Genomic DNA, 245,194 nt, shown 5'->3' with positions numbered 1-245,194 from the left:
TTGTATTTTAAAAACCGGCTAAATAAACACATTAAAATTCTACCCTAGGCATAGTATTTTACTCGCTTGGCAAAACTAGTGAGTCTCGTGATCATACCAGCATCGAGTGTGTGGTGAAGACAATATGAAGTTTTTTGGAGTCAAAAGTAGCTTTTGTATAGTTTTTTGTGTTGTTTTATCTCATTGAGGCATGCTCAAAATAAAAGACATGGATGTCACGTATAACTTTTCAGTTATTTAATTTTATGACATGGCAATTATCTGAAAGATTCCTAAATTAAAATAAAGATATTTAAATTTTGGTTAAATATTGCTTTTTTGTACCTTGGGACACTGTTTCCTATGGCTTTGTACTATGGAAAATGCAAAACTCTAGATAACGCCTTATATCTCTGTTCTTATTAGTGCTAGACAGAAGAGAGATGCAGTAAATCAATAAGAACAGAGATATAAGGCGTTATTTAGAAGTTTGCATTTTCCATAGTTCAAAGCAATAGGAAACAGTGTCCCAAGGTACAAACGTGTAACGTACCTTGGGTCAAAACAAGCATTTTTACTTTTATCTTAATTTAATAAAATCTGGCCACACTAACCCCCTTATTCATAGAAAAGTTACAATACGTTTTAACTAATAAACTGTTTTGTCCCTCTCAGTCAAAGAACAAATTGTACTTTGTTGGAGAGGGACAAAACAGTTTATTAGTTAAAACGTTCTGTAACTTCTCTATGAATAAGGGGGTAAAGCTTTAGCACAAATACTAGTGATAATCCTAACTAATATTATAAATGCGAAAGTAACTGTGTCTGTCTGTCTGTCTGTTACTCTTTCACGCCAAAACTAATGAACGGATTTGAATGAAATTTGGTATACATATGGTCTAGACCCTGGGAAAGAACATAGGCTACTTTTTATCCCGGAATTCCCACGGGAAAACTTTTTCGCGAACAGCTAGTAGATTATAGTATATCCTACCGAATAAAGAAAATTTCACATTAATATCTTAGTTGTATGCTGCGATAGCTTCAAAGTTGGGGTAGTCTAAAATGTCCCTAGGTATATACGTTACGTTACCCTACCCTTTAATATTGTAGTAGTTATTCACTTTTTTATATATATTATTGCTCTTGTAGGTTAATTCTACATACTTGGCATACGCGGACTCGTGTGACCATTCATAGCTGACAATCAAAAGTTCTGTGAGTCACCTAGACGCACAAACAATTATATCTAAAATCCTTATGTGTGTGACAAAAAATCACATAAACCTAGAGAGGTGGTTGGTAGACACAATACAATACCTACAGTTAACCCGTGATTTCTGCACCAAACAAATGACAGTCGTTTTAATCTAGCACCACGTGCGCTCTATGGAAGCAAATTTAACGTTCGCCCGTGTGACTGACTGTACACTTTATTTTTCGGAAATCCAATCATAACGGTAGTAGAGGCTATCACATTTTATTGGTTACTTCGATTTATTTCACATTGTATGTGGTTGCACTAATTTAATTAATATACCTTCTGATTATTCTTAAGGATATCACGCTAATAACGTTGTGTAAGGTAATAAAAAAATGTTATGATTTTAATTATTCCTTGTCCAAAAATACTATATTATACCTAGTCCACAGGTATTACTTCGCTATTACGGACTTTTAATTTCCTCCAAAGAGAAACTACGTGAGAAGCTTCAAAAAATTAAGAACAATGAATGACTAACCGTTATATTGTAGGTATCTACCTACTTGTAAGACTATTGTACGCTTTTTTTACTAAAATCTTTTTAGCTTTGACCTTTGAAATGAGTGTTATATACCTATATCAGCATTCAGCACCAAATGCTCAAGGTATGTTAGCATTACAAACATTTTCCGAATCATTATCTAGTTGGTTTTCTACTATGAAGCTAAATTAGCCGAAATTCGATCCCAATTCATTGAGGATTGACTCGCTTTAATCAGCTATTTTGAGGGGTCTGCTGAATATGAAAGGTAGGTACCTAAGAGTTGCTTCCATTGAAGCTTTAACAGATTTTTATTAGGGTTTACTAATTATGCAAAAACATAAACTATATTTTAAAATGTAGCAGTTTTTCTAAAAACAATTTTTTTTTACTAGTCCTCAGAAAAATCTTAAGATCTATCAACATTCTAACCTTTTGGCATAGAACGACGCGACCGAATTTCTACCGTATCGGTCCCTACCTCCTTCAGATTTCCGTAACATTGTGAATTTTATTCCTTGAGAATAAAGTAACTTTTGGTTTAACAAAGGCTAGGGAACTTTGAAGGCATATTCTAATCACGTTCGATCCGTACGAATCATCACATTTGTGCGTCACGTGCTTACTTTTTAAGGTACCAATTGGCTGACGACGACTTGAGGTTAAGATAAAAACGTGTCGCAACGTCACTACATATATGGGTCTAGACAGACGGACCGCATTTCAACTGCAATTGAATGCAGTTGACACGACTGCAATAGAACTGCAAACCAAACGCGAAGTCCGACTGCACGCCGACTGCAATTGAACTGCAATCGGACTTCGCGTTTGGTTTGCAGTCCTATTGCAGTCGTGTCAACTGCATTCAATTGCAGTTGAAATGCGGTCCATCTGTCTAGACCCTTTAATATTATTATGGTCGACGAATCGAGCGTCATGGGACATCCCGCAGTAAACATGCTCCCTATCGCGAACTTGTTTTGATAGGTAACGATTTACCGTAAAGAATTTTCCTTCTTTTTGATTTCGCAATAGGGCCCCAGTAATGTCGCTGCGTCAAGTCGCCTGCTGCTGCCTTATGTCACCCGCGGCCAGTTGCCACCTCAACAGTCTGTAATATGGAGAAATGCAACCAAAATGTAATACAATTTGTTAAAATATCAGTTCAATTACAATTTATCCGCTGGCTCAGGCATGATGAGGCATCCAATTTATTTATCATGATCCGATAGGTCACACACATCACGCATTGTGAAAGGCTTTTTATTGGCAAAATACAAAAACTTTAAACATAGGTAATATACCTTTGTATATATTCAAGCTGTTACAAATTATTCGACATGTCTCTCTTTAGACCTTCATACTGAACAAGCTTTGTTGTTTTTATAAGCCTAGTTTTTATATAATACATTGGTTTTAACCTCAATGTCAATAGTATGAAGTAAAAAATGGTAACCTACCTACTGCCTTTGACATGGATATTTAATTTCATGGAACTCATACACAATTTGTTATTGAAATAAAATAACTGGACACTTTCTGCGATTACGCAAGAAATATTTTATTTAATCTTATTCAGCATTGTGACATGTCTCGATGGTAAAATTAATTAAATTTTCCCCTCGTGTCCAGCGAAATAGGTCAAGTATGGACCGCAGGAATTAATAAATAGAGCGACATTCGAGCCTAGAATAACTAGGAACTAATGAATTGGCATACAGCAAGTAGCTACGGACAGTTGCAGCAACTCAGCAACATCGTCTTTCCAACTAAATACTTTAAAGATATAGACAGAAAGTACCTATACTTACACGATTGGTTTAGAAGATATATTTTTTAAACCGTGTTAAAATAATGATACAATTATAGCGAGAATACCTCAGTTTTTGTTTAGCAATACAGTGTAAAACTGTTAAATTTTAGCTGTAAGTTTTCCATAAATTAAAATAAAAAATAAATTTAATACTGTTTTCCAATAGACTGATATCGCGATATCCCGCGAAACACTATAGATTTTATGTTGTGTCTGCATTCACGAAATTCAACCGGTTAATCCATTGATTAAGTAATATAAAAAATTAAATAACAGCTCAGCAAGTGCAATAAAAGTAGAATTCGAAAATGATAATTAAAATGACTAAATATAAACTTTAATATCTAGAGTGAAACAAAAGTTCCTACACACCACACAACCAGTCTTAAACAAACAATATGGCGACCAGCACTCGGCTCTAAGCACGTCATTTGCACCGCAAAACTAAATAAAGCCATGTTTTTCAGTTGCAAAATGGAGGGCAATAAAGAGTGGTGAGACGGGAAGCCTCATTTTATAAATGTATTTCTTCATTTTTAACTTTTAGAAAAATTTATATCATAATAGTTAGTGATAACATAATGAAAACGTCCGCGAATTGACAATACAAATGAAATGAAATAGCTGCACAGCAGTACACGTAACTATGTATGTCTGAAATTTATCTGTTTAAAGATACAAAATATCTATTTTTTGAGACCTGAAATACAAAAAAGCTACTACAGAAAAAATCTACTTTCGGTTTAAATATTTATAGTATAAATATTTGTCGTATCCACGGAATTTCAGGCCCTGCTGTAGAATGCAGATGGCCGACAATATTCAACACATTTGGTACCTTTCTGCTGGAGTGCTTATTGCGGGCAACAACTAAAGGGATTATGAAGCAATTTCTGTAAAATTTGCCACAGACCCTAGTTACAGTAACAGCGGTGTTGCGCGTAATATTGCAAATTGCTATAATTATAAAATCCACATAAATATAATTAATAATTAGGTATTTATATAATGTCCTCGAAGCTCCTTCATAAAAATATCGATTTCGCTTATTTTAACAATCAAAAGATTAATTTATATTTTATGTCTTCATCGTGTCACTATTCAATCAACATGACATGATATTACCATGACATGATATGACATGAAGTACATAATAGTACTATTGAGTGTCCTTTGCATCTGTAGCGGACGCGGACGGTCCCTTATATTAATATCATAAAACTACTTTGCAAAACCAAATTGAAATATTAAAATATTCTAAAAATACCTAAGTGTCATGAATGATGATAGCTTTCCTAAAATAAACTTATCAAGTAGCTGATCACGATGGAAACAAGACGCCGACGCAACGGCGATGCCTACGCCGCCGGTCGGAGTTCAACGACCTCATGATAAAGTAAATAATGATCTGGTAAAACATACTTAAATTAGGTTAGTACTCGTACTTGTAGTAGGTTTTACTATGCTAACTTTAATAATTAATAAGTATAACAAATGGATAATACATTTTACAAACTCCTTGAAAACATCACCTCACATCATTTCCGTTTTATAGGTGTAAGAAAATAATTTGAATCCAATTTTATAACTTTCTATGTGGTGTATACTTTCAATGTAGGTCTGTATAGTAGTATAAGTAGTATTCATTAACGGTTGAACCATGTCCTTTATTCTGTAAAGCTAAACGATCGCCTGTCGATGTAATTACGGAGCGGCGACAGTGATGAAGCTGGCGCGACAAGTAGTTTCAGTGCAGGTTCTGCAACACAGCTGAAATCATTATACTCGACATACATATACGTGGTGATACGTATATGTAGAGTATGCGATGTAAGGCGAATAGACGATTTCTTTTTTTCCCACCCACCTTTGGTCCCACGTACTAGGCAAATCGCAACAAATAATTTTGTTTACATTTAAAATGTAATTTATCCTACAGAATGTAGTGTAGCCATCGTAATGGACGGCATGGACGATATAATATTTTGAATCCATGTATTTTGACAATAACTTATATTCATTCAAATCTGATCTGAAGGGACCTGAAATGCTGCACAAGTATTCTAAGACTGAATACTTTTTGAAATGTACCTACTAATATATACGCGTAAATATATTATTTAAAAAAGAAACAATAGAATAAGTATATAGCTAGATTTTTTTAACAATAGAAAATATCGTCTAGCCTTGCAAGTCTCTGTCGCCTGTCAAACCACGCCCTAACGAGGGTTGCGTTCTTGCAATAGCATCAAGAAGTGTCAACTACTGCATTCTGTTGAATTATTTAAAAAAATGAAAGCAACGTGACAATACGAAACAAGCGAGGTGACAGGATGGTGCCTGGCTAGCTATAAAACTTTTACACAATTCTTTATTTCGATATTATACCGAACTATAGTATTTTATTGTATACTAACGTCGTTGAGATTGGCACCTTATTATTTTAAAGCGTACAGATAGATTGTTATTTTTGAAGCCACATTATATCTGAGGTAGGTATGACACATAGCACAAAAATAAGTGAGCTATGTTTTTTTTCTGCTCCTCTCATAAAACTGTAGCGCAGATTGAAGAAGGTTTAATTGTATTTTTACGAGTTCTATTTGCTCGTAAACAAACGGCTATAACTACCTCCATCCATTATGATATTCATAAAAGGTAATAAAAATATTATTACACATGATTACCACTTTAGGCAATATATTCTTCCCGGACTACTTACTTAAGTAATTATTTATGATATCGAACCAATACAGATTCATTGTAAAGAATATACATAATATGATATAATAAATAGTTTAATGTAATAATATTAATATAAGTACTATTAAGTAATAAATACATTTAAAGTTGGAGCAAACCAGAGTCTACTTCTTCATCGAACACATATACAAAACAATCCATAGCAAAAAAGTTAAAAAAGACAAATCTGAATCTTTGAACATTGCGTAAGTTCATATTCGATATTCAAAATGTTCAACGGTTTGTAAGTATATTGAAGTTTTCACGTTCGATCGTGTTTTGTTTTCTTAATCCTTGTACCTCGGACCGCACTTCCTGCCCAAAACTTGGTGTTTACGGAAATATGTCGATTACTTCTTTATATGCCAACTGTGTGTTGGCCAGCGTTCAAGAACTTTGACTATTGATACATTTGGAGCAAAAGCAAAAGTCTCAACTACATGTTCTAGTCAAGCAATAATCGGTTATATTTTTTGGGCCGTAAGGATATATCAAATACTAGCTGATCCCGCGCGCTTCGCTTCGCCTTAAAAAGTTTTCCCGTGGGAATTCCGGGATATAAAGTAGCCTATGTTCTTTCCCAGGGTCTAAACCGTATGTATACCAAATTTCATTCAAATCCGTTCAGTAGTTTTGGCGTGAAAGAGTAACAGACAGACAGACAGACACAGTTACTTTCGCATTTATAATATTAGTTAGGATTAGGATTTAGAAAGTATCATGATGATGCACTATGAATTTGGAATAACATAATCCCATGCTCTTGGGTTTGGGTTTTGTAAACTAAGCCTAGCTTTATTTTGTTTAGATAAAGGTATTTATCTAATATGCTCAGATGGAGCGGAATCCGGCTATCACATAAATCTTAAGACGTACAAACAAACACATAGTAAATTTACTTTAAAGAATAAACAAGAAATATATTTACGGTAAATACTTTCAGTACGAACTGCATATTTAAGATAATAATTAACATAAACCAATTTGTCTAAACGGGACGAAATTCCTATAACTGAGATTATTTTGGTCTGTGACTTGTGAAAGTTTAAGTTATTACTTCAGTATGTAAATTATAGAGCATCAGAGATGCGCCCAAGGCGGGAATTTATAAAGCGAAATATTATTATATTTTTCGTCAAGGGAGAACTTTAGTTGAGTAGTACCTAGGTATAACTTAACTATGATTTTATTAATTTTTTCTGACCCTTAAGACATTGACATACCTACCTATTTACACAGTGGTATTATAAATATATTAGGTACATGGGTACTTACTAGATTTTTCGTGAAAATTATTAACTCAGCTATAAAATCCGTCACGGAGCCTTAACATAATAAGAATCTTTTGAATTTAATTTTAAGATCATGGGCTATCATTTGATCTTTTCGATACCGGAGCGGACGGCGTACTACACGGTGTTAAATATTCAGACAGTGTTCTCGAATTTTATTCACCAGAAACCTGGTCCTACCAACAGTCTCCAATTATCCGATTATGATCCGATCCCTGGAGCGGTGGTAGTTCAGTCGGGTAAGCGCCCGCTTCTCACGCAAGAGATGCGGGTTCGAATCCCGGCGCTGACATGTACCAATGAGTTATTTTAACTTAAGTACAATGTATACCATCGCTCTTACGGTGAAGGAAACATCGTGCGGAAACCTGCATATCTAGATTTAGCACATCTATATAGATAATTATGTGAATCAACCCGCAGTGGACCAGCGTGGTGGGAAATGGTCCAAGCTTAGGAAGGGAGTTTAGACCTTGAGGATATGCATAAAGGTTCCACCCGAGAGAGCCAGGTCCAGGTACTCACACCCCCACAGAGAATATAATAGAATAGATCGGTGCCCTCGTATATTCGGTGCAATCGGGCCTGGGTGAGATTGAACGGGAAACTAACATGAAACTTTGACACGGTGCATGGAACATTTCCGCTGGCGTTTGACAGCTGAGCTGCACCCCGACAGCGGACACTGGTGATTGCGCCAAATATATAGAATCTGTTTTAAATAAAATTCACACATGCTACATAATAATATTTTCTGTGTTCCAACAAGGACGCAAATTACCACCTTTGGACATAAATTCCGAAAAACCCTTTCAAATATAGTGAATCTGACATTCAATTTTATCTCGCCATGGTGGCGTCATAAAAAATACCTCAAGTACCTACTTAATACATTTTAACCAATGCAAATTATTACCCGGAAAATCTATGCGGGATTTCTCTTGTAAAATTGAAAAGGCGATCCAAAAGTTTCTGTTACAATTTTCTTCGCTCGGAACTTTGTCCGTTTTACTCACAGCGTAGACGAAGGGTTATGTTTTGCTCGTCTGCGATGATAACAAATAGCCAAGTCATATCAGTTGTCTGTGGCCGCGGGATGCGGAGCACGCGTCTATGGAATTTTCCCGCCCGATTTCTCCCGCGCTTTTTCTGCAACCGTTCGGAAGTTCAAGAACTTTTTGCATGAATGAAATGAAAAATACTTTGCGTTCGGTAAGTGATTTTTTTGCTTTATTCTATAATACTCGTAATAATAATTTCAATTTTCTGTTGAGGTCATGAAATATAATAAAGTGGGTAAGACAACAATAATAATACATTGTGATACGAGTGCCGAAAGTGACTCATTACAGTCGAGTATGCTAGCGTTTGCACGACACGCACATGTATTTTTCAGTTATAACATGTTTCAAATAAAAAAAAAACATGCACTCACGCCTTGTACTAATGTACTCCCTTGCGGGGTAGGCAGAGGTGCATTGCTGCACCCACTTTTCGCCAGAGTGTTATGTTAGTCCCAATATAATAGGGGGCGGGCCTATTGCCATTTTACGGGCACATCCAAGACCTGAGAACAAATATCTGTATTTACCTAGTTATAAGTACAAATGTGTATATCTGTAATTGTGATTTGTTGTGTATGTAAGAAAGTGGATCAAATAAACGCTTTATCTATCTATCTATCTATCTAAACAAATATCTGCCCCGGCCGGGAATCGAACCCGGGACCATCGGCTCAGTAGACAGGGTCACTAACCACTACGCCATTCGGTCGTCCATGTTTCAAATACACTTTATCATTTCAATTTTCAAAATGATACAAAATCAAACTCGTAGTCGGTTTTAGCAGAAAGATCAATCTGAACAGCACTAAAAGCTGAATGCCTAAATGTTGAATTTTATCAAAATCTTGGATGTGGTGATGAGGCTCTGGCAGGCTCGTTGAATGCATCCCTTCATAATATAATATTTTTCGGAAGATAAGCAGGATTATTAAGTAATATATTTTATTCCTAGGGTTACAAAGTAGATAACTTAAAGCCAATTATATATTTTACAATCTTAAACACTTCAGTAAAGTTAACACGTTCAGCGCCATAAAAAAATAAGTGAATTTTCGTTGGGGGCATGCAAGTGCTGGGCGAGAACAAGCTTTTCCATTCGGGCCGTGTCGGTCAACGGTGACCGCGAATCAGAGTATTTTTTTACTTGCTCCCAGAGGCCGACGCCGACGGGCAGTAATTCTTAGGCGATTGAAATGAAGGTTGACCCGCGTGGCTCTCTAGTATGTCCTATATATACCACTTGGTTTTTTGAAAATTGATTTTTAAAGTCAAGAATCACATGGTCGGTCGTTAGTAATTGATATTATGTACATAACTTAACGGATCTTTTGAAAAACTGACGGTCTTTTAAGTTCAGGGCAAAGTTAGCTACTAGTGGGGGGTGGGCGACACACTGTGGCCGGGGCTGACCCGCGCGGCTCTGTGCAACGAATTTTTGGTTTTTCTTCCTGTCGGAGGCCGCGTCGGTCATTGCTGGGTGATACCCCATAACTCAGTTAATAATCAATATAAATACATCGCTGCCAAATAGAATACTATTAAAATCAGTTAATCTATTTAAATAAAACAAAAAAAAGCTGCGAAATTTTGAAATTTTACAGATTTGAATTGGCCCGATTGAAATATACCACTGTCGCCCAGCAGTGACTGACATGGCGTGGAACGTGTTAAGATATTTTTATATGATAGGTTACCGCAAATACCTACCTAGTACACAAAATATATATTATATTTCAAGGTGAAAAATAAATTTTAAACCATCTAGACAAGATTCCGTCACTCTGCGATGCATTTACATGTAGAGAAGCCAACACAAACAAAATAATCTGCAACTTTTGTCTGCTGTGTTTCGAATAAAATTACCCGTTACGATCAAAGTAGAAAAAAACCTAATACTGTCATCATTGTTGGTAGCATTTCCATTTTGTTAGCGTACAAAATACCTAGAAAAAAATACATGCAACTGTTAAAGAAGAAATGAGAAAGACTGTCTGTGAATTTTATACGACAGTAATTTCTAACACCATGTGTGTTGGTTTTTCGGTATATTTTTGTTTTTATTGGTGGGTTGATCTAAATTAATATCCAGGTGGAAAATGCAACTCCTGATTTAGAATAAAAATCGATGCTTCTTTTCAAACTTGAAGGCAATTTCTGTCATGTGATCATTTCCCACCGAAGAAAAACGATAGGGTTCGTCTCAGGCTACAAAAAAATATGGGTACAATTTAAATCATCACCAAAAAAAATAATTGTACGCTAATACATTGCACCAAAAAAAATAATTAAAACCAAATTAATTAAATCAACTCCAAAATCGAAACCCCAAAAAAAAACGTTTACGTCCCAAAATAAATAAACACGCCTCCAAATAATTGTTACAAAAGTTTACAATAGAAAATCTTTTTCGTCGCCAAAACGGATAAATCATCACCTAATTATGCTATTTGCCTTTTGTAAAACCATACTGCTGGCTATGAAACAATCGAGCATCATTGAAATGCAAAACCATCTGACTGAGTATGACCCTCTCAAATATTTTACTCAAAACTGGAAGAACCGAGACAGGCCTGAAATTTGCAGGGTCCTCCATATCCCCACTTTTGAACAGAGGTATAATTTTACTAAATTTGATAAGATCTGGGAACACACCTTCAGCGATACATTTATTAAAGATGTTAGCTAAAATTGGGGCGATTTTATTAATAATAGAAAGAACAAATTTAACTGACATTCCCCACAAGTCTTCAGTTTTCTTCATATTTAATGACTTAAATGTTTTTATAATAGTTATATATCTGAATTTAAATTCCTTATCGGTTGAAGGTGCGTTCTCCTTCGTCAGGGTTTCAGCTGCTGCAGCCGAAGAATCCAGGTTACACGTAGTCTCTAAAGGAATGTTCGTAAAAAACTCTTCAAAGACCCTCGCCACCGCATCACTCGCATAAACTGACGAGTATCGGAACTTATAAGTCAAATATCTCTGAACGGACAAATGTGACAACAAAGCTGTCAAAGCAAAAGTTATTCCTATTGACAAGACCTATCCAACGACATTAGTCTTACTGCTATTGGATGGTGGTCCAGCCTCCAATAGCAGTAAGATGAACTGACGAGTATCGGAACTTATAAGTCAAATATCTCTGAACGGACAACTGTGACAACAAAGCTGTCATAGCAAAAGTTATTCCTATTGACAAGACCTATCCAACGATGTTAGTCTTAATGCTATTGGAGGGTGGTCCAGCCTCCAATAGCAGTAAGATGAACAGACGACTACCGGAACTTATAAGTCAAATATCTCTGAACGGACAACTGTGACAACAAAGCTGTCAAAGCAAAAGTTATTCCTATTGACAAGACCTATCCAACGATGTTAGTCTTAATGCTATTGGAGGGTGGTCCAGCCTCCAATAGCAGTAAGATGAACAGACGACTATCGGAACTTATAAGTCAAATATCTCTGAACGGACAACTGTGACAACAAAACTGTCAAAGCAAAAGTTATTCCTATTGACAAGACGTATCCAACGATGTTAATCTTACTGCTATTGGAGGGTGGTCCAGCCTCCAATAGCAGTAAGATGAACTGACGACTATCGGAACTTATAAGTCAAATATCTCTGAACGGACAACTGTGACAACGAAGCTGTCAAAGCAAAAGTTATTCCTATTGACAAGACCTATCCAACGACGTTAGTCTTACTGCTATTGGAGGGTGGTCCATCCTCCAATAGCAGTAAGATGAACTGACGAGTATCGGAACTTATAAGTCATATATCTCTGAACGGACAACTGTGACAACAAAGCTGTCAAAGCAAAAGTTATTCCTATTGACAAGACCTATCCAACGACGTAAGTCTTACTGCTATTGGAGGGTGGTCCATCCTCCAATACCAGTAAGATGAACTGACGAGTATCGGAACTTATAAGTCATATATCTCTGAATGGACAACTGTGACAACAAAGCTGTGAAAGCAAAAGTTATTCCTATTGACAAGACCTATCCATCGATGTTAGTCTTATTGCTATTGGAGGGTGGTCCCAGCTCCCATATATTTTTGCCCATCCCCCCGCGCCCGCATACTCATATACATACATTTACCTATCATCATCATGATCATCAGCCAATAATCATCCACTGCTGGACATAGGCCTCTCCCAAGAAGCTCCACAACACTCGGTCCTCGGCCTTCCTCATCCAACCACAACCCGCCTAAGGTCGTCAGTCCAGCGGGCAGGAGGGCGTCCCACGCTGCGTTTGCCTATTCGAGGTCTCCACTCGAGAACTCGTCTACCCAACAGTTATCGGTTCTTCGGCAGATATGACCAGCCCACTGCCATTTCAGCTTGCATATTTTGACAGCTATGTCGGTAATCTTAGTCCTCTGACAGATAACCTCATTTCTGATACGATCCATCAGAGAAACCCCAAGCACCAAGCACTTAACTATAATAAATTGTATTTCAATTCCTTATTTCTATAAAATTTATTGGTACATGGCAAAATTCAAACCCTCGCCTCGGCCACACGAATGGGAGTCGAGATGGCGTAACGGATAGATTTTACTAGGCACATACTAATGATTTAATTAATTCATAAAGCAATTTAACAAGTGACTTTGTTTTGGGATAAGCTATTTATTATTTGGTATAAACTTAATTTTTAATATTTACTTTTACTTTTTTTGGTTAGAAAGGATTATTAAAATGATACTGATAAAAGAATATATTGGGAACATCTATATAGCGATGATATACTTTATTTGGTTTGAAATAAATTTTAATGGTGCCAATATAGTTTTACAGTATGCAGTAAAAAATAATTTGGTTCATTTTAAAAATATTTTGGGAAGCATGATTTGGTGATGATTTATCCGTTTTGGCGGAGATTTCGAATTTATTGGCGGCAGTATCATATAATTTCTGGTGGAGGTTTAAATACAAGCCTAAAACTAATAATAAATATTAGCTATCCGTACCTTTACTACGTACCTACTCGTATTTATTCTATCTTATCTTACCCATTGTGTTTTGGCTAAATATCTCTTTGTACATTTTCCGATCCCACGCATCGGTTCAGTCTCGTGTACTTCAGGTAATGTAGGTGGTCCGCACTGCTGCATAATATGTACGTAAATACCTATACGGAAAGAACACAAACTGTCTTGTGAAAATGTTATGAAACCCACATTATTTCCTTTTGTTAAGAAAACTTTGAAGATCACGCCCACATTTCACCAGCGAAAGTATAGAAATATGTTATTTAACAGTACACATTTACCACTTTCGTATAGATTCTATTCTTCTATTGAAAGAGTCAAGCGTTTTTCGTGAAAGGATTATATTATACAATATAGCCAATAACAAACTTTCTCTCAATTCACCTTTGTAAATACTATTCTTCTTTTATTTACTTATCGTGTCAAATATTGGAGCAGGAATAGGGCTTGTACTGTTGAAATAGGATTAGCCCAAATTAGCTACATTAAAAAGTCAGATCAGTTGTCAGCCTCTGACTGTCCAGTGTGCGCCGGACACAATGACAAAGGAATAAAGAGAGGACCTGGCATAAAAATCGGTACTTAAAAATATATCGTCGTCTCTTTTTAACTTATTGGTGTTATCCTACGTAAAAAAGGACAACAGTAGTCTTGTCTTTGCCTAAAATTACAACATTGCGACCGGTCGCCATGTTGATTGACATCCAAACACAAGGTACTTCAGCTGTCAAACAATTTGTTTGTTTACATTTTTCAAGAAAAAAGCCGCCATTTTAATTGAAACCAAAGTTTAGGTAGGCGCATTTTTTTCGTGGGTATGCCATGTCCTCTCTTTATTCCTTTGTCAATGGCCGGACATCACATCATCCGACAGCTGATACGTCACTCGGGAAGGCTCCGGTCCATCCCTCTGCGAGCCGCCTCGCCTGAAATAAACTTACAATTGCCCCTTTTCAGTTTGAGGTAAACTAACATAATGTTATAGTTGAGACAAATTTAAAATTTAGTCGTAGGATTGTTTAAAAACTACTCCCCGAAGAAGCTCATTAGAGCAGAAGCTTTATAAATGACCGCACAGATGCTTTTTCACTAGTTGTCCTTTAGATTTGGCTAAATGCCACTTGTTCTACACTCTAAGGCAGTAGTTTTAAGAGTTACTTTTGATCAACTCTAGATTACAATAGAGAGGACTCGACCTACGAATAATTCGTTGACTCTACCTGACTTGAATTATAAATGAAAGATAGTTAGCATTGCAACGTTGGGGTAGGGTACATATTCAATGATGAGTGGTACTTCGAGCAAAAACAGGCTTATGTGTGTTATAGTAGAAAGTAGAATTACAAGAAATGCAATGAAAAAGTTCTAGTAACAACGACAATGGCACGTGGATCTTTTTCATCGCTCGCGAGTTTATATTGTGTGCTCTCCTACAGTCGTCGAAATATAATAGGCCCGTTTGGACAGCTACACAAATTTGCTGTTTACTCTTGATTGACTTGATGAAATACATAAAAAGACACATAATCTGCTGGCTTATTATTTAACTGCTAAAAAAAAATAACTTTTAAAGCACCAAAAGTTACTTATCCTAATCCTAACTAATATTATAAATGCGAAAGTAACTGTGTCTGTCTGTCTGTTACTCTTTCACGCCAAAACTACTGAACGGATTTTAATGAAATTTGGTATACATACGGTCTAGACCCTGGGAAAGAACATAGGCTACTTTTTATCCCGGAATTTCCACGGGAAAACTTTTTAAGGCGAAGCGAAGCGCGCGGGAACAGCTTGTTGTTTATATTTTTCATGTATTAGGTTTGACACCAGCTGTCATCCCATACATTTTGGAGCTGTTCAAACGGGCCTATTATATTTCAAATTCAAATTTCAAATTCAAATTATTTAATTCAGACTCAAAGTCCATAAGATTTCGACAACTGTAAGTACGCCTAAATAATAAATTAACTTACTTAAAGCGAAGACTTAAAGTTTTGTTTACAATCCCACAATTTGTGCTAGTACTTGCTTATGGTCTGAAATTCTGTACATTATTACGGTCAAATTGGTGTGATTTACAGAAGAGCTTACGTAACGTTGAGAAAGCTCATTCAGCGTTATCTTAATTAAGTGACGGTAGATGGTACTTATTAAATTCTCATAATAATTCATTTTTAGTTGCATGGTTCAGCATTTTTAATTCTACACATGTAGTATGTGTAGCACTTCACCAGCAAAGTTTGTATAGAAAAGGCAAATTACAAAGTTGTAGAACTAAAGTTAATCAGAAATGCAGTCTTCTTTCGTTTGATCCATACTTACACTTACACTCTATGTTTAGAAGGCATAATATACTATAATTTGCGATGTATCTTTTTAAGTTATTAAGGTAACGGGTCCATATATCGCGGTATTCAAAATGGCGTCCTTATTTCGAGTTATATTTATTTTCATGATTATTACTCATTTTAATGGGTTTGGATACTCTAAAATTACATTTAATCGTTCATTATCTTTAACTGAAACTACTTGATGTAGTAAATATGTTTAAAATTGCCTAAAATTACTAAAAACTCATGTAATGTGCCGTGAGGGCGACGCCGCCATGTTTTTCATACAAACGCGACCCGGCTTACGTAAGGCCAGCCATATTTAATAATTGTGTTTTTTAATATTTATACGACGTTCAACTTTGTACATAGTTTATATTTAGTTTATTATATTCTTATACTTACATTAAATTTAAATTTTAACTCTTTTTAAACTAATTTAACCCCTTTAAACTCAAAAACAAAATACCTCGGTATAAGGGCCTGATTTTTATACGTTGTTCCTAACTCCGAGTTACCCTCGGTATAAGGAAAAATACTATGTCATGATTTTTAGCTTATAACTTTACAAATAATAACATTTGAAGTATATGCTTGATTACATAATAATAATGATGAACGTGACAAGCTTATAACCTAATTCGGCGGTACAAAATATCCTCTAGGAATCTTAATATGACACGATAATTGTTGACCCAAAAATCATGGTTACATAGAAAACCTTAACTTAGTATGTATATTTGAAATGATAAAAAACAGTGTTATTTCATCGCTATTAACGTAAGTGATACATAATTTTACCAATATTTTATGTATGATTTGAGTAACAAATCTATGTTGTTTCTAAATCGATAATTTGATAACTCGGAATATGGATTATTAAAATACTTGCTGAACCCCTAATATGGAGTATGACATTTTACATAGGTAGGTACCTCGGAAATCGGAATATGACTACATCACACCTTCGCAGTGTCATCCGATGCCGTCATCAAACCATAAAATCAAGATGAATTAGCGACTTTCTTCCTAAATATAAAAGGGGTGTGGATAGATATGCCTGACTTTACGAAACTACTACTAGATACTACCTACTTATTACTCTTTATAAAAGAAGAAAGAAAGAAATTTGTAGACGTAAAACTTTATTTGGGTGAATAAAATAACACACACGACGGTTGAGTTTTTATAACACTTATATACACAATTGCCTAATTTCATTTCTGTATTTTATTTCCATTATCCTTCTACTTCGAGGTCTGATGGCCGTTGTAATATTGTTATCCCAGAATTCCCAGATAAATGAATGTCCTGTATACTGCATTTCATGTTTGGTTTAGGGGTCTGGTTGATTTTTTCATTTTCTTGTTGTTGTCACTGAAAAATAAAGTAAGTAGGTAAATTGTATGGATAGTTGACAGAATTAAGCTTATCCTTATAAGTTGGTACCCATTTTCACAAAACTTAGTGAGTTTAGAAACGAAAACGCTAGAACAAAAACCTAGGTTAGTAACTAAACTGATGCCAAATTACTGATAAAAACGTAAAAATATTTCCATTTTACGTAATTTCCTAAAATAATTCGCACACAAGCTTACCTTATCGATTTTCCAATTGCATATTGCAAATACAAACATAATAATTTAATAAAAGATGTTTGTTTTCTAATGTAAAGACTTAACAAAAATACTTTCAAAGAATAGCGGCAAACTTTTCGGCGGAAAATTGAACATGGCGCCGGCGCGCCTCCAGTCCAGCGCGCATGCGCCATAGAGATGTACCTAGTGCAATGTTCCTTGCTTCCGACCTATGCTTGAATGAAAAAATAATCGATGCTGGATCGATTCCTGGGTAGATACTTTTATTATAATCATATTCGTTTATGGTAAATACATTAGGTACTCATCGGAAATTAGTACTGATAAGGTATTTGGCTTTTGTAAGTATTCGATACTTTTCCTCATCCCTTACACATCTACTTTTATTACGTATCATCAACTTTTAAACATTTAAGTAAGAACATAAAATATCGTGGAAAAATTTTAGACCTTACTTAGATAAAAACTATAGTAAAAAATGTTTAAATCATTCGAGTTCAATAATCGATTATATTCGATTACTGTCACTATTTCATCAATTTACCCCATCTCTACTCTATTTTTTTTTTAATCGCTTGGAAAAGTCCATAGAACATCATAGAAGCATTATGAATATTTTTTCTAGCCAATGTTACCAGTTGCAATAATGAATTATGAAAATGTTACATAAATAATAGAAATTATCACGAAAACCAATATAAATGGAGAGTATTTAATTCTTTTCATTATTTTCAACTACTATTTAGAATAATTAAATTTATTTGGAGTACTTTAGGGTTAAAAAAGTATATCGATATTTTAGATTGTAATTTCCTTATGTTCATGGCCACACTCATGGAGCCACTGACAGGACTAACTCGGAATATGGAACAGGCTACCTCGGTATATGGAAGAAACCATAATCCTACCTCGGTATAAGGGCAAATCGACATGTGTAATAAATTATATTTTTTTAAGTATAATTAATGTGTTATCAATGAATCTGTGTTAAGAAATATAAAATTTAACGTATATTCTTACAGAAGACAATATTTCACATTAATATTGATGGTTACAAATGCTTATTTTTCTTACTTACTTTCAAATGTTGTTATTTACCTCGGAATATGGACCCGTTACCTTAATTACATTTATTGAAAATATATTCTATTCTATTCTCTGCGGGGGTTTAAGTGCCTGCACCTGGCTCTCTCAATTGGAACCTTTGTGCATATGTCTAAACTGCCTTTAAGCTTGGACCACTTCCCACCACGCTGGTCCACTGCGGATTGGTGGGTTCACATATTATCTAGATGTGCTAAATCTAGATATGCAGGTTTCCTCATGATGTTTTCCTTCACCGTAACAGCGATGGTATACATTGTACTTAAGTTAAAAGAACTTATTGGTACATGTCAGCGCCGGGATTTGAACCCGCATCTCATGCGTGAGAAGCGGGCGCTTACCCGACTGAGCTACCAACGCTCTCCGAAAATATATTTTAATAATAGCTAGTAATTAATATACAATATCAGTTTTCTAGTTGAGTGCCTGTTTGTGAACGAGTAATTAGTATGGTTCACCATTCTATTACATTGAATTTATAATAACCTCGGTTTACAGCGATATTATTGGCTACAACTTCATTCCAAATGTCTATTTCAGTTGCAATGCAATAAGTATTTTCAGGTAAATGATATTGCATTAATTTAATTTATGCTCAAAACATAGAATATGGGAAACATACTTCAAAGGTAAATAAAAATAAAACTATGTACACTTAATATATAAAATTGGGGTACACTACATAATTCCGAATTACTTTTTGACGAATAAGAAAATAACGATTTTTAAAATTTCGAATTTCATAGTTCCGAATAATTCACAATCCCGAATTTTAAGTTTCCGAATAACGAAAATCACGAATAGTTTTTAAACGAAATTTCAAACACATTTATTAAAATGACGAAAGTCAATTTTCCGAATATTATTATTTCGATGTTTCAAAAGTACGATTTTTTATTATATCGAATTGTTAAAATTACGAATCCCGAAGTTTTAATATTCCGAAAATACAAATTCCAGAATGATTCTTAGTTAACAAGAAATGGTTATCTATTATGAATAGTGGTAAACTGGTAACCCACTATTCATAATATATAACCATTATAATATCATATATATTTAACATTAACACCGACGACGACAATCGAATGGCGTAGTGGTTAGTGACCCTGACTACTGAGCCGATGGTCCCGGGTTCGATTCCCGGCTGGGGCAGATATATGTTTAAACACAGATATTTGTTCTCGGGTCTTGGATGTGCCCGTAAAATGGCAATAGGCCCGCCCCCTATTACATTGGGACTAACATAACACTCTGGCGAAAAGTGGGTGCAGCAATGCACCTCTGCCTACCCCGCAAGGGAGTACATTAGTACAAGGCGTGAGTGCGTGTGGTTAATTAACAGCATAATCCGTATACAAACAATATTTTTTTAAGCTATATTATGTGAAACGCGCTCCGCTTTGTTTTTCGATATCTATGTGCACCTAACAAGCTCCTCCTCGCTTTGCTCGTCGTTGCACCTATCTTTTGGTTTTGGTTCTAAAGTTTTAAAGACGTTTATGTTTTTTTGTCAAAATCACGAATTATCATATTTCCGATCGAAATTTGACTTTTTCGTGATTATAATAAATCGGTAAGTATTTTATTTTTTGTATATTAAAGTAATCGTATTTTTTAACATTCGTATATTTAACAATCGTAACAACAATATTCGTGATTATAATAATTCGGTATTTAAAAAAATCGGTATCGCAATATTTCGTAAATTACATATTCAGGTTTATCAAATTCGGAAAAAAGTTTTTCGGAATATTTGGGTGTTCCCATAAAATTGAGGTTCCAAACTACCTTTCTCAATAAAAAAACATAAACCTACTTTCCACATAACATGCATGAACCTACCATTTTTTTAAATTGTAATTCCCATTTTAACCCCCGACAGAAAATGAGGGGTGTTTGTATAAGTTTATCGTGTCTGTAATGGTATGTATATCTGTGTATCTGTGGTAGCGTAGCGCCCAAGCGGTTGAACTGATTTTCGTTTACTTTTTTAGCATAATATGTCATGCCTAATATGCGATGATAGGAATTTACCCTCAAATTCATAGACCGTATAAATAAAATTTACAACAAGATTATAATTGTCATTGAAACACAGCACGAGTTTCGACTCCTTACGTCAGTCAAAAATATGAAATTCGTATATCACAACGTCAATTTTAAACCTGTTGCAAAGTGTCAAAAAGCTCTATGAATTAGGGGGTTATTTTACTCTCATTGTAATACTCTGTATTATAATAATATAATATTTATTTATTTATTTAATTTAACTCTTTATTGTACAAATATTACAAATAAAAATACAAAGGGTGGACTTAATGCTAAATACTTCATTGTAACTAAGTAATACGCACATCACCTTTATTCAGTGTCCCTATTTTCTTTTAAAACTCCATGACGGCTATTTATAACCGCCCAACATTGATATTCATCGCAAACTTTCAGGACTCAGTGGCTTTTCTGAAAATAGAATGTTGTTCCACAGAACTTTAAGCGTATACTTAATAGTACTCAGGAGTCAATCACCTTAAAGTTAGACGTCGTCGTTTGTTTAGGTTATGGCAAATCATCCTGTAATTTATTAAGGGTTCCTTGCACCAACTATTTAAAAGTATTTAAATATATTGTTGTCTTGCTCTGCCACTATACTGTCAAATCAAGCCGCCAATAGAGTTACCATTCGGATATTTCAATTTAAAATGGAAATTGTTATATCCTTCATTATCCTTCGATTACTCTTATCCTATTTTTTAGAAGATAAACATTATAACATTGTATCACGTATATTTACCAAACTTTTGTGCCATTTGATGACGCCAGTGTATTGAACCGAGTCCCCAGACTCTCATTTTGAATGCATGTAACGTAGGGGGCACATTTTTTTCAATATAACTCGTTCGTTTCCAAATAGTCGCCTGTCAGGGCAGATTTCACCACCCACCGACAGAATTTAATCACCAACCGCACTAGACTTAAAATGAAATAAAATACCTCTAAGGTACGAAAAAGTATTTTGCTACAGCGGCAGCGGGTGGTATATAATTTATGTTATTATATTGGTGATGGTGATTTTTTCTAAAGAAAGGCACCCAACGATGCTAAACGTATAGTCAAACTATAAAGTCCTGACATCAAAGAGTGCGATTATGCTAAGACTTTTTATGATCATCAGTTATTTACTTACTTTTACATATATTTTAAAAATACAATACCGATTATGTATGGATTTCTTACGGATTTGTCCTTTAATAAATATAACAGATCGATTAAATAAGATCTTAAACAATAAGTTAGGATCCATTTCCGTTTTCACTACTTTATAATTGGATTGTAAGACCGTCGCGTCTCAGAGGCATTTGAAAATGTAGCTGTCAGGAGATTAGGTACAGTAGGAAATGAAGAAACATTCTTTGATGTTTCCTACACTGCAGAAAAAATATAGCGGTAAATATGATGGTGGCTTATCAGTTTTCTTTGACTGTGTATGTTATAAAACATGGCTAATTAAACTCTCGTCTTGAGCAATCCACTCAGCCGCAACTTGCAGCCACTCGTAAAGAAGGCCCAGGTACACTTTCATGCCAGGGCTGTATGACTATATCGATGTTATTATAAAATACAGGGTGTTGCAAAAAGGATATACTAAGCCGAAAGGAGGTGACTCAGAGGGTCATTCTGAACTATTTTTGTTCTTAATTTTGAAAAATCTTGAAAATAAAAAAATATTTTCCATTGAAACTATGTTGGTCACGTGACTATTTAAGTACTATGGATAACGAATTTCCCAAACTCGTAGAACAAGAGTTGTTCAGAATGACCCTCTGAGTCACCCCCTTTCGGCTTAGTATACCCTTTTGCAACACCCTGTATAAGTATAAGTAGGAAATACTGTAGCTTGATTCAAATCCAGTTAACGATAGTATTTCTTTAAAAATGTAACAATACGTTTATCGATGCTTTCAGTGTCAATCATCGGCCAGTCAATCAGTATTACACGTATGTACGATGCATATAAAGAATACATTATAATGTAAGTTTGTATTCTCGTACGAATCGTTATATGGCCATTTCTTACTAACAAATGTTTTTCAAACACAAAAAAACGCACGTATGATATATGGCCTTCCTGGAACTGAAAAATTATTGCCATAACAATTCTGCATACTTAGCATGTTTTATTCTATCGACAATCGACTTTTTAGGTGTACAACACTACTGTATGCACTATCTGTCCCGCAGGCCCACTCCCCTCTCCCCCAACATTAAAGCGCTCTGAAGTCCCCAGCCTCAACGATTTAAATTAGACTTAGCATTCGTTAGACTTCTAAGCGGCTAAGAAATTATTTCCACTAATTAAAGATCTAGTCAGACACACGCGATATTAAAATTTGTTTCCACTTCTTCTTGTCTTGTCTAGGATAGATAGGAGCTAGACTAGGATTTGTCACCGAGGATTGGGCAGCAGATTAGGGTCATTTGCTGACTGACCAGGATGCGTCGAACGCAGATAAAGAATAGGTCAATAGAGGATACTCCTTTCATATTTACGCTGAACGCATTGAAGACCACGGGGCAATTCAAATCGAATCAAAAGGTATTTATTTCCACACACAAAAAATACACAGACATACAGGCGTAAACCAACTCTTATGGAATGGTTTTCTATTATTCTATGCACTATGGAAAAAGGAGCAGACTCAGGTATGTTGCGTGTGGTGTAACTACAACATCAAAACGGTGGTTTTCACGAATGGTTGGTTGCGTTGGTCACGCGTAGACGCGCGAATCGCGAAGAATGCGCGCGACTTTTTAAAATCTCAGTAGCAATGTGTGCGTTATGCTGTGGAGTTAATGTTGTATTTGTAATGTTCAGTATTGAATAGACGCTTCGATGCGCTTCGACTCTGTACTAGTATAAATTGACCCTAACCCTTTAATTTTATAGGCGAAGCGTAGCGCGGACTGAAACTAGAATGCTGGAGGGTCACTCGATCACGGAAACGTTATTTGGAGTGCTATCGCTTTAACTACCAACTCTATACAGGATGTTGCAAAAAGGGTATACTAAGCCGAAACCTTCATGACTGTGCAGCATGGTATATCTGCCCGAAACTGAAATCAGAATTTCAAAATTCCCGAAAAAAAAACATTCTCCATAGTAAAAAGTCACTCCATAGTACAAAGTTTCTTTAGAAAATGATTATATTTTTTTCGCGAAATTTTAAGTTCTGATTTCTGTTTTGGGGTTTAGATATACCATGCTGCACATGTAGGTTTCGGCTTAGTATACCCTTTTTGAAACACCCTGTATAGTGGCAATTAACGTACCGATTGCATGACAGCTCCGAAACGTGGTAAGTATTTCGTCAAGTAAGATTAGCCCTCGCTACCGAAACTGCGGTGATGCGGCACTCTGAATACACCTTTACTGAAGCAATCTGCGTTACTCGGTTCAAAACTGTTTAGAAATCCTCCCGTTCTTTTTGCCTAGTTTAGCTAGAAACTGTATATAGATAGAGGGTGTTGCGAAAATTGTAGAATAAGCCGATAATTGGTGAATTGTCTTACATTCTAAATAACTCTAGTTCAACGACTTCTGGATGTGGTGAAAAAAAATGTACTCCTCATTACGCTATAAAGTCACGAACTTACAAAGTCTGTATGGATATATTTTATGACTAATAAACTAATGTAAAGAATGACAACCTGATAAGTAAAGGGTGTTATACATATGATGAGTAAAGGGTGTTATATATACATAACCCATTATATAACACCCTGAAGTAGCCTCTTTCCTCCCTCTCTCTCTAGGTAACAAATCCTGGCGGCCATTACATAAACAACGCGAGATATAAAAGCATGTCACTTCCCGCAAGTTGGCTAAAACCGCCATAAGTAATTTATAAGCATAATAGGAACGAGGGGTGACTGAATAAATTGGCTTTCTTCCGTTTACCCTTGAACCCTAATTTTTGTAAGCCTTGGCTGGAAGTGAGAGCAAATTGCTCGATACATCAAAAAGTCATTAAAGTAGACAAATGTTCTGTTTTCAGTTTCAGCGGTCATATTTAATTGGCCGTAAGATTTACTGAATCTGCTTTCCGTGGTAGGTAGGTATTTAGATTTTCTAAACTGCCTTATATTAAAAGGATATTTATTATTAATAACTCAATATAAACTGTAACTATAAACTGTGTATAATAATAATTAAAATTAAAATGTTATGTACCTACTCCTACATACATAAAGAAATCTTATCAACATCCTTCCCATTTTAAAACTCCGTATAAAACAATGAAATAGCTTTTGCAATTGAAAATAAACTAATATTTATAAGTAGGTAAGTGTATACTTACTTACTTATAAATATTAGTTTATTTAAATAGACTAAAATTCATACCATACTTGTGGTAGTAGTAGTTGAATATCACCACTCTTTTTCGCTACGAGTTTAACAGTGAGGTAACCTGCTTTGATGTGTCTGAATAGGCCTCATATTATGCTCTACAATTTACTCGATGATTTGTGAACACATTTGGCACTGTCCTACTGCATTTACCTAAATTTAGTTTATTGTTCCCATTCTGGGGAGGATTTCACATTACGTATTGAATGCCGTTGTGATAAGTACCTGCTGGAAATAATAATAAAGTATAAGTATCTATCTATAAACGATTATAACCTCTCTTATGTCCGATCGTAACCATCCACTGCTTGACTATTAGACCATAGGACTCAATATGATTGTTTGACTGCAAATTCATGTCAACTAATTTCTTCAGACATTTTCTACTACACTCGCGAGCAATGAAAAAGTTTCAGACGCATAGCACCAAATTACTCCTTAACGGAAAAAGCTAAATGACGCCGTCAGCAATATTGAAGTACATTTAACAGCGCATCCGTACTATTACCAAGTAAAACATAAGTACATTTAAAATAATTTATAACATTTGGCACTTTTAACTTTTTTATGGTACTATTTCATTGGTCGCGAATGTAGTACAGATGACCTTAGCCTAAAACCTTATAAAACTGTATCTATACAAAAGGAAAGTATTCCAACAAATAAAGGTACTTAAAGCTAGCCCGCCGAGGTCAAGCAATAAAATGAAATTACAGCTCTCTAGATGTCAAAAGACATCCCACCTACAAGCCCTTTCGGGGACCCAAGACACTTATTCGCAGGTATCTATTGCAAATCAACTTAAGCTGGTAGAACCTTCACGACGAAAATAAAGTTATGTGTTATGTGCACATCTGGAGCAGGTTTGAACTCATAGATATTTAGCTATACAACATTTATTTATTTGATTAACCTTTATCTAATTATTGAAAACCCTAACCTAAGGAATTAATAAAATTATGGACGGAAACTGAACCATTATTTTAAATTAACCATGGTAAAAATAAACTCGATGAGCTTAGAATGTGGCCCACAGACAAACAGACAGTAGCAAAACTGAAAAGTATAATACTGTTTCTGTTTGGGGATACTTTTTAATTTGATTGATGATTTTTGGGCCAGCGGTGTGCTTTCCATTTTACAAAGAAATGAACGTAACAATGGAAACTATGAGTGGCGCCGTTTATCATAACTTATTGATTTTTTATTGATTTTCATCATCACAAAAGTTGGCATGTTATCTACGTTTCTCTGACCAAGACCAAAATTTGAGTACTTATTTACTTTGGTAATAGGTATAAAGTTTGTTTTGTGTACGATCTCGTATTATTACAATTATTTATGTATTCATCTTCGGACTTATTTTGTTACAGTTACAGGTTTTTCTTATTAAATTTTTATAAATAATTTTCTCTTAGAAATTACAATAGTTCATAGTGTAAGTACTTATACGGATTCTACACATTTTATTCGAGCGCTCGTATAATTTAAATTCGGCTAATGTCTGCAGTGAAAATGGCATATATCCTTGTACAAACAAGAAAATCAAAACTATTTGCCTGAGGTCAGATTTCTCCACTACGACTTAAACTTATTTTCAAGTTGTTTACAGAATTAAACCCAACTTCACTGTACTTAAATAACTTGTTATGTTTGCGTAGGATGGAAGCGTGGGGTCTGAAAGCTGAACCTGAAACATCTTATCTTACCTCGAGTTAGTTTTTAATTAGTATTTAAATCTCTACTGGGGGCCACGCACCGGTAAACGTAGCGTGGGAGGCCCTTCAGTCCGATGTACCGACTACCTTAGACACCAAAAATTATAGTTTAAGACTCAAATCAAAACAGAGATGGTTATAATAATACCCTCTTCTGTTCAGATCCATACCTTGAATTTTTAGACATACACTACTACTATTGCTACTATCATTAACTTCTACAACATTTAGGTTTAACATTAATATAATATATCCCAGATCCAATGATTTTAAAAGTAATATAATATAAGACAATGACAACCAAAAACAATGCAAATAGTGAACAGCAAACTAAAATAAATTCACTTTATACATTTCCAGTCCGTAGAGATGCAGTACGCGGAAGTGGAAAATTTAATGATGAGGATAAAAGAAAAACACGTTAAGTAGACGCCACTTTCAGTTGAAAAATGATTACTCAGTTTCACATCAGATATATCTCCCGTATTTGATACTGCTTCTTGTGCTTTATTATTATAATGTCGATATAAAAGTCATCACACCACCACCATCAGCCAACACAGGTCCATTGCGCGACTAAAATTATTATAAGTAATTATAATTGTATGCGAATGCAAACCGTCGATAATCGCTTCAGTGGAGAGGTGGCCACATACTAAAAACCTACTAATATGTTATTTAGTCTATGAAACTGAAACCGAGGATTTGTACTTAATTCTCCGCCATAGAGTAAATATTGCCGTCGTGAACGCGGCCTACGCTTACTCGAGCCACAATCACGATTCGCGTCCTGCTAGGACGATGCCTTAAACCACGCTTAAACTAAGCAAATTATCCACGTCAGTTGTCACCGAACTGAATTTGAATGAGAAAATTAATCACGAGGCGACGTCATTCATCGTCCCGGCCGGAAACAGTAATAAATAGGGTCCGCTTGAAGATTGTTAGATGATGGATCGGATCCAGGTTTTATAATCTGCTTTGTTTTTGCACGTATCGTGTATCACCAACCCGCCTGCCAGGTGGGGAGATTATGAAAATAACCATCCAGTGTTGAAGGATATGGGTCTTGCTGTGGACAATCAGAGGGCATGCAGTTTGCATGCACGATTGCACGTATGTAATTCCGTGCCGGAACCTCTTAACTCCGTAATATGATTGTATTCACGTTTTACTTGTTTCTACGAGAGGGAAGAAAAGTTGCGAGACAATCCCTAGGGATCCGCAAACTTGAACCTAGATCGATATGAGAGAAACAATAATAACGTAACGTTAATTATCTCACTATCATTTTCTTTTTAAGTACATAATAGCATTGGCATAAAAATTATTTATGTATACCTAAGTATATAGGTACCAAAATAGACTTATAAACTAAACCATATTAGAACAAATAGAAATGTGCCAGCCTAAGAAAAAAAACCTTTGTATTCTAGTCACAAAACCATGATGCCGTTTAATAATCCAGGTATTTGCTCAAGTAAACCGTCGCGGCTTTATTACGCTCACTAAGCCGAGCTGTGGCGCTGCCGAATTAACACCTGAGAATGCCGGTAATTCACAAATCATACAGATATTCCTTATACATTTTAATAGGTAGGTAGGTATTTGGGCTAAAAGCCAGCAGTTATTATGTCAGAAGCCATTTAGAGAGAGCATTATTGCAAAAATGTAGGTACAGTAAAGTATAGTGCCATTGTTATATTTTTCACAATTTAAATGTAAATATTAGAGATTTCCAAGTTAGCAAAAGTTTCGAATTGTAATTGAATAGTCTGTTGAGTGAGCAACTGGTAACTTATAGCTAAACGCTAATCTCTCTTTAACAGTTAGCAATTACAGTCGCAGCAGATTGTAGACGCAGACACATTAAAACTAAATACAAGCAATACTAGTAAAAGGCATTTACGAACGGGTAGAAAGCGGTTAATTTGCGAAAAACAAAAAATAAGTTAAAAAATTCAATTCCTCGCCAACCACAGTATCGCATGTAATTACACGGTAGGAAAGAATTGTATGAAATAGTCTGAAAACTTCGTTCCCCTATCTTTAATACCGCACTTTCGATTCAATTTCAGTTTTTTCTTCATCCCAAGTTCAGACGGCAAAATTGTTCAAGGGGAAAACAACATAAAAATTCACCTCCAAGTTGCAACAAAAACTTGAGCAATCTAGGGTTTATTTAACGTAATGCCTACGAATCTGCGATGCAGATGAGCTGGTTCTAGACAAAGTTAGTGATCAATTTGTGCAGATACTTTTCAATTTATGGTCAACTATCAGACTTGTGGCGGGACACTCGTAAAATGTTCAACACATAAAGATGCGGCGATCAGTTACCAAATCCCGGCTCTTAGAAAACTGTAAAATAAGCAACCTCTCGTAAATTCGGAACCCTTTGAGCGTAACTCATAAAAATTACTCGTCTCGGTTTTAGTATCTTTTAAAATAACGAGGACCAGTTACTGTACTTTGTTGCACATTTTTTTAAAGTATTGTCTACAACATTGTTTTTAAATTTTTTTTAAATATACTTAACAAACTGTATATTGATAACTTGGTAAATTGTTTATTATTATTATATTAACCTAGGTAAAGTTAAGTTAGTTTTCTTACCGCGAATTTATCACCGCGGATCTTTTTTAGCAAAACACAATTTATAAGAAGCAGTGATTTACATAAGCACTTACTGGTTCTCTGAATATTTCATAGCATTACATTGAGGATTGCTTTGATTTATAGTAGACTTTTAAATTACAACGTGGTCTGAACTATACGAATAGAACGTCAACAAATTATAATGTATTTAAACAAAACACCGTTTAAACGATCTCTTTACTTACCTAACTTGTGTGAAGTTATTAGGTTAGAAACAGTTAAGTACCTAATATGAAAGTAGCTGTAAGAACTTAAGAATTAAGTCATTTTTTTATATGAAAGAAGGACATAATATTAATTACATTATTCATTCTATTGTTTCAGGCCCAATCCCCAAAACCCATAAACTAAAGACGGTGTGAATAAATTGCGCGGGTCGTTGGTGATTAAAAATGCGACCCAAAAGTCAGTTAGACAATGAGTCTCCGGCGGTGTGACAGCCTGCCCGCGCGGTTCAGGTCAGGACCGGCGCCCCCCCAGTCGACACCCCCTGAGTTGCCGCCCCTTGAGCATGACCAAGCGGCCACAGCTCCCCCGCCCCGGGACACAGTGCTAGCCACGTGGAATTCCCTACACAAAGACATTAAAAATATTGAAAACAATCTTCCAACCAAAACGCAAGACTCGGTCACTCATGAAAAACCCACCGCGCCCATTACGCACAATAACACCCACACAACTCAGCCGAACAATAGAAATGTGCGGAGAAAGATTACTTACGATGCGAAAGTCACATATCGCGAGAACGAGCGGGCTCACTTGGACACGGGCCAAGCGGACCAGGGTAGCTTTGTACGCAAGCGAACCCTGCTGCACCGACTGCTGTCATGGAGGACCCAGGAGTGCACCTGCCGGGAGCAGTACAAGCCTAAGCCGAAGCCGGAGTGCCTGCTCTGCACGTGCGCTGATGCAGCCAAGGCTAAAGACAAGAATGAAAAGCTGTCAGAGCGAGTCCGCTCCAAGAGTGTAGGGTACGAGGCGGCCAGGGAAGTGGCGCAGTTTCGACGGTAAGTGTTGTGGTTTTAGAGTGTGAAGTTAGTTGTTGGTATCAATTTGAGTGCATCAAACAGTCTTTGACAAACAAATACAAGCGTAGCCATATCCTCAAACTTTATCCTCCCAAATCATTCACCATCTATCACCATAATATGCAATGTAATTATGCCCCCCTAAAATCCATCCCTGAATCAGTTACCGCCCCCAGATGCGCGAGCGCGGGCGCGACGGTGGGGGCGGAGACGGCGGCGGCGCTGCGGGCGCGGGCGGCGCTGACCCTGGCCCGCCGCTACTACCCCGAGGGGGGGTGGGGCTGGACGGTCACCGTGGTCGGCACACTGGTGCAGGTGCTGTCTCACGGGCTTCAGCTGGGAGGTGGTGCGGGAGCTATTGGGTGCGAGGCCGCTGTCCGGTTTAAAGTGTCGCCGCTTTATACGCATGGTGAGTGGATTTTTAATGTACAGCATTGCGATTCTATAAAGCTAATTGTCAAAACTCGATTCTGAATCCGGAGTGAGTTTTCAAATTGGCATTCTGTAATTTCCGTAGACACATCGAATTTCGAGATTTTGACAAATAATGTTATGAGATGACATATAATGTCATAACTGTTCGAACGTGAAGTGAAAGGTGAAGGGAGAATGAAGATCGAAGTGAGATGTCTGATTTTACAGAATCGCAATGCTGTGCCGTTGTTTTCATTCAGTAGGTATTTATGTGACTATGGCGATGTGGAGACGTGTGTTTGGAAATACTATGAAATGGTGAACATGAAATCTTTCAGTCATAATTATGTAGAAAATTGAAAAAAAAGTATTTGTAGGTAGTGAGACTACTTACTTTGCCTCCATAATCTATTTCTTTTAAGAAACAAAATTTTACCATTTCTGTGAAACAAGAGGGCAGGAGACAGTTTTCGTACCCAAAATTATGATTGCTAAAGCCTTGCCAAAGCATAAGTTGCTGAAGCTCAACACTAAACTAAAACTTTAGCATAAAGTTCGACATTAGCATTTTACCTCAAATAAAACGGGTCCGAATAAAATTTTCAAAAAAGGTACTCCGGAATTTTTGAATATCTTATTATTTGCGTATTTTGCAAATATAAAAATGTTTGCCATAATGATTGCCTACTGAATAATTACCTGCTTGTAGATTAAAATTTTCTCTTAGGTAGATGTACTTATTTAATTTTATACATTATTATACTGTAAGTACATGTAGGTACTTACATAGTTATTTACTTAAATAGTAACTTCTTCTAAGTATTTATTAATGTAAACCACACCAACGCCAGCAGATCAAATTCCGATACACCGAATCTAAATTTATCATTACTTGGTAGAGTTGAGGCCTACAGAGGAAATTGAGTAATCACTAAAGACGTGGGCAGAAACACCACTAATCATCCTGAGGCAAGCCTCTATTCACCAAGAAAGATTATACGATAACGGTATCGCCGTCTCTTCTAACCTGTTAGTGATAGACGGAGAGGAAATATAGTGGAAGATTATGGGTATAACGCAAACTGCCTAATCATTACCGTAGCTGAGTATTTAATCATATCTTTTCAGGGATAATCTTTTGTATTGTGGGGATGTTGCGTCAGTCATTAACCTTTTATTTAAAATGTGAACTTATTTAAAACTTTCACACTGCTTCGAATCCTTTTAAATAATTGCATCTAACAATTTGGATGAATTCGTGAAATTAACAAGGTACCTACGCTGTTTACGGAAAAGATGCATTCAAATCAGTCGTACTGCGTAAATAGAGAGCTAAGTTGTTAGGGTGTAGGAGTCTAGTATGTATATATGATTATCATATTTAAACAATTTCAAAACTTATTATTTAACTACTCCTAACAGCAAAGTACACTCACGTGCAATGAAAAAGTTCCAGTGACTTATGGAACGTCAATGGCAGGTGGAACTTTTTCATTGCACGTGAGTGTACTTTGCTGTTAGGAGTAGTAAAAATAGGACCATTTATATGTCCCTGAGGTTGTATCCAGAGGCTGTATATATTTATGACGAGGGATCCACAGTGTTTACGGCCCGCTATATCCCATTTGGGACAAACCATTCAAGAGTGAAATTCGCCTAAATACTTTACTAACGTCTATTTTATTCGCACAATTTTATTAAAAAATTACACTTTGTTTTATAATACTCTTTATTTACTGTGGTGAAACCGCTCAAATTCTTCTTTTATTTTTTTCAATCGCTTGTTGAATTCAAACTTTGTGATATAAGTTGGCTGTGTAATTTTTATATTGGAACAGCAGGCATTCTCTGGTGTTAGAGATCTTTTCATTCTTTTGTTTCCTAGGGTTTTTCTTTCAGGCTCCGTATGTAAGATATTGTTTAAGCATAGAAGCAGTTTGTTGTCGAATGCTAGGCACATTTTCAACAGCTCCACAGTTTTAATTTGGTCGTTACATTTTGCATCTGTAAATATATTCCAGAAACTAACTATCTTGTGTTACATAGTTTATTTTGATACCACTTACATGGTTACACTTACTTTGATCTTCATGCTAATATTGTATTGTAGGTAGGTATTTGATTATTTATAATATTCGTTACAGTTTAGTCGTTGGTTCAGCGGGCCGGAAGGAGTCCTACACTACTCTGGTCTGTTCATGGTCTCCATTCGAGACCTAGTTTAGCCCACCCATCAGTGGTTCTTTGGCATATATGGCCGGTCCATTGCCGCTTCAGATTGCATATTTTATGATAACTATCAGTACTAATATTACTTACAAAGTCTACACTCATTTCCAGGACAAACATATAATAACACACAGAGAGAGATACTAGTTCTGAACGACATTTTATACCAGAAGTACCACCTTTGTACAATACAATACAGGTATATTTATGAAGTGTTTTCTGGCTTATCAGAGGTGGAAGTGGCAAAGAAATCAAATGGCTTTATAAAATATTATAGGTAAGTAAGTATACTTGTAATATAATATGAAATCAGAAATAGGTTACCTATATGAAAATAAAGATGACTTTATTTTTATGTAGGCTTTGGGAAGTATTGATAGTCTTCACGAAATTAAACATAACTTTGCTATAAATAATTCATAACCATTGAACCTGAAAAAGATGAGGATCTCTGAAAAGAATCACTTTGAGAACAACGTTTTAATATCTTTTCAGCAAATAAATACAACCCAGAAGGCACAACAAAAATAAATAACACATCTTTACTTTACTTGTACCCCACGAATTCAATACAGAGGACGTGATATGAATTCTTACTTCTATCAATAAAACACAGCTTATATTTAAAATATACTTACCTAAATGTTTTATGAAGGATATACCTACTTTAAGCGAAGGAGATTATTTTGTCGTCTCCCATCTTTTGATTCTTTATCTGAATCTTCATCTCCATAATTTGATATTTGGATCATAGTGAAGTGAAGTTTTTCAATATTTTTCAGTATCATTAGGTCTATTTACCGTTTCATGGGAAAAGGTAGACCCTTTATATGTGATAATATAATTGTTCTTTCTTTACGTGAGTCCATTTTATTTTTTTGCCACGCGGGAGCATTGTATAGGAGTCGAGAGACGGTCATTTACTATTAACTCAGTCACGTGTTTCATCCATTAGGGTTGAAATATGCGAGGCAGAACCTGAATAAACAACCTTTGAGATTGAACCAAATATATTATTAGCAAAGAGACATTTATTAAATGGGGTTGAATTTTTTATGAGTGACTTTTTCATTACTCACTATGTCGGATAATCTTAACCTGGAAAGTCACTAATAGTAATAATATCATAGTATTGTAGAAAGTTAGGTACTTTGTAACGCTGCATTCCCAGAAGGCCAACTGTTTTCCCGTTAATGACCGCAAAATTAGCAAACAAAAATACTAAACCAATACGCCGCCGCCGCCGCCGCCGCTAACTCAGTCGACGGCAATCTGGGAACGCACTGAACGCACTCTTACGATACTTATCAAACTTAGGTCTTGTAGCTAAATAAATAATAATAATCTGACCCATTAAATTTTGTTTAAATAATAATTATCTCCATTATAGTATCTTCGCATCCTCGGCCCATTTCATTTCTGTACAGTGACAGGTTCATAGAATGTGATAATCTGATTTAGGGCTGATATCTTCATTCGGGCTATGACTATGATCGATGGTCCTCCTACGATTAGGTTCCCCTAATACCACTAATGGTAGGATGATGATGCAGATAAAACCCAGGATAGGTCCTTGGACATTTTGTAAGGAATAGCTACCGCGCTATTGGCCAGTAGATACATATTATAATATGTGTAGTGTAGACTACTGTAGACCGAGTCGATTTTTAAGGACTAACTTTAGTAAAAAAAAATTGACGACAAGAAAAAACTTTGAGGACTTCTTTTACTTGTGTTTTGCATTAGATATTTTTTTAATTTATAAAAAGATTTTTTTTATATATTATAATAAAGTCGAGAAAGAGCCATCTAGTGATAGTTAAGTGTACTGACATGCAAGCTTAGTACCTAAGTACATGAAACTGAAAGTAAAATAAAATAAATTTCCAAGTCACCACGTCTTACACTTGGTTATTGTATCTTTTCATAGATGGCGCTTACTGATAAAAGCATAATTCCTGAAAATTCCTATTATTTATATGTAGGTACAGGTAGGTACCTATAAGTAGTACTTTTAGTTCTTTTATTAGTTTTTTGCAGTTTAGAAATTTTTGAAAAAAAAATGAATTTCCTTTACAGTGATGAAATACTTATCCCATTCTTGAGATTTCAATACCAACGTACTTATTTACAAACAATAAAATTCAGAAACCGAAAAAACAAGAAAACAACATCTATAAATAATGAAGAGCCAAGAAGTAACATTTAGGCTTCCGGCCCCACATCCTTGCGCTTGGTCACTCAGCGAATGTTCTCGAAAGAGTAATACAAGTGTTTTTATTTGCAGAATAATTTATTGTTTGAGGTTATTTATCAAATAAGACGGAAAACGCGGTGGCACTCCCTGTGGGGTATAAGCTCTGAAGACTCACTGGACCTTGAGATTGGACTTCGAAATAAAGTATTAATATTTTTATTTCGCAAACAATATTTTATCCTGTCTTGGATGTCCATGTTTTACATAAGCAGCATTAAGTACTGGACATTATTTTGTGTTGTATGAAAACTGAAATATCCAGACTGCAAGCTGGGTCACTATTCACTAATATTTAACCTGTGCTTGGGTCCAACAACAGGTGCTGTATTCCTGCAAACTCACAAGTAATTACTTAGTTCATTTTAAGTTTAAGTTAAACTTGTAAGGTAATATGTGATTTCGAAAATGTACCACGGACTTTACTAAGTCTACTATACTTACTTATCATAGTTACTACTCTATACTATACTAACTCACTTTCTTTTGAGATTTGATATTTTTCCTATACAAACAAGCCCAACTCCAGAGGTATACTACGATTCAATCTCTACAATGTTTCCCTCCGTTTTTAAATATAGTTTTCGGGTTTTTGTAGCGTCAGCAAGATAACGGGAAGGGCAGTATGTGATATTCTTCTTCTGTTACGAAATAAATGCGATTAATGCCAAAAATCTAGAAAGGGTATGATAATAATATGTTGATATGGTATTATCTATGACTCACGTACGGTCGCCTGCGCCTAAAAGTATACAGGCGGAGTTTTTAAAATAGCGATCCCTGATGATGAAGGGACCAGCTACATCTGTTATAAATCCGGGGACGTGTTGTGTGTGATGTGTGTAGCAGTGGTGTTTAGGTGGATATGCTTGAGCATGTGAAAGCATGTGAGCTTGAGATCGCTATTTTAAAAACTCCGCCTGTATACTTTTAGGCGCAGGCCACCGTACGTATGGTAGGTACTTACCTTATGGCTTAAAAATGCATCTACATAATACCTAAGCTTGCCCAAGAGTCAAGATTTCAGTTTTAGCAATGCATTAGCCATAGAAGTAAATATACTATGTACTTACCTATGTACTTATTCATTATATAATTAGTATGTATCCACATGATCAATTTCATGTAAGTAGTTATTGATAAACTTCTACAAAACACCGATATAAAATATACTATATAAATACTTATAATTTTTTAGTAAGTAACTGAAACTTTTATGTTAAAACTAGCTGTTAAACAGTTGCATATATGTTCTTTATCAGGGTCTAGACCAGCTATACTCAAACTGCGGCCCGCGGGCCGCATGTGGCCCGCCGGGCCTTTATCAGTGGCCCGCGTACCATGAGAGATAATAGAGAACAAGTAGACAGTCTGTGTAAAAAGTTTGTATTCATCCAAATTTATTTTATCACCTTCAAAGTTTGATCCTTCAGAAACGATACACATACCTACGCCAAAGAATTATCCAATCATTTCAACATTTTTTTAAAAGCTATTTTCAGTTTTGTGTTCAGTATATACTCGATTTTTGCTTATTGTCTTCTATCGATTGATAACAGTGCCTCGAAGTGGTAATTTGAGTTTAGGAAAAAAAGAAGCTAGAGCCGTGAGCTGCAGCCATATCTGGTTAATATGGTGGATGCTCGAGTGTTTGCTCAAAAATTCATTCACAATTATGGTCCTTGTGCGAAAGGCGCGATACGATGCTCGATAGTATTTGTTGAGTCTGCCCAAAAATTCATTCACAATGATGATCCTTGTGCGAAGGCACATTATCGCGGTGAAAATCTTTCTAGATTTTTTTTCCACAAATCTGGCCTTCTTCGTCGAATTTGCTGTATGAATTTCTACATAACCCGCAAATAATATTATTTTCCTACCGTTTGTCTTTCTGGCAAGAATTCCGAGTGCACAACACCACGATAGTCAAAGAAAACAGTTGTAGTCAACATGACTTTAACTAACAATTGATAGAAGACAAAAAAGAAAATTCGCCGCGAGTACTAAACACAACCCTGTAAAAAGCGTTAAAAAAAAGGTTGTGATGATTGGATAATTCGTTGGCGTATGTGTATCGTTTCTGAAGGAGCATACTATGAAGGTGATAAAATAAATTTGGATGAATAACAATAATTTTTTGTTTTATTGATCTAATCCCGATAGTTTTTACACAGAGTAGTAGGTATATGCATGTGTTTTTTATATTATTATTTGATAGTTTACATCGCTTTATAATAGATAAAAAAAAATTGCTTGCGGCCCGCGACATCATGACTTAAACGTGTTTGTGGCCCTTATATAAAAAAGGTTGAGTACCAATGGTCTAGACCATTATGTAATTATACGAAATTTCATTCAAATCTGTTCAGTAGTTTTGGCATGAAAGAGTAACAGACAGACAGACAGACACAGTTACTTTCGCATTTACAATATTAGTTAGGATAGTAGTTTTACTAGACAAGGTGCTAGTAAAACCCGATAGTAATTCAATTAGTAATCTCCATTAGCAACCATAATGTGCATAAGTAAGTATGAGCTGTATCTTCTTCATATACCTAGGTACATACTAGGTAGGTATCTATTCCAGTCTTATGTAGATGGAAACTAACGGGAGCTGTCGTACAATCGACACCTGTAATACATCGAGATAGAGTCGTGGCTCGCGTAGCAGCGCCCGAAACTTTGTTTTTATATTATTATAGAATAACCCCCTTGTCCTCCATATAAATGTAGATGACTTCAATGAAGTGTCCAATATACACCGACCTTGAGGAGTAGAAGTGTTTTTTTCCTGTAGAGGTATTAGAATACATAAATAAATAAACATACAGACGGGATAGTGTGTAGATATATTACCTAATAAGTAGTGTACTTTTACTATCTTTTTTATAGAAAACCTAGCACTAGCATACCTTTAAAATGTTATTTTTTTAAGTTTATCTGACCTTTGATGAAGTTGTCCGATGGCGCCGCCACCTTGCCGAAGCAAGATAATTACATATCAATCAATTTCAACCACGTAATGGTTATCGTTTCGACTAAATGCCATTTAAAAAGATATTATCTGCATCGTAACCCTTTCAGTTTATTTCTGACCTGGGGGGTCACTTTATCTTCCTAACACAAAGTTTCAGAGGAATGTTGCGCTTACCGCGAACCTATATTTTAGTATTAAACGTGGCGTTAGTTAGTTTGACCACTTTCGATGTACGTGTTTTTGTCAAGCTAAAGTGACCTCCCTGCGTCTGCGCTTACGTTCCATTTAATTCCAGATCACCTTTTTGTAACAGATAAAAATTACTGCTGTCTACTTTTGTGATGCTTAGTTCATAAAGACGTGTCAATTATTACGATTTATTTCTTTTTTTTGTATTTAACTGTGTCATTGTTACTGACATGAACTATAAGAGCTTTAGATAAGATTGCTTTAGATAAATTCATTGGAAGTAACAAATAGCCTGTCACAGATTATGATCAATTTACACTTTCCGTTTGACCGCCATTTATTCTCACATACTCGGATATTTAAATTCAAGATTCGTGTAAGTACCGACACTAAAGCTTCTTCAAAAACCTTTTGATCTGTCAGGCAGATTGGTTTTTGCACGCTAATGGCGAGCTTTTAACTTTTAAAAGTGACGAGGCAAAGCATTTCATATACTCTTGAGTATTTAAAGCTTTAATTTTAATGTTAATTCGGCCATTGCGAGCTTCTTACAGGGTTAAAGTGTTACAGTTACTTATACAAATAAATAATAATAATGTAGGTAAGGTACCTATGTGATACAGTCAGCTAAAGTGTATATAGCTACTTTAGAAAAAGCTTTCTGTTAGGTATTTACAATAATTACAAATATAAAGGCAGCTTGTTAGGGGACGACCATTTATTGACAACCGTTGCCATGCCCACGCAAGGCAACCATAAATATATAACATTCCTCCCCACCTAAATAATAAGTATAAAAAACAACAATAACATTATCCCATACTTAACATAAAACTTATAAAACCCCTTTAAAACAACCTAACAATTCATCACCCCATTCTTTAACTGAAAACTCATAAAGTTATAAATGAAATAATATGACACCCTACGTCCAGACAAATATTTAAGTAAACAACATTATTTCTATCTATCTACTTATACATCCCTCCCCTCTTAACAACAACCTAAAACAAAATAAAACTACTTATCAAAAATTTGTAAAATATGTAGAAGGTTAAACAATAAGATCATAGCCAAAAGTAAACTAAAGTGTTAAAAATAAACAAAAATGTGTTAACAAAAGTTTGCGCTGAATAGCGCTGCGCACCATATTTTGGCCCGGGCACGCCAACAGCAGGCGCTTCTGTCGCGTTCTTATGTTAGCGCTGTTAGCATGGCCAGGGTGTATACGCGCCGCGCCAGCACAGCCACTTCGCTCTCCTTCAGTCACGCCGCGCGCAGTCATCCCAAGCGTGCGTCTCCTACTGCACCTCTGCTGAGGCTGATCCGTGCCGGCGCCCGCAGCAGCCGGAGTCCGCCACGTTGGCCTGGGCACACCTGCCAGGTGTCCCTGCCATATCGCCACGCCACCCACGACGTACACCTCCGCAGTGTCTTGCCGTGCCGCCCGCCGCGAGCGCCTCCGCAGGCATCTCCGCCGCGCCGTCCGCAGCGAGCACGCAAGCACCTCCACCGCGCACCTTAATGACGTTCCTCCCGCGCATCCCATCGGGGCTTCCCGCGCATCTCCTCTCTGCGCACCCCAGCCGGGGCTTCCCGCGCGTCTCCTCTCCGCGCACCCCAGCGGGAGCTTCCCGCGCGTCTTCCCTGCGCACCCCTTCAGGGGCTTCCCGCACGTCTTCTCCGCGCACCCCTTCAGGGGCTTCCCGCGCTCTTCTCCCGCGCACCCCTTCAGGGGCTTCCCGCGCGTCCTCTCCGCGCACCCCTTCAGGGGCTTCCCGCGCGTCCTCTCCGCGCACCCCTTCAGGGGCTTCCCGCGCTCTTCTCCCGCGCACCCCTTCAGGGGCTTCCCGCGCTACTCTCCCGCGCACCCCTTCAGGGGCTTCCCGCGCGTCCTCTCCGCGCACCCTTTCAGGGGCTTCCCGCGCTCTTCTCCCGCGCACCCCTTCAGGGGCTTCCCGCGCTCTTCTCCCGCTCACCCCTTCAGGGGCTTCCCGCGCGTCATACCTACCTCCCGCACACCCTTTCAAGGGCTTCCCGCGCGTCCTCGTCCTCGTGACCTCCGCGCACCCAGTGCGCGTCTTCGCGCCCCACGCCCGCGAGCCGCGCCGGCCCCTCCCGCTGCGCCGCCCGCCGCGTGTCCCGCGCGCTCCACCCGCACTCCTCGCAGGTCTTGCTCTCCACCTCTCCATCACACCCTCGTCTTAGATGGCCCCGTTTCCTGCACCGACAGCATGTGGAGTCCTTGTACCGGTGCTGGTCCCAACGGTGGTGGCGGTCCCCGCAGGCCGCGCAGCCGCCGGCGCCGCGCGCGCCCGCACCGTGCAGCGCATGCAGGTGCCCGCGAGCGCGGCCGCCCGGCTCCTCGCTGACCCGCCTCCGCTTCCTCCGCCGCCGCGCCCGGCTCCGCCGTCTCTTACATAGGCACTTTCCCCGGCCTTTGTGATGGTCTTTTTACACAATTTACTTGGGTAAATCCACCTACGTCGCCACTGTTAGGTATTTACAATAATTACAAATATAAAGGCAGCTTGTTAGGGGACGACCATTTATTGACAACCGTTGCCATGCCCACGCAAGGCAACCATAAATATATAACACTTTCCTGTAACATTAAAACATAACTACGGTATAGGTATCTGTAAGTATACTGAATACAAAGTGGGGACAACATCATAAGTAGATAACTACAACAATTATGAACTCTGTTAGAATAACTTCACATTTGTTCGTGCTACCTGATCATCTATGGAAATTAAACATTCTGAAAAAATAATCCTCATATTCAACTAATATTATAAATGCGAAAGTTTGTGAGTATGAGTGTATGTTTGTTACTTCTTCACGTGAAAACGGCTGAATCGATTTGATTAATACATAGGCTAACTTTTTAAGGCGAAGCAAAGCTCGCGGGAACAGCTAGTAAGTCATAATAAAAAAAAAATTGCTAGCAATTATTGTTTATCGAAGCTTACGGTTAAAGGTTTGATATTTGGTAAACAAAATTTTATACTAACCTCTCTATATAAATATGGTTTAAACAAGACTCTCATAGCGATAAATTTCAAAGTTTTATACAGGGTGTTGCAAAAAGGTTATACTAAGCCGAAACCTACATGTGCAGCATGGTATATCTAAGCCCGAAACTGAAATCAGAATTTAAAAATTCGCGAAAAAAAGTATTCATTCTCCATAGTAAAAAGTCACGTGACCAATAAAGTTTCTATGGAAAATAAATATTTTTTTTCGCGAATTTTGAAATTCTGATTTCTGTTTCGGGATTAAATATACCATGCTGCACATGTAGGTTTCGGCTTAGTATACCCTTTTTGCAACACCCTATACATAAATTGCATAAATAAATTGAGAGTATTTTTCTGTGCTATGCCAACACCATAGCGTAGAAAAAAAATGTTTTGCTAGAAATGATATCCTCTATAGATCACTAAGTTTCGTTTGATCCAAACTATCAGGGACACTCTGTATATGATGATCAGCTCGGAACTTCATCCAGGTAGCGGGTAACTTGCTAGTTACAAAAGTGCTTTGAGCATTCAGCTGTGAGATGTAGAAATTGCAACACCTCTCGATTTCAAATAAGTACAAACTTCTAATAAGAAAACTTCTACCTGCGCTGGATTATAATTAAGTTCTCTTGCTGTTGCAAATTTTATAGTGTTGTTATTTTTACCTGAAAAATAGACATAATTGCAGACTTGCTACTAGGCACTATACTGAATAGATCTGTCGGTTTCACATCAGAGAACGTCAAGTTAATCAGAATTCAACTACACTCACGGGCAATGAAAAAGTTCCAGTGAGTAAAACAACTAATTACTATTTAACGAAAAAAAATACCTTTATAGTGCCTTTTACAATATTTTTGTACATTTAACGGTGCATCAGAATATACCAACTAAAAACGTGAATATTTTTTTCAAAAATCCTATTGATTGTTTAAAAAAATTGGGGTCATTTGGTGTCTGAATTTCGAAAGTGGAACTGTTTCTTTGCACGTGAGTGTAACAGTCACCGTTTTGACTAAGCTTGATTTTGCTTGATTTTGCTAAAACTAAGTTGCGCTTCTGCGTCACTATAATTATTGTGTCTTTATTAAAACTATTGATTGTGTGACAGTTGGTGACAGTTCTCATTTGTTTGTTTTATGTATATGATGTACGGCTAGAGTAACTCCCCTGGAATTAGAATTTATCTATGCATTAGTAGGTATATTATGTAAATACTATTATTATTATTATCTAAATTTTTGTCTTACCCGGGTCTAACGCAAATAAGAAAAATAAACTACCATGATCTCTTAGAAATCAAAAAAGTTTGAGCGAATCGTAAACTCTTAGGTAGCAGGAAATAGGTACCAATCCAAATACACTTATGTACTTTTTTTTTGTTTGTATATGTACCTCAATACGATACAAAAAGCCGAATTAACCGTAACACTAAAAGCAGAAATGCGTACTCAAATGTTACAGATAAGCAGGCGATAAAGTCAACTACCGGTCATTTAACAACTCGCCAAGAGCAAACCTTACTTTACTGATGTCGATTCTGAAAGCACATGATTAAATTTTATTTATATTTTATACTTTATTGCACAATCTACATAAGTAATAAATGTAGGATTAGGTGGACTTAAAGCTTAAAGCATTTTCTGCCAGTTAACCAGCAGGAGGTTCAGCAATGTCAAACTGTACATTATTTTCACAGGAAAATTTGATTTCCAAAAATATTCATAGAGAGTAATAGAGACGATTTTTTAACAAAGATTTTTATGTTTTTTTACCGTTTAAAATGAAAATATTCGCCTCTATAAGGTCTCCATTGATTTATTATTAAAGTTCGGGTGGGATAAAGGGTAAAATAAATATACCCGGGAAAACAGGATTAATCATCGATTAGATACAACATATTCGTAGTTTTTCTTACCTAAATTTGTTATGTTCTAGTTTCTCCTCCCCCAGTGATTCTTTTTAATTGAGGGTTGCTACGGAACCCTTCATGAGTCGGTCTTGCACTTGGCCGCTTTTGTACATTAAACAAACGGGTCTCTAAAGACCTCCGATAGCAATCACGTCACCATTCGAAATGTGAATTAACACAACATGACACTTTAAATACGTTACCGCAACGGTAATAAAACAAACGACTGATTGACAGACTGGCTGAGTGGATCATTACCCTTTACTACAACAGCTTTAACGACGTTAAAACATAACATGAGTACCTACTTAACTTAAAATTTACTCAACTAAGTACTTATACTTACCCGGGTACTATCTACGAAAAGGCTTCTGCGTTGACTGCGTTTCTATTCTTTTACAATGATTTATTTAATTCTAAATTTCTGAATTGTGTTTAACTAGTGTTAACCTTTAACAATGACTTGCACCAAACATTTAAATATAATTATACTTAAATCTATTGCAGGCTTGCTCTGACACTATAATTTATGATTAAACGAACTTACCTTGGTAGTGAAGTTCTATCATAATCATACTTCGCACTCAGTCCTCGAGATTGGTATAGAACCTAGAATATATACATATATGTAATAAGTATACAAGGTAGTACCGCCCAGGTTACACCACTCTCCACTGTAGTTTAGATTATTTTTATTTTATTTTTATTTTTGATATGTGGGTAGTTGTTGATTCCCCTCCCTGCGCGTGTTAGCCTGCTCCGCGCCACGAGGCCTCAGTTAGTTTTTAGAGTTTGCAATATACTGCCTGATAATTTGACATATTTCCCATGTCTATGGGGACCAATAAAAATGGGCAGGGTGGGAGAATTATACCAATCTCTTCGGACTGAGTGCTTCGTATGATTATGATAGAACTTCACTACCAAGGTAAGTTCGTTTAATCATAAATCATACTTCGCACTCAGTCCTCGAGATTGGTATAGAACCTAGAATATATACATATATGTAATAAGTACACAAGGTAGACTTTGAGAGTGATGGGAAATATTGTCAAAACAATAAAATTATTTAGTTAAGTTGTTTATTATTCATAAAAAAACAATAACTATTTACAATTTAGTAAGATATAATCATCCAAACAAAAAATACAATTCTCAATATTATTATTTCTTAACATAAACTGAAAAAATTATAGTGAGAGATAAATTAACATATAAACTTAATTATTTAAGTTGTCATTCAAAATGGCTCTAGCTAATGAATCATTGTTTTTATTTATAACTGTTCTACAATAGAACTTTCCGAATGTGAGAGAGCTTTCGCTCCAGCCTGCTGTATTACGGATTGTGTCTAGATTAACTCCTAATTGATAAGCTCGTGAACTACTCGCATGTCTCGTGCTATGAGCAGAAAACGTTCTAATATCGATACCACTTTCATCTAACGTTTTCTTAACCCAGCGACTAAGGGTTTGCGCACCAACACTATTATAGGGTTTTTTCACACCAATGAATAGTTTTTGATTTTTTCTTAAATCTTTTGTTTTCTCTAAGTAGCATAGTAAAGTTTTAGCCGGACAAATACTAGGTTTCTGAGAAAAGAATGGTAGAATTAAAAGCGGTTGCTTAGACCCTAATCTAGTTGTTTTGATTTCATCTGGAATTTTAATTATCACTTGGGATTCATTAACTTCAATATTCTGAATTAATATTAAGGAAAGTGTTTGCATTCTATGGGCTGTAGTTAAAGCCATCAAGGTAATAGTTTTCTTTGATAATTTTTCAAGTGTCAAGTCTTCGTTAGGGAACCATTCGCTTAAATGGTTTAAAACAAGGTTAGTGTCCCAAGTAGAGTTATATTTTGGTAAAGGACGTCGAAGGCGAAAAACACCTTTAAAGAACCTTTGAATTAGATCGTTATTTAATATTTCAGGGCCCAGTAAAAGCGATAGTGCAGATCTGCATGAGCTCATTGAGCCGTATTGATTTCCATCGTTATACATTTTGGTAAAAAATTCAATAATATTTGGTATGAACGAATCATAGATATTAATACCTTTAGATTGGCAAAAAATCCACCATTTTTTTAAATAAACATCATATTGTTTTAAAGAATTTTGAGATAATGATGCAATCATTATGTCTAACGCAACTGTTGGAGTGCTTCGTCTTGTCATTGCTTCGCGGATAAGATTCCTGCCACCAGGGTAAGTGAGGGCTGTATCCGTTGATTGCTAGAATGAGAAATCAATGCGTTATCGCTAGGCAAAAACATCACTACTTCCGATTTTAGGAGGGAACTATAAAGTGGGTACCATGGTTGAGTTGGCCAATAAGGAACAACCAAAATACCACAAGCCTTTTCCGATATGATTTTCTTAATAGTTTTTAAAATCATTGAGAAAGGCGGAAATGCGTAGAAATTATCCGCTGACCATGAGACAGTAAAGGCGTTTACGGCGCAAGCATCCGGATCTTTATGCCAGGAAATATATCGAGAGCATTTTTTATTTATTCGACTTGCAAACAAGTCTATGCTTGGTTGACCAAATGCTTCTACGAGTGTACTGAACGCTGAAAAACGTAATTCCCACTCAATATCAGGATGGATTCTTCGCGATTCAGCGTCAGCGACAGTGTTATCGCATGACCTAATATACGATGCGAATATGTAGATATTCCTATTTTCACACCACTGCCAAATATTTCGCGCCACACTTGTGAGATGAGGGAACTGAATTCCCCCCATACGATTGATATAAGCGATTGCAGTGGTATTATCAATGCGCAATAATATTTGACAGTGATGCAATTCTTTTGCAAATATCTTTAAAGCTATAAAAGCTGCAAGCAATTCGAGCTCATTGATATGTAACTTTTGTTCGTCATTTGACCATTGCCCGCTGGCTGTTTCACCATTGCACGCCCCTCCCCACCCTTTAGTTGAGGAGTCAGAGAATATTTCGAGGTCATAGTCATCGTTTCTGATGAGTCGTGAGGAGTTGTCTATGACATTTAACCACCAATGTAAATCAGGAAAAAGTGAAGTAGGGATATCAATGTACTTATTGTAATCATCATGGTTACGTAAATTAAGGTATTTCCAGCGTTCTAGCTCTTTGGTGTATAGCCATCCATATTCTACGGCCGTACATGCTGACACTAATAAACCTATCAATTTAGCGAATGTCCTAATTTTACATCGTTTTAATTTCATAAAGTTGTTTATTTCTGTTTTTATACGAATTATTTTGTCTCTCGGTAAACGAACTTCCAGTTTTTCAGAATCTATAATAACACCAAGAAATTTACATGATGTCGAAGGAGAAAGCGAGCTTTTATTTTCATTGATTAGAAAACCTAAAGAAGTAAGTAATTTACGAGTAATGTTAATATTATGTTGACATTCTGCGATCGTACGTCCTAATAGGTACCAATCGTCCAAATACAGAGTTGATAAAAAACCTGCGGTGCGTAGTAATTTAGTGACCGGTTTCATTAGTTTTGTGAAAACAAACGGGGCTGTATTCAAACCGAATGGTAGGACTTGAAATTCATACATTTTTCCGTGAAATGAGAACCGTAGGTATTTTCGAGATTCCTTATGTATTGGCAATAAAAAATATGCGTCCTTCAAGTCTACGGTACCCATCATACAGTCCTTTGTCACTAGTTTTAAAGCTGTGCGGAGATCCTCTAATTTAAAATGTTGAGTACTTATGAATTTATTTAGATTTTTAAGGTTAAGAATAAATCTCATCTTTCCATTGGATTTAGGGATTAAGAAAATATTTGACAAAAATTGGCCTTCAATTGGTTCACATTCTGAAATAGCACCAATGTGTATTAAATTTGTGATAATCTCTCTGAATTGAAAAATTTCAGGTTGTGTGTATACCGGTGGTGTCGGAGGTAAAGGTTGAACAATACCTGCGTCAAAATTTATTTTATATCCTCTTATCCAACTAAGAATTGTTTTATCATCGGTTATACGCAACCATTGTGAATAATAATGCATTAAACGACCTGCGTACTTAACTGTAGTAGTTTCATCTAGTACCAGCGGCGGCCCCGCTGGTGCGGCGGCGGCGGCGGCGGCGGCGGGCGCGGACGTGAGCTCCGCGATGAGTGCGCGTGCTGCGGTGGCGGCGGCGGGGGTGGGAACGGCTGTTGACGCGGCCAACCCGCAGACTCGTAGTTCCTCGCTCCCGCGACTGGTGCCCGCGTAGCCGGTGGTCTGCGCACCGGCGGAGCCCTCCGGTTTAAAGACTTGTGATTTGAATTTGGGACCAAGTATGAATTAGGTTTTTTCTGTGGCGCTCTTAACTCAGCGGCTGATTTATTTACCGCATTGGCAGCAACCAGGGTTTTGCCTAAGTCTTCTCCAAAAAGAAATGTATCTATTTTGGTATTGCTTAAATGTTCCTTTTTATCTTGTTTAAGGCTAAATAGAATAAAGTTCCTTCTTGTGACTGAATTCCCATGCTGTAGATCACAAAGTAAGCGAGCGGCGTCCATAGATTTTTGCAATAATTGATTATCTCTTTCCTTTGTACTCAGCATGGTAGTGATAATCTCGCCCAGGCATGATATAGCACTGGCCATCTGTTTTTGCTTCAGTTCGATCCCTTTATCTCTGTTGGCAACGGTTGGCGGGATAGGCGTTTTCATTTCTGGATTGACTTGAGGTGCGCCAATTATTTGGCAATTAATTGGTAAGGGATATTTGGCAATTATTTCCTTACGCTGTTCTTTGTTAAGGCCATTTGTTACAATGTGGCGAAATCTAGTTTCTAGTTCTGGTCTTATTTCGGGACCATATGCAACGGATGTTGTAGGGTCGTCACCCAGGATATTTAAGATATCCTCATCTAGAGCAATGGGTTCATTAACTGGTAATATATTTGTATCGGGCCTGTCTGTGTTGGTAGTGGTTTGTTCCAAATCGTGACTTGTAGTAGGTACAATAGTTGTGGGTATATCTGGGGATAATTGGGTTTCAGGCATCTGGGCTTGGCCTATATTTTGCTCTGAGGTAGTGGCTACAGGTGTACCAGGTGTCGGTATGGGATTTGGTACCGATTCTGTTTGATGAACCGATTCATGTACCGATGCTGAAGCTTCACCATAAATTTGAATATTATTGTCCCACAAAGTGTTATCATATTCGACTGACTGTCCGTAATAACTGTTATAATCTTCTGTGCCATTAAACCAATCTCCGGGGCTAAGTACATGATGTTGAGTTGGTATGGCTGAAAAAAAAAGATACGTGGTTGTAATTATTCAAAGTACGATGAAGAAGTCCCAACGACTTTTCTGATGCGTACAAAGTTACAACGACTATTTCAGCTACTGATTCGAAATGTTAAACAACCTTGCTATATGTAAGAATGCGGCGAATCAGCCCCAACAGCTGTTCTGATTACATTACTGTTAAACATCGTTACCTGTCAGCATGTAGCGAAGCGGCCCCAACGACCGTTCTGATAACATGGTTTTGACAAAAAAATATAAATCGGTAAGTACTATTATTATTTTATTATGTAATATATAATGTGTCGAACCGGCCCCAATGACCGTTCTGATTGCATTAGGTAAGTAGTATTATTCTATTGTATTACACTGCCGGGCAATGAAATAGTTCCACTGATATAACATCAAATTACTCCTAAACGGAAAATGCTAGCTTAATGACGAGTTCTGCAATATTGAAGAATATTTAATTGCGCATCAGAATATTCCCATGTAAAAACTTAAATATTGTAATAAAAATTTAAATTCAATGTTTTTCAAAAAATGGGACATTTGACAAATAAAACAAAATCTCTAATTATGCGTTTATTAGGTGTAAACGTGGTATTTTGATAACTCAGTACTTGGTGTTTCCTCCACGTGCTCTCAATACAGCTTCTACGCGATTGGGCATGCTGAATACCAGATTCCTCAGCATATGCTGAGGAATGTTCTCCCATTCTTTGATGAGCGCGTCTTTCAAGCCACGAAGTGTAATTGGAGGTGGAACTCGGTCTCTCACAGTTCTGTCGAGCTCGTCCCAAGCAAGCTCAATAGGATTTAAACCGGGGCTCCTTGCAGGCCACTCTATTTTGTGGATTCCTACGTCATGAAGATACTCATTTACAACTTGAGCAGTGTGCGCCCGTGCATGAACATTGCATTCTCGCCCATATTGGCCAAAAACGGACCAGCATGTTCATTGAGGACCTCATTGATGTATCTCACAGTAGTTAGGTTCCCGTTCTCGATCGGAACTAACGCTGTTCGACCCTCTGCAGAGTTACCCGCCCGCACGCAAAAACTGCCGCCGACGTGTGCCACTTTTTCTTCAAAACATACTTGTGAAAAATGTTCTCCTGGTTGTCGGTATACTCTTTTCCTCCCATCACGATGGTACAGCATGAATTATGACTCATCTGAGAACATCACTCTGCCCCATTCATCCTCACCCCATTCTGTATGATTACGGGCGTATCGCAACCGGGCAACTTTATGATGCTGTTCCAGTTTTGGGCCATTTGCTGGCTTGTAATTCTTTAATCTTCTTTCGGCAAGACGTCTCTTGACTGTCCACTCGCTTATTGGCTCCCTTCGAACTGGTAGAAGTTGTTGTTGAACGGCTACTCCCGTCTGATGTCAATTTCTTAACATGATTTCCGCAGTGAATCGATCTTTTCGGACTGTTGTGCACCTTGGCTTGCCAGTACCTGGTCTTCTCAGGTTTAATCCAGTCTCCCTAAACCTTTAGATCACTCGTCGTACAGTAGTATGAGTCACGCCCATTATTCTTGCCGCATTTCTTTGGCTGGTTCCCATGTCCACCATGGTGATGATTCTCGCACAATCCTCGCGTGATACAGGCATGATTTATGGGTACGAGAGCCGCAAGACTTTACAATTTCATAATTTTTTCACAAGGACAAAAAAAAGAATGAAATAAAAAGCAAAACTAAAAACGAAGCAAATGTTTTCCTAAACTTTCAAACCCGAAAATTTTGCTTCTTATCTTGTTTTGTCCATGGCTTCGAAAATAACACTATTAAAAAGAGTTTGCATTTAAAAATGTTTGCATAATAAACTATATTTCATTAAACTTTTTAATTCATGAATCTAGGTTCTATATCTTAGGAGATATTAAGGTGTTTGTCGGCATTTTGTGGGTGGAACTATTTCATTGCCCGGCAGTGTATTATAGATAATTATGTGCTTATCCATCGATGTATGTATGGAATCGGTCCCAGCGACCGTTCTGTTTACATACTGAATTAGGGCACTAATTCAATAAGAACGATGCAGCGTTGTATGCGTCGAATCGGCCCCAACGACCGTTCTGATTGCATACTTTTACACTAGTTTGAAAGTTTTAATCAGTGGCAACTTAAAAAGTTAGTTATAAATTCAGTATTTACAAAGTTATTCAACACCGTACATTAACGTTTCATGTATAAATTAAATGGTTTAATAATTACCAGGTTGGGTTTCCATAACCAGCGGCGGAGTATGTAACTGCGTAGCTGGCACGTCTTTATCACCATTATCACTTTTATATTTTTCTTCTAACCGTCTCACTTTTCGTTTGGCACGTTCAAGTCTTTCCGCGTGACTTCTTTTAGGCATTTCGTAATAAAAATGTTCGAATATTTTTTTAACGAAATTAGTGACCGAGTGGTTGTAACACTAAAAAGCGACTGAGGCCTCGTGGCGCGGAGCAGGCTAACACGCGCAGGGAGGGGAATCAACAACTACCCACATATCAAAAATAAAAATAAAATAAAAATAATCTAAACTACAGTGGAGAGTGGTGTAACCTGGGCGGTACTACCTTGTATACTTATTACATATATGTATATATTCTAGGTTCTATACCGATCTCGAGGACTGAGTGCGAAGTATGATGCCAGCTAAGCTAGCAATAGATTTAATTACGTTCTAAGACCTACTTCTCTAAGTACTGAAAATTAGTAAACAAGAAGTAGCTTTTATTATGTTAAAGCTGCCGTAAATATCCATTCAAGAGTGCATCCTTCCATGACAAAATGGAAGACAACAAACCATAAATTTTAAGTCGAAATAAAGGGTCACCATTATATAAATCATAATCAATCCTTGACACGGATGAAGAGATTGATGGTGTTATGAGCATCCCGTCGCCGTATAAGGAGATAATGGAACTGACTGTACCTACCTGCTGTGGAGCTGAGCCTGTACAGTCGACCCCATTAATATGTAAACACTGTTGCACCGTGTCAAAACCAAAGTTGACAATAATTCAGGTACAAATGCAATTCAAAGTAATTTGGCCTATAAACTTTACTTTTGTAACTATAGGTAGTGACCAGTAAAAAAGTTTCCTGTTTTTATACAGATAGGTATTGTTAAAAAAAAATAGTTAAATTTAAGGTCTAGCAAATTAAAGCTTGCATATTTTATGGATAATACCTATAATTTAATTAAACGCAATAAAAATGCAAATAGGCTACCTTTCTACTTGGATAAGGCGAACGTAGCATCATGTGACAACCCATTCATCATTACAGTTGCCACTTTATCATTATTAACTCTTGTCGCATCTCGTGCTTTAAATAAATAAAAGATTTAAAGCTGCTAAAAGTGATTTTTATCAAGAAAATCGTGTTTAACACGCATCCACCTTTCAACAAGAATAATGGAGTCTGACCATACGCGAACTTACGGCCATGTGTAAATTGTGATAAACCTGGATTCGCAATTCTTCACTTCGGATCGGCCTAAAATATCGCAACACAATTTTACAAGCTTCCAATAAATGTTTCTCAATTGGGAATAAATCTGTGCGTCCAGTCCATACTCGATGCCGCTTGTAGATGCACTTTGCCGCTCATGATGACTTTTGTCAGATTCCGTGTGTTTCGTTGTATTGTCGGCTTTTTTTCTGTGATACGTTAAGTTCTTAAGTTCAGTCTTTTTTTACCAAGAGCTCCAATTTCAAAACGGAGTTTATTTTCTAGCTCCCCTGCAATTGGTTTAGAAACTATGTTTATGTTTTATTACCACAATAGCGACAGGCGAAAAATATATCTATACGGTTCTTACCTACCTTTTGAGGTACGGAACCCTAATACCTAGGTTGTGGCGAAGTTCTAACGATCTGTCGCCCACTACGGCCGGAGCGTCCAAACTTATTAAGACGAAGGAAATTCACCAGCCAATATATTTGGCGCAGGACAGCCGAATAAAATAACAAAATCAATTTACTCCAACAAGACATATTGAGAGCTTGTTTTCCTGCTCAGGTTGTATTGCAAATGGAAAACAAGAGAAACACACGGAAAAACAAGCACGAAACTGGGTTATAGCTGGCAAATATTGAACTTAATGTTTTAGGTACTATCTCGACATTTAGTTTTATTTTCTATAGAAATTCGCTGGTCCAGTAATAGAGGTGCTTATGATGACAAAACTTCCTACTCAATGTGTGCTTGGGCTCAATCGGTTTCCTTCCTTATCTTCGTTTAAGTTACAGTTATGTGTTAGACAAAACGGCAGTAGGGGCCCTGCTGTTTTTATTGACCGTTTATAAATTAATGTTACTTTGGAACTGTTTGAAGAAGAGTTAGCAGATTTTTATCTTTACTGAATGCTTGTGAAACAAAATACATAACTAATATGGGTAACCAAAATATTTCATCGAGTTTACAAAAATACTTACCTGCAATACATCGATGAAAGCATAGGAGCTATACTTAATAGGTTGATATGATAATAATAAAGAATTTGAAGAAAGCTCGACCAAAGTAAAGCCTGTTTATAAAAATCGAAGCTTTCCGGACAAAGCCGTGAATGTAGAGTATGAAGAAATGTCAGCACGGTTACTCTACAGCTCTACAGGCATTACAAAAAACAAATGAACAAGAGCTTCTCATAATATCTAACCTGCTATGACACTACCTATTTAATACAATGAGATAGTCATAGGTTGCGCTGCAAGCTAAAGTGACCGCCTCCTGCCCCGAGTTTCCCCGTTTCGTCGAGAAGCGACTGTGCTGATCTTCCGGGCCGTTTCATCACAACCGCGGTAGTCCACAGAAGGTACAGCATTCGAATAACCGACAAATAATTTATATCAGGTAATAATTTATACCTTTCTTTATACTATCGATTTCCTTTTAATGTGGTTGTCTGGAAGAGATTACTTTTAGTAATAAGGCCGCTGATTATACTATTTATTTTCTTGTATGTTTATGAAACTGTTTCTGTTTGTGTGCAATAAAGAGTATTTTATCTTTATCAGTATTTATATTGTATATTTATTTGGATACATCATTATTTGAACCAATTCATATCATCATCAGCTCATAATCGAGCATTGCTGGACATAGACCCCTCCCAAGGAGTGTACCACTATGGTAGAGGCATCTCTGAAATTATAAGAAGACCTTATTTCAAGTTCATTACTATTGCAAGTAAGTGGGACACTATAATTTATTAATATGTAGAGTAATTGTAAATGTGGAGGCTATTTTAATAATAATATATATTTTCTTTATGTTTGGTCACTTTTTATGAGCTGGCTTATCAGCACTTTTGAAACACATTAAATATAAAATTAGTCGTGATATGTTTTTTTTATACATAGGTACTTATTAATTAATTAATTAGTAAAGTTGGGAGTCGAGACTCATTATCTGCTATCCTTCACCAACATTGCAGACAATGGTCTCAACGAAGCAGAAAGAAAGAGATGGCTGATATTAATACCTACGTGCTAAGAAATTTAAAACTGAGTCATTAGTAAAAGTCGGTTTGAAGAGACAGCGCGTGACTTCGACTGAATTTAAAAGAAAACATGAAGTTTTACACGACACATCCATCGTAGGAGATTAACTTGTTTTGTAAGCAAAATGAAATATTCTGAAATAAATAAATTATGGTGATTCTAAAAGACCATGTGTGCGGTATAATTTATTTAGGTGCGAGTATTTTACCGAATAAAATCCTAACTTTGTTCTCGGGTCTTGGATGTGCCCGTAAAATGGCAATAGGCCCGCGCCCACATTGGGACTAATATAACACTGGCGAAAAGTGGGTGCAGCAATGCACCTCTGCCTACTCCGCAAGGGAGTACATTAGTATAAGGTGTGAGTGTTTATATTATATAAAATCCTAACTTCCATCAAAGTACCTACTAACCATCGTGAGAAACAGGACGACTGGAAAAATTAACATATTTTCTATTATAAGTTCTATTTATAACGTCGTTTTAACTTGATACTAAATTGACTTTATTGGTAAAAGTGTCATCTTGGCAATTTATCTAAATTACTAAATGTAATCCTAAGCTACCTCCACATCGTTTTCAGCTGAAGGCATTAAAATAAAATAACCCTAACTTTTGATGGCCTAAAATGTGCTTCATTTACAAAGAGCTGACTGGAAACTATTAAAAAATATCTCAGTCCTATATCCAAGTACCTATACCTAACCATTTTCAAATCGTATGACGTATCACACGGTAAGGGGAAGATATATCATAGAGTATATTAGAGTTATTACTATTTAAGAATGTGTGATGTCCTATTAGTGAACATGGGGGTCTTGCCTGTGTCACAAGAACTGATAGGCTGCATACAAAAACACGGATAATTAAACATTAATACTAGATCATCTCTAAAAACAGACTTTGTCTTTTTTTAATACTCTATGAGTCTAGTTGACTATAATGTAGGTTATGAGGGTATGTGGGGGTTTTTATAAATGTTACTTCACTTAGTTTTAGCAATGTAATGTAGGTAGGTACACTATTTATTTATTTAGTAACACAAAAGAAAACGAAATTGGATTTCGTGAAGAGTAGAGACTATTCAAAAGTAAGTGTAACGAGATCCAATTTTAAATGTTATTGTAATGGCACTATCTAAAATAAAATAAAATGGACAAGACCCGGCGAGACCGTCTACCGAAAGCTCTAGACTAGACACTTTTGAGTCAAACCTTACTGTGAGTAGGTATGTATTTCTTAAATAAATTAAATGGTGCATCTAAAATTTGCAAATTACATACCTACTTAAGTTTAAAACTTAATAAAGGTACTTATAATATTTTCTGTCAGTCAACAAAGAGATATGTGTAAGTATGTGTAGCTGTAGATCGCATTCCTAGATGGATAAACTATTTTGTATTAGGTTAGGTATAATTTCTTCGTAGGATCGTAAATTTCAGATTGATAACATCCATCAAATGAAATTCTAGAAATTGTGTTATGAGAATTATACACAGTGTTTGGTTTTATCAATATTTCTACGTACTTTAGGTATCATGAACATGACATGTTATAACACTTATAACCAACCGGTATTAACAAACATAGGTAGGTACTTATCTCCAAAAAAAAACTAGTGAGAAAGCCTACAATAAATAATAGTGTAACCTTCCATTACACGTATAAGTGAATCAATAAATTTAGCTTGGTCCAGTTCGATCGTCGTAAATAATAAAGAAATTGGCAGATTTAAACGGTTTTTAAGTTCGTGCGAAACGTTTACACCTCCCAGACGATTCATCGTATTAATTTAAGCAACAACCTGCCAATACAATTTATTGACGTGTAAAGTAACCTTAATGCTTTCTGAACAGTTATGCAGTTATACATTTAAACAATGTTCCGATGTAAATTAAGACTGATATGGTGATATTTTATTGGATCGTTTTGAAAATTGTTTACCTTATAGTACCTACCTACCCTACGATATTTTCTTAGACTTGAAAGGTTTTCCTCTGGGAATTTCATGAGCCTAAAATAATCTTCCAATTATCTCCAGCATAAATCAAATAGCTTTTGATTTATACTGGAGATCAATAAAAATCTTTTTATTGATAAAAAATATAAGTATATGTAATTTTGTTGCTTTTAGAATTTACACATTTTATACAGCTTTAACTTGTGATTGAAATTTTGTTACAGCTTAACCAAAACTACATATTTTAAAAAAAGTTTCGTAAACAATTCTACTAAATAGCATAAAAATAATACCTACTTAGCTTTTACTTAGAAGAGAAACATAAACAGGAGACATGTTGACTAATCCACGGCATGTTATTGGAATACCAGCACCGTCATTTGTGAACATTCTTTCTGTACAAGAAACCCCAAATACTGGGGGGACAATGTTCCTAAGTGTCTTACTATATTACGTGTATGTACTTAACTAGTTTAACGCATATTTAGTAAGTAATTATCTAAATCGTTAAAGTACTTGACAGTACGAATTTCAAGATGATGAGTTAATTTGTATAATAAAAGGCTTGATTATTGCCAGTGTAGGTATAGATAGAATATTCCTTATTTGTACATACACATGAAAGAAACTTACATAACTTAAATAATATATAATATGTATAGCTGTATAATTTTTGAATCAGTTTTATGATTTCATTTATACTTAAGTACCTACCTAGTTTAAATGCTGTATAGCTTGTAGCTAACAAAACTATAAACCAGTGAATTAGGTACTTTTGGCTTTTATTGTGAAGCTTTTAAATATCGGCAACTCGGTCGACGTATCACAGATACACAATGCGGTGCTATTTCTTACAAATTCTCGCTTAGATTTTCCACTTGGAAGGAGACCAGCACACTAAAGTAGAAGCAAATAGGTCAATGTGTCTATTCCTCCAGAATTGTCTTTCGTTTCAGATATTTCTTATCTGAACCACGTGCGTTACACCTTACCTATATGTTGGGATTATGTCGAAATAAAATTCAAGAAAAAATAATATGTTGGAGATAAATGACAACATGAATGCGCTACGTGCGTTATACAATTATAAATTATGGATATCAGGCATGTAATAATTTTATTATAACCAGTCCGGTGTCAAAAATACAAAAAAAAAAGTTTTCATATACTAATGGATACACCAAAAGGAGCCGCCGAAACTTTCAAATAAGTACCTATCTAAACTTTATGTAAACTTTTAAATAAGTCTGGCACATCTTGGGTAATACCCTAAACCGATTATCAAGAGACATTGATGAAAACTCCCGTTCAAGAAAAAGCTTTGATACGGAGCTGTGTACATACATACCTATCGCAATCTTGTTTTGATAACCATTTTCGGATTCAAAATAATATATTGTATTTGGCACTAATTACTTCGTAAATGGTACCTATTTCTTTTTGACTTCGCGATAGGGCCCCTGATTAGTGTTAAGCTGCGTACAGACCTGCCAAACGAACGCCAACGATCGGGTTTCGTTGACCTTCGTTGCTGCCATCTGCCCTGTATTATGTATGATAAATATCCATCTTTGGGCGTTCGTTGGGCGTTCGTTGGGCCGGTCTGTACGCAGCTTTAAAAGTCAGCTTTACTGACTGCCCCTTTGTGAAGTCATTATAAAATAACATGCCGCATGATTTATAGAGTGGCGGCCATAACCGTCATAGTCCTAGAACTATGTGTAACGGCTTGTAAATATAGTAATTTGCAACTTAGGTAGGTCCACGCTGTATTTTTTCACACCTTCTGAACAAGCTTTAATTACTTGGTGACAGATTAAAATATTATAATTATTGTTTGTAGAACGTAAGGTTTCTAGGTAAACGGGAGGATTAAAGTTTCTTGGTAAGTATAGGTACCTAATGGTACCTACTCCAGGGATTAAGTTCTTATACCTATCTAGTTTATAAAATGGTGTCACTGATATTTTTGTGTTATTGGTAAAAACATGCGTATTTAATAACATTGCCACCTAAAAAAAACAAATAAAACTACATCACCCTATGAATTGTAACCTCCGACTATTTACCACCTAAAAGTAGTTGTTGAAAAAAATCTTCCTGATAAACACACACAACACACACACACACTCACGCCTTGTACTAATGTACTCTCTTGCGGGGTAGGCAGAGATGCATTACTGCACCCACTTTTTGCCAGAGTGTTATGTTAGTCCCTGATAAACAGTTAAACTGTAATTATTATTATAAAAATACATTTGTACGCTATGATGCCACAAACAAACGCAAATATTAATTTTAATTTGATTTTTATAAATATAACAAATTTGGCACCAAGCAGACCGGATACAGTTTATGGGCCGGATGTCCCCATATTGTGTATCCCCTTGAAATCAAACACTCGTAACATCTCTCATACTTAATAATATTATGTCTGTTCCATTCCATCCAATACATGATGTTTATTTTCACCTCATGATAGCAGCTTCGTAAAACAAACGTGCTTACTGCTTATGCTAGCAAGTAGTTATTTACATTTTCATTAAAAAACTCATTACCTACACGATAAGAAGTAAAACACATAGTCTTGTCAACATTTTATCGGAATCCTTTCTATAATTTATGATACTTAACAATTAACTTATAAACTCACAAATACGGCGCCAAGTTTTTTTCAATTTAAATAAAATATACTAAATCAAATATCTATCCCGACTAGACATCAAACCCGAGACTTTTGCAAAAAAAGTCTTCAGTACTAACCACTGCGCCATCCGATGTTGTATAAAAAAAAATTTAAGACGTTAGCAGAGACAGGAACAAATGAATGTCGATTAATTAGCTTGTTTGACATAATGTCAGCGAACCGAATGTGTTAACATACAATCTGGAGTGGTTTATTTCAAAATAGATTATCAAAATATATCATAAAAATAGGTATCTCCTTTTTTCACGGCATGGTCATTTTCATAATCATAACATAAACAAAAACAGACAATTTCATGATGAAAATAGTCTTATTTTTGTACTTTAGTAGTAGTTAGTAGCCGCATTTAGGACTCATCTTGATTCAAATCTCAGAATTAAGTATCTTTTAAATAGGTACTTATACCGCATTTTGTGCACTGTTATATGTAGTTCTCAAAATGAATCTTCATTCATGGGAAATATCGCTTCCCGGTTTCTTCCCGCCTTCCAGTTTTCTTCCACTGTCCATGTACTCCTAACAGTTCACACAAAAAAAACATGAAATTGGTAAGTACTCTTTCATTGCAGTCCTTACAGCGGCTTACGGAACTTTCCTCCCCACAATAGAATGCACTTCACTTTATATTTACATATTATAAATTTGTTTACCTAAAGCTCCCAAACTGAAAACAAGCTTTGCACTTGTTATTGCTAAATTATTACAGGTAGGCAACACCGGTTACCCATTAAACAAGTGACAAAAAGTGTAATTTATGTGCTAGCCATTTAAAATAATTAACCATTATCATTCATTCCAATGGTTTTTTGTACAACGCCTAAAGCAATTCGCACAAAAAGCTCTAGCTGTAACTAGACATTATTAGTTGTTTTTAAATACTTAGTTCTGTATTAATTGCTATAGGTAGGTGCCAAGTGCCATGGTGGTATTTTCTAATTAAAATAAATAAAACACTTCATTACGGATGACATTGAAGCAAATTGCTGTGCCTGCGAGATAAAAAGCAATAAAGGGATATGAGCCAATTTCTCCTTACGGCCACAGAGACTTTAGATACTAACAAGGGCATAAAAATACACATATTGGCAACGCGTATGAGCACGTTGAGAAATCGTAATAGTGCGTAATTGTGGCGAGCGTAGCCGGCCAGGTTAGTAAGGTAATCCGACAGGTTATCGAAGTAGTTGGTCTAGTAAGTGGTAAGTGTTATTGTCGGTGAGTGCGTCGGGTCGCGTAATACACCGGTCGAATGTGGAGCAGAAGGCGAGCCAAGCACGAGCGCCGATGCCTCCGACAAAAAATCTCAGTGTAAGCTCCGGTCCTCGAGGCAGCAGTCGCGTCGCCCCACCGCTGGCTGAACGTGCGCGCAACCTTTGCCAGACTTTTCCGACTTTCCCGCTTCGGTTTTTAAAAAGTTTCCCGCGCACTCTATAACCTCCTCGAATTTTAAAAATCGAACTTTAAATCTTTTTGTTCGTTTGTTTTGTTTGTGGTTTTTCGTAGTGAAAAGTGTTGGAATAGTTGGTGTGTAAGTTTATTAGCGACATATGGCCGTGGCGAGGGATCGAATGGGCGTCATTAGCCGCCAATAGTCGTGCTAAGTGAATCACGACGGTGCAACCACGTGTGCTGATTCGTACGGAGGGTCACCGCTCACTTCACCTATCGAACTAGCACTATTACGTGTAGCTTTAATGTTTAGTCACTCCAGTAAGGTATAATTTAAAGAGTTAGATTGATACCGTCGATGGTATATATTCTAGTAAGACCCCTAAATAGCCCAAAACTAGAAAACTTCATAAGTTTATACTTATAACATAATCTGTAATTTATGGGTACAATAGATAAGTAAATTAAAAAGTTTAATAAAAAAACGGTTCAGATAGCGTCGAAGTGGGGAGGTGGTAGCTCAGTCGGGTAAGGCTCGCTTCGCACGCCAGAGATGAGGGTTCGAATTTCGGCTGTGACATGTGCATTGGCGGTAGAGTTCCTTGGTATTTATGTACAATGAGTACTGTCGCCCGTACGGTGAAAGAAAACCTCTTAAGGAAACTTGCACGTAAAGATGTGTGAACCCACCAAACCCGCGGTGGACCAGCGTGGTGGGAAATGGTCCGAGCTTAGGAAGGGAGATTATTCCTTAAGGTCAAATAATCGCTAACAGCCTCTCAGATAATAGAATAGATGATGTCGAAGTCATAAAGCTCATAATTAATAATATAATAAAAATAGTATCTTAGAAATATAAAAATTAAGCTTTTAAAAGCTTTCCAAAAATTTAAAATATAGTACCTACCTACGAACGTACTTTATCTATATTAAAATATAACAAATACAGGAACTGTTAATTCAGAGTACGCTTAACCCTAATAGTACCTACCTTACTACACGCTGTCGTTGTTATACTTAAGTACATACAAATAGTTGAAAGAAGCTGAAAACATCCAAACTGTTCAAAATACAAGGTAAATTAAAATAGATTCGTGCAATTTTTGAATCAATTGATGAAAACCTGTAAGAGCCTATGAAAATTTACATGATGTATGTACTTACCTACAGTTAATTTACATAAATAATACAACCTGTTCCATGTTTACAACTTCCTAAACTTAATTACTTACGATAAATCCTTTCAAGCTATCAAGTTTGAGTAGGCAAGCTTTATAAAAGTTTCAGAAATTTTACGACGAAGGAGTAGAGAGTTTCACTTTACTACCACTAAAAATAATACGGGGAACGAATATAATACAAAGGCATTCTCGTATGAAATAAGTGCTACATCCATATAAAACGTAATATCATCAGCCAATAATCATCCACTGCTGGACATAGGCCTCTCCCAAGGAGCGCCACAACACTCGGTCCTCGGCCTTCCTCATCCAACCACTACCCGCCACCCGCCTAAGGTCGTCAGTCCAGCGGGCAGGAGGGCGTCCCACGCTGCGTTTATAAAACGTAATACATATACAAATAGGAAAAATAAACCTCTACTACAATAAAAATAAGTAGACTAGTTATTGACTTCATACTGAATAGCTACATTTGCTTAGCTATTTTTTTTCTTTAAATAAACTAAAATTCCATTATAAAAAAATATGTAATTGTTTAAATAAAATAAAAATGCGTGATAAGCATCTGCTACAAATTGTTATTTACCAACGATGGTCAAATAGTTGTTTATAATTTATAAACTACGCAAACGAGACAGTTAAACTATAATGATAATAAACTTTAAAACCATAAAGACGGTCGAATGATCCGTAACTTATCAATTGATATGGTGATTACTGCTGTAGTAGAGGAAGCTATATAATAGGAATATAGGTATATAAACTATAGGTATACATAATAGGTGCCTCTACTAAATACGAATGTTTTTTTCACATAATATGGTAAATAAATAATAATATTTATAATCGTCGTTGTATACACGACCAATCATTGAAGATAGAATATGTAAGTGTAGAAATGTATTTTTACGGATTACGTACTTAACATAATTATTAGAAAAGACATTACTTTACATATTAGAAGTATAACATAATTATTATAATGGTCTAGCTAGAAGGATTATAAATTATAATTATTTTTTAGAATAGACACTTTTAAATTTAATCTGAAGAAAGTTGTCACTGCTAAATCGCTTTTAAGCTTTTATTCATATCCAACGAACATTAAATTCTCAGTTCAAATCAGTAAAGTGATAAAAGTATGTAGGACACCAACACCGCAGGATCTCGAGTGTTTCTCTCTGTTTGCTAAGAGTTCAGGGTGGTATATTCTGGTATCTTGTCACCTTGCCGGTTAAGGAGGATACACACTGTTGTAACTTAGCATGAAATGTAACACTCAATGCTTTGATCATGCGAGGCGTTAACACCATGGAAATTCTTTCAATGCGCGCATGTTACGTTACAGCAATGTAAATCAGTACATATTACAATTAAGTATCTATATATATAGCTAGCATATTAAATAGTAAATCGGTGAGCCTAGATACTAGCTTTGCCTTAGTTTTCTGTCGTTATTCGCCTTATTCATAATAAGATCCCTCGACGAAACGCCAAACATCCCAAGAGGTACTTAACTATATTTGGACGGATATATATATTAACTATATTCGGACGAAGGCGCCCAGGTAGACCTAGGCGGAGATGGCGGGACGACCTGGACAATTTTTTGCCGGATTGGCGTCAACTGGTCGACAACAGAGACGTGTGGAGTAAACATGGGAAGCCCAGCAGTAGGAAATAAATTTGGCTACGTAAAAAAAAAACTATATTTGGTTCTGAAAGACATCCAGAATAAGGCAGCAAGAGTGCTGGTTAACTTCCAGCACACTTCTATCCGCGGAATGAACGTGATAATTCAATAACTTTATCACATGTCGAGAAAACTGCCAAAGAGAAAACACGCGAACATTCCCTAAATACCACCATAAATATGTAATAAGTAGCTACTACAACCTACAACCTAGTTTTCCCGCTGATTTTATAGCATCTATGGTCTTTGCCATTGTTTGTATATATACTTAGGTAGGTAATATCATGTAAACATGTCTTTATTGATACCAAGGTGTAAAAACCTATAATTAAACAAATAATACCACTTCCACTTTCACTTTTTCTAATAATATATCAGTCGTGTTATGTACAACATGGTAGGTACAACTAACTCTTATAACAAGTCAAAAGACAGATTTCCACTTGATCCATAAATAAATAAAAGATGCGGAAAGCGCCAGCTGATGAAAGATGTTTCAAAGCGGTTGATGAAAAATGTCCGATTTGCATTTAGTCGCCAGACGAACCGAGGAGCGGCCAAAGCTTTTCAACTTCCCACACTGAATAGATGCTTTTGATACGGACTTAACTCAATCATTTGTGTTACTAGTTATAATATAAATATTTGGACAAGTAGAGGGAATGCTCTTCATGTTTTTTTTATGGAAATTATGTTTTGAGGAATCTAAAAATTACGATTCACCTGTTATATTTTTTTCGACGAGTTAAGTTGTATTTTAAAAAATATATATAATGCTCATTATATAGAATATAGAAGAGTTGCAAATGCTTTTCGTTTGTGTGATTATATAACACACCGTGAGATTAAGACGCATAATACCTACAATCAGATATACAATAAATAAAGCGCTTGAAAAAAATTTATATTAGATATATCCTATCGATAAATCTATACGAACAAACAATATTGTAGTCCTACTTTTCTAGCAAAGATAACACCTAGGCCATCAGCAATTCCCCAGAACTTGTAAAATCGCTGGAATCTCTGACCCGTTCAAAAAGTACTCAAGACTTTTTTTATAAAGTACAGTGGACCCATAAAAGTTTCCCATATGCTGGCGAAGCTTGAATAGGCAATTCCGAGTAGGCACTGATCACGCACCACCCCTGGGCTTGGGCCAACAGTCACATATAAAGTTGGATTCCATGCGATCTCAGCAAACTAACTTTTTGTGCGAGGGGAGAATTTGCGGACCGCAACCGCTGCTGTTACAAGTTTTAACTTTTGTAAGAATTATCATATTTTTATGTATGGTATAGGTATGGAATATGATGATTCTTAGACGTGAAGTGAGTAAATCAAAAATAATCTGTCGAAAGCAGACGACTTTAAAACGCATGTGAAAGATCCGTATTCATAAAAGTAAATACGAACGTGAATAGTGGTACCCGCGCGACCTAGCGTCAGCGTAACCATAGAAATGTCATTCGAATCAAGGAAAACTGCATTATTCCCCTCAGTCAAAGTTAGTCGAGTAACTTACAAACTATTGTACGAGTTGAATCCTCCGAGTTACAACATTCATGTGTGAAATTTATATGCACTCGCATTTTATACCAAACTTTTTAATAAAAGATCGGGCAACGATTGAGGGTGAAATTTTTCAACGAATACAAATTTTACTTGAACTTCCTTTGTTCCACAGCTGAAATTCGTCCGTTCTTCGACTCCGACTTAAAAAAACCGGGATGAAGTTTCTTAAGCAGTAAAACGGGGCAATTATATATTACTAGCTGTTCCCGCGCGCTTCGCTTCGCCTTAAAAAGTTTTCCCGTGGGATATCCGGGATAAAAGTAGCCTATATTCTTTCCCAGGGTCTAGACCGTATGTATACCAAATTTCATTCAAATCCGTTCAGTAGTTTTGGCGTGAAAGAGTAACAGACAGACAGACAGACAGACACAGTTACTTTCGCATTTATAATATTAGTTAGGATTAGGATTAGGATGTAGTTTAGTTTGTTTCATTATCTACTGAAATTAATGATTTTGAAGCAACCTCCATAAAAGATTTTACGATTTTTCGTCCTATTCCTTGTTTAGACTTATTCTTGTTTTTCTACACATTCTTCTACGCAATTAAGATCTGTCCAATCAGGAATAGGATGAAAACGACATCCTCCTTCGTTTTATTGTTAATTCACTGTCACGTCGTCCACCATACACATAATATATGTAAGTATATTATTAGGTACCTACATGCATACATAAGTACTCTTATATGATATAATCTAGTACTAACAAACTGGTATATTTGGAACTGTGCACGACTCTATTCGAGCCAACATTCTGTTGCTAACTTTCTCTGGGTGCCATAAGTTATTACCATCAGTTGCATGAGCTGAAGTTACTTGACTATTGGCAGAAGGAAATTAACAAAAATTTTTATACTTACTTTGTTTATTTGTCTTGAAACAAAGATTGTATCGTATCGTACAAGGATCCAACCCCCCGCCCCTTGAAAGAGCACTCAGTCATTTCGTTAACCACAGTGCCAAACTGCAAACTTGTGTAAAATCAAAGCGTGAAACAAATGTTTAAAAATATCTCACAAGTGTACTTATTAACCATCTCCCAGTGAAAAACATTATTTATTTCCCACAGGACAAAGTGAGGAGACAGTAATTCTCGAAGCACGCAAAAAACACATGCGTAGGTATACATATTCGCTGATAAACTGAACTTTATGCAAATAATCATTTTGTCGCATTGACACAAAAAACATAACAATAAATACGAACGTCGTCGTAAGTTTGCGAGTTTATAAACTGGCCATCGAGGGCCGCAATCGCTGTAATAAATTTTTTAAATGTCCACAGATTATAAAGTCGAAATTGATACTCTTTCGAAAACAATTTCACTTTTCTCATGCGAGTAATAATACAGCTTTTAGTAGGTATGGACGCTAGGCCAAGAACGGTAGGGACAAAGCTCGGATGTTAAACTTTTGGTTGATGGATGAAACTTCGGATTATTATTGAGCCGAGCCGGCCACTTGGAACTTTGGCAATGAAATTTTATGGGCTAACAACTGGCGTACTGTGAGTACTGTGACTGATAAAAATAAACATCAAGTCTCGTGCCTTGTGCCAGTCATCAATCATCCATCATGTTTTATAATTGTTACAAGAAGGATGCTTAAATAAAGAGATAGTACGTACACCTCTATAAAAAATATAATAAGGTAGGTTGCCCATATACCCGTTATGGAATAAAACATAATTATCAATACATCACATCTCACATAACACCTTAAAAATTAACTCAGTTGTCTTACCATAACTTATTATTAAGCAGTTTTTAAGTTAAGTGCCTACTTACGTCTTGCACGTTTATACATTTAACCAGTTATTGGTCCCAATATTTCGCATACCCAGTCATTAAGGATCAAATTTGGTTATCGTCCATCCACCGTGAGGTATGGAAATTGCCGTCCGTGCAAGGGACTCTGTCACACAGTGTGTGGTCTAATGGAGAATGCAAAATTGACCTAAATGCATTTTAATTGTGATCTCGTAGCTCGTTTAAATTCACATCACTTGTCGGAAACTTATCAAGATACTGTGAACAAGTTTTCATGGGCACAGGGGGTTCTCGGATTTTGGATCAAATAAAATGTTTCAATCCTTTTTTTGTAGATTTATAAAAAAAAACCGGCCAAGTGCGAGTCGGGCTCGCGCACAAAGGGTTCCGTAGCAGCAAAATTACAGTTAAATCAACCTATCTCAAAAACTATAAGAGATACTTTGATCAAACCAAAAATCGTTGAAAGAGTTAATTAGCATGCATCACCTCTATTTTTTTTAGAATTTTATACCCCGTAGTTATAAAAATAGAGGGGGGGGGACATACTTTTTACGACTTTGAGAGCTGATATCTCAAAAACCGTTCACTTTAAGAAAAATGTTTTTTAGAAAACTTTATATCATTTTAAAAGACCTTTCCATTGATACCCCACACGGGTATGTACATCGAAAAAAAAATTTCATCCCTCAGTTACATGTATGGGGGGCCCCACCCCCAATTCTTTTTTTTACTATTTAGTGTCATATTTTTGTAGCGGTTCATACAACACATATTCCCATCAAATTTCATCACTGTAGTACTTATAGTTTCCGAGTAAATCGGCTGTGACAGACGGACAGACGGACAGACGGACAGACGGACATGACGAAACTATAAGGGTTCCGTTTTTGCCATTTTGGCTACGGAACCCTAAAAACTTTGTCTGTACGTACATAATGTACCTACTAACATATTATTTATCAAATTATGTGCTTAATTTTTATAAATACCTACAGTTTACAAAGTTTAACGTATTCGGCAGTATAGTGTTAGTTAATTATAGTAAAGTTACATGTGAGTTTTTTTTTATATAGTACCTACTTATCGTATATTTTTGAGCCTTGCCTCTCCAAAAAGGATTTTTCCATTGCGATCCCGGGACAGAAAGTGTTGATGTACAATGTGATATTATAAAGCACGCACACACACACACACACTTTCCTACATGTACCTACATAAATATAATAAATATTGTTCGCTATCAAAGAAATCATCATCATCATCAGCCAATGATCATCCACTGCTGGACATAGGCCTCTCCCAAGGAGCGCCACAACACTCGGTCCTCGGCCTTCCTCATCCAACCACTACCCGCCACCCGCCTAAGGTCGTCAGTCCAGCGGGCAGGAGGGCGTCCCACGCTGCGTTTGCCTGTTCGTGGTCTCCACTCGAGAACTCGTCTACCCCAACGGTTGTCGGTTCTTCGGCAGATATGACCAGCCCACTGCCACTTCAGCTTACATCTTTTGACAGCTATGTCGGTAACCTTAGTCCTCTGACGGATAACCTCATTTCTGATACGATCCATCAGAGAAACCCCAAGCATAGCTCTCTCCATAGCACGCTGAGCGACTTTAAATCGGTGGACCAGTCCTACCGTCAGTGTCCACGTCTCTGCACCATACGTCATCACTGGCAGGACGCACTGGTTGAAGACTTTTGTCTTCAGGCTCTGAGGAATGGCCGAGGAGAATATGTGACGAAGTTTCCCGAATGCAGCCAGTTCAGTTGGGTTCAGTTGGATGCGCCTTGCAGCCTCCTTGTCGAAGTTGCTTCTGCCTAGCCGAATAGTCTGCCCGAGGTAGACATATTATTGCACAACTTCGATCAAAGAAATGCAATTGAGTATATAGTATATACGTATTTATGTCTTAATTTAAACACTATACACACAGAGTTTCAGTAACGTTGAAGTTGACGACAAACTATCTCCATAGTTTGAATTTGATTAATTTGTTTTAGCATTTACACACTGTGATGATGTTTTGTAAGTAATTTGACGTGATTCTTTATATCATGTGTTTAAGTATTTTGAATTTACTGCAAACTTTAAACAATCTTCCTAATAGCAAACAGCATCAAAATTTTCTACAAAATAGACCGTAAATTTTTGGTTATCAATTTTGATGTGTATTCAGTAGATACGTACTTATTGATTTTTTCCGATATAAAAACCAAAATGGATCTGCCTCTGAAGGGTTACTCTAACTTGATAAAAAAACGCACGAAAAAGAGCTTTCTTGGAAGTCGCACATTTCATAGAGTCGTGAAACAATAGCCCGCAGTGACAACGAATTACAGAGAACCTAGTGCGAAATTTTCTCACCGTTCTAGCAGTGAATACAAAACGATTTATTTTCTCAAAACTCATAATATTATTCTGCATGCAGAATTGTACAACTATTGGAACGAGTGGTCGTACCTATATCTTGCGGTGCTTCTGTATACCCGCCACCACCTGTTTATCCTGCAATCCTGCATCCATCTGGGAATCACGGTAAACCTTCCTGATACTGTCAACACAAATGTTAGCTTCCACGGAAGGTAACTACCTATATTTACCAAACTTGATGCAAAATATATTGTCACGTAAGTTTGAAAGACTCTACAATCCTCTACGATTGGAGAATGTAATGCTGTCATATCATGAAAGAAAGAAAGAATAAAAGAAAAGATATTTACTGCCGAAACATTTGCAAACAACATCATCATAATTATGTATAATGATTTTAACTTAATTAAAAAAGAAACTATGAGATGCAAAATACTCGTATTAATTTCATGACTCTCTTTACGAAAATTCATTGCGGAACTAACTAAAAGCACAAAATACTTAAAAGGGGCAGAAGGAAAAAGTTTTAACACTTTCAAAATCACTGTAAGCTCCAAAAACATAACAAGGGACATTTCGCGTCCGCTCAAAGAATTTTAATAAAGAAAAATGCGCAAGTACGTAAAGGCGCAAATTATTATTTTTAACATATTTGGAGTCAACACGACGCCGCATCCAATGTTTTGAGTCTTTTAGGAATGTTAATTCAATTATGGACATTTCCACTTTTTTAAACATTTAAAATAGTTATATTTTGTGCAAACCTGGCCAATTAAATTCAATTGAGGTTAAGTTAATTAATGTTAATAGAATATAGCGGTTTATACTTCTTATTCTGTTGAAATACCTAAAACCACTGCGAAAATCTAGGTATTAGGTTTGCTAGGTGCCTAAATACATCCTAACTAATATTATAAATGCGAAAGTATAATGGGTCCCAGAGACGATCAAGACGACTTGACAAGTCTACGTGCTTGAAGTGAATATTGATCGTTTACAGCGTTGACTTGACAAGTCCCGTCAATATCTACGGGCTTGACAATACTTGACAAAAAATTTGATTGACGGCACTTGCGCTTGATGCGACTTGACGCGACTTGACAAGTTTTATACATTTGCGTTAATTTTTGGGTCCGCGAGACGATCAAGTCGACTTGACAAGTCTACATGCTTGACGTTTCACGCGCATGTTTCACTTGACGGCACCGTCAAGTCGCGTCAAGTCTCCCGTCAAGTGAAACCGTCAAGCACGTAGACTTGTCAAGCCGACTTGATCGTCTCGCGGACCCATAACTGTGTCTGTCTGTCTGTTACTCTTTCACGCGAAAACTACTGAACGGATTTTAATGAAATTTGGTATACAGATGATCTAGACCCTGAAAAAGAACATAGGCTACTTTTTATCCCGGAATTCCCGCGGGAAAACGGCGAAGCGAAGCTCATATATAACTTGCCACAATCAAAGCTCTACAATCTACAATGTCGTCTTAGCGTCGTACACGGTTGTAACGTCTACGTCGTACGTTCACGCATTTATCCCGTTTTGCGTGAATTGTATGAGCACGCACTGCCTTTTCTATGTATTGGACGTCCTACACGCATTCACACAACACGCAGCGTCATGCGTGTGAGAACCGCTTTACGGGGTTCAGCCGAAATTCAAATTATTTGGGTCATTTATTTATTTAATACTTTGTTGCACAAATATAACATAGGTACAGTGAAACTATTAATTCATGAAATTAATGTTTGAGGAACTAAAATTTTCAGGAGCCTGGCACTATTAGAAAAGGAACATAAAACTCATAACAATTGTTTATGGCAGTTGGCGATTGGCTGTTTTTTAAATTTTCTTATTAATTATTAGGATAATCTATGTAGATAAAAACAACTATTTACGCTTGTTTGCAATTAGGAAGAAGAAGAAAAATATTCGTAGTCAAGCTAGGGAAGTTATTTATCGAGTTTATATACAATGTTTAGCGGAACATGAAGCTGGACACATTTTTTCGAATTTGGAGGATGTTTACGCTCGTACAGCATCTATGACGGGTATGTAACATTGTACAAATTGTAATAATTCATTTTTATCAGTACCAACGCTTCATTTATCAATAAACCTAGGTTTAGAGCCCAAGTCGAACATTGTTTACATACCGCTGGTGGTAGATTTGAGCTGGTTTAAGTTGAGTCAAACCATAACATTTTGATACTTGAAGTTATATTTTTTGTTTACTTACTAAATACTCATTCTGTAACTCTGTTTCTCTTAACTTAAGGGTAGTTTCAAATAATCATTTTTTATTTTATTTTATAGGAGTATCGGACAGTATGGTCTGGCATATTGCAAAAGAGGGCTCTATAATGGAATATTTCTAACTCCTGGAAGAAACAGAACAGGCCGTGTATAAACAGAAATTGATGATTTTACTATGTGTGCCCTTCGTCAACAAATCCGGATATTTTATACAGTTTTAATAACGTTATCTAAATAAATATTTATTGGTTTCACTATTAGCCTTCATATTAACACCTTCTAGCTTGAATAATGAGCTTTTTTGTGGATGGTAAGTTGTATTTAACTACAGAAATAGGATAGGTAGTCACAGGCAAAATTTCAAGTATCAAAGTCAGTTTTGTTTCGCTATATAGGGTTGCTACATGAAAGATAGCTGCGCCCTCATTTAATTTCAGGACTTTATAGTTTCACTGTAATCCTAACTAATATTATAAATGCGAAAGTAACAGTGTCTGTCTGTCTGTCTGTCTGTTACTCTTTCACGCCAAAACTACTGAACGAATTTGAATGAAATTTGGTATACATATGGTCTAGACCCTTAGAAAGAACTACTTTATCCCGGAATTCCCCCGGGAAAACTTTTTAAGGTGAAGCGAAGCTCGCGGGAACAGCTAGTATATTATAAATGTACCAAAGGTCATGTAAGTGAATAAAATGGATTCAATGTATTTGTTCCTGCTTATCAAGTTTTGGACCTTAATCTGTTTTAGTCTGAGCACTTGGCAAATTTAATTTGGTACACCCACAGTTTTGCGTATGCAAATAGTTTATCTAACACCTACTAAAATGTTGTGCGGATTAGTTAAAAGTAATAAATCCTGTGGTTTTACCAGCACATTTATTTTTGTCTGATAAAAAATAAATAGCAGCATCACTTCAACAAACAATAAATATTCCTAATCAGCCGCATAGGTTTTCTAGAATATAACTATATTTTTTCTTTAGTTTTACCTGAAATAAGTATATTTTAACTGTTTTTACGAAACTATTTCAGCGTCTGAGTGTTCCCGCCGTAAATTCAAAAGTGTTATAAATATTATTAGCTAGTAAACTTAACTGAAACAGCCAACACGTCTGACTTTTATGCCGATGTAATTAATTATTACAACATAAACACATCGTAAATGTTATTTTATGTTGTTTTATTACACAAAGAAAAACCATTTAATGTCAAACATTTGTGAAATATGAAAGTTGGAAAGTGATTTGTGTTACGTCTGCTTCTGCCATTTGTATGACTTTAAAACGTTTTTTTCTGGTTTCAGACTCATTTTTTGTTAAATTATATATAGAGAAATCAGTTTGCATTTACTCTTGGTTATAAAATAAGCAAATAAATCTTAGATAGCTGTGGCTATAGACTGTTAAACGGTCTGGAAATAGAATGTATGTACCTACCTTCTCATTCATGTGATAGAGATAGAGACAAGTGGGTAAGTTTTGGATGTACTTACCTAGTTTATAGCACAGAAAACTTAAAGATGGCTTACTCTCAATAGGTGGCATCTCACAGTCGTTTAACATAATAGTAGCTTAATGGCAACTTCCTACAAAATTACATAGTCAATAAAACTAAGACCCTAGATCAACAGAATAATAATATTAATATAAAATATTAGTTACTCCACATAACTACCAGTATGCTAGTACAGGTTTAATAGTTGGTCGAAAACTATAATAGGTTTCTCATTTTCTCGCATACAAAGTGGCGACTAGTGGAAACTATCATGAAACTTATTATGATACATAATTATATGCAGATGATAGAAAAAAACCTAAACATTTTTCGTTATTGTAAATTGCTTAACCTGTACGAGGCACAGTAAATGAGTAAACTGCACAGTTTCATTATTAAAAAAAACCGGCCAAGTGCGAGTCGGGCTCGCGCACAAAGGGTTCCGTAGCAGCAAATATAATATTACAGTTAAATCAACCTATCTCAAAAACTATAAGAGATACTTTGATCAAACCAAAAATCGTTGAAAGAGTTAATTAGCATGCATCACCTCTATTTTTTTTAGAATTTTATACCCCGTAGTTATAAAAATAGAGGGGGGGGGACATACTTTTTACGACTTTGAGAGCTGATATCTCAAAAACCGTTCACTTTAAGAAAAATGTTTTTTAGAAAACTTTATATCATTTTAAAAGACCTTTCCATTGATACCCCACACGGGTATGTACATCGAAAAAAAAAATTTCATCCCTCAGTTACATGTATGGGGGGCCCCACCCCCAATTCTTTTTTTTACTATTTAGTGTCATATTTCAATCAATCAATCTTTGTTTGTGGCTGTATGCCGTGTGTGACTAACACAGCAAATTCGGCCAAAAACGATTGTGGTAAGGTACACACTATGTTAATTGCTGTTTTTACGGTGGGGATTTAAAAATATTTACAAGGTTAACACCTGAAACAAACAGACGAACACAATTTATACAGGGACATCACAAACAGAGGGTTAGTAGGTGTATTATAATGAACACAAACAAATTTATAGTTTAATATTGTTAGTTTTGAAGAATTTATACAGGATGTTAGCGATTGGGGTATGTACAAGTGTTAGTAGGTAATTGATATTTACAGGTCTTGGGATAGAGGGAGGGAGGAAATCATAGAGGGAGGTTTGAAGATTAGGACACTCAAAGAAAAGGTGGTCGACAGATCCTTCGCTGGTGCCGCAGTCACAAACCGAACTATCACGCACCCGAATCCTAGCCAGGTGCACAGGCGTGCACGCATGACCAAGACGGAGTCTGCAGATTGTCGAGGTGGAGGTTTTATCTAGGAGTCTTGCTCTAAAAAACCATGGCCTTTTGGGAATATGTGGTTGGATTAAGGAGTAATACTTACCTTTAATGTTCCTGGAAGCTTCCCAGGACTCCTTCCAGGAATTATCAAGCCTCGGTCCTGCGAGCGAGGCAAGGTCGTGGGCAAAATTATGGTAATGAGTATCCAGGCCCAAGCTAACGGCATCCTTAGCGAAGGAATCTGCACACTCATTACCAATGATGCCACTGTGGCCAGGTATCCAGGCAATAGCCACCTCAATACCCTGAGTCTTGCAACGGAAGAGAGTTTGTCTAATTTGAAGAATGATAGGGAATTTAGATTTAGATTTAAAAGGGAATGAAATAATTGAATGTAAGCAGCTAGAAGAGTCTGATAGAATAATAGTTTTGTTGAGTTTGTGAGACTCAGTGTACTGAAGTGCCTCCAGAATAGCGGTAGCCTCGCCCGTGAAGACCGAGGATTCAGGGGGGAGTTTAAAATTAAGAGTAATTTTGTACTTAGGAAGCCAGACAGCTAGACCGACATTGCTCTTATCTGAAAATTTGGAGGCATCTGTGAAGACTGGAAGCCAACCAGGCCACTCTGTCTGGAGCCTATGAGTCAATGTTTTCTCGGCCCCCGGGGCGTTTTTCACAATGCCCATGTCCATAACAACATTGGGCTGAAAAACCAGGGCATCATAAGGGACACTAAACAGAGGGTTCATTTTAAATTTAATTGAAGGATGAGGAAGGTTGGAAGCAAAAATGAATGATTTGAGAAGGAAGGAAAGGCCATGGGTTTCTTGAGCAAGACATAACCGCTTAAGGGTATCGAGCTTGGACAATAGCGGGTGAGACTCTGATTGCCAGATCCTGAGGAAAAACCTGTCACACAAGTACTGTCTCCGCAGCGAGAGAGGGGGGTCGACACACTCAACCTGAAGGGCATTGGTGGGGGTAGATTTCATTGCACCGGACACTATTCGAAGACACTTGTACTGAACCTTATCAATTTTTTCTAATGCAGCCTTATTACAGGGGTCCAGGATAAATGAGGCATAGTCAAAGTGACTTCGAACAATGGCGTTGTACAGTAGCTTCTGAGAGTATGGATGTGCGCCCCACCAGACACCTGACAGTGACCTGAGGACGTTGACACCCCTCTCGCACTTCTGAGCCACGTAGTTCATGTGATGGCTACCCGACAGCCTGGAATCCAGAATCACACCCAAAAATTTAACTTTATTTGACACAGTGATTGAATGCTCTCCGATAACAACATCCAGATCTGGGATGTTTCTTTTTCTAGTGAAAATCACTGCTGTGCATTTAGTGGGAGAAAGAGATAACCCATGTCTATCCAGCCAATCCGTGAGGTACCTAAGAGCCAGGTTCAGCTGGACATTTGTCTCCGCTAACGAAGGAGAAGCATAATAGAGGGCCAAGTCGTCAGCGTACTGTAGAATGTCGCAAAAGCAGTCAACGGATTTATCTAGATCGTGAGTGTACAGACTGTAAAGGAGGGGGCTTAAGACCGATCCCTGGGGGAGGCCTTTCCAAACAAATTTTGGGGAGTCAAGGGAAGTGGTAGGGGATTTTATGAAGATGGATCTCTCCATGAATAGGCTGCAAACCAGACGGGTAAGCTTCACTGGAATGCTCAGCTGGCGCATTTTCTGCCTGAGCACAGGAAGAAGTACATTATCATAGGCAGACGCTATGTCAAGGAAGACACCCACAAGATATTCTTTCCTCTTAAATGCGATGTGAATATCTGTTGTAAGTATTGCAAGGCTGTCTAGAGTGCTCATCCCTTTCCTAAACCCAAACTGAGTTTTGGCTAGGATTCCTCTATTCTCAATTAGCCATTCGAGCCTGCATTTAATTAAGTGCTCTAAGATTTTCGCCAAAGCAGAGGAGAGGGCGATCGGACGTCGGGAGTTAGGATCACGGGGGTCTTTTCCGGCCTTCAATATGGGAACAACTATTTGCTTACTCCATGAGCATGGAGTAACTCCGTACTCAAGGAAGTAGTTTATCAGCTCCAAGTAGGCCTGCTTGACCTTGAGGCTTGATTTTGAAAGGAAAGAGTATGGGATGCCATCAATACCTGGAGATGAATCAGTTAAACCGGATAAAGCAGATTGGAGTTCATCCATAGAAAATGGAGAATCCAATCTGTCTGAAGATGGTAAGAGAGCTGGTGGGGGACGGAGAGCACTGGAGTGTGGGACATAAGGTGGAGCCAGTTTATCGCTGAACCCTTCTAGCCATAGAGAGGGATCATTGCTCAAGATATCTTCGACGTTAAGGGAACCGCGATATCGGCGAATGTATCTCCACACCAGAGAAGGAGGGGACCTAGGCGAAAGATTTTCACAAAATCTGATCCAGCCCTGTTTCTTTTTCTTCTTAAGGAGCCGTTTGGTGCGTGCAGCTATCCTTTTGTAGTTTATAAAATTTTCCATGCTCATATTAGCAATATAAACATCCTCTGCATTTTTGCGCTCGTCAACAGCCAAGGAGCAGTCGGAGTCCCACCAAGGAGGTGAGACTCTTTGGCCTTTTCGCGATTTTCTATTTTTGGCAGAGGATGTTAGAGCTTTTTCAAAAAGGTCGTAGTTGTATAAAAAGTTGTCACTAGTACAGGGTTGGATCAGACTGAGCTTATCTTCAACCGAGGTGATGAAGTTAGACCACTCATTCCTGCCTATCACGTACCTTGGGAAGGCACATGTATCAGCAAGAATGGTGGATCTGGTAGGGAGCGTAATAGAAATGGGAAAATGATCACTCCCAAAGGTATTTGGGAGGACCCTCCAGAATATTGATGTTGAAAGAAGAGGAGACGAGAAAGTGAGATCGACAGCACTTTTTGGGTTCTGACGGGGTAGGACTCGACGGGTAGGAGAGCCGTCATTTAAAATACAAACATCTAAGGTATCAAGCATGTCTAAGAGGGCGATTGCAAAAGCGTCAGTGTGGTAAGAACCCCATGAGGTATGGTGGGCATTAAAGTCCCCCATGATCAGAAGAGGTTGCGGGAGAGAAGAAATTATATTATAAAAAGATGGGAGGTGAGAAGGGTGGGGATCAGGGAAATACACGGACACGAAAGTAATGTCTAAAGCCCTAAGGGCCACAACATTAAATTCCTGTCCGTGGGGAGGGGTAGGGATAGAGGAGAAGGTAAGGGTACGCTTCACAAGTAAAGCGCACCCAGCAAACCCGTCATCCCTGTCATCCCGCAGACACGAGTAGCCCGGAACTCGGAAACGAGAACCCGGCGCCAGCCATGACTCCGAGATGGCAACAATGACGGGCTTGATGTCATCTATTAAGTTGAGTACTTCATGTTTTTTACTTTTAAGGCTCTGAGCATTCCACTGAAGGACCCGGGTCGGGTTCAGAGCCATTCTGGCTGAAGGAGGAGAGTTCTCTAATCTTAAGTGCAACGTGGGGCGGTATTGTGTCGCTGAATTTAGACAGCAGACTGACAACTAATGAAAGTAAGTTATCCAATAAGTTGTCATTGGGAGTAATCACATTCAGGGCACTTCCATTAGGAAGTGAGGAAGATGGTGATGAGATAATGGCCTGATGGGCAAGTCTGTCATAGCCAGGAGAAAGTGGAGACCTAGGCCTGCGTTGAGTGGTCACAGTCTTTTTGTAGGATTTATTAGGAGATGGGCCATTAGGTTGTGTAGATGCTACTTCAGCAAATGATTTTTTGCTCTTAGGAAGTCGAGCATCAGCTTCAGCGAACGAAATGCTGTCCTGAGACATAATGACTTTTATGGATTTTTGTCTAGCTTGTTCTGGACAGTTCTTATCCGTGGAAGCATGGCTTCCTGAGCAGTAAATGCAAGTGGGAGGGTCTGCATCGCATGTCTCACCCAAGTGTGGTTGGGCACACTTGAAGCAGCAAGGCTTTGATCGGCAATTAGCCTTCACATGGCCAAACCTGCAGCAAGCGTGGCACTGGATGGTTGGGTAGGTGTATCTGTCAACTTCTACAGCAGCACGGAAAGAGTAAATTTTTTCTGGGAGGTATTGTCCCCTGAAAGTGATTACTACGCTTTGAGTAGGGACATATGAAACGTTTCCATTGTTGATCACTTTGCGACTAAATCTGCGTGCTTTAAGAACAATACCGCATCCATGGGGGAGGTCCAAAGAACCCACAAACTCATCCATGGAGAGATCCACTGGGACTCTCCTAGCAACACCCATACGGGTGATGTGGTAAGTTGGGATAACTGCCTTAAACTTGTTTGGGGACAGAGCTGGGTGGTTGATAAATTCGTTGGCCGCTCCCGCAGACTTAAATTCCACAGTAACACGGTTACGACCTGTCATTTTTACACCACCTCTGGTGATGTCAGTCACTTTGTGGTTGTACAAAAATTGTCCAAACTTAATAGCCCTCAGCGGGGTCCCAGAAGCTGGACTTCCTGAAGAGCTATCCTGAGAAACGTGGACGATAAATGGTCCAGGGTCACTGTCATCGTACACCTTAGTGGCGTCGAGACTCGGGTGCGTATAAATGGTCTGTATGCTAGCAGACGCGAGATCGGGGTTTAGGATTACTCTCTTACCTTGTTGAGAAGGTTGTATATCATCCCTAGGGCGCTTTCGCGTCTCCTGGGGAGTATCCGTCAGCATTATATCCGGCGAAAGATCTGGCGGGTCGGGATCTGGAGGACGATCTGAATGGTACTCCATTTCAGAAAGGGAAAGAGGGTTTACTGACAATCACAACACTCACCAGTTACCACCACCACAATAACAACAAATAACAGGTATTAACTATGTAAATTGGCACAGAAAAAGGTCCGAAATCGCGATGATTGTTAGGAACACGTGGGTACCCCAGTCACGCACGAAAAAGAATTGATGTCATATTTTTGTAGCGGTTCATACAACACATATTCCCATCAAATTTCATCACTGTAGTACTTATAGTTTCCGAGTAAATCGGCTGTGACAGACGGACAGACGGACAGACGGACAGACGGACATGACGAAACTATAAGGGTTCCGTTTTTGCCATTTTGGCTACGGAACCCTAAAAAGAAATAAATAAATAGCTCGGTGCAGTTCAAACTGTGTAATCTGATCGTAACGATACTAACGATCTTATACCGTGTATGTCCTCCATTAGGTCTTCTGTACGACTGCTACATCTGTAGTTTAGCTGTGGTTTAAGGGTTGCCGAGGGGTTGGTTGTTTGTTATACCGGGATTTATAGCTGCATGTTGTCGAGACAACACAAATATAATGAACAGGGCTAAGTGCGAATACTATGTACATTACATTATTACCATATTTGCTGACTATCAACTATTCTTGTACAAACATTTTATTACCCAGCTACGGCGAAAGGTGTGTTATATAGTAAAACCATATAGGATATTTTCCACCGAATTAAAAGAACGATCTTTCAGTTTACAAGAGGTTTGCAGCCATCATCATCGTGGTACTTACTGTCTGTCTAAAGAACACAAGGTCTCTCTGGTTAAACTTCGATTGACCTGTAGATAGTATTATTAATGGAATTAGATACCTATGTATTTCAAATAAAATTATCGAGGATATCGTAAATATTAGACAGGTAGGTACATAAAGAGATGTAGGTAAGTAACAATTTGTTTGTGTCACATATCCGGCTACGAATGCAGAACGGATATAAGGATAATTTAACCAAGATAATCGTTATAAAATAACTGTTTATTAAATAACTGTAATACTTTGAACTGATGATGACTACTGAACAAATTTTGTCAATTCGCGAAAAAAAAATGCTCCAGGGAAGAACCCTAAGACAACTCAGCAAAAGCATTAAACATAATTTGTGGTCGCTTATATCTGTTTATCAATATGATTAAATGATTTATCTGCATAAAACTTTATCTAACTCGTGTATTAATGGCCAAAGTTAGAGGGCCTGAGCGTTAATATCTATTACGGGTAGGGCTCTCGGAGAATTAACGTACAGTTGTCCCAAATTAATAATGCACATGCAGATCTTCACACCCGAATCATTAAATCGTAAGAGCCTTAAAAAAACACTTGCATTTTGCACCTTGTTCGAAAGAAATAGGAGTCAATATCATGTGTCACATAATCGAAAACAACCGATCTGTCAAAGATTTCTATGCGCATTATCAATTTTGGAGCACTGTACTGTTTGTGAAAAAAAAGTACTAATAGGGTTCCATAGGTACGGTGTACAAGCGTACTTTTACATTGGACTTTATTAACATAATAATATATGTACCTTTACTATTCTCTCAATAACATAATTATATTTTAATCCGACACTCAAGTTCGCATTTATTCTGTTATAAATATTTTTATACGAATTAGTTAATATTATTATCAAATTTTCCTATGCCTGTTTACGAAGATATTTTATTTCATGAGTGTATAATGAGGTTGATTCTGAGGACACAAAATTAAATTTTAGCAATTAGGTATTAGAAAAATATATTTACGGAAACACTAACATAAATGTACTTAGTTACCTACATTCTTACATTACACAGATACATTATACGACCTAATGTCCTCCTTCTAAGTATTGCTTGTGATAACCTTTTTACGAAATCGAGAGGTCAAAAAAGAAAATTATAGTTAGACGAGGGTGCGACGTTTTACACATCGTAAATTATTCTACTACCCGATATTCAAAAAATTTTATTAAGTATGTCCTTTTCCTTTTTGGATAGAAAACGAAAAAAACCGGCCAAGTGCGAGTCGGGCTTGCGCTCGAAGGGTTCTGTTTAAACTTTCGATGGATGGATCTCATATTCATTGAAAGTATTTAGCGTCACGTAGAAAGCAATAGAATCCAGTACTTACTACATTTAAACTCTACGTTAAATGAATAATCTATAGAATGATAAAACTTATACATATTCTTATATTATACTATTATACATAAAGCCATATCACAGTAGAAGTAGTTGTTTGGGGGATTTATTAAAGACACATTACCGACATTAATGTCGGTCGAAATGAACCGCTAATTAGCCTTAAAAGTGTTATGGTGCCATTAATATGACACGAAGCGGGATAAAAACTAGCGAAAACATCATTATCTGGAACTAATCTCAAGTTATTTGTATCGGTAGGAAATGGGACGAGCATTTTCTTTGATCGCCTCTTTCGCTTCGTTCGAGTGTTACGACTTTATCAAACTGATGACTGAAAATGTATGGTTCCGTGCGGTTTCTTAAAATTTAATTGCTAACAAATTTAAATTAAAAAATCAATAATTGGGTGCTAACAGACTAAAAAATATTGTGACTATTTGTGACTACGTATACGTAGGTTGTACGTAATACTACGACCTAAACCAAACTCTACCTATTCCCATGCAATTGAAATTTCAATACCCACGCGATCTCAATTTGAAATCTGCTGGAGGAAAATATACTAAGTAAACACTATATTTAATGTCGAGTATGTATTCTTATCAAATAAACATACAAAAATATACCCCAATAACTTCTTTATTACCATCTCTTACGATGCCCCAATGGAGAATAAAGAAGCATATTTATAAATGCTGAGGCCAAACTGTTTTATGTTAATCCGTTTTAAATGATGGCTTTGTGTTTTTTTTTTATTTGCTTCATTCAGATTTTTTTCAATTATAATTAAGTAGGCAATTAGCCTTTATAAATATGAAACTTTATGTGGAATATTAATAATTAAATGATCTTCTTGGTTGAACTCAAACTTAAAAACCAAATTGTTTGCTGAATGATTGGGCCACCTGTGAACTGAGACTTTAGATGTAGTTTGTAAAATCGTACTGATACGGTTGTTAAATAGTTTATTATAAAATACATTATAAGTACCTACTTATACTAGTTATTATGCTCTGGTTATACTTAGGTAGGTATAGGATTGCATCGACAGAAAGATAGATTTCGTAAATTACGTTAGGCTAGGTTAGTATATAAGGCAGCTGAAGGAACTCAGTCGGGTGGATGAATATAACAAATCATGCCAGTTTATTGCGTTACCCAGTACACATGTTTTCGTCAGTTTCGCTTTATGAAACGTAATGAAAGCATTCTGTCACTCGCTGACACGGGACGTACAATAGCGTACGTTTTGTAGATCGTAGCTTGTGATTACGCGACACTTTTCGCAGTCACTCGCACAAAAAATACTTGGGGAAGTTACAAAAACACGTGAATGTAGTTTCCGAAATTATGTATAACTCTCCAAGGCCAACGACTCGCATCCATATAAGGGCACACCATCAATCATATTTCCAACCGAAACGTGAAATCCGATCTGTGTTTTCGATAAAAAAGAACCCTACAAAATTTCGTTTACTCTCTGAAACCGTACCAATTTACACACGTTACGCAGCGTTTTTATTTAAACGGAAAAAATGCACATACTAAACGAATTTAATTTCGATCCCTCGCCTGGGCGTTTTTCACCATCAATTAATCCTTCAACAGTGTAGTGGTATAATATGCAAACGGACACACATAATTTACATTAGCCGTGCCGGTAAAAGCGCTAACAGGAATGGTGCACAACTGTTTACAAACCTGAAGAGAAGCATGGACACACCTTGACCATCACCGAATTGAAAACAATGTGATAGAGGGTGCTAGCTACGTGTATAAAGAGTTGGGCGACAGCGGGGAGCGTTGGAGCGGCGATGCGGGGCGCGCAGGATGCTCAGGGCTGATGGAAGACTCGTGGTCGTCGGGAGGGGCGCCGCTGCTGCGCACGCGCTCCCTGCCGCTGGTGCTGGAGGCGCCCAGTGGCGCCCCCACGCGGCACACCAAGCTCGACCCCAGGACGCTGCTCACGCTCACCCGGCACTACTACCCGGAGGGCGGCTGGGGCTGGGGCGTGGCGCTGGCGGCCACCCTGGCGCAGATGCTGGCGCATGGGCTGCATCAGGCCTCCTCGATCATAGCGGTGGAGGCGGTCAGGAAATTTGGGCCCGAGGTTCGGATGCAGGCAGGTGAGATGTTGTTCAAATACTGAGGTTACGGGGAGGATTTTGAAGATTAAAAGATAAACAATAATTGCAAGTCAGTTGTTATAAGTTTGCTTCAGAATCAGCCTCAATCATCACAATAAATTTCAAATCAATAAATTTTCGTCTCGTTTCACTCCTCTCACTCACAAAATATTATTGCAGATATTTAATATTAAGGCTTTAACTTTAAAAATCTAATTTAATTATTACTTATAATGCATGCTGTATTCGCCTGTTATTGAAGATGCATTTATCATTTAACTACTGTATTTTTATTAAGCATGAATTTAATGTAATCTTTGTTGGCGAATCATATATAAATAAATAAATAATATTGCTCACATAAAATTTCGAAGTTCCCAAACAGTAGCAGTATAATAGGATGAAATAAAAATTAGCTGCCGGTTTATTAACGGCGCGTCTGGAAAAGTTCGTATCTAACGGTTTTCGCTGCATCATTGATGGCAGATACTGTCGAACTTGGCGGTTACATTGCGGAAAAGTTCCCGACATCGCTACAAACCCATTACATTCTGCACCAGCGATTATACACAATGATCTCCAGTTGAAACTGTCTAACTTGTTTGTACTCTCGGATTTCACTTTCCTTCCCCAATAAAGGTTCAACGCACCCCTTTCTTGTACGTTGTTGGTACACGCATTACGAATCTCCTTTAGGTAAATAACATTCAAGTGGAGAGGTAAGTGAATCACAGGATTCACGGGGCCCCTTTGAAAGTTTCACAATACGCAAGATCATTTTACGCGAAGAAAAATGACGGTATTTTTCATGAGGTGGCTTTGTTGTAAGTATTACCTCTATATCACTCGTTTACTGCTGAGACAAATTGAATGCGACGGATGGATGGTGCGGGGGAAAATACGCAGATGAACGCATAGATATGACTCGTCTGAGCACTTGTATGTTTAGTTAAAAGAGAACACAAGATTCGTCTTCTTTTTGCTTGGTCGTTCGCTGGTGGCAGGCGATGAAGCAAAAAATTCGCTCGCGCGTGCAAATGCATTTCATTTATGAAATTGAGCAGTGAAGGAGCCACTCTTAGCTCCACTTAAGGGTAAGTAAATATAAAAATACACGTTCGTAAAGTGGTTGGTATATTCCCAAGGGGTTAGGCATTGTCTTGATCTGGCAGGAGTCCCGGGGGGTTATTAATGTGTGGTTAGAATGCCCTTGGGCGTCTAATACAGGACCCCTTGATTTACGCTATCACTTTCGTAGGCCTTTGCCTATGTTATCGACATCCAGAACTCAATATTTACTGCCTAAAGAATAAGGACAATTACTTTTCCCTACTTTAGTCCTGTGAATTATAGTTTAGTGCCATTACGTTATTTCTATTGTCCATAAAACATCGGCACACGAGGTAAACATCTTAGTTTCCGATATTCCATGAACTGTCATTTACGATTATTCAAATCGTATAAATAAGTTCTGCCTCTATCTTATTGCGCCGTTTCCATAATAAAAGTCGTAAAATCGCCCCTCTTTGACCTATTTGCGTAAATTCGCATTGTTGCGGCAGCTTTATTGCCCTCAAACCCAGTTAAGGCGTTGAATACTTCCTGAAACTGAAGCTGCGGCTAGACTTTATTTCGACGGATAAAAAGTTCCAATTTATTCTCATATAATAAGCAAGGAACCCGACTTTATTTTATACTATCTATCCTGGTTATTTTCAGTCACAGGAAAGTATGTAGTTTTGTCGTCGCATGAAACTCGAGTGGATTCGAAATTCAACAGTGTCTCGATTTTTCCAGGAAACGGAAATGAATCGTTGACTCGTGGCTGCAGTAACGCGCGCGCTTTTCACAGCGAAAAGATTCACAAGAGTTTATGTCACATTCAGGTTATTATAGCTAGATTACAGCCACATTACAGCCATTTAGGATGCTGGATATACGGATATGACGTCATTATCACCATCTAAAAACTATTACTGGGTGACGAGCGCTAGTTTCACGGTCCTTGTATGAGGATTTGAGATCCAAATATCTCCACGGTATATTCTTGCGAAAGCTTACTTGGATCTTCGCTTTCGCAATTTGATCGTCTGTACATATACAGTCTATAGAAATGCACGGAAGTTATATAGTTACCGACTAAACCATTGATCGCTTGGTATAAGTATAATTACCTATCTATAAGTACTTATTTAATATGGTAAAAATTATTCACTTACAAACATATTTAAAATACGTATCATTCATCACTATTACCTACCGGAGCGCGGAGCTGGCCTATCTCATTCTGATTTTACAAGACCCACAAAAAAAGGCATCAGATTTTCCGCACCGCCCAGCTGCCATCGACGTCATATCACACACACACACACATAAGAACAGTAAACCGATATCAGTACAGCAGCAAAACACGCGTGATAAGCGTCCTCATTTCGCCTGTAATTTATTAGGAGTTGCGACACTGCTTATATTTTTAATATGGTGAAGGCTTGACATGTAACGCCGGCCTCCCTAACGCACATTCATCATCCAAAGGAGGTTTAATATGTTGGCACCCGGTGACAGGACCATGCTGATAACGAATATCCGTTTTTGCTTCGTAACGAGGTTGATATATTTTTTTTATATCTACAATGGAAGACTACGAATACTACTTAGTTCCACATTTATACAGGGTAGAAAAAAATAATGAGCCCTGGAGGGCTAATAAGCTTTCATTGCAGAATTGTTACTTTTAAATATAAAGGAAATGAGCTAATTTATGTTTTAAGTAGGTAAGTACTTCGCTTTTAGGCCCTATTTATTTATCCCGCCATGTGCCCTGGATCGTGTACCTAATGCATTTTTATCGTATCGTAGTAAGTATTTGAATATACATATTCAGACGATCCCTAAACCATTAGCTACATTATGCATAGGTTCCAAAATTAGTAGATTTTTTTACTACTCGAGTAGGTATCGAATGAAAATCGCATCGCCAACTCTCTAAGTAATTAATTAGAAGAGCATATTCAATCAACCATTATGGCTGAGCCAAGAAACTTTTACACGGAGTAGAGTGACTGAGCTCAAAGTAACTTCTATAAAAACTGTCACTTAGGATCTTGCGAGCTGTGAACCAAACACAAAATCAGTGAAGCATAATAATAAGCTGTCCTTTATAAATCATTGTCTCCTGTCCCTTTGAATTTGACAGGATCTAAGAATCCAATAACTCTTCTCCGCGAACCCTGGGTTTAGGCACACAAGAAGTATAAAACCCAACTACAAAAATATACCCCCATTATCTTGTCCTGTGTGGAAAGGATAATGATAAATGAGCATATTTTGACGCAGATGATGCTACGATGGCCAAGCTGGACCATGTCCAATCTCGATAGAGCGTTTATACAAGGCATTAATATTGTAATAATGTGTATCTTACGAGTAGGTATCGTCTTATTTTCCGATCACTGTAAACACGTTTATTCACTTTTTAAGTCTGAAAATACCATGAATAACAATATGTATCTAACCGATACATGGTCATAAGCTTTCGCGGTTTTTATGTGTGTTTTTGCCCAATTCAGTAAAAGTGCAACTTTGTCCAAATATTTCAAAATATGAAAGATTTCGCCGCTGAACTATTTTCAGGCAAAGTCCCAGTGCGATTCCATTGCAACTGACTGTTATTATCGGCTCCCAGTGCACAGAGCACGAAAAATATACAATTTATTCAAAAACGAAAAAGCTAAAGCCAACTTCCGAGCTATTCCGTTACACTTTTTTTTCATATATTTCAGAATTGAAAAGTGGGTTTAGCCGATTAAAAAGTTTTAAGCTTCAGTGCCGACCGAAAATTGAATTTGCTACGTGATCTTCAAATAGTCCTTTCAGTGAATTCATGAGGAATGAAATAAGTGCGTACGTGATAGCTTGGAGCAGTGTTTAATTAGTGAATCGGACCACGTTTGCTATCTGGTTCAGAATGGCCAGCGCTCGCCGCTCACACGGAGGCAGACAATTTAGCAATTGTATACAAGACGATGACGCGGCAGATTCCCTTTATTTCGATTCGATTGAGAGACGCGAGAAATCCTATGTCTCTTAAAGCTTCAGATCCCGACAGAAGAATAAGCTCGGATTTTATTTATTGCGTTATTTTTCTTTTTTACTATCGAGCTTTATAAAGTCTCAATTTCAGAATAAGTTCAGTTATTTTCAAGTGATCAGTTCTATTTGGAAAGCAAGCAACCTATTTAATGCCTTTAAAAATAAAACTCACAAATTTATAGCTTTGGAAAAAGCATTCTACTTCAAACATTTACATTAGAAAGAAATTTGGTGATTTCATTCAGTTTTTATAGTTTTCTGCTTTTATTTTGAGGGAGAAAAATAAATATTTAGATTTCCCTACTTTTTAGTTTTTGGTAGCGACGTAAATGCTCAAAAACGGCAGAATTTATCTGAAAACAAAACAATAAGCTTTTTACTTTATTCAGACCTAGATATGTTTGTTTACCGCGGTCGTCTATACTGTAAATTTACTAAGCGAGCATTGCTTTTTATTACGAGCAGCGGGCTGGCTAGTCTATTCTGCCCTATCGGGTCTACAAATCTTAATTTAGTAAGTTGCAAATGAGAAAACTTATCAACAAGGCAACGTTGTCCACGGAGCTAACGGCAATCGCGCCACGCGTCACTCATCAATCTAGACAGAACGGCAACTTTTTATTTATATACCTCTCGAAGAAACCTAAAAGTCGATGAACTTGACAGGACGCCTGACGGGGACTTTTTCAATAGCGCTGTTTGTCACTCGCCAAACTAAATCTTGACTAAAACGATTGCATTCTTTTACGAGAGACCCTTAAGCTCTTTGGTGAAACAGCAGCCTGATAGCATTATATGACATGACTAATACTCGACTAAAGTTGGGAGACAATCCGTCTCTACGAGCCGTCTGTGGAACTTTACTAAGATTTACTGACTAGAGTTGCCTACATTATTACGCTGTTGCGTGTTTTGAAACTATACAAGGCCAGAACGCACCCATAGTGTACTAGCACTGTATAGTTTCAAGTGAAAAAAAATAATATTTTACTTGAAAATATACACGATTTGTGCGTACTAATCGCGTATACTTTCAAGTTGGGATTTACTGAATCGTTCTTGAAAATATACATTGCTATTACGCACATTGCTTGATTGGCGTACTTGTCGCATATAATTTATACCTACACGCTGATTCTGATTTACTTCACTATTTCGGTAAATGTACATGACTACAATTTACTTGTTCTGCCTGTCATACCTATAGAATGTTAATAAATAAAGATGAACAAGCTCTAATTTGATTGATAAAATGATATTTATAGCAATCATACTTGCAAGTAAGAATACTAATATCTAATATGGATTAAGAGTAATGCCTACTACACTCACGAGCAATGAAAAAGTTCCAATGACGATAGCTCCTAAACGGACTGAAAAGACTAGCTTAATGACGCCGTCGGCAATATTAAAGTACATTTAACAGCGCATCAAAATATTATTATAACCAACTAAAAACGTAAATTTTGATCAAATTCTAAATTAAATCACACACACACACGCACTCACGCCTTGTACTAACTAATGTACTCCCTTGCGGGGTAGGCAGAGGTGCATTGCTGCACCCACTTTTCGCCAGAGTGTAATGTTAGTCCCAATGTAATAGGGGGCGGGCCTATTGCCATTTTACGGGCACATCCAAGACCCGAGAACAAATATCTGTGTTTAAACAAATATCTGCCCCAGCCGGGAATCGAACCCGGGACCATCGGCTCAGTAGTCAGGTCACTAACCACTACGCCATTCGGTCGTCTAAATTCTAAATTAAATGTTTTAAAAAATTGGGGTCATTTGGTGTTAACTTTTTGCTGCTTGGACTTATTCATTGCTCGTGAGTGTAGTAGGTATAGACCTATTACAGACATATTTTTCATCAAGTTTTGAGTTCACCGTAATTGTCTTTTATGAATCTTTCTACCCTCTTCTGAGATAATTTTTACTATTTACAACAGTTCTACAGTTTAATTTAAAACAATTTACTTTTAAACTGTACGATGTAAACAAAAAACACGTTTCGAAAACAATGCCAAGTGCGGAATGATGATGCAATGTTTAGAAAGCAATAGACTTATTACTATTTCGCATGAAAGAAAGAGAGAGCAACAATTCAAAATAACTACCTGGTAACTAATCACGTATAGTTTCAAGTGCTCACATTGCGGCTTGGCACTTGAAAATATACACGATTAGTACGCAGTGGTAACTGCTGCAGTATATTTTCAAGCCATAATTTTGGCCCAACTTACTTGAAAATATACGCGATTAGTGCGTAATGGCCTTGTATACTTTCAAGTAAATCATGGCACCATTTTAATTTGAAAATATACGCGAGCAGTCCCACCCTCTGCGTTCTGGCCTTGTATAGTTTCAAAACACGCTACGCTGTTATTTAGCAAACGGCTTAAGAGACTGGATGAGGAAGGCCGAGGACAGTGTTGTGGCGCTCTTTGTGAGATATCTATATCCTACAGTGGACGCTCCTTGGAAGAGGCCTATGTCCAGTAGTAGATCATTACGGACAAATGATTATTATGATTTAGCAGTTGCTTCATATGATAAACCTATACAGATTATTTTAAAGTCATATGTTTTCACCATAATAATAAAATCAAACACCGTAAAAACTCATAAGATGCACTTATCAGCTCGTTAAATGTAGTTTTCTTTTATTTTAAGTTGTATTGAACAGTTCCACCTTCCACCTTGTTCCCAGGACCGCTTTAAAACACCTCAAAAATGGCCGAGTGAAGCATGCCATTTGTCGTCCCGCCTGTGTTTACATATTCATACGAGTCCGTCTGGTCTCGAGCAATTTATACAGACGAATCACTGCTCGCTCCAAACTTGGGAATACTCGGCTTTACTCACATTCTGTAATAATAATACAGAATACTTTAGCCTCTCTACGGACAATCTATCAATTTTATTGTCTGGACATATGGAGTTAGTTGAAGTGTTTCTATAAAACATTTGAAAGCACATCTGTTTGGATCTTGGAGTTGGTACTTATTGGAAGTTTACTGTAATGGTTTTTACTTTTATAAAAATATCCGAATAGTAGTCTTTTCAGATGTATATTTATATTTCCTGTTTTTTCTATGTCCTCCCCTGTAATGAGGGAATTTAGGCGTGGATGTATTTTAATAAATTACGACTCTATTATTACAAATAGTACTTAAATACAAATGTAATTGTTACCACTATACTTATTGATAATAAAGAATATTGAAAATGAAATCACTTAAATACAAAATAACTTAAACTTTACATTTAAAATATTTACCTAAATACTTTCTCTTCATTCACTAACGCAATAATATCCTATCATAACAATAAGTTAAAATAAAAAGTCAAAACAAGTAAACATAGCGCACTGCCTTAATTTTCAATTCTTCGCCGCCTGATGAATAAGGGTAATTTAAATATAGTTAGTGTCGGATGTCGTGTTAATTTTGTTGGTACAGTGACGAGGTGACAACCCTATTGAAGGCCTGTCCCTGTTTGGACCGCGGAATGTGACGCGGTTCGCTGATGGACGATTACAATAAACATCACGAGTTCCGATTTCTCTGATATTTTTTTGTTTGACACGCTGCCTGTGTTGAGCTCGTTTGACTTTAGGTGTAGACCCTTCAAATCTAGAGAAGATAAGTTTTTTTTTAGTTTCAGCACAGTTTCTTCAAATATGAAGGAAAATTTTCAGAAACAGTGCCTGGAGCCGTAAACAGTATCCCTTCGTACTGTCTTGTATTCAAAAAAATACAACCATTTACTGTGACTATACTATTATGGTGGTACTTATGAGTGATCTACCGTAAGAATTGCTTAAATAAATGACTGCTTTATAAAATCATATCAAGATGAGGCTGTGGTGGTTAAACGGGGAACACTCCCGTCAGCGACCGGTTCTTGTGAATCACATGTAATGTGGTTTGATCTCATTCGTCATTTGTGATAACAAAGTCCCTCTTTCAAGAGTCTATGAAAGAGATGCACCACGTACATATTTGAGGTTTTGTTATACCATACCATGGGTTTGGGTATGCAATGCACTACACGGGCATTTTTATCGATGTAGATAAAATCGATAAAGCAAGTCCCACCAATCAAGGAATCATGAAGACACTTATGAAACGTGATGTACTTAGTGATGCTTATCTACGTCTGCTAGAGTAACCTGCTAGATGCAAGCGTAATCACCCAACATCCTCTCATCCCTGTCTCTCTGATCTACTAGGGTTAAGTACCCTAGACGCAACTCACGCAACTCTAATCACCCATCACACTCACTCACTCACACCCTCTCTCTCCTGCAGGTTGCCTGGGCGCGCTCTCAGCTGGGGTAGCCCTAGCCCTGTCTCCGGTGACAGTAGCCCTGTGCGTGCGCAAGTCCACTCGGGTCACGGCGGTGGTGGGCGGGCTGGTGGCCGCCCTCGGCTGCCTCTTCACCAGCTTCGCGACGCAGTTCCATCAGCTGTTCTTCAGTTATGGTGGGTTAAAAGCTGGATTTGGTCATCTATATCGGAAAGGCGAGCACCGAACGCCAAGACGTAACAAAAACTCACTCACGTCCAGCGGCCTCTAGAGCGCCTGCGTCATTTTAAACTTTTGTCACGACTTGAAGTGCGCTTCTTGCGTCCCGTGCTATGCCTTCAGTTTACTGAAAATAATGCTGCTGCTAGTAGAATAGCTCCTCTTCTTCTACCTAATTTAGATGCTGCACTGATAGGGACGGAGCTCTCCAAGAACTATGATACCTTAGCCTAGCTCTATCTCGTCCAACCACCTGGCTCTTGGGGTATCCCTAGCCCTGTCTCCAGTGACGGTGGCGCTGTGCGTGCGCAAGTCCACTCGGGTCACGGCGGTGGTGGGCGGGCTGGTGGCCGCCCTCGCCTGCTTGTTCACCAGCTTCGCCACCCAGTTCCACCAGCTGTTCTTCAGTTATGGTGGGTTGGAGGCTACAATCATGGGCAATGAAAAAGTTCCACTTACAAAATATCGACACCTAAATTTTTTAAAACATTGAATTTAGAATTAGTTTAAAATATTAACTTTTTTAATTGGTAATATTCTGTGCTGTAAATTTTACGTAATATTGCAGACGGTGTCATTAAGAAAGCCTTTTCCGTTTAGGAGTAGGTAATTTGGTAATTTTCTCACTGAAACTTTTTTCATTGCTCGTGACTGTATCAGAAGGCCTAGCACGGGGCGCATTTAAGACATGACAAGAGTTTCGCATCACGCTCACTTACATCGCGCCAAGGACTTTGTATTATAACAGGACTGAGTACTGCCAAAATTTTAATTACTAAAACACATCGTAAGCTGTTGTAATAAGATTCAATTTGGCAATCAACGTTTCAAGAGCCAAAACGAGCCGAGCGAGATAGCTAGATTAGAGGCCGTTTGTCCCTTACTAACGCTTGCCATCCCAAAAAAAAACGTGATAGTTGGTAGAAAATATTTGATTTGATTTGAATTGAAAATGTTAGATTTTTATTTCAAACAATGATTTAATTATCATACGAACTCTTAGCATAACTTATAATTAAATAATAACTTTAAACTTACTTATAAGATTAAAGTTATTATTTAATAAGATATTATTTTGTATCGTACCTCATAATAATTATGTTAAACCTGTCATTATTTCAAACACTTGGTAGTATTCTTTTTAGTACCTCATGCCAACCCTTTCATCTGTCATGGCGGTTTGTTTTGAATTTATTTGTTGTTGTCTTGTCATAGTTATTTTTGCAAATTAGTAAGTTTCATTGAAGAAATTGAGAAAAAGTGCTGTGTACAAGTTTGTAAAAGTGAATCGTGTGGTGGTTGCGGCATATTATTTCACAGGTAAGCCGAGAAAAGTAATATTAGATTTATAACAAATAGGGTAACCATGCGGTATGACAATCTATTGGGTATATGATTGTCCACGCATATCTCCGAAACTATTGATCCGGATGCGACCATGTTATTAGGGTTCCATACCCAAAGGGTGCCAACGGAACCCTATTACCTAGCTTCCACTGTCTGCCCGTCTGCCTTTCAATGTGTCATGACTAATTATATATTTTATTTCTTTGTCAGGTTTCCCAAGAATGAAGATAAGAAAAAAATATGGCCAGCCATCCAGATGTTGTTCCGGTGTCAGAATAGATCATCATCATCCAGTTCAATGTAATGAAGAACCACACATGAGTTCCAGTTGTGAAGGCATTAGCTAATTCATATTTAAATTTTAACATACTTATTCCATAATGGAAGATCTAATTCCTTAAAGAATTTAGGCAGTAAGATTGGCCTCCGGCAGAATTGTATAAAACAATATTTTTTAGCCATGTTTAGTAATAATAAAAATAAATTCAATAAATACAGTGTCTTATATTTGAATTTGTCATAATCTACTATATCCCATTCCACGGGGAAAGACATTTGATAAGTCAAAGTCAATATATAAATACAAACAAAAACTAGCCTTATTCGAATGTAATAAGGGTTATGTCAGATGTCTTTCCCCGTGGAATGGGATATAAACTATCGCCGTCCTTGATAATCACAAAATAATTTCATTTGTCATAGACAGCATCCCGAAGATATATATAAAGATATATATCTCCGATATATGCAACTCTGAAGAGTGACTAAGATTTTGTCGACCTACGCTACGGTAGCGATTGTTTAGTAGAATTATCCATAAATCGTCTACCTATAAAGCAAAATTTTTTTGGGTCCCAATTTTTGATCACTGTAATAATTATATTGTAGCGACACATGTTATAGTCACGTTTTGCAATGTCAGCTTTCTAGTAACTTCCAGTAGCGATCATTGCGCAGACGCTAGTCGTCTCGCGCCCGTCACTTAGACAACATACTTGTAAAATGTAATTGGTAAAATCAGTAAATAGTTTGGCCTCAAGAAATCCTGCATTCGTCATTTACCACAACCCCGAAGTCACCCCACTTATACCCTAAAATATTATAACAACAAGTCCCCAAAGTCCCACGTAACACAAATTTTGTGGTTACCTTATTAGAAAGGGACAAACGGCCTCTTTACTACCCCTCCTGCTCGGCTCGCTTTTGGGTTCCGAGTACTCAGTCCTGTTATATATACAAAGTCCTTGCATCGCGCAGCCTCAAGAGCGAGCGGGACGGAGAACTCTTGTCATGTCTTAATAGCGTCCTGTGCTACAGGGCCAGGTTACTTAAATATCGCCGCTGCTAGTAGTAGAGCTCCTCGTCCAACTACTACCTAATTTAGATGATGCACTGCTAGAGATAGAGCTCTGCCAGACGCACTATGATAAGCTATTATATCTTGGCTTGGCCTAGGTCTGTCCCGTCCAACCACTGGCAAAGACTAAGGTAATTAGTCATGGTACGGCGAGTGGGAGGCTATTCTACGTTTGCCTATGAGTGGTGTCCAATTGAGAGCTAATCCACCTCTGATCTGAGCAGCATATGTAGATATAGGTATGGTATAATGCGAAAAACCTCAACAAACTCTCCAACAAAACATTCTAGGCGCAAGCTAAACTTGCGGACGCTAGAAAATTGTAAAGGAACTAGGTTTATTTTACGAGCAGGGAACGGGCACTTAGACGAGGTTTAGTGACCTACGTGAGTGTTGACCCCGGGGGCCGGGACAGACACGGCTTTCTATTTCCTTCCCAGTTTTATCGTGTAGCTGTAGGAGCGAGGAATGCCGGAAAATAAACAATACCAGTGCAAAATGTGCCTCCAGAAAATGCCGAGAATATGAATTACATATTCAAGCTCCGCCGGTTGCCAGCATACGTACTTAAACTGAATTTACTTTGTACCTACATAACTTTGTTACATACTTATACTACACCACAACACCACAATATCTGGAAATTAATAATTACTTATACTTTTTTAATACAGCTATCTACCAGCTGTAATGAGTCCTATAAAGATACGAATTCATTAACAATCCAGCGCCGTCGACGATAAAGCACATTTTAATTTTGGTAGCACAATAATTTACCGCCATTGCTTGTCTTACCTACGTCCAGCACGCAAGATGTTTTAAATGATAAATAAATTTTATTACAAACCGAAATACCAGCATTACAACTCATTAAAGGTATCTGAGCGCATTGCGTGCTTCGATCAGAGTAATTTAAATGTACATACGAGTATATTCTGACAACTCAATTTATTTCATCAGATTCGCTGGTACCTACGGAACCCGTTTTGGCAAACTTCAAAGGAGTCAGTTAATTGGGCGTCTGAGTAAATAAACGCGAACCGATGCAGCAGATACCGAGCCCCTGCTACCGACTGCTTTCTTTGAATTTCTGCAACTGAATTTTAATTTGATTTGTCCCTACGTCTTCGGATAACTTAGCTTTGTCGCAACTTGCAAGGATTTAATTCTAAAATGTTTTAGTATTAGTACCTAAATTTACTTCCGTCTCTCTACATTGGATCTCTACCTAAATGTAACTCATATACTTACTGCCGTACGCAGAGACGTAATTTAACGTAATGTTAATTTTTTAAAAATATGATTGATTCTTGATTGTCTTTATTTGTATCGTCATAAGTGTTACATATAACTAAGCACATAATTATATTAGAGTAAAAGGTTTCGACATAATATGCAGGCAAAAACAGACTTTTATGGTAAGACTATTAAAGGTACTTCAGGCTTCCAAAGTGAATGAATACTAAATTCAATGCGTTCTGAAATCTGTTTTCCTTGTTCCACTGTCCAGAGTAAATATTCAGCTGCATTTAGTTAAAAGTTTAGATTTGCATGTAAATTGCTGGTTTACCGCCGTTAGCATCGCAACCTAACTATGTTGACGATGTATATAGGAGATAACTAGGTTTTTCAAATAGAAATACTTATTGTATTCTCTACAATAACGTTCTCGTATGTATGTACATACGATCGTTACCATGCACATAGGTACTTAGTTATAGATAATTATTATAATAATAAGTTAAAGTTTAACTGAAGTAGTAACAATAACACAACCATATTTTCAATCCAACTATTTTAAGCATAGCTGGATAGCATAACGTATAATAAGTACTCATTAACAACTTAGTTAATTGAATAGAGGTCTAGGCTAGACAACAAGGCATTCTAAGTGATGTACCTATGTAATGTAAGCACCAACGAGTCGCCGAGACGAAATAGCACCAAGATAAAATAAAAGACGAACTTGTGCACATATTTACACTCCAACACATAGGCGAAGAGCCAATAAAATAAATCTTGTCCTCCTTGCAACTAAATAAAATAGAACCACTTCACTTTGTATAAATTTACTAAGTTAAATTATTCAGTGCTAAAATATAAGTAGGGACTCACTAAGTAGGTACTTGTCGGTTGGTCGTACGCTACGTATTCTATAGCTGTCTGGCCCTTATCTAGAACCTAGATCTAGATTAAATTTGAAAGCAACCAACTGCCCAGGTATCTTGGCAAATCGCTTAGACCACAGGCCACACGTGATGAAATCGTTTTAGGGGATTGTGAAAACATGACTCAATGTATTTTATAGTTTACGTTGTCGGCCTGTCTGTCTGTTAGTTAACTATTTATGACTTCAGTGCTTACTTAATTAATCTCTGATCTCTGAGTTATTTCTAAAGATTTTGGCTTGACATGTAATGAATTCAATTTCGTGATATAAAATCCTATTCATCATCACGACCCATTATGTCCCCACTGCTGGGGCACGGGTCTCCTTCCAATGAAGGAAGGGTAAAATCCTATTGCATATCATCAAATATCTGCTCCAGTAGACAGTTCATCAGCGTCCTGAGTTTTGAACATGCCTGCTGCCATGTCCATTGCAATTTTCACAACGCTTGGACGCTATCACGAATTTTTACTCTGAATGCATCATCAAAATCGATGTAGGTATTATTACATTATTATTTATTTATACCTCTGGCTTGCACTGCTTCGTGCGCTGCATCAGTGGCGGTGTCTTATTCGGGGAAACTTAGCGCGATTGCAAAACGATAGTACGATGAAACACCAGTAGCTCTATAGCTTTGGAATCGCTGATGTTTACAGAATAGGGCGCCACCTCTGCTATAATAACACGGTTGTAAGCGAAACCAATAAATAAGTGGCAATTTTTATTTGTACGCGGATGGCGTTTATGGACATTGGATGGTTTCCAATGAATGATAATGTGTCACTTTAAAATTTTCACTGGAGATAATGGGTGCTTTAATAAAATGTTATCATGAAACTTTCATCGTATGACTCGAATACGTATTTGTACCCACACTGAAGTTTAAAATCCTCCACTCAACAACAAATTCAAATGGATCATCGTCTCATTTGTTAGCAAGTCAAGTGCATTATCCGACTGTCATTTGTTAGATGTCACAAATGGAGGTCCCCTAGCATGTGAATGAGTGATAGCATCCTATACATGTTCATCCTACGCAGGAGAGATGTCGTGTGGGATGAAACAGTAGGGCGTGTCTTAACTAGGCATAAATTGGCTTTCTCTAAATCTAAATTAAATTAATTATCATATAGGTAGTCATTCGTGAGGCCTTCGATCCATGTATTTATCGTGAGGAAACCTGCACATGTAGATTCTATATAGATGTGTAGGTACCCTAAGTGCATTGTACTCTTTCCCAACAGGGCTGCATGGTTATATACTTCCTCACACGGTGATAAACCCTAGTTCGGCTATAATGTTTATGACTGTCAAGCTATGAAGATTAACTTAGGGTTCTAGCTAAAAACCACTCTCTAAATTGCAGCTTTAACCATGACTGATGATTCGTTCGTCAATTTAGAGTGGGACCCCCCTGATGCGGAAGTAGATAAGAAACTGACCAACCTCCGGCGCTCTTTCTTTCTTTCTTTCTAACATTGTTCCCCTGTTCCCCAGGCACGGTGGTGGGCGTGGGGGTGGGCCTGACTCGCGACTGCTCCACGCTGATGGTGGCGCAGTACTTCAAGCGGCGCCGCGAGCTCGTCGAGATCTTCATCGTGAGCGGCAGCGGGCTCGGCATCGCCGTCATGTCCACGTTCATCAAGTGTGCCATCAGGTGAGGGTTTGGAGCCGTAGACCGGATACAGAAGAACGCTTCTTAGCCGATAGCTTTGAGTTATATAATTTTTAAAAAGCTTATCTGTATCGGCCATACACGGGTTTGTTATCGACGTCGATAAACTCCACCAGCAATTAATACCGCCGCATTTATGGTGAATCGCGATATAGTGACATGAATCTATGTCGAAAACGATTTCGTGTAGCGGTAGCTGGTGCGAATGTAGGTATGTTAGGTACCACTACTGTTTAGATTCGACTGTTACCTACCTCATCAAAAGTATGACTAAGTAGTGTATCAATGAACATAATAATCACACACACACGCACTCACGCCTTGTACTAATGTACTCCCTTGCGGGGTAGGCAGAGGTGCATTGCTGCACCCACTTTTCGCCAGAGTGTTATAATAACATAATAATCAAAGACTCATAAATTTACTAGTATACAAAGGCGGTCTTATTAACCTTCTGTTATCGGTAGCAGACTACAGTAATAAAGAGTGCTCAAAGTTACTTAATAACAGCGTAACAGCAGTGCGTAATAAAAGCGTAACTACCGAATAAAAGCGATAAAATTCGAGCGACAGTAAATGTCCGGCTTTGTTCAATATTGACTCTTTATTGGTCCAGCTGAATCGACGAGCTAAAGTTTAGTTATTTTGAACTTTTTCGTGCTTTCCCAAGTTCAAATTAGTTTGATAAAGCATCAAATATTTGTACTCGACAGATTTTGGCTCCTTTTTCGCCGAATATACTTTGGTATATACGTATATTATTATTATTACCATTTACTGAACCCATTTTATCCAAATTTCCAGGGCAATAGGCTGGCGACTGGGTCTGCAAGCGGTGACAGGGGTGGTATTCATAACTTTCATATTGGGCACCTTCTACCGATCCGCCTCGCTTTACCACCCGCAACGCCGGGCGATCCTGCATCTTAAGAACCAGAACAAAATCAAGAGGAAGATGAACCACAGGAACAAGACTGATGACCGGCAGCCGTTCTTTGACTTCTCCACGCTCCGGTCCAAGACTGTGAGGATCCTGCTTATGTCGACGGGGATATCGGCGTTTGGGATTAATACGCCGATATTCTATTTGGCGTATCATGCTGAGCAAGAAGGTAAGTTAATATACTTATAGCTTCTTTCATATACACTGCCGGGCAATGAAAAAGTTCCACTCACAAAATGCCGACAACAAACGAACCCAATTTTTTCAAAGATTTAATTTAAAATTGGAACAAAATATTACCAATTTTAGTTGGTAATATCCTGATGCTCTGATAAATGTACTTTAATGTTGCAGAAGACGGCATTTAGGTAGCCTTTTCCGTTTAGAATTAATTTGGTGCTCTTCTCAGTGGAACCTTTTCATTGCCCGTGAGTGTAGTAGTAAATACACTAACATTTTATTTTATTTCTCAACGGAAACGTAGAATATTTAAGAGGGTCATAGGTTACCTTACATACTTATAGATATACGTAGCCTATAGACCAAATGGATGGAATAAATTTAATGTTTATAGCTGTGTTTCATCAAAATCAGTTCAGCCGTTCAAAGTAGGTAACGTGTTAGCTTTATATAAATTCCTATTTAATTTCATCCATTAAAGTCTAAAAGTACTTACTTACTTTTCCGCCTAATAATTCTCATCCAAACCCCCCAGGTCTCGGTGACACGGCGGAGCTCCTCCAAGCCTACCTCGGCCTAGCCTGGGCGGTCGGCTGCGCGGCCTTCGGTCTGCTAGTGCGGCAGAACTCGGCCGAGTGCCGCATCGCCCGGCAGTACCTCACACAAGCCGCCGTCTTCGTCTGTGGCCTGGCGACCATGGCGCTGACGGTTGTGGAGAGGTCTTACAGCGGCTACGTCATGTTCGCTTGGATCTATGGTGAGAGGAATGGATATTATTTTATGATTAGATTTTATACGAGTAAAAGTTAGACTTTGTAGGTACTCTTACAAGTATAATCCTGACTCAATAAAAAAGAAACTGATAAACTGCATCGCAGATTATCGTCAGGTTTCTTCTATCAGTATACTGATGCAGCACGCAATCTTCAGCTCGTTATCACCAATAGGCAGCGACGCCAACGTATGTTCCCTGTTACCTGAAGTATATGATATACATAAAGCAATTTATAGACCCAGACAGTTTGGCTGGAAACCCTTTTTGAAGCCTATGGGAGAGCTACTTGGATGCACATTGGCTATATGTATTCAGAAAAAGGCCACCTCTAACTTCTACTCTAACTTGCCAAGCCGTAGTTACCTCAAGTACCAGAGGAAACTCAGTCCGTCATTCCCCATAATTCCAGGCATCTTCTGCGGCGGCTACCACTACTCGCTCAAGATGTACACCTACGAGCGCGTGCGGTCGCGCAACTTCGCGCGCACGTGGGGATTCGTGCAGTGCTCGCAGGCTGTGCCGATCGCTATCGGGGTGCCTTTGACAGGTATGCCATGCCCATTAGTTTATTTTATGTATGCTGAGACACTATATGGGTACGTAGGTATCGCTTCAGCGGCTAGATCAGCTTATGCTCATCCCTGATGCCAGTCAAGAGTATAGTGCCTGTGGTACATACCTGCATGACTTCACAGACTACCTACAATATTACCTACCTCTAGAACTGTAATGACTTCGTTGTTGGCGATCTCTATCAGGTAGCTCTTTCTTGGCTGTACATACGCATAAGTAGAGACTAGTAACTTTTAATAATGTGCAGCAGGGTAAAACCACTTGTTTCATCGTAAGACCCTTGCACAAACCGACAACCTTCACCTTAAAACCTCAGAAATACCCTTCATCTCCAACCATTGCTCTGTTCCAGGCTACATCTCGGTGGGCTGCGGCGGCAAGTCGGGATACTACTTCAGCTCCACGTGTTCGCTGATTGGCTCGCTGTCTCTCTTCTGCATCGACCTGCACCGGCGCAGCGCAGCGCATAAACACACCAAGTTCGTACCAACACATTACCCACCTATGTACTCGAATAATTGATAACCAAAGTACTGGGGTGTGGATCCAAATATGAAAGCACTAAGCTGCCCTATAGTAGCTATCAGGACTCCAAGGTGCCCTCAGGCACTCCACTGGAACTTTACTAGCGAGATCTGCTAGGTATCTATTGACCTCGGATTGACTGATCGCAATCTTTCTTTCTTGCCACCTGTTCTCACAATCCTTCAATGTTCTTGCAGAGAAAACGGCAACGGAGTGAACTGTGAGACGGCGTGCGGGCCTCCGCGAAGCCGCAGCCACGAGCGTGACCCGCGCCTCGGCCCCGGCGCCAACACCGCTCTAGGTAAGTAGTTTTACAGTCGAATGAAGGCATTAGCAGCAGGTTGGCCATATCTGGCGAAATGCCAATAATCGTTATACGTGTGATACATGCCCGCTGGACGTCCTTTGATTAGACTGCTAGAAGCCAGTTGTGGTTGATGAGGAAGGCCAAAGTTTGAGTATTATAGAGAGCTCCTTGATCCAGGTTTAAAGTCCAGCAGAGAAAGATGATGAGGTCGGTTGCTGATATTAAATACCTACCTAGACAGTGGAACAGTCGCCTCCTTGGGTTCAACAAATCAACGTCTATGAATACGACTGTACCACCACCTTCAGGTCCTAAAGTCTCCTAACTCTCTCATTTTACCATCGTTCTAACCCAACTTAATTTCCCATTCCCAGAAGTGGCGATCCCTCGCGGCCGTGACTTATACCTGGACAGCATTGGCCCGGGCAGCCTCGGCTCTCCGCCCCCCAACGTGCCTCCCGAGCTGACCTGCATCAGCGAGGAGGGGGGCCTGGACCTGGACCTGGATCTGGACATACCTGAGCACCTGCTGGAAGAGCTGGAGTGCGGCGGCGACTGTATTACTAGCTGCAATAAGGTTGGGCTTTGGTTGTATAAGTGTGGTTGGTTGGTGTTGGTGTAGTTAATAGGGTCAGCGGATGAAAGATTATTGGTAAACTATGAGTAAAATAACGAACTTAGACGTCCTGGAGAGGTATCATCTATGATGACAACGCAAAATATCTAATGACACTTTCTTAAGATATTTGCGCCCTTATCGTATTTTAAAGAGTACAAAGGAGGTGTGACTACCTCCCTTTCCAAAGAAATCGTCACATAAATATAATATCTAGGTACCAATATTTAAGTTCCCAATTCATATCCTCAGGTTGAAAACTACCTAATGCTGAGCGAGTATGAAAACAACTTAATCGCGGAGCTTCCGAACATCAACGAGCGTCGCGGCCGCCGCTGGTCCATCGTGCTGTCCAACTCCAACTCTCCACAGCGGGAGTGCCAGAATCCCGACTGCCAGAAGACCCAGGAGGAACTCAACAAAAACACGGTCAAGTGGAAGAAGAAGTGCCATAATACCAATAACAGACTGATTACAGTGATCAATGAAGCGTCGCTTTAAAGCGCTCTGTAAACGATCGAAGCTTGGGAAAGTTTGTTTGTCAGATTTCACGTCCGATGTTGGTGTGTTTGACAAATTTTGTTTATCAGATTTCACGTTTCCATTGTTGGTGTGTTTCACATACCCGGCTAAACAGCATCAAATGAAATCATAAACATCAAAAATTTTACAAGCCATTTGATTGTTTGCAGGGCTCTCTAAACGGGAGTGTAGAGATGAAATTAATGAGACAATAATTAAAAGTATTGTCTACCCGACCTATTTAACCTCAGTAATTTATTGTGTGTGAATAGTAGCATTTGTGTATTGTCAATATAATTTATTAGATTTTATTATTACTAAGTCTTTCCTTTAATTAAATTCACCTGTTGTTTTTCAAATTGACCTCTAGTAGGGTCACCATAATGCCTAGCTAGACAATTTAATTAAAACAAGAGTTACAAGTATAAGTATTGAAATATATTTTGACTTTTTGGTATAGGTAGGTAATATAACATAGGCATGTAGGTAATGTAGGAAGATACTAGATAATTATAATTGAGTATACAATAGACGTATATATTGGAATTTAGTTTCTGTGTGACTACATGGAATTAATAACATAGGTAGATAGATACATATTTAGTACATAGTCAGTATTCGACTGTATAAGCTAAACATATTATTCTTTCAAAATTACTATGAACTACATGACTAAAAGTATGCAAACAGTAAATTAGATTTACTTAGACCACTACAAGAAAGTAAGTACCATAATTATTCACAACCACAAACTAAATCCCTGACAGTAATTTACATAATAATTCAATATGCACCAAAAATACGTTATTAGGAATACTTATTAATCACAATTATAGGTAATTAAATTAGGTAAAATACTACAGTTGCCTTTGAGGTATTACAATGTTCTCTAAGAACTGCGCAAAACATCGCACCGCCTGAAGTAGAGCTGCAAGCAATATGGATAATGACAAACTGACCAACTTCTGGTTTTCGGACTGTACGAGTTCGTTGTTCATAACAGGAACTAAGGGTTGCTCTAAGCTACTAATACTCGAGTTATCACAAGCTACATTAGACCCTAACACTTTGCGTTCAACTTCAAATTCACTTATGTTACACGTCATGTCTATCACAATAAAATCGCTTACTTGGTTGCGTTTCTCTACACCTGTGGGCAGGTCTAGCCCGTCTTCTTTAACACTTATATTAACATTGGAACAACAAGGAATTTCATTCCAATACGTAGCACATTGAGGTTCTTGTATTAGGCACTTAACGTCTTCATAACTCTGTAATGTACAATTTAGCTCGTTACTCTTAAAACTATCGTTAACATTAAACTTAACTTTATCCAGGAGAGATTCGTCTGTTTCCTCCGATGACATTCCACTGTCGTTTTCCAAGTTGGCTTTCCTGTCTGGGGAAAGGCGACCGTTGTGTCTGTGTTTCGTGTTAGTTTTGCCCAAGCTGCCGTAATCGTGTAGATTATGGGTCTTAGCGTTGTGTTTGTATTTTGAGCCTCTTTTAGGCTCGGCCTCGGGTCAGGAGTGTTTCTTGCTAGTGTTGGTACCCTGTATGAGCAGGCGGTGGCTGCGTATCTCTTGCGCTCGGAACAGCCCGTCAGCTTCGCAGACTATCGCGTCATTATACTCGCAGCCGTCGTCCAGAAGCAGGTCTGAAGGGAGACCCTGGAATGGAGAGATGTGAATGTTTATTAATTATTTATTTATTATAGATACACCAAATGTTGATTGGATTACTGAAGCATTCCGAACACCAAATACAGGAAGTGAAAACCTATCAGTCAATTTTGTTTGTGAGTCATGGAACATGTTTCATAGTGATTTTGTGCACGAACTAGGCACTGTATTTATGTAATCAAATCTTACGCATTATAACGCATCTTATTGAGGTTGGCGAAATGCAGCCAGGATTTATAAGAGTATCAAATAGTTTTTTTTTTGCATTTTAAGTCAAACTTACCTCTGCAAAGTATTTGTAATCCTTTTCATATGAGAGTATGAAGATAGAGAACATGATTGCTACACTGTAACTGCACAGGGATGCTATTATCAGGCAAATGTAGGCTACTGTTGCACCATTAGGATCTGAAAAACATAATCAATCATTTATTTACATTTAGAGCCTGTAGGACCAAAATTACTTTTGGGGTATAAATGCATAGAGTAAGAAACTGAGTGAGAGCAGGTCAACGAATGCAGGACAACAATAATTTTAAGTTGTGATGTGTTGATGACTCAGTTAAAAACTGCTCTAACATAGTAGGTAGGTAAGTATACATAAAATCTAATGGGGATTAGTACATCAATTCTCAACAACACCTTTCAAGTGTTCGGTGTTCCAGAATTGCCCCATAGGATCCTAGGGATAGACATTTGAGTGGTCTTACTTGTAGGCAGGATAGAGGCGATGGTCCCAAATGTAGCCATGGTGACCAGCACCAGGCAACTCACGTTGGACAAGCATTGTCTGAGTGCTGTCAAGTTTTTATCGTAGAACAGAGTTGTAGCGTACAGAGTTACTATACCCTGAAAAATTTATGGATTTAGTACTGAATACAAATAATTATTGTTACAAAGGAAAATGTAGTATAAGATGCCTTTGGAACATTAAATTGAGAGCCTTAGAAAAGCAGCAAGAGCCATAATTCAATGAAGAGGCTTGTTTTCACCAGTAATCTCCCACTGGTGGAAATAGGCTGGCATCCTTGAGTAATCATGATGATGGATGGAAAAACCTATGAATCAATGTAAAGTACTACCTACTATGAAAATTTACACAAACCTGCATCCACATATACAGTGTCCCAAATGCACATACAAAAATATTGATTGCTGCTATAGAAAATTTATCAACCTGAAACCGAATTTTTGTTTGTTTAGTTATTGGTAAGTGATCATTTATGTTAGTAATTAAATGGTAACAATTATAAAAACAATTTTCATTAAGTTAGTAAAACATACACAAAATTACACACATAGCCCCTTAATAGAATGACATAAATGATGGGTATGTGTATGCTACACATACATACATAAGGATACATAAGGTATTTACTATATATATTGTATATTACAGAGCCATTTCACACTACAGTGCAATAGTGAATACCAACAAACGACAATTGTTGGATACCCTACACACACTAATGCTTTGTTCTACTGTACTCCCTAGTGTGGTAGGAAGGGGTGCATTGTTGCACCCACATGTAACACACATCTGTAAGAAGTGGGAAAAGGCTCTTACACTCCACTCACCTTGAACAGAAATAGAAACAAGTGAACAAGGAAGCCCAGAAACATGGAGCATGCGGAAACGGAAGCAATCTTATTGGAGAAACAAGTCACGCCCGGGTTTGTGGTTAGTGAACCTAGAATATTAATGTGCTGGAATCTGTCATACATGATTTTGCCAGCTGAAACAAATTGTTAGGACATGAAGTGTTAGTAGATACATTATAAATATTATATTAATTATTAACATAAATGTATTGTATGACAGTGTAAACACCTCCAGAATAGACAGACATAAATGGAATTAACTTTTGGATGGTTCATGAGTTTAATTAGTAAGTATATAAGAAAAGTATGTTAGTTTTTAAATATATGGATCAGTGAACATAAATCTAACTATTCCCAAATAAACTTAAGCCAGTAAGTAACATTGGCTAATTTATTTTAAATTCATATGTAAACAAATATGGCATCACAATACTACATAACTTATCTCACTGCAAACATTCACCAATTACTTAACTGGAGCAGTGAAAAAGTATTGCAACAGAAAAGCCACTTAATGTAAAAAAATATGAAAGGTATTTGTACTCACCTATTGCAACACTTGCCGAGTACAACACAGCAAGGACAGCATCTAATGACTTGGGTAAATTGGTTACTTGAGAACACACTCTGAAATATTTTAAATAGTTTTAAGACGGGATTTCATTAATGTGATGCTCTGAAGATAATTGGATGATAATTATATTTCAGCCATAACTATAGAGAAATCAGTCTTCTATTGTACAATGATTATGTATGTGTATTGCAATAGATTAATAATTTACCGGAAATAATGCCATTTAAGCAATTAAAATGGCATATTACATTTTATTTAAATATATTTCGTGACACCAGCTGTTACGAGGTACAGTAAGTTTTCTGTGATGATGAAGGGAAAAGGAAAGTTTATACTTACGATATAACTATAGTCAAAGGTATTAACAAAAACCCGCACTTAAATAGTAACATATTTAGCTGTTAATAAATTAACAAAGTTAAAATATTTCACACTTCGTATTTTCAAAAATAAATAAGAATAAACGTCAAAAAGTTTTTTCAGGTGATTTGTACACAGAGTAAAATAATGACACAGACTAGTTGTCTACGGCTACCGTTGCAGTTGTTGTAGTTGGTGAACATGGAAGTGATGGAAGTACCTACAGTCCAACTATAAAGTCGTGAAAAAGGAAGTGGAAAGATCGTATTTAATCGATCTGTTATATTTATTAAAGGAAAAATCCGTTAAAAATGCATAATCAATCGGTATTTTATTTTTTAAATGTATGTAAATGTTAAAGTAAGTAAATAGCTAATGATCATAAAAAGTCTTAGCAAAATGGCACTCTTTGATGTCAGGACTTTATAGTTTATAAGCAGTTTAATTTTTATTTGACTCATCGCGGTGACTACTTACATAACGAGTTGCTAGTGTAGAAGTAGCTTTAAAACAAACAAACGTTTCCCGCCAAATTGTATTTTTTTGAGTTTGACAGTACACTGACAATAACAAAATCAGCTGCTGTTTAATTTGAGTTACTTTCTTTGTTCATCGTTTCTTCTAATTAAATAACTCCTTCTTTAATGGTTTTCGACTTGTTTCAAAAGTGTACATAAAACAACAACATGTCTACCTTAAAACCGATTCAAGCATTAAGCCTAGGTTCGTATTGTTTATTTTTTTATACAAAAACATAAATTCGCTCAAAGCAGTGGAGGCCCCTACGCGATATACTTCACGCAGAGGCGAAGAGGGTAATTGCTGAACCCAATTTCACCGATAAATATTGTTTCTGCAGATGTTCTCTAACCCCCTACATAGCACATACAGCATTTTATAGTCAGTTTAATGAATTATATTAATGATTAATATATCAACATACTAACTTAACTGACATCAAACCCAACCCACTTAAATTATTTTGGTAGTGACTAGGTTGTGGCTAGTCGTTTCACACTTTGGTAGTGTATGGGTTGTGACTAGTCGTGCCAAAGCATCTCCACACTGGGCTCGCTAGCTTGTGACTAGTCGTGCCAAAGCATCTCCACACTGGGCTCGCTAGGTTGTAACTAGGCGCGTAAACAGCCATTCGCTAGTCAACGAACCACTCAAATATGCTCCATATTGCAACTCTATAAAGTTAAATTTGTATTGTAAGTATATGACATGAACATGACACAAGTTGCCCTTCATTGGAAGAAGACCCGTGCCCCAGCAGTGCGGAATGCGGATGTGATGGGTCGCGATGAAACAGCTACCAGAGACCAGAGGACCTTTGTACACAATATTACGCTATTGTGGCAATATGTTTTTTATTGCATGAATATAAAGTAATTGTATTGTATGTAACTAAGTACTGTACTTAAATTTGGTTCTCAGTAAGATAGATTAGGGTTAGTTAGTCAGTCTATTCTATTGTCTGTGGGGGTGTAAGACCTGGCTCTCTCAAGTGGAACCTTTGTGCATATCTCGAAGATCTAAACTGCCTTCCTAAGCTTTGACCATTTCCCACCACGCTGGTCCACTGCGGATTGGTGGATTCACATATCTAGATGTGCTTAATTTCGATATTGGGGTTTCCTCACGATGTTTTCTTTCACATGCTACATGATTTTCCCCAAATTTAATTCTACAAAAATAAACAACGTATAACATTCATAATATTATCTTTTATTTATAATAATAAAAATGAGTATATACAGGCTCTTGCAAAATTGGTATAGTTTGCAGAAAGAATCCCCAGGGTCATCTCCTTTAAACTTTCTATACTAACATATTCATAATAAAACTTAATGTAAATTAAATTCTTCAAATAAAATACTTACTCATTGTATGAGTATCTAAACTAAAATTAGTAATTCAACATATCACACAATTACACATTACTAGTCCCTAATCAGTCTAATCATTTTAGTAATAAGTAATTAAATTCTTCAAATAAAATACTTACTCATTGTATGAGTATCTAAACTAAAATTAGTAATTCAACATATCACACAATTACACATTACTAATCCCTAATCAGTCTAATCATTTTAGTAATAAGTATGTTCGTTGTTTCGGCATACTTTCAAAAAGTTCTCTATTGACAGGATGGTTATGGTTTTCTATCTTTTCCACAATCTTCAGTCTCGAGCCATCATTGTTCAAAGCCAACTTTAGCATCATGGGGCAGTTGTCTTTGTAAGTCGACGTATGCCGTATGCCTCTGCCTTTCGACTTAAAAGCCCGGCCTCCCATTTTACAGGCATACGTCAGACTATAGTATTTCAGATCTTCGTTGCATGATGCTAATTTCTTTGGGCACACGGCTTTGGACTTTTCAATAGTTTTCGCAGTCTTCTTCCACAACTGGACACAATTTATTCTTTCGTAATTTGTAATAAAGGTGTCCAGTTCTTCAAGCGACTCATATTCCATTCTTTGAAATAAATTCAAATTTTTTCAACAAAAAACAACACCTTTGTTTACAATGACCGCCATTATAACCTTAAAAGTAGAAAGAGCAACTTGTGTCATGTTCATGTCATATACTTACAATACAAATTTAACTTTATTGTGTTGCAATATGGAGCATATTTGAGTGGTTCGTTGACTAGCGAATGGCTGTTTACGCTCCTAGTTACAACCTAGCGAGCCCAGTGTGGAGATGCTTTGGCACGACTAGTCACAAGCTAGCGAGCCCAGTGTGGAGATGCTTTGGCACGACTAGTTACAACCTAGACACTTCGAATTATTTTTCTCTTAGTAGGCATATCATTTCATAATTTCGATGAAACATTGATTGATTTGGTATTGTGTTTAAGGCTAGGGCTAACTATAAAGGTTCACACACATTATGTTGGGCCGCAGCATGCCGGTCTGCATTGCCAAAATTCCAATACAATATGAACTTCCTCACACTCTGCCTATTACCATGGTGACAGATCCTAGTTCTGCTGCGCTTGTCACCAAACTGCTTAGAAATGGAAGACTACAGAGAAATTATTGAATGATGAGAATTTTTGTATTTCAGATTCAGTACAACAACAGAGTTTCATCAAATTTTATAAATCTTTGCCTGAGGTAAGTTTGAAAAAAAAAAAAAAAAAAATACGCACTCACGCCTTGTACTACTGTACTCCCTTGCGGGGTAGGCAGAGGTGCAGACGACCGAATGGCGTAGTGGTTAGTGACCCTGACTACTGAGCCGATGGTCCCGGGTTCGATTCCCGGCTGGGGCAGATATTTGTTTAAACACAGATATTTGTTCTCAGGTCTTGGATGTGCCCGTAAAATGGCAATAGGCCCGCCCCCTATTACATTGGGACTAACATACACTCTGGCGAAAAGTGGGTGCAGCAATGCACCTCTGCCTACCCCGCAAGGTAAGTTTTAATAGTCCTAATTTTATGTAGAAAGAAATAATTTATAAATAGCTTACTTTTAAAATTACAGAAACTAACATGGGTTCAGAATAACTCCTATTTTTTACCGAATTTAGAAAAAGGAAAAGAGATGTACCAAAGGCAAATATTTAGATTGCATTAATTATAAATTATATATTGAGCCCCCTGAAAATGTACCCATGTTTGATATAAGGGCTATCAACCTGCTTATGGTAGACATGCTTAAATCCTACATTTTTATAACACAGCATATTCTTAGCAGGCATACATAGTAGGTATGCAAGAAAAAGTTTTAACTTTAAGTTAAAAGCACTTACTAAATAATAATAAAACAATAGGTTAATATTTATATACTTATCATATATTTTATCATTATGAGCAAACAATAATACAATTTTTATTTGATTATGACTAGGCATTTGCATAATCTTGTTATTCACATCATCAACACGACACACAGCTAAATGGATATTAACTAAATAAATAAGCCCTACAAAAACTACAGTCCAACCTGATTTTATTAAGTTACATAAATTAACTAATAAGTAAATCAAATACCTACTACTTAATTAAACTTAAATAAGTTAAGAGCTACTGAACCAAGAAGTAACTTTGTCTTTTGCACCAACAAATTTACTGCCAACTGATTTCCAGAAACCAGGTTTAGGTGTGGTGATCTCAGTGACGGTGGCTGCCACTACACTTTCAGAGTCAGTATTCCCAGCCTCATTCACTTGCGCCCTTTGGGCACTGTTTTGATATGAAGAGTGTCTTTCCTGATAAAAGCTGTCTGGTTTATTTTGGTCAATGGTACCAAAGTCTTGAGTCTGCTGAGTAAGTTGGGATTGCTGTAAGTCATCATTCTCATTCCAACTAGATTGTGCCTGTTGCTCCATTTTTGCTAAATTGCTGCCTGATGATTGCTGACTGTTATGATCTAGTTTATCAATACCATAACCATAGTGCTTCTCTGTTTCCTGGCCTTGTGTGTTCTTTTGTAAGTTATCATGTGGGCCTTCAAATTCATTTGTAGCTTGTTGTGTTAACTGTTCAGTGTTGGACTGCTGAACTGAATGTCTTCCAGATTGACTGTTGATTCCAACGACACTTAAGTCATGTTCTCCTTGATTATTTATATTGCTGCTTGCATTGGTTTCTTTAGTTAAACTCAATGCTTCTATTTCTTCCGGAGTTTTATTTTGTTTGTGGTACGAGTTGGGAGGCTGCGAGAAAAACATTTCAGGCGAGTTTTTGTCAGTAATTGGCTTTTTGTTGTAATCAGCCCCTATGTCGCCGCGCCCTGGCTCAAAATCAGGAACTGTGATCCCAACTGTTGTTGTTTTATTGTTAAGTTTCTCTCCTTGTGACCAATCCCACGGTTGAGCTCCAACTCTTCTGTCATTATTATTGTAATAAGTACTTTGTGAAGAACCTGACTGCTGCTCCCAGCTTTGATAAGCATGTTGAGAGTCCATGCTCCATGATCCGTTACGGGTAGCTGTAGCAGAAGACTGCAGGGCTAAATTATTTATTTTATCCCATAAAGGCATAAGATCTTTATTGCCCTCTTCAGATTGCTCCCACACGGGTTTTACTGCACTGTAGGTATGTTGATCGTAATAAGATCTACCAGTGTCGTGCGCCGAGTTTTGCTGTCCATGCTGCGTCCCTTGATTATGCAAGTTGTTAGTATTTCTTTGGCTTGATTGTTCAGTTCTGTCGATATTGCCTTGTGTTTGCTGGCTGAAACCATCAGCTCTACTTTGTGAATGCTGAAAAAAACCATTTGATTTATCATTTGTATTTGCGTGCAAGTCCCATGCAGGTTGTTTATCATAATTAAACTTACCATCTTGCGTTTGCGTATCAAATCTTCCCAAATTTTGGGATTGTTGAGTAAATTCATGCAAGTTATCCCATTTATCCTGAGTTTGCTGTCCCAAGTCCTCTATTTTATCAGATTGTTTTTGTGATTGTTGTTGCAAGTCTTCCAAATCCCACTTGTTTTGTGGTTTCTGGCCAAATTCCTTAGTTTGACTTAAATCTTGTGTCTGTTGTCCGAAATCTTCCAATTTACTTAATTGCTGTGTTTCCTGTGTTAAATCTGAAGAATGCCATTGATCTTCAGACTGTTGCCCAAAATCTTCCATGTGCCATTTGTCTTGTACTTGTTGACCAAAGTCTTCTAAATTTTCAAGTTGGATTGTTTGTTGTCCTCCATCTGCAGATCTGACAACTCGTGCATGTCCCTCCTCATCACAATCACAGTCTAATGCGTTCTGGGAGTATCCAGAATGTGAAGAATGCTTAGTGGTAGCTGCTCTCAATCTCTGCGAAGCCATTGCAGTTTTAGTGCCGCCCGAAACAGGCTCAATCACATAGGGATCTCCCTGCCTTTCCCAAGATTTATGGTAAGAATATGAGGATTCGTATTGTTTCGGCACCGTGCCAGCACTGACGAGTTTAGATAGATCAGCGTTTGAGTCTAAACGATTGTATGCACCAGAATTATATCCATTTGACAAAGCACTGGCTGTTTTGGTCTGATGTGCGTTGTAACCAGCGTCGTACTGGCTTCGAGCTGACTCATGCGCCGCATTGTACCCAGCGTAGTGATTAGTTTGACCAAATGTACTTCCCTGGTAGCCATGACTTGCAGCTAATGATCCATGAGCATCTTCAAGCAATTCGCTATTCTTTGGGTAAGGGTTTAAGGTGGGAATAGCCAACGGTACTGCTGATGGTTCACTGTCAGCGTTGCTGTCGCTGTGCTTTTCCCACTGTTTACGGTAGCTGTAAGATGATTCATAGCTCTTCGGTTTGTAGCTGCTTATGTGTTGGTTGTCGGCGTTGCTCAATAATTCTGCATCACTGACAATAGCGTTTTGGTCATGCGTGGATGCCACAAAACTGGTGCTTTGTGCAGACACGGGAACGTTTACTGTAGATCCTGGTCTTATCACTATTCTTACAGGAACATTACTTGTTCTCAATTGTCTAGCGTCAGATTCTAGGCCATACCTGCTTTGTGAATTATGTCTGTTGAATTGGCTCTGGTCGTATGAATTGTATCCACCGTAGTCCATATTAGTGTGTACAGATCCTTGGCTGTTGTGTTGACCATAATGGCTGTTACTGGCACTGATTTGGTCGAGAGCTTCCTGATTGTTTTGTGCCTGCACTAAGCTTCCTCTTGTACGGTAGCCAGTGTAGCCCGAGTTTTTAGTGTTGTAAGCGGCATATCCGCCACTGTATCTGGAGTTTTGTTGAGACGCCTGGGAGAGGGAATCGTATCCAGAGTTCATGGAAGACAAGGATGAATGCGACAAGGAGTCGGCATGGCTCGCGCCCTCGTTAAAGTTCCTTCCTTGCAGAACGCTTGAGTGCAGTCCATGTCCGTAGACGCCTCTTGTGTTGCCAGAGGTGTATACGCTTCCAGTCGGCACTTTTTCAGCTTCGCCCAATTCGCCTTGTACTGAAGTGATGGCCGTACCCATCTGGTTCTGGGCCACAGTGTCCATGTTGTGTGCTTTTTCGTAGTTGCCTCCCATGTTGCCCCTCTGGGCAGCATAGAAGCCAGACTTGGTCCCCTCGTCGTTGGAACTCCTGGAGTAATTGAAGTCCTCGGTCTCTCGGTACGTCTCCGGGCGGGCCAACACGACGGCCGCGGCGGCAGCGATGAGGATCAGACGCCTCATTGTGGGATCTTTATTACTCTCTGAAATATGTTAAATAGATCTCCATTAAAACCTTATCACTTTACTAAAGATTAGGGACTACGATACTGACATGTAGCTTTATTAGCTTGCTTAGGAACTTAAGAAACCCTGGAAGGATTTGGTCAAACTTGGTATTACTCTACTTGATATCATAAAATTTACGCGATCAAACTATCTGAGGACTAAACACTGATTCACGTAACAGGTGCAAAAGTTTTTATTCACCTTATTCGCAAAGAAACTCTTCGATAGCTGCTGAAACTTAATACACTTTACACCACACTTCGCGTCCGCTTACTGACATTGCCATGAGCAAGCATACCAATTTATTGTCTCTTCAAATTCTATCTCCCGATGAGATAACCCGAGCCAGGTCATGAGTGATTGCTTCCAAGAATTATAAGCGTGCAAAATATGGTACCGACGACTACACAAACAAATATTACGAATGTAACAAAAAACCTTGAGTGTTTAATGATTTATTAATAGTATCACAGACGATCGCTTTTGTCAAAGCAGTGATTCAGTGCAACATGACTTCATCCAAAATAAATAAGCTCGTAACTTGCCTGCCTCTTGAAATGGATATATCCGGTTGTAAAGCTACAATAAAGCATAGCAATAAATTTTATGCTAGGAGATTGGTCTTAGATAGAGTTGCAAATTAAACCCTATGAGTGATTGTAGGTACCTGTATCGGCTGATTTGAAATAACTCGTTGTTAGAACTGTTTAACTCACAGTAAGTTTTTTACAACTCTCCGTTAGTACCTACCTAGGTACGTAAATGTATAAATAACTTTTTTTTTAAATAACCATAGTACTTTGTAGATACAAGAACAAGAGTATAATGTGTAATAGCTTGATTGGATGTGATAAATTCGAGACTGCTTCGAATTTGGAGTTTATTCTATTTTTTCCTCATACTGGCATTGATACATAAAAGAAATATTGTTTTGTTTGCGAGCAAAATATGTAGATAACGGACATATTGGCATTGTACTAATTATGTGTAGGTAATAAGAATAAGTAATAACCGTTAATTAATTAAATAAGTCAAGTTTACACATAACTTTTCTCTAGAACCTTCAATACGTGTATGAAACAAAAGGACATACCTATAATATTGTAACGATTAAAAAAATATTCCGTCTATCTTTATGTATCTACTGCATAATTTGTAGACTTTAGCTATGGTTTGATATATCCACTCCAGTCTATACCTAACCCCCGAATATTCTATCTATCTATCTATCTATCTTTATTAACAACCTTGGACATGTGGCAGGGTAGTTTATGGATGAGGAAAGCCGAGAACAATGTGTTTTGACGCTCCTTAGGTGAGCCTTAAATACACATTTATTGTCAAATTTTATTTTGATGAAGTTCAATAAACCTATTTTAAGGAAGGCCAATTTCCAGCAATGGACGATTCCTGCTGATATTAATAAAAATTATACTTACCCTAAACTAAACGTAACTAATCCCTAAATTCCTCATTTCAGAAACCGCCGACAACAGTGCGCATATTCGACCGCAACGACTACTTCAGCGTGCACGATGTGGACGCGACCACCGCCGCTAAAGAGGTCTTCTCGTCTCTGGCCAACATCAAGATGATGGGTGTGGAGCCTAGCCGTATGGACTACCTGGTGCTGTCGAAAGGAAACTTCGAGATTCTTGTTAAGAAGCTGCTTTTGGTAAGTAACAAGCTATTCTAGTATAAATAAATATCTAATTAGCTGGATAAAATCTCTTTTAGTACATAGGTTCCTTGTGAAAGCTATGGGTCCACTAGATTCTACCCATACCTACCTTATTTATCTCGATCTGCTTCATTCATAATTTTTGCCCATCCGTTAGCTCTGAGAATCTACTAAATCGCATAATTTATTTATTTATTTATTTATTTATTATGGTTCACCAACATTTGTTACATCAAAACTATTACAATTCTATAATTAAATACAAACTAGATGCACAAACAATTAAAGGTAAACACTGCATGCACAAAATAAAAAAAAATCGTCAATTTAGTGGCTACTTAAAATAAATTTAACTACTTATACTTATTATAAAAATAAAATTATAATAATTGATTAATAATTGAATTAAAAATTTAGATTAATATATTAATTGATTGAGAAATTAATTGTATTTTTAAATTTAAACAAAGAGTCAGCATGAATATCAATAGATCCAGAACACTTATTTAATAATCTGCTTAACCTAGGAATGGCAGAGTTAAAACCGAGAACTGTATTACGGTGAGGCGGACACAAAGGTTTTATTGGTTGTCTGGGAAGTCTTCGAGGCACCAAAAAATTAAACTTGGACAAAATTTGTGGACAATCAATTCTATTTCTAATTATTTTAAACAAAAAACTTAGGTCAAGTAGGTCTCTTCGTTTTTCTAAGGAAGTAATTTTCAAAAAATCTAATCGATCAGCGTATTGTTTTTTTTTATTTAAAATTCCTGCAAAATATGATAAGTGTCCCACGAAACGCTTTTGGATACGCTCAATTCTGGCAATATGGGTTGAGTAGTGGGGACGCCATACTACACTACAATACTCTAACACACTCCGAACAAATGCATTATAGAGTAAGATTTTTGTGTTCGGGTTCCGGAAGGCTTTGCTATTTCGAAGAACAAAGCCAAGAGCTTTATTTGATTTTTTTACAATGTGGTCAATATGCGGCACAAAAGTTAATTTTTTATCCAGTGTAACGCCAAGATCTCTTACTGTTGTGACTTCTAGCAAAGTATTTGACTGAATATTATATGTAGACAATATTTCGTTAATATTACGGGTGAACCTAATATAAAAACATTTTTTTGCATTTAAAAACATGGCATTTATTTTGCACCACTCGTTTAGCACATTAAGGTCATTTTGTAAAAGTATTGATTCATCTGCGGATTTAATTACCTTTGCAAGTTTTAGATCATCAGCAAATAAAAATGGTGTCGAATTTTGTAGCAAACCAGGGAGATCATTTATAAAAATATTAAAGAGAATCGGGCCCAAATGCGATCCTTGTGGGACTCCCGAAGTTACTGAGTAGTTCCTTGATTGAAAGCCGTTGACAACAACATAAAAATTGCGATCAGTCAAGTAAGATCCTAGCCATAACAAAAGCGACCCGAAAATTCCATAAATACTCAGTTTTTTTATTAAATTTTTATGATCTACTTTATCGAATGCCTTACTAAAATCAGTATACACGACATCGACTTGCCTGTGCTCATCAATAGCTTCCGATAAAAATTCCACAAATGAAACTAAATTGGTGCACGTAGACCTCGATTTCATAAACCCGTGTTGATGATCTGAGAAATGTCTTCGGAAGTGATTATGAATGTGGGGATATACGAGAAGTTCGAATACTTTACTGAATATTGTAAGTATAGAAATTGGTCTGTATTCATTGATTAGGGTGTCATCACCGCCTTTGGATACAGGTACAACCTTAGCAGTCTTCCATGCCATAGGATTTAAATAGTGTAACGACTTTTATCTATCTATTGGTCAGTGTCATGAACAATGCCGTAAGGTCAATGATTATTTACTGTGCTTGTTGATATACAGTAATCGCAACCAAGTCACTGTAAGTTATTGTTAAACTTGTAAAAGTGCATAAATTCTCATCCCTTTTACATATCAACGGGTTTTTCTTTACCGGTCATGGAATTTCAAACATAACTAATCCCATACATACTTTTTTTTAGGTGTTCTGATGAAAGTATTAATATTGATTTATCTTTGTTATTTCCTTACGAGATGTGAATACCAAACTTTTAGCTCTCGGAATTCTAACAAGTACCAGTTTATATAGCATCGTAACAGCGGGCAAAAACACCAATATCTTTATCTTCATTCGGTATTTTTTGTTTACAACGACTACTCAGAACTCCGGCTTTGTATCACTAGATGTGAATTCGTGTGACGTATTACATGAATCGATAAATGATTCGAAAACCCGAAGCTAAATAGGAAGTAAATACATAAATCTCTGCGACCCATATACGATTAAATAGTCTGACCTTATTGTTTATCGACCTACATGTGCCGCACTTTACGTACTTACCGTATCATCTGATGATTGATTCGTATTATTTTATCGTTGTCATACATATGGGTCAGAAGGTAAGTTGGTCGGATAATTTTAGACCCCAAGACTCATCAGCATTGCATTGCAAGTCCGTAGGTACGAAATAGAATTAGTACACCGAAATGAAATTAAACAAAAGAAGAAAGTAGTTCGGAATTACCAGATTCATCCATTTCGGCTTTAGCAAGACCCTGAATATTTTTACAGGGCCACTTTTGACTCTAAAATTACTTAATCTTCTTCTTAGTTAGCGTGTCGGTTTGTCACTGCATGCAGTGCAAGGACAGTCCAATTAGTAGTCAGTCAGATGATACGTCAATAGGGGAAGCTCCTTTCATGAACCGTAATATTAATTAAACCTTATACTTATTATTTATTTCCCAGGTACGTCGCTACAGAGTAGAGATCTACGTGACAGAAGGTTCAGTGAAGGGCAACGACTGGGAGCTCAAGTACAAGGCGTCTCCGGGGTGCTTCTCCCAACTGGAAGACGTGTTGAGCGACGGGATGGGCGTGTCAGAGGAAAACGCACCCTGTCTCATGGCAGTTAATATCAAAACCGATCCGGTTTCTAAGGTGACTTGCTTTAAAATATACATTGGAATTAGGTAAAACTGGTTTCGAAAAAAATTGGTGAAAGCAAAATTCATGCTGCAGAAGCGTATAAAGTATGGTCTTACTTGTATAAAAAAATTTGCTCACATCCTAATTGGACTAAAAAAACTACTTTTTCAAACATAAGCAAGCAAGAACTGCATGATAAGACGTGGCAAAAAAAACTGCTAGTCCAAGCTAAGCGTGTGGCGTAAAACTATTTTTTCGTACGTGTATTGTGCCCTACGCGGTACCATTCTTGTATATTGTTTTCTAAAGCCTTACCCTTTCTAACCCCCAGGGTCGTCTCCTAGGCGTCGCCTTCATCACAGCCTGCGAGTACCAGATGTCCGTAACGGAGTTCACAGACGACGATCTTCTGACGCAGCTGGAGACTGTTACAGTGCAGATGGCACCCTCCGAGTGTCTGGTGCCGGCTAGCGACACTGACGAGGTGGGTTGGTTTATGTGTTGTAGTCCTATGGCAGAGGTCTCCGTATAAATTGTACCTTATATACGGCTACCTTTCACGTGGGGACACTAATCTGACTGGCCAATCCATTCACCATATTGACAAAACTGAATTTATATTTTGTCACCGATATGGCAAGCACACAGACATCTATGTAAATACATAAACCCAAATATTTTTTTAATAAGCTTACTTTATCCAATCCTAATGTTTCAGTTCAAAGCCCTCAAAAAGGTGATGGAAAGGGCAAAAGTGACCGTAACTAAGCTGAAGAAGACCGAGTTTTCCACCGAAGGACTCATCCAAGACCTGACCAGACTGCTCAAGTTCAAAGATGACCAGAAACAAGACGCCAACGTGTTCACGGAGACCACTAAAGAAGTCGCCATGACCAGCTTAGCCGCCGCCGTCAAATACATGTCTTTGATGTCAGATAGCAGCAATTTTGGCAGGTTAGTACAAATTATGCGTATGTATACTGCGCGCATATAAAGAAACATTATGAAAATGGCTTCCGCATATTATATGAGTATAGAAGGCAATATTGTGATAGACCTAAGATTAGAGCCAGACAGCAACATAGCAACATAGTCTTGAGAATACAGGTGTCCCGTAAATAGTGAACCAACAGAAAGGGGTCAACCGAATTTGTTCGGATTGACCCTGACTCATCTATAATAATAATAATAATAGACCCTTAGACACCTGAATAAAACATTCAGTCCTAGGACACTATTCTCCTATTCAACTTCAACCAACCAATATTTATCCATTCTTGTTTTTCCAGATACCGCATATCAACAACGCAAGTGGACTACTTCTTACACCTAGACTCAGCGGCGTTGGGCGCTCTCAATGTGTTCCCGGAATTAGGAGACGTGAGCCATTCCCGGGCCAACAGCCTTTATTCTATGCTGGACCACTGCCGGACGCAGCATGGGAAACGGTTAGTAAATGAAAGCGTAAGGGACAGAATAAAAGAGGACTTTACATAGATATGAACACTTGAACAGTCACGGAAAGAGATAAGTGGAACCGTTCAGCGCTTATATAGCGCTGCATTGATTCACAGCAAATTTCTGAATACATAAAACTTGTTTACACAAATCAATAAGCCTCATTTACATCTACCTAAGCTCCCCCTCCCTTATACAAATCCCAATATTACTTTTCTACCATTGCACCAACAAACTATTCATATTATGACTGTTGCTAAATCCTTTTTCATTTCCACCCCAGCCTCCTAGCCCAATGGCTCCGTCAACCCCTCCGCGACATAAACCTGATCAACGAGCGACTGGACATAGTGCAAGTTCTAGTAGAGAACTCGGCACTACGACTGCAGTTACATGATGATCACCTGAGGAGGATCCCCGACTTGCAGGCGCTGGCCCGGCGGCTGACTAGGAAGAAGGCTAATCTGCAGGATTGTTACAAGATTTATCAGGTAAATATTAGTTATTTATCAATTGAATTCATCGTCATCATTTATTTTATTAAATTGAATTTATAATATGATCTCACCATTAGCCAACAATGAACCCTTTCTGAACATAAGCCTCTCCCATATTCTGCTACGACAGTCTGGTATCACCTGCCTCAATCTACCAATAACAGCTCTCTACTCTCGAGGCAACCGACTCCAACCATTATACATATCTTCGGCTTTGCCAGATGTCTCCGGCACCGGACCTTCGCTAGTACAGGCATATTTTAATGTAAAATGTTATCCATCAGATATGCCCTTATCATAGTCCTTTCCATTGCATTTCTTACGCAACCACTATCGAGGTCAATCTGTTTTGTAACTCCGATACTTAAAATGTTCATAAAGCTTACTTTCCTTAAAATCCCGCAGGCAATAACCCGCATCCCGCCCCTGCTAACCTGCCTATCCACATCGGAGCACGCGTGCGTGCACTCGTTGCTGACGCAGCCGCTGGCCGAGCTCCGCGGCGACCTGCACAAGTACCAGCTGATGATGCAGTCCACGCTGGACATGGACGCCGTGGAACGAGGTACAGTGTGGTTCATGGAAGTTGACTTAAATGTACACTCATAAATGTACTCTCAGCTAGAGCAAGTCAATATTTGGGGTCCACCAACCCGCACTAAGCCAGCGTGGACTAGGCCAAAAGATCCCTTTTTAGACAAGTACCAGCTGATGATGCAGTCCACGGTGGACATGGACGCCGTGGAACGAGGTACAGTGTGGTTCATGGAAGTTGACTTAAATGTACACTCATAAATGTACTCTCAGCTAGAGCAAGTCAATATTTGGGGTCCACCAACCCGCACTAAGCCAGCGTGGACTAGGCCAAAAGATCCCTTTTTAGACAAGTACCAGCTGATGATGCAGTCCACGGTGGACATGGACGCCGTGGAACGAGGTACAGTGTGGTTAACAGAAGTTGACCAATGTGTTAAAAAATGCGGCGAATGTAGAACTATTTATGATTATGAATGAATAAGAGTGAGACCTTGAAAAGTACCAACAACTGATACAGTCAACTGTGGGTATAAACGCCGTGGAACGAGGTACAGTACGGCTCACGGGTGAAGTGTCTGTGACATCACTAGAGTAGACTAAGGTTTGTCACCGTGGTGGAAGGATTAGCCAGGCAATTTGGCGCAGGCAAATCGTCAGTGGCAGAGTGCCCCGGAAAGGTTCACATACAAGTTACATACATCCCTACAATCTGATTTTAAGTCATATCATTCACCCTCTATATAATTTCCCAGGCGACTACCTAGTGAAACCGTCGTTCGACGAGCAACTACAAAGCCTGGCCACTCAATTGGAGCGAGTCCAAAATCTAGCTGACAAGGAACTGAGCAAAGCGGCCAGGGACCTCGGTCTTGAAGCCGAAAAGACCATCAAACTGGAGAACAACTCGCAGTATGGCTTCTGTTTTAGGTAAGTATCTACCTAAATTCGCGTATATATTTCATTTAGGGTGATTTAGGTAACTGAGCGGTAGGTGTTTTGTTAGTTTGCATAAACACATACAAAGTGGCGCCTCTAGCAGAAACTATCATAAAACTTTTGATAGGTGAATAAGAGTTCGTTTGAGAAGGTTAGGATCAAATGAGAATACCATAAATAACAGTTTAGTAAGAGATAGTAATTATCGAAGTGGCAAACGTAGAAGGTGCAGTTGATTGAATGCATCAATAGCTCAAAATATTATTATTATTTCAGAGTAACTCTAAAGGAAGAGCAAGGACTTCGTGGCAAAAAGAAGTATACAATACTCGACGCAGTGAAGTCAGGGGTTCGGTTTAAAACGAGCACGTTAGACGAACTCAACGATGACTATAATCAAGCTAAAACTACTTATGAAACTGAACAGGCCAAAGTTGTCACCGAAATAGTGAGCATTGCAGGTAAGCATGTTTGCTCTACTGATAAAATGTGCTTAGGTTGGTATATACGTAAGCACAACTCCAATTTATCAGCTCTCGTAATCGTCTAATAGTGCACCATAAAGTATATCCCAAACAGCGTGTTGCGTGTTTGCGGTCTCTATTCTAGAACTCGTCTAAACATATACATTTTTGTAAGAAACAAATGATACACCTTCCGTGCACCCCTTGGGCAGATTTAACTAGACCACTGCCACTTCAGCTTACAGGTTTTAAGACATTGGTCTGTGGAAATAAAAGCCTTGAATCTATTTATAAATAAATAACTATATTCAATTATATATTATTATATATATTATTATATATTATTATTATTATCAATATATTCACTTCCAGCTGGCTACTCGGAGTGTCTGTTCTGTCTGTCGCACATGCTGTCCCGCCTGGACGTGCTGGTCGCGTTCTCTATAGCCAGCGCCACCGCGCCCGCTGCCTACACACGACCGGTAAGCAATAATATGCGTATCTACAGGTTGTTGCAAAAGGGTATACTAAGCCGAAACCTACGTTTGCAGCATGTTATATATTTAAGTTTATTTTTTCGCGAATTTTGACATTCTGATTTCATTTTCCTTTTCCTTAATTTTTTCACTTTCCGGCTTAAATATATCTAAATATAACATGCCATGCTGCACACGTAGGTTTCGGCTTAGTATACTCTTTTTGCAACATACTGTATATACGTGCTCGCAAGGAGCAATGAAAAAGTTCCAGCTGAATGGCAGTGCAATAAAAAATTTCACGTTATTTATATTAGTGGGATATCAATTGATTTTATTTTTTCCGCTGATGGGCTCATTATACAATACTTCTTAACATTTTACAAACATAACGTACTTACTTTCATTATATTTTTTGTATGTTTCCAGGTTCTGACTGAGAGTCTAGATGAGTTGGTGTTGAAGGACGCTAGACATCCGTGCCTGGAGTTAATGGAAGGTGTTTCGTTTATACCAAACGATGTCGTATTTAAGAGAGGTAAGTTTTTTCAAGTGTGGCTTAGTTATGATGTTCCTGGTTGTACCTGGTGGTTTCATCTATAAATACTTATGCCATGCTATAATACTTCATACCCTATGTAAAAACACAAAACCATACAAACAATGAGCGTATGAAGTTTGTTGGCTGCACGTTGCAAAACATCGTACTTGCTTGCTAATACAGATCTTAATATATTATAACCTTTCAAACCTTATTTTCCAGACAAAAGCCTAATGCACATAGTAACAGGCGCGAACATGGGTGGCAAATCCACGTGGATGCGGTCAGCTGGCTCCATAGTAGTGCTAGCTCACGCCGGTTGCTTCGTGCCCTGTTCCAAGGCCATCATACCGATACTACGGTCCGTGTGTGCTAGAGTGGGAGCGCATGATATGGAGCAAGCGGGACAGAGCACTTTCATGTTGGAGATGCAAGAGTCTACGCATATATTGAAGGTAAATATCAAACAATAGTGGGTCTAGTATACCGCCTTGGGGAACGCCAAACATTTTGTTGCTGACCATTGGCCTCTTATAGAGCTTCCACTATGTTATTGTATTTTTGACGTTTCCTTATGTCTGGTAAGTAAAGTTGGTTTTCCTTTGCATTCGTCAAAAATGTATATGTGATTTGAACTGTCTAAAAACCAATAATATATAATGGACAGAGTATAGTATGTATTAATTAACCCAAGCACATAGGTGATGTTATAATTGTCCGTTTTACTTCCAGACGGCGACACCGGATTCATTGGTGTTAGTGGACGAGCTGGGTCGAGGCACTTCCACCTACGAAGGGTGTGGGATAGCCTGGGCTATTGCTGAGTGAGTTACTTATTAACCTATTATTATTTATTTTTGTGCAAGTTATCACTGTCTTTCTAAGCTTCCATCCATTCCATTCATTTTAATATGCGTTCAAAAATCTAATTATCTAGTATCAGAAAACAAAGACGAAATCCTTAGCATGACTTCGTTCTTTCTCTTGTATAGCTGTCATGTAATAATATGTCTGACTGTCTGATAATATTTCTACAGGTTTATAGCCCCTCGAAGATGAGAAAACCCCTTAGTCCATTTGCCATCATCATCATCATCATCATCACCAATCATAAAACCAAACCTCTTTCCTTCCAGAGAGCTAGCAACAAAAACCAAATGCTTCACGTTATTCGCGACCCACTACCACGAGTTGACCCGTCTGCCGTCGCTACACCCTGGCGTCATCGTGAACTCGCATGCCGAAGCTTCAGTGGTGGATGATCAGCTGGTGTTGCTACACCGGATCTCGGGCGGCGCGGCCACGCAATCGTTGGGGCTACATGTGGCTAGACTGGCTGATCTGCCAGACTCTATTATTGAAGTAAGTTATAACACTGTGTTGCAAAAGTGGTAGAAAACTCAGCTAAAACTATAGAAATGCATCGGAAATGCAGAAAATTTAGATACACAAAAGGTCTATAGGCCCTATAATTTGAATTAGCTGTGGGCTGGTCATATCTGCCGAAGAACCAATAACCTTTTGGTTAGGTAAATTCTAAGAAAACGTAACGTCGAACGCCCTCCATATCTTTTAGTCGAAAACTTTCTGTGATTAATCGAATTTAACAGTGAATAAAAGGTCGTTACACACTAACTTGAGTCCTCGTTGTTCTATGAGTCATCCCATTTTACTTTCATAGAGTGTATGTTATCTATGACATCTTAAAACTAAACCCTATAAAACTTGTCTTGTTTACCACATAGATATCTTACCTCAGTGTTGTCATTGTTTCAGTATGCTGAAGCTAAACAGGCGCAGTTAGAAACGAATCTCTTTGACATTGAAAACTCTGGGAATTCCAACGAAAACTCGGAAGGCCAACAAATAATTGTAGAATTTCTACGAAAATGTAAGGAAATTGAGCAAAGTGCTGCCTCAGATGAGATTATGCTGAAGAAAATTAACGATCTGAAGAATGATCTGTTTCAACACAACAACCAATATGTGAAGTCACTCATTGCAGCTTAGAAATGTAAAGTATTGTGATTTTTTTTACTTCTTTATTAAACATTTAATGCTTCCTTTAATAACGGATTTTTTACATTCCACTTTCTAACTGTATGTAATCAAGTCACCCCTGGAACATCAGCTCACAATTTTCAACAACATCTGGTCAGACCTCTGCCCCGATGCGCCAAATACTGCCCTGAAATCTTCTTCATCCAACCCTGAATGCTATAGGTAGGTGTCTTAAATTGGCGGCGGTGGTTGATAGCACGTATGACATGTTTCATAAGACGATTATCAAAGAGCGAGCGGTTTGTAAGTTTGACGAGACTATACCTTTGATCATTCTAAATTTGGCGATGATGATAACACTAACTTTGCAACGGGTAAAATAAGGGAGGTAAAATTATTAACGAAAATGAGTAAGATGTTGCACGTCAGCATAGTCAAATATAAAGGTATTATTAGTGAATATCTTAGACAAGACATATCTCTGGTGAATATAGTTTTTTTGGGTTTTGCATAAATTGTGTGTGTTTTGGCACTTGTTCTTGGAGTTCTATTGCAAAGTTAGCTTTGTCGGACATGCTCTTGTCGCTAAAATTTCTAAATAAAGCGCTATCTACATTTAATTCAACAAACTACACAGTTATTTCATTGAACAGCTGAGGTGGCGAACGACAGCTGTTGTACTAAGTTTACTGTAGTCACAACCAGATGACGCTAGTAGTGACTTTTGAAAGATTCCCAGGGAGAAATTTCCTATAGGAACTATTGGTCTCTTCCAAAGATTTCACCCTTAATTTTCTTATTGGCCATCGCAGTCGCTTACCTAGACCACTGTCATCACAACACATATGTTTCCAACTTATCCAGTCTTGTGATGATACTTACACAGTCCACAAAATTCCCAGTGTCTTTTATGAATTAGCTTGTTCCCCTCTGTGTACCTCAAGGGACTATCCTAGTTAGACCAAAAGAGTTTTTTTTGCTACCGTTCATTCACATAAGATTTAAGTTTTCTTACTAGAATTTTCTTTAAAATCTTATAAGCCGTCCTACCGGGTAAATGGGCTTCCCAGGCCGTGCCTTTTCTGAGATACTTATCGCTTGATACTTTCGGTTCGATTTATTTTTTCAAAATGGCGACTCCCGGCCCTATTATGTTTAGATTTTAATCATGTTTTTACCTTACTTGTTGCATTGTCATTTTTCTCTAGTCTTCGGTGATTTAAATCCTTCATTATTTCGATAATGATTTGGATGAGTATAACACTCGCAGATAATGAAAGAATATGAAAATGGCGGCTGTTAATAATTATGTGTGAGTTTAAAGAATTATTGACAGGCCTAGAGAGAGATAGCCTGAGTCTGTCCGCCATGTTAATATTTTTCTTTACCTCGTTCTATCCTGAGCAATCCTGAGGGATCATTTAAATATGGAACTTTCCTTTGAGCATTTGTAATTTATATCTTTCGGAGTGGTAAATGAAATAAAAGAGTGATGTAACATTGTTTAGCTTTTAATAACATCAACAGTTTGGAAATTATAATTACGAAAACAAAAGGCGAATTGCCGAATTAGTAGTCTGTACATATTAGAGTGAAGACGCAAGAATGTTGCTGCAGAAGATAAATCAATACCTTTTGTTTTGATTACTCAAAACGGTAATTGCCATTTCAGATGTTTCAACATCCCCACTACAATATGAACAGGACTTTACATACAATACACTTAATAATTACCAAGTAGTGATAATTGCTAAATGAAGCTACAATTAAATTCTGAAATGTCTAGTGAACAAATTAAATGCAGTTATTAGTTTGTGTCTTTAAACGAAATTATTTGAACATTACTAAATCGCTCTGCTTATCATTATGTCTATTATATTTAATATAAATTAATATACAGAGTTACTGTCATATTAGAACACTATAAAAAAGGAACATAGTTAATAGTCACTTAAAAATATTCCTCTTTAGTTAAATGTCAGTACTTATGAGGTGCATTTGAATTAATAATTATAATATTTTACGAAATAACATTAAGAGAATTGTTGAAATTGTTTGGCAGCAAGTAAAGAAGAATAGGTGTGCTATTGATATTTTAAATTCAATTACAATTTGTTTCGTATAGTTTCTGCACTACTCATTACAAAAAAATATTTCTCATTATTTACATGTCCGTTTTAACATTGTGTCTTACTATTGATTTCATCAGAAATAAGTCTAAGGAAAGATGATAATCGTGATTATCACACTTTTTGATTAAAATGGATCACACACATCTTTCCTCGATAATAAAAATAAGACAATATGGCCGCGAAAACAATGACAAGACACAATTTTTCAGCCGGTGGGACAAAATGATAAGCTACATAAAATATATTTACAATAGTTATAATACAGATATACTTAATTTGAATTTTGATAAATAATTTAAAATCATTTCAACATGTAGATGCAACGACCTGCTCATGTCAACTCTGCGGCCATCAGCCGACATCGGGGCCGGCGCGACTTCGGTATTATTAATTAGTAAATCACAGTTTAAGCGTAGTCTTTCAAGTCCTCTCCCATCGAAAGCGTACTGTGGAATCGGCGAGTGGTTTCAGCACCCGTATCGCCCCGTGGGACCGGCCGAGGCTCGCAGGCGGGTCACTCGAGGCGCCTGCGAGCCCCCGCCCGTGTAGACGCGGCCTCACATCACTGCACGCCCCGGCCGCCCTACACTAAACCATGACTAGCATCGAGTCCCGGGCGGGGCCGGCGCGGCCCGGGCGGCCTCACGAGTAGTACAACCGCACCGCACTCTGGAAAGTCCTCCGGCACATGGGGCACTTGTCCGTGGACAGGGCGCAGCGCGCGCACGCCACCACGTGGCCGCACGGCACGAAGCACACGTTGCGCTCCTCCGCGAAGCAGATCTTGCACAGCTTGGAGTCGTCAAGCGGCGGCTCCGGCGGCTGGTCGGCGGCGGGCGCGGCGGGGGCGGGCGCGGGGGAGGGGGCGGCAGGCGCAGGGGCGGGGGCGGGCTCCTTGGCCTCGGCGGGCGCGCGCACCACGGCCGCCTCCGACTTGACCTGCTGCACGTAGTCGCGGCCCTTCACGAGCTGCACGAAGGCGCAGCGGTCGAACCAGCGCGCGTGCTGCTCCCACGGCACGTCGTCGTCCTCCCAGTCCTTGAGGCCGCCGTCGCAGTAGAAGCACTTGGTCTTGTCGCCCTGGCCGGTGTAGAAGAAGCCGGCCTCGGCGAGCTCCTCGGGCTTCTGGCGCATGGAGCGCGGCCAGTCGCGGAAGGAGCGCATGCGCGCGGGCTGCGAGGCGTACTGCGGGTGCACGGGGCCGGGCGTGCGGGCGGGGGCGCGCGCGCCGCACTCGTCGCGACCGGCCGCGGGCGCGGCGCCGTCGGGGGCGGCGGCGGCGCGGCGGCGCAGGAAGGGGCACTGCGGCGCCCAGCGCTGGTGGTCGGCGGCGGGGTCGTCGCCCTCCTGCCAGCGCATGATCTCCACCTTGCAGAAGGCGCAGCGCACCTCGTCGCCGCGGCCGAGGTAGTAGAAGCCGTTGCTGGCGAGCGTGTCGGGGCGCAGGAAGGCGACGGGCCACTTGGCGAAGGTCTTGAGGCGCTCGTCCTCGCGGCGCATGTCGGGCGCGTCGTCGAAGGGCCGCGGCGCGCGCGGGTCGCTGTTGTCCGTCTTGTCGGCGGACGCGGGCTCGCCCCGCATCAGCTCCAGCCCCAGCGAGTGCAGCTTGGCGTCGCGGGATGCATTCTTGATCAGAGCCTGGAGCGCCATTTGCGGTGACAGCGGTGCAGCCGAGGAGCTTCCAGCCACTGTAACAACGAAAACTTCATGTTAGTATTCGATATCTATTATTATCTTCGGCTTATCGATACCATCTTATTTATATCTGTGTACGTAGTAACGAAAACATACAGTCAGAGAATGTAACATGGCGCGGCGGGCTATGGTATGCTATGGTGGAGTACTATAGCTGTGTAGTAGATGAGAACAGTTCCACATAACGAGTCTGGGGCCGGCCGGCGGCTGCGTCATCGACATTCCATTCCCGCGGCTCCCGCCCCGCGCCCCGCGCCCCCCGCTCACTCGGGGACTAGTGCGCATGCACCCAACGTACTGAGCAATCAATTTTTTTTACAACAAAAATATAACATTCCTTTTAGGGATCCAAAAGTATAGATACTTTGAATAACGTGACTGCAATAATAAGTATTATACGAATGATGTAGTAGACACGACTTAATATTTCTTACAGTTAGGTATGTAAGTAGGTACATAGCTAATCTTGATACGTGTGTTTATGATTTTCGTAAGATTTCTTCATGTTGATAATTAGTAACTGCTGGAATTTAACCAAAATCGAACCTAACTGTCTGAAATTGAAACAAAACACTGAACGCATCAAGGCAATGGCCGCACTGCCAAACAATACACCGATCGATATTTACCATTTAAGTGGTTTCTGTCGATTAGGAGAGGCATTTTGACTTCACTACAATCACTAACACTAAAGTTCACGTCACACTGCTAATACACATTGTTCTATGCACAAATTGATGAAAAACTGATTAAGAGGATGATATTTTGTATATATTTTCAGAGCTGGTACCGTTGGCTCGAGCATCGCTCCGACGGTAGTGCCGACTGGCTGCGTCGCTCAATGACCACCCCTCTGCGCATGCGTACGTAATTTCGAGGGGTTCCAAATTTGCCCTTTGAAGGGGACTTTCCTTTCTGGCACTGCACAGCTGTGTCGGCCCTTTGTTGTCATTAATATATGTAACTAAACTATACATCTATTCAATAGATTGCTAACGACGCAATTCGGCTGCTGTGCTGAAAATAATTTCATCCATCAGGAGTATCAGGACTGGCGCGATATCATAGAGTGTATGCGCTGCGACGGCGGAGACTAATGCGGCGTGTAAAGGCTGCGTGTATTAATGTTGTAGGGCTCGTCATAAGGACGCGGCTGTCTGCGGGCGGACGCGAGCGCCGCTGCGGGAGAGTACTAAAGTTCTCAATCAGGCGGCGTCTGGTGCGGCGTTGCCGCTCCGCTCACTCCCGACTGGATTTCATTCATATTTGAAGCCCGACGTTGCCGTCCTCAGCGGAAACCGCGACCACACAACGTAAAAAAGGGCCCGTGGAATGTGGCGGTACTGCTGGGCCGCTCTAACGCCGGATTAAAAAAACTCAACCAAAAAAAGTTACTGGAATGCGGACAGTACTCCAAGAAGACGGTAATGACTTTGTTTATGTCATTACATAGCTGATATCTATTTAGGTCTGTTATTTCCTTAAATAATTACTAGGAGCGTTAGCTATAGTGACATAATTAGAACATAATTGCGAAACTGAGAAACATGCTGTTACAGTTTAACGATGGTTAAGCATAACCAACGAACTGGTTCATTATGAAAAAAAACGTGTAAAAGTAGATTGCATCCAAGGCCCTGCCACGGCTCGCCGCAAAAAGCAAATGAAATTCAGCATTGTGGCTATAGGAGAGAGGCGATAGGCGGCGCCGGCCGAAAGTATGCGGCCTGAGCGTGGGGAAGGGGAGGCAGGCTTGTTCTCATGCCTATGGGTGGTCGGCGCTCGGCTTTCAAATTCCATTCCCGCGACTATAGCGCCTACGCACCTAACGTACCATTGCATTGCATTGCTCTCTCTAGTTGCTAGATTATGCTATCGCTTATACGTGTTTTCAACGGATATAAACACAGTTTATGCGTTCTGTACCATGTTTCATTCAACCTATTGCGTCGAGTGGGAAGTTATGAAAGGACTAATTAGGACGGCGCACCACATTTTACTGAGTAAACATAAACACCGCTGGCTTCTCTCATCATAAAGGATGGAAAAATAAACTGAACGATAAAAGACCGGAAAGTTTCGGCGGAAGCGAACATCCGCCAGATGGCGCACATGAAAAAAATGTACTCTAGTGATTTCTATAGTTGAGGATCCTTTCGTTTCGAAAACTGTTTTTAGGCTTCGATATTCTTTGAAAGAAAAGCTTTAGGCTCATGCCAAGTTTTTCTTATGTTTCAGGTGCTGAAAGCTTTATCTCCATTTACCGACAACAAAGATATAGGTACCTACAATAATTCCTCGGTCGGTAGAATCTCGCGATTGGCCGCTATGTAGAAAGCCGCTGGTGCCGACACAGCGCTCGTATAATGTAAGTGCCCTGGCAGCGAGACTGCGCCGCGGGCTGACTGCATTCCACGGCCAAAGTTTCCCAAAGGCCGCTCCAACAAGAGAAAAAAGCGTGCAGACTTTAACAAGCTGATGCTGAGCCGGCAGCGCCTTTGAGAGCCGTTTTATTAAAATACTCATACTCGATCTTCGCGTCTTCAACTATAAGTAGTACATAAGTATTACTTATTTGAAATATAGTGATCAAGAATGTGTAAGGAAATACTTAAGTAGATTCATAGGTTTAGTACCTATTATTTTACGAAGATTTATGTATGAACTATAATATAGATTCTATAGACAAAGTTGGGACGAAATGGTTGTGCCTCTCAGGCGGCGGCGCCTAATTTGGGCGTAATTGACCTTATGCACTTTACTAGCAAGGCACTATAATAGAAGTAAACTGATGGGAACCAATTCTGACCATTGTGGCTTATTTATAACATTTTGGTAAATTTAAGTATGATGTCAACATATACTTCTTTGTAGTATAAAGAGGACATATTATGTTATTTAGTATAGATAAGCACATTATGCTTGAGTTCATTTACTAGGATTGTGGGTTGAGAAACAACTGTGGGTGCAGTGCAGGACTGATTTCAAATTCTCTGTAATTACCAGGAACCTCTAGCATCCTCAAATTACATGGAATCGTAGGAAAGTGAGCAATGGTAATTTTCCTTCATGATTTGCAGAGCTGCAGCTGCGAAAACATACATATAGATGGCGCCACAAGTATCAATTTATGATTTAAAAAATGTTTTAAGACTTTATGGAAACTCTTTTTAGTATAAGTGTTATTAACATTGCACTACACAGTCATATTTAAGTATGAAAATATACTTACCATGGTAATAACATGGTGTTACAGAATCCATAGTAAGTACTAGTGCCAAATAGTGAGGTCATGCCATAACATTGTGTAGCAAGAGGCCCCAGTAGGTTGACAAGGCCGACTGCCAAACATGTTTCTCGCAACAAAAAAATCTACCATAAAAAATGAACTGCCTCACCAGTAAAGCCATTTGAATAGCTTCAAAGGTTAATAAATACTATCCAATGTTGCTTACAGTGTTGTACTTTTAAATGTAATTTACTGATAACAAGAATTTATCAATGTTTCTAAGAACTGTAATCATTTAGTATTATGACTGGGTGTTTAAGTAATACTGGTATTTACACAGTGTGTTATCAATGAGGAAAAATCCCTAATAACTAATGATTCTACACACTTAGTAGGTAGTACTTAACCCATCAATAAGAAGTGCATTTCATTGTGGATACAAATTTTATAGCAACTATGTTATAACAACAATGGTATTCTTTAAACAAGTAAAGAGAAACCTGCGAAAAACACAGCAGATACATTGCCACATATGCCATTCTACTGGACATGTTACAAATAAATAATTAGGTATAATATTAAAACACTAATAATAATATTTTGACTAATTTGGTCAGTGTAATAAAAAATATATACCATGTAAACAAAAAGTAAAATGCTTCCCGAATACAGTCAATAAAGTAGACATTTTGAGGTTATGTTTGAAATAGAATAACAGGAGGTTAGTTGTAAAACAATTGTTTATTGGAGATACGTGTTAAATTAATTACTTTAGCTTTAACTATAATGTACTAGGATTAACATCCATATAAATACAAACACAATAAGCTCAAGGCTCTTGACTAAATCGAAATCGCCCTCGTTCCAAATTAGATACATACACGTCATAAAGGTATGTGTGATCGTTTCTTTCCACATAGGTAGGAAAATTACCTTTCAATTTGTCCTCAGCACGAAAAGAGCAATCCAAGGAATTCATAAAGAGCTTCACTGTGTAATATTATACGGCCACATCCAAATTGATAACAATATCAGCTGTTCTCACTCTCACTGACACTCAGAACAAGCACGCACCACACACTTCCGTCGAGAGCGCGAAACTCGCAGCCACTAGCGCAGTCTGTGTGACTTCTCGACTCGACGATTCGGGAACGCGCCCCGCGCCGCCCAGCGCAATCGCAATGTGAAGTGACAGCGCGTGAGGACGACCGCGAGTCGAGCTCGCTATCTCTTTCTAGCGCGTTAAAAAGGCATATTGCTGTAATAGCTCCGGTTCGCAGTGCCAAGTGTGGTAGATTTTTTAAATGATTCTACTAAATAAGTAGACTTTTTTATATGGCACTCCGTTGGTATGGTTTGGTGATTAGATTATGACAAGCCATCATATTTATAACTATTCATGTCTTGTATAAATTTGGTGGTTGTTTATCTACATTCTACAATAAGTAAATAATATTTTTTAGTATGCAACCCCATCTGTAATACTGGGTATTATGGGTGTCACGGTTTCTCCTTAGCGTGTCACTTTGTCACCTAACACTAGTGTTTATCATTGTGATGAAAGGTAGTAGGTAGGTAAGTAAGTAGGTAGGTCACCTGGGGAGTCTAGGCGAGGCTATAAATTCAATCGTACATAACTGAACCGAAATACAGTGATGTTACCTACATATATAGTTTTGAACAGCTAAAAATAAAAACCCTCTGACTCTCCAAGAATAATAGGTAGGTAGGTATCCATATTATTGGAAGAAAATAGTAGAAAACTTCGCTGATGAAGTGGGTAACACTGTTCGAGGGTGAGTGACGAAAATTACCTTTTTTACTTTTTGAACTTGTTAACATTTTTTGGTTAAATGTACCAACCTTTGTGAATACGTTAATTTGGTAAGTAGGTATAAATCTCAAAATATACTTAATTTAATATAACTAGGTTATTATTAGTTTGACCCCATAAACATGTTCTTACCTACCTAGCAGCCTATCAATAGTATCGACATTTCATCTAATCTACTACAATACTATCGATAATATCGGGGTTTTTTTTCTTTAACTATCGATAGTTAAGTAAACAATCGATAGTGGCTTATCACACCACTACAGATTTTAGTGCTACTGCCGAAGGAAAAAGTCGTAGTCGAGGCAATCAAAATTATTTGGCAAAGCTACCTTAACTAAGTATAAGCATAAAATAATCCGTAAGTATTTAGGTGAGTAACTACTTGTTTTATATCTGGTGTTTAGCTTTTAGTCACTCGACATTTGAGTGGATGAATATCAAACTGCCATACGTCACGTCCACGCAAAATTTGGGAAATGGAGGTTTTTGTTTTCTCTATTATTTAATGGTCATAGAACTTGCCCCGTGATTTAATCAGTTGACTTGTGACCTTGAGAATGTATTTTAATAAACAAATCCATTATAACACTCATAGAAAGGCGTAAAAGTTAATAAACAGTTTGCACTTATAGCAGTTTGATATGCCCATACAAGACTTATGCTGTTTTGATATGAGTCATAAGGACTTATAGTTGTTTGAAAAATACTTATATCATGGGCCGGACTCAGTAAGACTAATGTAGTCTATATTCTATTAAATACAATGAACTTAATCAACCAAAATTTATCGGTAGAAAAATAACAACCTACCGTATTATATTCTACCCGATACGGCCGTGTGTTTACTACGAAAATGCTTTGTGATTGACACGTGGGTTGGAAAAAAGGGGTTTTAAACTTACTTCGCCATAGTTTTCTGTCGTTTTTTTGCTACACTCTTCAATCTGTTCCTTTTCCGAGCTTTATCAGGGTCCACAATCACAATTTCCTCAACATTTTCATTCATATTCGTTATAAAACACTGGGAGCACACACCACAGTCTCGAAATTCTCACCAAGACTGACGCCATGTTGAAAAAATTACGCTCTGTGATTGGCCGGAATGGACTTGTGAAAGTTTGTAATGCGAAACGGTTAGACTTAAAAGGATTTGAAAAAAACTTACTTTTTTAACGGCTTTTTTCTCATGGATGCCTTGCAGTTATTGGAACTTGAAGGGCATAGGCAAACTGATATTTTAACGGAGAACACGACCAAATCAAAAAGTCAATTTTTCGGGTAGGTGGACATATGGCAGTTTGATATTCATCCACTCAGAGTGGATGAATATCAAACTGCCATACGTCACGTCCACGCAAAATTTGGGAAATGGAGGTTTTTGTTTTCTCTATTATTTAATGGTCATAGAACTTGCCCCGTGATTTAATCAGTTGACTTGTGACCTTGAGAATGTATTTTAATAAACAAATCCATTATAACACTCATAGAAAGGCGTAAAAGTTAATAAACAGTTTGCACTTATAGCAGTTTGATATGCCCATACAAGACTTATGCTGTTTTGATATGAGTCATAAGGACTTATAGTTGTTTGAAAAATACTTATATCATGGGCCGGACTCAGTAAGACTAATGTAGTCTATATTCTATTAAATACAATGAACTTAATCAACCAAAATTTATCGGTAGAAAAATAACAACCTACCGTATTATATTCTACCCGATACGGCCGTGTGTTTACTACGAAAATGCTTTGTGATTGACACGTGGGTTGGAAAAAAGGGGTTTTAAACTTACTTCGCCATAGTTTTCTGTCGTTTTTTTGCTACACTCTTCAATCTGTTCCTTTTCCGAGCTTTATCAGGGTCCACAATCACAATTTCCTCAACATTTTCATTCATATTCGTTATAAAACACTGGGAGCACACACCACAGTCTCGAAATTCTCACCAAGACTGACGCCATGTTGAAAAAATTACGCTCTGTGATTGGCCGGAATGGACTTGTGAAAGTTTGTAATGCGAAACGGTTAGACTTAAAAGGATTTGAAAAAAACTTACTTTTTTAACGGCTTTTTTCTCATGGATGCCTTGCAGTTATTGGAACTTGAAGGGCATAGGCAAACTGATATTTTAACGGAGAACACGACCAAATCAAAAAGTCAATTTTTCGGGTAGGTGGACATATGGCAGTTTGATATTCATCCACTCATTTTAGCTACTTCTTTTGAATAGATATCAGTTAGTTGGTAGGTAGTTATTATGCACTTACCATTCCCTGCCTTGGCTGCTTCATTCCTCTCTTTTTCAGCAGTAGCATTTTCAGAAACTTTGCTTGTGTTTGCTTCCATAACCCGCAGTTATAAATTTCAATTTCAGGTTAGGTATGATTTAACCTGTTTTCCAACAATGCCGTTGTCAATACATGCTGAAAGTTGGTTTTGCGATGATTTATGCCATTTACAATATTCACATAATATTATAATCATTTTCACTTTATCATTATTATTTTTATTTCAGAAATAAGAAAATGGAAACTTATGAATTTATTGAATGAAAAAAAGTTTAAATAGACAAAGACAAGACAGATGCACAATGTACGACCATAGAGGTCAGTAAGTTTTTGTTTACTCACTGAAATACTTAGAATGATTATCTATTGAATCAGTTATTAGAACTAGATATAAAACCAAAGCACTATTAAAATTAAGAATATTGTACTTATAGGTACCTAAGTAGGTAAGTACCTTTTTATTTCTATCACTTGTTATTCACCTTCACAATGTTTCCAAGCACTCAGAACTTAGTTTCCTTTATTATAGAACACTTAAAGAACTTACAGCCTGGCAAAAAAGATTAGAAAACTGAAATGGAAACTCAATAATTATTTATATTTAATATCTATCTATCTATGTATTTGTGTAGATATATCAGCTATCCGACACCCATAACACAGGTTCTGCCTAGCTTGGGGTCGGATGGCCGTGTGTGAGATGTCCCCACATATTTATTTATTTAATAAAAAATATTAATACCTTAATTTTTTATATATTATAACTATTGATTCTTAATCGACATATTATTTTAACCATAAGTACTTAAAAAGTAGGTAAGTAGGTACAAGTACAAGGCAATGATGAACTAAATTTCCAAATTCGTCCTTTTTTGTTTTCTACAATTTTTTGCCAGGCTGTAGAACGTAGACGCGCGACTAGTGAGTGACCGTGCGCGGTGCTTTGGTAAATCTGATTCCCCGCATAGCATATAATGTGACTAGGTTTAATACCTAGCATCTGAGCGATAAGTGTAGGTGTAGGTATAATTAAAATGACATTGAATTCATATATCAACGTGCATAACTCTGATACCGCAAACACAGGTAGGTAATCTCAACGTCATGCCTTGGAGGGCTGATAGGTCAGCTCGTAAGCAACGGATGCTTATCGCTATATTAATGACTACCTACCAAAAATTTGAAAGTTTTTGAAATATTGACTCTTAAAATTTTCATTAAAATAGACAAATCCGCTTTTTGAGTGCTTAGGAATAAAGTTTTTCAAATGTGGTAATCGAGGTAATGGAGGAGTGTGGGTGTTGTCCTAACGTAAGCTCCCGCTTTTCACGACAGAGACCGTAGTGGTCCTGAGCCCAAGCATGGTTTAGGAAGACAGTTTAGAATTTAAAGGGGTAAACAATGTAGAACAAGTACCTATACTTAGTAGTAGATTGGTTGATTAGCTATGTCGAGTTGTATGCTGAACGACACCTTTCGGCAAGACCCTGCAGGCACTTGGGTTCTTTTCTTACCTTATTCCTTATGCAACTATAAATTCATCTGAAATAAAAAATAATCAAGACAGGCAGATGCATTGAGCATGCTGGCTGGAAATACCGCCAGATGCCTTTATTGTGAAGAAAAAAACGATGTTCCATTTTTGAAGTTTGGCGGGATGGCAGGTGCGATGGCAGCTTGCCGCGCGGGCGTCAGCTGCCACGTGCTCCGCAGCTGTCAGAGCTCCCTTCGACCCGCCAAACTACCTAAATTCCGCCATTGTCTGTCCGTGCCACATCCAAGCCCCAACGCACCCTGTGATTACTTGAATTAATAAGACCGTCTTTGAATTCTTTACAAATTTGGGGATGGCTCTAAGAGCCTTAAATATTTCATGCATAGTGCCGGGTGTTCTTCAGCTTTTAACTTACTATTCATAGTAAATTCATCAGCTTCATCGGCTAATCATCTTACACTGTAGGAAAAAGTTATCCCAAGGAGCTCCAAAACGCTATCTGTCGTCGCCTTCTTCATCCTTTCACATTACTTGCCGTGGTAATTACTCTACATCTTCATGGCAAAATCTTTGCAGGACTCAGTGGTACACCTACGTTGCTGCTTCCCAAAGTGTAAAGGTTCGTATGGATGGACTTCGACTGGACAAAATGTAAGTCACGTTCAGTCCTCACATTACTTACTTCAGAAACTTCAGCTATAGTTTGTCCCGCCGCCGCCGGCTCGCATGTTTGACTGGTCCACAAATTTAAACTGTTTCAAAATTTCATGAAAATAGCTATACCCCGTGCGCAGGGTTTCTCTTACTATAAGTTTATTAAGCTCTGAAAAATGTCAAAATCGGCACTGGGTCGGTCATGTCTGCCAAGAAAGAAATGGCTAAATATATTTACCTTCGGTATACTAAATCTAAACAAATTAAAACAAGGCATAGTGTCATAATCATATTTCATCGAAATGCAACTTTTGAACGGATTACCGTGAACTTTACTGATGTAGCTTAAATGACTGTAATAGGATACCGCTGAGGCAGTCTATGTAAGCATATAATAAATGCATATTTTAATGAATGAACCCGGCACGACGGTGAGGGGAGGGGCGCGGGGCAGGGGCGGTAAGCCTCAGCGCATTCACTCCGCTTCGTTCGTGACTGACTGCATAATCTAATGCAGAGAGATCATTAAACTTCTTGGGGCATTTAATGCAGGAGTGGAACTTTTTCCCAAATGCAAAACAGAATAGGATTTTGTCGTCTTGTCTAGTTACATACTATCCATTTCCAACAGTTCTTTGCATATAGGATCGGAAACATGGTGTTGCAAAAGAACCCAAAATGCTTTCCAAAACCCCCGGCAAAGACAGGCCTAAAAACAGAAGTTGTAAAAACTTGGTAAAAAATGCAGGCGTTAGACAAAAATGTCAAGTGATCTCGCTAAACCAATGTCTATGGCTTGCAGTGTGAGAGCTAAGTTGGGTCCAATGGGAAGGCGCGTTGAGGAATGCGGTCCGCTTTTCTGAGAAATCCACTCCATGCCTGCTCTTGGCTCTTGGTTTAGGACGGAACGAATGTTGGCCTGAACTTTTACACGAAAATTATTTTGAGGTTGTCTGTCTGTACCATGGAAGGTATACGGGTAATAGACACAACTACAACCTATACCTAGCCACATTTCTTATCACACACACGCCCTTTTTAGATTGATTGAAGCAACTTTAGATCACCATGTTCATTATAAGCAAAGTCGTACACTTGGCAAACATATTCATAAGTAACATCATTCGTTATTCAAGGTAACATCCAGGGTGGGTGACTTGTCTGAGGTCACAGCTTATCTTAGTGGAAGCTGAGTTCAAGGGTCACATCTACAGTAAGATTACAAAGGTGCTCTATATAAGTAGTTATTGGTAATGCCTTCAGTAGGTACGTAAACCACTCATTCAGTATTATTGGTATTTTGGACATACTTATTCACTTATTATATGTTTTGGACTATTGTGTCTTTTCGAAATGTATTTAAGATAATTTACTGAAACGTTATTAAATTTAGACTACAACGTTTCGAAAACTATCGACACAAAGCGGCTACGAATCTACAATACCATCGTGATAGTACAAAGACCATTTTTTCCAATCCAAATCCGTTACATTCCCTTCCCTGATGCTGCGGGCTGAGCGCGGGGCTATCGAGCAGAGATTTCGAAATTCCGAGAAAGGTAGAACCTTATAAATTATTTCAAAAGCGCCGACTCGGCCCTCAAACGGAGCCAGAATATAGTTTTTTTACACTCCACAGGTAGGCCGGCGCTAAGACGATGGAATTTATAGTACGACTACCACAACTTGATACTATGTTGTTTTCAAATGCATCTATCGTATCGTATTCTATAGTTCGTAGTTCGTTAGAATGATATCCTCGTTATTGCAAGTGAGGTGCACGTAGAGTAAGATGGAAATGGTGATAGGTAGGTACTCTCTTCAGTTAGCCGTCGTGTAACTAAGCAACTTTCCCACTTTTCGGTTTGGGCCTGCATACAGATGGTACCTAACTAACTATCACCGAAATTTATTACTTCTCCTAGACCTGCTAGTTGGTAGTTGAAGTTGAGTGCAGTTGCCCTACCATCTCTCTCAACTTCACCTTTTTTACACTTTTTGAAGATATTTTGGGTAAAACTATCAAGATCAGTCTCATCGTGACTTCGTAAAAATGTGCGTGGAGCACGCGCAGCACGTTTCTTGGAAAATAGCACTGTCGATAGCGCATTCCCAAGCCTACTCTGAAGGACGGTGCATTATGTAGACGCCATCTTGCACCCCCGACCCGAGCTGCAAGCCACGCAAACAATACACCCTAGCGTGGCCTTAAACGCAGACGAAGGGCCAGCACTGCTATGAAAGAGTACCAACATTATTCCTTTCATGGACTCAATCAGAATAACAATTTGGGCTATAATTCGAAACGCCCTTTTGTTCTGATAATAGAGGAGCTGGCTGTTGCTAGCTCACAAAGACTCTAACAACAAACCAACAATTCTTAAAATAACAGAAATTGGAACACACATAAATCCTTTACTTTACTAGTAGCAACGCATCTGCTAGATTCATGGAGCGTTAGAAACCATAGAACAACGGCTGTTTAGTTCATTCTTGCACTTAAATCTGAAGCTTAATACCAGCACTTATGGTTCGTAGTTGCCTGGGTACTGAAGGAGAACGGATGGTGTGCTTTGGAATTTGGGGCAAGACGCTGACTCAACGTTGGTACTAATCCCTGTCTATAAGTCGAAGCTAATCTTGATGGGAGCCACTCTAACACGGATGTGAATGAGGCCCATTAGCTATCATACAGGACTGATTTGCGACTTCCTGGAAGTGCTGACCTAAGCTAACTTTACACTAAAGGAAATCAAACTGTTTGTATACAGTAGTAATAAATAACTTGTCGCACATAGAGAAGTCCTTGCCACAAACCCGCATCTGAAACCAGACTGACAACGCGTCTTTGTTACTAAAGTGGACCTAACGTAGCCCTGGACATCCTTTGTTTCCAAGCCCTCGACCACAATGTTAATAGCTTTTTTATATTTACATTTACAAATGGAGCTATTAATCATTTGTTAGTCTCATGTGAACATCATTTGTTAATATGTTTTCGTCTAAGCATTTAACGATACTTTATGATGATGGTGGGATATCTAATGAATCGTTTACTTATTTGAAATTTCCGATAGAGCTAGATAAAAATGAAATTGTTTGAATCTATTTCATGTCCACACTAGATTTAAAATCATTAAGTATAAGTATTCAAGAGCTCGAACACTATTTAGGAGGGTATTGGATATTTCAAACTAAGAAGTGCAGGGTATCTAGCCACCGGATATCTTAATAAATATATACTAGCAAGATAGCTACCACTCACGCGCTGTTCAACAGGGCATGACAATTTTCTCACGTCATTTGATGACCGTTTGCGCATTGTCCTATTGTTACAAATTGACCTTCAGCCTGTAATGAAATAACTCGCCCTATCTGGCCTATTTGCATCATGCAAAGGTTTGTGATGCAACATATGGAAATTGTCATGCCCTGATGATGTTATAAGTACTTAGGTACTTAACTATCTACTGGGATCAAATTAACGAATGTTTCATAGCTCTCCCGTTTCCGCTAGATAAGAAAATATAATACCTACCTATCAACTATTACTATCCTAGTATAAGTAGATCCGATTCATCAGATTTTATACGTGGTACCTTCCTGAAACGATATTATGCAGGTAATCATTACAAATTATCAACTAGCTCCGTGAACCCAAAATTATATTGGATTCTTCTTAGTTTTGTTATTAGTTTCAGCTTGGTCTAAAATTTAAACTTCTGCAAATGGAACCACTTGAATCACTTGATATGTCTACGATAGTCCTTACTATACAATATCTACGCCGCAGTTATCTAGTGATGAAAAAAGTGTATCTCGACTGGTAAACAAACCTCGAGGTCGTCTGCCTCCCATTGCCGAATTTGTTAAATAATGACGTCATGTTTGTTGTGCTTCGTATTTAGTTACTTAGATTGGATATACACCCGGTCAACGTTGTTCTATTCGATTATACTTAATTAAGAACTTTCTTATATGATAGAATTTAGTGAATTGTTCAAATTAGATACTAATAGACTTTTATTCGTCTGTTTTTATTTAAATGCCCTCTCTCTCTCTCTCTCTCAGCCTTCCGTAGTCCACTGTTGGACATAGGCCTCTCCTAACGATCGCCACCCCAAACGGTCACCCGCCATCTGCATCCAGCGGCTTCCCGCTACCTTCCGCAGATCATCAGACCAACGGGTTGGGGGGCGACCGACACGCCGTTTGCCGACACGGGGTCTCCACTCCAGAACCTTTCTACTCCAGCGGTCGTCGGCTCTGCGGGCTACGTGGCCAGCCCATTGCCACTTCAGCGTGCTAATCCTTTTGGCTATGTCGGTAACTTTAGTTCTCCTGCGGATTTCTTCATTACGAATCCTATCTCGCAGGGACACGCCTAACATAGCCCTTTCCATAGCACGCTGAGCAACTCTGAGCTTGTGGATAAGCCCTTTGGTGAAGCACCACGTCTCGGCTCCGTAAGTCATCACTGGCAACACGCACTGATTGAAAACTTTTGTTTTCAGACACTGAGGTATGTTTTCAGTGAAGATGTGTCGTAATTTCCCGAACGCTGCCCATCCGAGTTGGATTCTACGAGCTACCTCTTTATCGAAGTTGGATTTTCCTAATCGGATCACTTGTCCTAGGTAGGGATACTGATCAACAACTTCGATGGTGACACCTCCTACAGTTACGGGCGATGATGAAACATGTTCGTTCGACATGACCTTTGTCTTGTCCATGTTCATTTTCAGCCCAACTTGTTTAGAGGCATCATTGAGGTCTGTGAGCATTTCGCCTAACTCCTCCAGCGTTTCCGCCATAATAACTATGTCATCAGCAAATCGTAGATGAGAGATATATTCGCCATTGACGTTAATGCAATGCAGGCATTTAAATGCCCATGTTTATTTAAATTAAGTATTTAACTACTTCAAATAATACATACTTACACATTTTGAAAGCCTTTTAACAGAAACCTAAAAAATAAAACTCATTAACAGTGTTTGCCCAATCTTCCAACCTATCGAATATCAATTGGAATTGGTTACTTATATGATTATAAGAATTTATCTTGTTGGATTTAACCAACTTTACTTTAACTTGTGGTGATAATTATTAAAAGAAGAATTTATATGATAGGTACTTATCTATTTATATAGTTATTTAGAGCGTAAGAGAATAGAACCATACCAAACGTTGACCCCTTCAGATCGATTCGATTAATTCATTCATTATAGTACTTAGGTAATTATGGATTGATACTGTACAATGAACAATATACCTACACACAGACACATAAGTAATTAACTATTTATTTCAACATTTTAGATGAATGCTTGCGTTGCTGTCGGTACGCGGGACGCTCGGTTTGCGCACTTTATCCTCAGCTCAAGGATCTCGTTTCAGCTCACTTTTGCGCAGGCGCAGCTCTCATACAATGGATATTGTCTGTCTGTCTTAACAATAAGCAGTTCTACGCTACGAATGCCAACTACGCGTAGGATCACCCACATAGACATCTAGATCGTAAACACAGACATTAATCTTCCTTTGTCACCATCGTCTTCAGCAGTTTGGGTGGGTACAGCATCATTTCCACATTTTTGAAGCCAATCCCGTTGTTCAGGATGTTCTGGACAATTCTATCTTTCTCGTCATAATTATCATAACACGTACTATTGGTAAAGAAAGTCAAGTAAACAGGTGTAACGAGAGAAATTATGGAAAGAAGGCAAAACAGCATTACGTAACTTATGTACCCATTGCGATGATGCGTTTTAATGTAACTTTTTAAAGAAAAACCCATTTTCGAGGCGCCTGTCTCGATAGCAAAAATATTCAATAAGATAGGATATCTATCAAAGCCAACCTGATTAATTCCAAATTCCGATATTGGTTCCATGACGAATGTTTTACGAATCACGGCGCATAAAATCATGTTGATTGAAGTGAGTGTACCTACCTGGCTGGTTTTGCGGCAGCTTTCGCAAGGCACGCACTGCGGTCGCCACGCCGGTGGTGGCGGATAGAAAGCGTTTCGACCTCACTTTCACTCGGTTTAGAGAGGTCTAGTCAATACTTTAATGAAACTGATATGTTGCCTGCTCATTCGCCACTATATATAACAACTATTCCCTTTGTTGGCTTCTCCTGAATCCCTCGCTCATCGCTGTCCATAGGATTGTTTATCAACATCCTTCAATGTCGCTTAAACAAACATTCCCTCATGTTTCTCCATTACCAAGGAAGCCAATGTGACCACACGTTCATTCTTCGAACTCATTGAGTCAATTTACCCGGTGTCAATTGATTTCCAATAACAGTTTACAATTGAGATGTACGAGGCATGCGGGCCCCGCTCCGTTGTGTAATTAACAACGCAGTCGACAAATTTGTGCCGGTACTAGCAGTTTACAAACTAAAATACCGCGAGAACATTATATTCACTGCGGGAGGTCCGAGAAGTTACAATAGGCCGTGAAACCTCGAGTCCATGACAGGAACTTTCCTCCCAAGAAAGCAGTGATCGTAAAGATGTCTACATCACCTTTAGGCGATTGAAGTTAATGATAAGTTGATCGATCTCTTGGCAATGGTTATGAAAACTCTAACAAAGACTAAAGATAAAGTAAAACACTTGGAAAATTACAGTTTGTATAAGACAGGATGCACGGCACAGTGGAGCGGGACGGTCGCGCGCGGCGGCTCGGAACTCTCTCGAACACTCGTGTCACAACTCACATTGCCATCTGTTTCACTATCTGCCTTATCCCCAGGATTTAACTTCCAAATTGCACTGACAGTAACTATCTAATCCGTCATTTAACAACGCATTCGTCATTGAATACAAGGCGGACTGTCGTACGTAACTCCAACATGGCTGCTCCTCAAAAACAGACTTCAAGTCCGATGGGAAAGGTAATGATTTATGTGGTGACTGTTTGTTGTTGGGCTGTTTGAGCTCCGGATGAATGGTTCCATGAACCGCTTCCGCCGCTGGTCCTTCCGTGTCGGCTGGCGAGCCGCGAGGCTGCAGACATTCCTCCGGTGGACGCTCGACCCGCGCGCAAGAATGCTGTCCAGACAGCGATAGTCTGATAGCTTAATGTACCCTCTGGCTCTTCGCTCGCTCTCGACTGCATTCCTCGCGATATAACCAAGGCTATTCACTGACTCCAAATAGCGACGTGCCTACCGAACAAACTATAGTTGCATTCCATTAATGCCCGCCTTTATCGTCGATTTCTTGAATGAGGCTGAATATTCCTTATCGTGCAATAATATGAACTTTGACAGACATATCATATCAATCGGCGCTATCAGTGAGCGCATTCATGGAAAACTGGTGTCGATCGTCTATTAAAAGATTTTTTATCGTTTTGTGTGAAGCGTGAGATCGCTGAAAGGGCGCAGTCCCATACTCCGTATCTTGTGAGCAGAAGTGAACGGTTCATTCACAATGTGCCTCAGCTCCCACGACGCAGATGGGGTCCATGTGTGCCAGACTTTGTCTTGTCAATGTCTCAGAAAAATACTCATTATGACGTCACGTCAATAAAGATGGAATCAGCGCAGCAACCGAGTCTGCGTAGTTATAATCCTATTAACGAAGCCATCCCAAGGTTCAGCTACGCAATTTCGTATGACGAATTTACAACCCATGTTTCCTGATGATTTAAATCACCAAAAGTTGCTTTTTAATTTTGATATAGCAGTGAATTTATATACAACAGTTCCTAATTGCTATACCTACTTGACTGTCATGTAGATATCTGATCTGCCCCACAAAATTAAAGGCATATCTAATTAAGTTATTCCATTATTATAAGCAAACCGGGTTACGCTGCTGTTTATCAATGAGCCCAATTCATGAGATGAGATATAAGAAGTTTTTTTTTCGGGAGCGTAACGGTTTTTGTATTATTTTTTGTCGCCTTTGACCGTGTGAAGGGACCTCAATGGGTCCAATATGTGATCCAAGCCGACCACACTATGTTGATCCTTTAAGATTTCTTTATCATTTCATGTGTTCGTTATTTTGGAAGCTGTTGGCGGAAAGTTTAGGGGTCTGTAGTAATTGGTAAATTTGTACTCCAGCAAGACGCCTTCAATGAACCATTTCTTTGAACTGCACTTGTTAAACACATTGTTCATTATTTTCACACGGTTACTTGGAATTGTGCAAGTGGGAGGAAGTGAACTTTTCCCTAGTGAACGTTTGTTTTTTGCCTGATTATGAATTCTATAGAGAAACGTTGGAGTGGCAGGTGTAATAATAAACTTAACGGCACTAATTTCACTGCAATTTTATTACCTAAGCTATAGGTGGTTATGTCAGTATGAAGCTTAATCAAGATTATGTAGTATTTACCTACAGACTCACTTTCCAGCAATACGACCCTCGATCTCGCCTTTTTCTTTAAAAGGATGCTGCCTTTTCCAAGTGTCCTTCAAACCATTTAGGGACAACGGCCCAACCTTAATTACTTCGACTTTTATACGCATAGTAGATACCTAGGATACCAACAGCATTCATTCCAAATTACTTGATTACAATGAAAAACCCAAAGTTAACTTTAAACGAAATAGATAAGTACCGCGTAGGTATGTCACAGTCCAGTGGCATACCGTGATAATTACGTTTTAATGGTTTTAATAAACAAGTTTTAAACTAGAGCTGGCTCAGACGTGATAATTTGTGTGTTTATGATGCAGGCTGTTTGATAGATCGTGTTTTATTTAACACTAGCTTTGCGTGCGAGCTTTGCTACCCCCTTAAAAGGTTTCCCCTTGAACATACAGGGATACCTAAATTTTAGTCTAAGACACTAGACTTTACCACTGCCAATATCTTATTACTTAATTACGACGGAGAAATATTAAGATAACGTATACTTATGTTTCGGATTAGATTTTATCACACTTAACTTGACAACATTAATAGGAAACTGTTAATTGTGAAACATGTTATAGATACCTAGGTACACGCCCTACACTACGACACGTTTCATACATTATTATAATTATAAAATGAGATTTTAGGATGAGAGATGTCATATAGCAATTTGTTCAGATTACCGCTCTCAGGTGCCAGAAATACCCGGCGGTTCACTTTAGTGCCAAATACCGCGAAGCACTAACGCATGACCGCGGAGAGATGGCTTCCTTATGACCATCCTCCAGCTATCACGTTCTGTGCGGAAAATTTCTTGGCCTGATCCTCAATTTCATTTTCTTATTGCTCTTTGTTTTCACAGGCATCGAATATGCTATCAAACAAATCAGGTTTAATGAAGTTTATGAAAAACACCACAACTAAAAAGTCTTCCATATTTAGAAAATCATCTGAAATAACAAAGAAACGGGTCATTGGCAAACATTCATTTGAAATCGTCTAGATCTTATATCTTTGTCTGCTCGACCGCCGGGATCTAACGGAATCCGTGGAGTATTTTACAAGAAATTGCTCTGTAATACTAGCTCTTTGGAAGAACCTGTTCGAGACAAAGGAATGTTCTGAACCCCGTTATACCGATTGCTGAATTCTTTACAGGCTGAATGAAATGTTTGGCCAGTAACAGCTGCCGTACCACCATCGACACATTAGCAATCCATAAGCAGCGTCGCTCGCCTGTCAAACTTCTGCCCAATCCTTAAGAGTTACGTAAGATTTGACAAGCGAGATCGTTAATTGCTAATGTTCGGTGGTAGCAACCCCACAGTTCCTGTGACATAACAGTGAATGGTAGTTGGAGCGTTTGACGGGAGGAGGCGGTTGACCTTTCAGGTGGTCGGCTCGCGGAGGCATGCGGCCCGGCGGCCGGCGGCGGCTGCTATCGGTTCTCACGGGAACCGAGCGCGGTGATTGCACCGCATTACGCCCTGCACTGGGTCGTAACTGAGATCGACGTGCGAGCTATGGATGCGCGAAGGCGACGGTTTTTCTAATAAAGCGCCGACTTTTTGATATGATACCGTTTTTGAGCATGCAGCGCTGACGTTTGAGATGTGATTCGGTCTTTGTGTAGCCCTGGAAGATGGAATTAATTCCTAAAATGAGGGCTCGAAGCAAACCCTTTTTGGCCATTTTTGAGAAAGTTTTTTTATGAAATTGCTAGATAGTGAAGCGCTGTCGAGGAATCAATCAAAAACAATGACTCATAGATGTCTCTGAAAAATATAAGTAGATACAATCGAAAACCAACTGCTTACTACTTAGTAGTAGATTGTATTCCGTATAACTTAAGTATATAAAACGATGGCATAATTAAATTCAGTTTTATACTTCAGCATACCGACTCTATAAAAGCCAGATCTACAAAGTTTAGTAGCGCTACGTCCATTCAGGTTGTGCGACTTTTCCCATTGGGCCGCAAGACCGCGACTTCCAATCAACAATGGAATGCGCCGACTTTTTGGTCTGCGTAGTCGTCGCTCGCTCCATACACTCAGGAAGATCAAGTTTTTCCCCACCTCGATCTTGGGATGGCAATTGTTAAGTCTTTAATTGGAAGCAAGGACTCGGCACTATCGGACCCTTTTATAGACAGCGGTCTTGAGCTATTCGCATATGAAATGATGTTTGTGTGGGAACTTGAGGACGTAACGGATTTCACATGTTCTTGCTGAATTCAACGCCTTGTACATTGCGTTCTTGGCACCAATGAGTTCACCATGCTAAATAGAAGCACAGTAGGTACCAAACAAATGTAGGTTTATAACCTCTATATCTATGGCTCTTCTAAATAATGAGACAGGACTTCCTTAATCATGAAATGATTAACTGTTTCTACTCTTGATATTCACGGCAAAAAACTTTCGCGCGGCAGTTTTGTGACAGACAGCGGTCGTTAACCCACAAAGTTCGTACTCACTTACTCAGCTATATTTATATCAAGCAATAGATTAGTCTACTTGCTTACTTTCCTCATTGCAGAACATAACCAGAGATATGTCAACCACATAACGTATGTTGTAGCTACAGTGGTGATTTTCAACCATAAGCAAGATTTTTCTTTTCATTCCACATTTATCAAGCATCTACAGTCCCATGATAGTTAAACCTCTTTAAACGTTAAAATAAAAAATAAAAAATAAGTTTATGATTCCTCTATACTTCTAACTCCTCACTTGAGGCTTAGTCACCACAACAGAGAAACATTGACCTTATAAAAGGCGCATAATTTAGTGGTCCCTCCCACTCGCTGACCGATAGGACCAATTGAGGCAAATTCATGAGTTGTCCTCAGCTGACGACCGAAGATTATTTTGAAACGCATATTCACTGGTGCAGAACTAACTAATGTAAGACATTACACCCACATAAAGTTACAGACTACGTATTAGATTCATTAGTTATTAGTATTTTTTCTCTAATATTTGGAAACATCTCCTATCCCTACAGGACTACAAACTCTATCTACTACAGTTATATTTTTTGCTTTCCCCCAAGTTGAAATTATTATTGAAGCTGAAAGTTTTATCGGTGGTTGGAGTGAAGTCTCCAACAAATTATACAATGTGTTTTCGATAACCACATTTGTGAGTTAAAAGCGGCGGTCTCCCGCAGATTACAAAAACTGACGAAGTGGGGGACCCGGCCGGCTTGGAGGGTTTAGGGTTCAATTGGATTCTTAGCTTTCATATTCGAATAATCATACCTTCAAAATTACTTCCTTAAATTATGCATTATGTATCTACGCAGAAGACTAACTATCTACTAGTTGTAGAGTAAGTATGTCTATCAGAGCGTGGAGCGTTGCGTCATAGATTTAGTAGATTGTTTTTATAGTTTTTTTATGTTTCCTGCAAGTATAAAAAATATATTGAGCATATCAACAAGTCGTAACTTGTCTGCTTAAATATTTTCGAGGGGTTACAACTTCTATGGGAGTTGGAGATTAAAAGTACAAAGTGCCATTCTTCGCATCCCTAATGTAGGGCCCGTACGAAATTATGTATTAATCCAGTTTCCTTTCAATAGTTAAATAATTCACATTGCTTTTAAAGCTCTTCACAATCTGTTTTTTGGGGTCACAGATGCGTGTTGAATTGAGAAATTCTAATTCAATGTTCTTTTCTTCGCGCTCACCCGTTCTCCATGACTTTAGAAAACTGACCCGGTGCTCAGTTCATTTGAATAATTGGACCAATATTTACGTTTCGGCAACGCTATTGTATTGTATGCTAATGACGTCAATAAATTGTATTTAACTGTCCGACAAGTTACATTTGGCCGCAGCTCTACCAGCACCAATAATTTCTTCGTTAAACTCCTTTGTCAGTTGACGATGTTCCTTTGTTTTTTCAGTGTTGGCTAGCTCTCTCCCATTGGCTGTAATTCAATCACAGGACGCTTCGCCGGGATCAATCATGTTGTAGAGTTTGGTCGTGTCGGGGGCGCGTGCGCACGACACTCATCGTCGCCATTGTTTCACTCTACTGCGTGGACTCGTCGCGTCACACCATGAATTATTAATTAGGGCGTCTGGTTTGTCAATCTGTTTGGATTTAAAGTGAATCATACTGCGTTTTAGCTTGGGATCTTTTGGACTTATTTTGTTACAAGGGACTTTTGACTCGCAAAAACGGAATCAGATCAGATCAACAGATAATCATAATAATTCTGATGAATTCCGTCACATCGAGCGTCAATGTTGAATCAGATCTCATCAAGGATTTTATTAAGTAAGACGCCCTTGCTGCTACAGGAAAACTTTATGTTTCGGCTTAAATGTAGACCGCAGCGACTGTTTTTTGTGTATTCTCTTCAACCAGTGACTCACCAAAATACACTGTTCAGACTTCAGTACCGTTCGCCTCCAAGGAAGTCATTCAACCTCTAAAAGTTGGCCTCAAATGACAGAACCGCCTACCCGCAACTTTGTTCGCGACCATGTCCTTCGAAGGATACGGCCGTGCGATTTGGCCATCTTAAAATATTAACTTTATGGCCGGCACCTTTTACCACTTTTTACTCAACTTTTAATCGAAGAATCGATATGGCAGGCGTGTGATATTTTTTTCTTGTAACTCGTTTGTCCACATATGCAATAATTTTTACAGACCAATAGCAGCGATCCAAAATTCGAATACATATATCTACGTTAATTAATATCTACCGATCTTTTTCTTAATAAGATCACGGTTTTCCTGTAGTGCCTACTTATAGATGAGTTGAGTCCAGTTATTTTGTAGTGAATCTAGCGTCTCATGCCCAAAGTAACGTTTTGCAAGTGTAGGTAATGTACCGATAGAGTGGAGCGGATGGTCCCATTCCGACTCACTAACGGTATCTAGTCGGTGCCCCTCGCAAATATAACACAATCGTTATACTGACAAATTGAATAGGTAGGTAGGTACTTTCATAGCGGAATGGTCTAGTTGGGAAATGTGCGATTTTTCATGAATCACAGTTTAATGTATCTAGCAACAATGTACGCATGCTTGGAGATGGTACGTTTTATGATGATAGTTGATATTCCTTGCACGGTTCACTGACAGTCTTTACCTTGCCATGGTGCCTTGTAAGGCATCTGGATAGTCATGGGAAAATCCAATACATTTCACGAGAACCCTAAGGACTGAGGATGGTCGTAAAGTTGTGGCGTTAAAAAAGTGTTGTTGACTAAACGGCCACCACATTCTTGGCAACAGCGGGGCTGCCTGCTGCGGCCTGGGGAGGGGGTCATTTTAACATACCAAAAACGAAGTTTCGGAGTGCTGCTGCGCTAACCACGACTCTGCCTCGTTGCTTCAACTTACCGATACCATGCCAGCACTCGTTCGTTCGTCTTTTGTAAAGCTGGAGTATACCCCCTGGCCATTTAAGGCGAGGACGATCGCGCTGGAATGTCGATTGTCAACGCGCCTTAGTATGCGCCCGACATGCCCTCTACTAAACCTGCCTCGGTACGTAGGAGACGTGAAGCTAAACTACACATGTCCAGTACACTCCTTTCTTCCATCCCGTGTCTGTCAGGCCAAGAGGAGAGCTCGTAGACAGTCGGTGAAGGTAGATGTTTTCCTCGTTTCAATGGCAAGGTGCTAAGCAATAATAAGCATAATTTGCTGCACTTGATAGGTGCCGGAAAACCACACATATGTTTGATGCTGACAGCCATCAGAGTCATCAGCATCACATACAGAAATCAATCAACCAGCGCATCTCACAACGAAAATTGAATCCGTTCACGTCAGATAAGGCTACAGGGACCATTAAGCTAACTGTAATGATTCGTACTGGAGCCGAGCGATGAATGTGATCTCGATACCAGGGCAGCATACATCAAGTGGGTGCAGGAACCAGGAAGCCCGCAGTCGACCATGTACGGGTCAATGCACAAAAGTGCCGCTGATCTAATCGCGAGCGCGGATTACAGCCCGGGTGTCGCGGGCCTAACGGTCTGCTTATTGGATATTTTAGCACTTTGTAGCGGAACTGGACACGGACTCGCCACCCTGACAGTTAGAACACTTACATTACACCTACACAAGGAGTTGCTAAAGAGTAGCTTAGGTTAACAGTCCATTAGCTGATATAAAAATATCAACCCCAAGATAACACTGTCCGGAGTTTTTCACCCCGTATGTGTGATAATGTCCTTTATTAATCAGTAATCTATTGATAATGACACTGATAATAATATCATTTTCTTCAGCGCGTTAGTCTAACGACGTTTTTACATGATTTTCCATCAATCACCAGAGAGCGGTAGGTAAATTAGGAACGCCTCGGTGCATTCCTGAGCCCCGCGCTCGCGCATGGGCAAATCATAAACACCGTTACAAGTGTATTTACTCATGAGCTTTTATAGCAACGGCTATTGAGTGAGCGGTTCGTGCTAGAATGCGGCCAATCGATAATGAAATAAATTTAGCATCAGCAAACAATCTACCTACGACAGTTACATACATACGGCCGTTTCATACACAGCTAAGCCAAATTGGAAAGTGTGTGCGTTCACCTCAGCCGTTGTCAACTTTGTGGTGGGCTGGTGGCGTCATTGCTGGTATATTGGTGACATCAGCAGGGTTGGTTCGCTGAAATGTGTTTAGTTATTTATTTATTTTTGGACTAGCATACTTATAAAAATTTTTAAGTACTCAGTTTTTTTTCAGTACACAAATTTTATATGTCCTAAAGTCCTTATTCGGCCCTAATACTGTGTGTAACTATCTGTACAGAATGCTTAGTCAGTGCTAAGAACTGACTTTCTTGCACTCTCTAATCACAAAGCACTAACGCACGGCCATAATCTCAAATAGAAATTATTCTGCCAAGCAATGCGTTGAGTCATCCATCCATTTCAAAGGAGCTTTCATCAATCCATCAAAAAGCGGGGACCACTCGCATCGCTCTCATATGCCTAACTGCATCACATACCTATCAACATGACCAACCACATATTCAGCGAATCATGGATTCTCGGTAAAAGATAGAGAAATACATTGTATGAATTATTTATTTGAGGACAATAATATAAATCACGGTCGCAATAAATTTCTGGTCAGAATGTACCTATGCTGCGATATGTTGCAGTTGATAGGGACGTAGACTGTCTTGTGAGCTGACAGAGGGGTTCTGTTCGCGGCCGCAGCCAACAAGGGGCCTTTGCACAGTGATTCGCTGTTTATCCTCAGCTTGAGCTGAGTGAGGGCCACTTGAAGGTGCAGAGCAGCCTCTGATTATTCAAGTACTTTCTTAGCTCGTGTAAGAACGTGCAAAATCACATTCGGCACCAACCTACTTAGAGTACGGTCAGCTGCATAAGTCCTTTCCTTATACACTTCTGTACCTTGTCAAACTGACGATCCGTCAATATTTCAAGGAATGGATAGGCGGTTTCAGATTGACAAGGTACAAAGGTGTATATATACTAGCTACTTATGCAGCTGACCGTATCTAACGTAAAATGTTACATATGCGAAGATGTTATTTTGTAAATAATATTAGAGATGGAAATTGTTTGTCGAACCCACGTCGAACCGTTTTTGACCAGTGTGCAGGCGTCCCCACCGCTGATTTCGGTATGCTGATCTAATAACCACTTGACGTCATTTGGAGCTGAGTTCATTGCATTACCATGCCTCGAGAGGAACGATAAATAAATATGAATTCCTTTGAGGCAAGCCAATATATCATATCTCGGGGTGAAGTCCAGTTGGTTGCAGATGCGCCTTGCTTACTAACTTATGTATTTATATTGAATAATACTGCACTTGTAAATTCTGCTTTAAATGGTCGCAATTTATCCTGTCGCAGGCCTGGACGAGGTCGCTGACACATTCCTACATCATGCTCGGGACTTTTTACTCTATTAGCAAATATCCTGTTAGGCTGCTGAATCAGATGGCCTCGGTATTTTATACAGCTTTATCTAACTTAATTTCTTCTTTAACTTCAAACGGTCACTTATACCCAGTTAGGAGTGCAGCGAGGTTGTTCGTCTCAACTGTAAAATTTAGGGCCGCGTCATACCCTTGTAAGGTTAATTTTAAATGATTTGACAGTAATTTATTTTCATGTGGAGGGTTTATTCCCACCGTCCAAACAAAGCCGTTTCTGAGTCAGCGGCGGCTGGGTAAGTATATAAATGGATAAATATTTTTATTTCGGCCGATGTTCAGCACTCTTTGTTTTGCAAATGAGTCGGCGAGTCGCTGCCTTCTACTGAGCTGGTTGTTTACATTGCGAGCGACTTGAGCTGGTCCATATGCACTTTTGCTTTGACAAGTAGGCTGACGAACCTTGCTCCAGCGCTTGTCTTTATGTGCAAATGCTCATTGCGGCATTTATACTAACTAGGTACTTTCAAACGGAGGTTCGGGCCTATTGTGACCATTACACATGTGGACTGAGACAAAACGCTTTTAGTTTGTATGTAAGTAGGTAGGTACGTAGTTCGTCGCGTTGCAAAAATAATTAAACGTGTGCGAAATAGCTTCGTGTCAGTGCATAACCACGTCACGGAATTGAAAGGGAATAAAGGCCAGTGCATAAATCAGACAGCAGTTGCCGACAGCAGTTTGCTGGTAAAGTGTCGCCGTGCAGACATCACGAGAATCGTTTCCATAAGAGAATGGCTCCTATAGAACAAACAGGTGCAACATGTAAAGATGAGCTTGTTCAAACCTCATTAGCGTCTTCAAACACGCATTATGTTTTAAAGGCATTCATGTAGAATACATAGGTAGGTACATATAAGTTTTTGCATTTGAGAGGATTTCTTTTGTTGTAGCAAATTTTCACCGGCACTCGACTCGTCCTCTGCATGAACCTAAATGCAGACATACATATATATACTTATTATATACATTTACATAACCAATCTATCATGCAAAAATAATATTTGAATATTATACATAACAACAAACAGGAACTCATTGTAACGTGAAGTCAAAGGCCATATTCTTTTCCGCATCCCTCGTGAACTAAATGATAAAGTTGTTTACTTTAGGTACTTATATATTATTATCAAACGCAGACTTTGCGTTCTTTATTTGCACAGTTTGCTCCACTGTGTTATTTAGAGCAACGGATATTTATACAATAACATAAGTAGATACTTACTCCAAAATTATTCCCCTCTTCATGAAGCAGTCATCTAAGGGGAATTGGTTGATGCCCTTGAATCACATTATCATCTTCATAGGTGTGTCTTCAAAGAGGATGACATACCGATTCGGACTGGGTACCTAGGTAATCCTTTCCCACGTTGACAAATCCTAGTCCAGCTAGTGTTTTTCACCAACCAATAAAATATATTTCACGGTGGCGCAGTGATTTAAAAATAGGGGAACTAAATATAATATAATAATAATTTAATATGACGGCCGAATGGCGTGGTGGTTAGTGACCCTGACTACTGAGCCGAAGATCCCGGGTTCGATTCCCAGGCAGATATTTGTATATAAACACAGATATTTGTTCTCGGGTCTTGGATGTGCCCGTAAAATGGCAATAGGCTCGCCCCCTATTACATTGGGACTAAACATAACACTGGCGAAAAGTGGGTGCAGCAATGCACCTCTGCCTACCCCGCAAGGGAGTACAAGTAGTACAAGGCGTGAGTGTAATTTAATATGTCCATGATAATTTTAAAGCAATATCTATCGTTCGCTACAAGCATAAATGAACTGTAGGTAACTACTTACTTACTTAAAAAAATGAGATTAGTTAATATAGGTTTCTTGCATTGTGCGTATTTGTAGATGGAATACAACTGGGGGATGACGCATGCATCTGTTTACCACCCGCGCGACCAGAAATAAAACATTCAGCTGCGTACGGTTATCAGATCGCAACCTCTTACTTTGTAAACATCTAAGTATACTTTAACTACAACTAGGTAAGTACCTATTTAAAATCTCTTCGCGCGAGCTTCGGTTTTCTCGTGGGAATTCAGCTTGTACCTAAATATTGTCTGTTATTTTATGCTTTTGCAGCATCTAATATCTAATTGATAACCTGCATCTGATCAGAACCTGTGCCATATAGAGAATCATGTCTGCCCAATCAGAATCGAACATATTATAGACCAGGTGCGGTTTTCCCGGGCTCAGAAATTTTGCTTTCAGGTCTTTCAGAATGTATTCGAAATATTTCTGTAGTCTGGACTTACCTCCAAGCTACGACTGTTCTTGATGTTAGTATGTCGTAAATTGCGTGATAAATAGGTTGAAGATATAATAGAATGTACCCTATAGGCCAAGACCCATATTCTGCGATTAAATTCCTATATATCCTGCTGCCTGTTTTTTTCCAGGTCAGTGGTCAACTACCACTAGTTGGCCTGCCGACCTCTGGGCCACAAGCAGGCGCGCTGACAATTGATTGCACATCTCTAAGCGCGGTAAAAATCTAGATCAACAAAAACTAGTGCCTATCTTACACCCACAAAGCAAATACATAGTAGAGCTGTTGTAAGCAAAGTAGCCGTGACGTAGCCAAGTTCGACCTGTCGTCACACGGTCTGTAGTTCAGTTACTCCACGCTTGGGGTGCTGACATCAGTGCGTGACAGGTCCCGAGCTTGAGCGGTACAGTTGAGTCTTGAAATGATTTTATTTTACGTGTTTCTCGATCAAAATGAAGTTGTTGCATTGTTGGATGTAAGAGCTACGGTGATGATAGAAGATTTGTGGACGAAAGCAAAGTATATTTTCACGCGTAGTAATATTTTAAATTATATTTTATTTTACTTCTAGAACATTCTAAATTGCTGGAAGCGCCATCTAGTGTCAAATAGAAATACTAGTCAGGGATGTACTCAGGCCGGATGTCGCCGGATAAAAAATAAATAGGGGGCGTCATGTTTATTATGAATTAAATATTTAGTTTTTTTAGATTTCCTGACACTGCATTGAAGCAGCAATGAATTAAACTAATCCACAGGCTGAGTCCAACAAAATACAGCAAAGTATGTTCTCCACATTTTAATGCGGAGGACATACCTACTAAACACGAAAATAAGGTTTGAAAAAAATAAGAGAAGGCACTTACCCTAACATTCCATCACAAGAAAAGCTAAATTAAATTAATTACTAAAACCATCAATGTTGAATAAAGGCGGAAGGAATCTCGCTAACTAAACACTGAGGCACAACAATGGCGGCGACATGGGAGTGTGTGGGTGCGTCGTGATTATGATTATCAGCCATACATGAGGATTGGCTCCATTCACTAAATGGACAAATCCAAGAACAGACACCTTTATTTTATCATATCACACACCTCTCCAAAGAAATTATAGAGAAATATATAAATATTAGATTCAGGCATATTGCTACTTCCAAACACAACAGTCACAAAGCGACAGCATTTTAATAAGACTGTTCTTTTTACAGGTGATTAATATTATACCTGATTTTAATCACCTGAATATCCGAAATGAAAACGATTCCGTGTTTGGAGGGCACGTTGAGCTGTCGATCCCGCCATCTGGTGTTTTGGTCCGTACTCACATACGGTATTACTCGATCGAGCTAAACTGTCGAGTATAATATAACCCATGGCATGGACTTTCGTCCACCCATTCAGCTTTGATTTATCGAGTGGGGCGCGTCGTTTAGTATTCACATACACATATTTCGAACGGCTTCGAGAAGGTTCGACGAAAATTACTTTCATTTAATTCCATCGGGCCGGCTCGGCGCGAGCCTTCGAGCTGTTTTTTGAGCTGAGTTTTGCGGTCCATACGTAGATTTTTACTCGACTTCGAGTAAAACTATTGAGTAATAACGATAGTGAGTACTGTCCATTGAATTAACAATAAGTGTTAATATATAAATAACAAAAAAGTTAACTGTTAAATAGGTAACTATTTAATAAACAAAACATTAAAAAAAAATCATGTTTCCCTTTTCTCATACTGTATTTAATTCTGACCATTTAGCGCCCCATTTTATATTATGCCTTAGTCCGTCCCTGTCTACCATTTCGCAATGACAAATAAATTTGAAATACATTGCGTCATTTATTCTTCTTTGGCCTTCAGATATCATATGAGCTACGCAATGTATAACCACAGAGGCTACTTTTTCTACTTGAACTTAGATGGCGTTAACCTGAGCTTTACATAAAAGTTCATCTACTTGAACTAAGATGGAGTTCGCGTCCCGCACCCCCGCGCACCTCAGCCTTCAACCCCGATTAGTGGTTTCATCTCATCCTATATAGAAAACGAAATATGGCAGCTCTACTTTGTATTTGCTTTGTGGATGGTACCTATTCATCTGTATGATACTGAGTTGCTGACGACACTTCATTTCCGCAATGAGTATCTAATACAGGAACTTAGTAGAATAGTTTATTCCTGGAATCAGGCGGTGAGTCGGTCAATGCACTAATCAGTATTTCACTCATTTGTACAGCAAGCACTCCGTTGATAAGTTCCTATTGTTCAGCTAGTCTTATCGTACAAGAAGGTCGTTAGGTACACTTGCATATTACTTACATACGTACTTTACATACTTACTTATACTAGCTAGAAATTGCTTCAGTAGGTAGGTAGTGTACCTACCTACATGCTTGCATTTATGCAGTTAATACTAGTCTCGGCTAATTTTCAAATGTCGTTTGTAGAACAAAATTGTTCAGAATAACCCATTGAGTCAACACCCGTATATTAGTATTAGTAATAGTTTGGATTATCACATACTTACTTAGAACATTCCGCAGCAATGCACCGCTGCCTACCCCGCAAGGGAGTACAGTACAAGGTGTGAGTATTATTTTACAACATATATAAAACTAAACCCTCCTCTGTCGTAAACTGAAACTGAAGTGTAGGATGTGTATCTTACGGTTTTTATTACGTAGTTATTAAAACATTATTGTAAACACCTGGCTGCACTTACGTAACATTATTAATATAGGTAAGAACCCAATATTTTGTAAACAGCTTCGTCGATGGAATTTTGTTGACAGTGTTCAATTCAATGCCTTGCATACCTAATCAGTGATTAATTGATTTCAATGAATTAATGAATGTAAATTTTAATACAGTAGCTATTACTTACGTATACATATTCTAAACTATAGCAATTAGAAATACCTATCCATTAGGTGTGATGACACGACCAAACATGACATAGAAATTATTCTGTACTTAACTACTTTATTACATTTAATTAAGTAGCAGTTATGTTAAGTACTTATACACACTTTTGTACTCATCTTGTCTAACCTTGCCAACTATCAAACCACCTAACTAATCAGACTGTCAGGCTAGATAGTTAATTGTAAGGCTAACAGTCTTGAGTGTTCTATAGAGGGGCTGACGATGATGATGTTTGAGTCAAGAGCCCTTCTCCAAAAGGACATCTGCCATGTTTCTACCATCATAGATAAAGATAATATAGTCTGAGAAACATTACCATCACGAGGCTCTCATTGAGACCTCAGTGACTCATGCTCAATGAATATGAATCTTAATTGGCAGAATAGCTCCCAAGGTAATTGATACAGAGTGTGTTATAGATCTACACACGTGACTATGATTGTCTCACGGGTTCTAGGAAATTATCACTTAAGTACTTATTTACAATTGCAATGGCCCGTCTTTAATGCAATTTAGTATGAAACGGCAACTATGTAAGCAATTTTGAGTCATCCTTATCTCCCAGTTATCTCCCATAGGCGCCCAGTGACGTTTTGTTTTTATTACGTTACAATTGAAATTTCGTACTAAAGTTTTGCAATAACAGCCATATTTTTGTTAATCGTCTGTAATTCTTTATCTGATAAGTATTTTCATAAAATTTCATAAACTAACTAATAAACTAATCATCTACTAACTAACTAACGATTTTATGAAAAAACCAATATAATTTATGATAAACGACAGATAAATTCATTTCATTCTGTTTGGGTGCCAGATATGAACTTAGTACAATCTGATGCAAAGAAATCTGACTCCTGTCACGTAGCGTAGGGGCCAGGTTTGCTTGCCGAGACTGTACTATGGATTGGTTGGTACCTCTATAAGTAACTCCTGTAAGTTTATAGGTACTTATTAATCACGCAATCCTTTTCCTTTGAAACTGTTTTTGAAAAAAGAATGCTGCACCCGCAGTACTTTTAATAAACGTTCCCTTTGCCACGAAGGTCGAGTCATCATCTCGTTCTATATTTGAATGCGGTGACGAAGTTATGGCGCCGCCTGCAAATATCCAGCCAGTTACAATTTCTTATGTGCAATAAGGAGGTCGGAATCGATAAGTTATTATTATACTTACATCTTACATACTTACTGGGTCATTTATTTATATTGTACATGTACATATTGTATTTTACTTTTACTTTACTTCATTGGCATGAAATTTACCATTGAACTATGTACTAATAGTGGAGAAAGTCATACTTATACAACACCATAAGATTAGAACTGAATATTTACTTACAAAGGATGGATTGAACAAAATACCTAAATATTAGTTAAGCTTATTATACATACTTACTAATTAGGTACAATTTCAAAAAAGCAAACAAAGTAAAGTTTTGTTAATGTATAATAACTTGAGGAGTAGTTATTATAATGTAACTCATTAATCCTGAAGCATAAATAAAGGCGACGTGGCGCTTTTCCACTGAAACCTATTTCAGTATAATCGAAAATGGAACTAATACTCATAATCTACTCTACACCTATCTATCGCGATAAACTGATAAAGATAACAAAGGTGACTTGAAGTATGCTTTGTGATATAAGTGTGTTAGATTATCATTTATCAGTTTATCACTGATAATGTGATATACCCACTTCGATACTGAAGATTACAGAAACTGATCAATAGTCAAAAATATAAAGTTCAGGCCAGCGGGCGGAAGGGAGTCCCACGCTAAGTGTAAGTATGTTTTCCAGTTCGTGGTCTCAATTTGAGAACTCACTATCCCAACGGCTATCGGTTCTTCAGCAGATACGACCGGGACCGGTCACTGCAACATGCCACAAACATTAAAAACATTATAACTGACACGTTAAACTGTTGGCGCCTAGAGGGTTACTCTAGATTAATTAAAACGAAGTTGCCATGTAATCGGTACGTTTAATGCAACGATCGTTTCTCGAGAAAGAGTCGTGGTTGGCGCACAAGCACTTCGTAACTTATTTTTTCGTAAGCTAGAGTGACCCCGCTGTACAATGTACAGTCAGCTGCATAAGTAGCTATACACTTTTGTTCCGTGTCAAACTAGCTACATAACCAACTGTCAATGTTTGAATAGGCAGTTTCTGAGTTTGACAAAGTACAAATGTGTACATCTACTTATGCAGCTGACTGTACATATGAATGAATGCACATAACATGAATGAGAAGTATCCTGTCTGTTCTATTTCTGTACCACATAAACTGAGTTTTATGAATTCAAATTATAGAATACGGTCCTTTCTGACCGCTTTAACCAACTTAACTTGAACCGACGGACTTTTATAAAACATGGCGTTTAGTCTGGTCTTGACTTGGTGAGGTCTAAATCTCTGGGTCTAAGTTATTAATATAAGTACTTACCTAACCTATGAGAAGATGTGCCGTATATCTACTGTATACCAAAGGCTTTGTGAAACTTTATACTTAGTAAGTTATTATGAAACATGAAAAAATGATTCCTTTTCTAGCCATTAGGTTAATGCCCTCTACCCAAGCTTCTGTTAGTTAGGAACATTAAAAATGTTTAAAACCGATCAATTTGTGCTTTCCATCGTCGGATCTCTGAAAGTATTTACCAAATCGTAAACAGCCAAGTGATGGGCTTTATGTGTGTACATGAGACTAATGGTGCTTTTCCTCCAGAGATGTGCTATGAGTTGCTATGGATGCGATTGATATTAATCGTATTACATAGCATAGCACTAGTGGGTAAGGGTTTCTTACACATTATTGCAGTACTTATAACTGTTCTGCATAGCAAATCATCTTTGTACGAAAACGAAAAAAGATGAGGTTTTCTTCTGAATAGGTACATTATCTGTCAAAAGATTCATCATAGTTAGATGTGCCAATTTGTATGATACAACGTTCAGTTTTTAGGCCAGCAATACAGCTTGTTGAAGTAAGTTTGTTTGAGTATAGGCAGGTGCACTTAACCCGATCGTAATTAATACGTACCAAACTGGACTATATATTGGATAAATACGTTATACTTATACTATCTTTAAATAAGCCCTTTTCGTGGATAGTAGGTAGCTAGTATAGTCTACTACTTAGGTCTATTGTTATGTAGATTGTAGGTGCTACAAGTGTAAAAAGTTTTAAGAAAATTATGAAACGTGTTTTTTTTTTATAATATCGTGCAAATGGCGCATAGAACGGAACATAATAATTTACGATTTTAGCAAAAATTATGCTTAGTTCAGTGTATTTGGATCTTCAAACACTTCAACTAGGTCCATTCTTAGTACCTACCTAACTACATGTATATCAATGTTGCCTAAGTATTGGAATTATACAATCGATTGCCGTATCATACATGGTATTTCAACAGCACACATGTCCCGTAGTTGCAACACTCCTTGCTTGAGTCGTATGTTACTAAGTAACTCGTATTGGAAATAACAAGTTTCTATTTATTGCAGTTTGCAGTTCTTCGTACTGCCGCGCAATCGCTAATGTTATTAAACGTAAAATAAATAAGTAACAGGGGTGTATAAACTGATAAGAAATGAGTAGGTACTTGGCCTGAGAACTTGATAAGAGAGTGTGTAGACACACTTTGTTGGTAGGTACTCGCTGGACAAAGGGCTAGCTAGCAAGAGGTAGAGAGTTATTCGAGATCTAGCTATGTACTTACCTAACACATATATTTTAGACACACACAGGTGTAAATGGCATGAACCCAAATAATATTGACGGATCGCTGACGAACCGGTCCAGGGGTGACCATCGTGGTGAAAGGATCAGCAAGCCAGTACAATTTTGCATAGAAAAATCTACAGTAATTCAACAACCTTGGCAACCTATGATCAATATTTAGATTACGTAGAAACTTAATTTCCTTTTTTTTTCTTAAATATACTTAGGTAAGTAAGTACCTTATAGTTATTTAACCAACACATTTTACCAATTAATTAGTTAATCTACGGTTCGGAGTGGGTAAACAACTAGACAAGTACAAGGTACGTTGGTATGGTAGCTGGTATTTAACCTCAGATTATTAAATGAATTTGCTCTCCATGACACAGAAAGGATCAAGTTCTATTTTATATTATAAATGCAGTTTTGCGTTTTATTAAATAAACATTTGCAGTTTTACTTTGGTTTAATTCTATACACTAAAAGCTCACATTCAATAACTATAGGAAGATAAATGTAGGAAGTATAATTTTGCATTCCATTATTATAACATTTGACTATGGCGTGGTGCATACTAGTTCACAAACATTCATTTTGGATACTTAAAGTAGCATCTTTTAAAGAGAAAGTTGGTGATTGGCGCCCAACATGGAGTAAAATTAAGCCCAAGTTGGGCGCCAAAGATAAAAAAGTTACTAAGCAGTATATAACCACCTGCTCGTACAAATGTTATTGTACGTAACTATAATATTTTACTTGCAAATTCTTATATTATTGAGTTCCTATAGTACATATCTACTTCGATATAAACAATAGGCAATAACCTATTCTTACCGAGGCCAGAGAGTGACAATAAATTATTGATCATGAGTTATGTTGTTGGTAAGTACATTATAATATGCAAAGAAGAGCAAAATAAAGTCTCTGTTCTACATACTATTTCCATGTTGACACTTTATCTAAGTACTCACCCATAAAAATCTGATTATTACTCTGGACTTCACTATAAAAATACTGATTATTATACCTTTAGGAATATGGTATAGGTATAGGTTGTTAGGTAATTCGTAGTAAATATCGTAAACACTATCGTTGACGTTCAACGCACTTTGTGTACTTAACTATTTAAGAACTTTTAACTGACTTCAATAAGTTGCCTACCTAAGTCGACGAAGCTAAAGACACAAAGCTATCCAATGTGATGAAAAGTTTGTAATGTACCTATATACTTTATATCTATACTCGTATAAGTATTTACTGCATGTAAACAGCAGCTGCCCAGGCGGCGACGGCAATAGTTCAATCTGGACATACTTAATTACTTATTTAGCCGTATGCAATTAGAGTGGCGACAGGAACTCAGAGGGACAGCTAATTGCCAAGTTTCCTGCGTTTGCTTCACGCCAGCTTACCTAACAAGCGTGAGGCTGATGAGAAAATAAATCCCTTTGTTAAATACAAAGGCAGATATATTGTAGGTAACTATAATGTTTCTAATACTCCACTTTAAAAAAAGCCGAAGCGTTCGTTCGTCAACGCTGAAATTTTATTAACAAAATTTGGAAATCGAAGTCTTTGTCATGATCCCAAATTTGTTTTTATTGGACTGGGGACCTCATTTTGTTCTCAGTACCCGTATCACGAAAATTCGAGCTAACGAATAGAATCGAATGCGAGTGCGACTATTGTCAACTTGACAGCACTTTCGAACACTTTTTACCTTTCGAATGAGTTTCGAAAAGAATGACCACAGAGTACATAATATTATTCTGACAATGACCTATGGAATGATAGCTGTCAAACTTTCGCAAATCTATACACCACCATTTTGTTGTTGACAGGTTGACAGCACTTTCGAATAGACTATCGAATAGAATGTGCTGCGTTTTTTCCGGATCGCTCTACAGTTCTGTTCTGTGGTTGGCACCCTCTTCAAATAACCTTGGATATTCTCAATTAATTCCCAAAAATTGCTATATTTGTAGGTGTTCTACTTCATATTTCAAACCAATTAGCTTTGTTACCTTTCCTTCTTCCAAAGTCCATAGTCCATTCATTTGTGCCATACGAGTTCTTCAGCAAATGATAGCGCATTCCGTTCCCACAGCCGGCGATCTGTTTCACTAATAACAAAGCTGTGTACTACAAAGCACACGGACTCATTTGTCACCAGACGGCACTTCCATGCACTCTCAGGGATTATTGTGGATGGCTGAGCAATGCTAATGTTACTGAAACTATACTATAGAGATATGTTTTAGTGCTTCAGAGTTAGTGATTGGTAATAATTTTTGAAAATAATTATTAAGAAAATTAAGATCAATACCTATATTTAATTTTATAGTTGAGTAGTTACAAACTTACGCAGGTTTGATTTAAATGGTTCCGGCTGGATAGTACAAACTAATAAAAAAACGTTGCAGACGTTACTCTGTTTTTTAAATGGTTCTGTTTCTAATTGATAAGCGCCTACCTACTTATTTATTTTCGACGTAGAGATTGATTAAAAAATGTAGCTAAATCGATATAAGCCCGCTTCGTGTTCACGAATACTCTGGCTTTTCTTTTCCTTGAGCTGGCAGCGCTTTCATCTCGGCCGCTGACTGATGTTCTGATGGATGCGAGAGCGGCGGTGATTATCGACTGATCCCTTTGTCAGTTAAAGGTTAACTCCGGTCTTTTGTTGCCAACAAAGCGGCTGTATCAAAGTGACCCGAAGACTGACGAACTTGGCCGCCATTGTTATTTAATTAACGCGGCCTTTTGTCGTCGTTTTGGTGAAGAAATCCACTATCAATTTTCTTTCCTGACGAAATTGAACGTGTCGAGAGATAAGGCAGAAACATTGAACTAAATCGTAATCTAATACGTGCCAACAGCATGATCTTTCCGTGTTCCGCAGCAGCGCTTGTTTCTTCGAATGAGGACAAAGATTGAAGCATCTTTGTTAAATTAACAGGTTCAATGACCGACGGCCTCGGCTTAATTATTGTTTTTATAATCGCGTGATGCAACGGCGCGATTGAGGTGTGAGTTCGCACGAGAGCCAGTTTTGGTGGAGGCGGTTGTTTTGGGAATCTGCCAAGGGATTTGTGGTTATGTGTTAGCAGCAGTCGCATTCCGGAGTCCATAAAAAAAGTCATGGCACACACTGACTCTTTGTCAAATACTTAACTCTATATGTTTCTTGCTGTTTAAAACAAACATAAGCGTTTGTATATGTCGCAGGCAACTGGTTTAATCTCCTGTTTGATTGAACCACTAGCCCGTTCATTGGATGGCGCTGTTCAGTTGTATGACTAGGCCGAACGTTGATTGTACAAGCGTCACAAAACGTCCAACTAGTTAGCTGACTTAAAATCAGTCAGGTGGTGAATAAAACAAATATGGCGTCTAACAGCTAACAGCTGACACAAAAAGCACCTATATTGTTAGTTTTTTGCAAATAAATTAGCTTTAAAGTGCGTTATTTGTGTTAAAATAGTGTGACAACATGGATTATTACGCCGCGGGCGGATAGTTTCAAAGAAAAAAAGTGGCGAAACTAGATAATTATGAACAACAATATGAAGGTACGTTTATTGTTATTGTTTAGTTAGTTTGTGAGATAAGAGCTTTGTAACATGGTCTTTTGGTTGACTCTTGTCTGGTGATGTTCACCCTAACCAGACACTACAAAGTTGCTATACTATATCCCATTCAACGACTTCGCTGAATGACGTTCAGTCAAGACGTCGAACGTTACAATCAACGACTTGACGAGTTGTCCTTTAGTCATACAACTGAATAGCGCCATCCAATGAACGGGCTAGTGGTTCAATCAAACAGGTGATTAAACCAGTTGCCTGCGACATATACATGTAAGCAAGCACATAACAAAAATAATGATTGGGCTCACTATCAAGTTTGAATTGAGACGTTTTCAATAAGAAGACAAAAGTAAACAAAAGTTTCCCTCAGAAGAAGCTAACAGCTCATCGACCGGAGTTAGAGAGGCGGAACGGAAGCTCCTTTGACCCTTTGTTTATGCCGTTGTGCTGCGTACGCGCACCGGAAGCCGAGCACGCCGGCGGAAGTGCGTCATCAGCGCTAGCTATTAGAAAAGCGGGGAATCACCTTATAGGGCTGTCAGTGATTGAGTGAGTACAGATTGATGTAAGTTTAAAACCTTCTTTGTAGCAGTTTCTTGCTAATTATAATACTTAACGAAACTACATGACCTGCTTATACTTATTTATCTATGTAAGTAACTTATAAATAATTAAATACAAACGTTGAAAATAAATACTTAACTATAGTTAAGTAACTTCTTATCTAATAGGTAATTTGAAATATAGCCTCATAGTAATAAACTTTCATTAATTGCATTTTAATTGCATTTGTGCCAACCCTAGCACAGGGCGGTAACAATTTAATTGTCAATGCTTATAGCCGGAGCTCGTCACGACCTAAATAGCATCGACCTCTGTCAGTACGTAGTAATGTATGCAAACAACGCCTGCCGACGCCGACTACCAACTACCGACATGATAGCAGTTCACCTTACCTACATACAGACTGGTACACACACTATTAAGCCCTTTTATAACCGCCTAGGTGACAGTATAGCTTAGGCGAGCCCTAGATAAATAAATATCTGACAAAATGTAATTTAGTAAGTATGGGGATATAGGTACACGAAATTAAAGAGTCTATGACGTATCAACTGTACCTTATATATGTATGTATACGTACGGCGCACCCAGGGCAGCGACTACCAAATGAACTATAATCTGATTGGCTAATCCTAACCACAGTTCCAGACGCTAGATCACGTCTAGTGTTAGTCACGGACACGATCTTCTTTTTCTATTATTTATAAAATACAGTTACTTATACTCTTACATATCAAGTACCTAATCACATTGGTAGCTGAAGTTAAGTCTCTTAACTAATCATGAATGTAAACGGAAAACGATCCTAAGTGCACAGCGTTTTAAACCTGAATCAGTTATCCGGAAAGCAGTAAAGTGATAAAACAAACGAGAGCTTCTGTTGACTCTGCGCATTCCTCTCTTGTTGACTTGGACCACACCTGTGCCTGAGGCTGAGGATTACCCGCCCACCACTACACAAATAGCCACAGACCTTTATGATTATACTTTCGAAGCCCCGCACCACAGATTATACTTGCATATTCTGTATGTTGATACTTAATCTTCTTATCGTCTGTACCATCATTCGCGTCTCAACCTTGAAAAACGGCAGACGTGCTTTCGATATATCTGGCTGCATTGTCTCTCGAGCTAACAAGGACACCCATCACGGCCCAGCCACGTGAGGGGACGGTTAGCATGGCAACCACAACCATCATAATTACGGCGGCACGAGACGAAACAACCCACAATTAGACCGTGCAAACACCATTGACGGTCCCATCCACCATTCATGCACCTCCAGGAATCATTCATTCTCTAAATAGGATACTTTGTGTGAATAACGCACGCACGAGATGCTAATGAAGGGAGCGGAAGGGTCGAGACTCGAGAGGACAAACAAAACTATAAGACCAAAAAGGTTTAGGGATGTGAAGCTACAATAGGTCACGTTTTGTCCCCGGCTGTTTGAGGCGCGTCATTTGTCTGATCAATGTGAAGTTTTCTCGAGTCATTTCCGTCTCTCAAGGCACTCTTGTCGTGCGGCGAATGCCGACAGAAGGTCGTCCCGTTCACAAGAAAAAACACGCAGGCCTCCGCTTGCTGAGAGGTATTCAGGCCAACTGAATTTCTTATCCGTAATGGTACTTATTCATTATTAAAAGCTCTTTTAGTAGCTTTGAAGAAAAAACCCGACAGAGAAAGAAATTTGGATCCTCTATTCTTTGCTATCGAAATGATACGTTTCTGCGAACCGGATTGAGACTGTTCGCAAGTAGCTCCTTTGTTTAGTATTCTGTAATCAAAGGACTGCCTAATTAGGTTTTGTTTGCTTGAATACATTTGGCGTGGTTGTTAGATGACTCGGCAGTCGGCGCCAGCGCGACATCTCGCCTGCTATGAATACCTCCCTATATGTATAGACATCTGTCGCGAGCATTACTCAGCTGTTGATGTGGATAAAGCACGTTATTCATTCTACAGTATTCAATTTCGGATTTTATTGATATTTGCCAAGATTCAGTTAACACGATCGCTAGTTGCAGTGTTGCACAAATCACGATCCAAACGCTCATCCATCTGTCTGACGTTTACGAAATATCTAGATGAAATCGTGTCTGAGTACTTATTCGAGACATTCGAGATCACACGGTGCTAATTTAACTGTAGCTTTTAATGTGTGACTGCAGTGAAACTGCCGCATGCATGCGCATGTGACTTTAGCTGTGTTGTGTGTCATCGATGCTTCCATTCATAAATATGGAACAATGCACCTCAGCGTTGCGTGTCTTATAAAAACCTTAACCCCTTTTTACAAAGTTTTCAATGGAAAGTGATGCAATGACAATGGCTAGAATTTAATATTGGTTGTGTATGCTTTAGCTGAGAACCGTTTGTTCTTTGTTTTTTCTTCTACTAACACACAGCGTCTTATATTTACGCTATACGGGTAGAATTTGCCACACACAGAATACCATGCGAACAAAAGTTTTTTTTTCTTTGTGTGTGCATACACTTCTTGCCAGCCAGCACTGCAAACAACACGAAAGAGGTTGAAGAGCTGACGAATGAAGTTCGCGTTACATAAAGGGGCAGTGGAAGGGGCGGCGCAGTGAAAGCGCGGTATTGTGGCTCCGGCGCGATGTTGCACAAGCTGTTGCGGAAGAGATCCAGCGGTTGCCTCACTAACAACAGTTGCTCTGTTTCTGTTTATGCACTAACTATTATAGGTTCTAGTCGTTTGGCTAATTTATTACTTAAATGATTATCAAGTTGAAGTAAGCAATAGTCATAACTAATTAATGATTAGTTATGTAAGTATACCTACTTACTTACCTTCTTCATATTCCACCATCTCCATACGAAGAGTGCGAAAGTCACTGCCTCTTCAAATCCCTGTCCCGGATTATTTTATTAACTGCCTTTCATAGGTTCGAAAACTTATAGACAGTGTGAATGTTGTGGACGCAAAGAACATTTCCAAAGCAATGCTTGAATGCTTAATTTCACTCAAATAATGTATGTATTGTTCACAAACTCATCATCAGCCTGCATTCACCCACACTCCCTTCCATCAGAAATTCAGAACTCCCTGTCCGCATAACAAATCAAAATGCATGCTCCATTCAAGCACTAAGCCATCACAATCACATTGCATTGTTCTGTTATCCTGCATCGTTCATGTGTCCTGTGACTGTGACTCCTAGTGAATCAGCTGGTGACAGTCTCGGGGCGGCACGACGGCTCAAACATTCAACAATAGCCCTGCTGATGTCACGGTTACACATTTATACTGATGATTTCACTGCAACTTGCATAAGTACTTACGCCTAACTATCGACTTACTTTTACTATAGGGAGCTACGATGAGATCTAAATGACGCTGAATTAAAACAGCCGGTTGGTCTGATTACTCGCATGGGGAAAATTAAAAAAACAGCTCGGAGAAAATTTCTAATCTAGTCAAGTAAGAAAACTACACAACAAACAAAATATTTGGTCTCTTTTTATGCTTATTTTCTTTATTGTGTAGATTCTAACTGGACTGTGATTACATGGGTCCAACGTGTAGAGAATCCTTTATTGCGGGGGTGAATCTCGTTGATGAACCTATGTACTTAAAACAATGTCATAATGACAAGTTTACGCTTTGGTTCAAAAAGAGACCAAATATCGTTGATGTTTATTAAAATCCGGCTCATACGAGAAAGTAGAACAAACAAACAAACCAACTTTCCCTCCTATTAGTACTAGGACTATGCGAAATGAGTATGCAATTATTAGGTTTCTACTGTTTATTATTAGATTTTGCATTCTTGCTAACCTCAATATTTGGATCTTACCCCATATGATTAAGTACCTATCCAATTACCCAACCCCCGCATACCTATTACTATTACCTATATAGTACCGTGATGACACTGATGACTGGGGCAAAAGTAGATATTAAGTACAGTACCTACCCCTATACGCCTCACTTATGTGTTAAGTATTGTTTATTAATGTTATTGTCAATTATGCCTAGTTTATTAATGTATATTATTGTCTTATAAATAAGAGATAAGGGCGTGAGTTTTGCTTGTGCTGAGATCGAGAGGTCGCAGATTCAAATGCAGTCAACAAGCAACGGCGGATGGGTACAAAAGTCCGTTATTGTCTGATATTATCTGAGTCAGTCATGCAGTTCTATAGTCCATATTGTAGTGGGTCTACTTCCTATGTCATTGCATAGGATACATATGTTCTAAATACTTTTGACCATTCCGCAGTCTTTTTGTGGTCAAAGTAGTGAATCTAGTAGGTAGTAAAGGCTTCGAATCCTTTCGGCTTCGGATCTTGTAATATTTTTAATGTGTGTCGTTTGGCTAAGAAAAAGTATTATTTATGCCCCTTTATACACAATTTTCCGTCCTCTACGATAATACATGTAGGTACTTATCTTAGATGTTTATTTTTCCATCTTTATGTTCCAGAGTCAGCAATTTTCCTGCTTCATCATCAGCGGGGATGGATATTGACAAAACTTGACGAGGAATGTGAATGGAAGCGTCAACATCGATCCAGTACACTGATGAACATGAAGGATATGTCGTGAGATCGCATTACCCAGATACAGGACGACTACACATTGCTGTCAATCTATTTTAGTACGAACCTACTTACCTATTAGAAGCTTTATTTTCGAGAGATTAATTAGTACCTGTTGCAAATCGACCGAACCATATCTCCAGTTATTATTTTACGTCGGGTCAGGTCATCGGGTCCGCATACCTAATTTTTTTCAGAACATAGGTGAGTTGCGTACACTATATAGGTACATTACATACATGTGTAAGCCGACAAACATCTGACTGAAAGACCTAGATAGTAATAAATATTGTCTTTGTAACTACAATTAAAATAATGTTAACTCAGATAGTTACGAAAGAACCAAGAACATTAAAGCCCCTATCCCTATAAGAGTATCATACATAGGATTCTTAGATGGCAGCGCCCCCACTGACCGCCAACTAACCAACGGTTGTCGTTCCCGTGGTACCACAGCTAGTGGAATGTGGCCCGATGCCACGGTTATCAAGTGACCCGCCACGTCATGCAGGTCTGTGCTATCAGGCATGCGGCATGCCAAACGCCCCATTTGAGTATCACGAACAATAGTCTCAAATGACTGAAACAGAATGCAGCCCGCCATTATGGCGTCGGCTTGCCGATATTGCAGAATTCTGTAATACAATATTGTAATAAGTGCAGTGATTGTATAATGTGATGATGCGAGGGTTTATTATGAGCATGTGACACACGTGATGAGTGGTGTCGACCCACACAGCTTCCTTTTCCTTAACATCGTTATTATCTATGTGGGTACCTACGTATCTAATTATCTACCCACGCATTTGGCGGCTCACTCCACTGATCTCCATACGAATAAACAAGACTGGCAGTTCCATTATCTGTATACTTACTATAAAATGTAGGTATACTTACATAGGTATAGGGTACAATCTTCACTACACTAATCCCATGAACCTATCCTGGATTTTCGCAATCGATCTAACTAAGTACTTACTTAAGAACAATCTAACACCGATAAGTGTACATTGATGTTAGTAAAACTAGGCCGTAACATCATGGTAGGAGTATGTACTTACGATACTAAATCAGCACTTTACCTACACAAACAAACACTTCAAAACTGTTTACCTACCTTTACACGTGGAGGTAATTTCCATCTGACGTACACAGAGTAGTTTAGCTATAGCACTGAGGATAAACCGTTTACGATCACATGTAGCTCCGCCCATTTTAATAGCAATTTTAAATTTTCTTTTAAGTTTGTAATTAAAATATTCGACTACCTATTCTATAGAAACAGGGAAACATACTATGACAGCTAGGCTTTCAAAACCTCAGATTTCTCTAGTATATTTATCATCATCACCATCATCAAACAAACGACGTTTAAACTATATCCCATGGATGGCCCACTGGCCAACCTTCCCTTGGCACGCATCTCAGTCCTTCATGTCATGTGACTCTTCACTCCCATTTACTAGATCACACATCACCAAGGACTGCCCTACCTGGTAAATCTCTACAGGGTGTTGCAAAAAGGGTATATTAAGCCGAAACCTACATGTGCAGCATGGTATATCTAAGCCCGAAAATGCTTTTTGCAACATGCATTTCATTGCCCGTGATATTACACTCACGGGCAATGAAATAGTTCCACCCACAAAATTCCGACACCAAACGACCCCAATTTTATCAAATATTTAATTTAACATAAGTAATTTGTACAAAATATTACCGTAATTCGTAGTTCATATCCTGATGCTCTGTTAAATGTACTTCAATGTTGCAGAAGGCATAATTAAGCTAGCCGTTTCCGTTAAAGAGTAATTTGGTGTTTTTCTGTGTAGAACCTTTTCATTGCCCGTGAGTGTATTATCCTATAGCTTCTCGCCTAGTGCCCGATTCGATATCCGAAGGTTTCAACGCTTTCCCAGCCACAAATATAATGTGGGCTGGCGCCAAAAAGCTAGACAAGAGTAATGTTTATTCAGACAAATCCGATTTCCTGCATCATAAAGTGCAACGCGGGTGCAGGGAAAGGCGCTGGCTGCAAGTGGGTCGGAGTAGGGTGTCCAGCAGGACTGGACCCGACTGTTAGACTGCGAATAGTGAGGGGAGGATATCATGAAGTCCACCCCTACCAAGTACCATGCCGAAATTGCAAATTATAATACCTATGTTGTTTTGGTTCAGTTTGGTGATAGGTGGATAGATTATAAAGTCGGTCAAGTGATAGGTAAATTGCATAGGATTAACGATATCAACTGAAAACGTTAGTAGTTTTGCAGGATTTTTTGCAGATAAAATTCTTACATTGTGATATTATTATTTGTTCCGGATTCTGCAACTCTGTGTGAATGGGAAAACAGTAAAAGTAATAGGTACTTACCTACTTCGTAAATACACCATATACCTACCTACCTACCTACCTAATCGTATTTAACTTCCGGCCGTGCTAATAATACTCGCTGATAACAATTATATTATCAACTGTGTAATTGTACTAAATTGGAATTACGGAGTCGCCATAAAGTGTGGTTCCCCTGCGCGATATGCGGGTAGGCCGTAGGAGTGCCTCTGACTCATGCGCGCGCGCAGCCCACGCCCAGCTTAAAAGGTTGCATTCTACAAGGCAGATGGCGCCACCAACTCCTATTCACCTCCATATCGGCTAGCCATCGGATAAATGCACTGCACTAATGGTCTGGCCATAAACGCTATTTATAATCGAAAGCCTTGTCCTTTGCAATACTGGGTGATTTCACTTTTCTTGTCTTATAGGTGCCGCGAGCCGGATACTATATCTACCTAACCTAAGACTAACCTTTAAGTGGTTAAATCTCCGATGAATGATTGCGCTGTGAAGGGTTTCGCAGACGCTCGCTTCTAATCCTTATTCTGACATAACGAATGGGGCTGATGTGATCACGCTCTCGAGTCGTCGCTTGTCTCATAGCTCGGGTTGGGATTCGCCACAGCGCCCACACGGCCCTGATTGCGGGTAGGTGGACCGGCCGGCCCTCTGTACGGATTACCATAATAGCTTTATCCGTATTCATGTAATGACGGTGTCGCTTTTGTTCGCCGCTGCAGTGGAATTTATGGGCTGAGGGACTGATTTGGAGGATTGTGAGGGAAAGTAGACATACTTCACCACTAAGATGTTAGTTAACTTATTATGTTATGTAGACGGGCATAATGCATGGACGATTTACATAAGGTCCAAGGAATATTAGTAAGTAGGAATCATGGAATTAGAAACTTCCATGGTAGTACTGATATATGTATTCCTTGGACGAGCATAAACAGTATTGAAAATCAGTCTTAAACCCAGTGGCGGATTTACAAATTTGCCGCCCGTAGGCCATTAATATTTTGCCGCCCCTACTGACTTTTGAAATTCAATACGTTAGTTTAATTCCGTTATTAGTACGATTGTGAACTTAATCATATTTCTGTCATTTAAGTAATTAGATTATTTTAGCAACCCGCTATGTACGGAAGAGTTTAATGTTAACCTAAAAAGTTTAATGTGACAGGCAAATAAAAAACCCGTAAAAAGACAGCATAAAACATCTGTTACTTTTAAAAATCTATTTTCAGAAAACTTATTGTCTAAGAACACTCTCCCGTAGAACACATGCGATACAAAATAAAATAATAATTAAAAAAAAATAAAAAACCGACTTATAAAAGCCACTAAAATGTAAGAAATAATTTAAGGTTTACACAAATTCTACTCGTATGTGACAGACTGACAGTACAAATATACCTAAGCAGGAACTGTTCTTTTTTGATGTTGGTGCGGTGACAAAGTAATCTGAAGAAATATGGCACCAACTTCAAAAAAGAACAGTTCCTGCTTAGGTATATTTGTACTATCACATACGAGTAGAATTTGTGTAAACCTTAAATTATTTCTTACATTTTAGTGGTTTTTTGAAGTCGGTTTTTTATTTTTTTTAATTATTATTTTATTTTATAGTTTTTAGTTTATTTGCAATAATTTTCAAAAGTAAGGTGCAACTGATACCAAAAAGTCCTACTAATCAATACGAATCATTCAGGCCTAAACACGAAGTAGTTGCTATAAACCGTTGAGGAGTTCCCCTGACTACCTTCCGTTTCCACCATCAGATCAGCTCAAGGTCACCGTCATATTTTTTTGTTATAAAAACTATATTTACGTTCTTAATTTCATTAGAATCAGTTAATATGTAATAGTAATTTTATGTATGTATTTATGTATGTATGTAATGTATTTATTTAGGTATAATGTGTATATTTATATTGTACAGATAGGTATATATTAAGATATTAATATTTCGGTTAAGTACTCAATATAAACCATCATCTTTTTTCAAAGCCTTAAGCACTACCAATCACTTTTTCAACATCACCAAAGGTTAACTGGTAGAAAATGCTGCTAGCATTAAGTTCGCCTTTGTACCAATTTACTTTGTGCAATAAAGAATTTAATAATAATAATATGTGCCCAAAAATGGAAATTCATACCCTGTTTTTACCCCTTTACCCACCCTTGGGGGTGAGATAAAATTCTGAAAAAAAAATGGGACCACCTGGGAGCTCAACCCAATACAACAAAAAAAGAATTTTCAAAATCGGTTCATAAACGGCGGAGTAATCGGTGAACATACATAAAAAAAATAAAAATAAAAAATGATCCCGACGAATTGAGAACCTCCTCCTTTTTTTTGAAGTCGGTTAAAAAACTAAATTGAAATCGGTTCATTCGTTCAGCCCCCCTACTCTTGAAAGGCAATGTATTGCGTCTGTCTTTCGTTGTCAACATTTAAAAAATCTATTTCTCTTCAAAAGCGTTTTTACAAATTAAGACTAAAAATACTTATGTAATCAGCTAGATAATGCCTATTTTAAGAACCTAGAAACAATAATATAATGCATACAATTTAGAAGTTATTTTACAAAAACGCCAAAAAATACTTTTTTTTGCCAAAATCTAAATGTTGCCAACGCAAGATAGACGCAATACATTGCCTTTCAAGAGTAGGGAGGCAGCGGTGTGCAATGCGAAGTGCTATCCAAGTTTGGATAAATAATAATATCCTCCAAATTCTGTTTTCGCAGTAGCAAAGATAGATAATATGTATGTAATGATCCAGGATCCGGTTTTATCGAAATATTACAAAGCGTTTATTAATCGTTTTCGTATTTTATAATAGTAATTTATACATGGATGGTACAGATGATACACGTATAATTAATTATATAAAAAAACTACCTACTTATTTGCCAAATTTGCCGCCCCTTTCAATCTGCCGCCCTAGGCACTGGCCTTTTTGACCTATAGGTAAATCCGCCACTGCTTAAACCATGATTAACTAAGTGAGTAACTAATTATTGTATCCACGAAGAATCCTGAGGGTCAAAAGTGACGAATACCGTGGAAGATTCTGTTAATACAGTAGGTAGTAATTTTATTTGCAAATGTATGTAATTTGCGTGTAGGTGGGAAACCGAACAGCGTAAAATAATAAATAACAATCTACCTCTACTGACTTTATTCAGAGGTCAAAACAGGAAAACCATGGTCCGATAACATGCATTTATGTTGCTTTAACTCTATATTTAATTACATTAGGCTAGCTAAATATCAATTTAGATGGGAATATCGTGGGAATTTCGCATCACACCAGCATAGGTCCAAAGGGCTGGAGAGGGCGTCCCACGCTACGTTTGCCTGTTCGTAGTCTCGACTCGAGAACTTGTCTACCCCAACTTTACTATATGTATTCGGTTCTCCGGCAGTTACCTATGTCTATGTCGAATTCCGATTACTTTAGTCCTCTAGACTTATATGTGCAATCCTCCAATAGCTCAAAGCTAGCTTTTAATCGGACCAGCTCAACCGTCAGCGTCCAACCGAAAACGATGTTGTTAAATTGGATATCTATACTTAGTTTAATACCCGTATCTACCGGTTTCAGGTAAGTAACTACCTAATAACATTCGGGCATTAAAAACGCATTCTTCCTTGTCTATGGCCGGCGAACGTGGTGGGCACGTGACCGGCAGCCTTGCAAGGCCGCTGCGTCTCAGCTCTATGCACCAACTATCGCTAATTAATTCTGCGGCGCGTGAGTCACCGCCGCCGACGCAACCCGGCTCACCTACGGCACACCTAGTGATGTAGAAGTATCGGTATTTTTGCAATCGATTGTATCAAATCGATAGAAACTATCGATATATTTTGTAATGCAATATCATTTCTACTCGAATTTCTATCGGTAAACAGCAGCAATATATTATCGATACTGGTATCGTTCCCGTCTACGAATGAACTATCCATAGTATCGGTGGGTAGTAAATAAATATGTAAGGACATCTCACACACGGCCATCCGACCCCAAAGTAGGCAGAGCCTGTGATATGGGTATCGGACAGCTGATATATCTACACAAATATATAGATTGTTAGATACATATTAAATATAAATATCAAGACCCGAGTACAAATATCTGTCTTTAAACAAATATCTGCCCCAGCCGGAAATCGAACCTGGCATAGCAGTCAAGGCCACTAACCACTACACCATTCAACCGTCAGTAGTACTTTTATTGATACTATTGATAGTCTATTCAATATTCAAGACAAATATAGGCAGTATCGATAGTACTGCTGTTTATCCATAGTATCGATACTATTGTGTTGTCTTGGACAATCGATATCGACCTATCGAGCGGCAACACTGGGCCTACGTACAAAATGTGCATTAGCTGTTAGCTGCTTGTTCAAGTAAATTGCAAGTTAGGAATGTGCGCGACCTCTGCCGGTTGGGTTCGGAATCATTATGGTTTATGTTGACGGCTAAATGTTATCATTATGAAAATTCTGTGCTTAGATGCAGAATACATACGATACTGTACGCTTCTGACTATTAAGAACATAAGTAAGTAGAGTAAAACGGGATTGAATCTGAGACTCCGCGAGTACCGAATAAGTTTATATTAACGTTGTCAAAGAATTGGTAGGGCTTCCTCATCCAACCACTGTTGGTGGCTACCTCTGAGGTCGTCCGTTCTCCGTTCCAATCCAATAAGCTGAAGGTCCACGGTACGTTTGTCTGTTTATGAACATTTAAGAAGGCAGGAATACAAGTATTAATTAACTCTTCGTTTGATTTGAATAGATATACCTACTTAAGAACTCAAATGAGAAACTGGGTCTAACTCTAACATTACTAAGCCGAAAGCATAAACTACAGTGATGATTTTAAGTTCCATTTAATTTCTCTTTATTGGTTGTGAAACCCGTAGTGTGTCATTCGTAAGCTTCGGTAATCGATTCCTCATTCCACATATCAGTAGACTTCCTTCCTCCCTAGTTTTTTGCTATCAGTTTCTAGGAAGCTGCTTCAATATAAGCTATGTGTCAACGAAGAGTCATGCCACAAAGTCCACTCCGCAAATGTTTATAATATTAATCATTCAGACGGCCCTATTGCAATCATTAAGTAAACGCCGGATGTCATCTATGTAGACAACTTGCTACACATTATAATAAAGATATTGAATGATGTCTTAACTGAGAAATAAATAAAACGTGGGAGACTATTCGCCCCGTTTCTCATTTGCGTAAATGTACTTAAGCATAAACTTAGATAAGTCGTGCTCAATCAGAACGCATTTCATTCGTTAGTTCATAGTAGTTACCAAAATATAATAATAGTTGCGTTAATTCAATAAATTAGTCACCTAATTCAAACTTCGGTGACATAAAAACTAAATGAGTTTAAAAACTTAATACTGTAACGATATTTTAGTTAAGTATGTCCTAAAGTCTAATTTGACTGCTAACATTGTTGTAGATATGCAAACATAAAATGTGAATGTCGGTTAACCGACGAACATAAATGGGCTAACAGGAAACCATAGCTTCGGCAGCTGATATTCCGCCGATAGGAACCATATGGTGGCATAGCAACTAGCAACTGTGTGTGTGTAGATTGCAGACCGAACCGCATAACATACTGTTACTAGGTACTTACGGGAACAATTGTTGTGAAAACACAATGGTATTCTGGACTTGGTTAACTAAGCTCGATCTAGTGATCCATCCAGTAAATGCCTAAAAACTGTTGAAAGGAAAACTATTGAAAATAACAAAAAAGTTAGGTAGGTACAGTGTTTCGGAGCTACACTACCACAGACAATACATTGTTCAAACGCATAACAATTTATAGTCGGGAGTGAACACCAAAACCCAACCGCAAGAGTTTAGCCAGTTCACAAGCAGTTTCCTTGTTATATTCGCAGCGCCCCCATTGGTCCGTCGCGTCGCCAGCATCCTGTCTGCGTGCCTGCGCCGGCGCAAGGCGCATTCGCATATTCATATTAGAATTTGATAGCACGCGGAGGGCGCGTGTTCTTGTCTACGCTATTTCGGGACACTCTATTCTGAGGCAGACGGGCGTCGCGGCGCCGCCACGTGCCCACTTCACCTTTGTACCCAAAAAAACATTGCTCCTTTTACGGAAACACTTTGATGAAACTTGAAAGAGGATTGTGCAGGTGCGTTGATAATTGGTTATCTGCTTCAGTGAAAGGATCGGCTGGCTTTGTAAAGATAATTCTGCAGCTGTCTGTTGTAATCTACAGAGAGTATAAAAATAAATAAATCCGCCTTCAAGATTGTAACATAAATATAACACTTACTAGGCAGGTATTTCAAACATAGTATAAAAATCCAGGATTCCCTCCGGAAAATGTAGCATTTAGATTGTAAATAGGTCAACAAATGGGTAACTACCTACCTACTTACCGTATTATTTATAGTAAATGCCAATGCGAAATGAATCTATAGAGGAAGGCGGTAGATCCTTGAAACAACTCTGACTTGATATAAGTAATGTATTCAATACTCAACATGGTTGTAGAATAGCATCGTGAAAACAAAATGCTAGTTGCAATAAATGCATAATTGACTAAACAGGATGTGCCAGAAGAAAGAAAGGATATCAACAAAAGAAAATCAACCTCATTAACAATCAACTTCCTTATCATTATCATAAAGTTACTTTTTTACCGACTTAAATTTTATGGACATACTTACTGTTACTGCTGCCTCACATTTTCAGTAACAATAAAGTGTTTGTGCAGTTTGAATATTATGCGTCTTAGTTTTAAACCTGATTATAAAAAACAACTTTATTATAATTTGTTCAAGAATGGAATTCAAATTAAGTGAAATTAACGAAGTTATAGAATGCACGACTGCTATAGTTCGAGTAAATATGTAGCGATTCAAGCTAAACTAGATCTTCCGGCATAATTTGCATGCCTTAATTAATTACGGGCAAATCCCACAATAGAAAAATCCCATTTTAATCGTATTACTTATTTCCTAGTTGTACAAAAGATGGGCATACAGGTTTAAAAACAATTTATTTTATAAGTAGGTACACTGATGCCTACATATTTAACAAATTAATCACAATTAACTTAAATACATATATTTGTTTAGTTTTTATTAACGTCCTATTACATATTTGTATGCCTAGCTCACATTATTTACATATTTTTTTCTAGGCAACCTGCCATCTACCAATTGGCTTACATCAAATAATATTCGATTTTTTTGTCTAACTCCTGTCTATTTGGTGAACTCATCAGACAAATGACTCTTTACAGGATGTTGCCAAAATATTACTATAGTAACTATTACAGTTAAAACATAAAATGGTGGACATTTTATTAACTTTCCTCTCGCTTAGACAGAGAGCAATATCTAAATAAACATATCCAGCGTGTTTTATTTTAAACTCCAACGTAGGTACATATTACTTTATCAATACGCCTACCGAATTATGTAGGTGTATATCTACTATTAATGTACAATGAAATAAAAATGTCCGGACAAAAAGAAGCTCTAGGCATACCTAGCTAGACATGAATATAATTTTCGAACATTTCGAACTAAATATCTATTCTCTCTCACATTACCCTTTGTAACACGCTAGAGCCTACGGCCTAATGAACCGATAAATATTATAATATAAATACACTCTTAAAACTTATAACACCCTACTTTTGTGTCAGGGGTTAAAAGTAAAGTTTTATCATGCGTTTTTAATGATTTTCCACTATTAGGCCTTGTCACATATATTCTATAAGCCCTTACTTTGTAACAAAAACTCATATGCATTCCTTATATTAATTTCACTGGATGTTCGATGGTCATACCATAGTTTGGTGGTCATATGACTGCACATTAAAAACAAAAACCGTAGTGTGATATTTCAGTCACGTTACATGATTGAGACCCATTAAAACATGATCCAACTTCCTGAAATCTGTCGCGTCCTCTGGGGATGCCTATAATAACAAATTATGTGTTTTGACTGATTATGAATAATTAAAAACATTAATGTATACTTATTTTCTCAATTTTGGGTTTAAACATTTACGTCAATAAGCGTCTAATATAAACGATACACAGATCTTATTTACCACTACTTCATAGAACATTCCAAATACTTATCCAGTTTACTAAGCATTTTTTCGATACTTATATTTGGATTATCTATTAACTTTTTCTAACTCTATATTAAATTATTAACTAAGCGGCCCCAAAAGTGGGCGATAATTTATCAAATCCATTCGCGATCGTTATTATTCTTATTTATAGTCGATTTTTCAATTCGCAGTTCTTTAATAAGGACACTGTTTACATTGGTGTATTGTGGATACGTTACAAATTCTTGTTCATCGCACTTTTCCCGATTTACAAATGAACTTATAATATAGTAACATGCAAGCGAATAAGCCGGTGAATAAAGAAGCAATTTCAAAATGGCGCTTGTTATACAGGATGTTGCAAAAGTGATATAGTAACCCGAAGATGTGCGACTCAGCACGTCATTCTGATTCTGTGAAACTTTTGTTCTACAACTTTCGAAAATTCGGCTTACAATATAACCTGTATAAGGAAGGAGTATTAAAAAGCCTATGATTAGAGCAAGATAGCATGAGTACGTACGCCATTTTCATAATTAAATATTGTTTCTTTATCCGCCGGCGTTATTAGTTGTCAATACTTATGTCAAATGTTTTTAAAAACGCCACATGCAGAGTATTTAAAACATACTACTACTACAAGGCTCTAATAGTATCCAACTGCTGTATAGTAACTTGTGTTTTTAACTTGTTTATTGGACTGGGAAAATTTTTATACATACATATGCTATTATATCCAACGTTAATCCTTAATTTTATTAATGCTATTAATTACTCGACTTATGCACGTCTCACTTAGAGGGTTCCGAGTTTTTTTTTTAAATCACTTTCTGTACATTTAAAATGGTTCGACAGATTACCCTGAAAAACCATATTTTTTAGTTTAACTTTCCTACCCGTACTCCGTACTTCCCAATTAATATATTATAATAACAATAGTCATTGCTTTAGCAATGCTGCGTAAGTTTAAAACACACTGAAAGCATACATCTTATGTAAGCTAAGTGCCCATAAATATGAAGAATAATATATTAAACAAAATTAACTTATTTAAAATATGTTGGACAGTTATGTGTGACATTCTTAATAATCTTCTTCTTATCAATATACTTTTTAGATTTGCGAGCAACAGTTGTGTTCACTCATACAAGGTGACATTTTATCAATGATCTTCGGAAGGACATTTCAATGGACGCGCCATCGACATCGACATTAATTATGGTACCAACACTGGAATTGAACTTGTCATCTGTCATCGGTAATTTAACTTAAAAAATTCCACTCTGTATAGAAAACTATATTAATAATAATATTCGATATGGTACTTTGTTAACTACTTATAACATTATCTGTCCAACACGAAACAGACAATTTAATAGATTTGGCAAAGCATGATTTTAAAACTTTGATCTAAACTTTCTTACACATAAATATTATTTATTCAATTACCTACATGCCAAGTTTATTAAATTGGAGTATTCAAGATCCCTTGCATCAATAAACATGGCATAACGTTGGATAAGCTACTTCGAGTCGTCTCATAGTTCCAAAATATCCAAAATTCCAAAGCCAAAACAATACCAAACAGAGCAAAGTTAGCCACTTTAACGTTAAACCATGTATATTAGTAACGGGATAAGAATAAAATATAATCAGAACACAATGCTAGATCTAACGAGTGATAGGTAACATGGATAGTAACAATATAGTAGACACGTAAGATTGGGGCGCCGTAGCAGAGCGGTGATGACTTCAGATGTGATAACGGGCAAACCTGTAAACATTGAAAATATAATATTTAGTATTTCACCAAACATAAAAAACTTATATGTACACCTTTTACAGTATACTTATGTAAAGTCATGAAATTAAAGAGTGCAATATTAGACTTTTTAACATTTTTAGTTATTTATTTTCATGACTATTATATTGGACTGTAAAACAGCAAATGCAACAACGTCGCCAACACTAATAACGCCGTCGTAATATATGGTGACGCCACCAGAGGCACCTAGCGGTATACAGCTCCAACGTACGCAACTTGTTAGCACCAACCCTCTGCCCCGTGGTACGGAAGCAGATTTACGACCGCAAATTCGCAAAGACACCTTTTTCTTTTGATGTGAATAGATTTATCACGGCAGAAACACCATGTTCTACTGCAAGGGTGAAGTCGGCACATACTGGTCACCAGCAGGATAAGACTAGGGCGAAGCGGGCACGTACCGACCACGCTAAACTGCAGGACAAGACTAGGGTAAAGCGGGCACGTACCGACCACCCACCACCTACATGACAACACTAGGGTGAAGCGTCCACGAACCGACCACACTCAACCCACAACACTAGGGTGCCCCTCCCACGTACCGGTCACGCGAGGTAGGCGCGCACGAGCGCGTGCACCTTGCCGCGGCACAGCGGGCACGCGCCGAGCCCCGCGCCGCACGCCGCGCACGACACCAGGTGCCCGCACGGCAGGAACACCACGCTCACCTGCGGGGGAGAGAGGGGGTAAGTCATTGCTTGCATTGCTAGGTGCAAGTGGATATGCGGCATATCTAAGGAGTAAGGACTAGTGTTTGCTTTCAAGTGGACACACGGCAGGTATACCAAGCTCATTTGTGAGGGTGAGAGGGGGTAAGTGGACACACGGCATATTATCTAAGGTAGGACTAATGTTTGGTGGCAAGTGGACACACGGCATATCTAAAGACTTGTGTTTGGTGGCAAAATATAACAAACAGGTTGCTGTCCAGAGCGTCAAAAAGGCACCAGCTCAGCACATGCTGTAGACAATAAGGCCACAGCGCAGGTTTTCAGCTGGCCCTTATAGTGACTGTAGTGTATAATTATTATACCTAAGCTGAAGTATACAGGGTGTTGCAAAAATGGTATACTAAGCCAAAAAAACATTTTCCATAGAAACTTAGTTGGTCACGTGACTTTTTTACTATGGAGAATGTTTTTTTTTTCGCGAATTATGAAATTCTGATTTCAGATTCGGACTTAGATATAACATGCTGCACATATGCTGGTTTCTTATTTTACTAAGCTAGTATACCCTTTTTGCAGCACCCTGTATATGTAAAGTGTCTTGATAGCTGATAGTGTCATGTGTCAGCTGGCATGATCAAATAGCACGTTAAAGTCATGAAACTATCGATCAGTGTGCACGTGGCGGCAAACCAATTTCCCTATAAAGCCCCATCCATACGCTTGCTGTTTGTCACAAACACGGCAAACAACAAACAAAGTCCCAAACACCAACCACAATCACCGAACACAAACAGCCATCCACATGCTCGGCGAACGCTCATAACATTCCGAACCGGCAAACACGGCGGACGACGCGCTATTACTTTCAGGTTGACATATTTTTATTATATAAATTAAAGCAAGAGAAAGAAAAAAGGAAAATAAGAAGAAAGCAAAGACGATGGTGGGATAATAATAATAATAAAAAAAACTGACTTCTTCTTTTTAATTATTATTTTATTTTATAGTTTTTAGTTTATTTGCAATAATTTTTAATCAAAAGTAAGATGCAAATGATACCAAAAAGTCCTACTAATCAATACGAATCATTCAAGCCTAAACACGAGGTATTTGCTATATACCGTTGAGGAGTTCCCTTGACTGCCTTCCGTTTCCATCATCAGATCAGCTCAAGGTCACCATCATATTTTTTTGTTACAAGAACTATATTTATGTTTTTAATTTCATTAGAATCGGTTAATATGTGTCCAAAATTTAAATTCATACCCTATTTTTACCCCTTTACCCACCCTTAGGGGTGAGATAGAATTCTGAAAAAAAAATGGGACCACCTGGGAGCTCAACCCAATACAAAAAAAAAAGAATTTTCAAAATCGGTTCATTAACGGCGGAGTAATCGGTGAACATACATAAAAAAAATGCGCGCCAACGAAAAAGTGTAGCAAGTTGATACGTCCGCCTCCCGCAATGCTAGCGCGCATACTGATCGCTGCCAGACGTGTGGATACGTAGCGAACTGTTTGCCGAACATCCTTTGATCTGGCAAGAAAAACCGACACCGATGCCGAACACTGGCGAACACAAACACAAACAGGCAAACAACGACAAACACCCATCCACACGTCAGTGTTTGCTGTTTGCTGTTTGCTGTTTGCCATTGTTCGCCGAGCGTGTGGATGGGGTATAAAAGGCCATCGCAGAGGCGACCGGCGGCGCTCAGTCGGTCGGTAGCCGCCATGGAGGCAACACCTCCCGATATGACCTACCTAAAAGAGTATGCCTAAGTACTGAAACTTTACATATATATTTATAAAGTAAATAAACATAGGTATACAGTGTGTTTTTTATTTCAGAGTTCGCCCCATAATGAAAGTTGAACAGTATAACGAGTACATTCACTTGCCAACAGGATAGCCACTTATAAACACCCTGTATATTACATACAAGGGTAGTCTCTGTCACGAGCACGAGGTGAATGACTCCAATCATGGCATCAGTCCCTACAAGTACCTACGTACCTCGTCATCCATGCACACTTTACACAGTCTTGCCTCGCGCAACTGTCGATTCTCTTCTTCTAGCGAGACTGGCTTCGCTTCCGGAGACGGACTGCTCGCGCCGTCCGGCTGAACTGATGTCGAGTTTATCTGGAAACGATAAGGTATGAATTAAAATAATTATTCTTCAAAAGCGTCCGTAGTCGAGCTAGCTTCAGTGATCGTAACTGATCATTGAAGATAAGCAACACATGGCACGGTCACTCATTGGATGGGTGACCGTATTCAAGTGGTTGTTTTCTGGGCGCTTCCGGGCTTCGGAAGCACGATAAGCCATCGGTCCCGGTTACTGTTTAGGCAGTAGTCAGCGACCACGAGCTCGCGGGAGGGCGGAGACCACAGTAAAGAACAGAATAATCTGTCCTGCTCTCGCATACCCTACACGCATATTGATTTATATTCGTATTCTGTCATACGTATGACCGCCTGCGTGGCAATCCTGCCTGCGTGATGAGTCCCGCACGCTGTTAAAAACAGCCTAAATCGGGTCAAGTACACTTAGGGTCAATTCAGACGTACCACAACCACACCACAGCCACAACCACGCGCTGTGGTCGGGCGTATATTTTGTATTGACAATGAATAATCCAATTCACACGTGCCACATTTTGCCGTTGTTATCGACCACCTGTGTAATACGACCACATCGCAACCACATCGCAACCACAACGCAACCACATCGCAACGGCAACGCCGCCACGCGGCGGGCGGCACCGCGGCAACCTGTTTTCCGTATTAACTGCACACGACGACGTCGTTACCACATCGCAATGACAGCTACAACGCAACCACATCGACATTTTGTCGCTGCCACAACGCAACTGCAAAAAGCCGCTGTCACACAATTCACACGTAACCACAGCTTGACCACGTTTTGTCGTTGCGACGTGGTGTGTTGTGGTACGTGTGAATTGACGCTAACCACAGCTTGACCACATTTTGTCGCTGCGACGTGGTGTGGTTGTGGTACGTGTGAATTGACGCTTACCTTAGCTGCCAGACTGTTGGCGGCTCGTCCGTCGACAGTTGAAGGCGCGGCGCGGGGCGAGGGCGCGCGGGGGCGGCGCCCCGGGGTCAGTGACCTCGGGCTGGCGCGCAATTAAGCGCATTGCACTCTTTCAAAAATGATACGTACAGCGAAACAGTGACTCCCTTCGCAATCTCTCACTATCCCTTCTGGGATAACAGGTGTGAGTATAAACATGTATGTAATTACATTAGCTGCCAAACTGTTGGCGGCTCGTCCGTCGACAGAGGAAGGCGCGGCGCGGGGCGAGGGCGCGCGGGGGCGACGCTCCGGGGTCAGTGACCTCGGGCTGGCGGGGGGGGACGCACGGCTGTGTGGCCGGGACTCCCAGGAGGGTTGCGAGCTGCGGGGGAAAATAGGGGTAGGTATGAAAATATATTCAAAGATTCTCACAAGAAGCGCTACAATGTTCTGTCAGCCTTCCTCATTCAATCAAGAGCGGCAGTTTAACAGAGAACCCACGTCTAGAAATTGAAGATTAATGACTGATGACGATAAATTATATTTTGTCTACCAACTCGCACTAGGCCAGCGTGGTGGACTAGGCCTACAAACCTTCCTTCGTTGGAAGGAGACCCGTGTCCCAGCAGTGGGGACGTGATGGGTTGTGATGAGAATTGTATTGTCGGATGGTACTCATCAGTTTAATATTACTCTTGTGATGAAAAGTGGCGATATTGTCGATCAGTGAGTCGCTTGCAGAAAATTGTTGTGAACATCTACTGTCAGATATTTCTGATCTATTACAGACGTACAGTAAGACACCGTTCTCACCTAGTATTATACCGTCGGATGGTATCAATGAGTAACTCCCTCGCGTACAATGTCGCGGGCGGGGTCACGCTCCAGGCCTCCTCGTTCAGTTGTTCATCCAAAACCGCGTCTATTAGCGCTTCCGATGAAGTGAACGGGATTCCTGTGGAGGAATGGGATTGAATATTACATCATTGGTTTATTTATAGGTAAATATGAGAATGAGGAAATGTATGCTCGCTATTCCGCTCGGAAACTATTGTGTATATTCGTGTGTGAAATAAAAATATTTTCTTTCTTTCTGTTGGTCTCATAGAAAGGATTTGACGAATCTTCTCTCTTTTGTTCGTTCATAAATGTAACAAGCGCCATTTTGAGTACTGACCAACACTCTGTACTACACTCGCGAGCAACCAAATCGACTCAAGCCTTGACGGCGCAAACATACATTAATACAAGTAAAATTATGAATAGAAATAATAAAAATGATATGTCATTTAAAAGCTTAAGATGTCAGCTTTAATTTGATATCATTATTATTGAAATCCATTCATCATTTTTGAAATAAATGATGTCTGAACGCAATTGTAGGAAAAACGGGAATTTAGGAAAAAAGGGTATGGGTATCGTATTATACAAATTAAGCAAAAAATTTTAAGATAAAAATGTATTTATTTAAATCAATACTTTGTATTGCCCCCTCTTGCCCTAATTACAGCCTGCAGCCTGTTTCTCATAGACCTTATCAACTTTTTGACAGTTTCCTGAGGAATGCCGTCCCACTCCTCTAATAAAGCTGTCTTCAGCTCGTCCACGCTTGCAGGGACTGGATTCCTGGCCCGAACTCTTCTTTTGAGCTCGTCCCATAAGTGTTCGATGGGATTCAGGTCAGGACTGAGCGCAGGCCAGTCCATCGTGCGCAATTCCTTCTCTCTCAGAAACTGCCGACTGACTCGTGCCGTGTGGCAGCGGGCATTGTCGTGCATTAGCACGAAGTCTTCACCGACAAATTCTGCATAGGGCACAACATGACCGAGTAGAATATCGGTGATGTACCGATCAGCTGTTAACCCGCCTCCTCGGCCGCCTCCAGGCACGAAAACAAGTGCGGTTTTTCCCTCTAGAGAAATACCAGCCCACATCATGCAGGAACCGCCGCCATATGCTACTGTTTCAGCGAAACAACATTGGGCAAATCGTTCCCCCGGACGCCGGTAGACCCGGCCTCTCCTGTCACTGCCATGCAGACACACTCTGCACTCATCAGTAAACAGGACCGACCGCCATTGCGCAATGCTCCAATCGAGATGCTCTCGAGCAAACTGAAGACGCGCTTGTCGGTGGCCTGCAGTCAATTTGGGGCCTGATGCAGGTCTTTTTGGTGTCAAGTTGGCTTCCTTCAAGCGTCTTCTCACTGTCCACTCGCTGACAGCCACTTGTCGTACACGTCTCAGTTCTTGCTGCACATCAACGCCCGTAAGGTGTCGATTGCGCAGCGAGGTTGAGACAATGAAGCGGTCGTCTCTCTCTGAAGTGCAGCGGTGGCGGCCCGTTCTTGGTCTTCGATTGAAGGCACCAGTCTCTTGGAACCGTCTGTATACTCGGGATACAGCAGACTGGCTCAAGTGGAGCTGGGCAGCGACTGCTCGCTGACTTAACCCTTGTTGCAGCAAGGCAACAACTTGAGCAGCTTCTTCTGGTGTGGTATCCATGGGTTTGCGAAAACAAGGAATACAATGCAACGAGATGTGTACCGGTCAACTTGCAACAAGCGACTGATAAGGTACACCGGATGTGGAAAGGTTTTATAGCGGGATCAGGTAGCGCAAGGCGTGGATTCCTAATGAGGTAATTAACACTGACGGGCAATTAAAATGCGTCATTAAATCTGCGCTTAGTTTTTTTTTATGGTATTGATCTTAATTGAAAGCCTAATTCTTCAGCTTTCGAATGACATATCACTTTTATATTTACCATTTATCGTTTTAGGAAAATCAATGTATATGTGCGCCGTGAAGGCTTGAGTCGATTTGGTTGCTCGCGAGTGTAGTTACATATTAGTTGTCAGAGTTAGTGTGTCGTGTGTAGTGTGTAGTGTGTAGTGTGTAGCGTGTAGCGTGTAGTGTGTAGTGTGTAGTGTGCAGTGTGTAGCGTGTAGCGTGTAGCGTGTAGCGTGTAGCGTGTAGCGTGTAGTGTGTAGTGTGTAGTGTGTAGTGTGTAGTGTGTAGTGTGTAGTGTGCAGTGTGTAGTGTGCAGTGTGTAGTGTGTAGTGTGTAGTGTGTAGTGTGTAGTGTGTAGTGTGCAGTGTGCAGTGTGCAGTGTGCAGTGTGTAGTGTGTAGTGTGCAGTGTGTAGTGTGTAGTGTGTAGTGTGTAGTGTGCAGTGTGTAGTGTGTAGTGTGTAGCGTGTAGCGTGTAGTGTGTAGTGTGTAGTGTGTAGTGTGCAGTGTGCAGTGTGCAGTGTGCAGTGTGTAGTGTGTAGTGTGTAGTGTGTAGTGTGTAGTGTGTAGTGTGTAGTGTGTAGTGTGTAGTGTGTAGTGTGTAGTGTGTAGTGTGCAGTGTGCAGTGTGCAGTGTGCAGTGTGCAGTGTGCAGTGTGCAGTGTGTAGTGTGCAGTGTGTAGTGTGTAGTGTGTAGTGTGTAGTGTGTAGTGTGTAGTGTGTAGTGTGCAGTGTGTAGCGTGTAGTGTGTAGTGTGTAGTGTGTAGCGTGTAGTGTGTAGTGTGTAGTGTGCAGTGTGCAGTGTGCAGTGTGTAGTGTGTAGTGTGTAGTGTGCAGTGTGTAGCGTGTAGTGTGTAGTGTGTAGTGTGTAGTGTGTAGTGTGTAGTGTGTAGTGTGTAGTGTGTAGTGTGTAGTGTGTAGTGTATAGTGTGTAGTGTGTAGTGCCGAGTACTGACCGCTGTACCTAAGGCGGCGCACGATGGCGCGGCGCACGCGGGCCGCGTCCAGCCCCGCGCCCAGCGCCGCGCTCGCTATCGCACTCTCCATCTGTTCCGCTATCTGAAACATACACAACACATTTAAATAATAGACGATCTTTAAATTTGAAGGCGAACGTAACGGAGCTCAGTAAATCTACATTAAAAAAACAACGTTACAAACGCTCTGCATCGCACCTCAGTTCGTCGATTGAATCTCATACCAATAGACGGCAAATTGAAGATACTCTTAATCTTGTCCTTGATAACATATGGTACCTATAGGTATTCACCTGACTCTCAGTGACGCTGTGGCCGCCCGACTGTCCCGTAACACGGCGAGCACTCATCACTGAGTCTGACGGAATCTGAAAACCACATTCGTTCATTATTATTATTACTGTCATATTCATTCTTCTTCCGTCAATCAGACTGTTAGGTTCTTATTTCTTTCATAGAATATCTATCTACTAATATAATAAATGCGAAAGTTTGTGAGTATGTGTATGTTTGTTACTTCTTCACGTCAAAACGGCTGATTCCCTGATTAACACATAGGCTACTTTTCATCCCGGAATTCCCAGGAGAAAACTTTTTAAGGCGAAGCTAGCTCGAACAGCTAGTAGACAACAAACCCCACTCACACTCTTACTGCTCTGCTTGACCTTGCAGCTGTTCACGAAGTCCTGCCCCTTCACCAGCACGAGGAAGCCGCAGTGCGGGAACCAGCGCGCGTGCTCCCGCCACGGCGCGTCGCCCGCCTCCCACTTGCCCAGCCCGCCGTCGCAGTAGAAGCAGCGGACCTGGGGGGTGTAGATAGATAAATAGATAGAATACACTTTATTTGTACACCAAAACAGAATAATAAAATTAACAAAATTAAAAAACCGACTTCAAAAAACCACTAAAATGTAAGAAATAATTTAAGGTTTACACAAATTCTACTCGTATGAGACAGTACAAATATACCTAAGCAGGAACTGTTCTTTTTTGATGTTGGTGCGGTGACAAAGTAATCTGAAGAAATATGGCACCAACTTCAAAAAAGAACAGTTCCTGCTTAGGTATATTTGTACTGTCTCATACGAGTAGAATTTGTGTAAACCTTAAATTATTTCTTACATTTTAGTGGTTTTTTGAAGTCGGTTTTTTAATTTTTTTAATTATTATTTTATTTAATAGTTTTTAGTTTATTTGTAATAATTTTCAATCAAAAGTAAGGTGCAAATGATACCAAAAAGTCCTACTAATCAATACGAATCATTCAAGCCTAAACACGAAGTAGTTGCTATATACCGTTGAGGAGTTCCCCTGACTGCCTTCCGTTTCCATCATCAGATCAGCTCAAGGTCACCATCATATTTTTTTGTTATAAGAACTATATTTACGTTCTTAATTTCATTAGAATCGGTTAATATGTGCCCAAAATGGAAATTCATACCCTGTTTTTACCCCTTTACCCACCCTTGGGGGTGAGATAAAATTCTGAAAAAAAAATGGGACCACCTGGGAGCTCAACCCAATACAACAAAAAAAGAATTTTCAAAATCGGTTCATAAACGGCGGAGTAATCGGTGAACATACATAAAAAAAAATATTAAAAAAAAAAAAAAAAAAAAAAAGATCCCGACGAATTGAGAACCTCCTCCTTTTTTTGAAGTCGGTTAAAAATGTAACTTAATTGTTGTTGACACAAACAAACAATATACAAAACAGATTACAAATTTAAAACATATAGGACGTATACAAAGGCGGGCTTATTGCCAAAAAGCAATTTCTTCAAGCCAACCTACGACTGGGTGAAAGAGAAATAGAAAATTTAATCTTTTAACTAATTAAATTTGAAGTAGGTACAATTAACAAAAATAATAAAACCTAACTATTAGTAATTATTATTAGCATGACGTCATCAGCCTGTCGCTGTAGAAGCAGCGGACCTGGGGGGTGAATATCAGCCTTAGAATCATTATCGCAATCATTGTTAGGGTCCTAAGGTACGGGTAATCCGGCTCGAAGGACCATTTGTTAGGGTCCTACCCAAAGAGTAAACGTGGATAGGGTTGTAGTTGCTTGATACAAACAGTTTGAAGAATTAATATTTAATTTAATGCCCCGTGCCCCGTGTACTGCTCTACACCCCCTCCAGCCGATGTGTTGCGTGGACAATCATTATCAGCATTAACAGCAGCAACCCGTAAGGTCTAAATTCAGGATTTGGCGAGTCCAAGGAGCTATACATCTACCTACGATACTCCGTCGTGGAAATAGTGGAATGGATGGTGCAATATAAACGTCATAATTCATAGTCCGAGGCGCTGGCTGTGCGGCCAATGAGATAAAATTGATATGAGATAAATAATAGTGTATTGACGCGCACAGGCCAGAAGTGGTAGAAGATTGTAGCCACGGTTTTAGCTGTGTGGCCTGGCCAATAATGCGCTATTAAAATACAAATAAAACATGACATAAGAGATCATCAGTCATCCACCAATCAATTCACCTACCTGATCCTCAGCCCCAGTATAAAAGAAGCCCGCCTCAGCCATGTCCTGCGGAGTCTGCGTGCGATCAACCGGCCACGTGGTATAGGTCGCCAGGCGCGACGCTATAGACCCCTTGTTGGGGTGCCTTGCGCCGCCCGCGCCGCCCACCACGCCTAGTGACCGCCAGGTGCCGCTGCCTGATAGGACTCGCTGGTTGTGGATGGCTCCTTCCCTGAGGATAGGAGGTTTGGGGTTCAGTGGGGGTAACAGCGAACATTAGCAATTAACAATCTTGCAGCAGCGTCGCTCGAACATTAGCAATTAACAATTTTTAAACACCGTCGCCCGCTTGTCCAATCTGACGTAACTTGTATGGATCTGACAGATTTATGACAGCCGAGCGACGCTGCTTGTGGATTGTTAATTGCATGTAGCAGTTGTTCGTAAACTTGATGACAGTAAACATGCTCATTATAGTTGAGGAATCTTGTCATTAACAAACAATGCTCTTTTACTCTGACGTCGGTCGTTTACATCGGTGTCGGTGGCGTGTGCCAAGGGATACAGTATTCTATGTATGGAACAATTTATAGATGATGACGTGTGTGGTAGATAGCTGTAACATGAGACCAACGGCAACGGTGAGTTGTGACGACGTTAGCATAGGAAGCAATTAATAATCATACAATATGTGGTCCAGAGGTTGTCATATATGCGCTTAGAAATGGGTAGCCACGAATGTCATATCCTTACTTAGAAATAGTAGAAGATAGAAGAAATATGTTCGACAAAAATTGTTAAAAAAAAACATGAACAAGAGTCTACCATTCAATTGAATAAGAGTGTTAATTAAGTACAGTGGTTAGTGACCGGATCTCGAAGAATCATTGTGTTCTGACTAATAGGCCTAATTAATAAAGCAACAAAACAGTTGGAACTTTGTAACAATGAAGTGAATAATCAGAATCACACTACTACGCTACGTCATAAAGTCATAATAATAACATCAGTAAATACCGAGAAGTTAGGAGTCATTGAATATCGTAAATATAGTGAATCTACTGTTATACACAATAAGTAAAGGGGGAATCCCATACCTATGCATATATATATTATATACCTCTTAGTAGGTACTCTTTTATTACAATACATTTGCTTCAGTAAATATTTTTATTTCATCTTTGATATTTAAGTACCTAATAAAATATTATTGGTAAGTGACCTAGTCCAAATTGTCTAATAAAAGTATCCAATAATGTCGGTACTTACCCTATATTCTATAATTTTAATAATGATGTACTTCTAAGTTTTATAGTTTGGCTATTTGATTCCTTACGTATACGGACGTTATTTGACTGGCATTGTGTAGATGACAAGGACACTCGTACATGTATGGTCAGCCTTACCAATGACCTTAATGGCAACAGTAACTTAACTTTATTTGTAGTGCAAGGCCACCCGTAATGGAAAAGCGCTACCGTACAAACATACCTTCCTTGATTATTCAAAGTGTGATTATTTATGTTTAATTAAAATAGAATTTTACATTTCCTTATTAAGTTTGTTGATGACTATCGAGCGAGAGGTCAAATCTTAATCTAGACCAGCTGATATTATAAGTACCTACTTAAACTAAACGTAAATATTGACTTGCTTGGAAAATTGGTTTACATTGAAAAATTAAACTATTACACACACAGTATCACGTGTCGTGTACTTACCGTATGTTACGAATAGAGCTCCCTCTAGTCTAAAAAAACTTGTCGTTTTTCAAAAATTATATCAAATCAGCATTTAACTAAATCAAACAAGTTTTTTAAAATCATTATCATCTAAATCGTAATCAGAAATATGAGCTACGAAAATTTAAAATTAGAATCTCTAATCGGTGAAAAAGAAAAGTACCAAGTATAACCTCTGGTTTTTGTCAGTGAGGCGCACAGTTAATTCGCACGATTAGTAAAGTTTCGTTAAATCTAACTCTGTACTCACGACTGCGGCTGCTTATTCCTATACGTGGGCGAGTTAGGGTCGTCGGACTCCGTCTCCTCGGCGGAGCGGCGCGGGCGCGGCGGCACCAGCGGCGGCGGCGTCATGGGGCGCGCGCGCGCCGCCGCGTCCTCCGCGGACAGACGGTCCGCGTGCGAACAGCCGGGGAAGTACCTGGATGGAGGGGTGGTAGGTTGAAATTTGACTGTGTTGTATTTTATTGGACTACTTTCCATCACAATCTAGAACTGGACATTCATCATTTTATTTTGCTGGATACTGTAAGAGCACCTCGAAAGTAAATCAGCTGCTCATAACTGTGAATTCTGGACATGAGCCTGTACCACAGAGCGCCACAACACTCTATCTCTGTCTGTAGAAGGTTGTTGGTGTAGTAACCTCAAGTATCTAACACTTCTTTTGCCTGTTTGTAGTCTCCACTGGAGCATGCCCACCTCTATTTATTTTAATTAAACATGGGGTATGTTGAAGATTAAATTCCTCTTACTAAAGAGTGTCCACCATTTCTCACCTCAAATGAACATCAAGGGGGTCCCCCAGTGCCCCGAGCCGCCTCATGCTGGCTAGCTCTCCTCCGCACCACGCACAGCGCAGCCGGCCGCCACCTGCGTGGTAGAACCCCGCACGGACCAGCGCCTCACGGGACACTGAACTATCCTGAAATATGAGTAGGTGATGTATTGTATGGTAAAGGTAGTGTCTGTCCAGTTTGATATAATAATATGTGAGTAGTTTAGTCCTACCCAATGATAATTCAGTGAACCATTACTTGTAGTAAAACCAACATAACTTTTATATTTTAGCCAAGATACATTGATGATTATGAAAATCTATCAAGGATTCAAGTATAAAAGACTAGAGATAAAATTATTTAAAAAACTTTACTCACTTTTATGAGACTTCTGAAGGTTTTGCTTACAAAACTATTAAAACCCTTAAATTACTATAATGTTGGATAACCCAAGACTAGTCTTTATTCTATGGAAGACTGAAATCAACTAACTTGTAGTGATAAATATAACCTTCAATTTCTGTGTAACCATTTAAGTATGTTGCAATACACAAAAGTTTCAGCCATGAAGCATATTAGTTCCTATTTAAACTTAGTATGATAGAGATGTGTAGGTACCATTTTCATGGCATCAATTGAAATGGTGCCAAAGGTATGTATAAATTTTGGCTGTGGTGTATTGTTATTTGATTATTTCTAAACAAATTCACTATAAATAATTCTTACTATGTGATTAATGAGAGTACAAACTTACATCCCAATTCACAAAAGAGAGGAGCCGCAGTGCATCACACTTGTACATCTCATCTTCTTCCGTTACTCCGTAATCATGGACTATGTCCATAGGACTTAAAGGATTACTGGGACGCTCTCTGGACGAGGTGGGCTCCGGGCACCTCTGGTCCAGCACCAGGGCGACGTTGCCCGAGGCCTGAGGGTCCACCACGAAGGGGCAGTCAGGGTCAAGCCTCCGGTGCCGGCCCATCGCCTGGTCTCCGTAGTTCCACTCAGATATCTTCCCACCGCAACTGAAGCATTGCACCTCCACACCTTGCCCAGTATAGAAGAAACCGGCTTTTGCTATCCTTATAGGATCCACTACAGCCGACGATGGCCAATTAGAAAACGTATTGAGCCTATTCGCTTCATAATTCATTTTTATAACAATGTTATGATAACAAATCAATAGAAGTTGAGTAATCCGAAGTGAAAATAAAACAAACTGGGACCTATTAAATTACAAGTAGAGGTTCACAGGTAGGTAATAACGAAATTTAAATTTGTGAAGTGGGATTTGTTTTGAATTGGATTTAATTAATTAAAATAGCTCGAAAGCAACAAAACACAAAACTCAATATCACAAAACGTCAAAATATTTGTTTGTTTTTAATTTTTTTTAGTTTTTAATAGGTGCGTTGCATTTTTATTTTTTGTGGTAAGCATTTGAGTGGCTACAGTGGTCAGTGGAAGTACAGCGGCAGCGCCAATACAGTGGCCCAGAAAAATAGCAGCTTCTATTTTTGGAATATAAAGTTGAAGGTGGGGGTAAAGTCCCATTACTGTTACCACCGATTCTACCAACACGAAGACTCCACTTTCATTTCATACTCCGGCAGACCTCAGAATAATAACGGTGTGATACTAATGCCACAGACCTTCTTTATCTATTATGTGACGTTGACCTACGTCAACCGTCAACTTACTCTGTGGTCGGTACAAAAATGACAATTTTTTACCAAATTCGTCTTAAAATTTTAGAATTATAATTTTAATAAACCGTGCATTTATGTAAAGGCGGCTATAATTGAATCATAAATACAATGGCTTACACAGAAAAGGTTTCTATCAGTGGTACAGCGCTGTCGTTTCTTTTATATGAATGTGTAAATTCTGGTAATGGGCAGGTAATGAAAAAATACATGTTATACGGTTCTATTATTGCTTCCTGTTATGAACTTCTAAATTACATGAAATTTATTTTCAGGAGGGCTTTCTGATTGGTGACGTGACATCCGAAATTACAAATCACATATCGGACACTCAAAGTGACTCAGCGCGGCTGGACACACAAACAGTGATCAGAACAGTCCTGCCTCTGCCATCTGTATCACTCTTCTACCTCCCAACTGGTAAAATAAAAGAAGATGTACTCAAGGAAGTTCTATCTACAACTGCAAGTGAAATAGTTGGCTGGTACAAATATAGGAAAAACAACAGCATAAAACCTACATTCCGGGACAAACTAATAGCTAAAGGCCTACAAAAGTACTTTGACAAGTATCATGACCAGAAACACTTTGTTACATGCAACTTGACAAACAAAACAACAGCCTGTGGATCAACGCACACATTCACCTATAGATTTGGGAAGATAAACTGCTTTGACATGTATGAATACATAGAAGATGTGACAGCGAACCTTGGGGAGAAACTAACAGGGTACAAGAAACCTCTAAGACGACCAGCAAACTGTATATTTAACAAAATTATAACTGACTGCAATATTCAGGGGAGTAATGCTAGTGATGCCATACTGCAGATACAAGAAGCAGTGGATGTGAGACTGCGGCAGGAAGCGTTGCTCGCTGCACGGAACGAGAGCTCTATTAGAGAACTGGAGGCTGAAATTAAGCAAATGTCCACCATACTGTCTGACAAACATGCAGTAGACCTCCAAGCAACACATGACAAGATGTTGGAAGAAAAATTACAGAAGTCTAAACAAGAAATGGCTAATGCATGTGTTGAGGCTGTCAAGACCCCAGCAGAGGCTCATATGGATATATCCAACTTCCTGAGCGATGTCAACCACATGTCAGATAGTGGAGACTCGGTGCAGATAGTATCTGACAGCAATGCTGAGAGGAGTCCTAGTCCAGTTCTTGCACCAGCAAAAAGGCCAACATTTAATTATGCAGCTGCTCTTAAAAAAAAAAACACAGTGACCAACTCATCTCCAGTAGCTTCAAGCAGTGTAAGTAGATTTTGTAATATATTTACATAATGTGTAGTCATAAATGTAATTATTACTCATATTCATTATCTTGTGAAACTTGTAAGTATTACCATTTATACAGCATAAAATTTATCTACAATATCCAAGATTACAGATAGATTTCTATATTCCATGAACAAATTATAATAATTTTGTATATTATTTTACAGAAAGCCAAAAACTTTGTTGAAGACCTTATAACTTTTGATGTTGATGACAACTCTCCACCCAAAATTGCAGTCACTCAAGACCTCAAGTGTTTAGGAGACAGTTCCCCAGAATACTGAAGTGCCTTCTGAACTGAACTCATGCAAAGTGATGATGAAAACTATACTCTGGTTGTTGAAAAGTGAAACAGTTACTAAAAGTTACAAGTTGACAATGTGTTGGTATTAGCTTCTAATAAATCTTTAGATTTTACATTGAAGTACTAAATATTAAATATTGCGTGGCATTCTATTCTACTAATTGCTTAAGTGTTTTGTAGTTAACCCTATCAATATTGATAAAAGCTGTTGATACAATATCTAAACAGTAATGCCAACCTCAGAAAGTGATTAAGAGTGATGTTTACTGCATCATATTGGTCTGAAGTGGGTCTGAATGCTGTACCTGAGCCATACATTATCTAATGCAATTCCTCAGAGCTTATCTGCATACATTCACTAGTAAGTATTATTTAATTATTTTATAAAACCAGATTTGGGTTATGAAATTTAATTTTTGTTTCTATTGACTTGGCTAAGAAACATTACGGTATGATCAGGGATACAATGGCGATTTTGTATTTTTTTCTGTTTGAATAAGAATGGCACATTATAAAATAGGTGATATTCTTCTCCCTTCTTCAGATAAAAATACAATAATTTAATTTACCAAGAGTTGTAAAATTGTAATTTGTAATGTATACCTGAGACCTATATTAGTTCTCGTTTATAGTGTTAGTTACCAAAGGTATGAGAAATTGTATTTACCTATAACTTAAATATATTGAAGCCATTGTAATGTAACCACATGTTCCACAGTTAAATCAATTTAGAGTTAAAAATATTTTTTTACGAATAAGATCAGTACTTATTTCTGGCAAAAGTAGGAACGAAATTTCTTTAGAGTTTAAAAACCTTGTAAATATAATTATTGTTATAACTTGTAACCCTTGCTGTACGTAACTTAATAGCTTGAACATCATCGCCATAATGTCGTGTCAAGGTAAATGTACAGTGAACTCCATAAATATGTGTATACTTTTGTACCTCGCCAGATGTTAATCCTACTACACACATCATGCCGAGCGGCTATGCATTGTATGCCGCGGCACCCTTTAACATCACCAACCGTCAATGTTTTTTTTTATACAGACAAGGTACAATCGTGTACACATATTTAAATGTTTATGGAGTCACCTGTACTAGGTTTGGGTCAGTGGTTGGACATCGCATGTTTTAAACTTTAAAATATCGTTGACACTTTGTTACTGTTAGGTTTTATATTAAAACTACCTATGTAGGTATTAATATTAATTAGACCCACATCAAACTATTTACATTAATGTTTAACTTGCCGATGACACAAAAACGTTTAGTTAACTTGATGTAATTTTTGTATATGCTAATCTGCTGCTTATTTCTTCAAATCTACTGTAATCACTAAGAATGAGACATCACTTCACTACTCAATACAGAATATTGTAAACTTTGTACAGTTTATTTTCATATAATAAAAAAACTGAATGAGGATATAATAAGATTGCTATTATTGAAACTCCAAAAATAAAACAAATCCTTTAAAAACTTCATAAATAAGAATCTTTATTGATTAAATTCAATATAAGAAATAATAAAACTTAAAAGTTAGTAAATAATACAGTCTTAAACAAAATAACAATGGAACAGTCTTATAAAAAACATTTGGAATGTATATGATTATGCTTCTAAATGGCAATTACAAAAAAGAGTCTATTCTGGCTTTTTTTTAATATGATATATCGCGGCGCTGCCTGCACGACTCGTGGCAACGGTCCGTATAGTATTTGTAAAGCTGGTAAACCCCTAGTAACTAGTAAACAATTGGCACACATTTTTAAACAAGCTTAAGACTACCTGCCTTTCTATTCATTTTTAAAAAGATTACATAAACACAATTTAACTTTGCGGAGATAAATGCAATAAGTGCATTATAAAAACTCCTCTATCTTGTCTATGGTAGGTAGTTCACAGATTATGACAGATGTCAGCTGCGTTCACAGAGTATACTCCGCGGCGCGGTCGAGCGCTGTGTGAGCGAGACGCCTCGCTTGCTCCACGGCCGTGGCGGTGGGCACGAGACCCAGGTGGATACAGATCAGCTCCTTCACTGTCACCTGAGAGCTTTCGTTGGGGAACGCCTGCTCGATGAGTTGTCTGGAAAGGAGAATTCACAGATTATATAGTCTGTGGTAAACCAGGAAGTACTTACCGAATGTTCCAAACTCATTATAGCATAATAGTTACGTGCGGAAAGGAATCTTTATCAATAAAAATTCACGTCATCTGAGTTCAAAACGGCGACGTGATTGGTGGACGCCATATTATTATGGGTTTCATCATAGGAGTAAATGGACCTAGACTAGACCATCGAAGCCATGCTAAAGGGTGAAGAATTCCTATAGATCATCGAAGCCATGCTACTGGGGTGGAGGACTCATACGTATAAATCATGTGTCACCTGTAAAAAGATCCCAATATGTCGCCCGGCGGCGGCAGCGCCCTGACGGCGGCGGGGTGCAGCGCGCGCGGCGACACGGTCACCCCCGCCTTCTCGAACCACAGTATAGCGCAGACATGCACCGCCGAGTCCCGCCACGTCGCGGCCGTGTAGCCCTCGCGGAAGAGACGGAAGGCTCGAGATGTGATGCGTTGTAGCTGTGGACGAGGGTGGGTTTGTTAGATAAAGCTGCGTACAGACCAGCCAAACGAACGGGTGTCGTTGACCTTCCTTGCTGCAATCGCCCCTATATTATATGTATGTTAAATATCCACCGTTGGGCGTTCGTTGGGCCGGTCTGTGCGCAGCTTAACCTTTAACTGCCGACGTGGTCTAAACGCGCCACTAACAACGAGGTTACGTCTGAGAGACGTAGATAATTGAAAAATCTATTAAAAATAAAGTATTCGTTTTATTTCATTTATAACAACCCATAAAAATACTATAGTTAAATGGCTTATAATATATGGATAGTCAATAAAACAATTAGTTAATTTAACAAGAAATCAGCGTGTTTTCATGAGACCCCAAGTTTTATTTGAACATTTTTAGGAACTTTTATTAGACATATATATTTTTTTATTTATACACATATCAGTAGATTTTTTTTAATAATTTTACTCTTTTATAACTAATAAAATAAAATAAAAAAGAATCAGCACAAAAACTTAACGAAAAAAAAAACTGACACACAATCAAGTTAGCATATTTATGGCTTGCAGCTATTGCATATTTGTAGGAAACATAAAAGGCACATGGGTTTCTTGCAGAGACAACATGAATTTTTTGTGCGTCTTTTTAGTCGACTTGGACAAATTGCACAGGTCTACGCTACGGTATGCTCTGGCCGGAGTCGGTGAGGGCATATATATCTGTAGGGCCAATAACTCGTTCAATGGAACAACGTAGTTCTCGTGGTGGTCTGATATTCCATCCCCTCCCACGTCCTGTCTCCTATCTCTCAGTTTCCTATGATTATCAATTGCTTGATTTTTATAATCACTAGGTAGTGTCCTCTCTTTTGACCCTGAACTGCCACTTTCAGACATTCCGTAGGAAAAAATCATATGGTTATTACGATGTGACGACCTCAAGACACTAAGGTAGTACATGCATTTACAACGTGGTGACGACCAAGAGACGTATCAAGTTTGGAACATAAACACCGTACTTACGTCTGTGAGACGTCACGAGCTCCGTATAGAACACCTGTGCAAGCGACGTAAGCGGGACGCTGACGGCACGTAAAACACGCGGGGGGAGGAGGGTACTGAGCCGCGGAACCTTGCTAACGCTTCAGGTGAAAAAATATTGACAAAATAAGAACGCGGCCGTCTGTGAGACGTATAGGTCGGCAGTTAAAGGTTAAGACAAAACTAATGGGTAGGCCCATATGACCGGCGATTGTGGAAAGAGTAATGTCAAGCCGTCTATCATGCGTATTTCTTCTCGCATGCGCGATTTGCCACTATTTTTCTGGGTTCCTCCTACTTATTTCACGCATTTTAATAAACATCGGCGTCAATGTCAACGTTTGATAGCGTAGCGAAAACGTGAAGCTGGCATGTATGTGAAACCTGACGCTATGTATTCACATACCTTTTTGGGTGTCAGCACGGGGTGCTTGTGCGGCGGCGCCGCGGTCTGCCAGCGTGAAGTGTAGAAGTCCCGGGCACTATGATATATCTTGTCGCACTAATGAAGACCCAAGCGATTGCAGATTTTACAAGTAAGGGATCCGGCTCCAAACGAAATATGGGTGCTTGTTTAATGACGCGGTTGCCATTTTTCTGCGTTCCGTGTACTTATTCTTGCATTTTAATAAATACAGGATATATCTACCTCTGTGTCAATGTAGCCGCAGCAAATCGTTTGAAGGTGTAGCGAATTACACCTTACGTACACGTACCTTTTTGGGTGTCAACACGGGGTGCTTGTGCGTATCATGCGTATTTTTCTGGGTGCCTCTTACTTATTTCACGCATTTTAATTAACATCGGTGTCAATGTCAACGTTTGATAGCGTAGCGAAAACCTGACGCTATGTATTCACATACCTTTTTGGGTGTTAATACAGGGTGCTTGTGCGGCGGCGGCGCGAGGCAGCGCGCGGCGCCGCGGTCCGCCAGCGTGAAGTGAAGTAGCCCCGGGCATTCGGATAGGGCGCCAGCGGCAGACAACGTGGTGGGGGTTAAGGAGGTCAATTTGTTTTGTGGTTGGTATGTTTGTTGTTTACGGTGGTCTTACAATAAAAAAAATACACAGCAAACTGATAGTATAAAAAAGATGATATTTTTGTTGAGGTATTTTAAAGACGGAGCATGTACTAACCCCTTTATTCATAAAAAAGTTACTGAACGGATTAGCTATTGAACTGTTTTGTCACTCTATGTCAAAGAACAAATTGTTCTCTGTCAGAGAGGGACAGAACAGTTCAATAGTTAATCTGTTCAGTAACTTTATTATGAATATAAAGGGGGTAAGTCAAGAAGGGGTGACTCAGGGGGTCATTCAGAACAACTTTTGATCTACAACTTTTGGAAATTGGCAAAAACTATAAAACAAATTTTGACACAATAAAAAATCATCAAACATCCATATTGAAAAGGATATGATTCCCCGCCGAAGCACCTATTCCCCTTCTCCGTCAGAGACGCCAAATACGGCGCGAGAGCACTCCTCAGCTCTCTCAGCACCATTTCCATATTCAGACTCGGTATATCCGGCCGGAGTTGTTCTAAAACCGCCTCTATGGCCGTGTGCATAGCGGCGGCGGTGGTCTCGGGGGAGAGCGGGGTGGTGGTCGTGCAAGACTTGCGCAGTTCGAGCATGCGAGTGGTTAGACGGGCGCAGAGATTCGCGTTGGCTTTGTTTTTGCGGAGCGCTTCTGTTGTCTGTAATAAATGTGGTTGGGTTTATCGGGTGAGGGGGAAATAAACGGTGACTTATGGAGAAAGAGATTTGGTGGTGTAATGTGTAAGGTCACATTCTTTCATTCAAGCGCCATGGCGGGTAAAAAAATCTAGAAGAAACAGCTTCATGCGTTTTTAAAATGAACTTTATAAGTAGATACTTTGATTTACCTTTTTCAAAGCCGACTCCAAGGCATCCAGTGTAGTTGGGAGCATCTCTAAGTTCCCCTGAAGCAGCAGTCTCCTTAGATTCGACAGAATCTGACTAGACAGGTGAGCAGCGATGCCGATATCTCTGCAATTAAATATTAATCAAGCATTAATGCTTCGTTCTAGTGGTTAACCACTAGATCGAACGAATGGTAAAACATTTAAAAAGGAAAGTAACAAAAAGTCAATTTGAAATTAATAAAGTGTTCAGCTGTAATCTTTTGGCTTATGTGGAGAGCGCTATAGGGTTTCACTCCATCGCTAATCGTCCATTGTTGCGGCGTTGAAACTTTTGCCATTAGCTAATGAGCGTAGATACATTTGCGTCAGCCCAGCGTCTTTACTAGTTCTGTTCTCTTATGCCAGCGCCCTACGGAGGTCGCCGCTCGCCTCTAGCGCGCTGTTCTCTTGTGCCAGCGCCGGGGGGTCACTGACCGTGTGTCCATGTCGCGCAGCAGCAGCAGCGTGCCGGGGGGTCACTGACCGTGTGTCCATGTCGCGCAGCAGCAGCAGCGTGCCGGGGGGTCACTGACCGTGTGTCCATGTCGCGCAGCAGCAGCAGCGTGCCGGGGGGTCACTGACCGTGTGTCCATGTCGCGCAGCAGCAGCAGCGTGCCGGGGGGTCACTGACCGTGTGTCCATGTCGCGCAGCAGCAGCAGCGTGCCGGGGGGTCACTGACCGTGTGTCCATGTCGCGCAGCAGCAGCAGCGTGCCGGGGGGTCACTGACCGTGTGTCCATGTCGCGCAGCAGCAGCAGCGTGCGGGGGGTCACTGACCGTGTGTCCATGTCGCGCAGCAGCAGCAGCGTGCCGAGGGGTCACTGACCGTGTGTCCATGTCGCGCAGCAGCAGCAGCGTGCCGGGGGGTCACTGACCGTGTGTCCATGTCTTGTGCCAGCGCCGGGGGGTCACTGACCGTGTGTCCATGTCGCGCAGCAGCAGCAGCGTGCCGGGGGGTCACTGACCGTGTGTCCATGTCGCGCAGCAGCAGCAGCGTGCCGGGGGGTCACTGACCGTGTGTCCATGTCTTGTGCCAGCGCCGGGGGGTCACTGACCGTGTGTCCATGTCGCGCAGCAGCAGCAGCGTGCCGGGGGGTCACTGACCGTGTGTCCATGTCGCGCAGCAGCAGCAGCGTGCCGGGGGGTCACTGACCGTGTGTCCATGTCTTGTGCCAGCGCCGGGGGGTCACTGACCGTGTGTCCATGTCGCGCAGCAGCAGCAGCGTGCCGGGGGGTCACTGACCGTGTGTCCATGTCGCGCAGCAGCAGCAGCGTGACGCGCGGCGCGAGGGCTGCGGCGTGCAGGCAGTGCGGCGCGCACGGGGCGAGGCTCGCGCCGCCCAGCGTCGCTACTAGCGCGCTGTTCTCTTGTGATAACCCTGGGGCGGTGGAAACAAGATTGGGTAATCAGAGAGCGAAAGTGAGTGAGTTTATTACACTATATATAATACAAGTATCTTGAGCAAAATACAGCCATTGGCCACTGAGCATCTTACATTTATGAACGAAATATAGAATAGAGTAGATTCGGAGGATCTTTTTGTAGCTATAGATGATCAGCGGTCGAGCGGCATAGCATGCACCAATGGCGTTGCGCGGTTTAGACACATTCCTATCTCGCCCCAACCCACACCGCCAAGGCGCTTAGTGTCTTCTGTTACATAACTACTATAGTAACAATTTAAATATTTTAAATACACACCAAATGTAAAAACCAAAAACCCACACTGACGGTATACTAGCCTAAATCAATAATAATCAACACTCACACGGCACATGCGCATTACTACACGCAGTCTTCTCACTCCCCCCTTCGCCCTCCACCTCGCGCCAGTACTCCTGCGCCGCGACCGCCTGGATGCTCAGCAGGATCAGGTCCGGCGGGGTCAGGTCTTCGCTGCCTCGACTGGACAAGGGAAAATAACATCAGTACATAGTTGATGCAAAACCGCTTATCGAGTCTGTCTGTAGTATGTGTGTCTATGCTTATATCTTTAAAACTACACAACAGGTTTTTGATGCGTCTTTTTTTTTCATTAATATAGTGATTACAGTCGTCCAAATATAATAGGCCCATTTGGACAGCTACACAAATTTGCTATTTACTCTTGATTTACTAGATGAAATACATAAAATACCCATAATCTGGCTTATTATTTAACAGAAAAAAGAACTTTTAAAGCACCAAAAGTTACTTAATTTTTTATGATTTAGATTTGACACCAGTTGTCATCCCATACATTTTGGAGCTGTCCAAACAGACCTGTTATATTTCGACGACTGTAGGTTAAAAATTTAAGTTTATATATGTAAGTTACATTCAATAAAAGGTAGTAGGGGTATAAATGGTTATTATGGGAGTGCCAACATTAAGTAAGGGTTTTTTTGGTAATTTCTGATGACTTCTTGACATTTGTACATGTACAACTTTTGAACTTTGCATTTGCATGAAAGAAGTTAATACACTTATCTACATGAAAGAAGTTAATACACTTATCTACACGTGTACTACTATTATCATACCTAGAATACAGGGCCAACATCTTATCCCCAACATAAAGCAGCAGATGATAGTGTGGATATGGTGTCTTGATCTCCTTGGCAGCACTCTTCAAGGCACTGAGGGCAGCGGCGGTGACCCCACTTTCCCCGATGATGCCACTGGCTCCTGGTATGGAGTCCCCTTTGTTGCGACAGTCGAGAAGCGCTGATAACCACCTCTGGTATACTGGGGAGTGAAGCCTGGAAGGTTGGAATAAGTATTAATTAAATAAAAAATCTAGTTATTCTTCTAGGAATCAAAAACTTTGTGATGATTTATGTAGTATTTTTAGGTATATTTTTATTTCCAACAGGCCATCAGATTCAGGTAACTGAGGCGTTTTTTTTTTTCATTGTTTGAAGGTTGTTGTGTTGGTTGTCTCATTACAGACTCAAGTTGCCATTATCCATCACTTTTAAGGCATGTTGTCTCAGAATTGGTTATAATAATTATTATATTAATTAAAACATGAAGCACAAGTGAGAGATAAAATTAATTCTAATAGCTAATACCACAAAAACTTTTTTTTTAACAAGTGTTTATAACAAAATTTGACAGATTTTGTAGGCAAGTGAAAGCTAAACATCTGTTAAATACTGTCTAAGTTTTTGTAGTAAGGCCCCAAGTATCTAAAACATAATGCTCTAGATACATGAACATGTTCCATTTATGAACTAATAATAAGAGAGGGGTTCATCCATAATTCAATGAAAGCAATACTATACTTACAGGTTGATGTTCTGCCCGCAGATATGCTGTACCAGGGTCTTGCAGTCCAGCAGCTCCCGGTGAGCATCGTCTACATCTTGCTCACTTATTATGAGGAACACATGGTCCAACCACTGCAAATGGTTAATTTTGTCATATCGTTAATTCAGTGAAAATAATATGAAAACTTGAGGTGAGGGAGCATAAAGTTATTAAATTTAATAATTTATAAATTTTAAGGTAAGGGGCCGTCCATTAATCACGTGAGGCTCAAAGGGGGGGGGGAGGGGGTACTGAAAACCTCACGAAACATCACGAGGGGGGAGGGGGGGTTCTCGTTAGACATCACGTGTATTAATTTTTTGTCAAAAATCTGGTATTTCTGAACCGATATTTTGGACGGCGCAAAAATTTTAACGATTTGTAGTATGACCTATATTTTTTCTAGTCAAAAATTGCCTTTACATAGACTTCCAAAAAAATACACGTGATCCAGGGGGGGGGGAGGGGGGGTTGGTCCCAAACCTCACCAAATATCACCAGGGGGGAGGGGGGGGTCAAAAAATGAGAAAAACGACCTCACGTGATTAATGGACGGCCCCTAAGAACCTAGTAAAGATGTACATATTTTTTTTGCATTAGGTAATGTAATTTAGGTTTGTTACATGATTAGTTAGATATTCTGAAAATGAAAATGCCTTATTATCTTTTTATGGCCATAGCTTACAGGTAATGATAAATATTTCTTGTTACCTCATCAAATACTATTGAAGTTCCATCTTTGCATTGCATGGATGAATAAGTATTTCCAAATTGGGCAGCCATGACCCTTTGAGATGTAATAATAGGTGATAGTAGCTGAGAGACATTGTAGCTGTCTGTCACACCTTCATTATTATCATTATCCTGAAAACAAGCAGTAGTTATAAGAATAATCAAGAGAGAAAATTATACAATATGTCACAGTTAAATTCCAAGTTCTCATTTACATTTCTTGTATTGTAATCGATACTAAGAGATTCATACCTGGCCACCAAATGCCTTCATGCGATCTAGAAATGTATCATCCCACTTGGAAAACAATAAATCGTTCACATTATCGAATATTAGCACTGCCTTCATGTCGGTCAATCAGAAATTATCGTCCTGCAAATGTGAAGTTCCTCTGGTCTATTTTTAATCGCTACTCATATTACAATAACAAGCGATACGATAACTCAGTGAAGGGATATCTTCTCTGGGGGTTGCAGACTCCCTAATTTCCCAAATTATCATAAAACTCCCAAAATCCAAACCAACAACAAGACAACATGAAGACAACAGTTAGTTCAGGGGTGGGTCAGTGCCTTAATGGCTGAACTTTTAGTAGAAGGTAGTGCCATCTCTTTATATTACTCTTACTACCAAAAAAGATGTAAGATGGCGTTATCAACAAGACCATAGAACAATAACAAGACACATAGATAAGTAGTATTTGAATGTTAACATTGTCATGATCTATGGCTTTTATGAAGAAATTGCGTGTCAGTGTCAGTTCAGTTGTCTTACAATGTCTCGCAAATAACATTTTTGTAATAAAAGCCTATACTCTCGGTATATCGTTATTTATAAATTTTATATACCTACAAATAAAAATAAACATGGTGTGTCAAGAAAAAGCATCTTTATCCGCAAAAAGTGTTTTTATGAAATTCTTGTGACCTGACAGATTCCATATGGATCCAGGTTCCATGTGGTTCCACGGGAACCGAGCTGAAATGGCGGCACTGGCAAAGAGCGATCGACATCTTCATATACGCTGAAGATTAAAATACTATGTGTACCAAACTGATAAATGTCGTCAAAGATTTGCCTCGCGAGGATAAATGATGCACTATTGGATGAAATGACTTTATCACCACAAGTGACAAGATTTGCTTCTCTTGGGAAACATAAACTAGCAAAACATGAATTGGTTTTCATGGTGAAAGGAATACACACACCCACTCGCATATTATTTTACAAGTGACATGAACAAAACTGAACTGAAACATTGTTATATGCGAGGTAATAAAGAATTATATAATAATTTGTTTTTTATTTATTGTTGCATGTAGGTAGGTACATAAATAGATTGAACTTAAATTTAGCTGATAAATGTAATAACTGTTGTGTGGTGTAACTACGTTAACGCAAATATGTCTTATATCTTTATAGATTGAAGTTAATAGCCGGATTCCCACCAGACGATCCAACGCGATCCGATCGCGCGATCCAAGGAATCTTACATACTAAACTTCTTGGATCGAGCGATCGGATCGCATTGGATCGTTTGGTGGAGATCCGGCTATTAACTTGTGATAACAATATCTATATATACAGGGTGTCCCAACAGGGCACCCTGTATGTATGTACAATGAGGTTGAGCAATATAAAGAGATGGCGTTGTAGGCTCAGTATGACGTATAGAGTATGACAAAAAACTCCTCGAGATGCCACTCTTTTCACAATTGTTTATTTTTTCTCTATGAGTTAGTTAGCACTTAGCACTGACACTGACAACAAACACATACACAAATACAACATCTGACATCTGGTTGTCGATATTATTTTGATGATTTACCTACTGTACTTGAATATTGTAGGGATACAAGACTCATCATCATCACAGACTGTAAATTAAAGGCTCTGTGGGCTTTGGCAGTAAATGTCAATTTGACGGGGGTTAATTAATTTTATTGATGTTTGCATTGCACAAAAATTGAGGATTTACAGGATTATTGTATAATAATAATATCATTGAAACAGCAATGAGTAAAAAACAGGCAGTGGTAAGAATTCTTCATAATGTACTTATTCATAACGTCGTCCCAAGTTCACAAAAACTGTACTTAAGTAATTATTTTAATTTCAGAAAAAGTTGAAATCACTGTGCTACCTAACCCTAGGAGGTTCAGTGGCCTACCAATTTATTTATATGAGAAAAGATTTTCCAAGCTACTATGAACATGTTCTGCAGCCTGCCAGTCAATACCTTAGCCCTGAGTGGGCCCACAACCTTGGTGTAGCAGCAATCAAATATGGCATTTTCCCACCAGAAAAATACAATGACCCCAGTGTCTTGGTAAGTTTTTTTTAAGTTTCATGTTAAATTATCAATTTTATAGACTTCATTAATAACATACGCTAACATATGCTGTTAATAATAATAACCCATCCTATATGCAAGTTGCACTATTACTATAGATGACTAATATCCAGCATTTATTAACATTTTCTGAGTTGCTGTAATAATGTACTCAAAGCTTAAACTAAATTGGCATTTCACTATACATTCAAAATTACTATTGCAGAAAACCAAATTTCTAAATTATGACCTCAGTAACCCTATTGGCATAGCAGCAGGATTTGACAAACATGCTGATGCAGTTATAGGATTAAGAAACCTAGGTTTTTCAATTGTTGAAATAGGATCTGTGACTCCTGAACCTCAGCCTGGAAATCCTAAGCCAAGGGTATTTCGACTTTCTGAAGATCAGGCTGTTATCAACCGGTATGGTTTCAACAGTGAAGGCCACAACAAAGTCCATCAGAAGTTACAAAATGTGGACAAGGCACAGCTACGTCAAGGCCTCTTGGGCATCAATTTAGGCAAAAATAAACTGTCTGAAAGTGCAGTTCTGGATTATGTAGATGGAATTATAAAGTTCAATGATGTTGCAGATTATTTTGTTATTAACATCAGCAGGTATTATATTTTCACAATTGTTTAATACCTAGCTCATACTTAGATAGACTTTTCCTTTATATCTTATTCATATTTTGCAGTCCAAACACACCAGGTTTGCGAGCATTGCAGGAGAAAGATGAATTGCAAAAGCTACTAACTGAAGTAAACAAAGTGAGGGCATCTCTAGAGTCACAGAACAAGCCACCACTGCTTCTCAAGCTTGCTCCAGACCTCACCCTACAAGACAAGAAGGACATTGTATCAGTGATCACCAAGAAAGAGAGCAAAGTAGATGGTCTGGTAATATCTAATACCACCATAGAGAGGCCAGGTCTAGCCAACCAAGAAGTTGCCAAAGAAACTGGGGGACTTAGTGGCAAACCACTAACAAACAAATCAACAGAGATGATAAAAGAAATGTACAAGCTTACTAAAGGTATGTGTACAGGTTATTCAGCAAAAAAGAATATTCTAACACAAGAAAAATTTTTGGATTCGGTTTCGTGCGTGACTGGGGTACCCACGTGTTCCTAACAATCATCGCGATTTCGGACCTTTTTCTGTGCCAATTTACATAGTTAATACCTGTTATTTGTTGTTATTGTGGTGGTGGTAACTGGTGAGTGTTGTGATTATCAGTAAACCCTCTTTCCCTTTCTGAAATGGAGTACCATTCAGATCGTCCTCCAGATCCCGACCCACCAGATCTTTCGCCGGATATAATGCTGACGGATACTCCCCAGGAGACGCGAAAGCGCCCTAGGGATGATATACAACCTTCTCAACAAGGTAAGAGAATTATCTTAAACCCCGATCTCGCGTCTGCTAGCATTCAGACCATTTATACGCACCCGAGTCTCGACGCCACTAAGGTGTACGATGACAGTGACCCTGGACCATTTATCGTCCACGTTTCTCAGGATAGCTCTTCAGGAAGTCCAGCTTCTGGGACCCCGCTGAGGGCTATTAAGTTTGGACAATTTTTGTACAATCACAATGTGACTCACATCACCAGAGGTGGTGTCAAAATGACCGGTCGTAACCGTGTTACTGTGGAATTTAAGTCTGCGGGAGCGGCCAACGAATTTATCAACCACCCAGCTCTGTCCCCAAACAAGTTTAAGGCAATTATCCCAACTTACCACATCACCCGTATGGGTGTTGCTAGGAGAGTCCCAGTGGATCTCTCCATGGATGAGTTTGTGGGTTCTTTGGACCTCCCCCATGGATGCGGTATTGTTCTTAAAGCTCGCAGATTTAGTCGCAAAGTGATCAACAATGGAAACGTTTCATATGTCCCTACTCAAAGCGTAGTAATCACTTTCAGAGGACAATACCTCCCAGAAAAAATTTACTCTTTCCGTGCTGCTGTAGAAGTCGACAGATACACCTACCCAACCATCCAGTGCCACGCTTGTTGCAGGTTTGGCCATGTGAAGGCTAATTGCCGATCAAGGCCTTGCTGCTTCAAGTGTGCCCAACCACACTTGGGTGAGACTTGCGATGCAGATCCTCCCACTTGCATTTACTGCTCAGGAAGTCATGCTTCCACGGATAAGAACTGTCCAGAACAAGCTAGACAAAAATCCATAAAAGTCATTATGTCTCAGGACAGTATTTCGTTCGCTGAAGCCGATGCTCGACTTCCTAAAAGCAAAAAATCATTTGCTGAAGTAGCATCTTCACAACCTAATGGCCCATCTCTTAAAAAATCCTACAAAAAGACTGTGACCACTCAACGCAGGCCTAGGTCTCCTCTTTCTCCTGGCTATGACAGACTTGCCCATCAGGCCATTATCTCATCACCATCTTCCTCACTTCCTAATGGAAGTGCCCTGAATGTGATTACCCCCAATGACAACTTATTGGATAACTTACTTTCATTAGTTGTCAGTCTGCTGTCTAAATTCAGCGACACAATACCGCCCCACGTTGCACTTAAGATTAGAGAACTTTCATCCTTCAGCCAGAATGGCTCTGAACCCGACCCGGGTCCTTCAGTGGAATGCTCAGAGCCTTAAAAGTAAAAAACATGAAGTACTCAACTTAATAGATGACATCAAGCCCGTCATCGTTGCCATCTCTGAGTCATGGCTAGCGCCGGGTTCTCGTTTCCGAGTTCCGGGCTACTCGTGTCTGCGGGATGACAGGGATGACGGGTTTGCTGGGTGCGCTTTACTTGTGAAGCGTTCCCTTACCTTCTCCTCTATCCCTACCCCTCCCCACGGGCAGGAATTTAATGTTGTGGCCCTTAGGGCTTTAGACATTACTTTCGTGTCCGTGTATTTCCCTGATCCCCACCCTTCTCACCTCCCATCTTTTTATAATATAATTTCTTCTCTCCCGCAACCTCTCCTGATCATGGGGGACTTTAACGCCCACCATACCTCATGGGGTTCTTATCACACTGACGCTTTTGCAATCGCCCTCTTAGACATGCTTGATACCTTAGATGTTTGTATTTTAAATGACGGGTCTCCTACCCGTCGAGTCCTCCCCCGTCAGAACCCAAAAAGTGCTGTCGATCTCACTTTCTCGTCCCCTCTTCTTTCAACATCAATATTCTGGAGGGTCCTCCCAAATACCTTTGGGAGTGATCATTTTCCCATATCTATCACGCTTCCTACCAGATCCACCATTCTTGCTGATACATGTGCCTTCCCAAGGTACGTGATAGGCAGGAATGAGTGGTCCAACTTCATCACCTCGGTTGAAGATAAGCTCAGTCTGATCCAGCCCTGTACTAGTGACAACTTTTTAAATAACTATGATCAGTTTGAAAAAGCTCTAACATCCTCTGCCAAAAATAGAAAATTGCGAAAAGGCCAAAGAGTCTCACCTCCCTGGTGGGACTCCGACTGCTCCTTGGCTGTTGACGAGCGCAAAAATGCAGAGGATGTTTATATCGCTAATATGAGCATGGAAAATTTCATAAACTACAAAAGGATAGCTGCACGCACCAAACGGCTCCTTAAGAAGAAAAAGAAACAGGGCTGGATCAGATTTTGTGAAAATCTTTCGCCTAGGTCCCCCCCTTCTCTGGTGTGGAGATACATTCGCCGATATCGCGGTTCCCTTAACGTCGAAGATATCTTGAGCAACGATCCCTCTCTATGGCTAGAAGGGTTCAGCGATAAACTGGCTCCACCTTATGTCCCACACTCCAGTGCTCTCCGTCCCCCACCAGCTCTCTTACTATCTTCAGACAGATTGGATTCTCCATTTACTATGGATGAACTCCAATCTGCTTTATCCGGTTTAACTGATTCATCTCCAGGTATTGATGGCATTCCATACTCTTTCCTTTCAAAATCAAGCCTCAAGGTCAAGCATACTTACTTGGAGCTGATAAACTACTTTCTTGAGTACGGAGTTACTCCATGCTCTTGGAGTAAGCAAATAGTTGTTCCCATATTGAAGGCCGGAAAAGACCCCCGTGATCCTAACTCCCGACGTCCTATCGCCCTCTCCTCTGCTTTGGCGAAAATCTTAGAGCACTTAATTAAATGCAGGCTCGAATGGCTAATTGAGAATAGAGGAATCCTAGCCAAAACCCAGTTTGGGTTTAGGAAAGGGATGAGTACTCTAGACAGCCTTGCAATACTTACAACAGATATTCACATCGCATTCAAGAGGAAAGAATACCTTGTGGGTGTCTTCCTTGACATAGCGTCTGCCTATGATAATGTACTTCTTCCTGTGCTCAGGCAGAAAATGCGCCAGCTGAGCATTCCAGTGAAGCTTACCCGTCTGGTTTGCAGCCTATTCATGGAGAGATCCATCTACATAAAATCCCCTACCACCTCCCTTGATTCCCCAAAATTTGTTTGGAAAGGCCTCCCCCAGGGATCGGTCTTAAGCCCCCTCCTTTACAGTCTGTATACTTACGATCTAGATAAATCCGTTGACTGCTTCTGCGACATTCTACAGTACGCTGACGACTTGGCCCTCTATTATGCTTCTCCCTCGTTAGCGGAGACAAATGTCCAGCTGAACCTGGCTCTTAGGTACCTCACGGATTGGCTGGATAGACATGGGTTATCTCTTTCTCCCACTAAATGCACAGCAGTGATTTTCACTAGAAAAAGAAACATCCCAGATCTGGATGTTGTTATTGGAGAGCATTCAATCACTGTGTCAAATAAAGTTAAATTTTTGGGTGTGATTCTGGATTCCAGGTTGTCGGGTAGCCATCACATGAACTACGTGGCTCAGAAGTGCGAGAGGGGTGTCAACGTCCTCAGGTCACTGTCAGGTGTCTGGTGGGGCGCACATCCATACTCCCAGAAGCTACTGTACAACGCCATTGTTCGAAGTCACTTTGACTATGCCTCATTTATCCTGGACCCCTGTAATAAGGCTGCATTAGAAAAAATTGATAAGGTTCAGTACAAGTGTCTTCGAATAGTGTCCGGTGCAATGAAATCTACCCCCACCAATGCCCTTCAGGTTGAGTGTGTCGACCCCCCTCTCTCGCTGCGGAGACAGTACTTGTGTGACCGGTTTTTCCTCGGGATCTGGCAGTCAGAGTCTCACCCTCTATTGTCCAAGCTCGATACCCTTAAGCGGTTATGTCATGCTCAAGAAACCCATGGCCTTTCCTTCCTTCTCAAATCATTCATTTTTGCTTCCAACCTTCCTCATCCTTCAATTAAATTTAAAATGAACCCTCTGTTTAGTGTCCCTTATGATGCCCTGGTTTTTCAGCCCAATGTTGTTATGGACATGGGCATTGTGAAAAACGCTCCGGGGGCCGAGAAAACATTGACTCATAAACTCCAGTCAGAGTGGCCTGGTTGGCTCCCAGTCTTCACAGATGCCTCCAAATTTTCAGATAAGAGCAATGTTGGTCTAGCTGTCTGGCTCCCTAAGTACAAAATTACCCTTAATTTCAAACTCCCCCCTGAATCCTCGGTCTTCACGGGCGAGGCTACCGCTATTCTGGAGGCACTTCTGTACACTGAGTCTCACAAACTCAACAAAACTATTATTCTATCAGACTCTTCTAGCTGCTTACATTCAATTATTTCATTTCCTTTTAAATCAAAATCTAAATTCCCTATCATTCTTCAAATTAGACAAACTCTCTTCCGTTGCAAGACTCAGGGTATAGAGGTGGCTATTGCCTGGATACCTGGCCACAGTGGCATCATTGGTAATGAGTGTGCAGATTCCTTCGCTAAGGATGCCGTTAGCTTGGGCCTGGATACTCATTACCATAATTTTGCCCACGACCTTGCCTCGCTCGCAGGACCGAGGCTTGATAATTCCTGGAAGGAGTCCTGGGAAGCTTCCAGGAACATTAAAGGTAAGTATTACTCCTTAATCCAACCACATATTCCCAAAAGGCCATGGTTTTTTAGAGCATGACTCCTAGATAAAACCTCCACCTCGACAATCTGCAGACTCCGTCTTGGTCATGCGTGCACGCCTGTGCACCTGGCTAGGATTCGGGTGCGTGATAGTTCGGTTTGTGACTGCGGCACCAGCGAAGGATCTGTCGACCACCTTTTCTTTGAGTGTCCTAACCTTCAAACCTCCCTCTATGATTTCCTCCCTTCCTCTGTCCCAAGACCTGTAAATATCAATTACCTACTAACACTTGTACATACCCCAATCGCTAACATCCTGTATAAATTCTTCAAAACTAACAATATTAAACTATAAATTTGTTTGTGTTCATTATAATATACTAACCCTGTTTGTGATGTCCCTGTATAAATTGTGTCCGTCTGTTTGTTTCAGGTATTAACCTTGTAAATATCTTTAAATCCCCACCGTAAAGACAGCAATTAACATAGTGTGTACCTTAACACAATCGTTTTTGGCCGAATTTGCTGTGTTAGTCACACACGGCACACAGCCACAAACAAAGATTGATTGATTGATTGAAGAAAAATTTTATTGAAAACTACTTAAGATGTTATGATCTTACTAGTATTTTTGGTTTCAGGCAAGGTTCCCATAATAGGTGTTGGTGGAGTATTCACTGGCCAAGATGCTTATGATAAAATTTTAGCAGGAGCTTCCGCCATTCAAATATACACAGCTCTAATTTATCAAGGACCTCCAGTGGTCACCAAGATAAAGACAGAGTTAGCTGAGCTGTTAGAGAAAAATGGATACAAATGTGTTAATGATGCTGTTGGGAAGGGAGTGTAATATTTAAATAGTTTTATGAAATCATTACATATATTTTGATTGTTTTACAGAACTCTTTTTATTTACAACATACACTTTTAGAGGAATTAAATATTATTAAATAGAACATTTTACTTCTAATTAATTAGTTTTGGTTTTAGTAAATATCAAAATACTATACATGTAAAAGGAATACTATATTTACAGCCAGATCTTACTGTATATTACATTTTGAAAGGTGAGATTTTAGAAACTTTTTACATTCATCCATGTTATCCACACTTAATAATTTGAACAATACTAAAGTTTCCAGTTTATCCAGTACTTTCAGTTGTTTAAGCCCAGCATCTGTGACATTTGGGCACTCAGATACTTGTACATGTGTGAGGGATGATTTGCCATACTCCAGTCCTGCCATAGCTCTATCATCAATGTATTTGTTATCATGCAAAATGATTTTCTTCAGCTCAGTGCATCCACCTAAAATGTTAAATAACAAGTGTTAATGAAATCCACTGAAATACAAGAATGAGCTGTAATAATGGGCTGTAAAGTAATAACAAAGACACTTACTCAGATGAGAAAACCCATAATGTGATATTGAAGAACCAGAGCCATCAATTTCAACAAGTTTTGGCACAGCTGCTTTCTCTGGCGGTAGAGAGTTATAGTCTGTCTGTCGCCGGCCCCCGGACCAGACCACAGCGCCGCCGTTTCGGAGCACCCATTCTGCGCACGTCCTATCTGGACCGAGCTGTTTCAAACGTTCAGCATCAGGCTTATTGAACATCATATTGACGTATTCCCAAAAGTATCGTTTCTGACTGCATGTTGGAAGAACTACACGGTGTTTAAAGTTCCGTGTCAACGGTACCTGAAATAGAAATAATTCATTATGAAATGATAGCAGAGGGAATAGAAAAGTTATCAAGGAATTTGATGTAGTGGATACTTACACATCTCAAAGATGCAAACATAGTGTAATTTTTAAGTTCAATAATTAGCGTTAAAGCTTTTTACATTTACCTGTTTGAAACAACAAAATTATTTTGGTAACTAAATAGAGGTCAACAAAATAACCTACGATTGTAAACAAAACAAGTAGGTACGAAATCACAACGTCAAAATGACATTTGATGCACACAGATCACTACCTACCACTGACTATTGTTATGCCAAACCTTAAGTTGCGTACACACCGGGCCAACGAAGGCCAACGAACGGGTTTCGTTGGCCTTCGTTGGTTCAATCTGGACGGTTTAGCGAATGCCAACGATCGCTCGTTGGCCTGTGCCGGCGATCCGAAGCTTGGCGGCAACATCAAAGAAATCGAGCTATTTGAACAAACTCTGTTTGGACGGTCGCCGAAGGCCAACGAACGAACGCTCAGTTTAAGCAAGTGGGCGTAGCGTGTAGACGTCCAATTTGATTATTACTTGGATATTTCCTCCCATTTAGATCATGCAGAAAAACAAAGAATGGAGTAACGGCGATAATAATGATGTTATCGTCGTCCATGATTAAATTGCGAATGAAAGAGACAAAAACCGGAATCAAGTGCCAACGAACGTTCGTTGGAGCACTAATTGTATTTGGACGTATTAACGAACACCAACGAGCACGCGGAGGCCAACGCTAGCGAACGATAAATATCCTTCGTTGGCCTTTCGTTGGCCCGGTGTGTACGCTGCTTTACCTATCTCAGTGTAGGCAAGGTTTGGCATAACAATAGTCAGTGGCACTCAGTGGTCAGTGCAGGGGCAAGTCATTTTGTCTGTCAAAAATACAGAACAAACGTCACATTAAAAATATTTTGTCTAATTATTTATTCTGTGATTGTTTTGTATTTTTTGCTACTTGCTGTTTGGAATTTGGATTTTTGTTTTTTGTTGAATTTTTTGAAAAATTCTAGTGTTTCAGTAGCAGATTCTGGCTTAACAATTCCGAAAGTTGCAAAGGTGATGGCCAAGTTCTAAAAGGATCTACAAATAGCATCATGTCTGAAAATTACGGTAAACTTTCTATTAAGTACATGTTTGCAGCTCTCACAAAAATAATGTTTTCATACTTTTTATCAATTCTTTTCTTCTGTTACAGAATACTTATTCAAATTCCTCGTTATTGGTAGCGCTGGAACTGGGAAGTCCAGCCTTTTGAACAACTTCATTGGCAACAAATGTAAGTATCCAATTACGTTCTACACAATTACCTGTGCTTCCTGAAGTCGTCACCAATGACTAGTCTGCCTGTGTTTATGTTCATTTTAAATTATGTTATGATATTGCAATTAGTACTTATTAGGTCAGCATTTTAAATTAAGTATAATAATATATTAATCAGTTATAAGTAAGTATTCTATCATTCTATCTATAAATCCCCTTTATTAATTGCCTTTTCAGTTAAAGAGGACAGGTGCCACACCATAGGTGTAGAGTTTGGCTCCAAAATTGTGAATATTGGAGGAAAGTCCACAAAACTCCAAATATGGGACACGGCTGGACAGGAGAGGTTCCGTTCTGTCACGCGGTCATACTACCGAGGAGCCGCCGGGGCGCTGCTGGTGTATGACGTCACCTCCAGGGACTCTTTCAATGCTCTCTGCAACTGGCTCCGAGACGCCCGCACGCTGGCCAGCCCCAACATAGTCATCCTTCTTGTTGGGAACAAGAAAGACTTAGAAGAGTCTAGGGAAGTCACATTCAGTGAAGCCAGCCAGTTCGCTGAGGAAAATGGTAATTATCCTTAAATTATGCAAATAAATTTATCTGAATTTATTTATAAATATTCAATGTATGCCAATTGTATCAATAAATAATTGTATACACTGATAATTTCAGAGCTCATGTTTTTGGAGACTAGTGCAAAAACTGGTGAGAATGTTGAGGAGGCCTTCTTGAAGTGTTCCAAGACCATATTAGCAAAGATAGAGACGGGGGAGCTTGACCCAGAGCGGATAGGCTCCGGTATCCAGTATGGAACTAGCTCCTCTAAGCGACTCACAGCTCCGAAGAAACCTGCCCGGACTCCGTCTGAATGTGCCTGCCGGCTCTAAAGTAAGTTCCCACCTTAGTATCTCATTTGTACCAATATTTAAGCTATTTAAGTTAAGTTAGGCACTATATTATATTTACAAATATTTATAATGATGAATATGATGATTTCCTTCAATGATTACTGTGTTTCACCATACTAAAAGTTATAATATGTTTTAAAAAACAATTGCATCTAGTGTTTTAGTGTGAATTGAAGAGGTTATCAACACTCAAAAACAAAGGTTAATGTATTAGTAGATAATGATTTGTGCAATAAATAAGAAGTGACCTTTAATTATCTCTATTTAAACTACGCAAAAATTCAGTATAAACATTAGGTATATTTAGTACAGGAGTACAGCACACTATTTAATTTCGATGGAAAATAGTATTTTCTGTAGTAAATAATCATCTGATAGTTTTTAAGACAACTCTTGTTATTTATATCTGTGTAAGCACATTATTTTGTAAACATGCACTTGTGTTCATGACAATACAAATTAATATGACTATTTCTCTCTTAACAAACCCTTAATAAATAACAGTAAAACAAAAACTTTCTTTTTTATACAAATTTATTCATATAAGTAATAAGAATAAGTAACATTGCTTACAGCTTCACTTAAATAAAAGACAATGTGTAAAAACAAAATGTCTTTCAAATTAAACTAGTTTCTAAAACTGGCTCAATCAATATCTATTTTATTTTATTTTTTGTTTAAAAAGGTAAGTAGGAAATGCTATTTATCTACTTATAAACTGTAAAAATATACTAAGTAACAAACTAAATCTGATTCTTTTTTAAATATGTAGTATAATAGTCTACTTAGTTGTAAATAATATACATATTTCAAAAACAAACCACTGGCTCCAGGCCGTAAACAACTATTTACATAATATATTATACATATTTACATTGCAAACACATGATGACATTATGTATATTATTTTCGAATTAATATGTGTGGCCAAATTTTTACTCTGCATATAAAATCAAACATTAAAGTACCTTGTTTGATATGTATGTCCAATAAAGTGACTTATCAATCATGAAGAAAGACATCTGGAATGTGGGCAGCTGAATTTGAGACCAAATGATCAATAAATATTCTCCTTGATATTAATAAAATTTTAGGTAAAAGTACTTTAATATTTACTTACTGTTATTATGTGTTATAGAAAAATGAATTACATATATTTTGTGAGTATCTCATGAAAATATTAGAATGTTCATTGTAGTGCACACAATAATTACATACATATTACAAAATAATTACTGATAAGCATTCTGTCTAACTGCACACAGCTACATTGTGCAATGCCGACATGCTACTCAACAACATACCTTCATTAAAATGCACCTCTAGATAAGTAACCACTATGAACTATTGTAGTGTAGGTGTGTGATGTTGTAAAGCATTATCTATCACTATTAAAGTGCTCCATATTAGTATTAAACTAATTAGGTAAAAACTCATCTATTTTTAGGTAAATGAATAGAGATTGAGTCAGTTTCCCCGTTTATTAACAAAAGGAAAAAGAAATACAATTATTATAAAATATGTATTCATTTTACAAAATAGCTCTATCACAGAAAATATCAAACCTCATCAAAATTTTATATAAATTTCGTTCCCAATAGAAATATTGGAAGTAGGTATATTATTTATACATACATGCTTTCTAAATAAAACTGTTCCAAATAGATCTGAACAAAATATTAACAAATTTAGCATGAATAAAATGGAATGATCAAAATAATGATACACTAAATGATCAATATTTAGTAAATAACTGTGAGATTCGCTCAGATGGACATTTAACTTTTTCATTTTATTTCGAATGTACATAGGTATACATAGAAATACCGGAAGTATACCTAACTATCATCAATTCTCACTAATCAATGCTTTTTAAATGTATGTTTAAGTATAGTCTAGACTCATAGCGAAATTGTGGTTGAGTCATCCAAAATCTATATAAATTGCGTACCTAATTATATTTATTTGTGTATATAAATTTAATATATCTAGTTTTCAACAATACGTACATCCTATATAAAATTTATTAAGCAAATAACCATAGCGAGAATGCTCACATGTTTAAATTTAAATGTACAACACACTAAACCTACTTATTGCTAATACAACTTAAGTCGCTGAAATAAGTATTTCCGCTAAATCACTGTCTATTGGGTGGCTAAGATAGGCACTTGACGGATATTAAGATTAGCGAAGTATTTTGCCATTAGACCTTGTTACATCATCAGCCTTAATACTTATTGAATAGGGACCACAATACCGCAGAAGCACCGCGGTATTACTGTGCTTTAAGTATCAATTTCAAACTTAAAATCTGATTTGTGACTAGACTAAGATAGAACATAAGTACACAAAAGTTACAATTCAATGTGTCTGCCGAAAAAATACATTCAGTGCCTATCCTCAATAAATAAATCCCTTGTACTAATCATTTAACTAAACGCGTACAAACAGATTCCGTCAGAAATCGAGCCGACTTATAAAACTGGGAGTCTTTCTGTTTCTTTGGAATATCTCGATCGCAACCGCGGTATAGACGCATCGTTGACGAAATCGCGTTTGTACGCTGTCTAAACAAATACTTAAAAAACAGATAGGACGCTTAATGGCCACTTGACCAGACTGGTGTTGGCACGACGCGGGTATTAACCAATAGGGGACGACAGCCAGCTGCAACATACCTCGCGTCGCGCCGAGCCCAGGGCTGTGATTGGTCAGTGTGTGTGGTGGTCTCGTGGTGAGATCGGGTCTAGCGACCCTCCTGTTGTCTGCACGCGACGGCGGCCACCAGCGCGGCGCCGCGACCGCTGCCGTCTTCCGACAACATCAGGTCGAACTGGAAATAAAAGAGATATTTTCAAGTTATCAGACTGAATCATAAAACATAAGACAACATAAACAACAACAACATCGGCAGTACAGGAGAATGTCCATGACAATGGGTTTGTATGAACTGATGCCTTAAAGCATATGATTTAACATTTTGTGCCCTTCGGTTCTTTCATTGAGTCATTTTGTGGTTTTTTTTTATCAAGTTTTTAGTAAACGGAATGACTGAGGCAAATTTTAATTCTAATAACAGAAATCGTGCAATGTCCAACGTCCATTCTGTGTTGTTCTAATGACGTGGTGTTTGCGTTGACGAAAACAAAGGGCTCCAAAGTTCACTCTTTATCGAGGTACCTACTAAGTACCTAATAATCACTTACCCAGGTGCTATATTTATCTTGACTATTTGCCAAATTCATATTTACTTAAATAACTCTTTACGTTTTCGTATTACGAGTATAGTTGTATTACATACGCATCTATACCTAAAATGTGTAATTATTTACATGCCATACATAGCTTTATAATATCTTACTGTAAAAAATGCTGTTTAGTAGTTAATTTTCGCAGACTTAAATGTCCAATTAATTCAACTGATAGCTGTAAATATTGACGTTATCTGATATCTTAACATCACCTATTCATACCTAAATAACTATGACTGCCTATGTGATTACTGATTATCTGTATTGCATTTGTTTACCGAGCATGATTTGTAAGTTATTGAGTAGATTAAGTACTCGAGTTTTGAGAGTATAAAACATCTATTCCATATTATTTGCCTGTAAGTGTTAGGTATAGGGATGTATCAATATTTATCTAGTTATATTCTTTCAAATTGTAACATAACGACGGCACCGTAGCTTAGGCGGTAGTAAAGCTGCTTCCGAAGCTTGGGGCCGCGGGTTCGAATCCCGCCCAGGGCAAACAATCGTGTGATGAACACTTGTGTTTGCCTTGTGTCTGGATATCCCGTCTGTTAATCGGTATTTCTTAGCTAGTCTAGTTTATTTCAGATAAGAAATAAATTAATAATACTGGGTACAAAGTACGCATTCAATTAAAAACATTTTTATCATAGACCTTACGTAGGTTAAAGCTAAAGGGGGCGCGGCCGTTAAGCTATCTTTGGAAAGATAATAATGTTCAAAGGTTCCTCACATATTGTGAAGGCTAAGGATACGCACAATCGCAATAATTATGGTCATTCATTCACAAATCTACCGCGAACCAGTATCTTCCAGAATGTTCCTTCAGATGGCTGGATCGACAGAATAACTGGAAACCATAGATTTAAACCACCAACCCGCACTAGGCCAGCGCGGTGGACTAGGCCTAAACCCTTCCTTCATTGGAAGGAGACCCGTACCCCAGCAGTGGGGCCGTGATGGGACGTGATGATGATAGATTTCAAATCAAACGTATTGTTTCCATTATATCGTCTGGTATTTTGACAAAAAATATAGTGCGTAGCAGACCCAGATAACTTATCCGTAGTTACAATGATAAAATCCCCAATTAAGTAGGGTCAGCCCGGATGGGGCAGCGAAGAGCGATATCATTTGTTTGAACTGTATGGTTCATTCATTTATCTATGATTGTAATTATCATGTTTGAAAACGACATTTATTTCATTCTACAAAAGACAGAAGAGATGTTCCTACTTACATAAGACATAATAATTATATTACTTTATTGATAAAATATTCCTATTAGAGATTGTTTGCGGAATTCCTACCAAAGTATGGAGTTTTAAGCGTTATTACTAATAACGGCCTACTAATAACTATGTAATAACTTATTATTTATTAGTAGGCCCATACTGCTTACAGCCAGTTTTTGGGAAGTAATTAAAAGCTAATCTATTACATTCCTGAGATAAGAATAAGTCAATACCTAGTATTATTACAATCCTGATTTGTGATTAGGTGTTTGTTTCTAGATATTTAAACAATTTTATCTGATTTTCTATTTTCTAACACCTTGAGTAATTAATAATAATCTTGTGAATATTAAGGTTCCAATTGGGCACTGACGACATGAGGTTGTAGCCGACGCTTGTGTTTTAAGAACAAGACATTAGAAACTGCTTAGTATATGCAAAGTCTGACGGCGTGTATAATATTGTTTGTATATATAAATGTAGACCCTAACCCCTTATTCATATAAAAAAAATATTGGACGTTTTAGCTATTGAACTGTTTTGTCCCTCTCTAGCAAAGACCCCAGACTCCCTGTCAGACTCTAAGACAGTACATACCGTGATGCCCGGCCGAATGAGCGTGGCAATCTTCTCCGTCATAAGCGTGTGGAAGTGCGGGTGGAAGCGGTAGACCGAGCCGTCGATCCCCACAGTGACTCGGGGCTCGTCCATCTTGTTGATCAGGGCGGCTATCCCGGCGGAGACCAGGTGAGCGGCGCGCCGGGACACGCACTCGCAGACGTGCCGGACCGCCGCCATGTCGGATTCTGTCGCGTGGGATAGACCTGAGGACAGAATAGAGGATAGAATAGTTATAAGGCAGTTTAGATATTGGGGATATGCACAAAGATTCCATTCGAAACAGCCAGGTGCAGGTACTTACACCTCACAGAGAATAGAATAGTTATAATGGAGGGAGACGGTCAGATAACTTGACGACAACCTGTAATGCTACCACCCCATTTGGCTATTGTTATTTGCGTATTTCCGAAAACTGCCATGGTCACTGGTCGATATATTCGCCAAAATTATTGTCGAATTTACCTAAATTTTTGGGATTTGGTAAAATTACGAATAGCCAAGTGCACACATGCGGGCTACCTAACTAATATTTAATATGTGGTGCGGATTTCTGTTTTGTATCTTGATTAGATTAGATGGTGTTGGGTTGATCGTTGATAGCTAAACGGATATATATGAGGCGGACTCCTTTGCGAGTGTGGAGTTCCACATTTTGTTTTCAGCCGATAGATCGTCAGTTGTTTTCAGACGCCATCCCAAAACAAATGACGATGTTCCTACGTGCATTGCGTTATGAACGTGCATGCATTATGTTTGTATGTTTCAATCCAAGAATCAGGGGAATAACATTCCTGAACAATATTTGCTTTCATAGCTGCTATCTGCAGTTCCGAGACGAGATGATAAGATAATGGCAATCTATTTCCTCGCTCATTTATCGGAAAATTGAGTGGCGACATTACACTTGGCCCGGTTTTGTATATCTACTTATGTACTTTGTTTATGTGAGCGACATGCATATATTTATTTCCTGCCAAGAGTGCCAAGTCATTGACTCCGTCGGAAGAAACTACGGGCCATAGTTAACTAAGTATATACCTACTTATACATTTTTAAAGAGACATACTAATAGCCTACTTATTAAGGATAATAATTTTATTAGAACCGACTCGACTGTTTCAATAACAAAATCAAAGCGTAACGATAGCCTTTATCTGAATAAGTTGAACTTTGTGATAACAGTTTTTCCCCTAACCAACCTAGCTCTACTAAGTGCTAATAAGTAGTAAATAATCGAGTTACTTATCTTTATAATAGGTCACCCTGTAATCTCAGCAAATTATTGCCTACCTACAGATTATTATGTAGGCAGAACCATGAATCCTCCACTTGATATGCCATCATTCTTTATCAGTTCTCCATAGCTTACCCACTGCATTGTCCCTGACTTTCTGATTAGCCTTGCGAGATAAATTACCAATCTATTTTTTTTAACTATCCATTATTTGCTGTCTATGTTTGTTACACATTATTATAAAATATGTACTTATAAGTACTTTATAATTTATTGTTACATAAAATTTTACACATGCCATTCTTCTACGATCGATTGAGTTATGCAACTAATTAATCATGAATAATAAAGCAGGTTTACATTGTTACATCACACGGCGGCGCTATAGGTACCTGCGTACCATCTCTGTTTACAGTATAAATGATAAACGATAATATGTAATTAATAATGACCTGACTTTAATCACTAATCGCAGACCGTGTCGTAAGTTCAATTACTTAATTGCATGTGTTTTAATTTGTACTTAAAATGCGACTACTTAATTAGCAGTAGCTTTCCGATTTCGTCAACTAATTTAAATATTTGGCTATCGAATTTAATTGCAAATTTGTTTTTCTCGTCTACGGATTTAACCTTTTCTTTCGGATCACAAATAGCACAATGTATATGCAGGAATGCGGTTCACTTTTGTGATTTTGTGCAGAAGCGTGTATTTTATGTTCCGCGTGGAGTGAAGGTGACCAAGATGTCAGAACCGGTGCCGCGCCTCCCACCCCGTGCGCCTACCATCACTTCACTATGTAACATACGTTAGATATCGCGTACGAGTACGAGCGACGAATTTTTTCGCAGCCACAGACAAACAATGCCTATCTGCAGTGGCAAGCGCAACGAACAAACTTAAAACGTTAAAGTTTTTTATCGTAGTTCATGGTAGGCGTACTCCTTTCTTGTGTGTAGCGAACCGGCCACAGACTACGCGCTAAGTGGCACGTGATGTTCATCTCACGTGTTTAAATATTTCGGTAAAGGATTTGTAAAATCAATTTATAGTGCTTAATAAATAGTTTTCATAAAACCTACAAAAAACTATACTTAATAGGTGTCAATAAACGTCGTCGTGGTTTAATTTAGAACGCGATGCGTCGCGCGTAATATTCAAAGATGTTGCATCAGGGTTCAGGGTAGCGACATTCAGTATGATAGCATCATTTGAGGGCTAGGGGAAGGTTAATAATCTAATCAGATCCATTCAGAAATATGATCAAATATAAATATCAACAGAAGCTGATGAAAAATATCTTGCGACACTCGGGTATTCCAACAAACAGTGTAACCCAAGCCTTGCGGTTGTTTACCTAAAGGGGATATTGTTACTGATATTGAATACTGCAAAGGTTTAACTGAATAAATTATCGAATTTTGTTCAGATCAGAGAACCCCATCTGGGAGAAGCGTTTACATAATTCAGCTCCTCTCAAATTTAAGGAGATATTTAAATTAGGGCTGATTTTTCAATGGTCAGATGAAAGTTGTTTGGGAATAATTTTAATGCTGTCGCACCTAAATACACTCTATCAGTGACAAAAATAATATTCGTCAGAAAACATTTATGTTGCTATTGAAAAATCAGTCTAGATAGTTACAAACTAACAGACAACTATTAGGTACTTACCCAGCTCCTCAAGCACCTCCATGCAGCTGGTGAAGTCCCCGGGCTTGTCCGACTCGATCTCCGACACGTACTTGGTGTAGAAGCAACCCTTCGTGAACAGCAGATCCGACCCCTGCCCGCCGAACAGCAGACCCGCCTTCGTGAACTTCACGAGCGCCAGACGGACTAGCTCGCCCATGTACATGCCAGATATCATCTTCTCCTGGCTGCAAGAGATGTGAGTAAGACTTTATTAGTAGGTATACGGTACGAGTGATTGAAATGAAAGGCGCGGAGTGCGACGTAGCATTGACTTCAAGGATGTTGTTTATTTTGGTGGCCGACTCTTTTATCTTGTTAGCTTTCGGTGTTCATATTTTCGAGTTGATTTTCGCAAATAATAACAGGTGTAATATTAGATTGTCAAATCAGTACTGGAGATGGGGCAAACTGATTGTGATTGGAAATAATCATCAACTTCCTACTTTGTAGATTATCGGCAGCAGATACACCTTTACGTCAAAGACAAATGAGATATTCGTGATGTTGGCAGCAGATCATTAGGGTTGCCAATTTCTAAGGTCAATGTCCAGTAGCGGCTTTAAAAAACAGATAAATGATCTTACATTTGTTTGCCGGGGTTTATTGAGCTGTTGTCGACTTCTCTGTCGAACTCTGTCCTGACAAAGTCCAAGGCGCCGTCGTCACCGAATGCCCCCCATTCTGTGTTTATGAGAAGCTCTTTCTTGCCCGGAACTCCATCAAACAAATCGCAATTCTCTATCTTTTCTACATAGCAGGCATTGCTTCCAGTACCTAAAAATTACGGATGAAAGTAAGAATACTGAAGACAATAATGATACAATGTTTTAGCACTAAGCCAAGGCACGACAAAGCATAAAATAATAAGTTTATTGACAAAAACACTTAAACTATGCAATAAGAAAACAAAAGAAAAGGTTTTGTTAAATAAAAAGTAGAAGCATTCCTATAACAGTTAGTGGAAAATAAATTAACTATAATTATGTTATTAACCACTGAATATTAAAAATAAAGTAATGAACCAAAATCAAAATGATCATGCTGTTAAAGAATCCCCGAAACATAAGTAATGAAAACATGACTTTGAAAACCCCAACACGTAGTAATAATAGTGTGTTATCTCATTTTATTACCACCAATAAATCATTAATCAAAACAAACAATTACTTATGTAAGTTATTATCATGTCCCGTCTCCCGTTAGTGAGGCAATTAAGAATATTCGATACGTTTCGCGAACAGTCAAATTAAATTACAAACACAAGACGATCCAATAAATAATAATAACAAATTGAAACACAAACGCGTCTACTTCAAGCTAATCATAGCACACACACACCACCACATTGGCAATTAATGTTGAACCTACCCACGATGAGTCCTATTTTGCAGTTGTGGTTTTTCCACGCACAGGACATCAATGTACCCGTAGTGTCATTGAGAATAGCGCATATGTCAATCTGAACGTCCTACAATAAGTGAGAAAACATGCATTTAGGACAAGAACCAGATTTATTGCATTCAGATAGGTCGAAGGATGGCCCTGTGAAATGTCGATGATGATATTATGATAGTAGACTTTCCGACTTTGGACAACTCAAGTTTGTCAAATTTTGGGCACATAATACCTACCACAATAAGTTCTTAAGTTACCACGTAGGTACGTTAATAATTGTAAGATTTGTGCTTTGTTGAAGAACTGATAAAGATTCCTTGGTATTTTAAAACAAAATATAAGAAGCAAAAACTAATGCCTATTCTATTTCACAGGACACGCTACCTGAAAATATATTTAATTTAGAAAGAAAGGAAATTTTATGATAACTTACTTTTTTCCAAACATAAATGTAGAAAATAATACGTAGATACCATGTGACCAAAAATAAACAAAACAAGAGTTGCATAAGTTTAAGAAAGTTTCTATGACATGGCTCTCATTATTTTGTATCCAAGAATCATGCCTTACTGGTCTATCCAGAGAGCGTATCATCATCAACTTACCAATTATGATACCTATTCGGCAATATTTGTCTCTATGTGCACAAGTCATGAGAGTGCCAGTCGCATCATTAAGGATGCCCATCACAGATACATCTATATCCTGGAAAATACCTTTAATTTTTACTAATGTAATGTACAGATGAGGGATTTCTAAATTTTTGGTGTGAAATCTTTTGAAAGTAATGATTTTTAAAATTCTAAACTTACCCCTCGTCTGGCAATAGCGTCTTTCAATCCTTGAACAACATCTTCACCGACGACTCCTGAACACGAAAAGCCTTTGGTCCAACGTTGAAGGATTCCCTTCGTAAGACCGAGCTGCCTCAGAGGGAAACTGAATGTGAATCCCAGCGCCAATCGCTCATTGTACACATTGTGTTCCTAGAAAATATAATTAAAATTAAAACTTGAATAAAAAAACTAACAAATTAAAACTAAAAGAATCAAACGTAGGATTTCTGATGGATTACCTTCATAAAATTGGCTAGACATTCGGCGATGTGGTCGAACAGGGCTATCCCGGTGCCAGTCATAATACTGCTGGGAATGGCGTAGATTTTGGACTGCATATCGAAGTGGTTCTCTCCAAGGTTGATTATCAGCACCCTGAAGTTGGTCCCTCCTAAGTCAAGCGCCAAGAATTTTCCGCGTTCTGAAATTTTTCATAAATTATTTTTTCCGTAAAAATTTGCTGTCTGCAATCTGTTGATCTTAGTTTTGAAAATAAAGGTTACCTTTGCCATTGGGAAGGTCCTGGATGTATGTGATCCAGCACTTGACGGTGGCCTTGTCGTGTGTGTCCTTGCACAGTCCCTTCTTGAGGTCCGTGTGCAGGCGGCTCATGATCTCCTTGATCTGCTTGTCCGACATCTGCAGCACCTCGCATTCTTCGCGAATCTGTTGACAAAATACAATTTTCTTAGCGTCATTCGACATTCAACGAATGTAGCGTTTACTTGAACTTCGAGACAGCGATGTCTATGTCTTTAGCTGGATTTACATTGTTATTTTATGGATTGATATATTTTTGAAAAATTTGGTCAGTTATTTTTGTTATTTATTTTTTTATATCCACCTCCGCTCGTAATTTATTGATATTCTTATGCTGTTTATTTAAGTACCCTACTTCTTTTATAATTGTAGGACTTAAGTACATCGTTTTCCTTTCCTTATTGAAATGGAGGAATTTATAGTTTTGTTAACAAATTGAATATGCAATTTCCTCGTGCAGGTCTACAAGTACGGTACGTAACAGTTCGGCGTCGCTCGCGCCGTTCATTATCGCGAACGAGTTCCACAAGGTCAAAGCGGTCATTGCAACACTCGAATTGCTTTCCAAACCTACACCGGCTGCGAAACCTCCAAATAACTTGTACTACACAACACTACACTCTAATACTAACGCTTACCTTAGGCAGATTATTTATAACCACACCCATCTCGGATAACTTTTACCACGACTTTATTTTTCAAATTGACACTTCGCGCGTTTGCACAGTACCGGCTGCGACACGACTTGCTAAACCCGCTATGAAGTGAAGAATACGGCTCGCGCTCGATGAACGAGCTCTATTCATATGTGCGCGCCGCTTTTCATTCATGATAAAATGCTGTTGTCTCACTCGCTTATTTACAACTGTCGCGCGATAGAACGGCACCGATAGCCATCGCCCGTTAGCCCTCCAAGCAGTCAATAGTTGATCGAAGAAATATGGAATAATTAGTTGGCTTTTACCATGTGTGTAGATGTTATTTTAATCCAACTTATGGATTTCGAGTGGTATTGTGAATATTGCATGGGTTTTATTGTTTGTTGCAATCCCCAGACGAGCCTCTTGACGGGAGGCGCTGATTGGTCGGCGCGTGGGCTCGCTCGTGACGTCACGAGACGCATTCCTCGTCCTCTATTTATAAATTTTGCATCGGATCAACCAACGATGGCTTCACGTTATAATGCATCAGCTGAAGGTGTGTCTGATCATGATCAGTCGGATATACAATAAACGCAATGAAGCCATTGTGTGAATCATAATTATTATAAATCATTGAGTAATTATTAGTGACGATGTGACGGGTACCTCAGCAATTGATACGTTATCTAGTTATCTATAAGAAAGCAGGTCATAAACTGAAGTAAGCCGATCGATGATTGCTATATTTTCTAACCGTGCGCGGGCGCCTCTGTCAGTGAGAGGTGTGGTCGAGCAAAAAACCCGTCGTCCGCTAATCCGGCACGAGCACGAGACAGGAATTGTATTGGACTTAGAATAAATTATAAATACAGTCCAGTTTAAACCGGTGCAGCGCGTGTGTTGCGTACACACACTGAATATCCGTCCGCTACGTCACACTGATAAACTGTGCTAGTTTATCTTCTCTCAAACATTTTACTCCATTTCATTGAGTTTTTAGATTCGTTAGATATTCATTATTTTATTCTCAAAGATATAAGAAAATTTAGGCACATACTAGGTATCATGTTCACATTGTTCACATCGAACATCAAAGAAAAACGCTCCTGAGATTAAATAACAATGACAAGGTATCTCATGCTACTTTATTCATAGCTGTTATGTTGTACGACCTAGAAATTTGATGCAAAAATCATAATACAACACACACCCACGTCGACAAGAAGCAATGACCTATTTTGATAGACCCAGAAGGCTAACCGAAAGTAATACCGACTTTAAATAACGGTCACATAGATCTAACAAATTGAATAGCTTTGTTTAGTCTTGTTCCAGTAATAATTAACAGTGTATCTGTAATTGTTCGCCTTGAAGAGTAGAGATCAAGGAACGGACCTCAGTTATGTCGGCATTTCTAAGAAGCAACGATACTAAATTAATGATTATTAAAGCATAGCGTGTTGTTTTCATCCGCAAAAAGTCTGCTTGGAAATGAAAGCTTCGGTTGCAGTTATATACAGTGTGTTTATTTTGTTCGGACGTCACGCGGACGCACGCTTCTACATTTAGTTGGCACAGCATCTTGTTTATTTTCGATACAATGTGTCGCGTGATAAAAGACGCTACAGCTAGTAAAATGTTTCACGTAACCGTAACACGTATTTCATGGGATTACCATAAAAAGGACTTACACCATTTGAAGAAAAAAAGTAAAAAGAGTGTTGCAGACAGACAGCTTTTTGTTTACGTTTCCTACGCGATCGGGTTGAACGAGCAAGGCTAGCAACTCAACACACGGAAGAAGGAATTAATGCACTTGATACAGTAAAAAAATGCAATGCAGAAAATTATCGAGGCCCAAATCAGGGAGTGCCGAACTACGTCATAGCTTGTCGGCTATGCTACTCCAGTCAAGTGCCCCGATAATAAGCCGTATCTGAGATAACAGCATGTTTAATGGAAATATTGTAAAAGCTAACGAGCAATTAAGTTTAAGGGTGCTTTTGGATTTAAAATAGATATTACTTCAAGTAGGTAGTCATATTTTTTGCAGGAATTTTTATGACTTATCAAAGATTATACTTAAACACACAAAGTTTAGTCGATCAAAATTCATCTACGTTATCATTAAACAAATTAGAATCGAACATTAATCATAGCAAGTGTCTCCTTGACGTAAGAGAATCGGAAACCTATAAATAAGAGCAAGGAGTAGCTGAGACAAATTGTATTCTGATTGGTCGGTCAACAAGGAGAGCCTTGTCACATGATTGAATCGTTTGACTTATCGGAATGAGTCTAGACATCTTGATTGAAAACCAGGGTACTCCTATCTCTGCGTGACGATAGCGAATTTCTTTGCAGTAAAAAATTTATCAGTAGCCAGGATTAAATAGATTGTCGCATAGAATGTGCGTCTGTTTTGACAACAATTTGAATCTAAAATAATTATCATTTTCATTCATATTTTCATTAACAATCCGCTTCTATCCAGTTCGTTATTACCGCGTTTATGCTAATTGTATTCTTAAACAGATTCATAAGCATCATAAGATGATAACGATTTGACGTATGCTTGCTGTTAAATGCACTTAACACTGAAATCTTCTACTTTTACGACAGAGAAACAATAGATAATATTTTCAGTTAATTACCATTGCACGACGCCATTGATTTCATTGGCATCTGTAACGAATCTTTTATGAAAAGTTGCTTTATTATTTACATTCAAATTAATATCAATGTCATCAAGTTTATCCTCTTGGTCTTTTATCAAGGACTCAACCAGTCCAATTCACGTAGTTATAGGTGGTACCTCAATTCCGACTATGTCTGCCCTTTCGTGACCTTAGCACCATTAAGTTTTGAGCTTATGTACTTAATTGAATTAGCAGCTCGTCTCATACATATTTAAGTATTAGTTCCACGAGGATATGGTACATTTGACCTCTAAACGTAGCCCTATAGATATATATTTTTTAGAATCATGGTTTAATATTATTTTTTAATTAGATGGGCACAAATTTTTATCTTATTTTTATTTACTTATTTGCATTTCTCATTAATTCCCATTTATTCTTAATAATTTATTAATCCAGAATGGCAATAACATAATGAATATTCTAAATCAAGTTATGTTGGTTTTTTAATTACTACACTTAACAGTGCACGTTTAGACCTCGAAAAAATATATTTGCAAGGCGATATTGACAAAACCAAGCCAGTTATTCTCGTCTTCGGAAAATTCCTAATCTGAGTGTTAATATTTGTGAAGCTGTACTTACGACGTCTCGTGGTTGACGCATATTGATTGGTCTCAGCCACTCCGTCTGAGACAGCAGTTGATGAACGAGGACCGTTGGCGTCCACAGGGTGATGCCGTTTATGTACTGTTTCACAAAACTGTCGATTCGCACGCGAGGAGCGAACACGGTGTGGTAGCGACGTGGAGGAGTGAAAGGAGCGAGCGGTGTACGTTAGCGTTAGCCGTCGGATCACTTGTGGCGACGCGCTACGTCGAGGGTCACCTTGAGCCGTGGTTGCGGCGCATGTGCACCACGCCCTCTCCCCTCCCCCTCCCCGGCGCCGCGTGACGTCACGGCGAGCCCTCCGCTCCTCGCGCCGAGTGATTCAGCTGTCGTCCTTCCACACGTGACTCCCCGCACGCAATATCTCGCCTGCGTCGCGCAACTCACCGGCATTTTGAGGTTACACTACACCCAGCCTGGTCCGGTATGCAGCTGATGCAAATTGGGAAACTGTTGCGCATCGGAAAGTATTGTTGGTGTTGATAAAAGTGATGAAACAGACGTAATGAGTGGAAGCGTTGTGAATGAAAACACTTTATTTGTTTGTTTAGATTTAGCGCCTGAACGAGCAATAACCCTAGCTGGAGCGAGTAAACAAGCGATAAGGGTTTTCTGTTAACAATACGATAAATAACTATGTCATTGAATATAGGATCCGGCAAGGCTACGTCATCAGCTGCAGTTATCGAAGTCAGCTGACGCCCCACAATGATCACCTCAGTATGTGCCTCAGTTAATTCATTATCATTAGGTACATGCGGTATAGCTGGCTGCATAGAATCGGCCATTGTTTACATTATGTTACGGTAATTGTAATGCATTGAGCAATAGCACAAGTCAATTTATGTATGTATCTAAGTAAGTATTATTAAAACAGTGAATGTTTACTACAATATTTGTACACCTTTTTCATCTATTCTTCAAGTCATTTCTCTTCTGCAAGGTTGCCTAGAAGAGATCGCTTTAGTGATAAGGGCACCTATTGTATAACTTTAGTTTACACTGTATAAAATTGTAATTTAAAGTAGTACTGTTCTCTATTCTAGGAAATGTTATTATTCTTATCTCTTGCACCTGCAGATAATACTTGAAACTACATAAATACACATACTAAATACTTTTTTTAAAAGATTATTATTTTAATCTGCCCAAAAGTAAAACTGAGTCATTTCTAATGTTTCCCTGTTGTTTGCGTCATCGGGAATCCCTATTCTAGATATTGTGTAACAGGACGTTTTTGTTTACGTTTTCTTAAATTTATTATATCTATCGTTAAATAGCGTAATATCAGGGACAACACCTCCACAATTTAAGCACCTAACTGCGGCTGCGGTGTAAGCAAACGCACTGTAACGAAAAGCTTAGAAAAGAAATTGGCATACAAAATGAACCAAATAAGCTTTCGTGTTTACAATACAATTTGCCAAATGCGCATTTCTCTTACTCCAGCTCACAAGCCCAGAAGCTCAATGTTCTCTTACCTATTCGAAAAGCACTTGAATTAAACCTCGGCTGTATCACCAGCAAAAAACATTGTTTAATAACGGTTTAAAACAATATTTTAGAGAGACAGCGTTTAGCATCCTTCTAAAGTTTTGATGGTAACACCCAAGATGTCTACATGCCTCTGGTTGTATGCAGCATCGCCTCACCTAAATCGCATTTACCTACATGGCCTATAATACAGGCAGAGATATGAAGAATACAGGCCAACACAGAACACAGTAGCCGTAAGGTGAAAAGAAAGGTGTTTGAATAAACATAATTATGTTGCGCGTGGGTGTGTCCCAGTACGAGCGACGTGCCTCCTCGCATGCGCGCACGCAAGCTGGTTGGAGCCATGCCATTACAGCCTCTATTGCAATGTGATAGTGCCGTGGTTTGCGTAGTGCGAATCATCGTCAGCAGCAAGCAGTGGGTAGTGGGTACAGCGTCGTGGGAGAGCGTGATTATTAGCACGAATGATTTCCAATGACTTGTCGGATGAACGAAGTAAAATTTAGATAGTTAGTCAATACTTACTAATTTTGCAGGTTGTACCAAATGATGAAATATATTTACTGCTATATCATCATGACAAAATTTGAAGCTATCGGGAGGTTTATTCAGTTCTCAGTATTGTTATATCGATAGTGACGATCTGGCTGTATCGATATTGTTTGCATACTCAGGCTGACTAGCCGACTACTGAATCCATCTGCATCTAGCGATCAGAGTGCTGGCGCTCCTTTTAAGATACCTACATAATATTCCTTAATGACTGGGCCATTGTGAAATGGTGGTAGAGTACCTACTTAATATTATATTATGACAATGGGAATGGACAAATACCTAATTGTAATTGTAAAATTTTACGTCCAATAAACAATATTTAATTTCATTTCATACCTATAATTATTTGTCCTTGGAAGATACATAGGTAGGAAGTATTTGTGTTTAGTTTTTTCGAGGCTTCCCACAAATATCTAATAGAGTAAACCCACCCACTGTTAATTCAGGAGGACCATGTATTTATTATTCTTATGGACTCTACTTTTTCCTTCAGGGGCACCTCGTTTACTTTCCTATTTCTACTACTTTCCCATTTTGTCAACTTCGAAATTGGAACCCTACAAAGAAGAAACGGAGAAATAAATTAGTATAATATTTATCTCGGTATTAAAAGATAACAGATCACAGCACTATATTACATACCTATTAGTTAATAAACGATGTTTTGAGAAGATAGTCCGGATAAGTAAATATGTATTAATGTACGTTTTATGATTAAGCAGAATATTCAGATTAGTTTTCCTTTTAATTTGTTTTGAAAATAAAATTACTTACATAAATTAATAACAGAGTGTGTTGTAAATAGCACGTGTAAGTGTGTTTTTCAATATTGTTGGTAGGTTTTACGGTTTTGCGATAGTACTAAGGGGTACTGCAGCTCTGCCTACCCCGTATGTAGTATATAGATACTAGGGTTTCGTTTTTCCCGACCTTTTTCTGTTCCCGGGAAACGGGAATTTTTTTCAAGATTTCCCGGGAATTCCCGGGAAACGGGAATTTATTTTAAATGTTCGTTTTTGCTATTTTCGGGTATTAAAACACTAACAATTAATTAAAATATACTTTTATAACTCTTACTTTTATTACTCGTATAGGTAGAAAAAAGCAACAGTCAGATAAATTAACAACCAATATTATAATGATTTGATTTACATGCAAAATCATTTGTTTTTCTTAATTGTAAATTAAACCAAAGGTATTATGATTAACAGTTTGAAAATAATATTATTCAAAATTACACTTGAGGCAATGTTTTAGAAAAATTAATTCATTCAGCGATTTATCGCTCAACCTACTTCTTATTTTAGTTTTTTCTCTGCGTTAGTAATTTTATAAAAATAAACGCGGACACAAAACCGGGACATAAAATATATATAATTATAAACAAACAAAAACCCGACTGCACGCTAAAAAGGTGAAAACAAGTCCCAATGTTAATGGAAAGTATCGTGGGCACCACCAGAGGTTTCACCATTTAGCTGAATGTTACTTAGAAAACGGCCTTGTGTGGCGGTCAAGTTGGTCCCCGGAGTCCCCGCCTGCGATACTTTCCATTAACATTGGGACTTGTTCTCACCTTTTTAGCGTGCAGTCGGGTTTTTTGTTTGTTTATAATTATATATTTTTATTTGTATATTTTTAGTTGTTTAAAAATAACTAAAAAGTTACAAATAAAAAAAATATATGAAATTTTACGTCAGTAGTTGGGTTTTAGTTCATGAACATTTTTTATTTCAATATTTTTGGTGTTGTTATTTAAATACCTACAATATGCATATTTTTGTAATGTGCAAATCAAGCCCATTCATTTAATACCCCACACGGCATAGTTGCAAAAATATTATTTTTTCGATCATCACGTTATGTCCTCTAGAGTTATGTACATTTTAATGTAACGTCATCGCGCCATCAATACGCTTCTAACGATACCTCATACATCAAAATCTATCAAGCCGTTTAGGCTACAGGAGGGAACAAAGAAACAGACAAAGATACCTACTTTACATACATACATACATACAATCAAAAAACATTACCCTCCTAAAAAATATGACAGGCGTCACACTAGCACTACCGTTAGCTTTTACATACTCTTTGGTCACATATGTAAAAGCCGATATTTTTTTTGGTTTTAGGTAGGAGAAACAGATAAATAAAGATAAAAAGAATAGCATAGAATCGATGAAAAATAATACCCGGGAATTCCCGGGAATGATATTTTTTTTCCCGGTTTCGGGAATGACACGGGAACGAAACCCTAATAGATACATAATAATTATGTAGGTACAGTCTGAAACTACGAAACCTACCCTCTCAGAGTGACAGTACTACACATAAGAGGCGTCAGGTTTCTTCAGACTGTTCCACACTGCACCTAGAAGTTAAATGGATAGTGCCTTCCCTGTTCCCAGATTCCTAGTTATCCTAATCCTAACTAATATTATAAATGCGAAACTAACTGTGTCTGTCTGTGTGTCTGTTACTCTTTCACGCCAAAACGACTGAACGGATTTGAACGAAATTTGGTATACATACGGTCTAGACCCTGGGAAAGAACATAGGCTACTTTTTATCCCGGAATTCCCACGGGAAAACTTTTTAAGGCGAAGCGAAGCGCGCGGGAACAGCTATAGTCTATAAATTATAGATATGGGTCTGACTTATCCGTTTATCTAGATGTAGGTGTAGGGCCAAAAGGCAGAGTCTGACATCTCATAGTTTATGCGTGTGATGTGACCAATGACCATGATTATGATTATGCTAATTGCCACCGGATATCTCTTGATTGCATAATTATCTGGACTTTGATTCAGTTGCAGTGATCTTTAATTATTTATTTTATAGGTGGCGGATATTGGTACTAAACCGATTGATACGGAATTTACATACGTAGTGCTTCTTACAAGTCGTTTCCACAAAAGTATCTAATCTAATAATTTAATTTGATTTGTAGATTCCAGTTTATGATGTTCAAATTAAGTTTATTGAGGGCATTTTCCTGTTGATAATTGAAAAAGTATCTTAGTACCTATACTGTGATAATGATAAGAAATAAATTCACTAAAAGAATATTGAACCTGTCTGTTTCTTGCAGTTAAAATTGCTTTCTTTTGGTATTAAATAGCTTATGTGCATACGATATAAAAACTAATCTACTTAACTACTTGTAAGAAATGTATTCTGTCAATACAAACCTATAAGTAAGTTAAGTATAAGTAATACTTATTATATTTACTATCCATTGTGATTTGTCATCCATTATATTTGATTATATAACATTTGAAGCCGTGGCATTCACTAATTGTTGCTGCGGCTGCACTATTATTATAGTTATAGTAAGCTACTCTAAAGATATTGTTAACCATATACCTACCTGTATGTATTTATTTAACTTAAACGTTTATGTATTCTAAACTTACCTTGAAGTTGACCAAGTCCTTAGCCATGATTCCGGGGGTTCCCAACTTCAAGTCACTGAGTCAATGAGGAAGCACTACCTCTCAACCTGAACACGGTCGAGTGACAAATGACACACACCAGGCTAATACCGCTTTTAACACTTATTCACACAACAAAAGCATTTATCTTTGCACCACAGTAATTTTCTTTATGTTTGCCGAGGAAATGCTCAACTATATTATGCGTCTATTACATGGGTTTACTTAAGATAGCTGGTGCAATAAAATCGAAAGACATTTATAGGGGTAATAGGAGATGTATTGTTGTCGGCGTGTGGTGGTCTATTGCAGCTCGCAATCTCATATCAGATACTGTTGTGTAACGCAGGGTAGAGTACATTGGCATGACCCCTCTGATGTCCGAATGTCACTTGTTTTGGACAGCACCCAAGACAGCTGACACTTCTGTGAACCTACGCATAGGTAATAAGTACCTACACGTATGTAAACAGAGCTGTACATAAGCACCATATAATTTGGAGTGTCTTTATCTAAACTGTGATTTCCGCGAATGACTAGATAATAGGATAGTAGAGCTCTTCTAGCTCTGTTATCTATTATATTGCCCCTGTATATTTATTTGTTTTTGTTAAAAGCAATCAGGAGATTACGAGTTTATGAGCTAATCTTTAAGAAACTCCGTTCTTATACGATGATCTATAGGTTAATCATTTGCAAATTGCAAATTTTCATTTACTTGTTCCATTGTTAATATTGATATCTTAATCGGAGTAACCGGTGCGAAAACTAGTCAAGCAAATACTTAATTATCGATTACTTACACGGTATGCACGTAATTTGGCGAAGTTCTAGTAAAATATTTATACTACATGGTGCTTAGTTGTAGTATAAGTAAGTACTTATTTATTTATGTAGATAGTCAACCTATTTTATTTTTTTTAATTTTCGTTCCTGTAATATTTTTGATTTCATGATTATAATCATTATCAGCCTTCATCGTCCACTGTTGGGTATTATAGATATAAGTACAAGTTACACGCTAGCAATCCTTTTACTTTAAATTAAAATTTAAAACTTCCAACCTTCGCCTTGGACTGAATCATGAAAGTTGAACATGGCTAATTGAGCAATTGATGGCGCCTTGCGACCGACTTGATGGTACATATAATAGGTATTATTGTACCTAATACTCAATATAACTATTACAATTCAAACAAAGGGGAGACAAAATCATCCCCTTTCTGCATACTATACTGTATGTAGGTATACTCTATTTTTAACACCCTGCAAGTACATACAATAAATTAAATATATTAATTACAGTGCGCATACTCCGAGCAGTAACAAAACGAGTGAAAGGGAAATGAAGGGTTGCCGAAAATAAAGGGAAGTGGTACAGCCGATCAGCTGAGACGGTTAAAAAGACTTCAGAAAAGGTTGGGTATCAGAAACATCTTTTTCTATTCCCACTCAGTATTGCTGGAGTAGTTTGACTCATATAGGTATGGGTAAACCCAGGGCACAAGAGGATAACAGAGGTCAATTTAAAACATTCATTATTAAAACTTAAGTGCCCACCTATTGGTATAGGATTTCCTTCTTCACTATTCGCTGGTACCGTAACTACGACGTAAATATAAGGATAAAAATCGTATCTACCATGTGCTACCGATAAAATTTTACGATGATTAACGAATGATCGTAAAATGTGGGTAGGTACAGTGGATAGGTAGGATATTCACTAACATAGTAGCATAAGCAAGAAAGATAAAATTATGAAACTCATGTCATAATTAAGGGCCTGTACAGGGTGACGTGCCGCGCCAAATTTGGGTTTTCAATGCTCTTCACACAGCACACGCAGTGACACGCACACATGTAAGTTTGCACAGTGGTTCGATAAACTTTTACTCGCCAACTTTATTGAAAATTATGTTCAAGTACATTTTGGGTGATTTTAGGGTACTTAAGTATAATTTTTACTTACACTGGTAGGCACCAGGAAAGAGTAGAAATTAATAGGAGTGCCACTTTACTCCATACTCGGAACCCGATTAGCTTTTTCAAACAAATGTGGTATTTACTTGTAGAAAGGTAACTACAAGTATTACTTAAAGTGTACATAATAAGTTTCGGACATCCTCCAGCCAACTGAACCCCGACGACGAAGCAAAGTAAATTCATAGTGTCGCAAAAGGGCTATACAAAGCCGAAAGGGGATGACTCAAGGGGTCATTCTAAACAACTTTTGTTCTACGAGTTTTGCAAATTCGCGAAAAA

At 38.6% G+C, this 245,194-nt stretch overlaps 12 protein-coding genes and 2 long non-coding RNA genes across 19 annotated transcripts; 6 read left to right on the top strand and 8 right to left on the bottom strand.

The window, feature by feature from the left end:
- Positions 1-29,775: 29,775 nt before the first annotated feature.
- On the top strand, positions 29,776-102,919 carry LOC105390606 (monocarboxylate transporter 10). 2 transcript variants are annotated; one of them, XM_048629333.1, is made up of 11 exons: positions 29,776-30,462; positions 30,660-30,892; positions 91,393-91,566; positions 97,984-98,143; positions 98,966-99,273; positions 99,820-100,041; positions 100,469-100,606; positions 100,985-101,111; positions 101,355-101,458; positions 101,839-102,041; positions 102,333-102,919. In XM_048629333.1, exons 1-11 carry the CDS (start codon positions 29,873-29,875, stop codon positions 102,579-102,581), a joined length of 2,508 nt encoding a protein of 835 aa, XP_048485290.1. In that variant the 5' UTR covers positions 29,776-29,872; the 3' UTR covers positions 102,582-102,919. The 2 variants fall into 2 exon arrangements, with proteins under 2 accessions (XP_048485290.1, XP_048485291.1); XM_048629334.1 differs by lacking the exons at positions 29,776-30,462; positions 30,660-30,892 and adding an exon at positions 81,706-82,984.
- Positions 73,482-78,866, bottom strand: LOC125490355. The gene is made up of 2 exons (XR_007267624.1): positions 78,749-78,866; positions 73,482-73,616 (listed from the first exon to the last, which is right to left on the bottom strand). It is a non-coding gene; the product is annotated as an uncharacterized LOC125490355 (long non-coding RNA).
- Positions 102,920-103,018: 99 nt separating the features above from the next.
- Positions 103,019-106,955, bottom strand: LOC105390605. Of its 2 annotated transcripts, XM_048629335.1 has the most exons (9): positions 106,800-106,955; positions 106,434-106,513; positions 105,863-106,020; positions 105,390-105,461; positions 104,995-105,133; positions 104,568-104,692; positions 104,155-104,272; positions 103,733-103,873; positions 103,019-103,530 (listed from the first exon to the last, which is right to left on the bottom strand). In XM_048629335.1, the coding sequence occupies exons 1-8, from the start codon at positions 106,850-106,852 to the stop codon at positions 103,866-103,868; spliced, it is 753 nt and encodes a 250-aa protein (XP_048485292.1). In that variant the 5' UTR covers positions 106,853-106,955; the 3' UTR covers positions 103,019-103,530; positions 103,733-103,865. The 2 variants fall into 2 exon arrangements, with proteins under 2 accessions (XP_048485292.1, XP_037969620.2); XM_038113692.2 differs by lacking the exons at positions 103,019-103,530; positions 103,733-103,873 and having other exon boundaries at positions 103,967-104,272.
- A 418-nt stretch (positions 106,956-107,373) lies between these two features.
- On the top strand, positions 107,374-125,666 carry LOC105390604 (DNA mismatch repair protein Msh2). The gene is made up of 17 exons (XM_048629395.1): positions 107,374-107,543; positions 109,897-109,946; positions 115,493-115,687; positions 118,488-118,679; positions 118,999-119,151; positions 119,386-119,621; positions 119,957-120,115; positions 120,409-120,616; positions 121,028-121,187; positions 121,912-122,086; positions 122,372-122,556; positions 122,932-123,041; positions 123,465-123,573; positions 123,799-124,031; positions 124,309-124,400; positions 124,713-124,938; positions 125,353-125,666. The coding sequence occupies exons 1-17, from the start codon at positions 107,507-107,509 to the stop codon at positions 125,584-125,586; spliced, it is 2,754 nt and encodes a 917-aa protein (XP_048485352.1). The 5' UTR covers positions 107,374-107,506; the 3' UTR covers positions 125,587-125,666.
- Positions 110,609-114,369, bottom strand: LOC105385509. Its single transcript, XM_011555899.3, has 2 exons — positions 114,214-114,369; positions 110,609-113,987 (listed from the first exon to the last, which is right to left on the bottom strand). Exon 2 carries the CDS (start codon positions 113,965-113,967, stop codon positions 110,854-110,856), a length of 3,114 nt encoding a protein of 1,037 aa, XP_011554201.3. The 5' UTR covers positions 113,968-113,987; positions 114,214-114,369; the 3' UTR covers positions 110,609-110,853.
- Positions 125,667-127,072: 1,406 nt separating the features above from the next.
- LOC105390589 (death-associated inhibitor of apoptosis 1) lies at positions 127,073-137,330 on the bottom strand. The gene is made up of 3 exons (XM_038113638.2): positions 137,214-137,330; positions 136,739-136,894; positions 127,073-129,397 (listed from the first exon to the last, which is right to left on the bottom strand). The coding sequence occupies exons 2-3, from the start codon at positions 136,815-136,817 to the stop codon at positions 128,352-128,354; spliced, it is 1,125 nt and encodes a 374-aa protein (XP_037969566.2). The 5' UTR covers positions 136,818-136,894; positions 137,214-137,330; the 3' UTR covers positions 127,073-128,351.
- LOC105385508 lies at positions 134,133-137,350 on the top strand. The gene is made up of 2 exons (XR_007267644.1): positions 134,133-134,840; positions 136,987-137,350. It is a non-coding gene; the product is annotated as an uncharacterized LOC105385508 (long non-coding RNA).
- A 44,960-nt stretch (positions 137,351-182,310) lies between these two features.
- On the bottom strand, positions 182,311-199,022 carry LOC105385525 (death-associated inhibitor of apoptosis 2). Its single transcript, XM_048629609.1, has 12 exons — positions 198,404-199,022; positions 197,650-197,795; positions 197,121-197,291; positions 195,150-195,360; positions 193,290-193,448; positions 192,939-193,013; positions 192,625-192,727; positions 189,753-189,894; positions 189,168-189,321; positions 187,913-188,041; positions 185,766-185,891; positions 182,311-185,172 (listed from the first exon to the last, which is right to left on the bottom strand). Exons 1-11 carry the CDS (start codon positions 198,803-198,805, stop codon positions 185,769-185,771), a joined length of 1,815 nt encoding a protein of 604 aa, XP_048485566.1. The 5' UTR covers positions 198,806-199,022; the 3' UTR covers positions 182,311-185,172; positions 185,766-185,768.
- A 325-nt stretch (positions 199,023-199,347) lies between these two features.
- Positions 199,348-201,821, top strand: LOC105387833 (BRCA1-A complex subunit Abraxas 1). Its single transcript, XM_038113636.2, has 3 exons — positions 199,348-199,553; positions 199,634-200,623; positions 200,815-201,821. The coding sequence occupies exons 1-3, from the start codon at positions 199,470-199,472 to the stop codon at positions 200,929-200,931; spliced, it is 1,191 nt and encodes a 396-aa protein (XP_037969564.2). The 5' UTR covers positions 199,348-199,469; the 3' UTR covers positions 200,932-201,821.
- Positions 201,822-202,426: 605 nt separating this feature from the next.
- On the bottom strand, positions 202,427-211,078 carry LOC105393556. Its single transcript, XM_048629608.1, has 11 exons — positions 210,784-211,078; positions 210,511-210,663; positions 209,779-209,891; positions 209,031-209,249; positions 208,277-208,413; positions 207,751-207,886; positions 206,469-206,592; positions 205,979-206,279; positions 205,443-205,627; positions 203,348-203,544; positions 202,427-203,043 (listed from the first exon to the last, which is right to left on the bottom strand). Exons 1-11 carry the CDS (start codon positions 210,877-210,879, stop codon positions 202,884-202,886), a joined length of 1,821 nt encoding a protein of 606 aa, XP_048485565.1. The 5' UTR covers positions 210,880-211,078; the 3' UTR covers positions 202,427-202,883.
- A 1,329-nt stretch (positions 211,079-212,407) lies between these two features.
- Positions 212,408-219,656, top strand: LOC105387514 (dihydroorotate dehydrogenase (quinone), mitochondrial). The gene is made up of 5 exons (XM_011558280.3): positions 212,408-212,567; positions 212,651-212,860; positions 213,090-213,484; positions 213,565-213,902; positions 219,420-219,656. Exons 1-5 carry the CDS (start codon positions 212,547-212,549, stop codon positions 219,626-219,628), a joined length of 1,173 nt encoding a protein of 390 aa, XP_011556582.3. The 5' UTR covers positions 212,408-212,546; the 3' UTR covers positions 219,629-219,656.
- An 84-nt stretch (positions 219,657-219,740) lies between these two features.
- Positions 219,741-220,726, bottom strand: LOC105387604 (ATP synthase subunit s, mitochondrial). The gene is made up of 3 exons (XM_011558386.3): positions 220,564-220,726; positions 220,181-220,481; positions 219,741-220,087 (listed from the first exon to the last, which is right to left on the bottom strand). The coding sequence occupies exons 1-3, from the start codon at positions 220,582-220,584 to the stop codon at positions 219,822-219,824; spliced, it is 588 nt and encodes a 195-aa protein (XP_011556688.3). The 5' UTR covers positions 220,585-220,726; the 3' UTR covers positions 219,741-219,821.
- A 739-nt stretch (positions 220,727-221,465) lies between these two features.
- LOC105387427 (ras-related protein Rab-4B) lies at positions 221,466-223,291 on the top strand. The gene is made up of 4 exons (XM_011558179.3): positions 221,466-221,619; positions 221,705-221,785; positions 222,007-222,339; positions 222,445-223,291. The coding sequence occupies exons 1-4, from the start codon at positions 221,604-221,606 to the stop codon at positions 222,657-222,659; spliced, it is 645 nt and encodes a 214-aa protein (XP_011556481.3). The 5' UTR covers positions 221,466-221,603; the 3' UTR covers positions 222,660-223,291.
- Positions 223,197-243,067, bottom strand: LOC105387144 (hexokinase type 2). Of its 4 annotated transcripts, none has more exons than XM_048629577.1 (9): positions 242,915-243,067; positions 233,458-233,620; positions 233,194-233,375; positions 232,931-233,104; positions 232,092-232,191; positions 231,308-231,497; positions 230,703-230,908; positions 227,770-227,996; positions 223,197-225,516 (listed from the first exon to the last, which is right to left on the bottom strand). In XM_048629577.1, exons 1-9 carry the CDS (start codon positions 242,939-242,941, stop codon positions 225,430-225,432), a joined length of 1,356 nt encoding a protein of 451 aa, XP_048485534.1. In that variant the 5' UTR covers positions 242,942-243,067; the 3' UTR covers positions 223,197-225,429. The 4 variants fall into 4 exon arrangements, with proteins under 4 accessions (XP_048485534.1, XP_048485535.1, XP_048485533.1 ...); XM_048629578.1 differs by lacking the exon at positions 242,915-243,067 and adding an exon at positions 237,420-237,648; XM_048629576.1 differs by lacking the exons at positions 232,092-232,191; positions 242,915-243,067 and adding exons at positions 232,724-232,823; positions 234,133-234,292.
- Between the last annotated feature and the right edge of the window lie 2,127 nt (positions 243,068-245,194).

The sequence above is a fragment of the Plutella xylostella genome, chromosome 23 (genome assembly GCF_932276165.1).
Source record: "Plutella xylostella chromosome 23, ilPluXylo3.1, whole genome shotgun sequence".
In the NCBI taxonomy this organism is placed as follows: domain Eukaryota; kingdom Metazoa; phylum Arthropoda; class Insecta; order Lepidoptera; family Plutellidae; genus Plutella; species Plutella xylostella.
Note: the sequence above shows the minus strand (reverse complement) of the source record. Positions and strands in the feature narration are given on the sequence as shown.

Coding starts and splice junctions, on each gene's coding strand:
- LOC105390606 (XM_048629333.1), top strand. CDS start 29,873: ATGAGTCTCCGGCGGTGTGACAGCCTGCCCGCGCGGTTCAGGTCAGGA. Junction 30,463..30,659: donor GAAGTGGCGCAGTTTCGACG/GTAAGTGTTGTG, acceptor TACCGCCCCCAG/ATGCGCGAGCGCGGGCGCGA. Junction 98,144..98,965: donor TTCATCAAGTGTGCCATCAG/GTGAGGGTTTGG, acceptor CCAAATTTCCAG/GGCAATAGGCTGGCGACTGG.
- LOC105390605 (XM_038113692.2), bottom strand. CDS start 106,852: ATGTTACTATTTAAGTGCGGGTTTTTGTTAATACCTTTGACTATAGTT. Junction 106,021..106,433: donor CTCGGCAAGTGTTGCAATAG/GTGAGTACAAAT, acceptor AATTTGTTTCAG/CTGGCAAAATCATGTATGAC. Junction 104,693..104,994: donor CGCCTCTATCCTGCCTACAA/GTAAGACCACTC, acceptor TATGTTTTTCAG/ATCCTAATGGTGCAACAGTA.
- LOC105390604 (XM_048629395.1), top strand. CDS start 107,507: ATGTCTACCTTAAAACCGATTCAAGCATTAAGCCTAG. Junction 107,544..109,896: donor GATTCAAGCATTAAGCCTAG/GTTCGTATTGTT, acceptor TTTGTATTTCAG/ATTCAGTACAACAACAGAGT. Junction 109,947..115,492: donor TTTATAAATCTTTGCCTGAG/GTAAGTTTGAAA, acceptor TCCTCATTTCAG/AAACCGCCGACAACAGTGCG.
- LOC105385509 (XM_011555899.3), bottom strand. CDS start 113,967: ATGAGGCGTCTGATCCTCATCGCTGCCGCCGCGGCCGTCGTGTTGGCC.
- LOC105390589 (XM_038113638.2), bottom strand. CDS start 136,817: ATGGAAGCAAACACAAGCAAAGTTTCTGAAAATGCTACTGCTGAAAAA. Junction 129,398..136,738: donor AGCAGCCAAGGCAGGGAATG/GTAAGTGCATAA, acceptor TCGTTGTTACAG/TGGCTGGAAGCTCCTCGGCT.
- LOC105385525 (XM_048629609.1), bottom strand. CDS start 198,805: ATGAATTATGAAGCGAATAGGCTCAATACGTTTTCTAATTGGCCATCG. Junction 195,361..197,120: donor AGGAATAAGCAGCCGCAGTC/GTGAGTACAGAG, acceptor TCCTATCCTCAG/GGAAGGAGCCATCCACAACC. Junction 193,014..193,289: donor TCAAGCAGAGCAGTAAGAGT/GTGAGTGGGGTT, acceptor TGTGGTTTTCAG/ATTCCGTCAGACTCAGTGAT.
- LOC105387833 (XM_038113636.2), top strand. CDS start 199,470: ATGGCTTACACAGAAAAGGTTTCTATCAGTGGTACAGCGCTGTCGTTT. Junction 199,554..199,633: donor TAAATTCTGGTAATGGGCAG/GTAATGAAAAAA, acceptor ATTTATTTTCAG/GAGGGCTTTCTGATTGGTGA. Junction 200,624..200,814: donor CTCCAGTAGCTTCAAGCAGT/GTAAGTAGATTT, acceptor ATTATTTTACAG/AAAGCCAAAAACTTTGTTGA.
- LOC105393556 (XM_048629608.1), bottom strand. CDS start 210,879: ATGAAGGCAGTGCTAATATTCGATAATGTGAACGATTTATTGTTTTCC. Junction 209,250..209,778: donor TGCGGGCAGAACATCAACCT/GTAAGTATAGTA, acceptor CCAACCTTCCAG/GCTTCACTCCCCAGTATACC. Junction 205,628..205,978: donor ATATCCTTTTCAATATGGAT/GTTTGATGATTT, acceptor TTTTATTGTAAG/ACCACCGTAAACAACAAACA.
- LOC105387514 (XM_011558280.3), top strand. CDS start 212,547: ATGAGTAAAAAACAGGCAGTG. Junction 212,568..212,650: donor TGAGTAAAAAACAGGCAGTG/GTAAGAATTCTT, acceptor TTTTAATTTCAG/AAAAAGTTGAAATCACTGTG. Junction 213,903..219,419: donor AATGTACAAGCTTACTAAAG/GTATGTGTACAG, acceptor TTTTGGTTTCAG/GCAAGGTTCCCATAATAGGT.
- LOC105387604 (XM_011558386.3), bottom strand. CDS start 220,584: ATGTTTGCATCTTTGAGATGT. Junction 220,482..220,563: donor TGTTTGCATCTTTGAGATGT/GTAAGTATCCAC, acceptor TTTCTATTTCAG/GTACCGTTGACACGGAACTT. Junction 220,088..220,180: donor TTATGGGTTTTCTCATCTGA/GTAAGTGTCTTT, acceptor TTAACATTTTAG/GTGGATGCACTGAGCTGAAG.
- LOC105387427 (XM_011558179.3), top strand. Junction 221,786..222,006: donor CAACTTCATTGGCAACAAAT/GTAAGTATCCAA, acceptor TTGCCTTTTCAG/TTAAAGAGGACAGGTGCCAC. Junction 222,340..222,444: donor CCAGTTCGCTGAGGAAAATG/GTAATTATCCTT, acceptor TGATAATTTCAG/AGCTCATGTTTTTGGAGACT.
- LOC105387144 (XM_048629576.1), bottom strand. CDS start 234,162: ATGGGTGTGGTTATAAATAATCTGCCTAAG. Junction 233,376..233,457: donor GGACCTTCCCAATGGCAAAG/GTAACCTTTATT, acceptor GAAAAATTTCAG/AACGCGGAAAATTCTTGGCG. Junction 225,517..227,769: donor TCATTCGGCCGGGCATCACG/GTATGTACTGTC, acceptor TTTTATTTCCAG/TTCGACCTGATGTTGTCGGA.